The 286037-nt window shown below is 50.3% G+C and overlaps 7 protein-coding genes and 1 non-coding gene across 11 annotated transcripts; 6 read left to right on the top strand and 2 right to left on the bottom strand.

Moving 5' to 3' along the window:
- The first annotated feature begins 30724 nt into the window (after positions 1-30724).
- On the top strand, positions 30725-64805 carry LOC119956572 (cdc42 effector protein 1-like). Its single transcript, XM_038783885.1, has 3 exons — positions 30725-30925; positions 60391-61685; positions 64487-64805. Exons 2-3 carry the CDS (start codon positions 61262-61264, stop codon positions 64789-64791), a joined length of 729 nt encoding a protein of 242 aa, XP_038639813.1. The 5' UTR covers positions 30725-30925; positions 60391-61261; the 3' UTR covers positions 64792-64805.
- A 23105-nt stretch (positions 64806-87910) lies between these two features.
- On the bottom strand, positions 87911-106547 carry LOC119956566 (galectin-2-like). 2 transcript variants are annotated; one of them, XM_038783867.1, is made up of 5 exons: positions 106471-106547; positions 100194-100270; positions 92885-93044; positions 89902-90025; positions 87911-88505 (listed from the first exon to the last, which is right to left on the bottom strand). In XM_038783867.1, the coding sequence occupies exons 1-5, from the start codon at positions 106474-106476 to the stop codon at positions 88462-88464; spliced, it is 411 nt and encodes a 136-aa protein (XP_038639795.1). In that variant the 5' UTR covers positions 106477-106547; the 3' UTR covers positions 87911-88461. The 2 variants fall into 2 exon arrangements, with proteins under 2 accessions (XP_038639795.1, XP_038639796.1); XM_038783868.1 differs by lacking the exon at positions 87911-88505 and having other exon boundaries at positions 89773-90025.
- Positions 106548-118387: 11840 nt separating this feature from the next.
- On the top strand, positions 118388-171588 carry gga1 (golgi-associated, gamma adaptin ear containing, ARF binding protein 1). Its single transcript, XM_038783498.1, has 17 exons — positions 118388-118453; positions 139450-139534; positions 141797-141872; positions 144573-144671; positions 145360-145483; positions 147415-147515; positions 149640-149720; positions 150546-150683; positions 152602-152683; positions 153870-153977; positions 155962-156117; positions 158889-158962; positions 161968-162188; positions 163576-163898; positions 165267-165436; positions 166847-166957; positions 168956-171588. The coding sequence occupies exons 1-17, from the start codon at positions 118411-118413 to the stop codon at positions 169064-169066; spliced, it is 2103 nt and encodes a 700-aa protein (XP_038639426.1). The 5' UTR covers positions 118388-118410; the 3' UTR covers positions 169067-171588.
- On the top strand, positions 150908-151031 carry trnal-caa. The gene is made up of 2 exons: positions 150908-150945; positions 150986-151031. It is a non-coding gene; the product is annotated as a tRNA-Leu (tRNA).
- Positions 171589-175030: 3442 nt separating the features above from the next.
- On the bottom strand, positions 175031-251892 carry LOC119956524 (cytohesin-3-like). 3 transcript variants are annotated; one of them, XM_038783813.1, is made up of 13 exons: positions 251713-251892; positions 204178-204260; positions 200515-200579; positions 199513-199579; positions 194744-194862; positions 193290-193370; positions 190644-190756; positions 188698-188846; positions 187143-187254; positions 185407-185483; positions 183194-183265; positions 180010-180167; positions 175031-177944 (listed from the first exon to the last, which is right to left on the bottom strand). In XM_038783813.1, exons 1-13 carry the CDS (start codon positions 251729-251731, stop codon positions 177866-177868), a joined length of 1194 nt encoding a protein of 397 aa, XP_038639741.1. In that variant the 5' UTR covers positions 251732-251892; the 3' UTR covers positions 175031-177865. The 3 variants fall into 3 exon arrangements, with proteins under 3 accessions (XP_038639741.1, XP_038639742.1, XP_038639740.1); XM_038783814.1 differs by lacking the exon at positions 251713-251892 and adding an exon at positions 214198-214357; XM_038783812.1 differs by lacking the exon at positions 251713-251892 and adding an exon at positions 210620-210796.
- A 9772-nt stretch (positions 251893-261664) lies between these two features.
- LOC119956394 (ferritin, middle subunit-like) lies at positions 261665-265228 on the top strand. Its single transcript, XM_038783572.1, has 4 exons — positions 261665-261819; positions 263833-263979; positions 264288-264413; positions 264949-265228. Exons 1-4 carry the CDS (start codon positions 261718-261720, stop codon positions 265102-265104), a joined length of 531 nt encoding a protein of 176 aa, XP_038639500.1. The 5' UTR covers positions 261665-261717; the 3' UTR covers positions 265105-265228.
- Positions 265229-269956: 4728 nt separating this feature from the next.
- LOC119956395 (ferritin, higher subunit-like) lies at positions 269957-272700 on the top strand. Its single transcript, XM_038783574.1, has 4 exons — positions 269957-270140; positions 270926-271072; positions 271330-271455; positions 272463-272700. Exons 1-4 carry the CDS (start codon positions 270039-270041, stop codon positions 272616-272618), a joined length of 531 nt encoding a protein of 176 aa, XP_038639502.1. The 5' UTR covers positions 269957-270038; the 3' UTR covers positions 272619-272700.
- A 5102-nt stretch (positions 272701-277802) lies between these two features.
- Positions 277803-281264, top strand: LOC119956392 (ferritin, middle subunit-like). The gene is made up of 4 exons (XM_038783570.1): positions 277803-277990; positions 279773-279919; positions 280549-280674; positions 281046-281264. Exons 1-4 carry the CDS (start codon positions 277889-277891, stop codon positions 281199-281201), a joined length of 531 nt encoding a protein of 176 aa, XP_038639498.1. The 5' UTR covers positions 277803-277888; the 3' UTR covers positions 281202-281264.
- Positions 281265-286037: the final 4773 nt, after the last annotated feature.

Here is a 286037-nt window from a genome sequence, read left to right as displayed (position 1 = left end):
ACCTTCTGAAAGAACACCCTAGCCAGGACCACTCCCCCACCCCATCCCCGTAACCCCCACCTAACCTGCACATCATTGGACACTAAGGGGTTATTTTAGCTCGGCCCATCCATCTAACCTGCACATCTTTGGACTGTGGGAGGAAACCCACGCAGAGACAGGGAGAACGTGCAGACTCCACACAGACAGTGGCCAAGGTCAGAATTGAACCCGGAACCCTAGCGCCGTGAGGCAGCAGTGCTCACCACCATGCTGCCCGTTAAAGGAACATTGCATCAAAGTAAACAGAATCCCGAAGGAAACTTAAAACATCGAAACAAAATGTGATTGAAGGCGGTCGATTAAAGACACCAATCCCCGTCGTGCCCACCGGGTACGGAATGCCTTGCCAGTGGGCACCGCCTGCATCCTTTCCCCAGGTACCCATCAGTGAACCTAGCCACAGAAAAGGAACAGAGAGCCGGGACGTTTTGAAAGCGGTAATGTAGCAGCCTATTTGTGCACAGCAAGATCCCGCAAACAGCAGCGTGATAATGACCAGAAAACCAACCCTCGCGACGTCGTTTGACGGATAAGTGTCGGCCCAGGGCACTTCTTCTTCCAAGCTTTTTTTCCGACCACCCCAACGTGATTAACGTCCACCCTAAAGACAGTCCCGCACTCCCTCTACGCCCCGTCGGGACGTCAGCTGTAATTTTTTGCACCCGAGCCCTGGAGTGGGGCTTGAACCCAGGAGCCTTGTGATCCAGAGGCGAAAGTCTAACTAACAGCCACCGCTCGGTTCACTGTAGAGCAGAGCAGTAACGTTGGTCGGCGGAGTGGGGGGGGCGGGTTCTGGAGAACTAAGCGCCTGCTGAGGTAATGTCCGACGTTTAATGGGGCTGTTTAGCTCAAATGGGGCTGGTTTAATCGCTGGCTTTTAAAGCAGACCAAGCAGGCCAGCAGCACGGTTCGATTCCCGTACCAGCCTCCCCGGACAGGCGCCGGAATGTGGCGACTAGGGGCTTTTCACAGTAACTTCATTGAAGCCTACTCGTGACAATCAGCGATTTTTCTTTAAGAGTGGGGGTGTCAGTTACAAGGGGGTCACGATTTCAAGGTGAGAGGGGGAAAGTTTAAGGGAGATGTGCGTGGAAAGTTTTTCACGCAGAGGGTGGTGGGTGCCTGGAACGCTTTGCCAGCGGAGGTGGTAGAGGCGGGCACGATAACATCATTTAAGAGGCATCTAGACAGGTATATGAACGGGCGGCAACAGAGGGAAGTAGACCTTGGAAAATAGGAGACAGGTTTAGATAAAGGATCTGGATCGGCGCAGGCTGGGAGGGCCGAAGGGCCTGTTCCTGTGCTGTAATTTTCTTTGTCAATCCAAAACGCCATTTTCCTTGCCACTCGGTCCGCACGCAGCGGCTCTTCCAGCCAAAACATGGAAGGTCCGCCAAATGTGCCGCGCTGCCAACCTAAATAGGCGCTACACAACAGGCAGTTCAAGTTAGCGTCATAAATCACCAAAGCTTTCCTCATGCAGTTTGCGATAATCCTGCGATTAGATTACAGCTTTCAACCCTCTCCCTGGTGGCTTTTTTAAAGTAATGAATACCTCACTGCATCTCATAGCTGAACGGCGAGGAGGGCGGGAGTGCTTTCGTGCTGAGGGGGGGGGGGGGGGGGGGGGGGGGGGGGCGATGTGTGTGTGTGTGTGTGTGAGGGGAAGTTGAATTGGATCTGTGCCGAATCAGTTCTCTGAGCAAACAAACGCGGGCCTTCCAGGTATTGTTTGTTGTTGGGGTTATTTTTTTAATTGTGTTTATTTCGTGGAGACCTCCCCCCCCCCCCCCCCCACCCCATGTGAAATGTGAGCTTCTGACCCTGTGGAGAAGGGATACGAGTTCTGGGAATTCTCTGCCAGCCATCTACATGTCTTGATGCTCAGGCCGAGACTTCAGGTTTCCACTGCGCCGCCATTGCTGAGGTTTTGCCCGGCCGTCGCTTGCGGTTGATTGTAGCCACGCCAAATATTCTCACCCCCGTGCCCTCGAAGGTTAAGCCCCCCCCCCCCCCCAATCCCTGACTCTGCGGCACACGCCAGCACTGACCTTCCACGATCTCTGCATTCCTGGAATTCTGAATCCTCGATGCAATCCCCTATTTCCTTCGCTCCACCACTGCCAGCTGTCTCGGGCCACAGTTCTGGAATTTCCTCGCTCTGAGTCTCCCCATCCTTCCTTAAGGCCCAGCTCTTCGACCAAGCCGTTGGCCATTTTCCTTAATAGAACCATGGAATTCCGACAGTGCAGAAGGGCCTTTCGGCCCATCAAGTCTGCACCAACTCTCTGAAAGAGCACCCTAACTAGGTCCACACCCCATCGCCCTATCCTGGTAAACCCACCTAACCGGCATATCTTTGGACACAAAGGGGGAATTTAGCACGGCCAATCCACCCTAACTTGCACACCTTTGGACTGTAGGATGTAAACCGGAGCACCCGGAGGAAACCCACGCACACACGGGGAGAACGTGCAAACTCCACACAGACAGTGACCCAGCGGGGAATCGAACCTGGGACCCTGGAGCTGTGAGGCCACCCTGCTGCCTTAATATCTCCTTATGTGTCTCAGCATCACATTTTCTCTGACAATTCCTCTTGGGCAGTTTAACTACATTATTGGCGGCATTTTGCTCCTCTGATCAACTCCAGCTCAATTGCTGCCACTGTAGCTTCTGGATTCAGGGCCGAAGCACAAAAAATGAAGACTGCAGTTCCAGTGAGATCCTGAGGGAGTGCTGTGTTACTGATGGTGGCATCTTTCAAATGAGGCATTAAACCATGCCCCTGCTTAACTGGGATGTCTATTGGCTCAGTGGGTCAGTGGGTTTGAGTCCCACTCCAGGACACGATGGCCAAGGGCAGTGCGTTCATAACGCAGCCAAACAGGTTGAGTGTCAACCTGCAAATCCTTCCAAACACGGCAATGGCTGGCAGTAAGAGCGGGAGAGGCTCCTGGGGGGGCGATTCTCCCAAATGGAGCCCAAGTGTTCGCGCCACCGTCAACGCCGTCACATTTCAAGACAACGAGAACCGGGACCGGTTACGACCAATCCAGTCCCCCACAGGGGGCCAGCATGGCGCTAGAGCGGTTCACGCCACTCCAGCCTCCCTTCCCGACGCCAACCCGCGCATGCGCAGTTCGGCCGCGCCAACCGGCGCATGCGCGGGGGACTTCTTCTGTGCACCGGCCCCGACCCAACATGGGGTCGATGTTCAGGGGCCGGCTGCGCCAGGAAGTAGGCCTGGGGTGGGGGAGAGGCCGGCCCGCCGATTGGTGGGCCCCGACCGCGGGCCAGACCCCATCGGAGGCCCCCCTGGTGAATGAGCCCCCCCCCACAGGCCGCACCCCAACCGTTTGCGCAGAGTTCCCGCCGGCAGCGTGGCCAATCCACCTACCCTGCACATCTTTGGGTTGCGGGGGCGAAACCCACACAGACACGGGAAGAATGTGTAAACTCCATACGGACCGTGACACAGTAGCCGGGATCGAACCTGGGACGTCGGTGCCGTGCGGTAGCAGTGCTAACCACCGCCCCACCTTGCTGCCCTTCCTCAAAGGAAACTTAACGAATCAAAGCAAAATGTGATTGAAGGGGCTCGATGAAACACACCAATCCCCGTGGTGCCGAACGGGCATGGGAGACCGCGACCGCGCCAACAGACACCGCGCGCCCCCTCACCCGGGACACCCAGCAGTGAACATAGCAGTAAAAAGGAACAGAGAGCCGGGACTTATTGCAAGTGTAGTCACGGTAATAATGTAGGAAACGGAGCAGCGAAATTGTGCAGAGTTAGGTATAGGAAGAGACACAACAGCAATCTGCTTAATTGTGTCGATGTTAACAACCCCCAGGCCAATTGAAGAAAAGCAGGCTTTGAGGCACTTTGAGTTGGCTGATAGGTGATATATAAATTCAGATCTTTATTTTTGTTCGGGCTCCTCAACAAGTCTCAGTAGTAAATGCCCAGTGCATCATATAGACGGTAATCATAGAATATGAAGTGCAGAAGGAGGCCATTCGGCCCATCGAGTTTGCACCGGCCCTCGGAAAGAGCACCCTATCTAAGCTCATGCCTCAACCCTATCCCTGTAACCCAGTAACCCCACCTAACCGTTGTTTTGGACACTAAGGGCAATTTAGCTTGGCCAATCCACCTCATCCGCACTTCTTTGGAATGTGGGAGGAGACCCACACAGACACAGGGAGAACGTGCAGACTCTGCTGTGAAGCAACAGTGCTAACCACTGTGCTACCGTGCCGCCCTAAGAGTCAATGCAGGAGTCACATGGGCATTAGTGAACCGGGTTTGTTTTCAGGATAATCGATGACATTTTCACAATAACTCCAGATTTTATTAATTAAATTTAAATTCCACTCGTGGCCCTGGTGGGATTCGAACCCATGTCCCCAGAGCACTAGCCACAGGGCTAGTCCAGTGACGTTACCATTACACCGCCATCTCCCCTGCTCAGCAGTAGGGGCTCGACTTGTTCGACTGTATTGTGGACACACCTTCTGTGTGTGGACCTGGCTCAGAGGTAGGGACACCGCCCCCTGGGCCACAAGACCTGTTGGGCCAAATGTGCTGTGAATTTAATGCAATTCTATGCAGAAGGCATTCTGGAGATGGGGGCCGGGATTCACCGAGCCTCCGCGCCGAAATGGCGTTCCGCGCGGGGGCAGAGAATGGGCCTTCAGACCCGTGATCGAGTCCGGCGCCGGGACACGATTCACCGGCGACCTGAGACGCGGACCCGCGGCGAGCAGTGCAGCGCCGCGTACCCCAGCTGGAGCAGCGCGGAGCACAGCGGCTACAAAATCGCTGGGCCAAGTGGCCCGTTGATGCCGGTGTGAAACACTCCGGTGTTTACGCTGGCGTCAACACTTAGCTGCGATTTTACAGCATCCCAGCTGGGGAGTCTGCAAAAGAATATGGAGAGGTCAAGTGAGCGGACAGAAATTTGGCAAATGGAGTATAATGTGGGAAAATGTGGACGTGTTCGCATTGGCAAGAAGAATAGAGAAGCATCGTACTATTTAAATGTAGAGAGGTGGCAGAACTGTGAGGTACAGAGGGATCTGGGTGTCGTAGTGTATGAATCATAACAGGTTAGTGTGCAGGTACAACAAGTGATTAGAAATGCAAATGGAAAGTTGGTGCTTATTGTAACGGGAATGGAATATAAAAGTAGGGCCATTTTACAGCTGCTGTACACGGCCTTGGTAGACACATCTGTGCAAAGTTTTGGTCTCCTTATTTGCCAAAGGACATAATTGCCTGAGAAGCAATTCAGAGAAAGTTCACTCGACCCATTCCTGGAATGAAGGGTTTTTCCTCATGAACAAAGGCCGAACAGACTGGGCCCGAAGAATGAGAGGGTGGCACAGTGGTTAGCACTGCTGCCTCACAGCTCCAGGGACCCGGGTTCGATTCCGGCCTCGGGCGTGTCTGTGTGGAGTTTGCACGTTCTCTGCGTGTCTGCGTGGGTTTCCTCCCGGTGCTCCAATTTCCTCCTGCAGTCTGAAGATTTGCAGGTTAGGTGGATTGGCCGCGCTAACTTGCTTCCTTAGCGTCCAAAAGAGTAGATGAGATTATTGGGAAAGGGGGGCCTCACTTTTGGAGGGTCGGTGCAGACTTGATGGGCCGAATGGCCTCCTTCTGCACTGTAGGATGGACAGCACGGTAGCACATTGCGTAGCTTTACAGCGCCAGGGACCCGGGTTTGATTCCCGGCTCGGGTCACTGTCTGTGCGGAGTCTGCACATCCTCCCCGTGTCTGCGTGGGTTTCCTCCGGGTGCCCCGGTTTCCTCCCACAAGTCCCGAAGGACGTGCTGTTAGGTGAATTGGACGTTCTGAATTCTCTCTCTGTGAAATCCGCATGTGGCGACTCGGGGCTTTTCACAGTAACTTCATTGCAGTGTTATTGTAAGCCTACTTGTGACAATAAAGATTATAAAAAATCAAGAAATAAAAAGGAAATCTATGATTATTGGGCCCGATGGGTTTTTATGACAACAGTCGCTATCGATTATAATTAGCCAGCTTTATACACCAAGAAAGATTAATTGAAAGGGCAGCACGGTGGCGCAGTGGGTTAGCACTGCTGCCTCACGGCACCAAGATCCCACGCATCATCCCGGCTCTGGGTCACTATCCGTGTGAAGTTTGCACATTCTCCCCGTGTTTGCGTGGGTTTCGCCCCCCCACAACCCAAAGATGTGCAGGATGGGTGGATTGGCCACGCTAAATTGCCCCTTAATTGGAAAAAATGAATTGGGTACACTAAATTTTTTTAAAAATAGAGAGAAAAAACTAAATATTAATTGAAATTATCAATTAAATTCCATCAGTTGCTGAGTTGGGGATTTGAACCCCTATCCCCAAGAACATTAACCTGGACATCCTGGATTACTCACTCGAGGGCATTATCACTACACCAACATCTTCCCCAGTCCCACATTCGAGCCACCCTCCAGCTAAAGACATTTCACCTTGGGATCCTAACTGGATTTATTAGCGGCTAGCGGCTGTTTTAGCCCACCCTAGTTTGGGAAGCTCCTTCGGCGGAAACACCTTCTCTGCATCAACCCTTCATAACTTTAAAGACCCCTATTGAAGTCACCCCCTCAGCCGTCTCTTTTCGAGAGAGAAGAGCGCGCCAGCCTGTTCAGCCTTTCCTGATGTCTGCCACCTCTCAGTCCGAGTATCGGGTACATTCCAATAGCAAATGGTGGGGCTGAGATAAACCGAGGGCTGTGACCAATCTCTCTAGTTGGCTGAACATGTCTGAGCAGAGCAGAGCAGGAGTCAACAAAGTCCACAGGCTACTGAATCACATCGACTGAAGACAGCAGATTAACATCAGAGGGTTTTTGGCTAAATTTTATGCGGCTCTGGTTGGACTTCACGTTGAATACTGAACAATCTCTGGCTGCCAGCTGAGCGATGGTCCAGTCCAGGAGGCTACTAGAGAGATGTTCTAGACCAGGAGGCTATAGAGAGATGTTCTAGCCCAGGAGGTTATACAGAGATGTTCTAGACCAGGAGGCTATAGAGAGATGTTCTAGACCAGGAGGCTATAGAGAGATGTTCTAGCCCAGGAGGTTATACAGAGTTGTTCTAGACCAGGAGGCTATAGAGAGATGTTCTAGACCAGGAGGTTACTAGAGAGATGTTCTAGACCAGGAGGCTATAGAGAGATGTTCTAGCCCAGGAGGCTATAGAGAGATGTTCTATACCAAGAGGCTATACAGAGATGTTCTAGCCCAGGAGGCTATACAGAGATGTTCTAGACCAGGAGGCTATAGATAGATGTTCTAGACCAGGAGGTTACTAGAGAGATGTTCTAGACCAGGAGGCTATAGAGAGATGTTCTAGACCAGGAGGTTACTAGAGAGATGTTCTAGACCAGGAGGTTACTAGAGAGATGTTCTAGCCCAGGAGGCTATACAGAGATGTTCTAGCCCAGGAGGCTATAGAGAGATTAGAAGAAGAACAGTACAGCACAGAACAGGCCCTTCGGCCCTCAATGTTGTGCCGAGCCACGATCACCCTACTCAAACCCACATATCCACCCTATACCCGTAACCCAACAACCCCCCCCCCCTTAACCTTACTTTTATTAGGACACTACGGGCAATTTAGCATGGCCAATCCACCTAACCCGCACATCTTTGGACTGTGGGAGGAAACCGGAGCACCCGGAGGAAACCCACGCACACAGGGGGAGGACGTGCAGACTCCACACAGACAGTGACCCAGCCGGGAATCGAACCTGGGACCCTGGAGCTGTGAAGCATTTATGCTAACCACCATGCTACCCTGCTAGATGTCCTAGACCAGGAGGTTACTCGAGAGATGTTCTAGACCAGGAGGCTATAGAGAGATGGTCTAGCCGAGGGGGCTATACAGAGATGTTCTAGCCCAGGAGGTTACTAGAGAGATGTCCTAGAGCAGGAGGTTACTAGAGAGATGTTCTCGACCAGGAGGTTACTAGAGAGATGTTCTAGACCAGGAGGTTACTAGAGAGATGTTCTAGCCCAGGAGGCTATACAGAGATGTTCTAGCCCAGGAGGCTATAGAGAGATGTCCTAGACCAGGAGGTTACTCGAGAGATGTTCTAGACTAAGAGGTTACTAGAGAGATGTTCTAGACCAGGAGGCTATAGAGAGATTTTCTAGCCCATGCCGCTGTGTAGTGAAGTGACACAAAAGTGTTGCCCTGTGTCATTCAGAGGAACTGGGCCTTTCTCATCTGGACAGAATACCACCGTGTGGTGATTATAGAGCTTTACAGCAATGAAGGAGGCTATTCGGCCCATCGTGCAGGCAGCTACTCTTCAAGAGAGGTGGCTAATTTAGTCGCTCGGCACAGCTCTTTATTCTTATCGTGGGACAGAATTGGTCGCGGTATCGATAAGAGTAATCCAGAGCCATAGTTTAAGCTGAAATTTGGAAAGGTAAATAAGGCCTGAATTGATATAGCACCCTTCAGAACCGCAGGAGCTTCCAAAGCACTCTACAGCCACCGAAGTGTGTTTTTGAAATGTAGTCACTGTTGTCACGTAGGAACGTTTGGAAGTAGGGTCAACGCAGGAAGCCAGAAACATCTGCTGCAGGATTCTCTGTCGGCAGGATCTCCGCTTTGCCGGCAGCGCAGCCAAACCCGCGGATTTGCCGGTGGCGTGGGGATGGCCACAATGGGAACCTCCATAGGCCGCCTGCCGGGACGGAGAATCCCACCCCTGGTCTGTGGCTGCGAGTATAATCATAGAATCATAGAATTTACAGTGCAAAAGGAGGCCATTCAGCCCATCGAGTCTGCACCAGCCCTTGGAAAGAGCACCCCACTTAAGCCCACACCTCCACCCTACCCCCGTAACCCTACCCAACCTTTTTTTGGACACTAAGGAGCAATTTAGCACAGCCAATCCACCTAACCGGCACATCTTTGGACTGTGGGAGGAAACCGGAGCACCCGGAGGAAACCCACGCAGACCCGGGGGAGAACGTGCAGACTCCGCACAGACAGTGACCCAAGCGGGGAATTGAACCTGGGACCCTGGAGCTGCGAAGCCACTGTGCTAACCACTGTGCTACCGTGCTGCCCCAATATGGAAGACGCCACCCGGGAGAAGTAACGGAGCACAAAAAAAAAACAAACGCTATAAATATTTAGGAAACAATTGAACAATGGGCTTAGAATCACTTTGAATGGGTGAGAAAATTTACTCACAGAATTCTTACAGCAACAGAAAGAGGCCATTCAGCCCGCCGTGTCTGGTGCTAGCTCTCCGAATGAGCCGCTCTGAGTGTGTGTTTGATGTCGAGTGTTTTGAAAACAATTCTTTTCCTTCGCAATGTTTCCTATTTCCAAGGGCGGAGCTCCTCTTGAAGGAATATCTGGCTGGTGACTCCGGAAGCGAGGACAAAAGGAACTCGAGCCTGAGGAACGGCAATTTGTTAACGACTTTTCAGCCAGAACAATTGACTTTTCATTCAATTGGACCTTTAACTGTAGGTTGTATGGCCATCATTAATCCTCGAACCTGGCAGAGTGCAGATGGTTTATAAACAATCGCTGAGTAGGAATGCTTTGTAAAGGTAATATTTGCTTTGGCAAAAGTTAATGTCTCTATAAAACCTAATGGAAAGCTACTAATTTATGGCAATAGTTTAGGCTGGGGGATCCTTCATTATAGCTGCTATTCTTAGGCACTGCGGTGTTAACTTTCCTTCCTGCTGTCTGCTACCTCAGACATGCCTCTTGCAATCTACTGGGTGGCTGCTGTCAAAGTAGCTTCACCCCTCAGGCATTTTACTTCACAAGTTAATTCGGTGCGCCTCAAGTGAAAGAATCCCCCTACTTTCGGTTCCTTTCCACTGATTGCCCTCTCAGCGTGGGTTAAGCGGGCAGGGTGAAATTTGCTCGTCTCTCTGCGAATGTGCAGCCGAACATCAGGAGAATCTTCCCTCACGTACATTAACAGGATCATACAATCATAGGATTTACAGTGCAGAAGGAGACCATTCGGCCCACCAAGTCTGCACCGGCCCTTTGCAAGAGCACACCATTTAAGCCCACGCTTCCAATTTCTCCCCGTAATCCTACCTAACCGTTTTTGGTCACTGAGGGCAATTTATCCCCGGCTAATCCACCTAACCTGAACGTCTTTGGACTGTGGGAGGAAACCGGAGCACCCGGAGGAAACCCACGCAGGCACGAGGAGAACGTGCAGACTCCGTGATACGACCATCAATACATGCGAAACAGAGTGTAGATGTAAACTGTGGCTTTAATCGACTAGAATAGTGCCTGCCTGTGACTGCTCTGCTACTGAGAGCTGCCTACAGGGCAACTGCTCTTTATACCTCCCCTCAAGGGGAGGAGCCGGGGGCGGAGCCCACAAAGGCACCAATATGATACATCACAGGTAATACCTTACAATGGTCCGTAGGTGGAGCCCTCATGGGCAACAGCGTGGTACAGTTACATATATGGCGAATAGTTACTGCAATACATTCACCACACTCGGCACAGACAGTGACCCCAGTGGGAATCGAACCTGGGACCCTGGAGCTGTGAAGCAACTGTGCTAACCGTTGTGCTACCCTGCTGCCCCATGTTCTACCATGCTGCCCTTCCCCAAGGAGCCTTCACCCTGAACGGCTGCAACGGTGCTCACAGAGGTGGGGGGGGGGGGGGGCAAGGAATATCAGAAAAGCAGGATAATAACCCAGGGATGATGGAGGAAAAGGCAACAGATAATGCAAGAAAGTCTGGTGGCTTTTCAGAGAATTCCTGAAGTGCGGAATGAGGCCATTTGGCCCATCGAATCCGCACCGGCCCTCTGATAGATGGCGGCACAGCAGTCAGCACTGCTGCCTCACAGCTCCAGGGACCCGGGTTCGAATCTGGTCTCGGGTGACTATCTGTGTGGAGTTTGCACTTTCTCCCCCGTGTGTGCGTGGGTTTCCTCTGGGTGCTCCGGCTTCCTCCCACAGCCCAAAGATGTGCAGGTTAGGTAGATTGGCTGTGATAAATTGCCCCTTAGTGTCCGAAGATGTGCAGGTTAGGTAGATTAACCATGATAAAATTGCTCCTTAGTGTAGGTTATGTGAGGTTACGGGGATAGGGCGGGGGAAGTGGGCCGGGATAGGGTCCTCTATCAGAGGGTCGGTGCGGATTCAATGGGCCGAATGGCCTCCTTCCGCACTGTAGGAATTCTATGAAAAGCCACCAGCCTTTCTTTCATCATCTGTCGCCCTTTCCTTCTGCTTCCATGGGTTATTATCCTCGACCTCCCACCTCTGGGAGCACCGTTGCAGCTGTTTTGGGGTGAAGGCTCCTTGGGAAAGGGCAGGAAAAGCATAGTCTTGCCAGCCAAATCCACAATCCCACCCCCGAGGAACGTGAGTGCTCCATCCATCAATACATTGAAGGTTGGGAGAGACAGATGTTTTGTGGTAGTCACCAATTTTATATTATATTGCATATACTGCACTGCATACCAGGGTATTATGGTAAGGCCCCTGTACTACAGGTACGGGGGTAGATCCCTGCCTGCTGGCTCCGCCCAGTAGGCGGAGTATAAATATGTGTGCTCCCCGAACAGCAGCCATTTCGCCAGCTGCTGTAGGAGGCCACACATCTCTGTGTAACAAAGCCTCGCTTACATTCTACTCTCGTCTCGGCGTAATTGAGAGTGCATCATGTTTGGTCTCCTGGGTGATCAAGGGTTCTGGGGAGTGGGGTGGGGGAGGAAATGGAGTGAAGCCCGATGGGTCATTATCAGATTGAATGGCGGAGCCTGAAACAAAAGGCCATGTGGCCTACTGCTCTTCAAAAACAAAGGTGGAAGCAAATTGGTGTCCTACTGTGAGCTCCTTTGTGTTGTAGACTCAAGCCCTGAGGTAACCTCCCAGGTATTTATTGAATCATTCAAATAACCCTTCTTTGAGAACTGCCGCTGCAGTTCAGGAAAGGTTCATTGAGGGCAGCACGGTGGCACAGTGGTTAGCATTGTTGCCTACGGCGCTGAGGACCCGGGTTCGAATCCCGGCCCTGGGTCACTGTCCGTGTGGAGTTTGCACATTCCCCCCGTGTCTGCGTGGGTTTCGCCCCCACAACCCAAAAAAGATGTGCAGGATAGGTGGATTGGCCACACTAAATTGCCCCTTAATTGGAAAAAATAATTGGGTACGCTAAATTTAAAAAAAAAAAGGAATAAAAAAAAAAAGGAAAGGTTCATTGGCTGATTCCTGGGATGAAGGGGGGGGGGGGGGGGTCGTCTTGCTCTTCTTCCTGTGTCAGAACCGCCTCCCTCAGGGATTAACCGACGACATACGGGACCACGGCCCACGGTGGGGCTTTCAGTCCAGCAGAATTGCTGCCACCGCCCCGCCCCCGCTCCTCCCAATGCTGCAGCCATTGGTGGGCGGCAGGATTCCCCCGGCCCTCCCGCTGTCGCGTTGTCCGCACCCTCCGACTCCGGGGAGCACGCGGAGCGGTGATCGCCATCGATGGGACTGGTAAATCCCACCCCCAAGTGGTGAATGCAGATTGACGTGGCAATGCAAACCTCAGCATTTTCTCAGAGGAGGGTCCGCGTGTGAATCTATGGATCTCACCCCGGAGTTAAAAAGTTAAATATTTCCAAGTGTTTGGAGAATCCCTGAAAGGCAAACCTTCAAGCTAATCAAGATCCAAATTCTTCTTTTTTTTAAATTTAGAGTACCCAATTCAATTTTTTTTCCAATTAAGGGACAGTTTAGCGCGGCCAATCCGCCTAACCTGCACATCTTTGGGTTGTGGGGGTGAAACCCACGCAGACACGGGGAGAATGTGCAAACTCCACACGGACAGTGACCCAGGGCCGGGATCGAACCTGGGACCTCGGCGCCATGAAGCAGCAGTGCTAACCACTGCGCCACCGCACTGCCCAAAGATCTAAATTCTGACCGGAATAGCTCCTGACCAACTCTCAGGACCCTTCACAATTTCGGGTCATGTTCTGGCCTTGTTAGTGTCGGAATCCCGCTTTTAAAGCAGACCAAGCAGGCCAGCAGCATGGTTCGATTCCCGTACCGGCCTCCCCGGGCAGGCGCCGGAATGTGGCGACTAGGGGCTTTTCACAGTAACTTCATTGAAGCCTACTCGTGACAATGAGCGATTTTCATTTCATTTCATTCTTTCACAGATTAAATGTCTCTATTTTCCCAAATTGAGCCGTCTCGTGCTCTGCCCCCCCCCCCTTTCCCGGCCTCGCGTTCCTCACAGGTTAGACAGCCACCGGCAGGGGAGTGGGCGGGGAAGCGAGCGAGATGACCGTTTCGCGGCCCATTTGCAGAGCCGGTTAGCCGCAGCTGCTTGCGTGAGTCCAACTCGGCCCGCTTTTGTTTCCCCAAGCACGCCGGCCACAACTCCGAGGGGAAACAGGAAACGACTTGTGCTCAAGGAACAATAGATCGCTTATCTTAACGAGGAGCCTCCACACTGCTTTCTCTTCGAGTGCATGAAGTATGTCGGTGCCGGAGTGCCAAGTGTCTGGCAAGGAAGCAGCCCTTCCCAGAAAGAAAAGAAACCGTAAAGTAGGAATTCTGATCCAAACCAGCCCTGTGTCCCTAAAGATGGAACTCCAGTAGTACTGTTGCCAATGGTACCAATTCCTTTCGGACAATTTTGAACTATTCTTTCCCTCTGAATGTTCTGCCCATGAGAACCTTTTAATGGTGGAGCCACATTAGGACAGTCCCTTTAGGATACGGTTAATGAGAAGGCTTCACCTTGAGGATCACATAAAGAGGTAGTTTTGTATTAGCGATCCCTTAAAGGGGAAGCCTTTTTCTCATTGTCACTTTTAAAGGGGTTGTCCATTTGAAGGGTGCTTCCACAGCGCTGTTGGGGTGCGGGTTCCAGGAATCTACAGTGCAGAAGGAGGCCATTCGGCCCATCGGGTCTGCACCGGCCCTTGGAAAGAGCACCCCACTTAAGCCCCACGCCTCCACCCTATCCCCGTAACCCAGTAACCCCACCGAACCTTTTTGGACACGAAGAGGCAGCACGGTAGCATGGTGGTTAGCATAAATGCTTCACAGCTCCAGGGTCCCAGGTTCGGTTCCCGGCTGGGTCACTGTCTGTGCGGAGTCTGCATGTCCTCCCCGTGTGTGCGTGGGTTTCCTCCGGGTGTTCCGGTTTCCTCCCACAGTCCAAAGATGTGCGGGTTAGGTGGATTGGCCATGCTAAAATTGCCCGTAGTGTCCTAAAAAGTAAGGTTAAGGCGGGGGGGGGGGTTGTTGGGTTACAGGTATAGGGTGGATACGTGGGTTTGAGTAGGGTGATCATTGCTCGGCACAACATCGAGGGTCGAAGGGCCTGTTCTGTGCTGTACTGTTCTATATGTTCTATGAAGGGGCAATTTAGCACGGCCAATCCTCCTAACCTCACATCTTTGGACTGTGGGAGGACACCGGAGCGTCCTCGGGGGAAACCCACGCAGACACGGGGGAGAATGTGCAGACTCCGCACAGGCAGTGACCCAAGCTGGGAATCGAACCCGGGACCCTGGAGCTGTGAAGCAACAGTGCTAACCACTGTGGCTACCGTGCTGCCCTGCGACGATGAAGAAATGGAGATTATGTGTCCACGGTGGGTAACCTCAAGGGGAATGTACAGTGCTGATGTTCACGTGTGTCTGCTGCTCTTGAACTTTGAGGTGGTAGAAATCAAAGGTCTGGGAGGTGTCGAAGGGAAGCCTTGTTGACTTACCACAGCATATCTTAAAGATAGTAGGCACTGCAACTGTGGTACGTCTGTCATGGAAGAGTCAATGTTGAGGGTGGTGACAGGGAACTTATTACGATAGTTCCTCTGAACTGGATGGTGTCGACCTTACCGGTGTAAATGAATAGAAAGTGAACCTTAGCGTCCAAAGATGTGAAGATTTACAGGGATAGGGTGGGAGAGTGGGCCGAGGTGGGGAGCTCTTTGGGAGGGTCGGAGCAGACTCGATGGGCTGAATGGTCTCCTTCGGCACTGTAGGGATTCTGTGGAATGTTATTGGAGTTGAATTCACCCAGGCGAGTGGAGAGAATCCCATCAACACTCCTGACATGTGCCTTGTAGGTGATGGGGAGTCTCTGGGGAAATCAGGGTTTGAACCGCTCACCGCGAAAAAGGCCGGCCTCTGCCTGTCTCGAGTGGTGTGGGTTGAATGAGGGAAATGTTCTTAACTTCACTTGCCTGGATGAGTGGGGCTGCAACAATTATCAAGATGCTCAACATCGTTCAGCCTGAAGCAGTCCAGCTGACCAGCCATCGCCTCCATCCACACCATGGCACCATCTACAGGCCGAGGCTCCTTCGGCAGCACCTTCCAAACCCCCAAACACCCCCACCCAGCAGGACAAGGCATTGGGCCAACCACCGCCTTAAAGATTCCCCCCAGTCCACACACACTGGGCGGAATCGGCCACCTCGGGCGGTAAAAACCCGGCATATTTTTAGACAAAAAAAAAGAACGGGTAGGTCCCATGACATCATGGTGGCGGTAAAGCCAGCCCCGGTATCAACCTCGCCTTTTAAATGATCCCGGTGTAAATGAATAGAATGTGAACCCCCCACCCTCTATACAACTCCCTCCTTCCCCCACCCCCCTCACCCTCGGTAATCCCCCCCTCCCACAGAACACCCACCCCTGTCCCTCCATATAAATCCCCCCGACACTTAACTCACAGACTCCACCCCCCCCCCCCCATCACCACCATGGAGCTACCTCCCACTCAAAATCCCCCCCAAACCCCCCGTCCCCCCCCACCCAGCAATGCCCCCTGGCGCAGCCCGGACAATTATTGGTGGGAAAGGCGACTGGTTTAGCCCAGTGGGCTGGACAGCTGGTTTGTGATGCAGAACGAGGCCAACAGCGCAGGTTCGATTCCCGTACCAGTTATTCATGAAGGCCCCCCCCGCCTTCTCCACCTTGCCTCGGCCGTGATGACCCTCCAGTTAAATCACCACCAGTCGGGGCAGCACGGTGGCCTAGTGGTTAGCACAGCTGCCTCACGGCGCTGAGGTCCCAGGTTCGATCCTGGCTCTGGGTCACTGTCCGTGTGGAGTTTGCACATTCTCCCCGTGTTTGCGTGGGTTTCGCCCCCACAACCCAAAGATGTGCAGGGTAGGTGGATTGGCCACGCTAAATTGCCCCTTAATTGGAAAAAATAATTGGATAATCTAAAAATTTTTTTTTTAAAAGAAGAAAAAAAAAATCACCACCAGTCAGCTCTCCCCCTCAAAGGGGGAAAGCAGCTAATGGTGACCCTAAAATATGGCCACAATACTTTATCAGTGGGAACAATCGCAACAGGAAGTCTCGCCGGCTGAAAGGCCACGCGATTCTCAACTGTTCCTGACCTTCCTCAAATGGAAGTTCAAAATTCCCCTCCCCCTCACACACCCCCACACCCCCACCCTCCCCACCACTTGTCAGGGCTCGGAAATGAATTACCATACCATAGTCACAATGTGTAACACCCGGGCAGCACGGTGGCACTGTGGGTTAACGCTGCGGCCTTACGGCGTCGAGCTCCCGGCTCAGTGTGGAGTTTGCACATTGTCATAATATACACACCAGTATGTGATGGTGCAGAGACACACACTGACTGACAGACTGCAAGACCAATCAACACACACAACACAGCAGCCAATCACCAGTTAGGGCGCACTCACTATAAAGCCAGAGGGCACTAGTTTTCCCGCTCATTCGGGATGCAGCCTCTGAGAAGGACAGAGCTCGCAGCCTGTAGCACAGATCTTCACCATATGCTAACAGTCTAGACTGGTCAGGATAGGCATAGGTCTTCAGCTAATCTAAGATAGTGTCGACACACAGTGCAAGTATGTTCAACAGTTAGAACATAGAACATGCTCGATGTTGTGCCGAGCATGATCACCCTACTCAAACCCACGTATCCACCCTATACCCGTAACCCAACAACTGCCCCCTTAACCTTACTATTAGGACACTACGGGCAATTTAGCATGGCCAATCCACCTAACCCGCACATCTTTGGACTGTGGGAGGAAACCGGAGCACCCGGAGGAAACCCACGCACACACGGGGAGGACGTGCAGACTCCGCACAGACAGTGACCCAGCCGGGAATCAAACCTGGGACCCTGGAGCTGTGAAGCATTTATGCTAACCACCATGCTAGAGTTAAAATAGAGTTGTACTATTACAAGTGCTGGTAGTCTGTCTATGTTACTGCTGAGGTAAACGCAGTCTCCACACATCCAGAGTACCCAACACATCACACATTCTCCCCGTGTTTGCGTGGGTTTCGCCCCCGCAACCCCAAAGATGTGCAGGGTAGGTGGATTGGCCATGCTAAATTGCCCCTTAATGGGGAAAAAATTAATTGGGGACTCTAAATTTATTTTTAAACTTACTTTTAAAATCTGTAACTCCCTCCCTAACAGCACTGTCGAAGAAACCTGACACACGCGTACAGACTGCACCAGTTCAAAATGGCAGCTCAGTGACAGCTGCTCAAGGGAAATTAAGGATGGGCAATAAGGATGGGCCAGTTTTGCCAGCAATGGCCATCCCCCAAGAAAGCGCCATACAGCATAATGCATGTCCCCATTGAGTCACTGGGCCGGTAATTATCTATCGTCCAGCGTGACAACTCCCCCTCACAGCACTTGGCTGCTGTTAACAAAAGAGCATTAGTGCTCCACTTGAGTTCAGACCGGGGTAAGGACGGCAGATTTCCTTCCCTGAAGGGACATTAGTGACCCAGATGGGTTTTTAAAACAGTCGCTTGGCTTCATGATCGGCAGTACTGAGACAGACTTTATATGATTAATTGCAATTAAATTCCTCCAACTGCTGTGTGTGTTGGGGGGGGGGGGGGGGGTGGAGGGGGGGGGGGGGTGGTGTGGAGGGGTGGGGGGGTGGTGTGGAGGGGTGGGGGGGTGCGGGGATTGAACCCTTGCCCACAGCTACATTTAGCCTGGGCTTCAGGATAATAATAATAATCGCTTATTGTCACTAAGTAGGCTTCAATGAAGTTGCTGTGAAAAGCCCCTAGTCGCCACTTTCCGGCGCCTGTTCGGGGAGGCCAGTTCGGGAATTGAACCCGCGCTGATGCCTTGTTCTGCATTACGAGCCAGCTGTTTAGCCCACTGCACTAAACCAGCTAAATGAGTACAGTGACATTTTTTAAAAATAAATTTATATTACCCAATTCATTTTTTCCAATTGAGGGGCAATTTAGCCAATCCACCTAGCCTGCACATCTTTGGGTTGTGGGGGCGAAACCCACGCAAACACGGGGAGAATGTGCAAACTCCGCACGGACAGTGACTCAGAGCCGAGATCGAACCTGGGACCTCAGCGCAGTGAGGCAGCAGTGCTAACCACTAGGCCACCGTGCTGCCCTATGAGTACAGTGACATGACCACAACACCACCACCATCTCTAAACATTGCCATCCTTTATCCCCTTCTCCCTCGCATGTTTAACTGCCCCTTAAATACATCTTGATGAGGCAGCACGGTGGCACAGTGGTTAGCACTGCTGCCTCACGGCGCCGAGGAACCGGGCTCGATCCCAGCCCCGGGTCACTGTCCGTGTGGAGTTTGCACATTCTCCCTGTGTCTGCGTGGGTCTCACCCCCCACAACGCAAAAAGATGTGCAGGGTAGGTGTGGTAAACCACTGTATTGTATTGTACTGTTGTACAGTTACATGCCTGGGCTTGTCCCTGCTGGGTCCGAACCACTGTGGTATATAATATGTGTATTGCGGTAAACTGCCACTGTATTATATGTAATGTGGTAAACTACTGCCCGCTGGCTTCGCCTCCCCTCGGACTCGGTATAAAGGTGGCTAGTCTCCGCCGCTGCCTCAGTTCGGGATCCGAGGCTTTCCGTTTAGTTTATTAAAGCCTCAGTTACGTTCACCACTCGTCGTGTTTTCATTGATGGCATATCAGTCGGTGGACTGGCCACGTTAAATTGCCCCTTAATTGCTTCAAGCGCTCCCTCTCGCCACACCATTGGGCAAATGCGTTTCCCTCTTGTTGGATTTCTTGGAGACGACCTCCGACATGTTATTGGATACCGTGGCAAGTGGAAGCGTCCGGTCAGAAGTATTTTCAAGCCTTTTGCTTCAACCAGCTTCCCGAGGAAGAGGAAATCAAGGATCAAAGTTGCTTTTCCTTACGTGAAAGCAAACTCTTAAGGAGCAAAGTGATTTTAGAGTTGCCTATTGGGCAATCTTTGGAAAGTCAGAGCAAGAGATGTTTCTGGGTTGGGGGGGGGGGGGGGGGGGGGATGGGGGATGGGGGGGAGGATTTGAGACAGATGCTAGTACCTTCCCCGCAGATATTTGATCGTGAACAGGCCCCATTAATTGAATCTCCTGTGTTGCAGAAGAAAGGCTGTTCATCTGTGACCCTGTAAACACATGCCACATGCCTGCCTGTAGCCAGATGGAACAGTAATGCAGGCGGGACAGGGGCGGGGGGGGGGGGGGGGGGGGCGGCGGTGGCGGTGAGGGGGGGAGATTCCTAAACTAACCACACTCAGCCCATTCCCAGAAGCTGCAGGGGGTGGGGTGGGTGAGTGGAGCTTGGGGGAAGGGTTGAGCTCTGCACAGATTGGAATTGTAGAATTACATGGCACTCAAGACTTTTTACAACCAAGAAAGTGGGGCAGCACGGTAGCATTGTGGACAGCACAATTGCTTCACAGCTCCAGGGTCCCAGGTTCGATTCCCGGCTTGGGTCACTGTCTGTGCGGAGTCTGCACATCCTCCCCGTGTGTGCGTGGGTTTCCTCCGGGTGCTCCGGTTTCCTCCCACAGTCCAAAGACATGCAGGTTAGGTGGATTGGCCATGATAAATTGCCTGAATTGTAGGCAGCATGGTGGCCTAGTGGTTAGCACAACCGCCTCACGGCGCTGAGGTCCCAGGTTCGATTCCGGCTCTGGGTCACTGTCCGTGTGGAGTTTGCACATTCTCCCCGTGTCTGCGTGGGTTTCACCCCCACAACCCAAAAATGTGCAGCGTAGGTGGATTGGCCACACTAAATTGCCCCTTAATTGGAAAAAATAATTGGGTAATCTAAATTTATAAAAAAATATATATATAAATAAATTGCCCTTAGTGTCCAAAATTGCCCTTAGTGTTGGGTGGGGTTACTGGGTTATGGGGATAGGGTGGAGGTGTTGACCTTGGCTAGGGTGCTCTTTCCAAGAGCCGGTGCAGACTTGATGGGCCGAATGGCCTCCTTCTGCACTGTAAAAAAAAAAGTTCTATGAAAGGAGCCATTGGATAACCTAAGCTGGCATTTAATAATAATCTTTATTAGTGTCACAAGTCGGCTTACATTAATGCTGCAATGAAGTTACTGCGAAAATTCCCGAGTCGTCAAGTTCCGGCGCCTGTTCGGGTACACAGAGGGAGAATTCAGAATGTCCAAATTACCCAACAAGCACGTCTTTCAGGGCTTGTGGGAGGAAACCGGAGCACCCGGAGGAAACCCGCGCAGACACGGGGAGAACGTGCAGACTCCGCACAGATGGTGACCCAAGCTGGGAATCGAACCTGGGACCCTGGCGCTGTGAAGCAACTGTGCTACCCATTGTGCTACCGTGCCACCCCTGTTTTTCATCCATATAATTCCCAGATTTCATTAAGCTCCTATCCCTCTCTCCCTCGCCCCGGAACATTTTACTGGGTAAAGATTGGACGAGCAATTAAAGATGGCGGAGTTAATTGAGGGTCAGTCAGCTTCTGAGAGAGTCTCCCTGAGCCCCACACCCACCCCCTTGGCTGAATGCGCGCCCGAGCTGCCTGCTGGGGAGATCTATGCCCGTGTTGTTTCAGCCAAGCTCAGTCGGAAGAGTGGGAAGCTCATTCCCTGGGAGCAATTTGTGACATTTCCAAGAACTTGTGGTTCTATAAACAGAAACTGTGATTAAACAGAACTGTAAAAGGAGCGTTGCCAAAAGGCAGTGTACTCGTGAAGTCTGCTGAAGCTCAGGCACTCCGCGACAGGATACATGAAACCGCCTGTTAATTAATAGCCTACCCCTGTCTTGTATGGAGCTCCTTCTCTCTCTCTCTCTTTCTCTCTCTATACTTTATTCGTAAAGTGTCTGAAAGAACATTTCAAACGACCATTCCACAAAGTGCAATAATATTCAGGTTTTCTACATCGATCTGGTTGGACACTGAGGTGCTTCCATACGATTGTGATACATGTCATATTCACCGTATACATTCAAAGGCAGCCCACGGGGGTTCTATTCAATTCCCCTCCCGTCAGTTCACTATGGCTGAAAGATCTCTTTTTTATATAAATTTAGAGTACCCATTTCACTTTTCCAATGAAGAGGCAATTTATCGTGGCCAATCCACCTACCCTGCACATCTTTGGGTTGTGGGGACGAGACCCACGCAGACACCGGGAGAATGTGCAAACTCCACACGGACAGTGACCCAGGGCCGGGATCGAACCCCGGGCCTCGGCGCCGTGAGGCAGCAGTGCTAACCGCTGCGCCACCGTGCCGCCCTTGGCTGAAAGGCAGCGACCTTCCCCCATTGAGCCTCTGCGGCGGATGCCCCAAGCTTTAGTGGCCTCGCACTCAACCCGTAGTCCTGTACTTTGGAATGTGCCAGTCGACTACACCCGGTGGGAGGGTGACCCCTCACCCCGGAAGACCAACAGGCTTCGGACAGACCCAAACCTTCTGTCTCTTCTCCGTTATCCATCGGAACCACTGTGGTCACTGGTTCTCCGAAGAAGAAAGGGCCGGGTTTCATATGGCAGCTGTCTCTGAGGTGGGGAAGAACTCCCAACGAGTGCTAATATTGGCATTGATAATAGATCCTTGGCACTGATAAGGAAGATGGGCAGGTTTGAATCAGTGGCCTCTGTTCCTTCGACATTAATAGTCCTTTAAATTCACGTGGTGCGCTGCCGTCATTATTCTGAGGAAGGCTGTTGATTTCAGCAGAGATGAACGTGTTAGATCACGCACTTTTCCAAGAATATGCAGCCAAGTTAACCTTGCAAAACACCTTTTATTGTGTGTTTCCCCCCTCCCAGCCCCGCCCTTTGCAAGTTAATTTGCTAGTGAAGACTCTGAACGCCCTGCTGGACTGCAGTCCCACAGGTACTGGGCATCACCTGGCATCTCTCCCCCCCCCCCCCCCCCCCCCCCCCCCCAAGCGGGTATTATTTCGTGGACGTTGTGGTGATAAACGTCAGCAGGATATTGTGGGGAGGGGTGGGCGAGGCTGGTGGGGAAATCCCAGTCCAACCTACCGTCACCCATTGTGAGCCAACGTCAGGCATAGCTGGATAGAGAGCAGCAGTGTGAGCTTCGATTAGTCGCTCTCCTTGGCTGATCAATTGTTGACATAAATCAGAATAGTCGGCTAGAATTTGCCAAGGAAATTCCCAACAATAATCTGTGCGAGCTGGTCACTTCCGAACATAGTGATTTGTTACCTGCCACTGTTACCTCCTCCAACCAGATCCCAGTATTATACAGGCATGACATGTGTGTGTATCTATTATACCAGCATATACAGGCATGGCACATGTGTGGATCTATTACACTGGCTTATACAGGCATGACATATTTATGTATCTATTAAACCATCTTATACAGATATGACACATGTGTGTATTTATTACACTGGCTTATACTGGTATGACACATGTGTGCATCTATTACACTGGCTTATACAGGTATGACACATGTATGTATCTATTACACTGGCTTAAACAGGCATGACATATGTATTCATCTATTAAACTGGCTTATACAGATGTGGCACATATGTGTATCTATTACATTGGCTTATATAGGCATGGCACGTGTATGTATTTATTAAACCATTGTGTACATACATGACACACGTGTGCATCTTTTACACTGGCTTACACAGGTATGGCACATGTATGTATTTATTACACTGGCTTATACAGGCATAACACATATGAAAATGAAATGAAAATCGCTTATTGCCACGAGTAGGCTTCAATGAAGTTACTGTGAAAAGCCCCCTAGTCACCACATTCCGGCGCCTGTCCGGGGAGGCTGGTACGGGAGTGTACCTATTATATCAGCGTATGCAGGCATGACACATGTATGTATCTATTACACCATCCTATACTGACATGACACATATGCGTATCTATTACACTGGTTTACACAGATGTGACACTGGTACATATCTGTTACAGTATTTTATAAGCATCTACTGGATCCGTCACATAACTTTATACAGGTAAGGATAACTCTCATGTGTATCTTGTGTGCCTGTTGTACAGTTTTATACAGATATGCTCCCCACCTTTACCTGTTACACAATGTCATACAGTATAATCATTCTGGGTATTCTTCACAATATTATACAATACTCTTACACAATAACGACATAGCTTCATCTAACTCGTCCCTCTGTCTGTTCATCTCTTTTATTAAGCTCCTGCGTGCCTGTAACATGGTTTCACTTCACTCCTGAATATTTATTCCAATGTCTCTTGGAAGCCGAACATGCCTAGGCTAATTCGGATCGCTGTTGAAACTTCAAGCGCAAGTGAGAATCACTGGGGTACGTTTGGTTTGTGTACTTGAACACCCGGGGCATTGTAGAGTCCAGATTTACATAGAATTTACAGTGCAGAAGGAGGCCATTTGGCCCATCGGGGTCTTCACCGGCCCTTGGAAAGAGCACTCGACTTAAGCCCACGCCCCCCACCCTATCCCAGTAACCCCACCCAACCATTTTGGGACACTAGGAGGCAATTTAGCACGGCCAATCCACCTAACCCGCACGCCTTTGGGCCTGTGGGAGGAAACCGGAGCACCCGGAGGAAGAAACCCACGCAGACACGGGGAGAACGTGCAAACTTTCACACAGACAGTGAACCAAGCCGGGAATCGAACCCGGGTCCCTGGTGCTGTGAGGCAGCAGTGCTAACCACTGTGTTACCGCGTTGTGGAGCAACTTAAAATAAAAACAGTAAATACAGGTCAGACAACACTTGGCCAGAGGGCAAAACAATAGAATTAATGGACAGAAATCCCCCCCCCCCCTCCTCCCCCCCCCCCACCCCACACCCCACACTGGTAGCAGGCGGGTGCGATGTGTCTGGCGGGAACTTAAAAGTAAGAAACGCGCCAGTGTAAAATGGCGTTGCAGTTCTGCCAATGGCGGGTCGATGACGGGCCACTGGCAGGTGGCACGAATGCCATTTGCATCTCATTAATTCTCATTGAAACAGCTGCCCGCTAGTGCCCCCCCCCCCCCCTCCCCCACCCGCCAGATCTTCCATCTTGCGTCACGCCAGCGTCCAACCCGATCACTGCTCCGCCCTCCGGAGACTTTGGGATGGCAACAGCTCTCTGCCGTGGTGCTGCCCCGCTCCTAACCCGGGGCTCCTGCCTCCCTCTCCAGGACCAGCTGGTTTCCATGGAATGCACCGGGTTGCTGGACCCGTGGGCCGTCTGGGATCAGTACCGTGCCTGGGGTTGGGGAGTATGGGAGTCTCCTTTGCCCCCCCGGAGGAGGGGGGTGGGGGGGCACACCAGTGTCTATCTACGGGTCGCAAACAGCCACCATTACAACGGCCCAATGTTCAACTGGGGATGGGGTGCGAGGTTGCGGAGGGGGGGGGGGGGGGGGGGGTTGGTTGTTGGTGGTCTGGCGAAGACGTGGGACGCAATGTGGAAGGAGGGCTCTGCAAGAGGGGCTGCGCAGGGCGAGGGCTCACGATGGCACACAGAGGGGCAGAAGGAGGTGGACGAAGTCAGGCCGATGGAAGGCAGAGGGAAGATTGAGGGGCAGAAATTGGACCCTGATAAGCTGGCAAACAAGGGGTCAAAGGGATACCACATTGTTTACTGGAAGGAGATGAATGGAAATTCTTGATGCGGTGGTGGAGGTCCAAGTGGGGCATGAGCGCCTCACAGGTGATGGGTTCAGAGAAATCAGAAGTGGTTCAGAGGTGGTTGAATCGAGGAAATAACTTCTCCTTGAGGCCGCTAACCTTTCCCCTGCGGGTTGTTGACACCCTGCAGGGTCTGGTGGGCACAGGTGGGCCAGAGAGAGTGATGAGCGTGCTGGACCGGTGTTTAAACATAGCGTCCTGACCTTCGAACCCGCCAGCTGAGGGCGGATGGATGAAACGCTGGCCCAGAATATCCAGAGGTCCAGGAGAACGGCAGCTGGTCGAATTTAAGTTCAATGAATAAATCTGGAATTCTATCAGCAATGGTGACCATGACAACTATCGTGGGCTGTTGCGGAAACCTCTTTGGCTCGCCAATGTCCTTTCAGGAAGGGAATCTGCTGTCCTTACCCGTTCTGGCCTACCTGTGATTGACTCAAAACTGCCCTCTGAAATGGCCGTCCTCGCCTTTCAGTTCAAGGGTAATTAGGGACGGGCAACAAATGGTGGCCCAGCCACATCCCGTGAAAGAATTTTTTAAAAGTTTCTTGGTCCCAGCTTTAAATTACTATCACCCACCTTCCCGGATTTGGGAGCCAGGGAAAAATAGCCTTTTCCTAAACATTCATTCGATTTGTTCAGCATGAATCTCTCTCGCGTGGGGCTAGGCTCAGATTTGATCCCACCTATAGAGGCTTGGGAGAACTCCATCACATCCTATTGCAGGAGGGCTGTCAATCACTGGCCAACGTCACCCCCCCACTCCCCCCCCCAACCCCCTCCCCATCCACCCCCGTTTGCAGCGATTTTGAAGTGAGAAGCAACAAATCAATAATGACGAGCTCTCTGTTGTTTTTCTCATACCAGCATGTTGAGGAGGTTTGAAGATGTGTCTGAGCTGGTTTGTCAGTGCATGGGTGTGTTCGTTGAGTGGAAAGGAAGGAAGGAAGGAGTGAGTATCTCACGCAACCTTCCAAATACTCACTTAACGCTTTCCAGGTACGGAACACCTGCAAGGGTGTGAAGCAGACAATCAGGCGGTGTAGTGGCTCAGTGATTGGCACTGCTGCCTCACAGTGCCAAGGACCCGGGTTCGATTCCATGCTTCGGGTGACTAGCTGTGTGGAGATTGCACGCTCTCCCTGTGTCTGCGTGGGTTACCTCCGGGTGCTGCGGTTTCCTCCCACAGTCCAAAGGTGTGCAGGTTAACTGGGGTTACGGGGATAGGGCGGGGGGAGTGGGCCTGGGCAGGGTGCTCTTTGGGAGGGTCGGTGCAGACTCGATGGGCCGAATGGCCTCCTCCTGCACTGTAGGGGTTTTATGAAACAATCTGAAAACTTTCCCGATCTTTCCCCCCTATTCATAGAATTTACAGTGCAGAAGGAGGCCATTCAGCCCATCGAGTCTGCACCGGCTCTTGGAAAGAGCACCCTACCCAAGGTTAACACTTCCACCCTATCCCTATAACCCAGTAACCCCACCCAACATTAATGGCAATTTTGGACACTAAGGGCAATTTATCACGGCCAATCCACCTAACCTGCACATCTTTGGACTGTGGGAGGAAACCGGAGCACCCGGAGGAAACCCACGCACACACGGGGAGGATGTGCAGACTCCGCACAGACAGTGACCCAAGCCGGGATTCGAACCTGGGACCCTGGAGCTGTGAAGCCATTGTGCTATCCACAATTCTACCGTGCTGCCCCTTCCCTGAAAAACACGTCTCCTGCCAGGAGTGAGCTTTGTTCTCAGCCTCAGGGGCAACTCTTCTTGCATCAACTTAACCAATAGGCACCAGTTGGCAATGTGGCAAGCAGCCTGTGACGGTGAGGCGGGACACCATTCTTGCTTAACGGAACTATAAAGAGTCACTTGCCTAGTACTGAGCTGCGAAAACGATGATTTATTCCCTCTCTCCACGTCTACCTCGGGTGTGATACGATGAATCTTGGCACCCTACCCACTCACCCCTCACACTGGCACCCCTCAACAGAATGGATCCTGAAACGTGAAATTCAAAGACATAAATGCTACAGGATGATACTGGCTGGAGCTATGCAAGTCCTAGTGATGGAAGAACTGAGGTTAAGACTGGTCAGGACTGTGGTGAATGTGATTCACACTATATATAGTTGCCAATATCACTCCATGTATATATGTTCGTTATCTACCCATTGTAAGATCAATGCTGTATATAGTTGCCAATATAACTCCGTGTATATGTTCACTATCCACCATTGTAAGTGCAGTTGCACTATCCGACCACCGAGGGGAGTCGCTCTGGGAGTACGCGAGAGTTTGTACTGGGCTCCTCCCTTGGCTCCGCCCAGGACTCCTCCCCCTGGGACCGATGTATAAAGATCAGTGCCTTAGAGCCAGCCTGCCAGTTCATCTGGAGTTCAACGACGAATAGGCTGGCTCTGTTGTAAGTGTATTAAAGCCTCTGTTCAGATCCAACTACACGTGTTCGCTGAATTGATGGTTCCATAAAGGACAATGAAAGTGATATTGGATAAATTATTATTGGATGGAGGCAATGGGTGTAACACTAGTTGAGGCAATGAACATGATATTGGATGGGGCAAGAGTGATTTGAATTGTAGTGTAAAGGGTTAAATATGTAAATAGATAGTCTACATCATCAGTGATGTAACAGAGTATGCTGAGAGACAGTCCTATGTGAAGCCTCGCGCCATGCCTTGCAACGTACACAGCTATTATAATGTTCAAATAAAGGCATGGTTTACTAACTCCACTGACGAGGCTCGACACCATCCAGGACATAGCAACCCCACTTCATTGGTACCCCTTCCACAGACATTCACTCCCTCCACCACTGACCCACAGTGGCAGCTGTGTGTACCACCCACAAGATGCACTGCAGCATCTCACCAAGGCTCCACAGACAGCACCGCCCAAACCCACCACCCTTACAGCCGAGAAGGGCAAGGGCAGCGGATGAGCGGCAATGCCACCATTCGGAAATGTCCACTCGCCATCCCGGCTTGGATCAAAATCCTGGAACTCCCTCCCTAACAGCACCGAGGGTGTACCCGCACCACACGGGCTGCAGCGGTTCAAGAAGGCAGCTCACCCACCGCCTTCTCAAGGGCAGATCAACCATTAGGGATGGGTAATAATTGCTGACTGAGCCGGTGACGCTCACATCATACGAATGAATCAAAAGGATTCTCTAAATGCTGGCCCAGGAGAATCTCATGTAAGATCCACAATGAGGAAAAGCGATGAAAGGCGGCGGTCGCCAATATTTACCAGCCAGCCAATGCTGCCAACATGGACGATCGGCTCATTCCCCCACTGCTGTTGGTGGGATCTCGCTATAGCTCCCTTACCGGGACATCCCAAAATGCCACACAGACAATGAAATCCTTCCCGAAGTGTGGCCAGCCTTGTACGTGTAGGAAGTCGGTGGAAGCCTCTACTTTGACTCGTGCCCCAGGAGACGGCAAGAACGGAGACTGTTCGACAGCTAATCCAAAAGGCGGCATTGCCAGCCCCCCACCCCCTCCCCCCCACCTCCCAGCACACCCGCAGCGTTTTGTGCTCAAGTCCCTGGAGTTGGATTTCAACCCCACATCCCCCCGACCCGAAAGCAGAGGCGCTATCTGGCTGCACGGGCGCACAGTGGTGAGCACTGTTGCTTCACAGCGCCAGGGTCCCGGGTTCGATTCCCCGCTGGGTGACTGCCTGTGCGGAGTCTGCACGTTCTCCCCGTGTCTGCGTGTGTTTTCATCCGGAGGCTCCGGTTTTTCCCACCAGTCCCGAAAGACGTGCTCGTTAGGTGAGTTGGACATTCTGAATTCTCCCTCCGTGTACCCGAACAGGTGGCGGAGTGTGGCGACTAGGGGCTTTTCACAGTAACTTCATCGCAGTGTTAATGTAAGCCTACTTGTGACAATAAAGATTTAAAAAAAAAATTACTCATCACTTGAGACCAATAGAAACTAACCACATTGTGCAATAAATGTTAACAACAAAGTAAAATGTAATCGTCATTAGAGGACATGCATCACACCTCAGGCGAGGAGCAAGGTTGAGAAGGTAGGGCCTTCATGAATAAATTCAGCCGGGACTGGGAATTGAACCCGCGCTGCTGGCCTCTCTCGGCGTCACGAATGAACCGTCCAGCCGACTGAGTAAACCGACCCCCTCATCAACAGCAATAGTGCATGAGATCCCCGTAGAGATTCAACACTTGACGAATTATGAAATCATCATAATTTCTGCTATTTTAAATGCAGATTGCAATTCCGAGGATTTATTATCAGGGTGCAGAATTCCGAGAGCAAGGGGGTTATGCTGAACGTGTATGAGTAACTCGTGCGGCCTTACTCTGGAACATCGCGCCCAGTTCTGGGAGCCACACGGATGTGAACACTTTGGAGAGAGTGGGGAGAAGATTGACGAGAATGGTTCCAGGAATGAGGAACTTCAGCTCTGAAAATAGATTGTGGAAGCCGGGGCTGCTCCCCGGAGAAGTCTGAGAGGCGATTTGATCGAGATGGTCAATGTCCTGAGGGATCTGGACGGGGGTAGATAGGCAGCAAGTGTCCCCACTCGGGAAAGGACTGAGAATGAGAGGGGGGGGGGAGGGGGAGATCGAAAGTAATTGGCAGAAGAAGCAAAAGCGATATTAGATTTCACAGATTTCATAGAATTTACAGTGCAGAAGGAGGCCATTCGGCCCATCGAGTCTGCACCGACCCTTAGGAAAGAGCACCCTACCCTACCCAAGCCCACACACCAGGGGCTGGTTTAGCACACTGGGCTAAATCGTTGGCTTTTAAAGCAGACCAAGGCAGCTTTACATTGTGGAACCATTCTCGTCAATCTTCTCCCTACTCTCTCCAAAGTGTTCACATCCGTGTGGCTCCCAGACTTGGGGCAGTAGGGTAGCATGGTGGTTAGCATAAATGCTTCACAGCTCCAGGGTCCCAGGTTCAATTCCCAGCTGGGTCACTGTCTGTGTGGAGTCTGCACGTCCTCCCCCTGTGTGCGTGGGTTTCCTTCGGGTGCTCCGGTTTCCTCCCACAGTCCAAAGATGTGCGGGTTAGGTGGATTGGCCATGCTAAATTGCCTGTAGTGTCCTAATTAAAGTAAGGTTAGGGGGGGGTTGTTGGGTTACGGGTATAGGGTGGATACGTGGGTTTGAGTAGGGTGATCATGGCTCGGCACAACATTGAGGGCCGAAGGGCCTGTTCTGTGCTGTACTGTTCTATGTTCGATGTAAGGCAGGTGAGCAGCACAGTTCAATTCCTGTACCGGCCTCCCCGAACAGGCGTCGGAACGTGGCGACTAGGGGCTTTTCACAGTAACTTCATTTGAAGCCTACTTGTGACAATAAGCGATTTTCAATATAGCGAGTGGTTAAGGTCTGGACTGTTCCGTCTGAGAGTGTGGTGGAGGTAGGTTCCAATCTCCCGAAATGGAATTCGACTGTGGGGTGCGCGGGGATTCCGGGGAATGGCACTGGGCGAATTGCGGAGAGAGCTGGCGCAAACATGATGGGCTGAATGGCCTCCTTCTGCCCTGAGTCTCCATCTGGCTTTGTGACAAACATTCATCAATCGCAATGGTCAGATTAGAACCACCCTGATCTCTTCTGGTTGGCTAACAGTGATGTCCATCAAACGTTGATCTGTTGTCCCACCCCCTCCCCAGCCCTCTCTCGGGCTCAACCAGTGCAGCAAACGTCAAGTCGACTAAAAAGTTCTGATGCAGTAAAACGAGAGGAATTTGGCAAACGGAGGAGTAGGGGGCGGGAGTGGAAAGGAGGGTTCGGGACTCACACAGGGAAAGAGGCAGAGGGCAAACGACCTGCACATCAGCCAGAGACACTTCAAACTTTGGCAAAAAAAAGTTTGCCGGAGCTAACGCAAGCGGTAAGGACATTTCTCATCACACTGTAACATTCTTTTGCGAGCATGTGTGCAAGAAAGAGAATAAAATATCCTGACAGCAGTCACTCCAGGTTGAAAATCGAACGAAAGATCCGATTTTTAAAAAACAATATGCTGCTGGTACAAAATAGAATGGCAAACCGTTTTAAAGTTGGTTCAGAAGTTTAAAAAATATATGTATGTAAACAGGAAAGTGTTGCAATCAATGTTCCAGCAATAAATCGAGTTGTTTGAACAGATCGTGCATGGATATAGTCAGATACAATCATAAAAAGTACCATCCAGCATCAATCTATGTTTTAACCTGTTTTTTATGAAACCCCTGGAGTGAAATTGAGAGGTTGCAATTTCAATCCCAGCTCTTGGCATTTCTGTTTACTGTGATCCATTCCACATTGTTGGATGGGAGCAAATTCCTTAATGTCAGGAAATCCAGACTCGGGACCTCTTCTCTTCAGAGGCTAAACCCCTGTTCAAATAATCTTCCATTTCACGCAGTATTTTCGACTCTGCCTGCTTTAAGAATATAACTTCCAACTTCTGAAACTGCAATGATTTGCCTTTGAATTGTTTTTTTTTTCTCTCTCTCCACCCTTGAGAGCAAATCTGCTACACAGAAAATAGTTGGGCTCTCTAACTTTCTTGTTAACTTTTTTCTGTTTAAAGGATAGAAAAAAAAATCCTCCCTCCCTCACCATGATAAATTGGCTTCCCCTCTGTGAAAGAACCATGGCTGATTTCGGATTGTGCTTTTGTTTTAATAAAATTGTTTCACATGACTCGGCCGCGTTGTTGTGCTCAGGGATAGACTTGGACATTTCATTTCTTCTCAAAAAGAAGTTTGCTGCATTTGCTTCATGAAACACACAGAGCTGGAAGAGTAAATTCTTCCCCAAAAGCATGTGTTTTTTGGGCGGTCTTGGCTACATTGCCATTTGGAAAGTACGAGATCCCCTTTGTTCAAAATTGGAAGGGACCCCAGTGAGTAGTGATGATTTGGAAAGGTGTTGCCTAGTCGGTAGGTCACAGCCCCTGGTGTGATTTTGTTATTCACTCAATGGATGAGGGCGTCCCTGTTAAGCCAGCGTTTGTTGCCCATCCCTAATTGCCCCTTGATAAGGAGGTGGCACGCCACCTTCTTCAACCGTTGCTGTCCAAGGACAGCACGGTAGCACTAGTGGCTAGCACTGTGGCTTCACAGCGCCAGGATCCCAGGTTCGATTTCCCCGCTGGGTCACTGTCTGTGCGGAGTCTGCACGTTCTCCCCGTGTCTGCGTGGGTTTCCTCCGGGTGCTCCGGTTTCCTCCCACAGTCCAAAGATGTGCAGGTTAGGTGGATTGGACATGCTAAAATTGCCCTTAGTGTACAAAAATAAATGGTTAGGAGGGGTTATTGGGTTACGGGGATAGGGTGGAAGTGAGGGCTTAAGTGGGTCGGTGCATATTCGATGGGCCGAATGGCCTCCTTCTGCACTGGATGTTCTATGTGGTGTAGGTACACCCACAGCGTTGTTACAGAGAGAGGAGTACAACGTGTATTTACTTAGTTTTTATTTTTCCAATTAAGGGGCAATTTAGTGTGACCAATTCGCCTACCCTGCACATCTTTTTGGGTTGTGGGGGTGAGACCCACGCAGACACGGGGAGAATGTGCAAACTCCACACGGACAGTGACCCAGGGTCCGGGATCGAACCCTCGGCACCGTGAGGCAGCGGTGCTAACCACTGTGCCGCATTGTATTTCCAATTAACCCTCTACAATTGGGCCTGAGCCTCCAGTTATTTTTTTTTTTCGATCCTGGGACGTGGACATCACAGGCTGGGCCAGCATTCATTGCCCGTCCCTAATTGCCCTTCGGGGGCAGTTAAGAGTCAACCCACATCGCTGTGGGTCTGTAGTCACATGTAGGCCAGACCGGGTAAGGACGGCAGATTTTCTCTCCCGAAGAACATTAGTGAGCCAGATGGGACAATCGGCAATGGTTTCATGGTCATCATTAGACTTTTAATTCCAGGTTTTAATTGAATTCATATTTCACCATCTGCAGTGGCGGGATTCGAACTCGGGACCCCAGAGCCCATTATCCTATGTCTCTGGTTTATTAGTCCAGTGACAATGCCACTGTGCCACCATCTCCCCCAGAGAGGTGCAAGTATCAACCACGTGGCTTAGTTGGTGTCTTGCCTCTTGTGCAGATAGCTCTTCGCATTCCAGCGGCCTGAATAAATCCTGATGGACTGACAGTCCAGTGCAGTGCTGGGGGGGTGCTGCACTGTCAAAGGTGGCCAGCGTACAAATGGTGGGATGTAAAACAAGGCCCTTGCCTGCCCTCCCGGGTGTGCGTACAATTTACTGAGGTGCAGTTTCAAAGCGAAAGTTCTCACTCCTGCCCTGGCCAGGCCAATGGTTGTCCCTGGTACGACATCGCTGTGTGTGGGATCTTGCTGTGCACACATTGGCTGCTGTGCTGCCCACAGTACAGCAGTGACGGCACTTCATTGGCAGCAAAGCGGGTTGGAATAAACAAAGAACAATACAGCACAGGAACAGGCCCTTCGGCCCTCCAAGCCTGTGCCGACCATGGTACCAGCCTAAACTAAAACCGTCTGCACTTACGGAGTCCGTATCCTTCCATTCCCACCCTAATGTAGGAATGCCAATGTGATAAGTGCCATATCAATGTAAAACTTTCTTTTTCAATAAAAATCTTTAAAACTTAAATTTTGCGAGAATTCCGTTTTTGTGGCTCGGGCTCTTTATTCAATGAGGTTTTTTTTTTTGATTTGTTCACGGGATGTGGGCGTCGCTGGCCAGGCCCAGGATTTATTGCCCCTCCCTAATCACCCCTTGAAAAGCTGGCGGTGAGCTGCCTCCCTGAATTGCTGCAGAGCCTGAGGTGTAGGTGCACCCACTGTGCTGTTAGGGAGGGAGTTTCAGGATTTTGACCCGGCCGCAGTGAAGGAACGGCCGATGTATTTCCAAGTCAGGATGGTGAAGGATTTGGAGGTGACTTGCAGGCGGTAGCGTTCCCATGTGTCTGCTGGTCCCTTGTCCTTCTAGGTGTTGAGGTTGTGGGTTTGGGTGCTGCAGAAGGAGCCGTGGTGAGTTGATGCAGGGCACCTTATAAATGGGCTGCCCTTGTGCTTTGGTGGAGGTAATGGATGGGGTGCCAGTCAAACAGGCTGCTTTGTCCTGGATGGTGTTCAGCTTCTTGGGTGTTGTTGGAGCTGCGCTCATCCAGGCAAGTGGAGAGTACTCCATCACATTCCTGACTTGTGAATTGTCGATAGCAGACAGGCTTTGGAGAGTCAGGAGGTGAGTTACTCACTACAGAATTCCCAGCCTCTGACCCACTCTGGTAGCCACAGTATTTATATTTACAGAGAATTTACAGTACAGAATTTTAGGCCCATCGAGTCTGCACCGGCTCTTGGAAACAGCACCCTACCCAAGGTCCACCCTTATCCCCAAACCCAGTAACCCCACCCAACACTAAGGGCAATTTTGGACACTAAGGGCAATTTATCATGGCCAATCCACCTAACCTGCACATCTTTGGACTGTGGGAGGAAACCGGAGCACCCGGAGGAAACCCACGCACACACGGGGAGGATGTGCAGACTCCGCACAGACAATGACCCAAGCCGGAATCGAACCTGGGACCCTGGAGCTGTGAAGCGATTGTGCTACCCACAATGCTACAGTGTATATGGCTAGTCCAGTTCAGTTTTTGGTTAATGGTAACCCCTCAGGACGTTGTTAGTGGATGATTCAGTGATGGTAATGCCATTGAATGTTGCTGAGAAATGGTTAGATTCTCTCTTGTTAGATATGTTCATTACCTGACACTTGTTACTTGCCAAGCCTAAATGTAGTTTAGGTTTTGCTGTTTGGATTGCACGGTATTAATAACTGCCGTAAACGGTACCTGACCTTTAATACCTTGCCCCTTTAAGAGGCTTGGAACCCTGGGGGACTCCGCCTCTGGCTACACCCCCAGGAAACGGTATAAAGGATAAGGCTCCATGCGGTGAGCACACTTCTTTCAGATGCTGTTCAGTTCTCTGTAGATTAAGGCCTTTTGATTACCGACCTCGCTCTCGCATCGTAATTGAGGGTGCCTCACTGTTGTTGAGTCAAAAACCAGGAACTCCCTCCGTATGATAATCTATAATCTTTATTAGTGTCACAAGTAGGCTCACATTCACAGAGCAATTAAGTTACTGTGAAAATCCCCTAGTCGCCGCACTCCAGCGCCTTTTCGGGTACACGGAGGGAGAATTCTGAATGTCCAATTCACCTACCAAGCACATCTTTTGGGACTTGTGGGAGGAAACTGGAGCACCCGGAGGAAACCCACGCAGACACGGGGAGAACGTGCAGAATCCACACAGGCAGTGGCCTAAGTCGGGAATCGAACCTGGGACCCTGGCACTGTGAAGCAACAGTGCTAACCACCGTGCTGCAGTGCCGCTTAACGTGAAATATATTGGTTTTTTCTTCGGTCCCTTCATGCGGACACAGACTGCTTGTGTATATGAGGAGTAGAAAATGTTGCTGAGAGTTGCACAATCATCACGGAACATCCCCATCTCTTTTTTTTTTCTTTTTTTTTCTTTTTATAAATTTATAAATTATTTTTTCCAATTAAGGGACAATTTAGCGTGGCCAATCCACCTACCCTGCACATTTTTTGGGTTGTGGGGGCGAAACCCACGCAGACACGGGGAGAATATGCAAACTCCACACGGACAGTGACCCAGAGCCGGGATCGAACCTGGGACCTCGGCGCCGTGAGGCGGTTGTGCTAACCACTAGGCCACCGTGCTGCCCTAACATCCCCATCTCTGACATAATGTTGGAGGAAAGGTCTTGGTGAAACATGTGAAGATGGTTGGGCCTAGGACACTACCCTGAGGAACTCCTGCAGTGATGTCCCAGGACTGAGATGATTGATCTCCAACAACCACACCCATCTTCCTCTGTGCCAAGCATGGCTCCAACCAGCGGAGCGTTTTCCCCGATTCACGTTGACTCCAACTTTACTGGAGCTCCTTGATGTCACACTCGGTCAAATGTTGCCTTGAATGTCAAGGGCAGTCACTCTCACCTCTTGAGCTCAGCTCTTTTGTCCATGTTTGGACCAAGGCTGTGATGAGGTCAAGAGGTGAATGGGCCTGCTGGAACCCAAACTGAGCGTCAGGGAGCAAGGTATTACCAAAAGCACTGTCAACGACCCCTTCCAGAACTTTGCTGATGATGAAGAGTAGACTGATGGGGCTGAAATTGACCAGTGGATAGGACATACCTGGGCAACTTTCCACATTGCCAGATAGATTCCAGTGTTGTAACCGACATTCCCATCACTGAATCCTCCACTATCAACACCTTGTGGGTTGCCCAACTGGACCAGCCATATAAATACTGTGGCTACAAGAGTAGTCAGAGTCTAGGAATCCTGTGGTGAGTAACTCACCTCCTCACTTTCCAAAGCCTGTCAACCATTTACAAGGGACAAGTCAGCAGTGTAATTGAACGCTCCCCACTTGCCTGGATGAGTTCAGCTCCAACAACACTCAAGAAGCTCCACACCATCCAGGACAAAGCAGCCCCGCTTGATTGCTCCCCCTTCCATAAACATTCACTCCCCCCCCCACCACCAGCGAACAGTGGTAGCCGAGTGTACCATCTACGAGATGAAGTTGGAACTCATCAATATTCCTTAGACAGAACCACGACCGCTACCATCTAGAAGGACAAGAGCAGCAGATACCTGGGAACCCCACCACCTGGGGGTTCCCCTCCAAGTCACTCACCATCCTGACAATAATAATCATTGAGCAGCACGGTGGCGCAGTGGTTAGCACTGCTGTCTCATGGTGCTGAGGTCCCAGGTTCGATCCCAGCCCCGGTTCACTGTCCGTGTGGAGTTTATTCATTCTCCCCGTGTCTGTGTGTGAGTTTCACCCCCACAACCCAAAGATATGCAGATTAGGAGAATTGGCCACGCTAAATTGCCCCATAATTGAAAAAAATTAATTGGGCATTTTAAATTTTAAAACAAAATAAGAATAATCTTTATTGTCACACGTAGGCTTACATTAACACTGCAATGAAGTTACTGTGAAAATCCCCTCGTCGCCACACTCCGGCGCCTGTTCAGGGACACCGAGGGAGAATTCAGAATGTCCAAATAACTGAACAGCATGGGCGCGATTCTCCGCTGCCCATGATGGGTCGGAGAATAGCGGGAGGGCCTTCCCGACATTTTACCCGCCCTCCCGCTATTCTCCCCCCCCCCCCTCCCCACGGCCGCCCCACGACACGAATCGCTGCTCGCCGTTTTTTACGGCGAACAGCGATTCTACCCAGGCCGATGGGCCGAGTTCCCAGGCCTTTACGGCCGTTTTCACGAACGCAAACACACCTGCTCTCACCGTTCGTGAAAACGGCCGCAAAGTGTCGTCCCCGAGAACCATGGCACCGATTGGCACGGCCGCACCACGGCCGTGCCAAGGGTGGCATGGGCCTGCGATCGGTGGGCACCGATCGCAGGCAGCGGGTCCGATACCCGCGCACTCTTTGTTCCTCCGCCGCCCCGCAGGATCAGTCCGCAGGGCGGCTGAGGGGCATGACGGCCCGCACATGCGCGGGTTTGACGCATATGCGTGATGACGTCATCCGCGCATGCGCGGGTTGGAGCCGTCCAACCTGCGCATGCGCGGCTGACGTCATCGTGCGCGTCAGCCGCCGTGACGCTTGGCGCGCGGGCTTAGCGACGGTCGCTAAGCCCGCGATGCCGTGCTTCACGGGGCCGCGCCGCTAGCCCCGCCCGGGGGGGAGAATCGGGTCCCGGGAGGGGGCGCGGAGGCTGCCGTGAAACATGGCCAGTTTCACGGCAGCCTTTACGACTCGCCGCATTTGCGGAGAATCGCACACCATATCTTTCGGGACTTATGGGAGGAAACCCACGCAGACATGGGGAGAACGTGCAGACAGTGACCCAAGCCGGGAGTCGAACCTGGGATGGCTGGCGCTGTGAAGCAACAGTGCGAACCACCGTGCTACTGTGCCGCCTTGACTTGAAACATATCGGCCGTTCCTTCACTGTCGCTGGGTCAAAAACCTGGAACTCCCTCTCTGACAGCACAGTGGGTGTACCTACACCTCGCGGGGACTGCAGCGGTTCGAGAAGGCGGCTCACCACCCCCTTCTGACGGACAATTAGGAATGGGCATCGAATGCTGACCGAACCAGCGACGCCCACACCCCATAAATTAATTTTTTAAAAAACATGCCTGGATCGCGCCTGTTAATGAAGGTGCGGTGAAGAGTAAACGATTGTGGGGATATTATTGTAGATTTCTAATGTAACGATCAGCAGTTTACTCGAAGTGAAAGGTTCTGCCCAGTTGTTAATTTTATACAAATGTCACGTACAGTGAAGCCTTGTTAAGATTACTGGCTGGGCCCAGACAGAAAACTGGTATTTATGAGTCTGACTGTGAGAATCTGTAGGGAAACATGAATCTAATCTGGATTTCCACTCTCGTGTGTTATGTCAGTGAGCCTCGCTGTCTGCACTGCATTGGTAGCGGAGGATTCGTCTGCTGTGTTACAACGCTGGCAGGAAAGTCTAGTCTAACTCCCAATCCTGAATTGTATTTACACAATTCCCTCTTCCAGGCAGCGCGTGTGACGTTAGTTCCTTTGGTGGGCGAAGACAATTTGTGCACAGTCGGAGGAGCTGTGGGTGGGCTCTTCGTTTTCTACTCCGTTGTGCCTCCTGGTGGATGGAGCGTGGAACAGCAGAGGCTGGCTGCACTGCTGGTCCAAACCCTGACTGTCCTCCAGATTTAAGGTCAAGGTGTGGTCGCAGACACGTCAACAAAGAGACAGGAAAGGGTAAAATAGTAGGGAAAAGCCCCATCTTAGATTCCCAATGATAATTTTGGTCGCGTTTTCCTTGGATTTTATAGACTGGAATATTGTGCTGCCAGTCGAATATAAAAACTTGAGATTCACAGAGTTGGGTCAGGCTGGATCACTAAAGGTTGCAAAGCCAGGTCAGACAAAGGGAGTAACGATACAGATCTCCCCTTTCTAATTGAATGGTGGAACAGGCTCGAGGGGCTGAATGGCCTCTTCCTGTTCCTGAGTGTCTCTCCCTTGTTTTTGCTCCTTAAAACGCTGCCTGAAAGGTGGTAGAGGAAGAAGCCTTTATCACATTTACAACAATACTTGGATTTTCCACTTGAGGTGTCAATAGACTTCAAGGTTATGGATCAAGAGCTGGAAGGTAGAATTGGGCTGGTTTAGTTTTTAGGCTGGTGTGGACAGGATGGGCTGAATGGCCTCCTTCTGTGCCTACGCATGTGTATATACTAAAAGGGCTATATAAATGCGGGCTGTTGTTCCATTCTGCTGAACAGGAATGATGCTTTTCAGCAACCTATGCTATGTTCGTAGTCTTGTCTGTGGCTTACACTGTGTACATTACCCGCCACTTCCGACATTACAATTTTCTGTCAGTGTTTGTAATGTAGAAGTCCAGTGATGAGGAGGGATCTTATAGAAACATTTAAAATTATGAAGGGAATGGATAGGATAGATGCGGGCAGGTTGTTTCCACTGGCGGGTGACAGCAGAACCAGGGGACATAGCCTCAAAATAAGGGGAAGTAGATTTAGGACTGAGTTTAGTAGGAACTTCTTCATCCAAAGGGTTGTGAATCTATGGAATTCCTTGCCCAGTGAAGCAGTTGAGGCTCCTTCATTACATGTTTTTAAGGTAAAGATAGATAGTTTTTTGAAGAATAAAGGGATTAAGGGTTATGGTGTTCGGACCGGAAAGTGGAGCTGAGTCCACAAAAGATCAGCCATGATCTAATTGAATGGCGGAGCAGGCTCGAGGGGCCAGATGGCCTACTCCTGCTACTAGTTCTTATGTTCTTATGATAGTGATAATGTTTACAGTGAGAAAGTCCCATGTCAACATTTGCCTGTCACGTTGCAGTGACAGATTGCCTATCACTAGGTGGCGCTGTTGTACCTCATTCACCTGTTATCATAGAACATAGAACAGTACAGCACAGAACAGGCCCTTCGGCCCTCAATGTTGTGCCGAGCCATGATCACCCTACTCAAACCCACGTATTCACCCTATACCCGTAACCCCCCCCGCCCCCGCCCTTAACCTTACTTTTTTTTAGGACACTACGGGCAATTTAGCATGGCCAATCCACCTAACCCGCACATCTTTGGACTGTGGGAGGAAACCGGAGCACCCGGAGGAAACCCATGCACACAGTGGGAGGACTTGCAGACTCCGCACAGACAGTGACCCAGCCGGGAATCGAACCTGGGACCCTGGAGCTGTGAAGCATTTATGCTAACCACCATGCTACCCTGCTGCCCCTCAGTGGATTCTATCACCTCAGTGGATTCTACACATTCTCCAGCCACTCATCCGGGGTCTGGAAATCTTTTGTGTTGGACCTGGCTCCACAAGAAACTAATATTAGCCGCAACTATCGACCCCCATTTGAGCCCCTGTACAGGAAAAGCTGCATTGTTGGCCTGGCAACCCGCCCAACCTGCTTCCTGCCTCTTACCAACGTCTCCGAGGGTAGGGCCACAGCGCTTCTCATAGGATCGCACAATCAGACAGCACAGCTGAAGGTTATTCGGCCCATCTTGTTTGCGCTGGCCCTTTCGAAGACACCGAGGGAGTCTCGGTTCCCTCCCATGCGCTGCTTTCTCCCCGGTCTCCCATCTGGCAGCCGGGGATACTGACCACTACGCTACCGAGGAAGTGACATTCTGCGCTCCCTCCACAGCCTTGGAAGTAGAAATCCCTTTTGAAAGTCGCTATCGAAACTGCTTCCACCAACTCGGGCAGTGCATTCCAGAACATAGCCAACCTGCGTGTAAAAATAAAACGTTCTCCTCGTCTCCCCGCTGGCTTTTCTTTGCACCAATTGTCTACAAAGTATCCTCTGGCTATTAGCCCCCCCCCCCCCCCCCCCACCCCCTTCGCCGATGGCTTACTGTGGTAGTATGACTAGAGGTACTACGGTACCTGGGTGTGAGTGTAGAAGGCTCGCTGCCCATTGGCCCAAGTGTTGCCTTCTCATTAGTCAAGAGGAAGGTAGCTCCACCTACCTGGCGGAGTATAAGAACCCGTGTTTCCCAGCAGCCATCGCTCTTTCCGTACTCCTGCTGCTGGGCAGACTTCTTGTCGATTAAAGCCTTCGATTCGGGCTACTGCTTCGTTTCTGTGTTCATTGATCGCGCATCACAATCATTTTCTCCTTAATCTTTCTGCCAAAACTCCTCATCGTCCTGAACACCTCCCTTGAGGCCACCTTCAACCTTCTCTGCTCCAAGGAGGACAACCTGGCTTCTCTCGTTTCTCGACACATCGGAACTTCAGCAACCCTGGTATCATTCCGATGAATTGCCTTCTGAGCCGCCCAATGGCTTTGACATCCTCCCTCGTGTGTGGTGCCCAAAATTGAATAAGAGTACTCCAGCTGAGGCCTAACTAATTCGTTGTAAAGATTTAGTGTGACTTTATTCTGTTTGCCCCTGTTGATAAAGTGAAGACTCCGACACCCTTTTTAAAAAAAAAACTTGTCTTGGCCCTCTTTAAGTAATAGTTACGTGAACCACCCGGTCTCTTTGTTACAAACATCTTGTAACTTTTGCTTTCTCCTCCCAAAGTGTCTGGCTTTTACAGTTCTTATTAATGCTTGTGCGCTTTGAAAGCTGCTCCATATATCCACTGGCCTGCCAATAAAAACTGCTGGTTCCAGAGCACCAGCCCCACGTACTTCAAACATTTCTTTTTTAAATTCAGAGTGCCCAATTCATTTTTTCCAATTAAGGGGCAATTTAGCATGGCCAATCCACCTACCCTGCACATCTTTGGGTTGTGGGGGTGAAACCCACACAAACACAGGGAGAATGTGCAAACTCCACACGGGCAGTGACCAAAAGCCGGGATCGAACCTGGGACCTCAGCGCCGTGAGGCAGCAGGGCTAACCACTACGCCACCGTGCTGCCCCCAGATACTTCAAACATAACTAATCAGTGAGTAAGGTTCATAAACTCAAAAAACGTATTGGGCTGCTTGGCTGGGCTGACGGGGTTGGAACACGGCAAATGGCTGGGCTGCAGGTCTATAACTTTCCCCTCTTCCCGACAGAAAGAATCCCAACAGTGCAGAAGGAGGCCATTCGGCCCTTTGAGTCTGCACCGGCCCTCCGATAGAGCATCCCACTTGGGCCCAATCCCGCATCCTATCGCCGTAGGCCCACCTAACCTTTGGACACAAAGGGACAATTTTGCATGGCCAATCCACCTAGCCTGCATTTCATTGGACATCTTGACCCACGATGTGCCACATTCGTATTGAGTTTACAACTGTATTTTTTTATTAATTTATTTTACAGGATGTGGGTATCACTGTCCAAGACAGCTTATAATAATAATAATCGCTTATTGTCACAAGTGTTTTTTATTTTTTTTTAAAAATTTAGAGTACCCAATTATTTTTTCCAATTAAGGGGCAATTTAGCATGGCCAATCCACCTATCCTGCACATCTTTTGGGTTGTGGGGGCGAAACCCACGCAGACACGGGGAGAATGTGCAAACTCCACACGGACAGTGACCCAGGGCCGGGATTCGAACCCGGGTCCTCAGCGCCGTAGGCAGCAATGCTAACCACTGTGCCACCGTGCTGCCTATTGTCACAAGTGGGCTTCAATGAAGTTACTGTGAAAAGCCCCATATGTTGCCCATCCCTAATTGCCCTTCAGAAAGGTGAGTGGCTTCTTGAACTGCTGCCAACCGTGTGGTGTAGATACACCCACAGCGTTGTTAAAGGCAGGGCGTTCAAGGATTCTGGAACAGCGAGAGTGAAGGAACGGCCAATATATTTCCAAGTCAGGACGGTGAGGGACTTGGAGGGGAACCTCCAGGTGGTCACGTTGCCCTGTGCCTGCCACCCTCGTCCTTCTAGACGGCGGTGCTTGTGGGTTTGGAAGGTGGCGTCGAAGGAACCTTGTTGAGTTCCTGCAGTGGATCGAGTAGCAACATGTAGACTACACAGTTGGACCTTGGACCGTACCGGTCTGCTGTTGGGATGACCCAACTTCCCCAGACCCACTTTCCTGCAGCACAGAAGCAGCAGCAATCCCGTTGGTCCCACTCCCCAGGCATATCCTTGCAATCCTTACTCCTTCGGGTGGTCCATAGCCCGGAAAGAGTCCCCGTTTTGAAAGCCACGATTGAACCTGCATCCACCGCCCCATTGGGCAGCGCGTGATCCAAATCCTAAATTGCCCGCAAAATGTGTTCCCTCACGCACCTTTGGTTCCTGAAATCTGTGCCCTCTGGTGATGGACTTGTCCGGCCCAGGGATTCGGGTTTCTGTCTTTACTCAATCCTATCTAAATCGTGATTTTTAAAGACTTCTCTTTGCTTTCTCTGAAGCAAACAATCCCAGCTCCAGTCTGTGTGAATGGCTGCAATCCCTCATCCTCAGAACCGTCAATTCACGCGAGACGATTAGTAGATTAGTAGATTAGTAGATTTGGGGCCTCACGGTAGCATGGTGGTTAGCATCAATGCTTCACAGCTCCAGGGTCCCAGGTTCGATTCCCGGCTGGGTCACTGTCTGTGTGGAGTCTGCACGTCCTCCCTGTGTGTGCGTGGGTTTCCTCCGGGTGCTCCGGTTTCCTCCCACAGTCCAAAGATGTGCGGGTTAGGTGGATTGGCCATGCTAAATTGCCCGTAGTGTAAGGTTAATGGGGGGATTGTTGGGTTACGGGTATACGGGTTACGTGGGTTTAAGTAGGGTGATCATTGCTCGGCACAACATCGAGGGCCGAAGGGCCTGTTCTGTGCTGTACTGTTCTATGTTCTATAGAAGGGAACAGTGGTTTTAATCAGCTAGATCTGTGCCTGCCTGTGACTGCTCTGTACTGAGTGCCGCCTACAGGCTGCAGGTTTATATACCACCCCCGAGGGGGCGGGGCCACAGGCGGAGCCCACGGGGCATCAACATAGTACAGTACAATACAGTGGTGCATTGAGGGCAGCACGGTAGCATGGTGGTTAGCATAAATGCTTCACAGCTCCAGGGTCCCAGGTTCGATTCCCAGCTGGGTCACTCTGTGTGGAGTCTGCACGTCCTCCCCCTGTGTGCGTGGGTTTCCTCCGGGTGCTCCGGTTTCCTCCCACAGTCCAAAGATGTGCGGGTTAGGTGGATTGGCCATGCTAAATTGCCCGTAGTGTCCTAATAAAAAGTAAGGGGGTTTGTTGGGTTACGGGTATAGGGTGGATACATGGGTTTGAGTAGGGTGATCATGGCTCGGCACAACATTGAGGGCCGAAGGGCCTGTTCTGTGCTGTACTGTTCTATGTTCTAATATGTTCACCCCACACACCACACGAGGAAAAGCAGGTCGCATTGGATTTCGGTTTCTAGGTGTCGCATATCGGCCTACTTACAACGCAACAGCCAAGGCCGAGGCTAGCTGTAGCCTACGGTAAATAAAATGGTTGGAAAAGTAAGGTCACTGAATAATAAACACAGGGAACCTGTAACAAGGGTTATCTGCACTTCTGCTCCCAAGATAAACAGTGCGACAAACAGCAAGGCTTTCTGCACTAAAGGCCGGGTGTGTGGCCGGCTGACGAGGATGGTGTTAGGCTCAGGTCAGGCACTTGCCTCCCTACGGGGTACAAAAGAAGTTTCCCAATGCTTTCGGTTTTATCGACGAAGGACAGCGGCACAGTGGTTAGCACTGTCTCCACACGGCGTCAGGGAGCCGGGTTCGATTCCCGCCTCGGGTGACTGTCTGTGTGGAGATTGCAGGTTCTCCCCGTGCCCGCGAGGATTTCCTCCGGGTGCTCCGGTTTCCTCCCACAAGCCCCGAAGTTGCGCAGGTCAGGTGGGATTGCGGGGGGAGTGGGTCTCGCAGGTCGGTGCCGACCCGATGGGCCAAATGGCCTCCTTCCGCGTTGGAGGGATTCGATGGACTCTTTGGACTTCTTTTCGGATAGTTGGACAAAGGTTTGGCCGAAGAGGTCGCTTTTATCAAGGGCGCGACTTTACGGCCACGCTGCATCTGAAAGACGGCTCGCCTCGGCGCAGCGTGGCCGATAGAGCCGGGAGACCCCGTTCCCAGGATCTACCCGGCTTGCTACGCCTGGTGAGATCCAACCCGACGATCTCACGAGACGTTGTGATCACTTTTTAGCAAATCTGCATATTAAAGCAAGGCAGCCAGCCTCACTGTAATGTGCAGATTCCTGAGTTACCCTGAGGCGTGGGATCTGTCCTCTTTGCAACTGGGGGGGTCTTGGGCAAATGCTGTTCAGTGCTGGTCTCCACAAACAAGGGACCAGGCGGAATGACACCTGTGGGGGTTTCCCCAGGGGATTGGAGGCCCCAGGTGCTTTCCCATGGGGCAAGGTGGCACCCTGGCACTGCTGGTGCCACTTGGCACCCTGGCATTGCGAGCCTTGCACTGACAGTGTCACCTAGGTGCCAGGTTGGCACTGCCAGGGTACAAGGGACCCTCCCATAGTGTGTTGGGGCTTATTGGGGGGGGGGGGGGGGCGCGTTGGGGGCTTTGCTACACTGAGATGCTCAGGTGAATGGAGCTCCTCAGTGCACACTAAAGGGCTGATGTGCGGCCTCAGCTAAACATGTTCGCTAGGCCAAGGTGGGATTTGAAACTGAGAATGAGAATTTTAAAATTGAGGGTTTCCCAGTGGTCAGAGTAGGCCAGAGCATATGGTTGACGAGGGGTGGGGGTGGGGGGGGGGGGGGGGGGGGGGGGGGTCGCATGGGTCTTGCATTTGCAATAGATTTTTAATCCACAGATTGTTAGCAGCTACCATGAAGTGGCAATATCGCTGGTCCAGCCAGTTTTAAAGGCATTTTGCTGGCGCACCATAGCACTGAATTAAATGCCAATATTGCAGGGATGTTACCCCTGTGTGCAGCATTATAGAACATAGAACAGTATGGCACAGAACAGGCCCTTCGGCCCTCGATGTTGTGCCGAGCAATGATCACCCTACTCAAACCCACGTATCCACCCTATACCCGTAACCCAACAACCCCCCCTTTAACCTTATTTTTTATGACACTACGGGCAATTTAGCATGGCCAATCCACCTAACCTGCACATCTTTGGACTGTGGGAGGAAACCGGAGCACCCGGAGGAAACCCACGCACACACGGGGAGGACGTGCAGACTCCGCACAGACAGTGACCCAGCCGGGAATCGAACCTGGGACCCTGGAGCTGTGAAGCATTTATGCTAACCACCATGCTACCGTGCTGCCCCTGGCATTGCGAGACATTTTTCTACATTACAGGCCTGATATAAATAACAGCGAAAATCTGGCTCTTGGCAAGGGGGCCATCCACAAGGTAATGGTTTAGAGAGTTTTCAATTGAATCATAAAAAAATCAGCATAAGCCCATGGACATGACTAAAGGTCAGATCACTGAATGGATAGCCCGTTCGTTCCAACGATAGATTTTGCCTTGTTTGTTAAATCTTCTGCAGTTGGAAGGCTGTCATATTGCAGCTAAACACAAAGAAGGTCAGAGTTGCGCCTTGGCATAGCGCCTCACACCCCAACATGCTCCAATGGATGAGTTATCCTTGATTATTCCAACGCACCCCTGGCTGACCACCCACATATCAGCCGCTGTGAGATTGAGATCGTCCAACACCCTGATATCCATGTCCGTACTCACACCAGGGCCCAGTCACAGAATTGTAGAATTTACAGTGCGGAAGGAGGCCATTCGGCCCATCGAGTCTGCACCGGCCCTTGGAAAGAGCACCCTACCCAAGCCCACGCACCCACCCAGTAACCCCACCCAACCATTTTTGGACACGAAGGGCAATTTAGCACGGCCAATCCACCTAACCTGCACATCTTTGGACTGTGGGAGGAAACCGGAGCAGCCGGATGAAATACACTGGGAGAACGTGCAGACTCTGCACAGACAGTGACCCTAGCCGGGAATCGAACCTGGGACCCTGGGGTTCTGAAGCAACTGTGCTAACCACTGTGCTACAGTGCTGCCCTTCTTATATTTTATCATAATTACCGATGATAAGCCGCTGCTTGGCCTGTTTCACGAAGATAAGGCAGTGCTGCCGATTGCGTCTGCCCAGATCCAGAGGAGGGTTCAGCTCTTGGCTGTGTATCTGTATTCCTTTGAGCACCGCCTTAGAACCCATCGCCCCCACGCTCCCTGACCCACGTTGGCTCCCATTAAGCAACACCTAGAATTTTAAATTCTTCTCCTATGAGCAGCACGGTGGCACAGTGGTTAGCACTGCTGCCTTACGGTGCCGAGGGCCCGGGTTCGATCCCGGCCCTGGGTCCCTGTCTGTGTGGAGTTTACACGTTCTCCCCGTGTCTGCGTGGGTTTCGCCCCCACAACCCAAAGATGTGCAGAGTAGGTAGATTGGCCGCACTAAAGTGCCCCTTAATTGGATAAAAAATAATTGGGTAATCTAAATTAATTTTTTTTTAAATTCTCCTCCTAATCCTCGCCTCGCCTCTGTAATAATAATAATCGCTTATTGTCCCAAGTCGGCTTCAATGAAGTTACTGTGAAAAGCTGCTAGTCGCCACATTCCGGCGCCTGTTCGGGGAGGCCGGTACGGGGATTGAACCCGCGCTGCTGGCCTTGCTCTGCATTACAGGCCAGCTGTTTAGCCCAGTGTGCTAAACCAGCCCCTAATCTGCCCCGGCCCCAGAACCCCCGGAGGTATCTGTGCTCTTCTAATTCTGGCCTGACGCGCTGCCCAGATATTGAATGCGGCACCATTGGAGTAGTAGCCTTCAATGGGCCCGAAGCACTGGAATTCCAAATCCCGCTCACGGGATCTCCCGGCTTCTATCGCCCGCACTCTGCCGCGGCGAGTTGTCTTCCTGGACGCAGTGAGCCCATTGGATCGCGCCCATTGAGTTTGTAAATGCTGCGATGTAAATCCCACCCCCCCCCCCCCCCCCCTCCCCCCGTCATTGTGGACAGGTCTCTTTTTTTGGCCAATCTGTACATTAGAGCGAGGTGGCGAGCCTCGCTTTTTCTGTGCTGATTCCCGACGTATCTGAGGCTTTGGGATTCATGCCCTCAGCCTCGGGAATGTTGGGTGAGCGCCGATCAGCACTGGGCCCCACAAATGGGGACCGGACGGAACGGCACTCATGGGGGGGGTCTCCCAGGGGGTTGGAGGCCGCCAGCTGCGTGCTCTTTGGGCAGGATGGTGCCCTGGCACTATTGGCGCCACCTGGGTGAAAGTTGGGGGGGAGGGGGGGGTGGGACCCTCCCTCCCTCCCATAATGCGTTTGACTGGGGTGGTGGTGGTGTCCCGATCTCTCTCTACGACAGGGGAGTTCTGGCGAGCGGAGCTCCCCACTGTACAAAACGGGGCTATGTGAGGCCTCGGCCGCGGGTGCCCTGTTCAGACCCCAACGGGCCACGTTGAATGGCCACTGCGAGCGCCGGCAGAACACGCTCGCAATGGGACTTTGTTTCCTTTTGGGAAAATCGCGTCAATTATTAAGCCTGCAATCAGAAGCTAGTCTTATTTGTAGCTGATTGTTATGCGAGAACAATCTTTGGGGCAGCACGGTAGCATGGTGGCTAGCATAAATGCTTCACAGCTCCAGGGTCCCAGGTTCGATTCCCGGCTGGGTCACTGTCTGTGCGGAGTCTGCACGTCCTCCCCGTGTGTGCGTGGGTTTTCTCCGGGTGCTCCGGTTTCCTCCCACAGTCCAAAGATGTGCGGGTTAGGTGGATTGGCCGTGCTAAATTACCCGTAGTGTCCTAAAAAGTAAGGTTAGGGGGGGGGGGGGGGGGGGGGTTGTTGGGTTACGGGTACAGGGTGGATATGTGGGTTTGAGTAGGGTGATCATTGCTCGGCACAACATCGAGGGCCGAAGGGCCTGTTCTGTGCTGTACTGTTCTATGTTCTAACATGAAGTCCATTCATGTCCTTTACGGAAGGGAAGTCTGCCGGCCTTACCTGCTGTGGTAGTACAGTATGACTAGGGAGATCATATTACCTTAGAACCAAGCTGCCATTGGTACAGCAGTCCCGCTGCCCATTGGCCCAGGCAAGTCATGTGCCTCTCTGCCAATTGGCTGTGGCTAGTCATGTGACTCCTCGCCGATTGGCCGAGAGGATGGTAGCTCCGCCTACAAGGCGGGGTATAAAAGCTCGTACCAGCTGGCAGTCGGCCTTCCCTTGTAGGACCACTGCCGGGCTCACATCTAGCTTATTAAAGCCTGATATTTGGATCCTCTCTACGACTCGTGTCCGATTGATGGTACATCACCTGGTCGGGCCTACATGGGACTCCAGAGCCACGGCAATGTGGGTGACTCTCAACTGGCCACGTCAGCCACTCAACTGTGTTGATGATGGGCTACGAATTCTCGTCCGGCCTGCGATATGAAAGAATAAACAGAAAACCCCCATTTCACAATTTCTTCCTATTAACCTCACCCAATTGATTTTTCAGGAATTAGACATTGGCCTGTAATGCGCTGTAATGTTCTATGTTCTAAAATAGTGTAGATGGGCTTTAGAGGGGTTTCACAGGTCGGCGCAACATCGAGCTTCGAAGGGCCTGTAATGCGCTGTAATGTTCTATGACATAGAATTTACAGTGCAGAAGGAGGCCATTCGGCCCATCGAGTCTGCACCGACCTTTGGAAAGAGCACCTCCACCCTATCCCCATAGCCCAGTGGCCCCACCTAACCTTTCTGGACACTAAGGGACAATTTAGCACGGCCAATCCACCTAACCTGCACATCTTTGGGCGGCGGGAGGAAACTGGAGCACCCGGAGGGGACCCACGCAGACGCGGGGAGAACGTGCGGACTCCGCACAGACAGTGACCCAAGCCGGGAATCGAATCCGGGACCCTGGAGCTGTGAAGCAACTGTGCTAACCCCTGTGCTACCGTACCGCCCTATCGATGATGCCTGCTTAAGGGGTGAAGGTGCCCGTCGCGGAGCAGCTTAAAATGAGTGACCCATTCAAAGCAAACAGGAACGAGACTGCAGCATGGGAGTGAGACTGGAGGGGCCTGGCACAAGATGGGGGTTCATATCCATCATGGTTCAAAGGTCACCTGCCAGATTGCCTGACCTCATTCCTTAAGCCTTCCAGGCATTCACATTCCGACTGCCTGATCCCCTCCCTTCCCCCCACCCCCTCCGTTTTACAAAAAAAAAATCCAGTTTCAGAACACGTTCCCATCTGGAATGGCTTATCTAGTCTGAGGTATTGGGTGAGGCAGTAAAACTGAATCGCAGTTCCTGACAAGGCTGCGACACACCACACTTTTTTCCCATGATCTCATCAACCGCCAGAGTTTGGCTGAGCTGATGATTAATTTTTGTGGTTTCGTTGAGTTCATTCTGGGCCGCGGTTCATTTTTTAAAAAAATAAACCCCCCCCCCCCCCCCCCCCCCTCCCCCTTGTAACTAGCATTGCCAACCCCTCCAGAATGGGCTTGGAGACTCCAGGAGTTGACAATCAATCTCCAGGTCGCTGCTGTGTATTCGACGCTGGAGAAAAATCACCGGGGCATCGAAAAAAAATAAATTGCCGTTTTGTCACTCCAGAACGAGGGGCTCACTCTTCGAAAACAAAGGGGCCGCTCCTTTAAGCCAGAGATGAGGAGGATCCTCTCTCTGAGGGTCGCGAGTCTCTGGAACTCTCTTTCTCAGAAGGGAAGAGGAATCTTTGAATATTTTTAAGCCAAAGCGAGATAGATTCTTGATTAACGAGGGGGGGGGGGGGGGGGGGGGGCGTGAAAGGTTGTCGCGGGTGGGCAGGAACGTAGGGTTGATTTTCCAGTCGGGTCAGGCATGATCTAATTGAATGGTAGGTAAAGTCGCCATAGTCCCAGATGACCCCTTTGATGGGGGGGAGAACAGACTGGTGGTGATTTAACCTTTTCCCCACACCTCAGGCGAGGGACAAGGTTGAGAGGGTGGGGCCCTTCATGAACAACCTCAGCCAGTACGGGGATTGAACCCGCTCTGCATCACGAACCAGCCGTCCAGCCAACTGAGCTAAACCGGCCCCCTGTTGAATGGTAGAGAGGGCTAGAAGGGCTGAGTGGCCTCCTCCTGCTCCTAATTCGAATGTTCGTACGTATTTTCTTTGAACATTTCACTGGCTGTTGGAGTGAACTACATCCAATTAGTATGTGGAATCTCTACAGTGCAGAAGGAGGCCATTTGGCCCATCAAGTCTGCACCGACCCTCTGAAAGAGCACCCTGGCCATACTCACTCCCCTGCCCCATGTAACATCACCTAACCTGCATAACCTTGGACACCAAGGGCCAACTTTAGCATGGCCAATCCACTTAATTGGGTAAGGAGTCTTTTTGCTTTACGATTGGCCGTAGGATGGCAGTGCGTCACAAGGGTGGACATGTTGACCAACTAATGGCTGGAGTCTGGGGGACAGGTCACGTGATTAAAACTCCAGGAATACGGTTGGTCGCAGTTGGCAACACTGCCTGCAACCAGTTGCTGCATAACCAGGACCCTAAATCTTCTCTGCACTTGGAGGTCGGACACCCCGCCCCTGGCCTTATACTTTCAGTATAGCCTCTTCCTCCAGCTGTCAACGGACAGATTACCATCTCAGTCGGGACTTGGTGCTAATCTGTCTGTGGTGAATGTAGTATACCAATAATCCACCAGTGTATTTGTATCTGTGCTGTTGCCCTTGTATTTGTATCTGTGCTGTTGCCCTTGTGGGCTTCTCCTATGGGCCATTGTATGGCATTATCCATAGGGGAACATGTTGGGGCATGTATGGGCTCCGCCCATGGCTCCTCCCCTTGAAGGGAGGTATAAAGAGCAGTCGACCTGTAGGCGGTTCTCAGTATTGGTTCAGTCACAGGCAGGCACTGTTCGAAGTTGATTAAAGCCACGGTTTGCTTCTACTCATGTGTCGAGTGAATTGATGGTCGCATCACTGTCACAGGTCAGAGATCAGTGCGATAGGCAGAGATTCAACTGCAATTGGGTAACTACTGGACCAAAAAGATTTGCATCCATGTGGCGCCTTTCACGACCACCCGATGTCTCAAGGCGCTTTACAGCCAATGAAGTGGACGTTGAAGTGTAGTCACTGTTGCAATGTAGGAAACGCGGCAGCCAATTTGCGCGCAGCAACATCCCGCACACACAGCAATGTGATATCAACCGGATCATCTGATTTTGTGATGTTGATTGAGGGATGAATGTTGGCCAGGGAACCCGGCGAAAACTGCCCTGCCTTTCTGTACGACAGTATCATTGGATCTTTCACATCAAGCCCAGTGGGCAGTAAGAAGGGGCTTTGGTTCAATGCCGCATTCAAAGGTGACACCCCCCCCTCCATGATTGGTCTGTAGTCTCCAGGAATTGAATATGAAGTTCCCAGATACTGTTGTGAACAAAGCCAGGACGGAAAACCATCGCGGGGGGGGGGGGGGTTAAAAGGAATGAATCTTCTTGCCCGAATTCTTTTCAGAAGGCATTTTGTGGATGGAAAACAAAAGGTTGTTTGACGGACGGGGTAAAGGAGGGGGGACGGTTGGCTGCGGGAGGTCATGTGGCGAATCCTCCCGGGTAATGTCCGACTAATGATGATAACAACTCTCCCAGGCTGGGGTAGCCCGAAGGCACAAGGGAGAGGGTGGAACGGGCAGGTGAGGGGTGTGTTGTCACAAGGCTGGCACTGGTAAGAATAACCTGACTGGAAGAAGGTTACCTCACGCAAGGCTGCTAATCGTTGTGGTTTGCTTTCCCACAGCGGGGCCGGACTCGCAGCAGGGAATCCCGGCCGGTATATATGTTTTTTTTTTTGACACCAGGGGCGAGATTCTCTGTCTTCCCCAGAGCGTGTTTCTCAGCAGTGGGAGGTGGCGCACCCTGCTGGCCAGAGTGGGATCTTCCGATTCCGCCATTGTCGAGGCAATTTCCCATTGAATTCATCCCGTGGTGCAGGAATACCCACGGCCAGGGGGGGTGTGTCTTCGGATGGACTGGAACATCCAGCCGTCATGACCAGCCGGAAGATGTCGCCCGAGGTGTGTGATCGCAGATAGTTCCCAGTCCCTGGGTGAAGCAATTCTAATTGGCTTTCATTGAGCGTTTCTTTTTCCTTTCAACCAGGCTTGAATTAAAACCGTCAAAGGAAGTCCAAAGACATGCAGGTTAGGTGGATTGGCCAAGCTTAAATTGCCCTTAGTGTCCAAAAAGGTTACAGAGATAGGGTGGAGGAGTGGGCCTGGGTAGGGGCCTCTTACAGAGGGTCAGCAAAGATTCGAATGACCTCCTCGTGCACTGTAGGGATTCTGACTCACTGTCATCTCTCTGGTATTTAAGAATAAAATTGTGTTCGGTTTATTTAAAACAAGCTAATGGTTTTGACCGGCTTTTCCGATGACACAGCAAGGATGTGGGGGGCTGGGGTTGGAGTGTGACGCAGCCGGATAAAGATAAGTGGGATACAGGATTATAAATGACATTGCCTCGTTTACCGCACGGAGTCTGGCATTATGTAGCTCTCTGCGCACGGTTATGAAGCAAAGGCAGCTTCGGGGATTGACTGTGTCACTCTGTGCTACATAATGACCTAGAATTAGCTGTGGCTCAGTCAGAGGCACACCCATCTCTGAGTCACCAGGCTCTGGGCTTGAGTCCTTCTCCAGGGCTTGAGCACAAAAGGTAAGTCTCTTCTCCCCCCCCCCCCCCCCCCCATGTAGTGCTGATGGAGTGCTGCACTGTCGCAGACATTGCCTTTCTCTTGAGCTGTAAAACGGAGGCTCCTGCCTCCGTAAAAGATTCCCCAAATATTTCACAGACAAATGTCGCGTTATTCACCCTGGGCTAACACGGGCTGCAACAGGATGCAGATGAACTGTGAAGTATACACCAAACACAGGCGTTGGTTCAATACGGTTTATTGAACTTCTTCTGTCACAACGCACACAGCTGGCTGTGGGTTGACACTCTACTACTCTAAGTATGCTAACTATAACTAACTAGACCAGACTAGCTCTGAGCCACGTGTAGAAGGTGCTGACTGATATATACACCCTGACTGTCACTACAGTTGTCACCAGTGGAAAGAGGCAGAGTGTTGATGCCTCGTGTGTTTTATACTTGGAAGCCCCCCTCTGGTGTTCTGTCTGGTGATTGGTTGTGTTCTGTCCTGTATGTTGATTGGCTAACCTGGGTATCTGTCACTGCCTGTTTTTACCTCATGATGTCCATCGGTGCATATTATGACAACAAATAGCAGAGTCCTCCAGAGGGCCCTGGCCCTGAACTGACTCCACGAGCAGACAGATTATCGGGCCGTTGCCCCATTGCTGTTGGTGGGACCAATCTGCGAGCAGATTGGCTGCTGCGTTTTCTCCATTGCAACAGGACTATTTCAGAAAGAGCTTCATTCATTGGCTGTAAGGGGAATTGAGGCATCCGGTGGTCACGGCAGGCAGGAGGAGGCCATTCGGTCCATCGAGTCTACTCTGACCCTTCGAATGAGCACTACCCGTGCCACCCCTCCCCCGACCCTCGTAACCCCATAACCTAACCTGCACATCTTGAAATGAAAATGGCTTATTGTCACGAGTAGGCTTCAATGAAGTTACTGTGAAAAGCCCCTAGTCGCCACATTCCGGCACCTGTCCGGGGAGGCTGGTACGGGAATCGAACCGTGCTGCTGACCTGCTTGGTCTGCTTTAAAAGCCAGCGATTTAGCCTGGTGAGCTAAACCAGCCCCTGGACTGTGGGAGGAAACCGGAGGAAACCCACACAGAACGTGCAGACTCCGCACAGACAGTGACCCAAGGCCGGTGCTGTGAGACTGCGCTGTGCCACCGAGCCGCCCCCATAATGTCAGACTTTTCCACGCAGCGAGTGGTTGGGGTCTGGATTGCGCTGCCTGGGAGTGTGGGGGAGGCAGGTTCAATCGAGGTAATTCGAGAGGGCGTTAGATGATTACTTGAATAGAATCAATGTGCAGGGGTTACGGGGAAAAGGCAGGGGAATGCCACTATGCCACGGTGCTCGTTTGGAGAGCCGGGGCAGACACGATGGGCCGAATGGCCTGCATCCGTGCCGTAACAATTCTGTGATCCAGTGACAAATGGCAGAAAGGGTGGAAATTAAACCCAAAAGTGCGGGGAAAAACTCAGCAAGTATGGCTGCATCCGTAGAGCGGGAAACAGAGGGCGGGATTCTCCGGCCATGCTCGCCCAGCGACCGGGAATTCCAGCCCGAGGTCAATGTCCGCATCCCGCCCGTGGTGAGCCGGCGGCAGGCGGGGCCGGGAGAATCCAGCTCAGAGTTAACGTTTCGAGTCCGGGGGACGTCTTCTTTGAGCTGAAGAGGGGCAAAAACATGAAAGGTTTTATTTTTGTAAACAAATGTAGAGTACCCAATTCATTTTTTTCCAATTCAGGGGCAATTCAGCATGGCCAATCCACCTAGCATGCACATCTTTGGGTTGTGGGGGGTGGGACCCAAGCAAACACGGGGAGAATGTGCAAACTCCACACGGACAGTGACCCGGGGCTGGGATCGAACCTGGGACCTCGGCGCCGTGAGGCAGCAATGCTAACCCACTGCGCCACCGTGCTGCCCTTAAAACATGAAAGGTTTTTTTAGTGAGCGCCACGAAGAATCCAGCACGAGTTTTCAGGATACAAAGAAATAAAATTTATTTACAATAACATTATATATACAACAGCAGCAGCAGCGACGTCCCTTGCTGCTCACTTCTCTCTCTCTGATGGTTCCAAACTGGCCAGCTCTATTTATGCAGGGAGTCTGCTAATGATTTCTCCGCCCCCCCCCCTCATTGGGGAAGCTCATACTCCCAAAGGATTGTGGGATTGTCATTAATCCCCAGCCAGTGGTAAGCAGACAGGTTATAACGGTTTTATGTCGTTGAAAAAGGCGGGAGGGTCGGGGGAAGCACAAACAAATGGACAATCAGGGATAGGTTAGAGGTTGAGGGAGATTGAATTCCAAAGATGGCCATGGAACGAAAGGCAAAGAGAGTGGCGCTGGCAGTAGTAAAGGAACGAGGCATTGATCCAGAGTAGGCGTAAATAGCAGAATAAAGGCCAGCATTGTCTGAAGGCGAAAAATGAGAACAGGATGCAGACTGGGCGGGGGGGGGGGTGGGAGGGGGGGGGGGGGGGGGTGTGGAATACAAAATAGAGAACACAGAGTTTTTATTTCAGATCGCTGGCATCTGGTTTTCTTTGCTTTTATTAATCAGAGATTAATCGTTTTTTAAATATTTTAAATATTAATCATATTTCTCCCCCCCCCCAACCTATTCTCTAAACGGGAATAAAGAAAGCGCTTAGGGTCTTCTCGTAACTTCGGAATGTCTCAAAGTGGTTCACAGCCAATCCATTATTTCTGATGGGCGGTCAGTGTTAGGCAGGCAGAAAAAGCAGCCAATCTGTGCGCAGCAAGGCCAAAAAAAACACCAGCAATTTCAACATCGGTGGTGTTTATCGAGTCCAGGAGCATTGTCCTGGATGCCAGAACCCCCCACTCTTCAGATAGAGTCTGCTGATCTTTCCATTCATTTGGACAAGCAGAACAGGCCTCAGTTTAATGTTACATCCTAAATATTTTACAAGGCGGCACTCCGTCTGCCTTTCCATGACCTTTCTGGCGGAGATGAGGCTAAGTCTTTTTATAAGTGCTGTGAAGGGATGTTGTCTCCAAGCTCAGCATTTGTCACCCATCCTTAATTGGCCTTCAACTCCCATTTTTTGGGCATGCCCGAAGCTTAGAGAGCTAAGGCGATGTCCACGGTACTCAAAACACAGGTGGTGCCAAGTCCGGAGCTGGCGATCTTTGGAGTGTCGGAAGAGCCGGGAGTTCAGGGGGCCAAAGAGGCCAACGTCCTGGCCTTTGCCTCCCCAGTAGCCCGGAGACGGATCTTATTAACGTGGAGGGACTCGAAGCCCCCCCCCCCCGAGTGGAGAGACCTGGGTCAGTGACATGGTTGGGTTTCTCGGTCTCGAGAAAATAAAATTTGCCGTAAGAGGGTCAATGGTCGGGTTCTCCCGGAGGTGGCGGCCGTTCGTCGACTTTCCCGGGGAAAATTAAACTGTCAGCAGACGCAGAATTCCAAAGGGGGGTTGTTGGGGGGAGAGGGCCGAACTGTTGTTTTATGGTTGGGCTGTGTGAAGATTGCGATGGGGGTGGAAATGTTTATTGTACCATGTTCATGTCGCTGTTATTGTTATTTAAAAACTTGCAAATACCCTCATAAAAATATATTTTTTTCAAAAACTGGCCTTGAACTGTGTGGCTTGCTAGCTTCAAGGGGGGCAGTTAAGAGTCAGCCACATCGCTGTGGGGTCTGGAGTCACGTGTAGGCCAGACCAGGTGAGGTGGGCATATTTCTTTCGCTCATGGTCAGCAGTGAACCAGATGGGTTTTTACAACAATGACGATAGTTGCCCTGGTCACCATTCCTGAGGCTAGCTTTACATTCCAGATTTTATTCATGCTGCCAGCTGCCGCGGTGGGATGTATGGGGTGGGAATATTTGCCTTCAGAGAACAAAGAACAATACAGCACAGGAGCAGGCCCTTGGCCCTCCAGGCCTCTACCGGTCATGATACCACCCTTGGCCAAGACCCTCAGCACTTCCTTGTGCCGTATCTCTCTATACCCATCCTATCCATGTCTTTGTCAAGATGCCTTTAGAACTTTGTTAATATATCTGCTTCCAAAGCCTCCCCTGGCACTCACCACCCACTGCATAAAAACCTGCCTCACGCATCTCTAAATTGTGCCCCACGGACCTTAAACCTATGCCCCTTGTGACTGACCCCTCCACCTTGGGAAAGAGTGCCTGCCCATCCACTCTACCCATGCCCCTCATAATCTTGTAGACCTCTATCAGGTCGCCCCTCAACCTCCGCCGTTCTAATGAAGACAGTCGGAGTCCATTCAGCCTCGCCACGTAGCTAACACCCTCCATACCAGGCAACATCCTGGTACGCCTCCTCTGGACCCTCTCCAAAGCCTCCACATCCGTCTGGCAATGTGGCGACCAGATTTGTGCGCAACATTCCAAATGCGGCCGTACCAAGATTCTATACAACTGTAGCATGACTTGCCAGTTTTTATACTCAATGCCCCGTCCAATGAAGGCAAGCATTCTGTATGCTTTCTTGACTACCCCGTGGTATGCACGGAGTATGAGCTCCCCTGCTGAGGGGTGAGGGAACTGCAATCAGCGTTGTCAAAAAGGTCGGCCAGTAAGGCGCCAACCAGAGAGAGGGACCCTTTAGGGATTTCCGGGAAATGTATATACCGTTATTGTAAATAAATCTTAGTTCTTTATTTTGCTCAGTATGGACAGCCTGTGTACTTATTAAACCCGTATCCCCAGAGCATTAGCCTGGGCCTCTGCATTCTTTGTCCAGTGACATTACCACCACACCACCCTCTCCCGCTAAATATTCTTCCTTCTTAAAGAAAATTCCAATTAAGGGACAATTTCAGCGTGGCCAATCACCGACCCTGCACACCTTTGGGTTGTAGGGGTAAGACCCTCTGCAGACACAGGGAGAATGTGCAAATTCCACATGGTCAGTGACCCAGGGTCGTGATCGAACCTGGGACCTCGGCGCCGTGAGGCAGCAGTGCTAACCACTGCGCCACCGTGCCGCCCCTAAATATTCCTTTTGTTTAGGGTTCCGGACGTCAATCATTGGTAATTGGTAATTAACCACAGACTGCGATGAACCACAGGCATCTCTCCCCGTTAGAGAGAGAGTCGGTGACACGGCTCACCTCCACGTCAAGGTTTGGGCCACGTTCAGGAGGCAGGCCTCCATGAGCTACCATAGCTGGAGCAGGGATTGGACAAGTGCTTTTTGGCATCTTTCCCCGCCGCTCTCTGCCCACCTGGCCAACTGAGCTAACCCCATGACCCATTGCAGGCAAATATTGCCGTGGCAACCATGGAGCCTGCATAGGTTGTCACTGAGCGCTCCCACCAGGGCTGCAGGAAGCACTCCTGTCGAACACTCGGAAAGGTAGATAATGCCAGCGCAGGGTTATTTTTTTTTAACCCCTTCAAATTAATGGAGGGGGCCCATTTCAAAATGGCTGAAGGGTTTCCTGGTTGACAATCCGGATGTCCCTGTGCCATGAGAGCAGGCCGGACTGCTGGTATTGGAAAGGCTTAAAATACCGGGGCTGTACAATGGGCTGAAATCTTGCCTGATGCTGCAAAATGATGTCGCGGCTGACACGTCAGTGATGAGAGGTGATTCAGTCCTTCACAGACAGTGGGAGAAAGATGAGCTGACCACAGGCTTGGCAACTAGGCCGGTTTCCCCCTGGGGGGGGCGGTTTAAAGGTGGGAAGTTCGTGTAAAACAGAATATTAACCTTGGCCTTGGGCCCTGTGATATTTTAATCGCAGGGGGAGGAGGTTGATGGTGGGCAGGTCTCAGGAAATAGCCCCTCCTCATCATGGTTCCGGGCCTGAAAAGCAGGCCTTTCCCTGGGAGACCCTTCCCCAAAACAGAATCCAATATATTTTAAAATATCCGGAAAATTCATGGGAGGGTTTCAAACTCCTGGCTGCTTGGCTAGGAGATGCCCACGTAGGATTTAACAACAGATTCAGCTGCACGTTGTATGTTGACGTTTACGTTCCCCGTGAAACGCTTTTCATCTCGTCTCCTATCCTTCTATTCCTTTCTCCTCCGCCTCCCCCTCTCAACTGCCCTGTGGCGCCAGCGAGCCGCTCAGCTTGGGGACAATTAGGGGAGGGCAACACCCACATCCTATCAAAGAATTAAACCTCGTCCATGTCAACGAAGATCATGAACGTGCTGAAGTATTTAGGCTGCAGTGTTAAACTGAGGCCTGCTCTCCTGCTCCAAACTCCTATCGTCTCCTCGCCTTGCCCTCTGCCCACTTCCCTCTCCTCTCCATCTTCTCTCTCACCTCCTGCCCTCCCATTAGACACGTCCATGCTGGTCAGTGAGTCTAAAACACTGGGGTTGCGGGGGGGGTGGGGGTGGGGGCACAGTCTGGGGATAAGGGGCTGACCATTTAGGATTGAGAAATGTCTTCACTCAAGTGGTTGCGGATCTTTAGAATCCCCAATGCCCCGGGTAAGTCAAAAAAGATGCAAGGCTTGAGCAAGTCCCTTTTGTTTGCAGACAATGGGTATGAAAGTGTCTCGCCTCGAGCGAGCGGGAAGGTTTGCATTGAGATAATCAGGTATTTAATACGCCAGAGGTGAAGCTGTTCGATTTGACACCTTTTGCTGCTATTGATAGTGAGCCTGTTTTCTGTTTCGTTTCCAGGCAAGGCCGTTTGAAGTCTAAAGCTGGAGTTCTCCAAAGACCGGACTCTTTGATCGTTTTTTGGCATCCATTGAGGGGGCGGTCGGTGCACGGAGAGCTTAGACTGGCTACGCATCAGGGTTCACCTCCAGCTCCATCACGGCTCAGGGACATCCTGAGACCCGAGGAATGAAACGTGACTTCTTTGCATTTCCTGCCCAAGCTCCCGCGCCCAGGAAGTCGGGCCTAGCTGAACGACCCCCGACAGTGAACCAGGATAAAAAAGAACAAGGACGATTCTGTTTCCCTTAATTGACAGGGAGGCTCCAATAAGAGACCATTGCTCTACGCCTCGTCCGGGAGCCCCTGCAGGCAATACCTTCTTGCCGATGGAGTTCAACTGAGAAGCGTTGCCGCGGAAACACCAGCCCCCAGTCCCGCACTTAACACTAGAAACTGGATGAAGATAGGGGATTGTACCTTTTTGATTGCCCCCGAGCAATCGCGAAAGACACTTTGAAAAGAAAATGTCCTCTTTCAGACTGACCACCTGCGCTGTCTCTCCCAGCACGGCACCAGCGTTCGAGTCCTGAAGTGTGTAAAATTAATTCTCTGGTTTTTAAAAAAAGAAAATCTCATCACTACAAATGATTTGACATTTTAAATTTATTTTCAGGACCATTGTTGCGCCAGAAACACGTCAGGGAAATTGGTTAATTGTCACTTTTAAGTTGCCATTCCTCAACGAGTCTCCTGCGATAAGGTTCAAGTTGGGCTGATGTGTCGGGCCTTAGGCGAGGCCGTATTCTCTGCCACAAACTCTATGTCAGTCTCCCGTCCCCGCACGTTTGCTCAGTAGATAAAACGCAGCGGGTACCGGGTCGGATAGAAAATGAGCTTTGGAAAGTTGCCCGTCTTTAAGAACCTGGTGGCCAGCACGCACGGCAAGCGGCGGCTCAAGGCCGAGCTGACCACCGACATGATTAGCTCTCCGCTGGGGGACTTCCGCCACACCATGCACGTGGGCCGGGGCGGAGACGTGTTTGGCGACACCTCCTTCCTCAGCGATCACGGCGGGGAGAAGGCGCGCGAGAGCGCCAAGTCCAACGTGCTGGTCCGGGCGCTGAGGAACGTCAGGAAGCCACCCGCAAGGAGCCGCAACAGTAGCCGGGAGATGTCGCCCCCGCCGGTCGTGTCTCCCATTATCAAGAATGCTGTCTCTCTGCCACATCTGTTGGAGACAAAAAATGGGTCCGTGGAGCGGTTCAACTTCAAAAGTGTGATGTCGAGTCCGGACGTGATGGATGGATCATACGGTAAATTCAACTTAAATCTTATTCGACCTCAGTCTTCTTCTCCGCCCTCTACCCGGGCCTCTACCCTCTCCTCTCAACCTCCTGCCATCCTCTCCTTTTCTCACGGTGCTGAGGTCCCAGGTTCGATCCCGGCTCTGGGTCACTGTCCGTGTGGAGTTTGCACATTCTCCCCGTGTCTGCGTGGGTTTCGCCCCCACAACCCAAAAATGTGCAGAGTAGGTGGATTGGCCACGCTAAATTGCCCCTTAATTGGAAAAAATAATTGGGTAATCTAAATTTATAAAAAAAAACAAAATCCTCTCCTTTTCCCCCTCATCTTGCCTACTCCCTTGTTCCCCACACCCTTGAACTTTCGTTCCCCTACCCCCTCTCCTCTCCTATCTCTCCCGCTGTCAGCCCTGTGATTGAACCATGCGAGATCCTGAGGGGGTATTCACAGGGTGGACGAGGAGAGGATGTTTCTTCTTTGAACCATAGATTTGCTAAGCCGCAGGAGGAGGCCATTCAGCCCGTCAAGTCTGCACCGACCCACTGAAAGAGCACCCTACCTAGGCCCACTACCTCATCCTATCCCCATAGCCCCCAACTAACCTGCACATCTATGGGCAATTTAGCATTGGCCAATCCACCTTCCGGGTGCTCCGGTTTCCTCCCACAGTCCAAAGATGTGCAGTTTAGGTGGATTGGCCATGATAAATTGCCCCTTAGTGTCCAATGGTTAATTGGGGTTGTGGGGATAGGGCGGGGGAGAGGGCCTGGGTTGTGGGTGCCCTTTCAGGGGGTCGAAGCAAACCTGACGGGCCAAATGGCCTCCTTGTGCATTGTAGTGATTCTATGAATCTTTGGGAATCTCCAATTAGTCCCATTCCCTCCTTTTTTCCCTGACCCTATAAATCTTTTCCCACTTCAAGTTTTTTTTCCCAATTCCCTTCTGGAAGTTCCGGATTAATTTCTTTCTTCCATTCTCTCACGCAGCGCCTTCCAGAGACAGATGCGTCCCCGTGTTTTTGGGGAAAGTGGTTTCACCCGAACCCCCCCCCCCCCCCTTATTGGAGCTGTTAGCGACTAACCTACACTTACGGTACCAGGATTGGATTGGAGAGGCCTTGCAATGCTATGGGGAGCACCCCTACCCTTTTAGATAGATAGATAGATAGATAGAGAAATACAGAACAGAACAGGCCCTTCGGCCCACGATGTTGTGCCGAACTTTTGTCCGAGGTTAATCTTAGAATTTTTGACACTAAGGGCAATTTATCATGGCCAATCCACCCAACCTGCACATCTTTGGACTGTGGGAGGAAACCGGAATACCCGGAGGAAACCCACGCACACACGGGGAGGATGTGCAGACTCCACACAGACAGTGACCCAAGTCGAAATCGAACTTGGGTCCCTGGAGCTGTGAAGCAATTGTGCTATCCACAATGCTACCGTGCTGCCCTTAAGAAGAAATCAATCTACACTCCATTATTCTACCATAATCCATGTACCTATCCAATAGCCGCTTGAAGGTCCCTAACATTTCCGACTCAACTACTTCCACAGGCAGTGCATTCCATACCCCCACTACTCTCTGGGTAAAGAACCTACCTCTGACATCCCCCCTATATCTTCCACCATTTACCTTAAATTTATGTCCCCTTGTAATGGTGTGTTCCACCCGGGGAAAAAGTCTCTGACTGTCTACTCTATCTATTCCCCTGATCATCTTATAAACCTCTATCAAGTCGCCCCCTCATCCTTCTCCGTTCTAATGAGAAAAGGCCTAGCACCCTCAACCTTTCCTCGTATGACCTACTCTCCATTCCAGGCAACATCCTGGTAATTCTCCTTTGCACCTTTTCCAAAGCTTCCACATCCTTCCTAAAATGAGGCGACCAGAACTGCACGCAGTACTCCAAATGTGGCCTGACCAAGGTTTTGTACAGCTGCATCATCACCTCACGGCTCTTAAATTCAATCCCTCTGCTAATGAACGCCAGCACACCATAGGCCTTCTTCACAGCTCTATCCACTTGAGTGGCAACTTTCAAAGATCTATGAACATAGACCCCAAGATCTCTCTGCTCCTCCACATTGCCAAGGTCAGGAGGCTTCTGGCTCGGGTCCCTCGCCAGGATCTGATGCTCATGACCTGATCAAAGGGACTGATTCTCGGCCTGCAAATCTCTCCCAACGCGCCTGAAGGCCGGCAGTAAAAGCGAGAGGGTTTCCTGCAGGAGTCGGGGAACAATTCAATGCCTATTGGTCACCAAAATGCCGGGCACTGGGAGATGGAGGAGGAATTGTGGACTCTTTAGGCAACCGTCAACACCGGTTGGCTGTCTGTGCGGAGTCTGCACGTTCTCCCTGTGTCTGCGTGGGTTTCCTCCGGGGGCTCCGGTTTTCTCCCACAGTCCAAAGATGTGAAGGTTAGGGTGGATTGGCCATGCTAAATTGCCCCTTACTGTCGAGGGATGTGCAGATTAGCTTGTGGAGATTGGGCAGGCGAGTGGTCTGGGTAGGGTGCTCTTTTGGAGGGTCGGTGCAGACTCGATGGGTCGAATGGCCTCCTGTGCACTGTAGGGATTCTATAATTCTAACAGACCCTTTCGCAATCTTAAAAGATTGGCTTACCCATCTCTGCCTTTCCTTTCCTGGGGAAAAAAGCCCCAGTCTGTCCAGTCTTTCAAGTTATATGTAACCTCCCACTTGTTGTCAAAGTGGGCAGGAAGGGAGGCCAGCTGGATTGACCCTTCCTGTAAGTTTGCAAATTTTTATGTTCTTTCCCTGACGGTACTCTGCCTGTTCTTCTTCAGGATTGGATTCAGGATTTTGCACCCTCCCGAGATGGTCCAGATTGGATAAACCAAAGGAGAACTCGATAGCGGCCGACTTGGAGAAGACGGTGGACAATGCGGACATGATGGATTTTGACCTTCCCCGCACAGACTCCTTACTGTCCTTCAACCTGGATTTGGGGCCCTCTCTGATGGCCGAGGTTCTGGGGTCATGGCAAAGGAGAGACCTCCGACAGCCGAGGAAGGACGCACACCTCCGTGAAGTTCAATCTGGAAGGTTCTTTCGGCCAGGGGGATTTAAATGGACCCCTGCAAAACGGTGACTCTCACCGCAAAGGTCACCCAGGATCGGCGAGTGTGGTTAGCAAGCCAGGAGTGTTGAGGGAGGGTTCGCCCTTTGCGTTAAAGAGCCTTTGCCAGCAGGATGGGGGCCTGGACTTGCACCCCGAGGATATGGATGGTTTGCGGGAGACACAGAACTTTACAGCAGAGAGACAAGTTCTCCGGCGTTATGGTGGTTCCTTAAGCTACCCGGATTCAACCGAGCCTGGTGCCAAGAGGGGTGGCGCCTGCCAGTACCGGACTGGCTCCCAGCAGCTGTTCACCCACAGGGAGGCAGTTGGCGGGCAAGAGGGCAGCCCGCCAATGGACAGCCCTGCCCACCGCACCCTCGGCGGCCATTTTGAGTCGGGTCAGTACCTGGGAACCCTGGCCGCCCAGGAGGTGGAGAGCAGGGCCCCGGGGAGCTGGAGAGCGTACTCGCTGTCGTCAGGGCAACGTGTCCCAGCGGACGGTGAGGAGACCAGCGTCCAGCTGAGAGGCGAGCGACACAGGGAGGACTACAGAGAGAGACGCCTCTCCCCAGCGCAGGAAATGGCCTTCAGCCCAATGAAGACTGAGGCCTTTGCATTTGCTGATGAGGACGACGAAATCCGTGTTTAAGTTCTCAGCCCTATTAATAGAGACTTCATTATTCACTAATTATTATTAATCGAACCTCTTCATCAAGGGCACAGCACATTTCTTATTGCCTTTATATAATACCAGGAAAGCCACTTTAAGACCCATTCCCAAATTGCAAGGTTTCCTGGGAAGATTTCCTGGACCATGTTGAGTTAGTTGGCCATGGTGTTAAAGGTCGGTCTCCATGCCCTGGGGCTTATGGGAAGGTAGGTGGGGAGGAAGAGCCAGGAATTGCTCCAGGTGACTCTCTGCACTGATGCTGACAGGGGAGGAAGTCAGCGTTAAGGCCCATCACCCTGGACCAATATCCTGCCCACATTCGATGCCCAGATTCATGGAGCCTCTCTTGTCATGTTATCAGCCGGTGTAATGTGCCACGTCCCGGAGTACCCGTCTCCTCATTGAAGGAAGGATGGAAATACATTGGAAGCATTTCGGAATGGGAGGGCTGTCTTTCTGAGGAAAGTTTGGGGAGGGCTGGGCTTGTATAAGCTGGAATTCAGAAGAATAAGAGGCGGCTTGATCGAAACATATAAGATCCTGAAGGGTTTTGACAGGGTGGCTATGTGATGATATGATCTGCATACTCGTCTGCCATTGGGCCAGAACGTCGGCTTACCATTGGTCCTGGTCGGTCATGTGCCTCTCGACCGATTGGCCGAGAGGCTGAGTTAACCACGCCTCTACCAACGAGGTATAAATGCTCAGAAGCCTGACGATCGTTCCTTTCCACTGTAGACGATCGCCAGGCTGTGTTCTAGTTAATTAAAGCCTGACATTGGTAAATCACTCGCCTCGCGTGCAATCGATGGTGCATCAGGCTACAGAGAGGATTTTTCCTCTTGTAGAAGAATCTTTGGCATCGGGTGGATAGGAAGGAACCGTTCCCCTTTAGCAGAGGGATCAATAACCAGGGGGCAATGATTTAAGGTCTGGGGCAGGATGTTTAGAGGGGATGTGAGGAAAATAGTTTTCACCCAGAGGGTGGTGCGAATCTGGAACTCGCTGCCTAGAAGGATGGTAGAGACAGGAACCTTCACGGCATTTAAGAAGCATTTAGCCGTAGCGTACAAGGCTAAGGACCAAGTGCTGGAAAATGGGATTGGGATAGGTGCTTGATGGCCGACGCATGCACAATGGGCTGAATGGCCTCGTTCTGTGCTGCATAACTCTACGACTGCACCAGCGCGTAACTGCCACACCGCTTCCGTAAATTGATGAAAATGAGTTATTGTTTAATTTACGCTGCGCAGCGCCATCTGGTGACCAAACGCCGCGACTACTCCGTGACAGTTGACATGGCAAAATTGAACGGGTAATGTGGGCGACGAAACGTGGGCAAAAAAAAACCATGACCGAGTTAGCACAGCCGGGAGAAAGGGTGAAAGCAAAATGCTGCGGATGTTGGAAATGTAAAATAAAAACAGAAAGTGCCTCAAAACCCGACCGGTCTGGCGCCGTCGGTGAAGAGAGAAACTGAGTTAACGTTTCGAGTCCATTCGTCGCACGGACTCGAAACTTTAGTTTTGTTTCTTTCTCCACAGCTGCTGCCTGCGTTTTCCAGCATTTGCTGTTTTTATTTGGAGAGAAGAGGTTTGCCCCCCCCCCCCCCCCCCCCCCCCCCCCCCCCCTTCCCCCACCCCCACCCCCCACCCCCCCCACCGTCAGGCAAGATTTTTTAAATTTTGAAGTTCTTCTTTTAGTTTGATTGTCCATTTTTCAATGGTTGAGGTTGTCAGGAAGGTTCTAGTTTCTTCGCAGGGCTTCTCGAAGTAGCAGGAAGTTGCCTCCTTTGGGTCTTGTAACTTTTTCTATCAACGATCCATGCAGTCTGATAAGCGAAGACAATATGCATTGTAGCAGCATTGACAGTCTGCCAATTCAAGTTTCTATCTTCCATTGACAAAACAAGATCACTATCATCGCCTTGGTGTCTGCCTCTATTCCAATATCTCCCTGCAATGTTTGCACTGCATGTCTGATCCAGTCCATAAATGTTTCTCTCTCTCTTCTTCTCTTTCCTCCCCTTGTTTTTCTCTCCTTCTGTTTCCTCTCTCCCACTCTTGTTCTTCTTTTCTCTCTTCTCTCTGTTCCTGACTCTTCTCCCTTCCCACCTTCCCTTCCCTCTCTCTCCCCGTTCTCATCTCTCCCCTCCCTGTGTCTCTCCCTCATCCCTCTTTTTTTTTCTCTCTCTCCCCTTTCTTCCTTCCCCCCTTGCCTGACCCATCTTCTCCCCACCTCTCTCCTTCCTTCATCTCTCTCTACCCCCTTCCCCACCCCTTCCTCTCTCTCTCCTGCGTCTCCACTTGGTTCCCCCTCTCTCTCGTGCCTTCATCCAACCTCTCTTGCCTTAGCCTCTCTTGCCTTAGCCCCTCTCGCTTTCCCTTTCCCCCTCTGTCTCTTCTCTTTCCCTGCTCTCACCCCTCCCTCCCAACACCCTCTATCTATCCTCTTACTCCTGTCTTTCCTCTCGCCATCCTTCTCTCCCTTTCCACTCTCTCTCGCCTCTGCATCTTGAGAATCCATAGAGTCCCTACAGCGCAGAAGGGAAGGAGGCCATTCAGCCCATCATGTCTGCACCGACCCTCTGAAAGAACACCCCACCTAGGCCCTTGTTAGATGTATTAAATGCTGTGGTATGAAGAGGCAAAAGTTCTGCTCCTTTTTCACCAACACACCTTTATTTGTTGTCAACTGACTCTGCACAAAACTCTACACATCATCCGCAACAGAAGCCACCTGAAGCTCCTTTACATATCAGTGTCAATCATTGAACACTTAACATAAATGAGACAACTAATTGCAATGTCTCTTAACCCATTACTTAACAGCCCTTGCAATATCCCCATAACCCCAACTAACCTGCACGTCTCTTTTTTTTAAATTTAGATTACCCAATTATTTTTTCCAATTAAGGGGCAATTTAGCGTGGCCAATCCACCTACGCTGCACATTTTAGGGTTGTGGGGGCGAAACCCACGCAGACACGGGGAGAATGTGCAAACTCCACACAGACAGTGACCCAGAGCCGGGATCGAACCTGGGACCTCAGCGCCGTGAGGCAGTTGTGCTAATCACTAGGCCACCGTGCTGCCCCTTGCACGTCTCTTTTAACTTGCCCCCTTTCTCCTGCCTTACCCCCTCCCTTTCCCCTTCCCTCTCTCTTATCTTTCCCCTTCCCCACCTCCATCTCTCTCCTTCCCCTCCCTCTTCTTCCTTCTCACTCTCTCCCTTTCCTCTCTCTGTCTCTCTCTCTCCTCTTCCATCCCTTCTCCCTCTCTTTCCAACCCCCCCCCCCCCCCCCCACCCACCCCCGCCGGTTCCCTCCTTCCTCCCCCTCCCCCGTTCCCCCCTCGCCCTGCTCTCTCTCCCTCGCTCCTCGCTTTGCCCACACTACGGTGAAACCAGAGGCCTAGGCCGTGCCCGCGTTGACCCTCTCGGCCCACCCTGCGCACCGTCGGCGACGCCCACATTGCGATGATCAGCCTCACGCCCGGAGACGTGAGACAGGGGAGACCTGCTCCCCTGTCTCACTGCCAGGAACATTGAGGCCGCTGTGTGTGATTATGGGCAGCACGGTAGCATGGTGGTTAGCATAATTGCTTCACAGCTCCAGGGTCCCAGGTTCGATTCCCGGCTGGGTCACTGTCTGTGTGGAGTCTGCACGTCCTCCCCGTGTGCGCGTGGGTTTCCTCCGGGTGCTCCGGTTTCCTCCCACAGTCCAAAGATGTGCAGGTTAGGTGGATTGGCCATGCTAAATTGCCAGTAGTGTCCTAATAAAAGTAAGGTTAAGGGGGGGGGTTGTTGGGTTACGGGTATAGGGTGGATACGTGGGTTTGAGTAGGGTGATCATGGCTCGGCACAACATCGAGGGCCGAAGGGCCTGTTCTGTGCTGTACTGTTCTATGTTCTATCACTGAGTCTATACTTGAGCCTCTTTAGAGCATTTTGGAACAAGGTATTGAGCCAGGGTCACTCCCGTCCTCATGATTGGTGTTGAAAAGTCTATTAAAACAACTAAAAATCATTAAATAGAAGCCAAAATAATAACAATCTTTATTGTCACAAGTAGGCTTACATTAACACTGCAGTGAAGTTACTGTGAAAAGCCCCTAGTCGCCACATTCCGGCGCCTGTTCGGGTACACGGAGGGAGAACTGTGGGAGGAAACCGGAGCACCCGGAAGAAACCCACGCAGACGCGGAGAAGGTGCAGACGCCGCACGGGCAGTGACGCAAGCCGGAATCGAACATGGGGGCCCTGGAGCTGTGAAGCAACGGTGCTAACCACTGTGCTACTGTAAAACGGGTGGTTGGGGGGGGGGGGGAGGAGGGGGGGAAGGTAGGTGCAGCAGCGACTGACAGGAAAGAGCGATATTCCAGGTCACTGTCACATTTTCTCTCTCTGCCCAGATGCTGATTGACCTGCTCTGTGTCGCAGAATCGCTGCAGTGCAGAAGGAGGCCAATTGGCTCATCATGTCAGTCCCGGCTCTCCGAACGAATATCCCCCCCCCACCCCCCCCCCCCCCCCCCGGCCCCCCAACATGGTCCCACACGGCAGGGGACCTGGCTGGTAGGCCGGCTGGTGGATTCCTCAGGGGGTGGGGCGCAGGGGGATCCGGCCCCAGGGGGGGCCCCCACGGTGGCCTGGCCCGCGATCGGGGCCCACCGATCCGCGGGCGAGCCTGCGCCGTGGGGGCACTCCTCCCTTCCGCGCCGGCCCCTGTAGGGCTTCACCATGGCCGGCGCGGAGAAGAACCCTCCTGCGCATGCGCAGGAAACATGGCGGCCAGTCTGCGCCACGCCGGCGGTTCTGCGCATGTGCCAACTCGCGCCGGCCCTTCGCCGCCGGTTAGTGCGGCGCCAACCCCTCCGGCGCCAGCCTATCCCCCGGATTCCGCAACTTCCGGTTGGCAAAATGCCGGAGTGGTTCGCGCCATTCTTGGCGCCGGCATCAGGCCAACGCGCCAATTGCGGGAGAATCCCGCCCAGTCTCTGGGGAAAAAGGTGGTGGGTTTTGAACTTTAATCCTGAACTTAATCTAACCTGACAGGGCGGGCACGGTGGCACAGTGGTTAGCACGGCTGCCTCACGGCGCCGAGGACCTGCATCACTGTCCGTGTGGCGTTTGCATATTCTCTTTGATTTTTTCTTTTTTTTAAATTTAGATTGCCCAATTATTTTTTCCAATGAAGGGGCAATTTAGCCTGGCCAATCCACCCACCCTGCACATCTTTGGGCTGTGGGGACGAAACCCACGCAGACACGGGGAGAATGTGCAACTCCACACAGACAGTGACCCGGGGCCGGGATCGAACCCGGGTCCTCGGCGGCGTGAGGCAGCAGTGCTAACCACTAGGCCACCATGCTGCCCGTTTGCACCTTCTCCCCGTGTTTCTGTGTGTCTCACCTCCGCAACCCAAAGATGTGCAGGGCAGATGGATTGGCCACGCTAAATTGCCCCTTAATTTGGGGCCTCACGGTAGCATGGTGGTTAGCATCAATGCTTCACAGCGCCAGGGTCCCAGGTTCGATTCCCGGCTGGGTCACTGTCTGTGTGGAGTCTGCACGTCCTCCCTGTGTGTGTGTGTGGGTTTCCTCCGGGTGCTCCGGTTTCTTCCCACAGTCCAAAGATGTGCGGGTTAGGTGGATTGGCCATGCTAAATTGCCCGTAGTGTAAGGTTAATGGGGGGATTGTTGGGTTATGGGTATACAGGTTACGTGGGTTTGGGTGGGGTGGTCATTGCTCGGCACAACATCGAGGGCCGAGGGGCCTGTTCTGTGCTGTACTGTTCTAGAAAAATTGGGAAACTATTGGGTAATCGAGCCTGAACCTTCAACGCAGCACTGGGAATGTGCTGCACTGTCAGAGGTGCCATCTTTTAGCTGAGATAACTGCAGTGCCATGTGGCCGCCTTGGCGGATAAACAAACAGACGAATTCGGGGCAGGAGGAGGCCACTCGGCCCTTCGAGCCTGCTCCCCCATTCAATGAGGTCACTGCTGATCTGATTGTAACCTCAACCCCATATTCCCGCCCACCCCCGATAACCTTTCAACAGCGCTAATCTTTCACCCCACCTTGTTAATCGAGAATCGATCCAGCTCTGCCTTAAAAATGTTCAAAGACTCTCCTTCCGCCACCCTTTCAGGAAGAGAGTTCCAGATTCTCGCCACCCTCTGAGAGTGAAAAATATTCTCCTCATCTCCATCTGAAATGAGGGACCCCCTTATTTTAAAAGATTGGCCCCTTAGTTCTATTCTCTCACAAGAGGAAACATCCCCTCCACATCCATAACACCCCTCAGGATCTCAATGGTTTGACCAAGTCGCTTCTGATTCTTCAAAGCTCGAGTGGATCCAACCTAACTTCTCCCAACGTTCCTCATCAGACAACCCGTTCATTCCTGGTATTCGTCTAGTGAACCTTCCATGAGCTACTTCTTTTGTTCCAGATTTAACGGCACTGATTCTCCCAGAGGCAACGGGCTTTCGTTTTGTTGCTCGTTCTCGAGGAGCCTTGCTACATAGCTGAAAGGGGGGGGGGTGGGGGGGGGGGGAGTGAGGTATCATACAGATGTGTTTTAATATTTACTGATACCTATTGTCGACAGAATAGTGACACGTACAGGTCTAGGAGAGGATGGAAAGGGAGGAGGTTCCGTGCATCCTCCCTGGGGAAGTAATCAATTGTTAACATATTTCACCGCACTTTGGTAAGAAAAATAAAGAAGCTGAATATTATTTGACTGGCGAAAGACTGCAGAAAGCTGCGGCACGGAGGGATTTGGGGGCCTTCATGAATAAATCACTAAAGGGCAACACGGTGGCACAGTGGCTAGCATTGCTGCCTACGGCGCTGAGGACCCAGGTTTGAATCCCGGCCCTGGGTCACTGTCTGCGTGGAGTTTGCACATCCTCCCCGTGTCTGCGTGGGTTTCAGCCCCACAACCCAAAGATGTGCAAGGTAGGTGGATTGGCCACACGAAATGAAATGAAATGAAAATCGCTTATTGTCACGAGTAGGCTTCAAATGAAGTTACTGTGAAAAGCCCCTAGTCGCCACATTCTGGCGCCTGTTCGGGGAGGCTGTTACGGGAATTGAACCGTGCTGCTGGTCTGCTTTCAAAGCCAGCGATTTAGCCCTGTGCTAAACAGCCCCTGATAAATTGCCCCTTAATTGGAAAAAATAATTGGGTACTCTAAATTTATATTTTAAAAAATGAATAAATCACGAAAAGTTAGCTTGCAAGTTCGGCAGGTAACAGGGAAGGCCAATGGAATATTGTCCTCTATTTCAAAGGGAATGAAGTATAAATATAGGGAAGTCTTGTTAAAAGATAACAAGGCACTAGTTAGACCTCACCTGGAATACTGTGAACAGTTTTGGTCCCCTTCTCTAAGATATACCGGCATTGGAAACAGTCCAGAAATGGTTAACTAGATTGAACCTTGGTAAGGAGGGATTTTCTTTAGAGGAGAGGTTGCGTAGGTTGGGCCTGTACTCATTGGAGTTTATAAAAATGAGGGGCAACCTTATTGAGACAAAGAAGAGAACAAAGAAAATTACAGCACAGGAACAGGCCCTTTGGCCCTCCCAGCCTGCGCCGATCCAGATCCTTTATCTAAACCTGCCTCCTACTTTCCAAGGTCTACTTCCCTCTGTACCCCGCCCATTCATATACCTGTCTAGATGCTTCTTAAATGATGCTATCGTGCCCGCCTCTACCACCTCCGCTGGTAAAGCGTTCCAGGCACCCACCACCCTCTGTGTAAAAAACTTTCCACGCACATCTTCCTTAAACTTTCCCCCTCTCACTTTGAAATCGTGACCCCTTGTAACTGACACCCCCACTCTTGGGAAAAGCTTGTTGCTATCCACCCTGTCCATACGTCTCATAATTTTGTAGACCTCAATCAGGTCCCCCCTCAACCTCCCTCTTTCCAACTAAAACAATCCTAATCGACTCAACCTTTCTTCATAGCTAGCACCCTCCATACCAGGCAACATCCTGGTGAACCTCCTCTGCACCCTCTCCAAGGCATCCACATCCTTCTGGTAATGTGGCGACCAGAACTGCACGCAGTATTCCAAATGTGGCCAAACCAAAGTCCTATACAACTGTAACATGACCTGCCGACTCTTGTACTCAATACCCCGTCCGATGAAGGCAAGCATGCTGTATCCCTTCTTGACCACTCTATCCACCTGCGTTGCCACCTTCAGGGTACAATGGACCTGAACAGATAGGATTCTCAGAGGGTTTGACAGGGTAGATGATGAGAGGGTTTCCCCTTGTGGGACAGTTTCGGACCAGAGAGCATAATCTTGAGACTGAGATGAGGAGGAATTGCTTCTCGCATAGGGTAGTGAACCTGTGGAATTCTTTAGAATCATAGAATCCCTGCAGTGCAGAAAGAGGCCATTAGGCCCATCTGATGTTTGCACCGACCCTCTGAAAGAACACCCCAACTAGGCCACTCAACCACCCTATTCCCCAACCCCACCTAACATGCGCATCTTTGGACTGTGGGAGGAAACCGGAGCTCCCGGAGGAAACCCGCGCAGACATGGGGGGAGAACGTGCAAACTCCGCACAGCCACCTGAGGCCGGAATTGCATTTGGGACCCTGGCGCTGTGAGGCAGCAGTGCTAAGCATTGTGTCGACGTGCCGCCACTTACCACAGATGGTTGTCGGCATGTTGAGCATGTTCGAGGCTGAGGTTTTTAATCCGTGAGGGGATCGAGGATTACGGGGAAAAGGCGGGAAAGTGGAGTTGAGGATTGTATCAGATCGGCCATGATCTCACCGGAGCAGGCCCGATGGGCCGAATGGCCTACTTCTCGGGCAGCACGGTAGCACAGTTCCCGGCTTAGGTCACTGTCTGTGCAGAGTCTGCACTTTCTCCACCGTGTTTCCTCCCACAGTCCAAAGATGTTAAGGGAGGAAGGGTGGGCTTAAGTAGGGTGCTCTTTCCAAGAGCCGTGCAGAGTCGATGGGCCGAATGGCCTCCAACTGCACTGGAAATTCGATGATGCTATGAATTCTATGCTTCTGCTCCTACGTCTTACGGACGAAGGCACAATGATCTCACCTGGGCTGGGCTGATGTTCAGCCACAGAGCGGAACCGTTCTATGACTTCATGTTTCTTGGTTTTCTGTAACTTTTGACAGAAGTGACGGTGAAGAAACCAATCAGACAGGGCGGAGGATTTACCAGCAGAGTGCAGAATGAGTGAAGGGACTGGATAAGGCTGCGGGTTCAGACCAGTGGAGCCCATGCACCCATTGTGATTGTCCTGCGGGTCGTTCCAAGGGTCCGGGGGGGGGAATATTCTGGAAGTGGGAGGCAGGAGTGGAATGCAACCGCAACACGGGAAGTGCAGAATAGGATAGCGTCGGGAAAGCCAATGCCTGTTTGCAGCTGGAATATCGGGTGCACTTCTGGGCGTCACCACTGGGAGGATGTGAACGGATTGGGCGAGAGCGCACAAGAATGCTTCCAGTGGTGGGAAACTCCAGTTGTGGGGATGGGTCGGAGAGGTTGGGACTGTTCTCCTTGACGAGGAGAAGGCTGAGAGGAGATCTGATGTGGATGTCCCAAACCATGAGGGGGGCTGGACAGAGCATTTTAGGGGAGAAACTGTTCCCGCTGGTAAAAGGATCACGAACAGGAGGGCGTTAGATGTGTAATCATGTGGAGGGGCTACAGAGAAAAGGCAGGGGAAACGGCACTAAGTCACGATGCTCGTCTGGAGAGCCGATGGGCCGAATGGCCTGCTTCTGCTGTAACAATGCTGCAATCTGTTTTCTTAAAAGGGCGGCACGTGGTGCAGTGGGTAGCGCTGGGACAGCGGCGCTGAGGACCCGGGTTCGAATCCCGGCCCTGGGTCACTGTCCGTGTGGAGTTTGCGTGGGTTTCGCCCCCACAACCCAAAGATGTGCTGGTTAGGTGGATTGGCCAGGCTAAATTGCCCCTTAATTGGAAGTAAAAAATAATTGGATGCTCTAAATTTAAAAAAAAAAGCCCTTTTAAGCGATCTTCACGCGCCGCACCTACGGGTGTGATTGTCTGGGGCAGTATCCATTGGCGTTTAGAAGATTGAGAGGTTATCTTGTTGAAGCAGATAAGATCCTGTGGGGATTTGATGTGGTGGAAACTGAGGGGATGTTGTCACTCGTGGGCGAGTGTTGAAGTAGGGGGACACGGTTTGAAAATCTCCCTTTTAAGACGGAGACGAGAAGAGCTTTTTTCTCTCGGAGGCTTTGGAACTCGCTTCCCCAGAGAGCGGCGGAGGCTGAGTCATCGAATATTTTTAAGGCAGAGATAGATTCTTGACTAAGGCGGGTGTCAAAGGTTACCTGGGGTCGGGGGAATAAGGTCACAATCTTAGTGCATAACTAGGCAGGCTCAAGGGGCCGGGTAGCCTACTCCAGTTCCTAATACATATGTATGTACGTATGAGAGGGGTTCCGTGATTAGTAACCTATTTGAAAAGGGGGTCTTCAAGCAACAACATTTGGGAACCACTGATTTAGACGATGGTCGTTCATCTCTGGGACCTTAGCTTCAAATCGAACCCAGATGGGCAAGATAAACATCTCCTCTGCCAACCTTCTAAAGTGGGGCAACCTTCTAAAGCCTGGCACTGATTGGCAATGCCACTCCTTCAGAGCCAAGAGTGGCTGGTGCAGCCAATGGAACAGGAACACGGGTGGGCATTCCTTTGAGGTCAAGGGTGAAGGCTGATTATCGGGGCAGAGTACGAGAAGCTTTTGTCTCCAGGAAGTACTTGATGTGGACACTGGATACCTGGTTCCACATTCTAAATAATAAGATCTTGGTGGACACAGAAAGAAAATGGATGAGTGCGGGTGCTGGAGGATGGTGTTGAGGAACCAAGTTCTAATCCTGTTTTCTTGAGCCGCTTTTTTCACTTGCAAAAGGGAGAGACCCCATTGCCCATGAACCAATTTTGAACACAATTGTTGATGCATTTATACTGGAACAATGCCAGCTGTTGGTTGGGCTCCTGTGGGTCTTAGGGACGTTGGACATTGAAACCGACTCACAACCGTGGCATTTTTTCCCCCCACTCTATGGAGCCTGAGCTTTCCACACCAAAGCCTTTTGAGTTACATTGCTACTTTAACACATTCACCTCTGTTAAGCTGTGCCTTACGACATTACCATACCTTAGCGAATTCTCTTAAACATCTCCCTCCCTCAACTGGACGGAGCATCAATGTTGTGTCCATTGAATTGATGGACATCATCCTAAATCCAGGCGCTTCAGATTAGGATGGCCTTTCGATACAGTGGACACAAATATTTTTCTCCACCCCTGGAGGAGGGTCGTGAGATATCAAGCAATCTCTGTAAAGCCAAAGAATTTCCAACTCGAGCAAGTTCTTATTGTTCTTTCGAGGCCCCTTCTTGCTACTGTCTTCCACTGCAAAGGTTCCTCCATTAGACAAGGGTAAAGAGCTCACACCCCAATCTCAACTGAAGAGGCCTGAGCCATGGATGTGTCCCATGATGGACTCCACCTCCCCCATTCCTGCTCCAAGATGATATGACAGACATCAGAAGAACAGCAACCTTCCCTCAGGATTCGGCATTGCCTCAGGGTGGACCTGTTCCAGTTTTGTTTAAATATGGATCGATTTGGACTTCAGGGGGTTACGATTACGTTACACTATCGGTCGAGAAGACATCTCAAGAAGCTTCATGGCTTGGGCATTAAAAATTGGGTAAAAGCGACAGACACTAAGCCAGTACAGAGGTCATGAGGGGTGACTATAAACGTGTTTGAAAGCAGGGTTTTGAGAGGAAATGGGACATGTCGGTTAGTGCCCAATCGACACGGTTTCGGGTGTTTGGAGGAGCACGTCGAGGCTCAAAGAGCATTTTCATTTTGACTTGTAAAGTTACCAACTCTAAACAGAACTCCAGCAAAATGGCCTCCCATTTGGGATCCTATACACGGTCTTTATAATGTGGTAAACACCGCACTGTTGGTCAATTTATGTTTTTAAGCGTTTTATTGGGTACATTTGGCAATGCAGTTTGAAAGAGGCTCCGGCAGGAACTACCTGTACACTGCAGTGGGCCTCACACCCCCTCAGCAGGAATGGAACATCCCACTTCCATATTCCATTCGGTGATACTAAAAAGAGGGTGATACCAAGCCCGGCTCACGGTTGGGGGAGGGGGGGGGGGGGTGGGGGGGAGGGAGCAGTCACCTCACGGTTGTCTCATTGGAAGACTCTGCTGAGGGAGGGGCGCCTCCCGTGACTTGACCCCATATTCCATTGATGCTTCACACGGGTTCTGAAAAACACTACATTATATTTTCAATGGCCAGCGGTGGGAAGCAAGATTTTACTTTTAACAATCTTCTGCCCACGGCATTAGCTGTCCACAATCACAGTCTCCACAGTCGGGACAACCAACATGCCGGTCCCTGCTCGGGCCGGCCTTCGTGCTGCGGTTCTAACGAGACCCAGCTGGGTGACCATCCCCCCCTCTCTACCTGAGAAGCCCATATTCCAAGAGCCCCACAGTGAGATTGATCATGGTTTCCTCGTGGGGATAATGGCAGCATTCCATCTTGTGACATCGTTCAATCCTTAATTGTCTGTATTGTATTCCATAACGTGTGCGGTATTATATTTGTAAACAAACCAATACAAATTTATATTTAAATCTTTTACCTTGTGCATTTATTACCCATTATCAATAATAAAGTTTTTATTCTTTCTTTCCCGTGTGTTGGCCGATTTTCCATTCTTTGCCCCAAGCGTTTTACCTCAGACGACGCCATCATGTCTGGCCAGGTGAGGAGGGGCTGAAACTGCTCTCCCACTCCTCATTTGCCCGTAAAGGGGGCCTAAATATTCCGGTCCTGCCCCCCGCGAGAATTGTCAGGAGGCGGGACGGACCAGAAAAGAGGACGGTTGACTTCGGGCCTGGAATTCAGGCTTGGAAAATCCTGCCCGGGGCCTTTTTTTCTTCCAAGAGTTTTGAGGGGATTTGCTTTGCCAATTCTGTCCCAGTACTTACATGCCGAGGTTGCAGAGAGTAGGTTTTGTCTGGCTAAGCAAAGGAATGGAAGGGCGGTGGCACAGTGGTGTCACTAGACTCGTGATCCAGGCAGCCGGGGGAGCGCTCCGAGCTTCGAATCCCACCAGGGAAAATTATCCTGGAATTAATTGATGTTCGTCGATCACTTGTCTGGAAAAAAAACCATCTGGTTCGCTTCACGAATGCCCCGTTGGGGAGGGAATCTGCCATTCTTGTCTGGTGATATGTGACTCCAGTTGCCTCTAAAATGGCTCAGTGAGCTGCTCATTGAAGGGCAATTGAATGTTGGCACAGCCAACAATGCCCACATCCATAGAACTATAGAATTTGGAGTGCAGAAGGAGGCCATTCGGCCCATCGAGTCTGCACCAGCTCTTGGAAAGAGCACCTCACCCAAGCCCACGCCTTCACCCTATCCCAGTAACACCACCTAACCATTTTGGACACAGGGGCAATTTATCATGGCCAATCCACCTAACCTGCACGTCTTTGAACTGTGGGAGGAAACCGGAGCACCCGGAGCAAACCCGCGCAGACACGGGGAGAACGTGCAGACTCCGCACAGACAGTGACCCAAGCTGGGAATCGAACCTGGCACCCTGGAGGTGAGGAGCAACTGTGCTAACCACTGTGCTACCGTGCTGCCCCAGGAGTAAAATAAGTTTCACCCTGTGTCGTTAATACGTCCAGGCTGCGGGTAGCTGAGGGTGGGGAAGGGGGGTCATCTAGCCTGACTGTGCCTATATTGCTGAAAAGGATGTTCCTGGAGAGGGAGCTCTAGTGTCTGCTGGTACCATCGGGGCATTCCGTACACCATGGGCACCGTGGGGGAGGGGGGGTTGTACTGGCGTTGAGTTATTGACTCCTTTAACGACCTTTTGTTTCGATGTTTTAATTGATCCAAAATTTGTTGCTTTTGTTTATTTGGTTAGTGAAAAGATGCACATCTGGGCCGACACACATGTACACATAGACACAAGTCTCCCTAGAAGAGTAAGAAGATTGGTATGGTGAACACCACTAGTGGTATATGTATTACGGCACTGCCTGTATATTAGAGGTACGTTGGTAAATCCCTGCCTGCTGGCTCCGCCCAGCAGGCGGAGTATTAAAGTGTGTGCTCTCCGGCGCTGCAGCCATTCTGGTTCCAGCTGCAGGAGGCACAACATCTCGTTCAATAAAGCCTCGATTGTTCCACCATTCTCTATGAAGGTTCGTTTCCCGGCTTGGGTTGCTGTCTGTGCGGAGTCTACACGTTCTCCCCGTGTCTGCGTGGGTTTCCTCCGGGTGCTCCGGTTTCCTCCCAGAAGTCCCGAAAGACGTGCTTGTTAGGTGAATTGGACATTCTGAATTCTCTCTCTGTGTACCCGAACAGGCGCCGGAGGGTGGTGACTAGGGGGTTTTCACAGTAACTTCATTGCAGTGTTTTTTTTTCAATAAACATTTTATTGAGGTATATTTTGGTTTTACAACAACGACAAAATAAACAATGTACATAAGTCTATAAACATAGTGCAAAAAAAGCCTGCTACTTCCCTTGCAGGTCCCACCTTTATTAACCCCCGACTCTAAATAAAACTAGGCCCCCCCCCCCCCTCTTCTGCTGACGATTAATTTTCTGCGAAGAAGTCGACGATTGGTTGCCACCTCCGGGTGAACCCTAACAGCGAACCTCTAAGATAGGCAGGTCTCCGACTTCGGGGGCTTTGACTCCCTCCAAGCTACTAGTATCCGTCTCCGGGCTACCAGGGAAGCAAAGGCCAGAACGTCTGCCTCTTTCTCCTCCTCGATTCCCGGGTCTTCCGACACCCCGAAAATCGCCACCTCTGGACTCAGCGCCACCCTTGTTTTTAACACCGTGGACATGACATCCGCAAACCCCTGCCAAAATCCCCTTAGCTTTGGACATGTTCTTAACACATGGACTTGGTTCGCTGCTCCCCCCCCCTCATGCGCCCCAAAGAATCTGCTCATCCGGGCCACTGTCATGTGAGCCCGATGCACAACCTTAAACTGTATCAGGCTGAGCCTGGCAAAGTTGGGGACGCATTGACTCTACTCAACGCGTCCGCCCACAGACCATCCTCTATCTCTCCTCCCAGCTCCTCCTCCCACTTGCACTTCAGCTCCTCGGTCTGTGTCTCCTCTGACCCCATGAGTTCCTAATAGATGTCGGAGACCCTCCCCTCCCCCACCCACCCTCTGGAAACTACCCTGTCCTGAATCCCCTTTGGTGGTAGGAGTGGAAAATTTGAGACCTGTCTAATTAGGAAGTCCCGCACCTGTAGGCACCTAAATTAGTTTCCCCTCGCCAATCCGAATTTCTCCTCCAGCTACCTCAAGCTAGGAAAGCTCCCTTCTATAAACATATCCCGCATCCTCTCAATTCCTGCCCTCTGCCATCTCCGAAATCCCCCGTCCACCTTTCCCGGGGCAAACCGGTGATTATTACAGATTGGGGACCAGACCGATGCTCCATCTGCTCCCACATGTCTCCTCCATTGCCCCCAGACTCTCAGGGCCGCCACCACCAAGGGGCTGGTGGAGTACCGTGCCGGCGGGAACGGCAGAGGCACAGTTACCAACGCCCCCAGACTGGTGCCCTTGCATGAAGCCGCCTCCATACGCTCCCATGCCGACCCCTCCCCACCACCCACTTCCTGATCACGGCTATATTCGCCGCCCAGTAATAGTTACTGAGGTTTGGCAGCGCCAGCCCGCCCTCTCCCCAACTCCGCTCAATCATCCCCTTTTTTACTCGCGTGGTCTTGCCCGCCCAAACAAAGCCAGTGATCACTTTGTTGACCCGTTTAAAAAAGGAGCGCGGAATAATGAAAATGAAATGAATGAAATGAAAATCGCCGATTGTCACGAGTAGGCTTCAATGAAGTTACTGTGAAAAGCCCCTAGTCGCCACATTCCGGCACCTGTCCGGGGAGGCTGGTACGGGAATCGAACCGTGCTGCTGGCCTGCTTGGTCTGCTTTATAAGCCAGCGATTTAGCCTTGTGAGCTAACCCAGCCCCTGGAGATGGGGAGACACTGGAACACAAACAGGAATCTCGGGTGGACCGTCATCTTCACCGTCTGCACCCTCCCAGCCAGTCCCACCTCCGAAAATCGTCCTTCATTTGGTCCACCAGACGGGCCAGATTAAGTTTGTGTAACCGTTCCCATTCCCGCACCACTTGGATGTCCAGATACCTAAAACTTCCCCCTACCACTCGAAACGGCAGTTCCCCCAATGGCTTCTCCTGAACCCTTGCCTGGATCACAAACATCTCACTTTTCCCCAATTTCAGTTTCTACCCCGAGAACCGGCCAAATTCCCCCAGAATCCTCACGATTTCTACCATCCCCATCACTGGGTCCGACACATACAGAAGCAGGTCATCTGCGTAAAGCGAGACTCTGTGTTCCACTCCCCCCCCGGACCAGCCTCTTCCAGCCCCTCGAGGCTCTCAGCGCAATTGCCAGCGGCTCTATAGCTGGCGCAAACAGCAGTGGGGAGAGGGGGAACCCCTGCCTCGTCCCCCGGTGTAGCTAAAATAGTCCGATGCTGTCCTATTCATCCGTACGCTCGCCATGGGAGCCTGATACAGCAACCTGACCCAGTCAATAAAGCCCCGCCCAAATCCGAACCGTCCCAGTACCTCCCACAGATAATCCCATTCTACCCTATCAAAAGCCTCTTCTGCATCCATTGCGACCACTACCTCCACCTCTCTACCTTCTGGGGGCATCATGATCGCATTTAGCAACCTTCTTACATTGGCCACCAACTGCCTACCCTTAACAAACCCCGTCTGGTCCTCCCCAATAACGTCCAGAACACAATCTTCAATCCTAGAGGACAAAATTCTGGCCAGCAGTTTGGCGTCCACATTCAATATGGATATCGGCCTGCAGGACTCACACAGCTCCGGGTTCTTGTCCCGCTTCAGGATCAGCGAGATTGTGGCCTGTGACATCGTCGGGGGCAGCACCTCTCTCTCTGTTGCCTCATTGAACATCCTCATCAACACCGGCCCCAATGTCCCAGAGAGCTTTTTGTAAAACTCCGCTGGGTACCCGTCCGGCCCCGGGGCTTTACCCGACTGCATGGCATTCAGCCCCTTTGTTATCGCTTCCAAGCCGATCGGGGCCCCCAGCCCTTCTACCAGCTCCCCGTCCACCTTTGGGAAATACAGCCCCCCTAGGAAGTGCCTCATCCCCTCCAGCCCATAGGGGGTTCCGACCTGTGCAGCCTACTGTAGAAATCCCTAAACGCCTTATTCACCCCTGCTGAATCTCCAACCAGGTTGTCATCTCCGTCATTTACTTTCCCCATCTCCCTGGCCGCCTCCCTCTTTCTAAGCTGCTGTGCCAGCATTCTGCTGGCCTTCTCTCCATGCTCATAGATCCCCCCCCCTCGCCTTTCTCAGCTGCTCCACCGCCCACCCTGTGGTTATCAAGCTGAACTCTGCCTGTAGCCTCCGCCGTTCCCTTAGAAACCCTCCCTCTGGGGTCTCCGCATACCTCCTGATGACCTATAGCATCTCCTTTACCATCTCTGCCCTGCCCACCTTCGCCCTGTGGGCCCGTATCGAGATCAGCTCCCCCCTGACCACCGCCTTCAGTACTTCTCAGACCATCGCTGCTGAAATTTCCCCCGTGTCGTCGACCTCCAGGTAGTTCTGAATACATTTCCTCAGCCGCTCGCACATCTCCTCGTCCACTAAAAGCCCCACGTCGAACCCCCAGTGCGGGCGCTGATTACCGTCTTTACTAATCTGTAGGTCAACCCAGTGCGGAGCATGGCCTGAGATTGTGATCGCCGAATACCCCGTGTCCACCTCCCCCCCGTCAGTAAAGCCCTGCTCAGAATAAAGAAATCAATCCGGGAGTACACTTTATGCACGTGTGAGTAGAAGGAGAACTCCTTTACTCTTGGCTGCCCAAATCTCCATGGGTCCACTCCATCCCTCCACCCCCCTATCTGCTCCATGAACCCTTTTAGTTCCTTTGCCATAGCTGGCACCCTGCCCATTTTCGAGCTTGACCGGTCCAAGCCAGGGTCAATAACTGTGTTGAAGTCCCCTCCCATGACCAACTTCTGCGAGTCCAGGTCCGGTATCTTCCCCAGCATCCTCTTTATAAACACCACATTGTCCCAATTTGGCGCATACACTAATACCACCTGCACCCCCTCCAGTTTCCCACTGACCATAATGACTGACCTCCCACATCCGAGACTATTCTACCCGCCTCAAACACCACCCGCTTATTGATCAGGATCGCGACCCCTCTAGCCTTTGAGTCCAGTCCCGAGTGAAAGACCTGACTGACCCAGCCTTTCCTTAACCTAATCTGATCTAAGGTGCGTCTCCTGCAGCATTACCACGTCCACCTTCAGACCCTCCAATGCGCGAACATGCGTGCCCTCTTGACCGGCCCATTGAGCCCTCGTACATTCCAGGTGATCAGCCTAGTTGGGGGGCTCATCGCCCCCTCCCCCCCCATCGCCGATCAGCCATCTTCTCTCTTGGGCCAGTCACCAGCCCGCGCCCCGCGCCTCCACCGGCCCGCCCCCAGGCAGCCTCCGCCCCCCGACCTCCTCTCTGTCCCTCAGCAACAGTCCCTCCCTCATCAGCAGAACATTTTCCCCCCTCCCCCCCCAGCACTAAATAAATCAACCCCTTTGATAAGCTTAACATCTGTTCACCCCCCACTATGCTTCCGTAAACTAGCCCACCAAGCTCGACCCTGGCACCAGACAATCTCCCACCTATTGTTCCCTCCCTACCCCCCCCCTCCCACCCCCTCGCTCATACACACATATTCAAATGAAAAACAATCCCAACACAATTGTCCGACAGAGATGAAAAAAAGAACCCTAGTTGAACTCAAACAAAGGAAAAGGTCAAGCAAAAGAACCAGCATCTGAACAAACACGCCTCCATCCCCCAAACAGTGCAAATACAAAAATTTACCTCACTCAGCTCTGTAGCTGCTCCCAGATCCATACAGCAGGCATTACAAATAATGTCCGGAAAAAAAACAGGAAAGAAAAAACGTTTTCTTTGCAAAACATAAACGCTACAGCCAAATTCAAAGTTCAAAGTTCTCAGTCCGACACCAGTCCTTTCCTTTTCGCAAAGTCCAGCGCTTCCTCTGGCGACTCAAAATAGAAATGGTGTTCCTCGTATGTGACCCCAGAGGCGGGCCGGGTACAACAGCCCAAACTTCACCTTTTTCTTCAAAAGGGTCGACTTGATCTGATTGAATCCAGCTCTTCTCCTGGCCACCTCCGCGCTCAGGTCTTGATAGATCCGCAGGATACTGTTGTCCCACTTACAGCTCCGTGTCTGCTTGGTCCACTGTAGAACACGCTACTTATCCAGATATCTGTGGAATCTCACCACCATTGCCCTCGGGGGGGGGGGTCTCCCATTCACGGCTTCCTTGCAAGCGCTCTGTCATTCCTGTCCAACTCCAAGGGTCGGGGGAATGCCCCATCCCCCAGCAGCTTCTCAAACATGGCCGCTATATACGCCCCAGCGTCCGCTCCTTCGGATCCGTCCGGGAGTCCATCGATTTCATTACAGTGCTAATGTAAGCCAACTCGTGAGAATAAAGATTATTATTATAATGTTGTAAAACTCTTTGTCTGTCCTGTGTCCCCCTTTTAACCCCCGCCCTGCTGCCCGCTTTAATCTACCCTCTTCTGGTTAGCTGCTACAACATTCCTGCTACCTTTGGGATTTCTGTTTAGACTCAGGGGTGGGATTCCCTCAGCCAGAGAATCCCCACGACCAGCGCAAACTGCACCACGCCGCTCCGACGGCAGCACCCGATTCTCCGCTCTGCACCATTGGCGCCGGTGTGGTTAGCACGGCGCCTCGCGGCCCCCCCTCTGCCGATTCCCGGCGGCGCCGTTCACACCTGCTCTCAGCCGGCGAGAACTCGGCGTGGAAGGGTCGTGGGCGGCCTATGGGGAGGGGGGGAGGGGGTCCGATACCGTGGGGAGGGGCCTCCGATGTGGCCTGGCCCGCGATTGGGGCCCGCCGATCGATGGGCCGCCCTTTCTGACTGGGGGTCTCGTTTCCTCTGCGCCGGCCCCATGTTACGTCAGGCGTGTTGAAGGAATCTACTGTGCATGTGCGCGTTGGCGCCAGAGCCACTGAGCATGTGCGGATCCTGCGGCGCCCAATTCGCGCCGGGATCAACGGCTGGAGTGGTGTGAACCGCTCCAGTGCCGTGCTGGCCCCTTTTACAGGCCAGAATCAGTCTTCCAGTCAGTCGGCGTTTACGACGGGGTGGACACTGCCACGGGATCAGAGATTTTAGGCCGGGCTGGAACACCCCTGTCCTGTTGGGCCAGGCCACGACGTCCCCTCTAGGTTCTGTGGCAGAACCTGTGATGTCGTTTCAGCAAGCAGCCAATCGGTGTATGTGGAATTTTCAGTCTTCTCCTATCGTCGCCGGTGGTTGGTGAAGCCACTCAGGAACATTCTGGAGAGTGTTTTTCTTTTGTTCAGTTCTGGAAAGAAAGTAAGCCACTCGGGAACTTCAATGACCTTTTCACTCAGTGTCTAAAGGCCGGGGAAGAGCTCTAAATTGAAGCTTAAGGTGGGAACGTTCTTGATAAAGCCGCCAGATTCTTGCACAAGAACCAGGCCAGTAAAAACTGCTAATTTCAGGCTCAAAATTGTACTAATCTCACAGGGAGGCGAAAGTTCCACCTGGTGGTTGGACAGCAGCAGGGCACCGATCTGAGCATTCTGTGTACAGCGTCATCTGGTGGCCGAAGAGCGGAATTGCACCGACCTGGATCTCTTGGGTAAAACGCCATCTGGTGGCCGAAGAATGGAATTGCGCCAACCCGAACGTCTTGGGTAAATTTGAAGACTCATCTCAAACCTACCCTTTAATCCTCGTTTTTTAAAATCCCCACCAACCCTTACCCAAGTCTGTCGTGTGTGTCTGGGGAGAGGGTGGGACGGGGTTTTGGGATTAGGGAGACTGATAGGCCATTGTTCTGTTATTTCTTAATGTATACTCACCTTTTCCTCTTTTTATTAATAAACAGTTTGGCAATGTGTTACTTATAAATCTGGATTGTGTAACTCAGTGGAACAGCCTTTGGAAAACACAAATGATTGGTTGATTCACTAATGTTGGGACTCCGGGTCTGTGGGACTGGAATTGACCGCGCACTGGCCCAGGGTGTTGTAACACTACAACACTCTGATATACCACACACCCCTCACTGTAACACTCTGATATACCCCACACCCGTCACTGTAACACTCTCTGATATACCCCACACCCCCTCACTGTAACACTCTGATATACCCCACACCCCTCACTGTAACACTCTGATATACCCCACACCACTCACTGTAACACTCTGATATACCCCACACCCCTCACTGTAATATTCTGATATACCCCACACCCCTCACTGTAACACTGATATACCCCACACCACTCACTGTAACACTCTGATATACCCCACACCCCTCACTGTAACACTCTGTTATACCCCACACCCCTAACTATAACACTCTGATATACCACACACCCCTAACTTCAACACTCTGATATACCACACACCCCTTAATACAACACTGATATACCACACACCCCTAAATACAACACTCTGATCTACCCCACACCCCTAACTACAACACTCTGCTATACCCCACACCCCTCACTATAACACTCTGATATACCCCACACCCAAACTATAGCACTCTGATATACCCCACACCCTAACTAAAGTACTCAGATATACCACACCCCAGACTATAATACTCTGATATACCACACCTTTAGCTATAACACTGATGAGTCTGTCCCCACCAAATATAACACTCTGAAATACTGCACCATGTGTCTAGCCGTTGTAGAAAGACCGCACTTTCTCAAATTTTATGATATGCAACACTTTGAAATTACAAACCCTGAAATTTCAGAACAAGACCCTGTCATAATATACATCTATGTATATAATGGAGTGCAGACAGGCAGTGATTGACACACAGGATGACCAGTAAGAACACAGAACACAGCAGCCAATCACCAGACAGGACACAACCACTATAAAGCCAGAGGGCACCAGTTTCCTGCTCTCTCGGGATCCAGCCACTGAGACAGTCAGAGCTCATGAGCATAGCCAGTGCAAACACCATGTGGTAGCTAGTAAGTCTGGTCAGGCTAGTACTAGGTCTCCAGTCAATTCAGTATAGTGTCAACCCACAGTTGAACATGTATAATAGTTAAGAGGTTAAATAAAATTGTGTTGCATCTCATCAAGTGTTGGAAGTCTGTCTCTCGCTACACAGCATCAAGCGCAGTCCACATCGACCCAGCCAGCCCAACACATCAGATCCATTAGTAAACGGGTCAGACTCACAAAGAAAGGCTTTATTGATGAACGGCTTACAGGAAATGTGGTTTCTATCAATAAGGAAAATACATAAGTCACTCAGAAAGGTGGGTTGATGCTTTCAGTTGACAACGTCCTCAAGCGGAACAGATGCAGATGATCGAATCTGCTTCAGGAGGTTTACGTTTCCTGAATATAAACCTGCTGGGCTCCTTGTTCTGGGAATATTAGGAACAGTTTCCATTTTGGCCCACTCCCTGATCAAGTGCACAACAGCCAGAGGTGAGCAGAAGGAAAAACCAGTGTTGAATTTTCAGATCCCAGGAAAGCTTTATTGCCCGTCCCTAATTGCCCTTGAACTGAGTGGCTTGCTGGGCCTTTGCAGAGGGCGTCTTCGAGTTAACCCCATTGCTATGGGCCTGGGGTCACTTGAGGGCCAGGTAACGAAAGCAGGTTGCCTTCCCTGGATGGCAGCAGCCGGATGGGTTTTTACAACATAGAACATAGAAAAATACAGCACAGAACAGGCCCTTCGGCCCACGATGTTGTGCCGAACCTTTGTCCTAGATTAATCATAGATTATCATAGAATTTACAGTGCAGAAGGAGGCCACTCAGCCCATCGAGTCTGTACCGGCTCTTGGAAAGAGCACCCTACCCGAGGTCAACAACTCCACCCTATCCCCATAACCCATAACCCCACGCAACACTAAGGGCAATTTTGGACACTAAGGGCAATTTATCATGGCCAATCCTCCTAACCTGCACATCTTTGGACTGTGGGAGGAAACCCACGCACACACGGGGAGGATGTGCAGACAGAGACCCAAGCCGGAATCGAACCTGGGACCCTGGAGCTGTGAAGCAATCGTGCTATCCACAATGCTACCGTGCTGCCCTTAAGAACAAATTAATCTGCACTCCATTATTCTACCATAATCCATGTACCTATCCAATAGCCGCTTGAAGGTCCCTAATGTTTCCGACTCAATTACATCAATAACAATTTAATTCCAATTTTATTGATTGGCTTAGAATTCCACCAGCTGCCATGGATGGGATTTGAACCCATGACCCCAGAGAATTAGCCTGAGATTCTAGATTGCTAGCCCAGTGACATTGTGGGGCGGCACGGTAGCATTGTGGATAGCACAATCGCTTCACAGCTCCAGGGTCCCAGGTTCGATTCCGGGCTTGGGTCACTGTCTGTGCGGAGTCTGCACATCCTCCCCGTGTGTGCGTGGGTTTCCTCCGGGTGCTCCGGTTTCCTCCCACAGTCCAAAGACGTGCCGGTTAGGTGGATTGGCCATAATAAATTGCCCTTAGTGTCCAAAATTGCTCTTAGTGTTGGGTGGGGTTACTGGGTTATGGGGATGGGGTGGAGTTGTTGACCTTGGGTAGGGTGCTCTTTCCAAGAGCCGGTGCAGACTCGATGGGCTGAATGGCCTCCTTCTGCACTGTAAATTCTATGATTCTATGACCACTCGGCCACTGTCTCATACTGGAGTTCCATATTAAGATATGCACAACCCATTCGGACAAGCTTTACTGGTACCGTTCATTTCTCAGCTCTACCAGGTTTTCCTTTTGCATTCCCTCTACTCAACCTGCTGCAAGGCCGCGGCTGTTTTTCGTGGACCATCCTTTGGTCTGTCTTCATGGGGGCAATTTTACACTTCTCGACGTAGAGGAGTCTGAATTAACGGCATTCAAACCAATTTAGTGCAAAACCCTTACAGTCCACAGTGAGATCCATCCGATAAATCCAGAGTGGACTCAAATCCCAAACTCCGCCAATGTTTAATCACTTTATCACCCGCTAGATTTGATTGGAAAGTCGTCGTTCCCCCCACCCCCTGCCCCCCACCCACCCACCACCCCAAATCGATCTTTCTCATTCAGATAGTCCAGCATTTTCCCGCAGGTTTCTTTCAGATTTCCGTGGATTTCGTTTCCACCTTCCTTTGGCGGGCCGCCACCGCCATTTTATTCCAATTTGAAGGAGGCCATTTTGAAGTCCCCGTGCACGGACATGTAGTTGACTTCATCCAGGGACAACCTGTTGGGGAACTCGACCACGTGATCGTTTGGGAGTTTGATTTTGAAGCCGTCTCCCTCGAAAGTAATGAGCAGCTGTGGGGGTGGAGGAAAGAAAGGGTTAAGAGGGAAAGGAGGCCGAAATGTCAGACTGGGCCTGCGGCCTACTTCTGAGAATGCGCCAACCAACCTGCGGTGAAGCCTTAGGATGAACTGATGTTGCTGCTTGGGTAAGAATTTTGCGAGCTGGAGAATCCTGTCTCTCTCTCTCTCTCTCTCTCTCAGCGGACCCGTGCAATATTGTTCCCAACTCTGGTTGACTATATTCCTGGAGGTTTCATCGCATCGGCTTTTGTCCCTATTCTAGGCTCTGGTTGCCTGGCAACCCGCCTTGCCGCCCCGATTGGGAGACAAATAGATTCTTGGACCTAATTGGGTGAGTCTTGCATCTCAGCTAAACAGACGTTTTACCTAGCTTCCAAAGCGGAACTTCTGCCATGTCTTCCTCTTTCCTGAGCCGGGGCTCCCCCCGTCCCCCCCCCCCCCCCCCCCTCCCAACTCTGGTTGTCAGGCCCCTCAACAATACCCGACCCACCTCCCGCACCTCTGCTCTCATCCCTTCCCCTCCCTCCCAAACCATCATAGGGCTGCCCTAATTGCTTGTTAGTTTTCACACAAGTGGTTTAAGGTGGGATGGGGGTGGGGGTGTGGGGGGGGGTGTGGGGGGGGGGGGTTTGTTGCTGCAGTTTTAGTCATGAGCTCTGTTTGCTATAGTTTGTAGAGACTCTGATTGAATAGACACAACAGACAAGTTGCGATAGTGTTCTGTTTAAATAGACTCTGTAGACTGTTTGCTGTGCTGTTCTGTTTAAATAGACTCTGTAGACTGTTTGCTGTACTGTTCTGTTTAAATAGACATTGTAGGCTATTTGTCATACTGTTCTGTTTAAATCCATTCTGTAGACTGGTTGCTGTACTTTTCTGTTTAAATAGACTCTGTAGACTGTTTGCCGTACTGTTCTGTTTAAATAGACTCTGTAGACTGTTTGCTGTACTGTTCTGTTTAAATAGACATTGTAGGCTATTTGTCATACTGTTCTGTTTAAATCCATTCTGTAGACTGGTTGCTGTACTTTTCTGTTTAAATAGACTCTGTAGACTGTTTACCGTACTGTTCTGTTTAAATCCACTCTGTAGACTGGTTGCTGTACTTTTCTGTTTAAATAGACTCTGTAGACTGTTTGCCGTACTGTTCTGTTTAAATAGACTCTGAAGACTATTTGTCGTACTGTTCTGTTTAAATAGACTCTGTAGACCGTTTGCCGTACTGTTCTGTTTAAATAGGCTCTGTAGACTGTTTGCCGTACTGTTCTGTTTAAATAGACTCTGTAGACTGTTTGCCATACTGTTCTGTTTAAATAGACTCTGTAGACTGTTTGCCGTACTGTTCTGTTTAAATAGACTCTGTAGACTGTTTGCCGTACTGTTCTGTTTAAATAGACATTGTAGGCTATTTGCCATACTGTCCCGTTTAAATAGGCTCTGTAGACTGTTTGCTGTACTGTTCTGTTTAAAGAGACTCTATAGACTGTTTGCCGTACTTTTCTGTTTAAATAGATTCTGTAGACTGTTTGCCATACTTTTTTGTTTAAATAGACTCTGTAGACTGTTTGCTGTACTTTTCTGTTTAAATAGACTCTGTAGACTGTTTCCTGTACTGTTCTGTTTAAATAGCCATTGTAGACTGTTTGCCGTACTGTTCTGTTTAAATAGACTCTGTAGACTGTTTGCCATACTTTTTGTTTAATAGACTCTGTAGACTGTTTGCCATATTTTTTTGTTTAAATAGACTCTGTAGACTGTTTGCCGTTCTGTTCTGTTCTGTGGAAATAGACTCTGTAGACTGTTTGCCATGCTGTTCTGTTCAAATAGACTCTGTAGACTGTTTGCCGTGCTGTTCTGTTTAAATAGACTCTGTAGATTATTTGATTTAGAGTTCTCATAGAATCACAGTATCATAAAATGTACAGTGCAGATTGAGGCCATTTGTCCCATGAAGTCTACACCGGCTCTTGGAAAGAGCACCCTACTTAAGTCCACACCTCCAACCTATCCCGTAAGCCACTAACCCCTCCTAACCTTTTTGGACACGAACGGCAATATAGCATGGCCAATCCAGCTAACATCTTTGGAATGTGGGAGGAAACCAGAGCATCCGGAGGAAACCCACGCGGACACGCGGGAGAACGTGCAGACTCCACACAGGCAGCGACCCAAGCCAGGACTTGAACCTGGGGACCCTTGAGCTGTGAAACAACAGAGCTAGCCACTGTGCCATCGCACCACCCACAATTCTATTTAAATAAACTCCACAGAATAGTTTGCTACAAGTCCCACCCACCACACCACTCCCACCACCAGCCCAGCTCACTGCCTGACACGATGGCGTCAATAGACATTCTCAGCAAACACTGACAATCCGTGATCGATTCCAGCTTGGGTCACTGTCTGTGCGGAGTCTGCACATCCTCCCCGTGTGTGCGTGGGTTTCCTCCGGGTGCTCCGGTTTCCCCCCACAGTCCAAAGATGTGCAGGTTAGGTGGATTGGCCATGCTAAATTGCCCTTAGTGTCCAAAATTGCCCTTGGTGTTGGGTGGGGTTACTGGGTTATGGGGATAGGGTGGAGGTGTTGACCTTGGGTAGGGTGCTCGTTCTAAGAGCCGGTGCAGACTCGATGGGCCGAATGGCCTCCTTCTGCACTGCAAATTCTATGATATCTATGAAATCACTTTATTTCTTCAACAAATTCAATAATCAGGTGGTCGGAATTCTTGGGATAGAAAGTGTGTGGGTCAATGCAGTAGAAATCACGACATTCCTATTAATAAACACTGACCATTTTATTTTTGGATCTACATCTCGGTGAGGTGAATGGGTTGTCCAAGCTCCCCTTACCTTGATCTCGACCCCCTTGCTGAAGGGGAACTGGCCATCTCTGTGCTCACTCCCCCAGCAGTCGTCACACTTTGAGTTGCAGACAATCACGGTCTCGTCAAAGCGGGGGTTGAAGTGAAGACCGATGTGGCCTTCGCTGCTCCCTAGGTTCACCATGAATCTGTAGTCGGACGAAAGAAGGAGATTCAAACCTTTGCGCCATTGGTTGCAGTCAATCTGAGAAAGGTGCTTTGCATTTCCGCACGTTTGCGGCTGATTCGCAGAGGAACCAGGGAACAATAGGAATAGCAATCGGGGAGTAACCAGATAACTTGTTTTGGTAGCGATGCTGACCGAGGGCTGAATGTTGGTCGGGGGCGATGCTGACTGAGGGCTGAATGTTGGTCGGGGGCGATGCTGACTGGGGGCTGAATGTTGGTCAGTAGCGATGCTGACTGGGGGCTGAATGTTGGTCAGTAGCGATGCTGACTGAGGGCTGAATGTTGGTCGGGAGCGATGCTGATTGAGGGCTGAATGTTGGTCGGGGGCGATGCTGACTGAGGGCTGAATGTTGGTCGGGGGCGATGCTGACTGAGGGCTGAATGTTGGTCGGGGTCGATGCTGACTGAGGGCTGAATGTTGGTCGGGGGCGATGCTGACTGAGGGCTGAATGTTGGTCGGGGGCGATGCTGACTGAGGGCTGAATGTTGGTCGGGGGCGATGCTGACTGGGGGCTGAATGTTTGTCGGGGTCGATGCTGACTGAGGGCTGAATGTTGGTCGGGGTCGATGCTGACTGGGGGCTGAATGTTGGTCGGGAGCGATACTGACTGAGGGCTGAATGTTGGTCGGGGGCGATGCTGATTGAGGGCTGAATGTTGGTCGGTAGCGATGCTGACTGAGGGCTGAATGTTGGTTGGGGGCGATGCTGACTGGGGGCTGAATGTTGGTCGGGAGCGATACTGACTGAGGGCTGAATGTTGGTCGGGGGCGATGCTGACTGCGGGCTGAATGTTGGTCAGTAGCGATGCTGACTGGGGGCTGAATGTTGGTCAGTAGTGATGCTGACTGAGGGCTGAATGTTGGTCGGGGGCGATGCTGACTGAGGGCTGAATGTTGGTCGGGGTCGATGCTGACTGAGGGCTGAATGTTGGTCGGGGCGATACTGACTGAGGGCTGAATGTTGGTCGGGGGCGATGCTGACTGCGGGCTGAATGTTGGTCAGTAGCGATGCTGACTGGGGGCTGAATGTTGGTCAGTAGCGATGCTGACTGGGGGCTGAATGTTGGTCGGGAGCAATGCTGACTGAGGGCTGAATGTTGGTCGGGGTCGATGCTGACTGAGGGCTGAATGTTGGTCGGGGCGATGCTGACTGAGGGCTGAATGTTGGTCGGGGGGCGATGCTGACTGAGGGCTGAATGTTGGTCGGGGGCGATGCTGACTGAGGGCTGAATGTTGGTCGGGAGCGATGCTGACTGAGGGCTGAATGTTGGTCGGGGGCGATGCTGACTGAGGGCTGAATGTTGGTCGGGGGCGATGCTGACTGGGGGCTGAATGTTTGTCGGGGTCGATGCTGACTGAGGGCTGCATGTTGGTCGGGGTCGATGCTGATTGAGGGCTGAATGTTGGTCGGTAGCGATGCTGACTGAGGGCTGAATGTTGGTTGGGGGTGATGCTGACTGGGGGCTGAATGTTGGTCGGGAGCGATACTGACTGAGGGCTGAATGTTGGTCGGGGGCGATGCTGACTGCGGGCTGAATGTTGGTCAGTAGCGATGCTGACTGGGGGCTGAATGTTGGTCAGTAGCGATGCTGACTGGGGGCTGAATGTTGGTCGGGAGCGATGCTGACTGAGGGCTGAATGTTGGTCGGGGTCGATGCTGACTGAGGGCTGAATGTTGGTCGGGGCGATACTGACTGAGGGCTGAATGTTGGTCGGGGGCGATGCTGACTGCGGGCTGAATGTTGGTCAGTAGCGATGCTGACTGGGGGCTGAATGTTGGTCAGTAGCGATGCTGACTGGGGGCTGAATGTTGGTCGGGAGCGATGCTGACTGAGGGCTGAATGTTGGTCGGGAGCGATGCTGACTGAGGGCTGAATGTTGGTCAGTGGCGATGCTGACTGAGGGCTGAATGTTGGTCAGTAGCGATGCTGACTGAGGGCTGAATGTTGGTCGGGGTCGATGCTGACTGAGGGCTGAATGTTGGTCGGGGGCGATGCTGACTGAGGGCTGAATGTTGGTCGGGGGCGATGCTGACTGAGGGCTGAATGTTGGTCGGGAGCGATGCTGACTGAGGGCTGAATGTTGGTCGGGGGTGATGCTGACTGAGGGCTGAATGTTGGTCGGGGGCGATGCTGACTGGGGGCTGAATGTTTGTCGGGGTCGATGCTGACTGAGGGCTGCATGTTGGTCGGGGTCGATGCTGACTGGGGGCTGAATGTTGGTCGGGAGCGATACTGACTGAGGGCTGAATGTTAGTCGGGGGCGATGCTGATTGAGGGCTGAATGTTGGTCGGTAGCGATGCTGACTGAGGGCTGAATGTTGGTTGGGGGCGATGCTGACTGGGGGCTGAATGTTGGTCGGGAGCGATACTGACTGAGGGCTGAATGTTGGTCGGGGGCGATGCTGACTGCGGGCTGAATGTTGGTCAGTAGCGATGCTGACTGGGGGCTGAATGTTGGTCAGTAGCGATGCTGACTGGGGGCTGAATGTTGGTCGGGAGCGATGCCTACTGAGGGCTGAATGTTGGTCGGGGTCGATGCTGACTGAGGGCTGAATGTTGGTCGGGGCGATGCTGACTGAGGGCTGAATGTTGGTCGGGGGCGATGCTGACTGAGGGCTGAATGTTGGTCGGGGGCGATGCTGACTGAGGGCTGAATGTTGGTCGGGAGCGATGCTGACTGAGGGCTGAATGTTGGTCGGGGGCGATGCTGACTGAGGGGTGAACGTTGGTCGGGGTCGATGCTGACTGAGGGCTGAATGTTGGTCGGGGGCGATGCTGACTGGGGGCTGAATGTTGGTCAGTAGCGATGCTGACTGAGGGCTGAATGTTGGTCAGTAGCGATGCTGACTGAGGGCTGAATTTTGGTCGGGGGCGATGCTGACTGGGGGCTGAATGTTGGTCAGTAGTGATGCTGACTGAGGGCTGAATGTTGGTCGGGAGCGATGCTGACTGAGGGCTGAATGTTGGTCGGGAGCGATGCTGACTGAGAGCTGAATGTTGGTCGGGGGCGATGCTGACTGAGGGCTGAATGTTGGTCGGGGTCAATGCTGACTGGGGGCTGAATGTTGGTCAGTAGCGATGCTGACTGGGGGCTGAATGTTGGTCAGTAGCGATGCTGACTGAGGGCTGAATGTTGGTCGGGGGCGATGCTGACTGGGGGCTGAATGTTGGTCAGTAGCGATGCTGACTGAGGGCTGAATGTTGGTCGGGAGCGATGCTGACTGGGGGCTGAATGTTGGTCGGGGGCGATGCTGACTGAGGGCTGAATGTTGGTCGGGGGCGATGCTGACTGAGGGCTGAATGTTGGTCGGGAGCGATACTGACTGAGGGCTGAATGTTGGTCGGGGGCGATGCTGACTGCGGGCTGAATGTTGGTCAGTAGCGATGCTGACTGGGGGCTGAATGTTGGTCAGTAGCGATGCTGACTGGGGGCTGAATGTTGGTCGGGAGCGATGCTGACTGAGGGCTGAATGTTGGTCGGGGTCGATGCTGACTGAGGGCTGAATGTTGGTCGGGGCGATGCTGACTGAGGGCTGAATGTTGGTCGGGGGCGATGCTGACTGAGGGCTGAATGTTGGTCGGGGGCGATGCTGACTGAGGGCTGAATGTTGGTCGGGAGCGATGCTGACTGAGGGCTGAATGTTGGTCGGGGGCGATGCTGACTGAGGGCTGAATGTTGGTCGGGGGCGATGCTGACTGGGGGCTGAATGTTTGTCGGGGTCGATGCTGACTGAGGGCTGCATGTTGGTCGGGGTCGATGCTGATTGAGGGCTGAATGTTGGTCGGTAGCGATGCTGACTGAGGGCTGAATGTTGGTTGGGGGTGATGCTGACTGGGGGCTGAATGTTGGTCGGGAGCGATACTGACTGAGGGCTGAATGTTGGTCGGGGGCGATGCTGACTGCGGGCTGAATGTTGGTCAGTAGCGATGCTGACTGGGGGCTGAATGTTGGTCAGTAGCGATGCTGACTGGGGGCTGAATGTTGGTCGGGAGCGATGCTGACTGAGGGCTGAATGTTGGTCGGGGTCGATGCTGACTGAGGGCTGAATGTTGGTCGGGGCGATACTGACTGGGGGCTGAATGTTGGTCAGTAGCGATGCTGACTGGGGGCTGAATGTTGGTCGGGAGCGATGCTGACTGAGGGCTGAATGTTGGTCGGGAGCGATGCTGACTGAGGGCTGAATGTTGGTCAGTGGCGATGCTGACTGAGGGCTGAATGTTGGTCAGTAGCGATGCTGACTGAGGGCTGAATGTTGGTCGGGGTCGATGCTGACTGAGGGCTGAATGTTGGTCGGGGGCGATGCTGACTGAGGGCTGAATGTTGGTCGGGGGCGATGCTGACTGAGGGCTGAATGTTGGTCGGGAGCGATGCTGACTGAGGGCTGAATGTTGGTCGGGGGCGATGCTGACTGAGGGCTGAATGTTGGTCGGGGGCGATGCTGACTGGGGGCTGAATGTTTGTCGGGGTCGATGCTGACTGAGGGCTGCATGTTGGTCGGGGTCGATGCTGACTGGGGGCTGAATGTTGGTCGGGAGCGATACTGACTGAGGGCTGAATGTTGGTCGGGGGCGATGCTGATTGAGGGCTGAATGTTGGTCGGTAGCGATGCTGACTGAGGGCTGAATGTTGGTTGGGGGCGATGCTGACTGGGGGCTGAATGTTGGTCGGGAGCGATACTGACTGAGGGCTGAATGTTGGTCGGGGGGCGATGCTGACTGCGGGCTGAATGTTGGTCAGTAGCGATGCTGACTGGGGGCTGAATGTTGGTCAGTAGCGATGCTGACTGGGGGCTGAATGTTGGTCGGGAGCGATGCTGACTGAGGGCTGAATGTTGGTCGGGGTCGATGCTGACTGAGGGCTGAATGTTGGTCGGGGCGATGCTGACTGAGGGCTGAATGTTGGTCGGGGGCGATGCTGACTGAGGGCTGAATGTTGGTCGGGGGCGATGCTGACTGAGGGCTGAATGTTGGTCGGGAGCGATGCTGACTGAGGGCTGAACGTTGGTCGGGGGCGATGCTGACTGAGGGCTGAACGTTGGTCGGGGTCGATGCTGACTGAGGGCTGAATGTTGGTCGGGGGCGATGCTGACTGGGGGCTGAATGTTGGTCAGTAGCAATGCTGACTGAGGGCTGAATGTTGGTCAGTAGCGATGCTGACTGAGGGCTGAATTTTGGTCGGGGGCGATGCTGACTGGGGGCTGAATGTTGGTCAGTAGTGATGCTGACTGAGGGCTGAATGTTGGTCGGGAGCGATGCTGACTGAGGGCTGAATGTTGGTCGGGAGCGATGCTGACTGAGAGCTGAATGTTGGTCGGGGGCGATGCTGACTGAGGGCTGAATGTTGGTCGGGGTTAATGCTGACTGGGGGCTGAATGTTGGTCAGTAGCGATGCTGACTGGGGGCTGAATGTTGGTCAGTAGCGATGCTGACTGAGGGCTGAATGTTGGTCGGGGGGCGATGCTGACTGGGGGCTGAATGTTGGTCAGTAGCGATGCTGACTGAGGGCTGAATGTTGGTCGGGAGCGATGCTGACTGGGGGCTGAATGTTGGTCGGGGGCGATGCTGACTGAGGGCTGAATGTTGGTCAGTAGCGATGCTGACTGAGGGCTGAATGTTGGTCAGTGGCGATGCTGACTGAGGGCTGAATGTTGGTCAGTAGCGATGCTGACTGAGGGCTGAATTTTGGTCGGGGGCGATGCTGACTGGGGGCTGAATGTTGGTCGGGGGCGATGCTGACTGGGGGCTGAATATTGGTCAGTAGCGATGCTGACTGAGGGCTGAATGTTGGTTGGGGCGATGCTGATTGAGGGCTGAATGTTGGTCGGGGGCGATGCTGACTGAGGGCTGAATGTTGGTCAGTAGCGATGCTGACTGAGGGCTGAATGTTGGTCGGGGGCGATGCTGACTGAGGGCTGAATGTTGGTCGGGGGCGATGCTGACTGAGGGCTGAATGTTGGTCAGTAGCGATGCTGACTGAGGGCTGAATGTTGGTCGGGGTCGATGCTGACTGGGGGCTGAATGTTGGTCAGTAGTGATGCTGACTGAGGGCTGAATGTTGGTCGGGGGCGATGCTGACTGAGGGCTGAATGTTGGTCGGGGGCGATGCTGACTGAGGGCTGAATGTTGGTCAGTAGCGATGCTGACTGAGGGCTGAATGTTGGTCGGGGGCGATGCTGACTGAGGGCTGAATATTGGTCACTAGCGATGCTGACTGAGGGCTGAATGTTGGTTGGGGCGATGCTGACTGAGGGCTGAATGTTGGTCGGGGGCGATGCTGACTGGGGGCTGAATGTTGGTCGGGGGCGATACTGACTGGGGGCTGAATATTGGTCAGTAGCGATGCTGACTGAGGGCTGAATGTTGGTTGGGGCGATGCTGACTGAGGGCTGAATGTTGGTCGGTAGCGATGCTGACTGAGGGCTGAATGTTGGTCGGGGAGCGATGCTGACTGAGGGCTGAATGTTGGTCAGTAGCGATGCTGACTGAGGGCTGAATGTTGGTCGGGGGTGATGCTGACTGAGGGCTGAATGTTGGTTGGGGCGATGCTGACTGAGGGCTGAATGTTGGTCGGTAGCGATGCTGACTGAGGGCTGAATGTTGGTCGGGGGCGATGCTGACTGAGGGCTGAATGTTGGTCGGGACACTGGGAGAATCCTGCTCCTCTTGGATAGACGTTATCTATCCGAGTGCACAGACAGGCGTGATGTTCATGTTTAGTGTTTGATTATGTGAGTCTGATACCTTGGCAGGATTCTCTGATCGTGAGGATAAGTGTTGACGCCGTTGGAAACGCCGTCACGTTTCTCGATGGCGTCAATACGGCCTCAGGATCAGCAATACTGGCCCCTACAGGGGGCCAGCACGGCACTGCAGCGGCCCATGCCACTCCAGCTGCTGATTTCGGTGTTAAGTGGGCGCCGAGATGTCCGTGCATGCGCAGTGGCTCCCTTCTCCACTCCGGCCCCGACGCAACATGGCGTAGGGCTAAAGGGGCCGGCGTGGAAATAAAGTGTTAACCGTAAGCATACGTTATACATTTATCTGATGTTTCTTTGCACATTAGGGGCAATTGCTCAAGAACCTTGTAAGGATGGGTACGAATCTCACCTGTTAGCATCATCCGTAATCTTCCCTTTAATCTTCAGGGTGTCTCCACTTTTCATACCCATGTTATGCACTTCAATCTGTTTCCGATGTTGGGAGGAAAGCAACATTAATTAAATGAAAATCGCTTATTGTCACAAGTAGGCTTCAAATGAAGTTACTGTGAAAAGCCCCTAGTCGCCACATTCCGGCGCCTGTCCGGGGAGGCTGGTACGGGAATCGAACCGTGCTGCTGGCCTGCTTGGGTCTGCTTTCAAAGCCAGCGATTTAGCCCTGTGCGCTAAACCAGCCCCGATAGAAAGAGAGTGAAAGAGGGTGAAAGTGGACGAAAGAATGCAAAAGAATATTATTTTATTCTTCCCTCTTATTTACCAAAAAAGTCGCCCTCCGATTTCCACTTGCTAATGTGTTTGAATTCACACAAAAAGTTCTCTCCAAACACAGGCGGGGCGGGGGCATTCCAGTCTTTATGTTTGTGGGATAAAGAGGCTTTCTGAAGAGGAAAGATTGGGCCCACATTCATTGGAGTGAAGAAGAATGAGAGGTGGTCTTATTGAAACACATGCAATGCCAAAGGAACTCGACAGGGTGGGTGCTGGGACGACGTTTTCGGGGCAATCTAGAAGAAGGGGGCCTAATTTAAAAATAAGGGGCCTTCCGTTTAAGACAGGGATGAGGATGGATTTCTTCTCTTAGAGCTTTGGAATTCTCATCCGCAGGGAGAAATGGAGGCTGGGCCATTGAATATAGTCAAGGCATAGTTAGATTTCTGGTCGACAGCGGAGTTAAGAATAATGGCAAGACATTGGAGTTTTTTTTTTAAAATGTTGTCCCGTCCTTAGAGTTACAAAGCCAATATGCAGAGAGAACAAGGCAAACCCCTAATCCATTTGGTTTGCTCCAAAAAACAATTCAAATTCAAATTGAAGACAATTCATGGGACATAAAAAAGATCCAAGCTGACAAGAAAAAGGGTCGCCCCCCCCCCCCCCCCCCCCCCATCTTGTGCTGGACCTGACGGCTTGATCTTAGCCAAGAGGTCGAGAAGCGCGGAGGAAATTGGACTTAAGGCCACAATCAGATCATCTATGACCTTATTGGCTGACAGAGCAGGCCGAGTGGCCCAATCCTGCTTTCCATTCAAGAACAATACAGCACAGGCCATTCGGCCCTCCAAACCTGTACCGGTCATGATACCACCCCTGGTTCTATGTACACGCATGCAGGCAAAACCACTAACATCCAACCCGACTGAATAAAGACATGAAAATTCAATTCCTTGTGCCTAATATTTAAGAGATATTAATATTTAATATTTAAGGATGGTGACATCCTTCTTCCGCTACCCAAAGGCTTTTCACTATCATACCATGACTCAATGGTAGCAAACTCTTTTTTTTTTTTTTTTATAAATTTAGATTACCCAATTATTTTTTCTATTAAGGGGCAATTTAGCGTGGCCAATCCACCTACTCTGCACATTTTTGGGTTGTGGGGGCGAAACCCACGCAGACACGGGGAGAATGTGCAAACTCCACACGGACAGTGACCCAGAGCCGGGATCGAACCTGGGACCTCAGCGCCGTGAGGCGGTTATGCTAACCACTAGGCCACCGTGCTGCCCTAATGGTAGCAAACTCACCTGTACCTCATGAGAGGCAAATTGAACTTTAACCTTTGAAACTGCTGAATGGTGTCAGGTTGACCGTACAGTTTAACAGAATCAAAACGATGTTTTTTATTCATTACATTTTTAAAAAAATTTAGAGTACCCAATTCATTTTTTTGCAATGAAGGGGCAATTTAGTGTGGCCAATCCACCCAGCCTGCACATCTTTGGGTTGTGGAGGCGAAACCCACGCAGACACGGGGAGAATGTGCAAACTCCGCGCGGACAGTGACCCAGAGCCGGGATTCGATCCTGGGACCTCGGAGGCAGCAGTGCTAACCACTGCGCCACCGGAAAACAACGTTGTTAATGGTGGCTTTAACTTCTATCGCTAAGGGTTGGTAAAGGAGAGATTTTAAGGTGCAAAGAATGATCACAATGGTGTAAATATTTAGCACGCACTAAATACAATAAAAACGACTCTTAAAAAATCTTGCTCTCCGTATGCACGGACGGCGATGTCTTTGTAGTTGAAGTGATCAGAGAGGCTTTGTCAATGAACAAAACTGTTTATTAACTAATTAAAACACTAAAGGGTAGCTATGATGTCCACTATGAATATAGTTGGATACTAAGGCTAAATACATCCAACTATGAGTAACTAAGGAGCTACTCGATATGCGACTGAACTCTACGTCTGCTATCCACATTCTGCCTCACATGTGGCCGTGTTTCAGTAACGTTCTCCCGTCGCCACGCTACCTGTGGTCGGATGCTAGAATTGCAATCTATACATACAGGCACTCAGAGAACATACAGTGCAGAAGGAGGCCATTCGGCCCGTCGAGTCTGCACCGATCCACTTAAGCCCTCACTTCCACCCTATCCCCATAACCCAATAACTCCTCCTAACCTTTTTGGACACTAAGGGCAATTTAGCATGGTCAATCCACCCAACCTGCACATCTTTGGACTGTGGGAGGAAACCGGAGCACCCGGAGGAAACCCACGCAGACACGGGGAGAACGTGCAGACTCCGCGCGGACAGTAACCCAGCGGGGAATCGAACCTGGGACCCTGGCGCTGTGAAGACACAGTGCTAGCCACTTGTGCTACCTTGCTGCCCATGTTTATATACAGTTTGGTTATTATATTAGAAACACAGATGATAGTTCACATATCATCACATAGGCCTCTGAGTCGATCCTTTCTTCGATTTTCATTTTCCCAAGATTGGCGGCCATCTTTGCAGCTGTTTAGAGCTTAGCGGTAGCTTAGGGGCAGCACGGTAGCACAGTGGTAAGCACAGTTGCTTCACAGCTCCAGGGTCCCAGGTTCGATTCCCCGCTGGGTCACTGTCTGTGCTGAGTCTGCACGTCCTCCCCGTGTCTGCGTGGGTTTCCTCCGGGTGCTCCGGTTTCCTCCCACAGTCCAAAGACGTGCAGATTAGGTGGATTGGCCGTGCTAAATTGCCCTTAGTGTCCAAAACGATTGGGTGCGGACACGGAATAGGGTAGAAGCGTGGGCTTAGGTCGGCTGCTCTTTCCAGGGGCCGTTGCAGACTTGATGGGCCGAATGGCTTCCTTCGGCACTGTAAATTCTATAATCCTATGATAAACTCTGAACAACACTCTCTGAATCTCTTGATCCAACAACGTCACTATCCCGCCTTAGGGTGTTCCTTTGAAACCTAACTCTTTGACAAAGGGTGGGATTTTCAGCAACCCTCCCCCCCCCCCCACACGACTTGTTTTCCGGAGACGGAGTCTGTTTGCCATGGGCTGCAGATGGAATCTTTTGGTCCCGTCGAAGTCCAGGCCGCTTTGCGTGGTTCGCCGGCAACCCGGAAAACCGCTGCCAAGGGTGGAAGATCCCGACGTCAGGATGGGCTGGAAACCCCTCCCCGGGAAAGTTCGTTAGTATCTCAAGTCTCTTCCTGTGACTGACTTGGTGTCAAATGTTTTCTCCTTGGGCCACCAGGGCCGAAGGGGGCTTTGAATCCAGAACTTTATCATTCTGAGGCATGAGCACCGCCAACTTGACCACTCTAGTCACGCGCAACGATGATGGAAGAGGCTGGGGTGGTCTTCTTTGGAACCGAGGCAGCGGAGGGAAAACCTAACTGAGGTGCGTCCCGAACCGGCCACCCAGCCGGAGGCGGGGCGACGCCAACGCTGCGGGTTCAATTCCCAATACCTTCACCGCCAGTCAGCTCTCTCTCACGTTGGGAGAGCGACCTACCATCCTCTTGGACTGTGGCTGCCATAATATACATCCAGGTATATGATGGAGTGCAGACAGGCAGTGATTGACACACAGGATGACCAGTGAGCACACAGAACACAGCAGCCAATCACCAGACAGGACACGACCACTATAAAGTCAGAGGGCACCAGTTTTCCCGCTCTCTCGGGACCCAGCCTCTGAGACAGTCAGAGCTCGTGAGCGAGCCAGCGCAAACACCATGTGGTAGCTAATAAGTCTGGCCAGGCTAGCATCAGGTCTCCAGTCAAGTCAGCATACTGTCAACCCACAGTTGAACATGTAAAATAGTTTAGATGTTAAATAAAATTGTGTTGCATCTCATCAAGTGTTGGAAGCCTGTCTCTCGCTACACTCAATCGACCCAGCCTGCCCAACACATCAGTGGCGACATTTACATTTAAAACAAAAATACTGAGGCATGCACTCTAAGGCTATAGGTCAAAACCTGGAAAGTGAAGTCAGGACATATATCTTTCGCTGCTCGTGCAAACACAATGGGTCAAATGTCCTCCTTTAGAGCTATAAATTTATATTAATCCGTGAGTTGTGCAAAACGTGCTTTTAGATCATTAGTCACCACTATCTAAACATAGCTGCCCCCTTTATTACCGCGATTATGTCCTTATCTATTAGTATCCTTCCAATAAAGGACGCCTTCTCTGCGTAATAGCTTTATCATCACAATTCTTTAATTGCTAGTTCCTGTTGACTGTTACTCATTGCCACTTTCTGAATAATTTATCCCCACCATTTGTTGCCACATTGGCAAATAGACCTCCCTCGAGATCGATGGTGTAGTCCAAGTCTGACTTGGTCATGACCAGACTTTAGTGCAGCCTTTCACCTTTTTGGCACCTATTTGCAAAATGTTGGTTTTTCCCTTGGGAAAGTGGGAATATGAAGCAGCGGAAATTTGGGACCTGACCACTTGCATCTTCATAGAATTTACTGCGCATGGGGGAGGCCATTCGGCCCATCAGGTTTGCACTGGCCCTTGGAAAGGGCACCCTACTTAAGCCCATCCCCGTAACCCGGTAACCGCACCTAACCTTTTGGACACGAAAGGGGCAATTTCTATCACGGCCAATCCACCCAACCTGCACGTCTTTGGACTGTGGGAGGAAACCGGAGCACCCGGAGGAAACCCACGCAGACACGGGGAGAATATAAAAACTCCACACAGAGAGTCACCCGATCCAGAATGGAACCCAGGTCCCTGACACTGTGAGGACACAGTGCTAACCACTGTGCCGCCATGCAATAATCTTGATTATTGAAAAGTGGTTTCCATTTTGACAAACCTAGGTGAAGGATCAAGGCCTGCAGGACAGGACAAGGCCGGGATTGTTAAAAAGTAGGAGGGAAGGTCAAATGTAAAAACATGAGGAACAAGAGCAGGAGTAGGCCATTCTGCCCCTCAAGCCTGCCCCACCATTCACTGCTATCATGGTTGATCTGACTGCGACCTCAATTCCATTTTGCTGCATGTCCTCCCATAGCTTTGCCCCCCCCCCCCCCCCCCCTTCCCATGCACCCCAATTACCGGAACTCAGCCTTGGCACGGTGGCAGAATTGTTAACACTGCTGCCTCATAGCGCCAGGGACCCGGATTCAATTCCAGCCTCGGGTGACTGTCTGTGCGGAGTCTGCATGTTCTCCCCCTGTCTGTGTGGGTTTCCTCCGGGCGCTCCGGTTTCCTCCCACAGTCCAAAGATGCGCAGGTTAGGTGGATTGGCCACGCTAAATTGCCCCTTAATGTCCAAAGATGTTTAGGTTGAGAGGTTATCAGGATAGGGTGGGGGGTGTGGGCTTGCGTGGAGTGCTCTGTCAGAGGGTCAGTACAGACTCGATGGGCCGGATGGCCTCCTTCTGCACTGTAGGGATTCTCTGATTTATATGATTTAATTCTTGTAAATCTCTCTTGTATACTTTGCAAAGCCTGCCAAAGGTTGAGTGCTGAAAATTGGACACAGTATCCAACGTAATGCTGACTCCTTTGAACCACTGCGATCTGATTGTCCCTCAATCCTGTCTACTCTTTGCTAAATTAATCCCCTCTCCCCATACCACCTTGCTGCACATTCATCCTTGTGAATGGTTACAGTCCGGCTTTAATGATTCAGTGTGCCCGGCATCAGTTTTGTACCCTGAGAGTGACGATTACATTTTATAAAATGTCTGCCTGCGCAATTTGAAGGCGAGCAGGAGCTTACGTTTTTTTTCTTTGCCGCTCAAGGCACTTTGGGTTTTGGATGTAAAATAAACCCTCGAGCTGGACTTTCCCTTCCGTTTTAAATGGTCCTCCCTTTAAACTTTCCACCTTTGGAAGCGACCTGTGAAAGCGCCTTAACCCTTCACCTTAGACCAAACGCCAACCTCTCCGGCCCCTCTGCGCAATTTACTCACCGGCATCTTCGCAAATTCGCAGGGCGAGACCGAGTTTGAGACAGTGGGTGAAGTTGTGACAGTCTTGTGAAGAGAGAGGCAGTAACAGAGAGGGGGGGGGGGCGTTTATATATCTATACACCGGTCAAAGGACGTTAATCGCTGTTAATCATTGATCAGAATTGATAACAGTTTTAAGTCCACCAAATGATTCATGACAATTAAACGAAACACTTGCATTTATATAACGATCTCTCAAAGCATCTCCTGATGTCCAGTCACTGCTGTAACGTGGCAGTCAATTTGTACACAGAAAGATCCCACAAACAACATTGCGCTAATGGCCAAACAGTTGGTTGAGGGAATAACATTAGCTCTCTGGACACCGGGTATGGCTCTTTTCTTGAAAAGAGTGGCCATGGGATCCCTTACCTCTACCTGGACAGACAGAAGGGGTCTTCGTCGAATGTTTCCCCCGACAGACAGCGGGCGGGATTTTCCAATAATGGGGCTATGACCCCACTCCAGCGTCAAAACGTGGGCGTTTCACTCTGGACTTTCTTCAGGATTCTCCTACCTGCAGGGGGCTGGCAGGGCCCCGGTGTGCTCCTCGCAGCTCAGGCTGCGGATACGGGGCCCTGCACTTCCAGTCGGGAGTCCGCGCATGCGCACGGCGGCGGCCTTTGGCGGCCAACCCGCACGACATGGCGGAATCGGCTGTGGAGCGGCCCTGAAAATATAGGCCTCAATTAAGTTACTGTGAAAAGCCCCTAGTCGCCACATTCCGGTGCCTGTCCGGGGAGGCTGTTACGGGAATTGAACCGTGCTGCTGGCCTGCTTGGTCTGCTTTAAAAGCCAGCGATTTAGCCCAGTGAGCTAAACCAGCCCCAGTCCAGTAACAATACCACCGCTACACCACCTCCTCATCAGTGTGCTTAAGCCCTTGATTGATACTTAAACCTAGAACCTTGAGAATCTGAGGCAAGAGAGTTACCAACAGGGTCACGGCTGGTACTTGCATACTACACCCATTGAAAATGGACGAGACCCACTCCAAGTTCAGTCCTTCCGTTTGCTCTGTTGCCCTGGCGATACTATTCTGGTACACCAATATCCCTTTCGGGAAGGAAATCGTAAGCAGAAGTAGATTTGAATTGGAAATTAATACTGTGAGGGAAGCAATGAGTATGGGAAATTGGTTTTGGCTCCCTTACATTGTCATAGAGGGAATGCAACGAAGGATCCAGGGATGGTGGGATTGTCCTGTGAAGAGAGACGGGAAAACTGGGCCGGTATTCTCCAGCGTTTAGAAGATTGGGAGGTGATCTCATTGAAATCTACCAAATACTTAAAGGAACAAACTGGGTGGATGCAGGTGAGATGCTTCCCTGGGCTGGGGGGGAGACTGGAACCAGGGGCACAATTTCAAAATAAAGGAAAAGCCACTTGGGTCCGGGATGAGGAGAAATTCCTTCGCACAGAGGGTTGTGAATCTTTGGAATTCTCTATCCCAGAGGGTTGCGCAAGCTCAGTCATTGAGTATATTTAAGGATTGATAAGATTTCTGCTTAAAAATGATGTAAAGGGTTATGGGGATAGTGTGGGGTAAAATAATGGGCGACACCGTGGCACAGAGGTCACCATTGCTGCCTCACGGGCAGCAAGGTGGTGCAGCGGTTAGCACTGCAGCCTCCTGGCACCGTTGTTGGGTAGGTGGATTGGCCATGCTAAATTGCCCCTAATTGGAAAAATGAATTGGGTACTCTAAATTTTTTAAAAAAAAGAATTGCTGCCTCACAGCACCAGGGACTCGGGTTCGATTCCGGCCTTGGGGGACTGTCTGTGTGGAGTTTGCACGTTCTCCCCCTGCGTGGGTTTCCTCCGAGTGCTCCAATTTCCTACCACAGTCCAAAGATGTGCAGTTTAGGTGGATTGGCCGTGATACATATTGCCCCTAAGTGTCCAAAGATGTGAAGGTTAGGTGCGGTTACAGGGTTAGGCCGGGGAGGCGGGCCTAGGTAGGGTCTTTCGGAGGGTCAGCGCAGACTCAATGGGCCGAATGGCCTCCTTTTGCACTGTAGCAATTCTATGAAAAGGCTTGGAAGTGTCCGATCAATCACAATCGTATTGAATGGCGGAGCAGGGCGAGACGGGCTGAATGGCCTACTCCTGTTCCTATCTCCCTACGGATGAGCCCTACGACGAGGCCATTCAGCCCCTCGAGCCCTGCTCTGCCATTCAGTACAATCATAACTGATCTTCCACTTCACCACCTTTTCCCCACACTATCCCTATACCCCTTGATATCTTTATTCTCTAAAACTTATCGATCTCTGCCCATTGCCGAGAGTCAGAGAACTGGCACTACTGAACTTCAAATGCACCCTTTCTTATCTAAGATGAGCTCATGGCCGGGGGCTTAAGCCAAAGCAAGCACAAGTTGGCCCCTCACGGCTCTGGAACAATTGGCGTCGGATGTTCCATTCGCTAGAACGCTTTCATTATCTCAGAATGGAACTAGTGATTTTCAAGGGGTAAAAGATTAACTCAAGTCTGCAGAACTGGCTGCAATTGGCAATTGGTGCTAAAGTCCCTTCGGTGAGTAACTGAGAACAGGAAATAGGTTCACGTTGTCTCTGGTCGATGACTCAACTCGTTCTGGTATCAGTCAGTGGTTGGCACGTAAGTGCTCATTACGTCACCAAAAGAAAAAGAGGAAGGCAAATGCAAACTCTCCAGAGTTAGAAAAGGATAGAGGAAAGAACAGTGCCAATGTCAACAGGAATATAGAACAGAGAACATAGAACTGTACAGCACAGTACAGGCCCTTTGGCCCACGATGTTGTGCCAACCATTTATCCCAATCTAAGATCAACCTAACCCTTCACTTTACTGCTGTCCATGTGCCTGTCCTTAAATGTCCACCACCTCTGCTGGCAGTGCATTCCACGCACCCACCACTCTCTGTGTAAAGAACCGATCTCTGACATCTCTCCTATACCTTCCTCCAATCACCTTAAAATTATGTCAGCACGGTAGCAGTGTGGTTAGCACAATTGCTTCACAGCTCCAGGGTCGCAGGTTCGATTCCGGGCTTGGCTCACTGTCTGTGCGGAGTCTGCACGTTCTCCCCGTGTGTGCGTGGGTTTCCTCCGGATGCACCAGTTTCCTCCCACAGTCCAAAGATGTGCAGGTTAGGTGGATTGATAAGGTGGATTGATAGGCCCATGATAAATTGCCTTTTAGTGTCCAAAATTGCCCTTAATGTTGGGTGGGGTTACTGGGTTATGGGGATCGGGTGGAGGTGTTGACCTTGGGTAGGGTGCTCTTTCCAAGAGCTGGTGCAGACTCAGTGGCCTCCTTCCACACTGTAAATTCTATGAAAATTCTATGTCCCCTCGTACAGCCATTTCCACCCTGGGGAAAAGTCTCTGGCTATCCACTCTATCCATGCCTCTCATCACCTTGTACACCTCTATCAAGTCACCTCTCTGCCTTCTTCGCTCCAGTGAGAAAAGCCCTAGCTCCCTCAACCTTTCTTCATAAGACATGCCCTCCAGTCCAGGCAGCATCCTGGTAAATCTCCTCACTACCCTCTCCAAAGCCTCCACATCCCTCCTATAATGAGGTGACCAGAACTTGACATAATATTCCAAGTGTGGTCTAACCAGGGTTTTATAAAGCTGCGGCAAAACCTCACGGCTCTGAAACTTAATCCCCCTGTTTTTTTTTTTCCTTTTATAAATTTAGGGTACCCAATTATTTTTTTCCAATTAAGGGCCAATTTAGCATGGCCAATCCACCTATCCTGCACATCTTTTTGGGTTGCGGGGGCGAAACCCACGCAGACACGGGGAGAATGTGCAAACTCCACACAGACAGTGACCCAGAGCCGGGATTCGAACCCGGGTCCTCAGCGCCATAGGCAACAGTGCTAACCACTGTGCCACCGTGCTGCCCACAATCCCCCTGTCAATGAAAGCCAACACACCGTACGCAACAACCCTATCAACCTGGGTGGCAACTTTGAGGGATTTATGTACGTGGACCCCAAGATCCCTCTGTTCCTCCACACTTCCAAGAATCCTGCCTTTAACCCGGTAGAACCCTAAAGAACTGGCATTGGCACAGCAACCTTTAATGTCTCAAGGCATTCAACAGTAGTTTAATCCAACATCTCCAGCATCGGACCATTGGGCCCACACTCGATCAGCTCCGCTTGGCGGGCCACATCGTCCGGGTATCTGACACCAGACTCCCGAAACAAATGCTCTACTCGGTGCTTCGACCTGGGCAGGCGAGCCCCGGGAGGGAAGAGGACACGCTTCAAGGACACCCTCCAAACCTCCGCGGAGAAAGTGCAACACCCCACCGGCACCTGGAATGCCGGACCCTGGACCATCCAAAGTGGTGGAAAAGCATCCGGGAAGGAGCTTAATACCGCGCCTTTCATCGGCGAGGCCAAGCGAAAGGAACGCGTGGCAATCCGGGCACCCCAGCCCAGCCGTTCCTCCAACCCCCCTGTCTGCCCCACCCGTAACAGATCCCGCAGGTCGCCCGAGAACTCATTTTGTCGTGAGGAAGCAAGTCGCCCTCGACCCCGAGGGAGACTGCCTCCGAGGAGGAGATGAACAATCTGACAGAGCTTGATGTCAAGGCACACGAGGGCAGGAGGCTGGAGTTTAGTGAAAGAGACAACCGAAGGTGCAGCTGCCAGTGGCGGAGATTTGGGGATGCAGAACTGGAGGAGGTTACAGAGGTAAAAGGCAAGTTCGTGGAGGATGAGAATTTTAAATTGTTGTTTAATTGTTAAATTAAGTTGTTGGAAGGGGAGCCAATTTAGGCTTGCCAACTCTGGGACAACGGGCGAGGGGACTTGATACAACTAAGGATATACGTGATAACAGGACTGACTTCCTCCCATTGCAAATATGCTAAAGACACCCATTGTCAAGACTCACAACTGACTGAACGTGAAAACATGGGGCATATAAACACAGGAGCAGGCGCAGCACATATGGCCCCGTGACTCAGTTCCGCACTCAGTATGATCCAATTTTCTGCCCTGTCCCCATATCCATTGTTTCCCTCATCAAACTTTAAAGTCAATCCCTGACGACCAAGGGAGCCAGCGTTGGGAAGATAAAGATTTATTACCTTTAACAATAACCTGTCCACAATTACAGTCCCCGTTGGGACAACCAACACGCCGGTCCCTGCTCAGGCCGTTTACCGAGGCCCAGCTGGGTGGGCCTCTGCCCCCTACCTGGGAAGCTCCACGAGCCCCACGTGGAGATCGATAATGGGCCTGGTGTGGGTTAAGACACAGTCTATTGCAGCCTTAAATATATCCAATGACGGAACTTTCGAAACCCTCTAAGGTTGAAACTTCCAAGAATCCATGCTCCTTCGATTGAAGCCATGATGTGGAGATGCCGGCGTTGGACTGGGGTGAGCACAGTAAGAAGTCTTCCAACACCAGGTCCAACAGGTTTGTTTCAAACACGAGCTTTCGGAGCGCAGCTCCTTCCTCAGGTCACCTGAGGAAGGAGCTGCACTCCGAAAGCTCGTGTTTGAAACAAACCTGTTGGACTTTAACCTGGTGTTGTAAGCCTTCGATTGAAGACATTTCTACTCACCATACGACCATTAGACATTGAAGCAGAATTAGGCCACTCGACCCATCGAGGCTGCTCCGCCATTCAATCATGGCTGATATTTTTCTCAGTCAGGGGAACCTATCTTTCAGCCCCTAGCCCGTGAGGCCCCTTCAGAATCAGAGCCATTCAGGTGAATCAGAGGTAAAGTCACCACTCTTGCCTCCTTCTCATAGACCACCAATGTGCCGGCTTCAACCCCTGGTCACTTCTGAGTTGTCTTAACTTCCGCCGGGGCATCGCTAAAGGCCCCATTATTGCGCAGCGTCACCAAAAAAAGACCAAACAGGGCCTACATTTGTATAGCGCCATTCAAGACCTCCAGGCACGCCAAAGCTTCTAAGGCAATGAAATACGGTTACAATGTCAGAAATACAGGCTGGGGAATTCTGCCCCTCCCCCACCACTCCACCATCACCCCAGCATGTTTTCTGGCATTTGGAGGCAGCTCGCTGTCATAATATACACACAGGTATATGATGGTGCACAGACAGGCATTGATTGACACACAGGATGACCAATGAACACACAGAACACAGCAGCCAATCACCAGACAGGACACAGCCACTATAAAGCCAGAGGGCACTAGTTTTCCCGCTCTCTCGGGATGCAGCCTCTGAGACAGCCAGAGCCCGTGAGCAACAACTAGAACACACACCATGTGGCAGTCAGACAGTCTGGTCAGGTTAGCCTCAGGTCTCCAGTCAACTCAGCACAGTGTCAACCCACAGTTAAAGCATGTATGATAGTTAAGAGTTCAATAAAATCGAGTTGCATTTCTTCAAGTGTTGGAAGCCTGGGGCAGCACGGTGGCACAGTGGTTAGCAATGCTGCCTACGGAACTGAGGACCCGGGTTCGAATCCCGACCCTGGATCACTGTCCGTGTGGAGTTTGCACGTTCTCCCCGTGTCTGCGTGGGTTTCACCCCCACAACCCAAAAGATGTGCAGGGTGGGTGGATTGACCATACTAAATTGCCCCTTAATTGGAAAAAATAATTGGGTACTCTAAATTTTTTTAAAAAGTGTTGGAAGCCTGTCTCTCTCACTGCTGTAGTAAACGCAGTCCTCGCAGACCCAGCTTACCCAACACATCACTCGCCATTAGCCGGGGGAGGGGGGGGGGGGGGCTTGCCTTCAGTGGAACAGGAAGATCCCGGTGGCGCGTATGGTCGGAAAATCCCACCCACAGCAACCACATTGAGCGTGGCATTAATGTGCCCCTTTTGCCTCCCCTCCCCTTTGTACCCCCCTCCCCATTCCTGATTCTAGTGGTTCAGAGAACCTATAGCTGTTTAAGGGAGCTTGCTGTGTGAAAATGACCCACTCTCCTTGCGAAGGACTTTTACTTCAATTAACTAATCCCTTTTTAAAAAATAAACTTAGTAGAGTAGCCAATTATTTTTCTTTCCCCATTAAGGGGCAATTTAGCGCGGCCAATCCACCCACCCTGCACATCTTTGGGTTGTGGGGGCGAAACCCACGCAGACACGGGGAGAATGTGCAAACTCCACACGGACAGTGACCCAGAGCCGGGATCGAACCTGGGACCTTGGCGCCGTGAGGCAGCAGTGCTAACCCACTGTGCCACATGCCACCCCCCCCCCCCCCCAATTAACTAATTCTGAATTGATTTGTGACATCCTCAGGGCGCGCCGGGTCAACATAAATTCTTCTTCTGGAAGGAGGTAGGCCTCGGAGTTAGACAAAAAGAGGTTACACCCGGCCTTAATTGGGACTGTCAGAACCCACGTGGGAGTTACAAAGTGGCAATGATTAAACTCCCCGTGTGCATCGCCCAATACGACCCCCCCCCCCCCCCCCCCGGTTAAAGGGGGCCGGGGAATCCTAAACCATGCATGGCTCAATTTCTGTCAGCTGGTTTGGGTACCGACAGGAAAGGAGAGGCCCGGCTGGGATCTTTCATGCTGTGTGAACAATAGTTATTGTAATAAAACTTTATTTCCCTCTACAACTCGGTGCGGACTCTTTCAAGGTCGACAAAGGGAACTTTTGTTATTATCTCTTTTTAAATGCAATTTACAGGATGTGGGCGTGGCTGGTTAGGCCCAGTGTTTATTGCCCATCCCTAGTTGCCCTTCAGAAGGTGGTGACGAGCTGCCTTTTTGAACCGCTGCAGTTCGTGAGGTGTGGGTACACCCACTGCGCTGTAAGGGAGGGAGTTCCAAGCTTTTGCCCCAGCGACAGTGAAGGAACGGCCGATATGTTTCCAAGTCAGGATGGTGAGTGACTTGGAGGGGAACTCCAGGTGGTGGGGTCCCCAGGTATCTGCTGCTCTTGTCCTTCTAGGTGGTAGCGGTCGTGGGTTTGGAAGGTGCTGTCGAAGGAACCTTGGTGAGTTACTGCAGTGCATCTTGTAGATGGTACACACGGCTGCTACTGTGCAACAATGGTGGAGGGATCAAATGTTTGTGGAAAGGTATATATCCTTCTATATATTTCATATATTGATCACAGTGCGAACCCTTCCATATACCCACACAGCAGGACAATCGCTGATACATGCAAAGTCCTACACTTAGATACATGCTCACAAATATATGTACACATATACACACACATAATCCCAATCGAGGTTGCAAAGATGTCCGACTAGGTTAACCGAGTCAAAAGGTTGCACACCATCGGCTGGGCTGCATGGAAAAAGTGAGTACTGAGCCCTCTGGCTCAGTCACCACCAAGTACGTCACTGAGTTAAACGGATCTGAAGTTATGCAGGCCCTGGTTCCAATCTGTGTTTGCCATTATAGCTAATTTTAGCCAGTGTGGCGCTGGTCTACGGTGGGGCACAGCTTCCTCCCCCGGTAAAAATTAAAACCGACAATTCGCACTGGGTGGCACAGTGGTTAGCACTGCTGCCTCATAGCGCCAGGGACCCGGGTTCGATTCCGGCCTCGGGTGACTGTCTTTCTGGAGTTTGCACTTTCTCCCCGTGCCTGTGTGGGTTTCCTCCGGGTGCTCCGGTTTCCTCTCACAGTCTAAAGATGTGCAGGTTAGGTGGATTGGCCGTGCCAAATTGCTCCCGAGCGTGGGGTTATGGTTATAGGCTGGGGGAGCGGGCCTAGGTAGGGTGCTCTTTCAGAGGGTCAGTGCAGATTTCGATGGGCCGAAAGACCTTCTTCAGCACTGTAGGGATTCTTTAGTGATAACTGTGTACACCTCATCAGAAATCAATACAGATTTAGACAATAAAAGGTTCTTACTGCCTCAGACCACAGATAGACAGACAAGGTAACAGATGACAAAATTGTAGAGGTTAACCTGTGAGGCGTGGACATTCAGTAGTCACTTTATCCTGACTTTATTAGAGGGAGACTATTCTGGGGAAAGAAAAACATTGAAACAAAGTACTCCCCAAACCTATTGCATTTTACCAGCTTTACAGATTACTAATCATTGAGCCCAAGTATTAAATCAAAGTCACTGTAATGTTCTTGCCGGATGGCCTGATTTATATTACAAGAACACTTATAGCTAAAGTTGTAAACGATTTATTAGCATTAACTGTGGGTAAACTATATTCAAAACAACAGATGAATAACAGTATGATCATGCACAAGCAAACTCTCTCTTCCAGCTCTCCAGTCCATCTGAGGTCACATGACTCTAACATTCACTTATATACTAATGAGACTCCTAGTGGTCAGTCGGTGAATTACAACAGAATCATGCTATCACTACAGTCGGCATCTACTTGCTCAGGTTATTTGGCATGTCCACAACGAGTCTTACCAATTCTTGCAGATGCACCAGTGAAATCTGGCTGCATCACAGCCTGGTATGGCAACTGCTCAGCCCAAGACCGCAAGAAACTGCAGAGAGTCGTGAATGCAGCCCAGTCCATCACACAGATGGACAGAAGATACAAAGGTTTGAGAACACGCACCAACAGATTCACAAACAGCTTCTTCCCCGCTGTTACCATTCTCCTGAATGACCCTCTTATGGGCTGAACTGACCTTCCATCGCATCTTCTCTATTGAGTAGCAATACACTCTGCATGCTTCACCCGATGTTTTTCCATTGCGTATTTATTGTATAGTCTATGTTTTCATGGGTGGAATTATCGGCCTGGACTGGACACCGAACAATACATTTCACTGTAACTCAGTACACGTGACAACAAATCTTAATCTAAACTCATCATTAATATTTGTGGACTTTGAGATGTACCAACTGCCTGTAAATAGGAGGTCACTGTGCATCAAAGGCTTTTGACAAGGCCCCACAGAAGAGGTTAGTGAGCTCATGGTATTGGGGGGTAATGTATTGACGTGGATTGAAAACTGGTTGGCAGACAGGAAGCAGAGAGTGGGAATAAAGGGTCTTTATTCCTAATAAGGGGGTATGGAGAGAAAGCGGGAGTGGGAGACTGAATTTGCATGATCGGTCATGATCACATTGAATGGTGGTGCAGACTCGAAGGGGCTGAATGGCCTACTCCTGCACCTATTTTCTATCTTAACCTGAGGAAGGAGCAGCGCTCCGAAAGCTAGTGATTCGAAACAAACCTGTTGGACTTTAACCTGCTGTTGTAAGATTTCTTACTGTGTAAAAGGAGACCTTGTGTTACAGAGGGAGGTGCCCCTATCACTGGACCATAAGCTCCGGTTTGAATCCAACCCCAGGACTTGCTGGCCACAGAAGGAGTGTTCAATACGGTCCCACGGGCTGGTAACCAGCTCGGGAATCCTTCCCCCTGCTATACCCCAAAGGGGAAAAAGGTGTGTGAAGATAGGCTAAAAAAAAAACTGGATTTAAAAGAAAAACAAACACTTCCTTCGATATGAAATACTTTACGTTGGAATTGCTGTTTCGGGTCGCACTTTGGGCTTCCAGTTAATGATAAATAAGATATTCAATGGTTGTAGGTCTAAGTCCCACCACAGTCGAATTTTGTTGGGTAGAGCTGCATGCACCAAATATTTTCACAAATGGCGGACAGCTAGAAAAGCTTCCAGATATGATGTACCATTCCCCCATGGAATTTACCGGGTCGAAATGCTGGCCCGGCATGCTCCTTGCCGCTGCCCCTTGTAGACAACGTGCTCCCCCGCTAGGGACGGGGTATCTCAATTAACCCATTCATGTGTCGGGCAGTAAGGCACCGACGAGAGCAGGAGCCCAATAGGGATCTACTGGGTGGTGTACATATCGTTTGTGTAAATAAAAATTTGTTTCTTTTTAATCGGCGTGGACTCCCCATGTCCTTATTAAAGGAGCCACCTCTGAAATTAGCTGGATCTCTCTTGACAAATAAATAGTCAAAGATGACAGTGGTATGGTGAGGTAGAGTGTGGTGCCTCTCTGTCAGCGCTTCCCAAACTGTGGGTAATGACCCCAGTGGAGTCCCAAGATGAGGTTTCGTAGTGGTGAGCTGCTATGAAGCTTGGACTGAGACCCAACAACTGTAAGGCCCCTTTAAATCCTTGGGTTGTTTGTTTGTGGTAATGGACTACCTTCTGTCGCCCCTCCACCTCACCAACTGAGGCCTCCTCCCCACCCTCACACCCGCATTCAACAACCCTCGTAGAGCCCCAGATTTTCACTTTGGGATGTTGCCAAGTCTGAGACATCAAAACCCCAGGGCCAACATGGCAATCCTCATGACGCACAGCTTCCCTACGCCAATTGGATGAGGCTTGACTGTCGGCCAAACAGCCCACCCCTCCTCCCCCTCAGCTATTTCCAATATTTATATATCTGCTAAAGAGGAATGTTCAAACGAAAAACTTCTGAGCCATTCTTCTCAATATCCCTATGATTTTTCTCCAGGATTCCACACTTAGCAGCGTCCAGGAGTTTGAGTTTTGAGCCCTGGAGCCTCCAGGTCAGTCCTGGAGGGTTGGCAACACAAGGTTTAGAACATAGAACATAGGAAAATACAGCACAGAACAGGCCCTTTGGCCCACGTTGTTGTGCCAAACTTTTGTCCGAGATTAAGAACAAATTAATCTACACCCCATCATTCTACCGTAACCCATGCACCTATCCAATAGCTGCTTGAAGTTCCCTAATGTAAAATAAATCTCCCCCTGGGGGGGTCACTGGCTGGTCCATCATTTTTTTTTATTGCCCTTGAGAAGATGCCGAGCAGATTTTCTCTTTGCTCAATGTTTCTACTCCGGGGTCCACCGATGCTGAAATGCAACCCCACCCCACACACCCACCCCCTGGTGACATTGCCGCTTTAAGAGCGCCCTGAGAGTGTTTACCGCTTTAAGAGCGACACCGGCCCGGGAGGAGAGAGAGGGGATCTCGCGAGAGTTGAAGTTGGATCCAAGATGGCGGCTCCGGCGGAGGAGGAGAGTCTGGAGTCGCGGCTGAGTGAGTGAGGGCGGCGGGAAAACCCGGGCCCCGGTACACCCGGAGGGGACGGGATACCCGGCCCGATTACACCGGGGGGGGGGGACGGGGAACCCGGACCGATTACACCCGGTGGGGCGGCGGGACTACCAAGGGGCTGAGAGGCAGAGTCAGGATCTGGCTGCTGGGAATGTTCTGGAAGGCGGCTGGGACTCGGGGCCGCTGGAGCTCGGAGCCGGTCCCGGGAGCGGGGGTTTGGGAGCGGGGCGGGGGTTTGGTAGGGGTGGTGGTGTTGTTGTTTCTTTCCCCCGGGGGGGGGGGGGGGGGGGGGGGAATGTTTAAATGCAAAGGGGCGTGATCTGGTGATGCGGAAGGACCAGTGATGGACAGGTGCCTAAGCCAATGGGGCGGCTGCAATCTGGACGGGGCGTGCGATCCTGGCCAATCAGTGCGCAGGTGGGCGGGACTTCCTGTCCTTATGGCTGAATGGGGCTGGAATTCACCCCACCTCATCTCCCCCTCTCTCCTCATCTCCCCCTCGCTCCCCACCCCCTCTCGCCCTCACTGAATGGCGGAGCAGGCTCGAGGGGCCAGGTGGCCTACTGCTCCTAGTTATGTTCTCCTCCCCCACCCTCATCTCTTTATCCCCTATGCCCCCAATCTCATCTCTTTCTCCCCTATGCCCCCAATCTCATCTCCCCTACCCCCCCAATCTCATCTCTTCCTCTATCCCCCCCAATCTCATCTCCTCTTCTACACCCCCCAAATCTCATCTCCTCTTCTACCCCCCCCCCAAATCTCATCTCCTCCTCTACCCCCCCCCCCCCCCCCCCCAAAATCTCATCTCCTCCTCTACCCCCCAGTCCAAAGATGTGCGGGTTAGGTGGATTGGCCATGCTAAATTGCCCTTAGTGTCCTAAAAAAAAAGTAAGGTTAAGAGGGGGGGGGGGGGGGGGGGGGGTTGTTGGGTTATGGGTATAGGGTGGATACGTGGGTTTGAGTAGGGTGATCATTGCTCGGCACAACAACATCGAGGGCCGAAGGGCCTGTTCTGTGCTGTACTGTTCTATGTTCTATCTCATCTCCTCCTCTACCCCCCCCCCCAAATCTCATCTCCTCCTCTACCCCCCCCCCAAATCTCATCTCCTCTACCCCCCCCAAATCTCATCTCCTCTACCCCCCCCCCCAAATCTCATCTCCTCTACCCCCCCCCCAAATCTCATCTCCTCCTCTACCCCCCCAAATCTCATCTCCTCCTCTACCCCCTAAATCTCATCTCCTCTACCTCCCAAATCCCATATCCTCCTCCGCTAAACCCCCCCCCCCCCCCCCCCCCCCCGGATCTCATCTCATCCTTCTCCCCTACCCCCCTGAAATCTCATTGCCTTCTCTCTCTCTCTCCCCCCCCCCCCCCCCCCCCCCCCTTTCCTGGTCAGGGTAACTAAATATTCACAGGTATCTTTCCAGGTCCTGAGCTCTGAACTTCACCCCACCCCACCCTCCTAACCGTAAAACCCCCCTATCCCCTCTACTCATTAAAATCATAGAAAAGCTATATAGGAACTAGGAGCAGGAGTCGGCCATCTGGCCCCTCGAGCCTGCTCCGCCGTTCAATAAGATCGTGCTGGATCATGGCTGGTCTTTTTGTGGACTTGGCTCCAGGGTGGCACAGTAGCACAATGGTTAGCACTGTTGCTTCACAGTGTCAGGGACCGGGATCGATTCCTGGCTTGGGTCACTGTCTTTGGAGTGTCTGCACGTTCTTCCCATGTCCTGCGTGGGTTTCCTCCGGGTGCTCTTGGGTTTCCACCCACAAGTCCCGAAAGACGTGCTTGTTAGGTGAATTGGACATTCTGAATTCTCCCTCAGTAACTTCATTGCAATGTTAATGTAACCCTACTTGTGACACTAATAAAGATTATTATTACCTGTCCGCTCACTCTAAACTTTTATTTCTTTACTGTTCAAAAATCTATCTACCTTTGCCTTAAAAGCATTTAATGAAGGAGCCTCAACTGCTTCACTGGGCAAGGAATTCCACAGATTCACGACCCTTTCGCTGAAGAAGCTCCTGCTCAACTCAGTCCTAAATCTGCTCCCCCTTATTTTGAGGCTATGCCCCCTAGTTCTAGTTTCACCCGCCAGTGGAAATATCCTCCCAGCTTCTATCCTGCTTCTATCCTATCTATTCCGTTCATAATTTTATATGTTTCTATATGATCCCCCCCCCCCCCAATTCTTTTAAATTCCAATGAATATATTGCCAGTCTACTTAGCCTCTTCTCATAAGCCAATCCTCTTAACTCCGGAATCAACCATGAATCTCCGCTGTACACCCTCCTTTCTCAAGTAAGGACAACAAAGCTGTACACAGTACTCTAGGTGTGGCCTCACCAGCACCCTATACACTTGCTACACAACCTCCCTGCTTTTAAACTACATTCCTCTAGCAATGAAGGACAAAATACGATTTGCCTCCTTAATTACCTGCAAACCAACTTTTTTGCGATTCATGCACAAGGACACCCAGGTCCCTCTGCTCAGCAGCAGGCTGCAATTTTTTACCATTTAAATAAAAGTCAATTTTGCTGTTATTTCTACCAAAATGGATGACCTCACATTTACCAACGTTGAACTCCATCTGCCAGACCCTTGCCCACTCACTTAAACTATCTATGTCCCTCTGCAGACGTTCAGTGTCCTCTGCACACGTGGCTCTACCTCTCATCTTAGTGTCACCTGCGAACTTTGACTCATTACACTTGGTCTCCAGATCATCCATGTAAATTGCGGACACGACACTGATCCCGGAGGCGCACCATTCAGCTCATCCTGCCTGTGCCAGCACAAAACAGAATAATAATAATCATCGCTTATTGTCACAAGTAGGCTTCAATGAATTTATTGTGAAAAGGCGGTGCGAAAAGAAGCTAGCTGCTCATTTAAATCCCAATTTCCAAATCCTGCTGCGTAGCCTTGCGGGTTACAGCACCTTGGGTGCAGATCCAGGTGCATCTTGTAATAAGGTCAGAAAATGTTCGCTACACTCGGGAGGTCCAGCAGCATCTGTGGAGAGAGATGCAGTGTTAGTGTTTGGAGTCCGTATGACCGTTCCATGAGTTGACCATTTCAGCCTCAGCGGCCAACTTAGGCCGTGAATTCCGGACGCCCACCGGCCTCTGGGCGAGAAAGCTTTTCCTCACGCCCCCTCTAATCCTCCTTCCAATCACTGTAAATCTATGCCCCCTAGTAAGTGACCCCCTCAACTAGGGGGAAACGACTCTTTCCTGTTAACCTTGACTACCCTCAACTTTGTACGCCTCAATTACTTCACCCCTTTATCCTCCTCTGTTCTAAGGCTCATACTCATTGGAGTTTAGAATAATGAGAGGTCTTATTAAAACATGTAAGATTCTGAAGGGGCCGGACAGGGTAGATACTGAGAGAATGCTTCCCTTCGTGGGGGGTGTAGAACTCTTATCGACTGTTGCAAATAACTGTCTGGCCCACTATTGCCCTTTAGGGACAGAAATCTGCCATCCTTGCAGAGGTGAGAAGAATTCTCAGGGTCCTGAGTCTTTGGAACTCTTTTCCTCAAAAGACAGTGGAAGCAGAGTCTTTGAATGTTTTAAGGCAGAGCTGGAAAGATTCTTGGCTAACAAGTGGGTGAAAGGCTGTCAGGGGTTAGGCAGGACTGTGGGATTGGTTACAATCAGATCAGCCATGATCTTATTGAATAGCGGAGCAGGCTCGAGGAGTCTACTCCTTCTAATTCATATGTTACCCGGTCCGACCTACATGTGACTTTAGACCCACAGCAATGTGGTTGACACTTTGGTACCCTCTGAAACAGCCTAACAAGCCACTCTGTTCAAGGGCAATTAGGGGTGGGCAATAAATGCCGGGCCCAGCCAGTGACTTCCGCATCCCCGTGAAAGGAAAAAGATGCTAGAGATGCGTTCAAAGACAGAGATGAGGAGGATTTTCCTCTTTCAGAGGGTGGTTAGTTATTGAAATTCTCTTCCCCGGTAAGCAGTGGAGGCTGTGTCGTTGGCGGAGTGACCAGCTCTCATGGAGAGCATTAAGGGCCACTCTGCTCTGGGGGGTCTGTCAGAGGTAAGGGGCGTTGGTGGTGCTGCCAGGGCTTGGAGCACAAACGGGTGGAGAGCAGGGACTGCGTGTGCAGGAGATTTTAAGGAAAAATCTTGTTCTGGCATCATTCGACCTAGGACACTGGCCCCAAATATGAGACAATTCCGTAAAAGAAAGCACGGTAGCATGGTGGTTAGCATAAATGCTTCACAGCTCCAGGGTCACAGGTTCGATTCCCGGCTGGGTCACTGTCTGCGCGGAGTCTGCACGTCCTCCCCGTGTGTGCGTGGGTTTCCTCCGGGTGCTCCGGTTTCCTCCCACAGTCCAAAGATGTGCGGGTTAGGTGGATTGGCCATGCTAAATTGCCCGTAGTGTCCTAAAAAGTAAGGTTAGGGGGGGGGGGTTGTTGGGTTACGGGTATAGGGTGGATACGTGGGTTTGAGTAGGGTGATCATGGCTCGGCACAACATCGAGGGCCGAAGGGCCTGTTCTGTGCTGTACTGTTCTATAAAGGACGCTTTGTCACGCTGGTCATTGAATTTATTCAAGGCTGCGGTAGAAAAATTTCTGTTTGCCAACGGAGTTGAAGGTTACGTGGAGTTAAGGCCACCTCCGATCCGCCATGATTTTACTGATTGCCAGAGGAAGCTCCATGGGCCGAATGGCCTACTCTTTTGCTATCTCGCAATTCCCTGTCACATGCTTCTTAAAACCTACTGCTCTTGACTAAGCCTTTGGCCACTTGGCCCAATATCCAATAGAACATTGTACCTCGAGCGAGTTGGGAGTACGTTCACCTTTGAACTGCAAAGTTCCGGTTCCTCTCCAGGACCTGAACACAAAAGTCCAATCCCGACACTGGCCGATTTGTAAACGAAGATGAGAATTTTAAATTGGCGGTGATGTGTATGTTGGTGAGCGCAAGGGTGAGGGTGAGTTAGCATACGGGTGGTAGAGTTTAGGCTAATGAGCAATCCTGCAGGAGTTTTACTGGAGTTGCTAGAACAAAGAAAAGTACAGCACAGGAACAAGCTTGTGCCCATCATGATGCCCTAACTAAATCAAAAACCTTCTGCCCTTACTCGGTCCACATCCCTCTTTCCTCCCTATTCATGTACCCATCCAGATGCCTCTTAAATGTTGCTAATGTGCCTGCTTCCAGCGCATCCTCTGGCAGCCCGTTCCAGGCACCTACCACTCTGCATGAAAAACCTATCCCGCATATCTCCCTTAAACTTTCCCCCTCTCATCTTGCATAATAATAATCATCTTTATTGTCACAAGTAGGCTTACATTAACACAGCAGTTAAGTTACTGTGAAAAGCCCCAGTCGCCACACTATGGCGCCTGTTCGGATACATGGAGGGAGAATTCAGAATATTCAAACTACCTTTCAAACGTCTTTCGGGACTTCTGGGAGGAAACCGGAGCACCCGGAGGAAACCCACGCAGACACGGGGAGAACATGCAAACTCCACACAGATAGTGACCCAAGCTGGCAATCGAACCTGGGACCCTGGTGCTGTGAAGCAACAGTGCTAGCTACTGTGCTGCCATGAACCTGTGTCCCCTTCTAACTGACATTTCCATCCTTGGATAAAGCCTCTGGCTATCCACCCTGTCTATGCCGCTGGCAATTTGGAAGGCCACTATCAGGTCTCCCGTCAGCCTCCGTCTTTCCAGTGAAAACAATCCTAGTTCATTCAACCTCTCCTCATAGCCATCGCCCTCCAGACCAGGCAACACCCCCGGTGAACCTTCTTTGCTATTGGTATTTTGTTCCCTCTGAGACTTTACCGCACAGAAATCTAGAGCCCGACTAGAAAATGTCTAAACTCGTTCGGCTGCATTTGCCATGGCCGGATTTTAGTGACAGATGAGATGCAAATCTCTGACCTTGTTTCGGAGGTGCCTTTTCTAGTGCTGGTGTTATTGGGCTACCAGTTTCTTCATATTGATATATCTGTTCTATAAGTTGTGAGTTATCCTCAAGGACGACGACTCTTTCCCAACCAGGTTTTACTGTAAATTCGCTGTTCATGAGAGTTTTAAATGTTGAATGTTTCAGTACGTTAAAGGGAGGACAACAGAATTGTTACTCTGATGCAGCTAATCCTGTGTCTCGCTTTGAGTGATGGGAATCTATTTATCGATGTCTTGCCTTGAAAAATGGGTCATTCTGGAGGTGGAATTGAATTACCAACTGCGACCTGTTCAAAGCTCATTACACGTAATAACAGAGCTCTGCTAATGGGGGAGGGGGAAGAGACATTTGTTCAGGGCTGGGGGAGACCACAGCTGGAGTATTGTCTTCAATTTTGGTCTCGCTATCTTACAAAGCATTTAATTGCCCAGGAGGCAATGCAGCGACCATTCAGTAGATTGCTCCCAGGGAGGCTGAGTAACTTTGGCCCTATATTCTGCGGAATTTATTATTTAAAAAATAAATTTAGAGTACCCAATTCATGTTTCCAATTAAGGGGCAATTTACCGTGGCCAATCCACCTACCCTACACATCTTTGGGTTGTTGGGGGGGGGGGGAACCCATGCAAACACGGGGAGAATGTGCAAACTCCACACGGACAGTGACCCAGAACCTGGATCGAACCAGGGACCTCGGCGTCGTCAGACAGCGGGGCTAACCCACTGCGCCACCGTGCTGCCCCTGCGGAATTTCGAAGGATGTGAGGTGATATTACTGAAACTTACAAAATTCTGATAAGAACTTGACAGGATAGACTGAGAGGTTGTTTCCCCTGGCTGGGAACCTAGAACACGAGGGCTGTCTCAGGATAGTGGCGGGGGCGGGTGGGGTGTTGGGGGTGGGGGCAGTCACTTAGAACTGAGATTGAGGAGAAATTGCTTCTTTCAAAGGGTTGAGAATCTTTGGAATTTTCTTCCCCAGAGTGTCGTGGATGCTCCATTGTTGAATATATAAATAAGGCTGAGATAGACGTCGCTTGTCTCTGAGGGAATCAAGGGTGAATATGGAGTTAGGGTGTAGAAGATTAGCCATGGTATACTGAGTGGAAGAACAAACCTGAGGAACCCTATGATCTATTCCTGCCCCGAGTTCTCACATACTTAACTTTAACTCTATAAAGTGTCATTTTAAAAAATAATTTAACTTGGTACATTTGTAGTAAAGTGTAAGATAGTAATAGTCTTTATGTCACAAGTAGGCTAACATTAACATTGCAATGAAGTTACTGTGAAAAGCCTTAGTTGCCACACAGAGGGAGAATTCAGAATGTCCAATTTGCCTAACAAGCACGTCTTTTCGGGACTTGTGGGAGGAAACCTCGGAGCACCCAGAAGAAAGCCAGGCAGACACGGGAGAACATGCAGATTCCGCACAGACAGTGACCCAAGCCGGGAATCGAATCCAGGTCCCTGGCGGTGTGAAGCAACAATGCTAACCACTGTGCTACCATGCCACCCATAGTATATGTTGTTCTATGTTCACGAGGGAAATTGGGGAAGACGGAAGTGTGATTATTTCAATGGTAAACTCCGATTAGCCAAGTGGCTTTTATAAAAGCTGCTCGCTTGTTCCCCTCTAGTAATTGCTTCAGGGAGGGCCTCCAGGGTGATATGGAGGACAAATTGTTTCGCTCCCATCCAGGATATTTGGGGCTGCTGCTGTCTCCTCACAATTCACTGACATTCATTGTGAAAACCTAGAAGAATATAAACTGATGTTACAATTTGAGGTCTGAAGACACAGAAAAAAGTGCCAATGCCTAAATGTTAAACACTGCGGTCCGATCCCGATATGCCTTTTCCCCATTAAGATCTGACTTAACACCAGAGCATTTGAATTTACCAATTCAAACAATACCAATGTGCCTTATCACTAAATCACAGAATTTACAGTGCAGGAGGAGGCCATTCTGCCCATCAGGTCTGCACCGACCCTTGGAAAGAGCACCCCACTTAAGCCCACACCTCCACCCTATCCCTGTAACCCAGTAATCCCACCAAACAATTTTGGACACTGAGGGGCAATTTATCATGGCCAATCCACCTAACCTGCAGATCTTTGGGCTGTGGGAGGAAACTGGAGCACCCGGAGGAAACCCACGCACACACTGGGAGAACGTGCAGACTCCGCACAGACAGTGACCCAAGCTGGGAATCGAACCTCAGTCCCTGGAGTTCTGTGCCAAGCACTGTGTCACCATGCCGCCCATTGCAGCTAGTTTAAAATCACCTGATTTTCCAACCTTTTGGGAGTGTAATTAAGTGAAGATGGTTCTGTGGCTGCATCGTAGAAGTGCTAAAATATAGTTTGAAGAATTTTCAATGGACTCCCTCACCATACTGATTTGGTAGGGAAGAAACAGAAACAAGATGTACAATTTAGCAATTTGTATCTGGCCTATGTACCGTAAGGGTACAATTACTTCTTTCCAAATCTTTTACAGGTGGATGAACAAAACCCCTTTTTAATTGATGCTTGGGTGTCAAAGCATTCCAATAATTACAAGGTTCACGTTATTATTGTCAGCAGTCTTTCTTCAAAACAAGTATCAATTCTTGAGTACAGTGCTCCCATTTGCCCCTGAATGGTTTTAGCTTCAATAATTAAAATATCTTGTTCAATTTGATGGCCCAGTTTCAGGTTGTTTTTTTTTTTGCTGAGCTTTATTGCAGTACAGCTCCGAAAATCTTTCATGTTGTTTTTATCCTGACTGTGTTAAAATAACCAAAAGAGCAATTAGCAGTAGAATGATTGATCGCTTTATTTCGGGGCTGACAACTCTGGATTTAGTTGTGTAAATTCTGGAGGCCTGGCCATGAATTGGAATCTAAACTAAGCAATGCGAAAGTAGATAAATACCCAAATGGGGTAAGGCTACCTTTTGTCGGTCAAACAAGCTTCCTGTAGAATTAAATCTCCCAAAACTCTCTTCTTCTCTCTCTTTCCGCGCGCGCCCCCCCCCCCCCCCCCCAGCAGCTGTTGAAGGTTAAGAAATAATTATTTTCTAAATTGCAGATTATGACTAAACATGTGCCTGAGGCAGTACATCGTTACAGAGTTTGATGACGGTGTATTTATGCTGCATATTCAGCACTGTCGAAAAGTGGGTTTGTTTCACACCATTAAACGCGAGTGCCAAGTCTTGAGTATCGTCAAAAACAGTCAGGTCGGACCCTGACTGTGGATTCAGGCCTGGTTTACACTGTAGCTGCAGTGTACGGTGCAAAACAAATGTACTTCACAGCGTTGGTTTAGTAATAATATGAATGCATCCTGACAGTCAGATTGGGATGTTACAAGGTGTTAATGCAGTAGTGAGTGAGTAATTACCATTGCCCCAGTGTTGGGATGTTTAGCTGCCTGACAACATACCTTTAAGAGTAACCTTCTGCATAATGTGTCAAAAATTATGTTTTATAATTGCTTTTTTTGCCAGACAGAATTGTAAAAACGATTCCGTGAACAAATGGCACGATATTGGATTAAATGCTGTCTGTGCAGAGTGTGCACGTTCTCCCCGTGTCTGCGTGGGTTTCCTCCGGGTGCACATTTCCTGCCACAGTCCAAAGATGTGCAGGTTAGGTGGATTGGCCATGATAAATTGCCCCTTAGATCGGGTTACGGGGATAGGGTGGCGGTGTGGGCTTAAGTTGGGTGCTCTTTCCAAGGGCCGGTGCAGACTCGATGGGCTGAATGGCCTCCTTCTGCACAATAAATAAAATTCTATGATACTGAGTGTTGTGGGAAGGAATGCCACAACTCCGTATCAATTAACTTGCTGTTGACGAGCAGTCGGAGTAGTTGATGAAATGAAATGAATGAAAATCGCTTATTGTCACGAGTAGGCTTCAATGAAGTTACTGGGATGCTAAAACATTGAATATTTTCAAGAGGCGGCTAGATATAGCACTTGGGGACAATGGGATCAAAGGCTATGGGGAGAAAGCAGGATTAGGCTATTGAGTTTGCCGATGAGCCATGATCGTGATGAATGGCGGAGCAGGCTAGAAGGGCCAAAAGGCCTCTTCCTGCTCCTATCTTCTACGTATCTATGTTCAGGATGGACCATAACCCAGAGAAAAATTACTTTTTGTGTGGCTTATCAAGGTTTATTGAATCCCAGGATGTTTTGTATTACTGTGTGGCTTGTGCCATTCATAATCCCAACAGCCAAAAGTTCCAAGTGTCTTGTTGCGATGAGTTCAATTGCGCATTTCCCTCTCTGGGCACTATAGAGTATTGGTTCGCTGCAGGTTGAAGCCTCAAAAGCTCAGGGTTTAATTTTGCTCCCCCACACCACCACCATTCTAATAATAATCTTTATTAGTGTCACAAGTAGGCTTATGTTAACACTGCAATGAAGTTACTGTGAAAATCCCACAGTCGGCACACTCCGGCGCCTGTTCGGGTACACGGAGGGAGAATTCAGAATGTCCAATTCACCTAACCAGCATGTCTTTCGGAACTTGTGGGAGGAAACCGGAGCCCCCGGAGGAAACCGGGTGTTTTCTTAGAGACATTTTCAAATAAGCTAACTTAAGACCCAATTTTTTACTTTTATGGTGACTAACTGTGCATGAAAGGAATGGACGCCAGTTCACTTTGATGAAACTCGTGCCTTCGAAAAGACCTGATTTTAAAAGTAAACCCAGTAGCATTCAGCTCATTGTGTTGCGAATCCCTGTGGGATCTCCACAGCTGAACCGCTCCTGTGTGACAGTTCAGCTCACTTGCTGCAAAGGCAAAAATAAATGTTTTTGTACACATCGCTAAGCAACTAATCACCTGATCTTGTTTCCCTGCACTGGGTGACATGAACATGTTTTTAATAAAAAAAATTGTTCAGGGATGTGGGTGTTACTGGCTAGACCAGCATTTATTTCCCATCCGTAACTGCCTTGTGAGAGGAAGGTGGTGGCGAACTGACTGAACTAGTGCGGTCCACGTGCTGTAGGTACACCCACAGTGCTGTTAGGCAGGGAGTTCCAGGATTTTGACCCAGCGACAGTAAAGGAATGACTAATATATTTCCAAGTCAGGATGGTGTGTGGCTTCCACGGGACCTTGCAGGTGGTGGTTAGGAGTCATGTGTTTGCAGGTGCTGTCAAAGGAGCACTGGTGAATTGTTGCAGTGCGTCCTATAGATGGTACACACTCTTGCCACTGCATCAGTGCTGGAGGTGTGAATTTGTAAGGTGGTGGTTGGGGTGTCAATCTAGCGGGGCTGCTTTGTCCTGGGTGGTGTGGAGCTCCTCGAGTGTTGTAGGAGCTGCGCTCATCCAGGCAAGTGGAGAGTATTCCATCACACTCCTGACTTATACCTTGGGGACAGGCTTTGGGGGCATGTACCTTGTAGATGGTGGGCAGGCTTTGGGGAGTAAGGAGGTGTGTTACTCACCACAGAATTCCCAGCCTGTGACCTGCTCTTGTAGCCACAGTATTTATATGGTTGGTCCGGTTCAGTTTCTGGTCAATGGTAACCCTGCCAAGATGTTGATTGTGGAGGATTCAGAAATGGTAATGCTATTGAATGTGAAGATTCTCTTTTGTTGGAGATGGTCAATGCCTGCCACTTGCCATTTATCAGCCTGAATGTTGTCGATATAGAAATGGACTGTTTCACTATCTGAGGCATTGTGAATGCTGCTGATCATTTTGCAAGCATCAACAAACATCCCCACTTCTGATGTTGTGGAGCCAAGCAGGGAGCAGGTTACTCTGGATTTGGGGCTGTGTATTGATGACCTCATAGTTAAGGATCCTCGCGGGACCAGTATTACGAGTTCAGTTATTTGGTTGTAAAGAACTTGAATATTGCAGAAAAGAAGCTTTTCACCATGTACCCATGAGGACAAATGCAAGAATGTCAAATTTCAAACAATCACAACCATTTGTACTACAGGAGAGAGTCATAGAATCCCTACAATGCAGAAGAGGCCATTTGGCCCATCGAGTCTGCACCGACCCTTTGAAAGACCACCCTACCTAGGCCCAATCCCCCACCCTGTCCCTGTAACCCCACCCAACCTTTGGACACTAAAGGGGAAATTTAGCATGAGCCGTCCACCTAGCCTGCTCATCTTTGGACTGTAGGAAGAAACCGGAGCATCGGAGGAAACCCATGCAGACATGGGGAGAACATGCAAACTTCACACAAGACAGTAACCTGAAATTGGAATCGAACCCAGGTACCTGGTGCTGTGAGGCAGCAGTGCCAACCACTGCGTCACCCCAGAATCAGAAGGGTGCTGATCAGCTGACAGGTCGACCTGATTGGGCGAGGCGTTGCCATGGAGAAAGGATCTCGGGACTAGAGGCTACCCAAGCACCTGGGTAATTACTGCTTTGTTTTCAACATGGCAACACCTCAGGCAACAGAATTGACTTGCTAAGCAATCAGCATGCTTTCCCACCTGTTGTATAAATTGCGGTTATTGTTTGAAATTTGGAATTCTTTCATCTGTCCTGATGGATGTGAGACAAAAAGCTTCTGCAGCATGTGTCTCTTTTCAGTGATCTCTTTTCAGTGATCTAATTTATTCTGCACTGGCCTATTTTTGGAAAATAGAAACTAATTCAGAAAAATGATAGGCACTGTACACTCGAACAGGCAATCAAGGCCTCGCCTTTATATTTCCGCTCAAGGCATGCTTCTAGCATTGCATTGTCTTTTGCACTGGACTGTCAACCTGTATCATGTGCTTAAGTCCAGGGTGTGGTTTGAACCCACAAACGTCTGTCAGAAACCATGCAATTGACTGACCCAAGCTAATGTCCGCCGTCTTTTGGAACTAGTTCATGTTATGGTAAAAGTTTTTATGAACCCTCCCCTCCAACGCAGATCACAAATTGTCCTTCGTGTGACATCCCCCACCTGTTGCACGAGTGACTGCAGTTCTCCGTAAGACCTCGCAAAGGCAGTGAACACTGGCTTCTGAGCAAATCCAAATGGATACATGGATTGGGGGCAGATTACATCTTGAACTTTATGTCCGGTTCTGGCCACTTGAGATGCTGGACCGAGTCATGGAGGTGTTGCAGAGCAGAGCCACACTAGGCTGATACCCAAACTTGAAAGTCACAATAATCAGCAAGAAAGAGAGCGACCTGGGCTCTTTGGCATTTTGAGACGCGTTCTTGTACAGCCGCGCAGGTTTGCAAATGGCCCAGTTAAAGGAAAATTCAGATGATTATTTTAAATTGAGCTGAGAATTGAGATGGAGTCCGAGGCTTGGATTTGTAAATAGTAAATTGAGGACTGACTTTTATATGGGCACGTTAGGTGTTAAATTGATGCTAGATCTGCCAAGCTTTACTGCTGCTGTTCTGGGCTGGGTAGGAAATGGAGCTTAGGTGTGTTTAGCAGGCATCTTGATTGTTTTTGTCTCCTTTCCAAAAATGCAGTTGGATTATTTTTCCATGTCACAACCAGTGGAAACTAATTGACCTTGTCATGTGACTTTGCACTCACTTTGCAGAGGCGGTCAAACATTGACACACAGAAAGAGGCCATTCGGCCCATCGCACCGATGCTGGCCCTCTAGCGGAGCAGTTGGAACAGTGCCACACCCCTGCCTTTTCTCCACAGCCCTGGACATTTTTAAGTCGCAAACAGTTGACAGAAACTTAAATTCTGTATTGGGTGGGGAAGTGACCGGGATTGAGTATGGTTTACAGTATTGCAAAGCTCACAAGTAATATAAAAGCCACCACCGTGCATCATCGACATGTAGGGCGGCACGATAGCACAGTGGTTAGCACTGCTGCTTCACAGCACCAGGGTTCGATTCCCGGCTTGGGTCACTGTCGGTGCGGAGTCTGCACGTTCTCTCCATGCCTGCCTGGGTTTCCTCCAGGTGCTCCGGTTTCCTCCCACAGATGTGCTTGTTGGGTGAATTGGACATTTCAATTGGGTGACCAAGCATGTGGATGAAGGTAAAGCAGTGGATGTAGTGTACATGGATTTTAGTAAGGCATTTGATAAGGTTCCCCATGGTAGGCTTATGCAGAAAGTAAGGAGGCATGGGATAGTGGGAAATTTGGCCAGTTGGATAACAAACTGGCTAACCGATAGAAGACAGAGAGTTGTGGTGGATGGCAAATATTCAGCCTGGAGCCCAGTTATCAGTGGCGTACCGCAGGGATCAGTTCTGGGTCCTCTGCTGTTTGTGATTTTCATTAACGACTTGGATGAGGGAGTTGAAGGGTGGGTCAGTAAATTTGCAGATGATACGAAGATTGGTGGAGTTGTGGATAGTGAGGAGGGCTGTTGTCGGCTTCAAAGAGACATAGATAGAATGCAGAGCTGGGCTGAGAAGTGGCAGATGGAGTTTAACCCTGACAAGTGTGAGGTCCATTTTGGAAGGACAAATCTGAATGCGGAATACAGGGTTAATGGTAGGGTTCTTGGCAATGTGGAGGAGCAGAGAGATCTTGGGGTCTATGTTCATAGTTCTTTGAAAGTTGCCACTCAAGTGGATAGAGCTGTGAAGAAGGCCTATGGTGTGCTAGCGTTCATTAGCAGAGGGATTGAATTTAAGAGCCGTGAGGTGATGATGCAGCTGTACAAAACCTTGGTCAGGCCACATTTGGAGTACTGTGTGCAGTTCTGGTCGCCTCATTTTAGGAAGGACGTGGAAGCTTTGGAAAAGGTGCAAAGGAGATTTACCAGGATGTTGCCTGGAATGGAGAGTAGGTCATACGAGGAAAGGTTGAGGGTGCTAGGCCTTTTCTCATTAGAACGGAGAAGGATGAGGGGCGACTTGATAGAGGTTTATAAGATGATCAGGGGAATAGATAGAGTAGACAGTCAGAGACTTTTTCCCCGGGTGGAACACACCATTACAAGGGGACATAAATTTAAGATAAATGGTGGAAGATATAGAGGGGATGTCAGAGGTAGGTTCTTTACCCAGAGAGTAGTGGGGGCATGGAATGCACTGCCTGTGGTAGTAGTTGAGTCGGAAAATTTATGGAACTTCAAGCGGCTATTGGATAGGTACTTGGATTAGGGTAGAATAAGGGAGTGTAGGTTAACTTCTTAAGGGCAGCACGGTAGCATTGTGGATAGCACAATTGCTTCACAGCTCCAGGGTCCCAAGTTCGATTTCGACTTGGGTCACTGTCTGTGTGGAGTCTGCACATCCTCCCCGTGACTGCGTGGGTTTCCTCCGGGTACTCCGGTTTCCTCCCACAGTCCAAAGATGTGCAGGTTGGGTGGATTGGCCATGAAAAATTGTCCAAAATTCTATGATTAACCTAGGACAAAAGTGCGGCGCAACAGCGTGGGCCGAAGGGCCTGTTCTGTGCTGTATTTCTCTATATATTCTGAATTCTCCCTGTGTACCCGAACAGCGTTGGAGTGTGGCGACGAGAGCATTTTCACAGTAACTTCATTGCAGAGTTAATGTAAGCCTACTTGTGACAATAATAAAGATTATTATTAACCGTTTTCAAAGTGCTGTAGATGGAATGGCAACAACTCAATTGTGACTTTGGCATTGTATTATACCAGTAGCAGAAATAAGAACGATAGTATCCTGGCCCCACAATAGCGACGTAATTTGAGTGTCCGAAGTAATTAATATAACTTTCCTCTTTTTTAAGATCTTCCCTTTTTACTGTGCCATTAACATATTAAAACGTCCCTGTTGTGTGTTTCAATACAGAATGTGGCACCTGGCCCCACGAGATATTAGGACAGGTGATGAATAACTTGTTTTAAGTTTCATGAAGCGTCTCACAGGAGGAATAAGATGGCTGAAGCAGAATCTTTCGGGAGGCAGTTTCAGAGCTGTGGAGCTCTCATTGTCTTGATTTTGGTTGTAGTCTCACTGTTGAAACTGAGGTTTGCTGCCTGCTCTCCTACCCTGACTCATTCCTTGCAGCATCCCATACAGTTCACAGGCTTGAATTTCACCCACCACTTGCTGATCCACTTTTCCCAATCGCTGCAGATTATCGTATAACCGGAACTTTTCTCGGGGTCACACAATGCAAAGTTGCTCCTCCTACACAATGTAGTGATCAAACAGGAATGGTAAGATTTTTACTGAGAAGCTTAAGGCAGTCACGGAAGGCCTTATACGGTAGAGACCTAGAGGAGTACAAAAAGTACAGGGGTGAAGTAAAACATGGAAATTAGGAAAGCAAAGGGAGGATACGAAACAATATTGGCTGGTAAAATCACAGAAAATCCTAAGATAGTTTATCAATACATTTAAGAACAAGGGAATAACTAAGGAAAAGAAAGAGCCAATCAGGGATGTACATGGCAACTTGTGGGTAGAATCAGAAGATGTGGGCAGGGTTGTATAGAATCACAGAGTTCCTATCATAATATAATCTTTATTGTCACAAGTCGGCTTACGTTAACACTGCAAGGAGGTTACTGTGAAAAGCCCCTAGTCGCCACATTCCAGAGCCTGTTCGGGTACACAGAGGGAGAATTCAGAATGTCCAAATTACCTAACAGCTCGTCTTCCGGGGCCTGTGGGAGGGAACCGGATCCGGCACTCGGAGGAAACAAACGGAGAACATGCAGACTCCGCACAGACAGTGACCCAGACCTGGAATCAAGCCTGGGACCCTGGCACTGTGAAGCAACAATGCTAACCAGTGTGCCACCGAAGGAGGCCATTTGGCCCATCATGTCTGCACCGACCCGCCAAAAGAACACACTACCCAGGCCCACTCCCATGCCCTATTCTTGTAACCCCATGCAACCTGCACACCTTGGGACACTAAGGGGCAATTTTAGCCTGACCAATACACCTAACCTGCACATCTTTGGACTGTAGGAGGAAACCCATGCAGACATGGACAATGTGCAACCTCCACGCAGATCATAAAGGCCGGAATCAAACCAGTGACCCTGGCGCTGTGAGGCCACGACCGACTTTTAAATGGATGCAGACATGTGCAACCTCCACGCAGACAGTCATAAAGGCCGGAATCAAACCTGTGACCCTGGCGCTGTGAGGCCACGACCGACTTTTAAATGGAATGATGCAGTCTTCCGACCAGAAAGCCGCAGCAGGGAACAGGTTGCATGCCCAGCACATACACTGACGTCACGCATCCTGTATGTCCGTGCTTTTGGCACAAAATCGTGGAGGAGAGATTCCTCCATTTTGTTTTGGCTGCGAGCAAGCGAGGCAACAGGACTGTGAAGAACTGCAGATAGATTGTTTTGTTATCAGGAAGTGAGGGCCAGAGACACAAATCGGCCAGGATCTCGTAACTGAATCTGCTGGAGAGAGCTGTTAATGCAGCATTTGCTCCATACCTGAAAGAGAGAATGTGCATTTGTCTATCGACTTTCCCAACCTCAAAACAATTTGCAGCTAATTAACTACTTTTGAAGCATGTTTGTCGGCGTGTTGTACTGCAGTACAGTGTTAGTCTAGATGTGCTCAAATCAATGCAATGGGCAACATTTTGAGCGGAGAGGAAATGCTCACATAGTACAGACTCTCGAACCGTGTTTCCGCAATCCTTCAGGCAACAACGATCTATTTCCACAACGATCATGGTTAAACAATCAGTCTGTAGTATTTGAAACGTTTCCCTGACCTGTGCTTCCATCAAACACCGTGTCCTCCAGGGAGCTGGGAATCTGTGCAAGGGGAGTAGATCTTTCCTGTGTCATCAAAAAACGTTTTACTTTGGATGTTGTCAGATGTCGCTGCATTTTTCATGAGCCAGGCAGATGCCTGGGGCAATATATTCAGAAGCCTGAATTTATAATTGGAAATGAATCTTCTGAATGGTGAGAAGAGCACAGCCTGTTGGTGCTTTAGTGTAGGAAGTGATAATATGCCAAGATTAATGTGCTTTTCCCATGAGGTAAGATAGATTTTGACTTCTCTGCTGTTTTTCACCCTCCCTGTGCTGAAGTCTGTGTTTCTTGCATCCCTGAGTGACAGCAGCCCTCTCCTGTCTTGTCTAATTGACTTTCCTTTACATGCGAGTCCAGATAGCAAAACGTGGATAGAAGGGCCATTTGAACAGCATCAAAACTCAGCCTGATCCATCTTCACCCAGCATACATGTGTGTGGGCCCACATCCTCTTCTCCTCCCCGGCTCCCGTTCCGAGACCAGTTAACCAGTTATGACACCCAGTTGAGATCAGCTCTCTTGGCACAGAACATAGAATCTTGGACCGTGAGCGTTGTTTGTCTGACTCCCATGCTGGGAAAGGGGGTTTGATCACAACTGTTGGGAGGGGAAGGAAATTAGCATTTCAAATTGATTGCGTGCAGAAAGCTTACAAGGAAGAGACGGACTAAAATAAATCTCTAAATTTACCATTAATTGTTAATTGTTCCCTGGTCTAGAACTTTTCCAATTTGCAGTAATAAATTTGTGCATCAGTAACTTAAGTTTAAAAAAAAAAAAGATTTGCATTTATATCACTCCTTTCATGACCCTTCAGATGTCCCAAAAAAGAAGTACGTTTTGAAGTGTAGTCACTGTTGTAATGTAAGAAATAGAGCGGCCAGTTTTGTGCACAGTAAGCTCCCACAAACCGTATAGTAAGCTTCTACAAACAGCAACGTGATAATGATCAGGTCATCTGAACTTTTGTGATTTGGGGGGGGGGGTTAAGTATTGGCCAGAATACAGCGAGAACTCTGCTGCTCATCTTTGGAACAGAGTGCTGGATCTCTTTGCATCCACACAAACAGGCAGATGGAGTCGCTGTTTAACGTCTCATCTGAGGGACGGCACCTCCGGCAGTGCAGCATTCCTTCAGTGCTGTGCTGCGGAGTCGGCCTTGATGTTTGCGCTCAAGCCCTAAAGTGGGATTTGAACCTGGAACCTTACCACCCAGAGGTGAGTGCTGAGCTACAGGCGTCACCACGTAGCCTCAGCATGCACCCTTCTGATTGTAGTCTGGCATTTGTCACCCCAATCCTCATTGCACCATCAGTCACTGAACCCTTGGCTACCAGACCATCAGTCTACAATTCTGTTCCTAAACCTCTTCCGTCTTTCTCTTCCTCTTCTTCCAAATCTATTATTTGACTTTCCCCAATCGCCTTGTCCAACTGGGATCTTCCGAAGCTCTTTGATTGCGTATCATGAAGAATGGTGCGGTTTAAATAAAAATAAACCATGGGTTTTAATAGTGATTGCAATAAAAACAGGCATGGTGAAAGTTGTAATACAGGATCAGTAATCAAATCAATCTGCACCGTTGCCCTGATGGCTCTGTGACGAGCTGAGTATTCCTTACCAAGACTAATCCCAAGTTTGACCCTTGGATCACAGCACAGTGGGTAGCACTGTTGCTTCACAGCTGCAGGGTCCCAGGTTCGATTCCTGGCTTGGGTCACTGTCTGTGCGGAGTCCACACGTTCTCCCCTTGTCTGCGTGGGTTTCCTCCGGGTGCTCCGGTTTCCTCCCACAAGTCCCGAAAGACGTGCTCGTTAGGTAATTTGGACATTTTGATTTCTCCCTCTGTGTACCCGAACAGGCGCCGAAATGTGGCAACTAGGGGCTTTTCACAGTAGCTTCATTGCAATGTTAATGTAAGCTTACTTGTGACAATTAAGATTATTATTATTATTATGGTTCTTTTTGTTGATCTTAGCTGGAAAGTCAGTAGAGAAGTTACAATTGGTTGTTGCATACCAAAGGTAATCTGGGGGGGGGGGGGGGGGGGTTGCGTGGGGGCGCCACAGTTGAGCTAAGCCGTCCTCGAGGCTCATCTAGTCAACTGAAATTATTCCTGCATGAAGTTGATGACTTGGGATGAGGTGAAAAAGTTGGCAACAGGGGGAAGAACTGTCAAATTATGATTCATCATCATAGAATCCCTCCCGTACAGAAGCAGGCCACCTGCTCTCCTCTCCTAATGATCAATTAACCTGGTGAACTTTCAACGCCAGTCACCTGAGAAATGATTCCTGGTTACCGTGCCTGCAATGTTAAAAAAAATTTAGAGTAACCAATTATTATTTTTCCCAATTAAGAGGCAATTTAGCGTGGCCAATCCACCTACCCTGCACATTTTTTGGGTTGTGGGGTGAGACCCACACAGACACGAGGAGAAGGTGCAACCGCTGCATGGACAGGGACCCAGGGCCGGGATCGCACCTGGGACCTCGGTGTCGTGAGGCAGCAGTGCTAACCACTGCGCCACCGTGCTGCCCACTTGTGTGTCCACAGTTGATCAGTGCCTCTAGATGTAGATTTGTAGTTTTACAATGCGCTTTACCTTGTCAAGCAGGGAATCTGTCATCCAGGCTGTTACTAAAGGCCAGTAACCAAGCAATGCGTTTTAAATTTGCATGGCTAGATATTAGATATAGAACATACAGTGCAGAAGGAGGCCATTCGGCCCATCGGGTCTGCACCGACCCACTTAAGCCCTCACTTCCACCCTCTCCCCATAACCCAATAACCCCTCCTAACCACTAAGGGCAATTTATCATGGTCAGTCCACCTAACCCGCACGTCTTTGGACTGTCGGAGGAAACCGGAGCACCCGGAGTAAAAGCCACGCAGACATGCGGAGAATGTGCAGGCTCCGCACAGACAGTGACCCAGCAGGGAATCGAACCTGGGACCCTGGCGCTGTGAAGCCACAGTGCTAGCCACTTGTGCTACCGTGCTGCCCAAAATTATTAATTAAGAGGGAATCGAGTACCGAATCGAAAATAAAATCAGCAAATTACTTATTTTTTCCTTTTTACCTTCAAGAGAGAAAATGGGATTAATTGAATATCTCTTCTCAGAAGAGCTAGCACAGGCAGGCTGGGCTGAATGGCTTCCTTCTGTACATTATTCAATTTAATCATAAAATTATGGCAAGAGGATTTTTGGAGTCCGGAAAATTATTAATATCCCGTCCTCCAGCTGACTTGACTCTGACAGAAAGATTCAGTGTCTTCACCTTATGCTGAACTATATTCATCTTGTTTTCAATGCAGATAACGCTACCAATCCTTTCAATCGCGAGCTGGAATGGAACTACATTCAAGCATTCTGTGATCAACTGAACAAGGAATTGGAAGGGTAGGTACCAGGCGAAAAAACCGGAAACGCAAACGGCAGCATATGTAGCAAAGTGTTTGGTCCAGAGGTGTTTGCCATTGGCCAGCACTAGCCTTTGGCTCTTGTTCATCTTTGCTTCGGTGGTTGAAGATTCGTCTGGGATCTGCTGATGTTGGGTGGGTGGAAAGTGATCAGTCTTTGCCAGGGTGCCCTGTCAAGCTAGACGTTGCGCTGAGGGCTGCTGTATATGAATGACACAGTTGTTGTAGAAAATGCAGACCCACAGGCACGGGCACAGCTTCATGTTTGCACAAGGCTAGGTGTGCAGTAAGCAATTCCTACTGGACATCGGACTCGGCTGTGGCGACCCTTTTCCTCGGAGCCTGGGCTCAAGAGGGTGCGGAGTGATTATTGCTGTCAAGGTGCGGAGCAGAAGTGTTGCTGGTACCGTTGGAACCAAATCTGGAAAGGGATTTGCGAGGCTGTGCAATTCGCACCCAAGGGTAGTGTTTGAGGTAAAACCCATGTCGACGTGAAAGATTAGATTGAACGAATGGACGAAGGCAAAGGGGTTGAAGGGATTTTGAAATATAAACGGGTGAGTGCAATTCAAACTCCATGCGGAGAAGGGTTAGCATCGAGACCGACTGGTTGGACCACATAATCATGTTCCTGCTTTGGTTACTGGATGCAAGTGGATTATTTCTTAATTCACGACATTGCCGCCACAGTGTAAACTCCAATAAAAATAAAAGTAAAAATTTAGGCGGAGGCTGGAAATTTGAAACAGAAAGCAGAAAACAGAGGAGAACCTCGGGTTTGCCAGCATCTGTGGAGAGAGGTGGTTATGTCGTTTCGCCAGGCAAGGAGAGCTTTCCTGTGCTTGTCAGTGTGGTCTTGGATGGTGTGGTTATTCTTGTTGAACCAGTCTTTGGTGTTTCCTGGGCTTGTAGCCAATGGTATCTTTGCAGCTTGAGATGATGGCTGGCTTCAGCTCTTTCCAGTTTTCCATCACTCCATTAGAACGGAGACGAAGACAATGTTGGAAGTTCACTAGCATGCTTGGCTCCTAAAGCCGCTCAATGTTAATCCTTTTTCTGAACTGTTTCTTCATCTTGCTCTGCTTCTGGTGCAGTTTGACGGACATAGAGGAGCGGAGGAGCTGGTGGTTGTCCAGCAGTCATCTGCACTGGCCGTTGCTTTGATGGCGAGGGGATCCTTTTGGTCTCGGGATCGGACAATGACTAAGTCGGTCGTGTGCGAATGCTTTGCTTGTGGATGTCTCCAGGCAGTCTTGAGATTGTCTTTTTGTCGGAACTGTGTCTTAGTGATGACAGCTGGTGTTCCGTGCATTTGACGAGCAGGCAAATCCCGTTGGGAGTTACAATTCCCAACTCCTTCCTTTCCGATGGTTCATTTCCAGATTTGCGAGTCCTTTCCAATCCTGGCATTGGAAGTCCCCAAGGAGGAGGATCTTCCTTCGGAATATTGAAGAGTATGGTGTCGGGTGGATTAGAACCCTTCTTTGCACTCATCATTGGCATCAAGGGTTGGGGCTGACGCACTCCCGACCGTTGCCTGCTGGTTCTTGGCAAGTTGTAGATGGAGGGTCATGATGAGATAGTTGATTTTGACAGGGAGCTCCAAGAGTAGGTTGACGAGTTTGTCCTTGATGGTGCTGATCCTCCGGTTTTATTTTCCAGAAGAAAGTTTTTTTAAATATAAAGAGTATCCAATTCTATTTTTCCAATTAAGGGGCAATTTAGCGTGGCCAATTCACCTACGCTGCACAGCTTTGGGTTGTGGAAGTGGGACCCACATAGACACAGGGAGAATGTGCAAACTGCACCCGGGGCCAGGATCGATCTCAGGCCCTCGGTGCCATGAGACAGAAGTGCGAACAACTGTGCCACTGTGCTACCCACCTAGAAGAAGGTATAATCACCGTCATCTTCCCTCCGATGCCATCCGCCTGCTCTTCAGGTCTCTTGCAGGGCAGCGACGTCAATATTGAAGTGTCTTGAGTTTACGGCAACAAGGGAGTTCTCCGTTCTGGTCGACTGCTTTGCTCATTATCCGTGAGGTTTTGTGTATTCAAGGTTCCGATATTGAGTTCAAGTTCGATTTCCTGACTGCAGGTTGATGAACCTGCTGGAGGCGGCTTACTTCAATCTTGTCTTAATGTTCTGCTTTACTTTTAGTGGAGTTGGTATGCTGTGCTTGTCCAACCCGTGACTTAAATAATGCAGTAATACTGTCTCTTCTCCCTCTTTCTATCTTCAGACCTCAGCTCGCCACAAGATTTCTGGCACATAAGATTCAGTCTCCGCAGGAATGGGAAGCTATTCAAGCCTTGACAGTAAGATCGACTGAATCTCTGTCCCTTTTTCAGTATTAAATTACTTGATGGCGATGTATGGGTGGCACGGTAGCACAGTGGTTAGCACTGTTGCTTCACATCACCCAGTGTCCTAGGTTCGATTCCTGGCTTGGGTCACTGTCTGTGCGGAGTCTGCAGTTCTCCCCGTGTCTGCTTGGGTTTCCTCCGGGCGCTCCGGTTTCATCCCACAAGTCCCGAAAGACGTGCTTATTAGGTGAATTGGACATTCTGAATTCTCCCTCTGTGCACCCGAACAGGTGCTGGAATGTGGCGACTAGGGGGCTTTTCACAGTAACTTCATTGCACTGTTAATGTGACAATAAAGTTTATTAAAATTATGCAAGTGCTGAACTATGTAACTTCGGATTTTGTTTTTTCAAGCATGCTTTTGTAGAATTAAATATTTCAGCATAGAATTTACAGCAGCTCTGTCTTTAAATCAAAATGAACTAATAAACAATTTTGCATTATTTGTAATTTTATTTAGATTGAGCATGAAATGAAATACCCCTCACACCACAACGTCATGTAGTTGGGAAAGGGGGAGCATGTTTAAAGATCTCTCCTACATGAAAATGAAAATCGCTTATTGTCACAAGTAGGCTTCAATGAAGTTACTGTGAAAAGCCCCTAGTCGCCACATTCCGGCGCCTGTCCGGGGAGGCTGGTACGGATACATATGTGTAAGGTCTCCAACAGACATCACATGGCAATAAAAAGGGTGATTTCCTTTGTATGTGGGTGTTGCTGGCAAGGCCAGCATTTGTTGCCCATCCCTAATTTCCAGGGCAATCGGGAATGGGCAACAAACGCTGGCCTCGCCAGCAAAACCCACGACCCACAAAAATAATACAAGTTGCTCTTTTTATGGCTGGCAGCTGGTTAGAGACCCCGACACGATCTATAGAAACGAATAGGAATCACCCAGCTGAGATATTCGTTGACATTCGCAATGGAAGCCTGACCAGCATGGTGTGACGAGCATCTCCTTTGGTCCAAATACCAAACTTCTAATGTGCTTATCGGATTGTGTGTTGTTTTTGAAATTACAAAAAGGGCAGCACGGTGGCACAGTGGTTAGCATTGCTGCCTACGGCGCTGAGGACCTGGGTTCGAATCCCGGCCCTAGGTCACTGTCCGTGTGGAGTTTGCACATTCTCCCCGTGTCTGCGTGGGTTTCACCCCCACAACCCAAAGATGTGCCGGGTAGGCGGATTGGCCGCGCTAAATTGCCCCTTAATTGGAAAAAATAATTGGGTACTCTAAATTTGTTTATTTTTTTTTAATTTTTAGAAATTACATTTCTGAGACTTTCTGTTCAGCATCCAACTACTAATTGGCACTGAATCGCTTGCTAATCATAGTTGCATCATAATTACATGAACGGCTTGCAAATTCACGTTGCACTGAAAAGGAGAGGCTAAATTTTCCGATATTTTAAAATGGTTTCCTACTGGATAGCAATAATCTTTATTAGTGTCACAAGTAGGCTTACATTTACACTGCAATGAAGTTGCCGGGAAAAGCCCCTAGTCGCCACACTCCGGCGCCTGTTCGGGTACGCAGAGGGAGAATTCAGAATGTCCAATTCACCTAACAAGCACGTCTTTCGGGACTTGTGGGAGGAAACCAGTGCACTCAGAGGAAACCCACGCAGACACGGGGAGAACGTGCAGACTCCGCACAGACAGTGATCCAAGCGGAATTCGAACCCGGGACCCTGACGCTTTGAAGCAACAGTGCTAACCACTGTGTCACCGTGCCGCCCAGAAGGATATCACTTTTTCAAAGGTTGTTAATCCAAAACACCTTTTTAGCAACATTCCCGAGTATGCTAACTGTATTTAAAAGTGGATTGTGACCAGGGGCAGCACGATGGCGCAGTGGTTAGCAGGTTCCTGCGCCGAGGTCCCAGGTCCGATCACAGCTCTGGGTCACTGTCCCTGTGGAATTTGCACATTCTCCCCGTATTTGCATGGGTTTCGCCCCCACAACCCAAAGATGTGTAGGTTAGGTGGAATGGCCATGCTAAATTGCCACTTAATTGGAAAACATTAATTGGGTACTCTACATTTAAAAAAAAAAGAAAAATTGGTTGTGACCTGAGATGAGTTTTGCTTGAGTGGAGATAAAAGATACCAGTTCGGACTTGGTGTTTCATTGTCATTGTTAAACATTGTTTAACGGGTAATTGTAAGCTATTTTCTGGTGTGATGTTAAAATTATTTTAATTCTTTGTTCAGAATAAAGTTTTTAAAAAAAAATACACCATATCCCTCTTTGTCCGTGGATATCACTCCTGGAGCGAAGTATCCTTTCCTCACAGTCTTAAAAATTAAGTCAAATATTGAGGTTCTGTCCAGTATCCTAGCAACTGTTGGGGTCTGGTCCAGGATCGTAAAAGCAGTGACTCTCTCCGACATCCTCCATAATTTTGCTAAAACTCCAGTTAAACAACAATTGCACCGGTTTCCAGAGTTTCCTCTGCTTTCCTTCGGAAGTTGACGGCAGGCGAGAGGGGAATCTTCCTGGAACGCCAGCAGGAGGGAGACTGCTCAATGTGTTGAATTAAAAACGCAATAGAGGGTAGATGAAAATAAATGTAGTCTGTTTTTTAAAAAACACATGTTTTGTCCAGTGCCAATTCAATGAAATCCTCTGCTTTTGACTTTTATTCAGGTCCTGGAGACTTGTATGAAAAACTGTGGGAAGCGGTTTCATAACGAAGTAGGAAAATTCAGGTTTTTGAACGAGTTAATCAAAGTGGTATCGCCCAAGGTGAGTCTGACGCATGGGGTGCTGTAATCCTGTAATTTATAAGATAAAAAGATGTGCAGGTTAGATGAATTGACCATGATCAATGTTCCAGGGATAGGCTGAGGGAGTGGGACTAGGTAAAGTACTCTTTCGGAGGGTCGGTGGAGACCTGATGGGCCGAATGGCCTCCTTCTGCATTACATGGATTCTGTGGACTTTGATCCCCAGAATTAGATCCCCCATCCTGTTAAAAAATATTGAAGTTAGGGAGCCGCTCCAAAATGCGATAGGTGCACCAGACTGGCAGTCTGGCCTCACAATGCTTTTTTGGATTGGCACTCCAGCGGGAATCTACATTTTGAAATCCCAATAGGACACGTGTCGCTCCCCGGGTCGTGAGGAAATGGTTCAGCACTGAACAGATGGCCAGCGACCCTTTTATTGGCTACTGGGTGTGTCATGGGTGATGTGCCCAAGGATACAAGAAAATGATTCGCAAGAGGTAACGCTGCCATTACCCAATGAGACGATCAGCTGTAGTAGGATTGGAAAACTGATCTTGATAAATCTGTGACTGTAAAAATCCTGCTTGAAGCCAACCTCTTAAACAAATCCTTAATTGTTGAGTTGCACTGACAGGAATTCTCATTTCCAGCCTTAACCGTTGAGGTTTTAACCTGTCATTTTTTTTTTCTGTCTTTCTCATCAGTATCTGGGAACGCGAGCTTCTGAGAAAGTAAAAACTAAAGTTTTAGAATTAATGTTCAGCTGGACAGTGGGTCTACCAGATGAGCTGAAAATCACAGAGGCCTATCACATGCTTAAAAAACAAGGTTGGTTCGTTCCGTTCCAGTTGAGTATGGCCCAACAGTGATTATTTGACTAGAAACGACTGCAGCGTCTGGCAAAACGTCCCGATCCTGAACTGTGCAACTCCAGTACCAATTTGCAATATTGTTTTAGCAGCCATTGTATCAGCATATGCCCTGTACCCATATTGCACTAAGACGCAATGCAGAATTTAAAAAATAACTTCTTGCATCTATTTGCAAGAAATACACCAGGGGCGGGATTCTCTGTTTTGCCGGAGCCAGGGGTTTCCCGACTGGGGCTGCCCCACAATGGGAAATCCTATTGACTGGCCCGGTGTAACGGAGAATCTCACCGGCGGGCCGGGGCAGTAATGTGGCGCAGCGGGGCGAAGAATCCACCCCAGAACTCAGAAGTTATACCTAGCAGAGAAAATTGAGCAGACACTGGGCTCTTTACTCGAGAAAAGTGAAGGGTGACCCGTTGAAGCTCTGAAAGATTATCGAAGAATTTCCACAGGTAGGAGAGACCCAAAACTAGGGCCATAAATACAAGATAATCGGGGTGGCACAGTGGGTAGAACTGCTGCCTCACAGCGCCAGGGATCTGGGTTCAATTCTGGCCTCTGATGACTGTGTGTGGAGTTTGCGCATTCTCCCCGTGTCCGTAGGTTTCCTCCGAGTGCTTCGGTTTCCTAGCGCAGCCCAAAGGTTGGGTGGATTGGCCGTGCTAAATTGCCTGCTAGCGTCCAAAGATGTGCAGGGTAGGTGGGGTTACATGGATGAGGCAGGGAATGAGCCTAGGTAGGGACTCTTTCAGAGGGTCACTGCAGACTCGAATGGCCTCCTTCTGCAATGCAGGGATTCTAAATCAACAGGACATTCAGCAGAAACCTTTACACATAGAGTGGCTAAAGAGGACGGCAAGAATGTGGAACCCGCTACCTCAAGAAGTAGCTGAGACGGAATAGCCTTTAAGGGAAATCTGGGAAATGCATGAGGGAGAATGGACTTGAATAAGCTGAAAGGGCTAATGATGAGGGGTGAGAGGAGGCTTATGCAGAAGCCTAAATGTTGGAATGATCCAGGCAACATGTTTGTATGCCATCCATTCAATGGCAATTTCTCACATGTATGGATCAGGGTTATGGTTTTACTGCTGATGATCAGCACTCAGCCCTGTAAAATTCCAGGTTTAAGATGCTATTACTGCAAAAAAGCAGTTTTTTCACCTTGGAGGCCGGAGCTGAGATTCAGTCGGATAGGGAATTGTCCTGGTGTTTGGATCTCCTCTTGCGGAATGCAGCTGGTTGGCCATTTATTATTTTTTGTGAAATGCGATTGGTTTGGAGAAGTCAGAAATTGGCGACGGAATCTCCATCAACCTGTATGTAAGTGACCTCGGCAGAAACGTCCTTCCCTTTGAGCAGTAATCAGTGACTGCAAACAGTACCTTGCTAGCGCGTCTCACTGGAACATGAAGGAGGCCTCACTTTATTTTTTAAAAACGTGCCTCCGACAAAATGAATGCATCGTGTGTGGCTTAAAGAAGGGTGTTTGAACTGAAGACCGGTTGCCAGTTGTGAATGAGTGCTGGATTTTTTTTTTTTATAAACTTGCTTTCATTGAAAAGTGGTTAAAGTGAATTCTTTGTTTGCTATGAAGAGAGGATAGAATGTTGCTAACTTATCAGCGAGAAGCAGAGGAACAGCAAAATGTAAGTTATGGGTTTGGAGCTAGAGGCAGAACTGTCCTGATATTGCTGGCAAGCTCGTGAGTGGCATTTCATTTTCATGCTTGCCCAGAGCTGTGCCTGACCCTGCACTGTCCCGTGCCCCCGTCCCCCCCCCCCCCCCAGCCCAGCCTCGTAAGAAGGACCGGTTTCGCTGAAGAGTGCTCTGCCATTTGCAGTGATTTTCCTGTTTTAATATCTTGACCCCACTTGATTCCCGCAGGAATTCTGAAACAGGATCCCGTGCTGCCTGATGATGAGCCTCTTCCTCCGCCCCCTCCGCGCTCGCAGAACGCTATGTTTGAAGATGAGGAGAAATCTAAGGTAGCTTGGTGCTGTGTACTATTTGCCGAGAGGGAAGACTAGGTGTAGTCTTCAACAGTGTTCCCTCAAAGCTGTCTTCTATTCATTCAAGGGATGTGGGATTCGCTGACTGGGCCAGCATTCATTGACCATCCCTGATTGCCCTTGAGACTCTTGGAAGTTGCAGCACATGTGTGACTGTGCAAAAAAAATCTTTTAAAAGTCAGACATTTGAAGAAATTGGCTGCAATGCTCAGGAAAAGCATTAGAGGGAACATTGGACTTGCTGTGAAGTCGGGTTTAAAGGAGATGAGCTAGTTGGTGTGAATTTAATCTTCATTTTAAAGTGCTGATCTCACATTTCAGATGGCAGAGAAATAGAGTTGGTTGGGGTATTGGAATTTCTCTACAGTTTGTGGAAAGGTTTGACGCAAATCTGTGGCAGAAATTGTCAGCTCAATGTGTCAGCTAGTTCTTGTCGCTGTGGTACTGTCAGGAACTGAAATTTCGATCAAAACCACTGGTGCCTGAATGAGTCACGATTAGTTTCTATTACATAAGTAATACGAGTGGCAAATGGAATTCAATCCAGATAAATGTGAGGTGATGCACTTGGGCAGGACAAACAAGTCGGGGGAATACATGATAAACGGCAGGACCCTGGGAAACGCCGAGGATCAGAGAGACCTTTGTGTGCATGTACACTACACCCTTAAAGTAGCAGGGCAGTGGTTTAGAACGCGTATGGTATATTTGCCTTTATTAGCCCAGGTGTAGAGTTAAAGAGCAGTGGGGTTATGCTGGAAAAGTATAAAATGTTGGTTAGGCCACAGCTAGAGCAACGTGCGCAGTTTTGGAATCCACGTTATAGGGGTGTGATAGAACTGGGAAGGGTGCAGAGCAGATTTACCAGGATGTTGCCTGGGCTGGAGAGTTTTAGCTACGAAGTGAGATTGGATAGACTGGGGTTGTTTTCCTTGGAGCAGAGGAGACTGAGGGAGGGGGAAACATAATTGAGATGCATAAAATTATGAGGGGCGTAGATAGAGTAGACGGGGAGAATCTTTTTCTCTTGGTGGAGGGATCAATGACCGGGGGGCATAGATTTTAAGGTAAGGGGCAGGAGGTTTAGAGGGGATTGTGAGGAAAAACCTCACCCAGAGAGTGTTGGGAGTCTGGAACTCACTGCCTTAAAAGGTAGTGGAGGCAGAGACCCTCCACATCAAGAAGGATTTAGAAGTGACCATGCGATGCCGAGGCAGACAAGGCTGTAGGCCAAGTGCTGGAAAATGGGATTAAAATACTCAGCTGGCTGTTTTTGACTGGGGCAGATACGATGGGCAGAAGGGCCTTTTTTGTGCTGTAGACCTCTATGATTCTCAGTCACATTTAGTTTCTATTCTGAAGTTCAAGAATTTGTACTGGTCTTTTGAGAGATGAAAGTGCCGAGGGAATGTTTTTAATAGTCCAAATCTGAGGATAAGTATCAGTGATTTCAAATCCATCCCAGGTTGATGGGATTAAATTCGATCATCCGCGTTGAAATGTATTGGTCCAGCCAGATCCTCGCCTGCCCCCACCCTTCCTCAGTTTCTGTTCTTTTTTAAGTATCGCTAATAATTCAGTAAAGTTGTGCTACCTGTAGAAAAGGCTGTGCTTATTTTTTTTTTATTGGAGTGTTAGATGAACAGACACACACACACACACACTCACTGCACATTTCCAGCCAGTGAATAAAGTAGAGACTTGCATTTATGTCGCACCATTTATAACCTCAGGACGTCCCAAAGTGCCTTGCAGCCAGTGAAATACCTTTTGAAGTCTCGTTACTATTGTAACATACAATTTTGGGCACGATGGCAGCACATTCATTCCTCTGATCCAAACTGCTAATGTATGTTTGTGTTGCAGTGTTCGTTTCCATCACTAGATGGTATTGTATAATTGCACATTACACCACCTGATAGCTAATGGGAGAGTTTTAGTGTTATAGCAGCACAGCAACATGTGATGTTTAAAGTGTCTTTCAAACGTTTTGTGTTTTATTGTCTGGTAGGGGAAGTGCCACAGAGAGCTCCCTGTGCCACGTTTGACATTGTAGGCTCGACTCCTGTGGGATTGATTTGTGCAATTACCTCTTTTTAGTTATTGGCCAGACTGCTGAAGAGCACCCATCCAGAGGACCTCCGAGCTGCTAATAAACTAATCAAGGAGATGGTCCAAGAGGTGGGTCTTCTCCTCTCGTTCCTAGAGTTCGCAGATTGCTAAGTGTAAAATGGACAATTTTTAAAGTCCGTTTTTATTCTTGGCATAATCTTTTTTTTTTTTAATTTCCTTGTGATGTGGCGGTGTTAGTGCTGTGGAATAGAATAATTGCTATTCCAAAGATATGTATGTGTACCATCTGCAAAATGCACTGCAGCAGCTCACCAGGGCTTCCCCGGCAGCACAAGCCACAACCTGTACCACACAGAAGGGCAAGGGCAGCAGACACGGGAATGCCAACCACCCCCCGAGTTTCCTTCTCAAATCACTTACCATTTTGACTCGGAAATAATGTCACCGTTTGGGCAGTTGGGGATGGACAGTCAATGCTGGCTTCGCCAGTGAAGCCCTCATCCTGTGAACGAATGAAGAAAGAAATTCTGTCCCGGTGTGCAAAGTAACCCTCACTGTACTCTGTTCCCTAGTCAGCGTCCCTAACTGCAGTACTGTTACGCTCTGCTGTGCCCTCGTTCAGCCGTCCTTTGGGCCCCTTGGGTGAGATTGTCAGTCACTGCCACTTGGGGGACATTTTCATTGTTTGGGTACATGCATCAAAACTGCCCAAACTCGCGCTCCAAAACCCGGCTGGAGGAGATTTCAAATCCATCCCAGGTTGATGGGATTAAATTCGATCATCCGCGTTGAAATGTATTGGTCCAGCCAGATCCTCGCCTGCCCCCACCCTTCCTCAGTTTCTGTTCTTTTTTAAGTATCGCTAATAATTCAGTAAAGTTGTGCTACCTGTAGAAAAGGCTGTGCTGAAAACCCCAAACCTTAAACCCTCAGGACCAAAAAAGGTTGGAGAAGATTTCTAAAAGAGTGAACGCCATTGAAGAGGTGAACAACAATGTTAAACTTCTGAGCGAAATGTTAGAGAATTACAGCAAAGATGAAACCTCCGAGAGTAATGAAGAAATAATGAAGGTACCTGCGCGGAGGCGATGCTTTTTTTTTTGTGTGTGTGTGGCACTGTGATTACCCGGTGTACACGTGTGGATCAAACAGAGGGGCATCGCATCTGGAGAACGGAACTCACATCCAAAAATAACTTTGAAACCGTTGAGATTGCCGTTCCTGAATTAGATTCTCTCACTTGGGCCAGCTCCTGTTACCCTATGCTGTTTCGGTTTTGCATGATGGGCTCATATGCACGGATGGCCGAGTGGTCTAAGGCGCCAGACTCAAGGAGTGTGTTTCCTTGCCTTGCCTTGTTTAAGCCTGGTGATTTCTGGTCCCTTTGTAGGGGTGTGGGTTCAAATCCCACTCCTGACATTGTCATGGGCAGCACGGTAGCATTGTGGATAGCACAAATGCTTCACAGCTCCAGGGTCCCAGGTTCGATTCCTGCTTGGGTCACTGTCTGTGCGGAGTCTGCACATCCTCCCCGTATGTGCATGGGTTTCCTCCGGGTGCTCCGGTTTCCTCCCACAGTCCAAAGATGTGCAGGTTAGGTGGATTGGCCATGATAAATTGCCCTTAGTGTCCAAAATTGCCCTCAGTGTTGGGTGGGGTTACTGGGTTATGGGGATAGGGTGGAGGTGTTGACCTTGGGTGGGGTGCTCTTTCCAAGAGCCGGTGCAGACTCGATGGGCCGAATGGCCTCCTTCTGCACTGTAAATTGTGTGACATATGAAGGGTAGAGGGGCAAAGAGCTTCAGCAAGGGAATTCCAGATCTTGACCACCAGTGGCAGAGCGGAGGAAATCGTGGTTGCACGAGGGGCTATATTTGGAGGAGCGCAGAGATGTGGGCTGGAGAAGGCTATCGGGTGGGGTGAGGCCATGGAGGGATTTGAAAGCGAGAATAAACAGACAAGGAAAGGGTCAAAGGCACAAAAGTAGGCGGGGGGGAGCAAACACTGACTCCCGTTGTTGCATTTTATCAGATAACCTCAGTAAACTTAACCTTGATAGTCATTGAGGCTTGGACTGATTCCGGGACAGAACTGATTCCTTTGTAACATTTGACTGAATGCATACATTCAAACATGCATGAATTGTTATTGTCATTTTAGATGGGATGGCTTGTGGGTTAATGCTTTTCCCTGTGAAAACGCGGTTTTAATTTTGTCTCGACTGACCACACAACCATATGTCTCCTCTCACGTAATCACTTTGAGACGTCCATCAACCCAGCTCCTCCCAGATGGAGTGAAGTGCACCCACGGTTGTACGACCCCATTGAGAGAGGAATGGTGCAATGGGGGAGGTTCAATGTTATTGTTCGGGTTTTATTGGAGGAACCTCACATCTTGTGGCAGAGTGTGTTTGCTGAACTCTAGGCGGCAGAATTAAAAGCAGTGTCCTTCTCCTCCCATGAGCACAAAAATACAAAAGCGTGCACATTACTTTGCATCATTGCTTGTTGTGCCTGGCTCACATTGAACTGCTCCCAACAAGGCCAGTGCGGAGCATTGATGGGAAATCTCAGCCTGTGTCATTACTCGGAGATCACAAACATAACCTGAGAACTGGCTCTCCATAGTGTGGTCCATAAGTACCTAAACTGGAAAATGCTGCAGTGGCAAAAAAATGATAGTTTATCCTGCTTCAATACTCCAGGAATTTTTAATCAGTCTGTGATTGTTAATAGCAAGAGGGGTTCTTCATTGCATCTGCCTAGACTGGGACAGACTGTGAATGATATTCCACCCCCTGGTGTCTAAGACACGGGAGTTCCCATACGTGTCAAGTCAGTATCGCCTCCTGACTCCACATGCTAGTGTAAGCTGTAATCTCTTTTATTAATTACTTTAACCTGCAGTGCACCGAGGTACTTGGAGGATATTTGATATTATTTTTCCTGTAATTAAATTCTTCTTTTCCACACATGGGTTGCTGCAGGAGCTGTACCAGCGGTGTGAGAAGATGAGACCCACACTATTCAGACTGGCCAGTGACACTGAGGATAACGATGAAGCGCTGGGTAAATTAATTAAGTAAACCTATCAAAATTGGTACTTTCCACGAGCAGTTCTGTGCAATTCTATGAAACTGTGGAGATTAGCCTAATAAATGAAGTGCAGGATACTGGTCCAACATGTAGATATGATGCATTTGAGAGAAATAAGCTGGCTAAATGCATAGGTGCAAGTTGTTTTGTGCTGTTTACATACATGGAATTTTTTTTTTTAAAGCGAGAATTTGGTTTCCAATTGGCCACACTTCGTTCCAGTTAGCCATTGTGATTATAAGGAGACGGGTCACGATAAATGTGAATCCTGAAAGCTTTGTGAGATGTCGTGCATTGCAAGCAGAACTCATAGTATGTGTGCAAAGAAGTGCAGGGAGTGTTACTCGGAGTACAAACGGCCAAGTGCTGGGATTACGCAGCAGGAACACGAACGTTCAAAATGCTCGGCAGATTTTCAAACCGTGAACAATTCTTCTTCTTTTCTGATGTTGACTGTCCAGATTTTTACATTTCCAGCATTTTCTCCAACAATGTTGGAGGTTTCTGAACCTTGTTGATGACCATGTGATTACGCCTAATTTCCCCCCCCCCCCCACCCTCACCCCGCAGATATAGAGTCATAGATGTTTACAACATGGAAACAGGCCCTTCGGCCCAGCTTGTCCATGCCGCCCAGTTTCTATCACTCAGCTAGTCCCACTTGCCTGCATTTGGCCCATATCCCTCTATACCCACCCTGCCCAGGTAACTGTCTAACTGCTTTTTAAAAGACAAAATCATACCCGCTGCTACCACTGCCTCTGGCAGCTCCTTCCAGATGCTCACCACCCTCTGTGTGAAGAAATTTACCCTCTGGTCTCTTTTGTATCTCTCCCCTCTCACCTTAAACCTATGCCCTTTTAGTTTTACACTCCCCTACTTTTGGGAAAAGGTATCAACTATCTACCTTATCGATGCTCCTCATTATTTTATAGACCTTTATAAGATCACCTCTAAGCCCCCTACGCTCCAGAGAAAAAAGTCCCAGCCTATCCAACCTCTCCTTGTAACTCAGACCATCAAGTCCTGGTAGCATCCTCGTAAGTTTCTTCTGCAGCAAGTTAAGTAGCAGTGCGTGCTGTAAGTAAATGGTTTTTTTGTTAAAAATAAACTTTACAAGCTCATTTCCATTCCGCCTTTTTTTTTGTTGTTGCCCCAGCTGAAATCCTTCAAGCGAACGATAACTTAACGCAGGTCATTAACACGTACAAGAAGATAGTGAAGGGGGAAGAAGTTAACGGAGCGACTGATCTGCCAAACATTAAAGGTGTGTAATAATGTCCTCTTGTACGTTTTCTCCCCGAATCGTAGTAGCAGCTGCAGCAGTTCCCACATGTTCCGTAGATGTCGGGCAATATCTCATTCGAACTTTACTGTGTGGGCGCGCGAGTGCATGCATGTGTGTGGGTGTTACCTCTTTGTCAGCATCTAGTGTGCAGCTCGCAATATTATTTTGTTTATAGAGCACCCTGTCACTTCTCAAGGTGCATCCTACCAGATGTATTCTTAGAACCACTTTAACTGCTTTCCAGTTAAGTGTCGACCATCCTGTGTTAGAAATATCCTCCCTACTGTCGTAACATAGATGGCCAAATAATTTGTTTTGGGTGGTGTTGGATGCGGGGAATATCTTGGCCTGGACACCGGAAAAATTTTCTTTACTGAGTACTCGTACAGCCCGCTTGAACCATCTGAGCTGGCGGCTGGATCCATACCTCATCTCCTCATCCAACCGTCCCTTAGACATTCGCAAACTTAACAGCCTCTTTTACCAGCTGAACGGTTGTGGGGGTGGGGTTTAAACGCATAACCTTCTGAGCCAGAGGTCAAAAAGCAGCCAACCAAATCCGTCTGACACAGGCCTTTCAGCTGGGTAGGCGTGTGGCTTCGCGTCTGCACGCATCCTGTGTGGTTGAATTCCTGATGGCGATAACGTTGAGCGGAAGCCACCAGGAAGCGAGGAAGGGTTTCCTCAAACTGATGTGCATCTGTGGGCAGCCTGACAAGAGGCGGGTGAGGCTGCAAGATATAGAGGGACTGCAAAAGAGAAAGTAGAAGGGTTTGGACGCTCTTGGCCGAGTTCTTGGGAGCATGAACTTTGAACTCAAAATTTTAGCACTGCACCTTCTCTCTCTGGAGGCTGTACAAACAGTTAGTTGCGTACCATCTATAGGATGCACTGCAGGAACTCGCCAAGGTTCCTTAGGCAGCACCTTCAAAACCCACGACCACTACCATCTAGAAGGACAAGAGCAGCAGATACCTGGGAGCCCCACCACCTGGAGGTTCTCCTCCAAGTCGCTCACCATCCTGACTTCACTTGTCGGCAAGTCAAAATCCTGGAATTCCTTCCCTATTAATGCTGTTGGTGTACCTACACCTCGGGGACTGCAGCAGTTCAAGAAGGTGACCCACCACCACCTTCTCAAGGGCAATTAGGGATGGGTAATAAATAACCAGCGACGCCCACATCCCGTATGTAGCCTCAGCAATTCGAAGCAACTACTTTGCTAAACTACTCGCTGCAACGTCCCACAGGCGGGAATGAGGTTTACTGATATTCCACAAGCATGGAATTAACCAGGGGCCCGATTTATGGGCACCACAGGATGCAACAAGTGTGACTATCCTTTCGGGCAGATTCATCAATATGCCTCCCACAGGTAATCAACATTCAAAGGGAGCAGGTGCTGCAACACAGGGAGCTGATGCTGACCTAGAATAGTGACACCCACACCCCATAAAACATCTTTAAAAGCCCTGGGGGGGGGGGGATTCTCCAGTCCGCCAGCTGCCTTTTCCTGCGCTGCGCTCCCCTCGCTGGCAACGGGATCCTCCATTCCGGCAGCCAGCCAATGGGGTTTCCCCGTTGTGGTCACCCCATGTCGTCGGGGAAACCCGCGGGCTTGGGAGCGCTGCCGGGGGAGCGGGAGATCCCATTGATGAAGAATTCCGCACTCGATCTCCAAACCATGCTCGCTGTAAGCAAAGCTCCCACTACAAGTGCAACAAGACCGAAATTATCCATCTGCTTAAAGGAGTTATTTAATATCTGTTGTGCCGACAAAGCAGCAGCTACGCATAAACTGGAAGGAAGAATAATTTATCCTGTTGATCGAATCGCATCAAACTAATTAATAAATAAATGGCCTTTATATAATTGAGGTCAATGATTTTTTTTTAAATTTTAATACTGAGAAGATCGCATGCCTTGTGATTTACGTGCTATTAATTTTTGTTTTGTTATTTAGTCAGCAGTTCTGCTCTACTAGACCTGACTGGGTTGGACACTGGCTCACACACTCCTTCTTACCCTGCTGCCCCTGCCAATCAGACCTGGAATCCTGACCTAGCACAGGATCTCAGCAGCTCTGTATCATTACTAGACGATGAATTAATGTCATTAGGTGAGGATTCTTTTCGGATTGCTTCTCTCCAGACGTGACGTTACGTTCCCAACTGTAGTGTGGAAGTTTGCAGATCGCCTCAGCTCACCTGCTGCTGAAACCCTCATCCGTGCCTTTGCTACCTCTAGACTTGACTGTTTCAGTCGTCCCCTGGCCCAGCCCCACCGTGATCTCGGGCTCATCCAAAACTCTGCCGGGCCAAAGCCACTGAGTCTCGTTTGCCCATTGGAAAGGGTTCAGAGGAGATTTACTAGGATGTTGCCTAGTATGGAGGGAAGGTCTTACGAGGTAAGGCTCAGGGACTTGAGGTTGTTTTCGTTAGAGAGGAGAAGGCTGAGAGGTGACTTAATAGAGACATACAAGATAGTCAGAGGGTTAGATAGGGTGGACAGTGAGAGTCTTTTTCCTCGGATGGTGATGACCAACACGAGGGGACATAGCTTTAAATTGAGGGGTGGAAGATATAGGACAGATGTCAGAGGCAGTTTCTTTACTCAGAGAGTAGTAGGGGTGTGGAACGCCCTGCCTGCAACAGTAGTAGACTCGCCAAATTTAAGGGCATTTAAGTGGTCACTGGATAGACATATGGATGAAAATGGAATAGTGTAAGTCAGATAGGCTTCAGATAGTTTCACGGGTCGGAGCAACATCGAGGGCCGAAGGGCCCGTACTGCGCTGTAATGTTCTATCCCTCTCTTCGCTGGCCTGAATTAACTCCTGGCCTGGCTACACCTCAGTTTTAAAATTCTCATCTTTATTTTCTCTCTCTCGCTCCCTCTCTCTCTCTCTCTCTCTCGCTCTCTCTCGCTCTCTCTCGCTCTCTCTCTCTCTCTCTCTCTCTATATATATTCCCCCCCCCCCCCCAAACGATTTCAAGGTGAGAGGGGAAAGGTTTAAGGGAGATGTGCGTGGAAAGTTTTTTACGCAGAGGGTGGTGGGTGCCTGGAATGCTTTGCCAGCGGAGGTGGTAGAGGGGGGTACGATAGCATCATTTAAGATGCATCTGGACAGACATGTGAAAGGGTGGGGAACAGAGAGAAGTAGACCTTGGAAAATAGGCAACAGGTTTAGATAAAGGATCTGGATCGGCGCAGGCTGGGAGGGCCGAAGGGCCTGTTCCTGTGCTGTGATTTTCTTTGTTCTTTATTAGCCCCACAAACTTCAGAACCCTGCATTCCTCCAACTTTGGCCTGTTACGCACCTCTGATTTTTTAAAAGCTCCCCATTGGCAGCCATATTTTCAACTACCTCGGTCCTAAGTTTTGAACGACATAGGACTTGGGAGCAGGAGTGGGCCATTTGACAGTTTGAATCTGCTCCACAATTCGATAAGAAACGATTGTGGTCTCGACTCTACGTTTCTGTCTGTGCGCCCCCCCCCCCCTTTCTCTTCAACCAAAAATAGCTCAGCCTTGAATATGTTCAGAAAGCTTACCTCCACTGCTGTCACTTGTCCTACTATCTCCTTATGCAGCTTCTTATTGTCGGATTATGTTTGATTGTGTGCTTGTAGAATGCCTTTTACCAGCTTTATCAATGCAAGTTGCTTTTGCTTGTGCAGTGTTTAGGTTTAGTTGAATTTTAGATACTTTACATGTTCTGAGATATCATTTATTGGTGCCTGGGTAAACTGTGAATGTGCTATTACAACTAAATTTGTTCTTTATTTGAAGTATTTGCATTTTTGAGTCCAGTAGTTAAATGCTGACCGTCCGCCAAAAAGTTCAAAAATTTTGGGTTTCCAGAATGTCTGTTTCATTTCAACTTTCACTTGCCTCGATTGGGAAAGTTCAGTTAGTAACTTTCTAGATCACCAGAAAAGCTGATAGCTTCAAAACTGGGGAAGCAGAAAAAGAACCAACCGTTTGTGGAGTTGGCTGATGAGTAAGTGGCCGAGGAGACCCCTGTTCAAAACCACCCTCCTCTTGACAATAAAGGTTGACATGCAGGTGGGAGACCATTCGGCCTACCTCATCAGTACCAGTTCCCTGTATCCTTCTCTATGCCAAGTGCCCTAGCCTAAAGAGGGTGTTGTACAATGAGCAAGGAAACTATTTTTCCAATTGCACAGTTCGACTGCACAGCATTACTTGAAAGTGAAAACGAATAGAGAGAAAATCGCAGGCCACTGTGGATGATTGCACAGTATTGGCTCCCAGCAGTGAGACCATGCACCAGGAATGTGCAAATGGAAAACCAGGCTCCTATTTATTTCCTGAAAAAATGAAATTTCTCTGATCCATTTGTAGACAAATGGGAGATTGCACCTTGCTGTAATCGGGTATTACTAGATACAGTTTTATGACTTGATGTAGTCTTTTGAAGCCAGTTGATTTTAATGAGAATCTGATGTCACAAAAAATATGTGCGGTAGTAAATCATGATGTAGAGATGCCAGCGTTGGACTGGGGTGAGCCAGTAAGAAGTCTTACAACACCGGGTTAAAGCCCAACAGGTTTGTTTCAAACACTAGCTTTCAGAGCACTGCTCCTTCCTCAGGTGAATGTCCTGAGGAAGGAGCATTGCTCTGAATGCTAGTGTTTGAAACAAACCTGTTGGACTTTAACCAGGAGCTGTAAGATTTCTTACCGTAGTAAATCACAGCATTGTTATACTGTTGGGTGGTCTGTTAGAGTGGCTGAGGTAGCACGCAGTTGTGGGGGAGGTAGATATGGACGATAAATCTGCAGGCTACTTTTCATCCCTAAGATTTCCTGCTGAGCAAGAATCTTCTGTTACAAATCTTCTATCCCCTCTTTTTTTATGTGTAGGGCTGAATGATCTAGTTCCTAATGCAGTATCTTCATCACAGTCTCTGGAATCGAGTAACTGGAATACATTTCAGGTGAGAAAATATAGAACATGGATGCCATCATTGTCATTCACTTACGTTCATGTTTCCCGCTACATGACTTTTATTTTTAAAGAAAGGTATATGCCTTCAGAAGGAAGAAGAAAAATCATCTGAATCAATTTCAATTCATTGAGTTGGATTATTTGCTGACTGCTGTGTGTCATTGGTCAGAAAGTGAACATGACTCGCCATATGAGGACGGCACGGTAGCACAGTGGTTATCATTGTTCCTTCACAGCGCCAGGATCCTGAGTTCAATTCCTGGCTTGGGTCACTGTCTGTGTGGAGTCTGCACGTTCTCCCCATGTCTGCATGGGTTTCCTCCGGATGCTCCGGTTTCCTTCCACAAGAGGGAGAATTCAGAATGTCCAATTCATCTGTGGTTTCCTTCCACAGAGGGAGAATTCAGAATGTCCAATTCACCTAACAAGCCAGGTGAATTGGACATTCTGAATTCTCCCTCTGTGCACCTGAACAGGCGCCGGAGTGTTGCTACACGGGGATTTTCAAGGTAACCTCATTGCAGTGTTAATGTAAGCCTACTTGTGACAATAATAAAGGTATTATATCAATACTGTGACTACAGCAGTAAGTCGGAGGCTAGGAACCCTGCAGCAAGTAACTCCCCTCCTGACTCCCCAGAACCTTCCCTCCGTCTACATGGCACGAGTCAGGAGTGCGATGAAATACTCTCACTTGCCTGGATGAGTGCAACTTCCAACAGCACTCCAGAAACTTGGCATCACCCAGGACAAAACAGTCTGCTTGATTGGCACTCCCTCCACTACTGGTGCACAATGTCCTGACTTGGAAATATATCGGCCGTTTCTTCATTGTCGCTGTGTCAAAATCATGGAGCACCCTCCCTAACAGCACTGTGGGTGTACCTACACCTCATGGACCATAGCGGTTCAACGAGGCAACTCACCACCACCTTCTCGGGGGCAGTTGGGGATGGGCAATAAATACTGGCCCAGCCAGCGAAGCCCACACCCCGTCAGTGAAATTCAACTTGTGCTTTGGAAAAATTCTGAGTTTACTTAGCCATTTATAAGAAGTTCTTGCCCCCCCCCCAGATTCAGCACATTTCATGAGGTTAATTTTCAAAGCATTAGGAGAAATTAATATTTATTGACATCTGATTTTCTAATCTTCTTTAAATGTGGAAATGAAGAATGACGATTATGGAAAGATCCCGCCGATATTTGCTTCCGAAACTGTGGTTTCAGTTGTCAGACTGAATTTACTGGTGGCTAAAGTAGCCGTTCGTGGTTCAAGAAGGGTCTGTTGGAAACTTTGTCTGTGTCCAAGACTTACTAATTCAGTATTACTGATATCCAGGTTGTTATATTTGATTCCAGCCATTGAGTGTTCATTCTTTAGTGAGAGATTCTTGCTGTGTTCATGTTCATTTCTAATATGTACTGTATATAGTATGTAGCTGTATATATCAGACGGGTAGTGCAAAAACCCCTACATCGCCGGCTCGCTAGTTCTGGACCCAGCCCATACTGGCACTAAATTTACTAATCTAACTCTGATCATAAGCTAGCTGCGAAATGTTTTTCAAAATGTCACCTATTTGTTCACATTATATCCTTTTGGGAGGTTGAGACATGTCGATGGGGCCAACTCTACAGAACCCAGCTCTGTATGTACCCGCGTTGTAGTTAATGTGGAAGGTGCTAAGGATTTCCCCAACTCCCGCATTCCTTTGTGTTTAAATGAGCACAATATATATCAAAGAAAGTAAATTGACAGAATAAATTGCACGGATTTGCTGCTTGAGATTTATTCTTCCACGAGACGTGACCATCGCTGGCAAGACCAGAATCTGTTAATAGTGGCTTGATATTTCAGAGGGGGTTTGGATTTCCGAGCGGATCGGTGGCACAGTGGTTAGCACTGCTGCCCCACAGGGCCGGGGGCTCACCCGGGTTCAATTCTGGCCTCGGGTGACCGTCTGTGTGGAGTTTTCACTTTCCCACCATGTCTGCGTGGGTTTCCTCCGGGTGCTCCGGTTTCCTCCTGCAGTCCAAAGGCGTGTAGATTAGGCGGGGTTACGGGGGTAGGGTGGGATCACGGGGGTAGGGTGGGGGAGTGGACATGGAGGGGAGCTCTGTCAGAGGATCGGTGTAGATTAGATGGGCTGAATGGCCTCCTTCGGCACTGTAGCCATTCTATGTGCATAGGCCAGACCAAGGTAAAGGAGGCAGATTTCCTTCCCCAGAGGCGACCAGGGGCTTTTGGCATTAACTTCATTTGAAGCCTACTTGTGACAATAAGCGATTTTCATTTACAAGGGACAATAGAGAAGCAGATGGGTTTTTGCAGCAATCGATGATAGTTTCATGGCAACCATTGCTGAGAGAAGCTTTACATCCCAGATTTTATTAGCTGAATTTAAATTGCGCCCGCTGCCATGGTGGGATTTGAACTTCTGTCTCCATTAACCTGTGCCTCTGGATCAGTGATATTAGCAGAAGACAATCTCCCCTCATTGGTTAGAAGCACGATTGTAGCATCTTGTACAGTACGCTTTACAGTGAATTATATGAATTGCATAGAATTTACGCACAAGCCTCCCCCCATCCTACTTCATCTCATTTAGCAGCTTAACCTTTTATTCTTCCTCTGAACTGCATCAATAGTTGCGTGAGTGGCCCCAAGTTGCACTTTCAGGATCAGGAAGTTTCTCCGGAGTTGCTTATCGGATTTATAGGTGACTTTTTTTATATTTCTGGCCCCTATTTTTAAGCTCCCTTATAAGTGATGACATCTACTTTATCAAACTCCTCCATAATTTTAAAGACCCCTATTTGGTCACCTCTTTTCCAGAGGAGAGAGCCACAGCCTTTCTGCTCTTTTCCTGGGCATCCTAACCTCTCAGTTCTATTAAGTCTTTTTGAACCTTCTCCGGTGCCTCTTGTATCCGTTTTCTTTTGGAATACATAATAGACATGATCTAAGAGCAAATGTTGTTTTGTCCTCCCTAGTCCTCGGAGTCTGATGAACAGAGTGGTTTGGGGACCTCCGCCGAGGCCAGCGTCTTGTCCTCCGAATTGTTGAAACCAGCTGCCTCGAACACTGGCCAGCAAAGCCCCGCCCCTGGCTGCGTACCTGCGTCCTCTGGGAGAAAAGCCTTGGATGACTTGGATATGTTGGGGAAAACCCTCCTTCAACAGTCGCTGCCTCCGGAATCTCAACAGGTCAAATGGTGAGAGTCATTTGGGGGGCGGGGGTTCACCATTAAGACACCTTAAGTCTTCTCTAGAATGCACTCCGTCAATTTGTTCCACATATGCTTACCATTGGGTTGCCGTCCATACTTTGCTGGGATTGTGCGCAGTGGTGATTCACGGACCATATCGCAAATATTGAAGAGATTATGACTTCTCCATAGAATTCCTACTGTGCAGGTGGAGGCCGTTCGGCCCATCGAGCCTGCAGCAACCCTCCGAAAGAGCACCCTACCTAGGCCCATTCCCCCGCCCTATCCCCGCGACCCTGTTCATTGACCAGTGCCAATCCACCTAGCCTGCACGTATTTGGACTGTGGGAGCAAACCGGAGCACCCGGAGGAAACCCACACGGGGGGGGGGGGGGAGAACGTGCAAACTCCACGCAGACAGTCGTCCAAGGCCGGAATTGAATCCGAGTCCCTGGCACTGTGAGGCAGCAGTGCTAGCCAATGTGCCACTTTTAGTTGAATTAAGTGCTTTTCTTTTTTGCGTGTGGTTTTGATTTCCATATTTGCAACAACCACCAGCCCATTCCCTGGGATGGTGAAATTGTCGTAAGGGGAGAGATTGAGGTGAATGGGCCTGTATTCCCTCGAAGAATGAGAACTGATCTCATTGAAACTTTACAAGGTCAATGTAGATGGGATGTTTCCCCTGACTGGTGAGCCTCGAACTGGGGACATAGTCTCAGAATAAAGGGGTAGGCCATTTAAGATTGAGATGAGGAGGAATCTCTTCACTCAGCGGGTGGTGAATCTTTGGAGGGCTATGGAAGAGATTTGAGAATACTAATAACATCAAGGGATGTGGGGAAGCGGTAGATGATCAATAATGTTTTGATGCAGAAGAGGCTCAACGGGCTGAATGGCCTCCTTCTCCTATTTCCTATGTTCCCGTATGAAACTCTCGCTATGAAGAGAAGATCGGGAGATATTCTAAAATTGAAATGCTTATGAAGCACCGTTTGACCCTAGGGCAGCACGGTAGCATTGTGGATAGCACAATCGCTTCACAGCTCCAGGGTCCCAGGTTCGATTCCGGCTTGGGTCACTGTCTGTGCGGAGTCTGCACATCCTCCCCGTGAGTGCGTGGGTTTCCTCCCACAGTCCAAAGATGTGCGGGTTAGGTGGATTGGCCATGCTAAATTGCCCTTGGTGTCCAAAATTGCCCTTAGTGTTGGGTGGGGTTGCTGAGTTATGGGGATAGGGTGGAGGTGTTGGCCTTGGTAGGGGTAGGGTGCTCTTTCCAAGAGCCGGTGCAGACTTGATGGGCCGAATGGCCTCATTCTGCACTGTAAATTCTATGAAAGGAGAAGGCTCCCATCCATATCATCTTATCTCTTACCGTGTATTTTACTTGCAGGTCGTTTCGAGAGCAAAGACAAACACTTCGAGATCTCCAGAACAAATCGAGCACTAACACTGCAGTTGCCTTGGGCACGTCGCCACTTTATCCTGCTTCAAGCAAGAGCATCTCGCCGATCTTAAGCACAGGCCTTACCCATCAAGCTGATCAGCCAGCGACATTTGCTTGCACTTCTTCTAACCCCTCCGCTTCTGCGGCGTCATGCATAGGACAACCTGGGACTCAGCACAGCGCACAAGGAGGCCTTAGAATCTCACCAATGCCTCAACAGGAAATCTCGCTAACTAATGTTTTAGTACCTCTGGAATCGATTAAACCAAGTGAGCATCATGTAAATCTGTGTGGAGTGTTCCCCTGGTTCTTCTCTTGTGTGGTGGGGCGGGAGTTGATGGGATTTCTTAACCTTCTCTGCCAGGAGAAGGGGAGATTCAGTCGAGGTATTCAAAATCACGAAAGGCTTTGATAGAGTAAATAAGATAAACCTTTCCCCGCTTGTCAGTGACCGGAGGATACTGATTAAACGGTAATTGGCAAAAGAGCTCGAGCGGGAGCGAGATTCTTCTTTACCCAGCGAGACGTGCTGTTTGAAAGGGTGGTGGATGCAGGCCCAGTAGCAACTTTCAAAACGGAATTAAAGATATACTTGAGAGGGAAAATATTTCAGGACTATGGGTCGGGGAAGTGGGTCGAAGTGGATGGCTCATTCAAAGAGACCACGCAAGAGCGAAGAACCTGAAGATCATTCTTCAGTCTCACTCCATGATTATCAAATGTCGTTGATTCAGAGTTTTTGCATTGTCAGGAGTCCCTTTGTGGTAATTATTTTGAGCTGGCAGAAATGGATTGTGAAGTAAATACCACTGAAGGATTCTGAAGAGTACCGTTATTATTGTATTTTTGGGGGGGGTAACTTTCTTCTCTGCTGCCTTGAAGACACCAGTTGGAATTTAGTTTGATAGGTGCCAGGCACCAAGCGGTAGATTTCCCAATCAAACGTTAAGCATCAAACTATTCCAGTACAGAGGGTGCGATTTTGTTATAATCTTTTATTATAGTGTCACAGGTAGGCTTACATTAATACTACAATGAAGTTACTGTGGAAATCCCCTAGCCGCCACATTCCGGCGCCTGTTCGGGTACACAGAGGGAGAATTCAGAATGTCCAATTCACCTAATAAGCACGTCTTTTTGGGACTTGTGGGAGGAAACCGGACCACCCGGAGGAAACCTACGCAGACACCAGGAGAACGTGCAGACTCTGCACAGACAGTGACCCAAGTCGGGAATCGAGCCCTGGCCCTTGGTGCTGTGAAGCAACAGTGCTAAAGTGCCGCCCCTTATAGCGCAATCCCATCCTCATCCAGCTTTCACACATAGGTGCACACACCTCATTGTGTGATTTCTTTAATTCGTTCATAAGATCTGAGCCAACATTTGTTGCCCTTCCCTAATTGCCTTTGAGAAGGTGGTATGTAGTGGCCGATGGCACAGGTTCCAGGGTGGGAATAAGCGTCTGAGCCAGGATAGGTTGAGTGTGTAGCCTGGGGTTGGGGATGTGCAACGTTGGACGGGTAGGTGATACGTGGCGTGAGGTTAAGAGGGGAAGTGGGTGGTATGTGACATTCATGCTGCAATTTGTAATGATCAGTGCATTTCCAGTTAATATTTCCTCTCCCTCTACCACACAGGTAGCATCTCGCCAGTCACGGTATATGATAAGAATAGTTTCCGAGTTCTGTTTCATTTTGCGAAGGATCCTCCACCAGGGCAGGCAGGTGTTTTGGTCGTGGTCACCTCCATGATCAGTACAGCACCACAACCAGTGAAGAATATAAGATTCCAAGCTGCTGTTCCCAAGGTACGACGGACAGCTCTATTCCTTTTGCAACCTTTGTCATTTCATCTGAGTCGTTTTAAAGTAAAATGTAATTGACCCCTCTTTCAATGCACCAGCCAACTCTCTCTAATGTGTAATTCCACAATGCTGCCAACTCTCTCAATACCTCTCGCAGTGCCTTGTGTCTTATCCCACACCGCCTATTGTCGCTGGCTAGGCCAACATTTGTGGCTCTCCGTGCTGGAGTCTCATGCAGGCCAGACCAGGTAAGGATGGCAGATTGCCTTCCGTAAAGGATCGGATGGATTTTTATGACCATTTTGTTTTTTATAAATTTAGAATACCCAATTCATTTTCTCCAATTAGGGGGCAATTTAATGTGGCCAATTGACCTATCCTGCACATCTTTGGGTTGTGGGGGCGAAACCCACGCAGACACGGGGAGAATGTGCAAACTCCACACGGACAGTGAACCAGAGCCGGGATCGAACCTGGGACCTCGGCGCCGTGAGGCAGCAGGGCTAACCCACTGTGCCACCGTGCTGCCCTTTTATGACCATTTTAAATTCAAATTTCACTATCTGCTGTGGTGGGATTTGAACCCAGCAAATCTCTGGATTGCTGGTCCAGTGGCCAATGCCACATCACCACCGCCCCCCACTTGGGGAGCCTGCTGATATTTTTGCCCTCCCCTTCAGCCCAGGGTATCTGAGACTAGCTGGAGTGCTCCACCTGTCACCTTTGCTGATGGCAGAAACTGGGGGCTGAACCTGGGCCTGCAGTTCAGCTCACTTCCACTTCAGGCAGTATACATGGGTGGACCAGGACAAATGGTTGGTGATTATTATTTAATTTCATCAAATTGCTGAACTTCCTCCCAATCTATTTGGTCTTGTGAACCATGCCCTGTTCTTCAGTGTGTCAAACCTTGATGATTTCTGCAGGGAAAGCCGAGCAGTCTCTGTGCGCAGGCTGCCATCACAGGCCCTGGGATCAGCCTCCATGAGGCACCGTGCAGGCCTTCCTGCGCTCTCTGATTTTCGCTGTCTGGCGTTGAGATGGCAGTAGCGCTGACCGGCTTGAAGAGCAGAAGAAACGTAGAGCCCGAGAAGGGCGATAACGTGCTGTGGAGAAACCGGCTACTCATTGGAAGAGGAGGAGTGCACCATGTAGGACTTTCACTCGAACCAAGATCGTGACTGGATCTGTGTCTTAACTCTATCTTCTGCGTGTGGAGGGGGGCTCCAAATTTCCGCCGCCCCTTTATTGAGGAGATGCCTCCTGACATCACCCCTGACCAGCCTAGCTCTTATTTTAACCCTCTGTTTTCTCCCACTGGGCTCTCCTAGCAGAGGACTTTGTTTTTCTCTCTTATCTACCCTCCCAACTACTTGGGGAAATCTTTACCGTCACCTTTTGTTTTCTTTGCAGGTCATGAAGGTGAAGTTGCAGCCTCCGTCGGGCACAGAGCTGCCTGCGTTTAATCCCATACTTCCACCGTCTGCAATCACGCAGGTTCTGCTGCTAGCAAACCCACAGAAGGTGAGTGTAAAATGGCGTGGCTGCTCCCTTCCCACCAGCTTTCCACCCACCTCCAAACGCTCACCTCGGTGCGGGTGGCCGGGCACCGAACCCGCCGGCCTGCCGCCATATTAAAACGACTATTTACGGGTAAATTAGGCTCGTTATCGAGCCGGTTGACCTCAATAATGTGCTGCCCACGCCATAGCACGATAGCATTGTGGATAGCGCAATTGCTTCACAGCTCCAGGGTCCCAGGTTCGATTCCGGCTTGGGTCACTGTCTGTGCGGAGTCTGCACATCCTCCCCGTGTGTGCGTGGGTTTCCTCCGGGTGCTCCGGTTTCCTCCCACAGTCCAAAGATGTGCAGGTTAGGTGGATTGGCCATGATAAATTGCCCTCAGTGTCCAAAATTGCCCTTCGTGTTGGGTGGGGTAACTGGGTTATGGGGATAGGGTGGAGGTGTTGACCTTGGGTAGGGTGCTCTTTCCAAGAGCCGGTGCAGACTCGATGGGCCGAATGGCCTCCTTCTGCACTGTAAATTCTATGAAATAATATGTTTGGCTTGTGTTGCAGTGCAGGTGTGAGGATGCCTAATTTTTAACCACAAATGGTTAAATGGCGGAAAGGAGGGGGTGGGGGGGTCGCTCTTCAGGGGCTGCCCGTTGCCAATTTGCTGCCGGGTTGCTCTACATGTTGTCAATCGCCCTCACGCCGACGTGGTTTCCGGGGGTGGGCGGTGATAGTGTGTCATCCCATCTTCCCTACCAAACCCAAAATTACTATTTGGCCCAAAAATGCTCCTTGCTCATTGCACCTCTGGTGCAATAACAAATTTGACATGCACGCCTGTCATTCGCTCAGTTGAGGACAGTATTTTCTGATGCCTTGAAGGAAATAATGATCATAACATCAGGGTAGCAGCACTCACTGCTGAAGCTAAATATGCAGTAACATCTTTTCAAATGTTTAATTTGGGAATGTTTATCCCACGTATTGGATTTGGCGACCCCTTGTTTTCATATCCATTGCTATTAATATTTTTAGCAAGTTGTTTTGTTTGGCTTCATCATCAGTGACTTGTCTGGCTGTGCGAGGGAACTGAATTCATAAACACAATTGAACACTTAAGTTAATACAGACATTTCTATTTTTGCCACGGCGTATTTTCTTCCTCCTCTTCTGCCAACACATTCAAAGGTGGGTGGGTGGGGAGTCCAAAAATATCAATCATAAATATAAGATGCTTACTAATGTATCCTATGGGAAGAGGGTCATTGGAGACCTCTGTGTGTGGTTCCTGCCTTTGGCGAGATTCCCCAGGCCTAGATCCAGGTCCGATACTCGGGGTTTTTTACCAGTGATGGCAGAAGAGTTGGAACTTCAAGGGACAATGGCTGCTTGCAGGCAAAGCATCCTTCCAGAAGAGGACTTAGAATCGTAGAATTTACAGGTCAGAAGGAGGCCATTCAGCCCATCGAGTCTGCACGGCCACTGAAAGAGCACCCTACTTAAGCCCACACCTCTACCCTATCCACGCAACCCAAGCAACCCCACCCAACCTTTGGACGCTAAGGGGCAATTTAGCACGGTCAATCCACCGAACCTTCACATCTTTTGGACTGTGGGAGGAAACCGGAGCGCCCGGAGGAAACCCGCGCAGACACGGGAAGGAAGTGCAAACTTCACGCAGACAGAAACCCGAGGCCGGAATTGAACCTGGGTCCCTGGCGCTGTGAGGCAGCAATGCTAACCACTGTGCCACCGTGTCACCCATGTGTTCCCTTCACGGACGCCTGAGAAAGCCAATGGGAAATGGCCTTGTGTATTCTTTTTCCTAGCCCCATTGTTCAATGAAATCGAAACTGGGGAGACTCCTATGAGCAACTGAAAAGGAAAGGGTAGTTTGTATTTTTAAAAGGGATGATGATGTTGTGCTAAGACTTAATTCATTTCTGCAGAGAAAAGATTGCATAAGTTGTGTAAGCGAAAGACTAAACGGCGGCATCATTCCTTGCAGGAGAAAGTCCGGTTACGGTACAAGCTCACATTCGCACTGGGCGAGCAAACCTTCGATGAAATGGGAGACGTGGATCAGTTCCCACCCCCAGAGTCATGGGGGAAGCTCTAACAGGGACATGAACAAAGACACTACACAACACTGCTGCTCTATTCTTAGGAGACCACCAACGTTTTGCTAATGAGGTGAACAACAGGGGCTACAGTAATTAAAATTAAATCCTGAAGCAGTCCATTTCTGATTTCTAAGGCAGATCTGATGGTACAGCAGACTGGTCTGGAGCGAGGCCTCCAGCCTGCTATTGGGCAGGGTGCTGTTATTTCCCCCCCCCCCCTCCACAACCCGCTGTTAGCTGGCAGTGTGAAATGGTCCCCTCTCTGTGTGCACTGATGTTACACCTGATATTATGAAGAATCCATTAGCATTATTCAATGTGTGATAAAATTGTTTTTAAAAACAAACCGACCTGGTTTCCAAGTCTCCTTTTTCTGCGATACATGTTTTAACCATGTTCCCCAAATTGAATCGCTGTACGTTTCCTCAGTGGGTGCAACCAGCGTAGCATGCGGACCAGAAGGTTCGATTCTCGCTCTGTGCTGTGTTGGCCACTATCAGCCAGAGTAGGGACGCTGCAGTCGGCCTCAGCTACGCTGGGACAGCAAGAGCCATGTCGGGACAGAGATTCCATTCGTACGTCTTACCAGGCGATTGCTCCCGAGAAGTGTTTCTCCAGGCTATTAGCTTTTGGACTGTGACACTCTCTGCTGCCCGATACACTCTTGGCTCGTTTGTGAAGGTTGACCACTTGGACAAGACGGGGAACCTGTGTTGTAGGAACTGTACCTTTTGTGCTGAAGAAGAAAAATGTTTATTTTTTTTTAAAAGGTGGCATTCACAGTCAGCGCTGCACGGGCATCGTTAAACTGTTTTACTCCATGGCATCATTGCGAGTGATGAAGTACAAATAGTCCCGTGTTAGCACAAAGCCAACTGAGCACATAATGATAATACACCTTTCACCAACCTGAAAGCTCAGTACTGTCTTGTCATTTACCGATACAAATTTCCCATGGAATCACCTGACATTAATAGTATGGGGGGGAATACACTGTTAAACTTGCATTCATTAACCTTCAGTCCCAGTAGAGCAGCACGGTGGCGCAGCGGTTAGCACTGCTGCCTTACAGCACTGAAGCCCCAGATTCGATCCTGACTCTGGATCACTGTCCGTGTGGAGTTTGCACATTCACCCCGCGCTTGCGTGGGTCTCACCCCCACAACCCAAAAGATGTGCAGGGTGAGTGGATTGGCCACACATAAATTGCCCCTTAATTGGAAAAATGAATTGGGTACTCCCAAATTAAAAAAAAAAACCCTTCAGTCCCAGAAGAGTGCAAAGCCAAAGATTACTTCAAAATAAATGAACCACTTAACAACATTTCTTGAACATTACAAGAGCGTGAAATAAAAGAGAAAAGTTGAATTTTAAAGATTGCGGGCGCAGCGATCATAGTTGGGTTTCTGCTGGTAAATGACAGCGTTAGTTTTCTCCGCACCTGCACAGACTGGTGTTGGCAGCCACCCTGCGTGGCACTTTTGCGTTGGCGAGATTTTGCTCTCCCACCTCTCGCAGATTCGGTGTCAGGATTAAGCCCCGAGGCCTGAGTTGCATTTGAGAAAAACTGATTTGCAAAGTTTGGATGTACCGATCCAACATAGACAGCTGGAAGATAAGCAGCTTAAGCCGACCAGGTGCAGCCCAGAATCTGACCGAGGCTCCCCAGGACCATGGCTTCCTCACTGGGAGTGTAACAAAGGTTTAACAACCTAATACCTGGCTATTTCATTTGGGTTCTGATCCGACTCTCCACAGGAATTAGATGAGTTTGTTGTCGTACTGTAGATTCGGCTCTTCTACTCTGCATGAGGACTGGGAATGTCAGCTGACCCGACCCTTCATTGTCCACAGCTTTGCAAACAGTGCGGCCTCCTGTTTTGGCTCACTAAGCATGTACAATTGATTCTGTGCAGTTGAGGGATGACACGGGCAGGCTGGGACATAAGAGTGCACGAGAGACATTCGGGCGATGCTGGCCATAATGCATGTTGGCAGAAATCATTGCCCCTTCTATCTTTCCAAGTCCACCGTGCAAATACTCTGTTGGAATGACTCCAAAGCCTTTGATAGGCCCAAAGAAAAAGCCGGGGAAGGGGGGGTGGAACAGGACAGGGGTCTGGATGTGTGTGTGTCTGTCTGTCGGTCTGGATGTGTGTGTGTCTGTCGGTCTGGATGTGTGTGTGTGTGTCTAGACTGTCTATGTGTCTGCCGCACTCTCTCTCTATCTCTCTCTCTTTCTCTCCCCCTCCCTCTCTGTGTGTGTGCATTGAGCCACATTTAGGAGGCTTTGAAATGCACTTTGTGCTTGGAGTCACACGGGCTCGGTCTCCACAGAAGCTGTCATAGCTGCTGAGTTTTCCCTGGCATTTCCTGTTTTTATATCCAACGTGGAACCTGACATTCAGAAGTTGCCAGCAACATGGCTTGTACTTCACACTTCTCTCTCTCAGGCGAGCAAGATGAGACATTTGCTCTGCCAACCTCACATCAGAGGTGGTCCTGTAATTAAAAAAAAGGGGAAGTTACTTAATCAACCAGAAAAGGTGACTGCAGGTACTCAGAGTTACTTTTTGAAGGGCAGTCATATTAATCTATACGTCAAGGTTCCGCCGTTTGGAAAGAATTGCATGTGCACTCAATCCGATAATTAACATGGTTAGACTTTGAGGGCGGCACAGTGGTTAGCACTACTGCCTCACAGCACCAGGGGCCCAGGTTCAATTCCGGCCTCGGTGATTGTCTGTGGAGTTTGCCCGTTCTCCCCGTGTCTGCGTGGGTTTCCTCTTGGTGCTCAGGTTTCCTCCTATAGTCCAAAGATGTGCAGGTTAGGTGGATTGGCCTTGGTAAATGCCGTGGTGCCTGTCTACTGACAGTTCTGAAGCCTTGAGATATTTCTTGGCTATTTTATACTGAGGCTGCGGTTGTTCTGAAGCCAAAGTGTCCCATTTGTTTTGGTCGGGCGGAGGGGTAAAGGATAGGCTGCTCATCCTTAATACAGAGCGTACCGTTGGTGGCTGGGTTCACATATTTTACTGAGGCCTAGAAATTGGTTGCGTCAGAATCATGCGCACCAATTGAGTTCAGTGGTGGGACAGTGGCAAATTAATTTGATGCTTTTCTTCGACTTCTTGTTGATGAGCTCTGGGTGCCATTTGGAGCCCCAAGAGATGGCTCGTCACACTTGGGGTAGGGGAGGGGGGTGGTCAAGGGCGGGGGAGGGCTTTAAGTGGGTCGGTGCAGACTCGATGGGCCGAATATCCGCCTTCTGCACTGTATGTTCTATAATAATAAACTTTTTATTGTCACAAGTATGAAGTCACTGTGAAAAGCCAGAATGTGGCGACTAGCCACATTCTGGCGCCTGTTCGGGTAAGCTGGTATGGGAATTGAACCCGCGCTGCTGTCCTTGTTTTGCATCACAGACCAGCTGTCTAACCCACTGAGCTAAACAAGCCTTAAATGGATCTCCATTTAATGCAATTTCAAGGTCATTAAGTCACTTGCAAGTTATCAGCCTTCGATATTTGTCAATCGCATGGTGACTACTGGATTATATTTGGTTTAGCTCTCTTGCTCTTCCCTTGCTTCAAGGGCCCTTATTATTATAGTACAGTTTGCATGTGATCTGTTCCGAACGTGTTGTATTTCACCGGCTCTATATCACTGGGCCATGCCAGCGGGGACGCACTGTATTCGTGAGCGGGGAAGTGTTGAATCAAATAAACACGGTGGTTGAATGGGGGAAAATGTTACTGTTCAGTCATCTAAGCGATCCCCACTGGAAAATCAAACCATGTTGCCTGTTGGCACGGATGAAGTATGACCTGTCAAACAGACTTTGGCTTTTTCTATGACATTTAATATTGTCACTTGCAGGGTGATGCTGAGCTAAGACCCTGGGAGGCCCATTTTCCACTAATTCATCATTGATTGTGTCCCTGATTATTTTTTTTGTGGGGGGGGGGAGGGGTATTTACTGGAGGTCCGACATTTTATTGACGGTCCAGTGACCCCTCTGCCTCCCCCTGCCTATTGAGAGTGTCTTTGTGACGAGTGTCAGCAGAGAAAGTATCACCTGTGAGGGGGACATTGCCAAGTGAAACCTTTCATTCGTACAGGGGAAATGGGATCCATCTGTTCATATCAGGGAACCTGCCCAATTTGCGTTTGATCTGCCTCAGAAAGTAGAAATGTGTTTAGTCTGAGCACAGGTGTGTTGTTTCCTTAATCTAACACTGCTTACTTATTTGTTCCAATAAATATTCTTTGTCTTCCCTGCTTGGGATCTGTAGAACCGACTTGTGTATATATTTATATGGCCTTCTGGAATTATGTACATTAGAGAGAAGATTTATTTATGGGAATTAAAATTTTCTTTTCCTGGGATTGTGCAAGTCACGTGATGTGCACTCGTTCTACTTTCCTTTTGTGTATATCTTTTTCCAATAAATCGTTCAAGGACAATCATATTTTTATTTTCTATTTCATCTAAAGGGAATCTTTTGCAGCAAGTAAGCAGGGGAAGTGACTTGCATTCCAAGTGTCTTGGCTGGACTTAAATTCAGGGTACAAGTAATGACATTGTTCTCTTCCCCCATTTGTTGAGGCAGTGTAGAAGGAGGTTCTCTACATCTTCATCTCCAACACTGAAGTGCCAATGGCTCAGCTGACGACCACTGGTTCACCTTCTGCTCTTGGTGCCTGGTGGTGAATGGGGCTTGCAAATTGCTCTGCTCCAAGGGTAAGTCTCCGAGCACAGAACAAGCTGATTCCTGGGTGTGGCTGTATTGTAAAGCTTTCGCCACATTCCGGCACCTGTTCGGGGAGGCTGGAACGGGAATTGAACCATGCTGCTGGCCTGATTTGGTCTGCTTTATAAGCCAGCTATTTAGCCCAGTGTGCTGAACCAGCCAGTTGAATCCTGGGTGTGGCTATATTGTAAAGCTTTGCCACACGGGGAGCCTAGAGAGTGAGACAAGGTTTCTCAACATCACACAAGTCCTCTTCTTTAATAATCTTAATTATTGTCACAGGTAGGCTTACATTAACACTGCAATGAAGTTACTGTGAAAGCTCCTAGTCGCCACACTCCGGCACCTGTTCGGGTACACACAGGGAGAATTCAGAATGTCCAATTCTCCTAACAAGTACATCATTTGGGACTTGTGGGAGGGATCGGAGCACCCGGAGGAAACTCACACACACACACGGGGAGAACATGCAGACTCTGCACAGACAAGTGACCCAAGCGGGAATCGAACCTGGGACCCTGGCGCTGTGAAGCAACAGTGCTAACCACCGTGCCCCCTGAAAGATGGGGCTGTGTTGATTAGAGAGCGTACCATGGCCAGTCCAATGGCGCTGTCAACATGAATTCGATAAACTCCTGCCAGGTGACACAGAAAGCTCATCCTGCTCACAGGAGATTTCAGCTTGTTTTAATAGTCTCCCTAAGGTCAACTCCAACTCTCTCTTAAACTCGAATGTGGCCCTAATTTTATTTCGTAACTTAGATAATGTGGTTGACTCTTAAATGCCCTCTGAAGCCACTCAGTTGAAGGGCAATTGGGGATGGACAATAAAAATGCTAGCCCAGCCAACGATGCCCATATCCCATAAAAAAAATAATGAAAGAATACATTGCTCATCAGTACCCAGGTAATAGCTCTATACTCTTCACCAACCATGCTCTCTGATCAATGAGAGTTAACAGTGCTGTGGTTGTGGGCCTCCAAGCTCATGGTTGCCAGCAGGCAGCCCTACAGGCAATGAACATAATAGTGGGATCCTGATCTCTGGAATTCAAATGGGTTGGGGGAACAAGGAAGTTTCCTAATGGTTGGGACAATGGTTCCACTGTATGATTGCTATTAATTCCAGCTCCAGAGTTTGCTAGATACATGGAGGCTCATAGAAACAGCGTGTCGAAGAAGAACAAATTGACTGAAGACGCAAGGTTTTTTTTTGTAAAATATAAATTTATTAGTCTATTTACAGAAATGCAACTCAATTCATTTTCCACAAAACCAGTTTGTCGGTCATTTGAATTGAAAATGACACAACCTTTTAACAGATAGGAGTATAAACGTGACCATAATGAGAAATATAGCTACCAAAACGATGGCACAAATTGAAACACGCTTTCTGTCTAACTGGAGAACCTGTTTCTTTTAAGTATCAAAAAAAGCGACAGTTAGATGATCAATTTTCCCTGAAGCCCGTTCAGTTTTATGTAACTTAATGTTGCCTCCAGTGCCACTGCTATAATGTACGAAATCCCAAATTGTGGCCTGTTCGCTTTCGATAAACCACTTTCTTTCAAAGAAAGCTGGCAAACGTGTGTTGGGCCAAATTACCACCTTTTAAAGTTGCACGAACAATGAGATACGTTTCTCGTGATAATTGAGGTGCAAACGTTGGCCAGGACACAGGGAAGAGCTCCCCTGGTCGTCTTCAGATAGTGCCATGGGATCGGTTACTTTACTGCCATGGCAGTGTTTCCAATCGCACAGCTTTCCCTCAGCGCTGCACGGCAGCGTGAGCCTGGAAGTGGGAGTGGGTCTTGAAGCCATAACCTTCTATCCAACAGATGGGTGCTACCACAGCTGAAAAGCTCTTCAGCAGAAAGGGCAGGATTAGAATAATCGCTTACTGTCACAAGTAGGCTTTAATGAAGTTACTGTGAAAAGCCCCTCGTCGCCACATTCCGGCACCTGTTCGGGGAGGCCAGTACGGGAATTGAACCAGCTTTGCTGGCTTGTTCCGGATTACAAGCCAGCTATTTAGCCCACTGTACTAAACCAGCCCCAGATAGTGAAAGAGCAGATGTCTTTATTAAACTCGCCAATCTTGCCTAGAGTGCTAATAGGAGGTAATTTATCGTGGCTGGGGAAGGGAATCGATCAGCCCACAGGGGATCATGCTGGTGATTGTTGCCGTGGAGAGAGTGCTTCTGTTGACATTGGCACCAGGACTGGACTCAATTGCCTCCTTCTACCGCACCTCCCCACTAACCCCACCATCTGAATAGCTTGCCAACATTCCTTGTGTGACCTGAAGAATTGCTACTTGGGAAATTGTCACATGCAGAATGTTGCCCGGCAATAATTCAGGGGAATAAAAACTGGAGGGCAGAATAAGTAACTTCTCACACCTGGGGCTTTGGTATCAAGGTACACCAGGCATAAACCATTCAAAGCAAGGCAACGTGCATAGTGTGAAACTATTCTCTATAAGTGCTTATATATGAAAACTCACCATATACCTACATGTATGTGCCTATTTTAAAAAAAAAATCTCAAATAGACATTTAATAGTATATTCAATAAAATGATTATAAAGTACGTGTTCCCACAGTTCCATCTACCGGTTTGTCAGCCATTTTAATTCAAGATGACATAACTTTTTTAATAGATGTCCGAACAATAGTGATTAATGATCATCAATGCTCTTTGGTATTGAAAAACTCTGCACAGTGCACACCAAAAGCCAAGTTATCTTAATCAGTCCAAGCATATTGGCTCCTCAATGAGTCATTTTGAAGTACGAGTATTTAAGAACACAAAGAAATAGAGGTAGGAGGAGATCATTTGTCTCTTTGACCCTGCTTCACTAAGATGACATCTGATCTTCTACCCCAGCTCCTCCTTTTCATATTACCCTCCTATCTCTTAATTCCAAAAATCTATCTTTGCCTTGATTACATTCAACAATGGCTATCCAGATCCCCCCCTTGGGTAGAGGGTTACAAAGATCCACAACCCTTGAAGTGAAGAAACGTTTCCTCATCAATAAAAATGGCCGATCCCTCATTCTGCCACGGAGACCCGAGGAAAACTTCCTACCTGCAAAGAGCCTTAGGAATTTTACCTGTGTCAATGCAATCACCCTTCTAAAAGATTCTATGGAAGATAGACCTTGTCTACTCAACATCTTATAGAAGACATCTCTCCTCCCAGGAGTCAGTCTAGTCAACCTACATTGCAATCCAAGGCAAGCATATCCTTCCTTCGATAGGGACTGTACACACAATCATCAAATCCCTACAGCGCACTTGGACCATTGAGTTTGCACCAACAGTCCGTAAGAGCGCCCTACCTCTGCCCACTCCATTGCCCTGTCCCCATAATCCTACCTAAACTGCACATCTTTGGACACTAAGGGACAATTTTAGCATGGCCAATCCACCTAAACCTGCACACCTTTGGAATGTGGGAAGAAACCAGAGCACTCGGAGGAAACCTAGGCAGACACGGGGAGAACGTGCAGACTCCACATCAACAGTACGCCAGGAAAGGCTTCACCCAAGTCTGATAGAGATGTTTAACTGGCTACGAAGAGGTTAAATATCGTGCTGATCACCTGCAAGACAAGGAACCCAACCATTGCCCATGACAATGTGATTAGACCTATAAAGCATAAGATGTCTCGGAGAATATCCAATAGACATTAGTGGAACCCAATGATTCTGATCAGAAATAGATTTGAAATGTTTCTTGAAGTAGTGGAGTGGCTACTATCGAGTCTTGATGGTTCTAATGGAAATCTCCATCGATGTGGGGAGAGCTGATCCTGATAACTGAAGTAGCGAAAGAGAGTGAAGGTATTGTGCAAATCACAATTCGGGATAAAGAAATGGTTCAAGAACCTAGGAACATCCCAATATCTGGGATGGGATAAATGTTCAGGGATAAGTGCAGACGTCAGCCACTGGAATGGTCCAACACATGCAGCCACCAATGGCATCGGTTTTACTGTCTCCATTTGCGAGGGAAGGAATAAAGAAAAACCTTTTAATTGGATTTGTTGACCGTTAACTTTTTCTTTCTCGCTGACACCATGTCGTAGAAAGGATCTCGAGTGATGCTGGCCCTGAAAGGTAATAGAAACTCATTACACTTCTGCACTAAATTGCATTTTTAAGAATGACTATTGGCTGAACGTTTCCGTCACTCAAAATACTTCTCGAAGCTTGAGGCCACCGTCTAAAATGCTACATGAAGAAGAGTTAAAATGGTGGTAATGGTGCTGCCCTTACATAGAACAGTACAGCACAGAACAGGCCCTTCGGCCCTCAATGTTGTGCCGAGCCATGATCACCCCACTCAAACCCACGTTATCCACCCCATACCCGCAACCCAACAACCCCCCCCTTAACCTTACTTTTATTAGGACACTACGGGCAATTTAGCATGGCCAATCCACCTAACCCGCACATCCTTGGACTGTGGGAGGAAACCAGAGCACCCGGAGGAAACCCACGCACACACGGGGAGGATGTGCAGACTCCACACAGACAGTGACCCAGCCGGGAATCGAACCTGGGACCCAGGAGCTGTGAAGCATTTATGCTAACCACCATACTACCCTGCTGCCTTCTTGTTCGCGTTTCTCTACGTTTCCCGATACATTCTCCTTTCGTCTGGCGCAATCCTCCATTTTGCCATTTAACCTTTCCTGCCCAGCCACACCACACACTTTTCGGGGTTTTTGTTTTTTTGCCTCCTCTCTGCCCACCCACCCTTCCCTGCACTTGCACTTCACCAGCAACATAGAGTTTACAGTGCAGAAGGAGGCCATTCGGCCCATCGAGTCAGCACCAACCCTTCGAAAGAACATCCTACTTAAGCCCACACCCTCCACCCTATCCCCGTAACCCCTCCTAACCTTTGGATATGAAGGGGCAATTTAGCATGGCCAGTGCACATGCAACATCTATGACCTGTTCCAGTCCAGACGAAACATTGGCGACCTGGATCATTGACCCTGTTTCTCCCTCCGCAGACGCTGCCTGGCCTGCTGAGCATTTTCAGCATAAAAGAAGGAATAACGGGAAGACAGAGTACTGGGCTAATGGTAAGACTCTTGGTAGTGTGGGCGAGCAGAGAGATCTCGGTGTCCATGTGCATAGATCCCTGAAAGTTGCCACCCAGTTTGAGAGGGTTGTTAAGAAGGCGTACGGTGTGTTAGCTTTTATTGGTAGAGAAATTGAGTTTCGGAGCCATAAGGTCATGTTGCAGTTGTACAAAACTCTGGTGCGGCCGCATTTGGAGTATTGCGTGCAGTTCTGGTCACCGCATTATAGGAAGGATGTGGAAGCATTGGAAAGGGTGCAGAGGAGATTTACTAGGATGTTGCCTGGTATGGAGGGAAGATCTTATGAGGAAAGGCTGAGGGACTTAAGGCTGTTTTCGTTAGAGAGAAGGTTAAGAGGTGACTTAATTGAGGCATACAAGATGATCAGAGGATTAGATAGGATGGACAGTAGCCTTTTTCCTCAGATGGTGATGTCTAGCACAAGGGGACATAGCTTTAAATTGAGGGGAGATAGATATCGGACAAATGTCAGAGGTAGGTTCTTTACTCAGAGAGTAGTAAGGGCGTGGAATGCCCTGCCTGCAACAGTAGTGGACCCGCCAACACCAAGGGCATTCAAATGGTCATTGGATAGACATATGGATGATAAGGGAATAGTGTAGCTGGGCTTTAGAGGGGTTTCACAGGTCGGCGCAACATCGAGGGCCGAAGGGCCTGTACTGCTGTAATGTTCTATGTTCTAAATCCACTACCGTGCACATCTTTGGGTTGTGGGAGTGAGATCCACACCGACACGGGGGGGGGGGTGTGTGCAACTGCCACATGGACAGCTGGGATCGAACCCGGGTCCTCGGCGCCACGAGGCAGCAGAGCTAACCACTGCGCCACCGTGCCGCCCTTGTGTGTTATTTTAAATCAAAATTTAGTCTTCTGTTCCGCAAATGACACCTTCAAAATCTAGTCCTCATCGGATGCATTCGCTTAATTTTGAACTCTTAACCAGAAAACGATTTGAAGCATTTGACGCACTGAAATGCCAACCGCATGCTAACTTTGAGGAAGAATTCGTAACCAGTCTCTGTACCAAAACCTGGAGTTTTAATGTATGGCTCAGATTTACCTGATTGATTTGATCCATTCGTCCCTCTCTTCCCTTGAAGTAGCAGATATCCTGTAAAAACGGTGATTGCCTTCGACGACCCTGCCATCAGTGACTGTTTTGCAGGCTTTAATGGTATGTCCGTTACTACTGTTGGGGCTGTACAAGTCAAAGCAATTCTGTAATAGCAAAAAAAGAGGTTTGTCTACAGTTAGTCTGTTATCTCTCTCCAAATATATCATTATTGTCGCATCTGTTTCCTGTTGCCATCAACATGATGGGGTGGCGCGGCGGCACAGTGATTAGCACTGCTACCTCGCAGCGCCAGGGTCCCGGGTTCAATTCCAGCCTTGTGTCACTGTCTGTGTGGAGCCTGCACGTTCTCCCAGTGTCTGCGTGGGTTCCCTCCGGGTGCTCCGGTTTCCTCCCACAGTCCAAATATCTGCAGGTTAGGTGGCTTGGCCATGATAAATTGCTCCTTCGTGTCCAAAGATGTGAAACAAAAAATGAACATCGCTTATTGTCACAAGTAGGCTTCAAATGAAGTTACTGTGAAAAGCCCCCCGTCGCCACAGTCCCCTGTTCGGGCAGGCTGGTACAGGAATTGAACCGTGCTGCTGGCCTGTCTTGGTCTGCTTTAAAAGCCAGCTCTTTAGCCCTGTGCTAAACCAGCCCCTCAACCCTGCACATCTTTGGGTTGTGGGGGCGAAACCCACGCAAACACGGGGAGAATGTGCAAACTCCACACGGACAGTGACCCAGAGGCAGGATCGAACCTGGGACCTTGGCGCCGTGAGGTAGCAGGGCTAACCCACTGCGCCACCGTGCTGCCCCTAGCTCCTCCTCAAGTTAAACAGTAGTTAGGGTTGTCAAGCCTCCGGAATTGACCTGGAGTCTACGGGGGTGAAAAGACTAATCTCCTGCACACTGTTGCGAGCAAACACTCGGGAGAAAAATCATAGAGTGCATTGAGAAAACATGCAGGTTTTTTTTAAAAATCGTTTACTCAGAAGAATTTGTTTATTAAATATAAATTCAGAGTTGCGGACACCTTTTAATTATGGGTCTGTGATTCCGACGCTGGAATAGAGAGATTAATTTAATGTTGTCCGTGTGGGAACAGCTCCTATCTGCTGGCAAGGAGTTCAGATGTCCCCAGCTCTGCTATGGGAGCTCACCTTAACACTGGATGAGAATAAATTCCTTCTTGTTTTGCTGATAATCTGATAACTGGTCATTTCCTGCTGGTGCATTAATTATGTTGGAGAGATTCGCTGTAAAGTTTGCACTTGTTAGACTTAATCCTGCCAGCATGACCCTGGCTCCATTTTAAATCTTTCTCTTCCTTACAACACTCACACAGTTCTGGAAGATGCGCCGGACAAATAAGTTTTGACGAGTTTACAATTTCCGACAATATCCAAATATTTCTCTCTACCTTCACGCCTGCCAGCAGCCTGACTGGAAGCCGCTCATCTCCGTTGGTGGAATGACTAGAATTCCAACTCTCAGAATCCCCACAGTGCAGAAGGAGGCCACTCGGCCCATCGAATTTGCAGCGCACCTCCCAAGAGCATCCTACCTTGGGCCCACTTCCCCAGCCCTATCCCCGTAACCCCCACCTAACCTGCACACCTTTGGACACTAAGGGGCAACTTTAGCCTGGCCAAGCCTCCGAACCTGCACATCTTTCCGGGAGGAAACCCACGTAGACGGGGGGGGGGGGGGGGGGAGAATTTGCAAACTCCAGACAGACGGTCACCCAAGGCCGGAATCGAACCCAGGTACCTGGTGATGTGAGGCAGCAGTGCTAACCACCGTTCAAAAGAACGAAAGGCGACGCGATGAAAAACATTGTTTTACACAAGGTGGGGTTAGGATGTGGAATGCACTCCCTGGGAGACTGGGAGAGTGGAGGCAGATTCAATCATGGCTTTCAGAAGGGAATTGGATAAGATACTGTCAGGGAATAAATTGGAGGGCCAGGATGAAAGGGCGAGGAGTGGGGCTAGCTGTGTCTCTCTTGCAGAGAGCCAGCAGGGACTCGACAGGCCGAGTGTCCTCTTGCGATTCTGGTTTTGTTGTCGGGAAACTGGTCAGCGATATGCTAAGGAGGCCCAACTGTTAGAATCAGACGCTCAAGATGCAAGGTGAACACAAGTTGTGTTTTCTACATAACTGAGAGGGAGAAACAAGCTCACGAGGAAAACACAACCTGGGCATTTTTGTGTCTCGACATTATTGCATCAACGAGTCAGCACACTTGTGGCGAGACACCCCAGGAGCCCCTTACCCAACCACCATCAATGGCGGCCTACCTCAGGACTTGCTGATGGGCCGACCAGACAGGCTGCGAGAGCTCAGCCCTCCTCCCCAAAGGTAAGGGCGGCCCCGTCGGGATGTTCCACGAATATTGCAGGATTCAGGCCACCGTACAGGGAAGATCCTGCCTCAGGTTCTGGCTGTTGGCGGGGCTGAGAGTTGGCGCGTCAACTCGAGGCTCCATCGCACAACCTGGACCCTCCATCTGCCCCATTCGGTCAAACGGCCTCATTTCAACCCCACCTCCAATAATTGTACTCCAATTATTGCTCGAAGAAGATGGAAGAAAACGCACTTTTGTTTAATGTTTCTCGGGGGGAGGGGGGCAGGGCCGGCTCAAGGCACCGGCAACTCGGGCTGTCGCCCGGGGCGCCATGTGCTCGGGGGCGCCAGAGACTCGGGTCCCGCGCATGCGCAGTTGGGCCGGTGCCAACCAGCGCATGCGCGGTGGCCGCCCACCCCGAGGGCGGCACCCCGGCTCGGTCAGCCCCCCCCCCGCCCGGTCCCCCCCCCACGCCCAGTCCCCCCCCCCTGCCCCCCTCGGGTCCGCCCCGCCCTCGGGTCCGCCCCCCGCCCCCCCTCGGCCCCGGCCCCCCCGGCCACGCCCCCCCCCGGCCCCCCCCCCCCCAAGGGCGCCGAAGTTCAGCTTGCCCGGGGCGCCAGCAACCCTAGAGCCGGCGCTGGGGGGGGGGGGGGGGGGTGGGGGGGGGGGACTGACTGTGGTATCCTCCATTTTGAAATGCAAAGGGCGGGATTTTCCAGCCCCCCCCCCCAAACCCGGGAGAGGTTCACATTAACTTTCTACCAGGAATTAAGGCAAAATCATTCGTTCCATGTCATAAATATCGTTTGACCCTTTTATTTTTTACTTTTCACCACATACCAATTTTCTGGAGTCTTCCGTCGCTTTCACGCACAGATTTTCCAATGGGATAATACCACGGGGTTCCTTATCCTGAGGAAACAAAACCAAGACTTTGTTGGAAGAACGTGTTGTTGGAGATTTGCGTTTTGCCTGCGATGGAGCATTTGAGCGACGAATCGAGGCTGGGGTTGGTTTCCTTTGGAGCAGAACAGGCCGAGGGGCGACCTGGTTGAGGTGCGTAAGATTATGAGGGACCTGGATAAGGTGGATAGGACGCAGCTGTTCCCCTCAGCTGAAGGGTCAATAACGAGGGTGATGCGGCCATCAATTCACTCTGAGACACGAGTTGGAGTAAACTGTGGCTTTAATCGGCTTACAACTGAGCCTGCCTGCGACTGTGCTGAACTGAGGGCGGACTCGCAGGCCCGCAGCACTTTTACTTCCTGAAGGGGGCGGAGCCAAGGGCGGAGCCCTGTACATGCTCGTCATCTCCCCCTGTGGGCTTCATCTGTGAGCCGTTGTGCGGCTCTGCCCACAGGGGGAGATGTACAGGAGAAACACAGTAATGTACAGTGTGAATTATAGTGGTTACACACACCACAGAGGGGGCATAATTTTGTTTATTTATTTTTAAATTTAGAGTACCCAATTCATTTTTTCCAATTAAGGGGCAATTTAGCCTGGCCAATCCACCTACCCTGCACATCTTTGGGTTGTGGGGGGCGAAACCCACGCAAACACGGGGAGAACGTGCAAACTCCACACGGACAGAACCTGGGACCTCAGCGCCGTGAGGCAGCAGGGCTAACCCACAGCGCCACCGTGCTGCCCTAAGGGAGCATAATTTTAAGTTGAAAGGCAGGAGGTTTAGGGGGGGATTTGAGAAAAACCAATTTCACCCAGAGGGTGGGGGGGGAACCTGGAATGCAGTGTCAGGGAAGGACATAGAGGCGGGAAACCTCACAATGAGCACTTGGAACGCCATAACACTCAAGGATATGGGCCTGGGAAGGCAGCAGGGTGGCCTAGTGGTTAGCACAACCGCCTCACGGCGCTGAGGTCCCAGGTTCGATCCCGGCTCTGGATCACTGTCCGTGTGGAGTTTGCACATTCTCCCCGTGTCTGCGTGGGTTTCGCCCCCACAACCCAAAAATGTGCAGAGTAGGTGGATTGGCCACGCTAAATTGCCCCTTAATTGGAAAAAATAATTGGGTAATCTAAATTTTTTAAAAAAGATATGGGCCTGGGGAAGTGGGGTTAGTGTAGTTTATTGTTAGTACAAGCTGGATGGGCCAAAGGGCCTTTTCTGTACTGTATGATTCTATGACCCTAAGAGTATTTGTTGTGCAGTGACATACTGCTCGATGGCTCCTTGCCAATGCGGTGCTTTTCTGACCACTAGGCCTGAATGGAAGCACTTCACAATTGCTCCGCTTTGTCCCTCTTTCCCCACCTCTGAGGACCCAGGCGGGGACAGGATTCACCTCATGTTTTGGTGGGGTTTGGGGAAGGTTAGCGGGGGTGAAGTGTGAGGGAAAATGGCGGGGGGGGGAGGGGAAGATCAATCAAGGCACGTCCACAGTTTCCTTTCCGGGAGGGCGGGATTTTCTCCGCTCCCCCTCCCCCCCCCCCCCCCCCCCCCCCCCCCGGGATGTTTTATGGTGTCGGAGACAGTTCGCAATCGTCCGCCAATGTCTACAATGGTGTCCCCCGTCGCGGGGCGGGGTGGGGTCCTACCTTCGACGGGACCGGAAGACGTAAGATGGTCACCAAGAAACCCAACCTATTCGCGGTTATGCTGCTCACCAGGAGCCGAAGTCTCCTGGCAGCAGCTCAGTGCCTGGGCGGTGGTCTGACCTGGACGACCGCGGTCAATATTTGAGCTGTTCACCCTCCACTTATGGAGCGAGTGGCCACACTTTCCCTGGCCTGAGAGTTTTCCGGACTGGGAATTGGAAATTCAGGAGAAACTTCTTTACCCAGAGAGTGGTGAGGATGTGGAAGTCGCGACCACAGGGAGTAGTTGAAGCAAACGGTATTGACGTGTTTTAAGGGGAATCCAGACAAATATATGAGGGAGAAGGTGAACAGAGGATTACGGTGGTAGATTTAAGTTAGGGAAGATGGGAGGAGACTGGCAGGAAGCAAATAAACACCTGCATGGACTGAATGGGCCGAATGGCCTGCTCATTCTATGTAATCACACTTGACGTGAATAAAAAGCCACTTACTGTCGTGTACTCAAAGTAATAGAGGCAATTGTCAGTCAAAATAAACCACCGGCGCTTCCATGTCTTCACCCGACCTCCTGTAAATATAGTTACAGACACATTACATGGGATCTCCTCCCTATGAAGATGTCCCATGGCTTGTTTATCTAGGACTAAGCACCGTCCCTCATAAACTATCTACAACCCAGGGATCTTCCAAAATCAAAACAATGCTCCATCAGCCATCTATCTGTAAGCAAGTAAATGGTTGTAATCAATGATTACCTCACTTTTACAACCCCTTAACCACAGCTTTAGCAGACATATTGCCTGTACTGCATGCGGACTCCATTTCTGTCGCCGCTTTAGTCCACCCAAGGCTGAACCCTCGCTATTCTCTTGACAAGACTTCAGTTTGTTTTCCCAGAAGACTTCCATGATCCAGAGGCGGAAAAATCACATGCTCACAACTTTTAGCTCGGTTTCCCTGGTGAAGCTATAGCTTGAGGGGGCTCCACGCCGCGTCAAGCGTGGCTGACCAGGGGTCTCCCCCGCTCTTACCACCAGCCATGGCGCATTTGGGAGGATGTGGAGGTTGACAATCAGCCTGTTTGGTCACATTGTGAACCCACCTTCTTTGGCCGTCAAGGGGCTGGAGTGGGAGCCGAACATGGAGCTTCAGCTTCAGAGGCAGGGAGGCTTCCCACTGCACCACGAGACCTCCAGTTGGCACTCCATTGGCTGGTTTAGTACACTGGGCTAAATCACTGGCTTTTAAAGCAGACCAAGGCAGGCCAGCAGCACGGTTCAATTCCCGTACCAGCTTCCCCGAACAGGCGCCGGAATGTGGCGACTAGGGGCTTTTCACAGTAACTTCATTGAAGCCGACTCGTGACAATAAGCAATTTTCATTTCAAATAGCGTGAGACGCAGATGGTTCATACCTCTGGAGTTCCAAGTCCCTTGGTAACAAAAGTCAATGGAGAAGCTGCCCATCCCTCAGACCCCACGGCCATTTAATGCTCAGATGGGGCGTTAATTGACTCAAGGCCTCACCTGCCGGGGGGGGGGGGGGGGCGGGGGGCGGGTGGGGGAGGGGGGGGGGGGGGGGAGACCCGACTCCAAGAAGTTGTCAACCAATCAAATCTCCCGGCATCTCTCTGCTCCCAGCAGCGCCACTGGGGGTGCAGTGGCCACTGCTGGGACTGCAGCATAACCCCAATGGAGATTGCAACTGGAGCCAGGTGGCAAAGAGGTTGGGAGACCGAGGTGCAGAGCCCAGGGTGGGAGAGGAAACACGAGGGGGTCCCCAAAGGGCCCAGGGATCCCGCAACTGAGCTAACCCCACACTTTCCCAGCAATCGCCTGAGAAGTGGGACCCGCCGGGCCTCAAACTGGAATTCCCTCTTTTCCAACCGCAGGAAAAATTGTAGAGGGCAACAGGAGGCCCTTAATTGGTAAGTAGACGGCCATTTACGGGACCCAAGTGGCCTGAAGGCAGATATGACAGCCCAGGCCTATCCTTTCATATGCAAAGTTGTGGTGGGGTTGGGGGGGTGGGGTGGCGAATGGCATTATGGCCAATTTTACACCCTGCCCACCTGCCAACTCAGCCCCCAGGGGATGTGTGTATGTGCCCAACAAGCATTCCTGTGGTCCATACGGCCCGGTGATCGATTGTCTGTCGCCTCGTTGTGTTCGGTCCATTGCCTTTACTCCTCTCAAAAGCCACAGTGATTGGCGAATGTCTCACTTACCCAGTTTGGAAAGCCATCCTTCCCGGTCTGGGTTGAAAAACGTGTGCGTCAGGTCATTCCCGTCATCCTCCGGAATTTTAAACGGCTCATTCCGGATACTCTCATACAGATTCTATTCCAAGGAATCAAAACGGAGAAATTCTCAGCATCTGAAGGCTCAATTTGACTTGAAATTCTATCCGACTGACCCGAAAGATCTAAATTTCACCCCCCACTTCCCACGTCCCGCAGGAAGGACATTTTGGCCTTGGACAGAAAGTGATGCAGATTCACTCGACACTGGGGCTAAATGGGTTAAATTATGTGGTTGGGGGGGGGGGGGGGCAGGCAACATAGGCAAGGCTTTCTTGAGTATTGAATATTGAGGGACGATCTAATTGAGATGCTTAAGATGATTAAAAGATCGGATAGTGTCGATTGAGAGAAGCTATCTCCTCTGGTGAATTTAGAGGTGTCAACTGTGATTAAATATATTCCCGGAGGAATTGGGCGCTGTTCGGCTGCCAGTCAAACAGCCTTTGTCTGTCCCCACGAGGTGCAGTGATTAGCACTACTGCCTCACAGCGCCAGTGATACGGGTTCTATTCCGGAGGGCAGGTGATGAATCGATGGGCCGACTGGCCTCCATCTGTGATTTTCAATATTTTCTATGACTGGCTAAGATTTTTTTTTTCTTTTTTTTAAATTTAGAGTACCCAATTATTTTTTCCAATCAAGGGGCAATTTAGCATGGCCAATCCACCTAGCCTGCACATCTTTGGGTTGTGGAAGTGAAACCCACGTAGTCACGGGGGGAATGTGCGAACTCCACACGGACAGTGACCCTGGGCCGGGATTCGAACCTGGGTTCACAGCGCCGTGAGGCAGCAGTGCTAACCCACTGCGCCACCGTGCCGCCCTCTGTCTGGCTAAGATAACGCCCGGATGATATTCCTCCAGGGTCCCGTGTCTCGGGAGATCGACCTCCAATTTCTGGAGACTCCAGGACAATCCTGGAGGGTTGTCAGCTGGGGTGATGGGGTGTGCGTGCGTGGGAGTGAGGGTATCCCGAACGAGGAGGGATCACCCGAAATATAGAGCCAGGCGGGATCATAGAATTTACAGCGCAGAAGGAGGCCATTCGGCCCAGCGAGTCTGCACCGGCTCTTGGAAAGAGCACCCTACCCAAGCTCAACACCTCCACCCTATCCCAACAACCCAGTAACCCCACCCAACATTGGGATGCCGAGGAACATTTCACCGCTCAAAGGTCACTGGAAATCTGGCAGTCACTCCCGCAAAATAGTGGTTGGGGGTGAGAGGCCGATATAAAATTATTTTTAGAAACCCATTTACGGGAGGTGGTTCAGTCGAAATGGAAACTGTAGATTTTTCTGAGGTGAGCAGATTGAAGAATGTCGGGTCCAAGGTATCGATCGGCCATGATCTAATTAACGAGCAGAACAGGATGGAGAGGCTGGACAGCCCCCCTCCCGTTCCAACGCAGGACATTTCTCAATGAGCCCAGGAATTGTCCGTCATTTGCAGGCAGTGAGGTATTGGCGAGTGCGCCTACCCTGAGGAGCTCGTGCGGGAGATTGCCTCCATTGTTAATGCCACGGTTCATTGCTACGAACCGCTCCAGTGCGGGTTTTTCCTTGACGTTCGGATTGTGGAGACTTGTGTTCAACATGATGACGGCGAAGGACAGCACGTAGCAGGTATCTGGAACGAGAGGAAGGCCGTTAGCCCAAAAGGTGCACATGCGTGGGCCGAATGGTGCACACGCGGTTCCACTGTTTACATCGAATCGTAACGTCATCCCGAGAAGGCCCGTGCGGGTTAGGGCGGGGGTTACGGGGTTAGGGCGGGGGAGTGGGCCTGGGTAGGCTGCTCTTTCAGTGGGTTTGTGCAGACCCCGACGGGCCGAATGGCGCTGTAGGGATTCTCTGATACCGAGGGAGCGCTATGAATCAGAGAATTTACGGTGCAGAAGGAGGCCATTCTGTCCATCGAGTCAGCACCAGCCCTTGGAAAGAGCACCCTACATAAGATCACACCTCCACTCTATCCCTGTCACCCCCACCTATCCTTTTTTTGGGGGGACAGTAAGGACAATTTATCACGGCCAATCCACCTAACCCGAAACATCTTTGGACTGTGGGAGGAAACCGGAGTACCCGGAGGAAACCCACGCACACACGGGGAGAACGTGCAGACTCCGCACAGTTGACCCAAGCCGGGAATCGAACCCGGGACCCTGGAGCTGTGAAGCAATTGTGCTAACCACTGTGCTACCATGCCGCCCGTTTTCCGGATTTAAAGGAACCCAAGGCAATATTTCGCAAGTGTGTTACCCTTGGCGTCCAGTTATCCATCAATCGATATCTATGAACACATTATCCAATCATTATCACATTGCTGTATTTGGGAGCCTGCTGTGTTATATTTCCTATAGCCCAACAGTGACTATGCTTCAAAAATACTTCACTGGCTTTAAAGTTCTTTGGGATAATTTGAGGCCACCAAGTTGCTACATAAATGCAAGAGTTTGATTGGCTGTAGGATCATGCCGCTCAGTGTAAGTCAATTGATGCGCAAAAGTATTTGTTCTCCACTTTCTTAAAAATAAATTTAGAGTACCCAATTCTTTTTTTTGTGAGGGTCAGTGCCCAGCACCGGTCAGTGCCCAGTAATGGTCAGTGCCCACTGAGGGTCAGTGCCCAGCACCGGTCAGTGCCCACTGAGGGTCAGTGCCCAGTGATGGTCAGTGCCCAGTGACGGTCAGTGCCCAGTGATGGTCAGTGCCCAGTGAGGGTCAGTGCCCAGCACCGGTCAGTGCCCACTGAGGGTCAGTGCCCAGTGATGGTCAGTGCCCAGTGAGGGTCAGTGCCCAGTGACGGTCAGTGCCCAGTGACGGTCAGTGCCCAGTGAGGGTCAGTGCCCAGTGACGGTCAGTGCCCAGTGAGAGTCAGTGCCCAGTGACGGTCAGTGCCCAGTGAGGTCAGTGTCCAGCACAGGTCAGTGCCCAGTGAGGCCAATGCCCAGTGATGGTCAGTGCCCAGCGCCAGTCAGTGCCCATTGTGGGTCAATGTCCAGCTCAGGTCAATGCCCAGCGATGGTCAGTGCCCAGCAAGCGTCAGTGCCCAATGAGGTTCAGTGCCCAGCGATGGTCAGTGCCCAGCGAGCGTCAGTGCCCAGCGAGCATCAGTGCCCAGTGCCGGTCAGTGCCCAGCGATGGTCAGTGCCCAGTGACGGTCATCCGGGTAAGGACGGCAGATGTCCTTGAGATGGGTTTTTACAACAATCGACAATGGTCACCATTAATTCCAGATTTAAAAAAAATTAAATTCAAATTTGACCATCTGTCAGGGTGGGATTTGAACCCGTGCCTCTGGGTTTCTGGGGTAAAAGTCCAGTGATAACACCAATGCGCCATCGCTGCCGCCTCCCCTTGAGACAGCTAACTCCCTTCCATGTAACGTTATTGAGAGAGTTAGGAAAGTGGTGACCATTCCCTACCAGTCGATTGAAAGACGTTTGGGTTACAGTGACAATACCGCGTTGCAAAAGCTTCCATCATCCTGTCGATCTTCTGTGCTTCACCTGGTAGTCGAAAGCTCCACAGAAACTGCCTGTAAGTTAGAGAAAACATGCTGTTTGGTGTATTGGATCATAAGAACATAAGAACATAAGAACTAGGAGCAGGAGTAGGCCATCTGGCCCCTCGAGCCTGCTCCGCCATTCAATGAGATCATGGCTGATCTTTTGTGGACTCAGCTACACTTTCCGGCCCGAACACCATAACCCTTAATCCCTTTATTCTTCAAAAAACTATCTATCTTTACCTTAAAAACATGTAATGAAGGAGCCTCAACTGCTTCACTGGGCAAGGAATTCCATAGATTCACAACCCTTTGGGTGAAGAAGTTCCTCCTAAACTCAGTCCTAAATCTACTTCCCCTTATTTTGAGGCTATGTCCCCTAGTTCTGCTGTCACCCGCCAGTGGAAACAACCTGCCCGCATCTATCCTATCTATTCCCTTCATAATTTTTAATGTTTCTATAAGATCCCCCCTCATCCTTCTAAATTCCAACGAGTACAGTCCCAGTCTACTCAACCTCTCCTCATAATCCAGCCCCTTCAGCTCTGGGATTAACCTAGTGAATCTCCTCTGCACACCCTCCAGCGCCAGTACGTCCTTTCTCAAGTACGGAGACCAAAACTGAACACAATACTCCAGGTGTGGCCGCACTAACACCTTATACAATTGCAACATAACCTCCCTAGTCTTAAACTCCATCCCTCTAGCAATGAAGGACAAAATTCCATTTGCCTTCTTAATCACCTGTTGCACTTGTAAACCAACCATCTGTGACTCATGCACTAGCACACCCAAGTCTCTCTGAACAGCCAATGAGGATCGAGAGACACATGAGGGTTTATTTGGGGGATAGGAGGGGGGGGGTGGAGTAATTGGATGGAATACACCCGGTAAAATGAGAGATGGAGCTCAGAGGAAACTAAGCAAGTTAGCGACTTGTGAAAGAGACTCTTGATTATTTTATAAATCTCAGAGCCACGCAGAGATGGCACTGGCATCTATGCGGGTAAGAGGGTTTGAAGACACTGCTTTGAAATGTCTGCTCCATGCTTCAGCTCTGGTTAAAGAGATATGGGGAACAGGTAGGGAGGTGGAGGAGATCAGCCATGATCTGATTGAATGGCGGAGCAGGCTCGAGGGGCTGAATCGCTGACTCCTGCTCCTAATTCCTGTCTTCCTATGATTTCGGCAATTTTTTTGCTGGGCATAAATCAAGTGCAGTGAGCATCAACAGTAACCGATCTTACACAATCAAGCACAGAGCATTGAACACTCACTGGGTTCTGATCGGAAATAATGCTGGAGTCCCCTTACATCACCCTTGATGCATGGTCCCACTGTAGAACCCTGACAATGCCTCCGTTTTCAGCTCTATCTACCCTCCAGGGTTCTCAGAGCAAGGTGAGTTAAAATTGCTGCCCGCTTGGGGGAATGTGTGTACACATCCCAAACACTTGCCATCAGGCAACGTTACCATCCAGCAGTGCCCAGCGACTTGCATCTCAAGACCCAGAACTTGACGGAAAATGGACGCTGCCTTGCAATCCCCTTTCGCTCCTTTCCCACCCCAGCGCTCCACCACCTCGGGTTGCGGAGGGAGAATTAAGAGCTCCGTCCGCGCACCCTCGACAAAGTTTTCTCACAAGCTCCGGGGATGGAAGGGCAGTCCAGGTCAGGAGGCTTCTGGGACCTGGTAGGACCTGGCAAGGGTTTCTCAAAGTGTCAAAAAACAGAGGGCCGCTTGGCTGACGGTGGAGCGCCATCCAATTTGGGCGTCTGGATTGGATGTCTGGAGGGTGATGGGGGGGGGGGGGGGGGGGGGGGGGGGAGGGGGTTCATTTATTTTTGACACTCAATGACGGTCATCATCACTGAGACCAGCTTGCAGCTCCAGATTTCGTGAATAGAATTTAAATTCCACCTGCTGTCAAAGTAGGCCCCAAAGCAGTAGGCCGGGCCTCTGGGCCATCACCTCACCCTCCCCGTGTCTTTCTGACAGGTTCAGGCAATATATCATCCTCTCTCCTCATCATTCCATATCAAGAAGCAATAAAAATAGTTGTTTATACCTCAAAAGAAGGGGAGGGGGAGGGGAAAGTGGGGATAAGTGAGTTAGTTGCCGATTGTGATTAAATGTATTTCTGGAGGTTTCATCATGTGACTTGCTCCCCCCCCCCCCCCCCAACCACACACACACACACACCAGCCATTAATCGGCCAACACATCCATCCTCGAGACACACTCTGTGTGGAGTTTACACGTTCTTCCCGTGTCTGCGTTTCCTCCGGGTGCTCCGGTTTCCTCTCACATTCCAAAGATGTGCAGGTTAGGTGGGGTTACGGGGAGAGGGTGGGTCTAGGTAAGGATGCTCTTTCGGAGGGTCAGTGCAGACTCGATGGGCCGAATGGCCTGCTTCTGCACGGCGGGGATTCTATGATTCCGTGAAACTGTAGGGACAGAACAAAAATGGAAGCAACTGAGACAGTCCACGAGAGAAGGGAAAACATTTGAACGTCCTTTGCACAGGGTCAACCACTGACAACCCCACTCGGACGTTCTCACCTCAGTGCCTGGACAAGGTTGAGGTCAGCAAACTCATGCAGTTCCACAAAGCACTGTAGAATCCTGAGGTATAATGGTTCTCTGCAGAGAAAAAGGGAGGAAAGAGAAAATCAGTCAGTGTTTCCGAGGCTGCTCCGCTAGGGGTTGCCAACTCCAACTTGACGCATTGCTGGACTTCTCTCCTCCGATCACTCTGCCCTCCAGCCTTCCGCCATTGGTCACCTGACATCTCCCTCCTTACAGCGCCGCTCCTTCCCCGAGCCAATGGAAAAACCAGCTGATCCTCGGCTATCAGGAAAGTGGGGAGCACGGTAGCATAGTGGTTAGCACAATTGCTTCACAGCTCCAGGGTCCCAGGTTCGATTCCGGCTTGGGTCACTGTCTGTGCGGAGTCTGCACATCCTCCCCGTGTCTGCGTGGGTTTCCTCCGGGCGCTCCGGTTTCCTCCCACAGTCCAAAGATGTGCAGGTTAGGAGGATTGGCCATAATAAATTGCCCTTAGTGTCCAAAATTGCCCTTAGTGTTGGTTGGGGTTACTGGGTTATGGGGATAGGGTGGAGGTGTTGACCTTGGGTAGGGTGCTCTTTCCAGGAGCCGGTGCAGATTCGATGGCCCATCGAGTCCGCACCGGCTCTTGGAAAGAGCACCCTACCCAAGCCCACACGTCCACCCTATCCCCATGACCCAGTAACCCCACCCAACACTGAGGACAATTTTGGACACCAGGGGCAATTTTAGCATGGCCAATCCACCTAACCTGCACATCTTTCGGGACTTGTGGGATGAAACCGGAGCACCCGGAGGAAACCCACGCACACACAGAGAGAACGCGCAGACTCCGCACAGACAGTGACCCAAGTCGGGAATCGAACCTGGGACGCTGGAGCTGTGAAGCAATTGTGCTAACCACTATGCTACCGTGCTGCCAGATGTCTTTTTTTACACGACAATCGCCAATGGTCACTTTTAATTCCAGATATTTTATTGAGTTTAAATGCCATCGCCTGCCGTGGTGGGATTCGAATCCGGGTCCCCAGATCATTCTCCTGGGTTTCTGGATTACTAATCCAGCAACCATGCCACCTCCTCTGATGTAAACTTGACTCCAGACCCACAGCGGCGTGGCTGACTCATAACTGCCCCCTCTGAAATGGCCGAGCAATTGCCACTCAAGAATATTTATCCCTCGACCAACAGTAAAAAACAGGTCAGTCGCTCATTCACGCAATGCTGTGTGCAGGGAGTTTGCTGTGTGCCACATTTGCTGCCACATTTCTTACGCTTCAACTCGACGACATCTTAAAAAGTATTTTGTAGGCTTGAAGACTTTGGTTGACGAAGAGCGCTTGACAGATGCACGTTCTTTCTATTCCCCCCACTTCAGCTTTCAGAGAGAATATGTACTGGGTCGCGCTCCACAGATGCTAAATCCGATTAATCCCATTGGATCTCACCTCTGCCCGAGATAGTCTCCAATGGCTGTTTTATGTAGACCTTCTCCCTTGTACAGGAACTTGGCAATCTCCTCTTCCTTTGAACTCAGCAACTTGTTCTGTATCAGGTGCTCTATACCCTAGAGCAATGGAAAAAGCCGGTTGTTATCAGAGCTTCAGGTTTATAGCAGTCGTAACCTCGTGCACTTTCACCACAACACCCGTCTGAGTCTAGCAGAGAAGATCCAATTGCAATTCTCTTCCTGCACCTAGTGGGGCGCTAAGACAGACTTTCCTCTGTTTTCCATAGCCAGTGATTCCCGGAATAGTCTGTCGACAGGGCCTTATACCTTGAGGGGCGCTATGCCACATCAAGCGTAGCTGACCAGGGGCTGGATTCTCCGATTTTGCGTCTTACGACCAATAGGTGGGCGCCGCCCCCGCACCGATGTTCCGTCTGGTGAGGGTCTAGCACAGGGGTGGGAAAACTACGGCCCGCGGGCCGCATGCGGCCCACCAAAGGTCTTTATGCGGCCCACCAAGATCAAGTCATAAAAAATAAAAAATAATTTTTTTAAAATTTTTTATTTTTTTAATTATTTTTTATTTTTTATTTTTATTTTAAGGTTAATGGGGGGACTGTTGGGTTACTGGTATAGGGTGGATACATTGACTTGAGTAGAGTGATCATTACTCGGCACATGTGTTTCATGTGAAGTTTCTACTTTAAAATATTAATTAATAAAAATTAATTGCTTTTTTTTCTTTAAACTGAGTTACTTTGTTTTTCAAATAAATGTGTTTCATGTAAAGTTTCTACTTTAAAATATTAATTAATAAAAATTATTGCTTTTTTTAAAAAACCTTTTATTTTGGCTATTTTAAATATTAATTATTTTACTCAATATACTATGCGGCCCTTTAAAATTGTGAATTTCTGAATGTGGCCCTTGCACGGAAAAGTTTGCCACCCCTGGTCTAGCAGCTGCGTCGTGCAAAGCGCCCAGCTTTACCTGCAGATATGGATGCAGAATGGCCGGGTCCGTGACTGCTTATGCGCACGGCGCCGGCCACTCGCGGACTCAACCTGCCAGATAGTGCCCCCCCCTGTAACCCCCCTCGCCACCCCCGGACCACCCCTGCACCAATCATGGGCATGCAATCCACCGTAGGCTGGATTGCATGCCCGCCGTTAAAGAAATGAAATGAAATGAAAATCGCTTATTGTCACGAGTAGGCTTCAGTGAAGTTGCTGTGAAAAGCCCCTAGTCACCACATTCCGGCGCCTGTTCGGGGAGGCTGTTACGGGAATCGAACCGTGCTGCTGGCCTGCCTTGGTCTGCTTTCAAAGCCAGCGATTTAGGTCTGTGCTAAACAGCCCGACAGTTTGGGCACGGCCAGGGATTGTGCACGAAAGAGACGCAAAGGTCGGGATGTTGGGCACTTCTTCATTTCCCAGAGAATTGTGGGATATCGGAATAAGTTAGCATCTCGCACAGTCTGTGCTGACACTCAGCACAAACTCAAGAGTGTGGGACTGGTTCGAGGCGGGGGTTGCGATTACATCCTAGGAAATGTAAGCAAATTCCCAGTGGACGTGAACGTGGTCGACCCGATTCCCAGGATTGGTTTCGATCGCTTAAGGTGTTCGGAGGTGAATTTTTCCCCAATTGTTTCCTCCCGACTTCGTCTTGTTTTTTTTTTGTTCAATGGCTCTCCCAGGGGTTGGAGCTGCAGACAAGATGCAAAGTGTGTAATCATGACGTCCCAGGCACCATAGTGTAGAAGGAGGCCATTCGGCCCATCGAGTCTGCACGAAACATCTGAAGAAGCATCCCACTCCCCCACCCTATCCCCATAACCTTTTTTGGACGCTAAGGGACAATTTAGCACGGCCAATCCACCTAACCTGCACGTCTTTGGACTGTGGGAGGAAACCGAAGCACCCGGAGGAAGCCCACGCAGACACGGGGAGAACGTGCAAACTCCACACAGTCACGGGAGGCTGGAATCGAACCCGGGTCCCTGGCTCTGTGAGGCAGCAGTGCTAACCACTGTGCCACCATGTATGGGCGGGAGAGGAATTAGAATAACAACTAATCCTACCTGATCATCATTTTCCTACGTTTGTACAGCCAAAGGTAAAAACAGTCACTTGTATCATCAAAGGATTAAAAAAAAAATTTCTAAGATCAAACAGCGGTTGCACAGGATATCAATTCATCAACCTTCAGGTTTAGAATAGATTTTGGTATTTCTTACGAGCATCTTTGTTTCCTGTGGTTTTTCAGCGTTACTTACTGCCCACACAATGAGCTGCACGAAATAAGAGCGTTTGAATAGCGTGATTCACCTTTGCTCTCTCTCTCCAGCGTGTCTGAACCTCTACAAACCTCTCCCCGTGTCTGCGTTGTTTGTTTTGCGAAGTTTCGCTGTATCTTTTATAATCTTTATTGTCACAAGTAGGCTTACATTAACACGGCAATGAAGTTACTGTGAAAATCCCCTCGTTGCCACATTCCAGCCCCTGTCCGGATACACTGAGGGAGAATTCAGAATGTCCAATTCGCCCAACCAGCGGGTCTTTCGGGACTTGTGGGAGGAAACCGGAGCGCCCGGAGGAAACCCGCGCAGACACGGGGAGAACGTGCAGACTCCGCACAGACAGCGACCCAAGCCGTGAATCGAACCCGGGACCCTGGAGCTATGAAGCAACAGTGCTAACCACTGTGCCCTTCAACCGGAGGAACCCAAGCGGTTCGACAGCTTATTACCTAAATTAATAATAAACCACCACATTTTGCCCTTTCCCAGAAGCACGGAATCTTTACGGGAGGGAGCGAGGCCATTCAGCCCATCGGATCTGCACCGGCACTCTGAGAGAGCATTCTATCCCACTCCTCTAGCTTTATCCCATCCTCGGCTGGCCCAGACAGTTGAGAGAGGAATCCGCTGTCCAATAATCGTCTGGACCACCCTCACTTTGGCAAAAAAAAAACATTCGAGTTACCCATTAATGGTTCCTCAGATCTGAAGGATGGTTTATCTCTGAAACCTCCTTCCCAAAACATCCCGTTCCTCCAATTCTAGTCTCTTGCGCGACCCCCCCATTCTTCAGCCTACCATAAGTCATCGAACCTTCAATCATCTAGGCCCCAAATTCCGGGATGTCACCTCCAAAGACTTTCGTCTCTCTCTGTCCTCCCGCCCCCTCTGTAAAGGGCAATTAGGGATGGGCAACAAATGTTGGCCCAGCCAACGAGGCCCACATCCCGTGAAAGAAAGAAAAAAAAAAGGTGTTTTAAGGCCTTCCCTTGACTCGGTGTCATTTTGTGCCTCTTTATGCTCCTTATGAAGTGTGTGTTGGGGGACGGTGGAAGAAGTTACTACATTTAAAGGTGGCTACATGAATGCGCGTCGTTATTGTGAGTGGTCAGGTTGATGCGCTTGAGCTAGTCGACGTTGAACTATTTCCCGGCACAGGACAAAACCAAAAAAATGTGGTTTTACTTTTCAGTCCCTTGGTGAGGGGCTGGTTTTGCTCACTGGGCTAAATCGCTGGCTTTGAAAGCAGGCCAGCAGCGCGGTTCGATTCCCGTAACAGCCTCTCCGAACAGGCGCCGGAATGTGGCGACTAGGGGCTTTTCACAGTGACTTCATTTGAAGCCTACTCGTGACAATAAGCGATTGTTATTATAATCCTCAACTCCACGTTCCCGCCTTCCCCCCCTGTAACCTTTGATTCCCTCACGGAGTAAAAATCTGTCCCTCTCAGCCACGAACATACGGAACGTTGCAGCCTCCACAGAACTGCACAGACTCACCATCCTCAGAGAGAAGAAATTCCTCCTCATCGCTCTCTTAAATTAGACTTTTAATTCCGCATTTTAAAAAATAAACCACATTGAAATGTCAGCAACGGCTGTGGTACGATTCGAAAGCTGGGGCGCGATTCTCCCAACGGGAGACTACGTGCCGATGCCGGAGTGAAAACCGGAGTGTTTCACTCCGGCGTCGGAGGTCGCTCCTCGCTCCCTATTCTCCCACCCCCAGGGGGCGAGGTGCGGCGGCGCGTCAATTTCGCACGCCGGGCCTTGACGCCGCGTCAAAGCGGCGCCACGTAAATTACGCGGCCGGCAGCGTTTAAATTATGTCACCCGCGCATGCGCAGATTGGCCGGCGCCAACCCGCGCATGCACGGTTACCGTCCTCCTCGCGGGCGCCCCGCAAGACATGGAGGAGTGATCTTGTGGGGCGGCAGAGGAAAAAGAGTGCGTCCTTTAGAGACGCCGGCCCGCCGATCGGTGGGCACCGATCGCGGGCCAGACCCCTCCTGAGCACCCCCCCTGGAGCTCGATCCTCCCTCCCCCCATCACAGGCCGCACACGCAGCGGTCGCACGCTGTTCACGCCGGCAGCGACCAGGTGTGGTTGGCGCCGGTCTGAACCGGTCGGATTGGGCAGGCCGCTCGACCAATGCGGGCCGGAGAATCGGCGCTCGTTTGTTAGAAATGGCAAGCGGCGATTCTCCGAGCGGCCTGTCGTAAAACTCGGCACGCCGTTTTGGGGGGGGGGGGGTGGGTGGGAGGATCACGTGCGGGTGCCAGGGCGGCGTGGCGGGAATCGCCCGGCACTCCCGCGATTCTCCCACCAGGCGTGGGGGTCGGAGAATCGCGCCCCTGGTCTCTAGAGGTTTACCCGGGTCTCTGGAATACTCGCCCACTGCGCCATCACCTCTGGACAGGGGCAGGGAGGATGGGGCAGTGGGAATCCGGAAGGGATAACCAGTACCTTTTTAGGATCCATGTTGAACTTCTTTTTTCCCGCCGACATCTGTTTGTTTCTCTCGGCCGCTAGGCTGAAGTGAAAAGAGAGGGAGAGCTCATTAAGGAGGGAACGCTAAGCTTGGGTACGAACCGGGATCTCGTTCCAAGAAAAGCCACCTTGGAGCAAAAACAAGAAAGGTTGGCTCACGTGAAGTGTGCTACTTTGTTACTTCACACATTTCAAACAACAAAAGTGAGCAGCGGAGGCGATTTTTCACAATTAACCAGCTGGAACTGCAGCGGTTTTGAGACCCCGCTCAACACCACCCCCTTCTCAAGGGCACTTGACTAATGGACATGTGTTCTACTTCCTTCCTGACCTCCTATATCAGCCCAGGGCGCATTATCTTTCGAACAAGTCACTAATCTAATTGCTTCCAGTCCTTACACTAACTATAGCCCCACATCCGCTCGTAGACGGACTGTTGGAGATTCATAGAATCCCTACAGTGCAGAAGGAGGCCATTTGGCCCATCGAATCTGCACCGGCCCTTTGTAAGAGCACCCTACCCAGGCCCACTCAGCCGCCCTATCCCCGTAACCCCACCGGACCTTTGGACACGATGAGCTATTTAGCATGGCCGATCCTCCTAACCTGCACATCTTTGGACTGTGGTAGGAAACCGGAGCACCCGGAGGAAACCCAGGCAGACACGGGGAGAACGTGCAGACTCCGCACAGACAATGGCCCAGCGGGGAATCGAACCGAGGTCCTTGGCGCTGTGAGGGAGCCGTGCTAACCACTGTGCCTCCTGCCCGCTGTAATCAGCCAATGTTTCCAATATCGTTCTATCCGAGGTGAATTAGGTGGAACTTGTTTAGTGTCTTCATCAACAATTCCTGCTGCCCTACGTTGGCTCAGGCCACGGTATCAGGTGGACCACTTGGGGACCCTTCACGTTGAGAGTCATTACGGGGCTGATTTACCCGATGATTTGGGGATGGTCAGTAATTGTTCACTCCTCACCTCTCCTCTCTGTAGCTAAAGTTCTCCAGCTCAGTGATAACTTCGGCAATTTCCATCTTCAACCTCTGCAAAGAGATAGTTCACAGTCAGCAAAAAGAGTCAGAGGAAGATTCCGGCAGAAAGGAAATTCAGCCGAGGGGTTATTTTGGTTTGGTGGGAGGATGTGAAGCTTAAGCCGGGAGATGGAGCTGAGGGGCATCTCAGCCATGGGGCGCGATTTAATGGGACAAAAACAGAGTCCCGATTTGGGCGGATTTAGCGGGGTGTAATGACACTGCTATTTAACGGGACTTTGCCATTTTGTGTTGGCCTTGGAGAGGAATGCCCCACTGAGTTTCACTTACCTCATTTCTCGCAGTATTTGCGTACCGGGGCGCCAATTTTAATTGCCGGCCAAATCTTTCAACCCACCTCAGCCTCCAGACTCTTCCCTCTAGACCCAACGTCCCAGTAAGGGAGACAGTCCCTCACCCCACCTCTTAAGGGAAAGGCACCCCCGGGCCTGATCCCTGGCACGGGCTACCTGGCATGTGGGCACCTTGGCACAGCCAGCCTGGCACCCTGGCAGTGCCCCATGCCAGCCTTGCATGTCCACCAGACGCCCTGGAAATGCCCGGGTTGCCCTGCCAGGGTGCCAGTGCCAAGGTGCCAGGCTGCCAGTCTCAAGGTGCCCGGGTGCCAGCAGGACTGCCAGGGTACCACCCTGCCCGGAGCCCGACCACCCGCGGGGTCTCTAATGGCCTGGGAGACACCCCCCCCCCCACCCCCCCAAGGTGCTGTTACACTTAGTCCACGTTTGTGGAAACCAATGTTTTTTTTTAATACATTTAGAGTCAATTCATTTATTTTCCAATTAAGGGGCAATTTAGCGTGGCCAATCCAACTACCCTGCACATCTTTGGGTTGTGGGGGGCCAAACCCACGCAGAATATAGAACATAGAACAGTACAGCACAGAACAGGCCCTTCGGCCCTCAATGTTGTGCCGAGCCATGATCACCCTACTCAAACCCACGTATCCACCCTATGCCCGTAACCCAACAACCCCCCCTTAACCTTACTTTTTATTAGGACACTACGGGCAATTTAGCATGGCCAATCCACCTAACCCGCACATCTTTGGACTGTGGGAGGAAACCGGAGCAGCCGGAGGAAACCCACGCACACAGGGGGAGGACGTGCAGACTCCACACAGACAGTGACCCAGCCGGGAATTGAACCTGGGACCCTGGAGCTGTGAAGCATTTATGCTAACCACCATGCTACCGTGCTGCCCCTCAGCCGGAGCCAGGATCGAACCTGGGACCGAATGGAATAGCAGCATTGGTCACAATGGCCGAGCCCTCCAGTCACTCGGAATCTTCTTATTTTCGCTGGTTAGCCACAGGATTTCCTCAGGCGAGTCAAAATGAGACCGAGGTTCAGAGGGTGAGGGTTAACTTGCTTTTAAACAAGGGGTTGAGTTCCAGGCGATTGTCCTGGGAATGGACCCCACCTGCAGGGCAGGCAGGTTGTGAACCTTCGTCTATCCAGACGCTGGCGGAAACGGTGGCGCATCGGGAATGACGCTGGACCGTCGATTATTGTGGAATCCCAAATGGCTCATTGATGCTCCTTCAGGAGAGGAAATACTGTTGGTCTTCCAGTGCGAAGAGTTGGCCGCGACCGAGTGTTGCAGACTGGCGCACACTAAGGACCATCATGCTGAGGGTGGAATGTACACTTGAGGCTGCTCTTGGTGTAGAATGGCCACAGTCTAAGGCAACCCCCAGCCATGGGGATGTACACTGAGAGATGGAACCCTTGGAACGTGCAGTCGATAATGTTTAACATGAAACAATTGTAAATATCATAAGAACATAAGAACTAGGAGCAGGAGTCCCCATCTGGCCCCTCGAGCCTGCTCCGCCATTCAATGAGATCGTGGCTGATCGTTTTGTGGACTCAGCTCCACTTAACCGCCCGCTCACCATAACCCTTAATTCCTTCACTGTTCAAAAATCGATCTATCTTTGACTTAAAAGCATTTAACGAAGTAGCCTCAACTGCTTCAATGGGCAAGGAATTCCACAGATTCATGACCCTTTGGGTTAAGAAGTTCCTCCTCAACTCAGTCCTAAATTTGCTTCTCCTTATTTTGAGGCTACGCCCCCTTTTTCTAGTTTCACTGCCAGTGGAAACAAGCTCCTGCTTCTATCCTATCTATTCCCTTCATAATTTTATAGGTTTCTATAAGATCTCCCCTTCTAAACTCCAATGAGTGTAGTCCCAATCTACTGAGTCGCTCCTCATAAGCCAATCCTCTCAACTCCGGATTCAACCTAATGAATCTCCTCTGCACACTCTCCAGTGCCAGTACATCCTTTCTCAGGTAAGGAGATCAAAACTGTACTCAGTACTCCAGGTGTGGCCTCACCAGCACCCTATACAGCCGCAACATAACCTCCCTGCTTTTAAACTCCATCCCTCTAGCAATGAAGGACAAAATTCCATTTGCCTTCTTAATTACCTGCTGCAGCTGCACACCAACTTTTTGCGATTCATGCCACAAGGCCACCCAGGTCCCTCTGCTCAGCAGCAATTGTTTACCATAATAGTCCATTTGGCTGTAACCATTTAAATAATAGTCCATTTTGCTGTTATTCCTTCCAAAATTGATGTCCCCACATTTACCAACATTGAACTCCATCTGCCAGACCCTTGCCCACTCACTTAAACTATCTATATCCCTCTGCAGACTTTCCGTGCCCTCTGCAGTCTTGGCTCTATGCCATTGTAAGTGTAATGAGGCACCTCAAGCACAGTTTTTTGTCATGTCAAACTTGAACTGTTAAGTAACGTACTTTTCCAAAGTATATTTTTTGGACAAACTCCAAACGGAAAACTAAGTGATGTTAAAGTTGGGAAGGGCTCATTATGTACGTCAGCTAGAGGTGTGTAATATAGATTCTGGCCATGTGCCTCAGTCAGAGCACTAAGACTCTGTTCCAGGGGCTGGGATTCATCATTTCCCGACGCCAATTTCACAATTGCCGATCGGGCAGGGAATCCCCTTTGACTGCGAAATCGGGGCTGGCGCCTGCTGACGCGGATTTTGTACACTCCACCCCCTCCGGAACGGCGTCATCTCGCCGCACGCCACACGCCGTTGAGAGGGCCTTAACGCCTCACCTCAAGGGCCCTCCCCCGATGTCCCCACCCCCCCCCCCCCCCCCCCCCCACGATGGGCCGAGTTCCCGACCCAACACGCGGTTGGCGTGTCGTCTCAGCGGTCGGGAAGCCTGCGTGGCGGCTTCGGACTGCGTCCAGTTCCGCCAACGGCTGCTGGCCGGGGTGAGGGGGCTTCCGCGAAGGCTAGGGGGGCTGGTGGTGGGGGGGGAGAGGGGGGGGGGCAGGGGGCACTATCTGGCAGGTCGGGGTCCGCGAACGGCCGGCGCCATGTTTTACTGCACGACCACGAGCGCATACACAGGCACAGACCCAGCCAGTCCCCAGGCGTTTTTATCGTGGGAGCCCGGAGTTTTACGCAGCGCGGCTATAAGTCCCTCATCGGTTCGCAGGATTGGTGAGGGGTCGCCGCGGCTTGTTTCGACGTAAAACGCCCCAGATCCCCCGCACTTCGGCTCAAAAGCAGCGAATCCAGCCCCAGGCATTTACATCCCACCTGAATGTCTTTCTGAAGCTCTTCCTTGTGTTCACGGACCCTCTGGATCTCTTCTCGTTCCTCTGGCTTGAGGTGGGAGAATTCTGGGGGAGGGAAGCAGGGTGTTACAATTAGATATTACCCACGTGAAATGTGCCTTTCATTACTCAGCTTTACATCCTGTCATTTGCTCCTAGGATGTGGGGCGGACGCTGGCCGGGCCCAGCATTTGCTGCCCATCCCAAATTGCCCTTTGAGAAGGTGGTGGTGAGCCACCTCCTTGAACCCACTGCGCCCCCTATCCTGTAGGTACACCTAAAGTGCTGTTAGGGAGGGAGTTGCAGGATATGGACCCAGCGACCGACACATTTCCAAGTCAGGGTGGGGAGTGACGTCATGGGATCATAGAATTTACAGTGCAGAAGGAGGCCATTTGGCCCATCGAGTCTGTTGGGTTCTGCTGCTTCGGATAACACAGGCTGCTACTTGATGCAGTCTCAACTAAAGGATACTCCAGATTCTGAAATTAGCTCAACGTGTTTATTGAACTATTAACACAGTTCTCAAATGAGTTCGACTCTCTGCTAATCTAACTGTAGTAACTCAGTCTAACTGTACCAGCCTGCTCTAAGCCACGTGCTGGGGTGTGATGCTGCTGATCAACCCTGTCTAACTCTCTAGATGTCTGTCTGTGCAAAGAGGCAGGGTGTGAGTGCTTTGACAAAGAGTCATCGGGCTCGAAACATTAGCTCTTTTCTCTCCCTACAGATGCTGCCAGACCTGCTGAGATTTTCCAGCATTTTCTCTTTCGGTTCAGATTCCAGCTTTTATCAATTCTTGGCTGACTGTCTGTGTGGAGTTTGCACGTCCTCCGTCTGTCTGCGTGGGTTTCCTCCGGGTTCTCCAGTTTCCTCCCACAGTCCAAAGATGTGCAGGTCAGGTGCATTGACCGTGCTAAATTGCTCCTTCAGCCCAAAGGTTTGTAGGTTAGGTGGTGTTATGGGGTTACAGGGATAGGATGGGGAAGTAGACCTTTCAGAGGGTCGGTGTGTGGTGATTGTAGATCTGAGTAGATGCAATACAACTGAGCAAGCACTAGAGGGAGCACTGGAGTGCTATAAATACACAGGGACAGGAAGTGAGGACACACTTCACGGAAGGCAGAACTCGTAGCAGGACACAGACACAGGCAGGTAGCATTTGAGGTAGCCGTAGGTTAGGATCTGAAGAGAGAACAAATTCACAATAAAGCAGCTTCTCCACCTTTGAGACTAAGAGCTTTATTAAGACGCAAGGAACAGCACATGGTACCAGGAGTGGGGAACAACACAGGTGCAGACTCAATGGGCCGAATGGCCTCCTTCCGCACTGTAGGGATTCTGGGTGGGATTCTCCGATCCTCCGCCAGGTCGGAGTATCGGCTGAGTGCCCGCCGGGTTCGGCCGAGTCTCGCCGGCGTGGGGTTAGTATGGTCCCACCCGGTGGGACCTCAAAGTTCTGGCTGCGGGGGCCGTCCTGGTTGGGGGGGGGGCTCCACGGTGGCCCGGCCCATGATCAGGGCCTACCGATCAGCCGGTGGGCTAATTCCGTGGGGGAAGGGGGGGGGGCTATTTTGCTCTGCGCCGGGCCCCTGTAGGGCTCCGCCATATTACTCGCGCCGGCCGTGGTGCGCCGGCTTTCGAGCGCCAAAGCAGCGGACACCACTCCGGCGCCATGCTACCCCCCGAGGAAGGGGTGAATACCTGGGCCTGGAGGCCCATTGATGCTGGAGTGGCTCACGCCGGTCCACACGTCTACTTTTATAATCCATTACACTTGCAATAAACCACAACATTCCATTTTCGTTCCTGATCACCTGCGTACGAACCTTCAGTGATTCAAGCACTGGGATACCGAGATCCCTCTGTACGTCAGTGTTCTGTAAACTCTCTCCAATTAGACAATAAACTAGTTTCCTGGTCTTCCTGCCCAAGTGGACAAGTTCACAGTTTCCCACATTGGGCGGCACAGCAGCACATGGTTAGCACTGTTGCTTCACAGCTACCAGGGTCCCAGGTTCGATTCCCGGCTTGGGTCACTGTCTGTGCGGAGTCTGCACGTTCTCCCCGTGTCTGCGTGGGTTTCCCCCGGGTGCTCCGGTTTCCTCCCACAGGTCCCGAAAGACGTGCTTGTTAGGTGAATTGGACAGTCTGAATTCTCCCTCGGTGTACCCGAACAGGCGCTGGAATGTGGCGACTAGGGGCTTTTCACTGTAACTTCACTGCAGTGTTAATGTAAGCCTACTTCTGACAATAATAAAGATTATCATTCTGCTGTATCTGCTAAACGTTTTGCTAACTCACTTTGTCATCGATGTCCTCTACGCGACCTACTTTTTTTATCTTTGTGTCATCAGCAACCATACATTCAGTCCCTTCATACAAGTCATTGATGCAGATTGTAAACAGATGCGCCCCAAGCCACTGATTGCTGATACAAAGAACAATAGAGCACAGCAACAGGCCCTTCGGCCCTCCAAGCCTGTACTGGTTATGATGCCAAAACCCTCAGCATTTCCTTGTGCCGTATCCCTCTCTACCCATCCTATCCATGTGTTTGTCAAGATGCCTTTTGAACGCCGTTAATGTATCTGCTTCCACAACCTCCCCTGGCAACGTGTTCCAGGCACTCACCACCCTCTGTGTAAAAAACCTGCCTTGCACATCTCCTTTGCCCTACGGACCTTAAACCTTTGCCCCCTGGTGACTGACCCCTCTACCCTGGGAAAGAGTGCCTGCCCATCCACTCTACCCATGCCCCTCATAATCTTGTAGACCTCTATCAGGTCGTCCCTCAACCTCCGTCTTTCTAATGAAAACAGTCCGAGTGTATTCAGCCTCTCCACTTAGCTAACACCCTCCATACCAGGCAACATCCTGGTAAACCTCTGCACCCTATCCAAAGCCTCCACATCCTTCTGGTAGTGAGGCGACCAGAATTGTGCGCAATATTCCAAGTGCGGCCTACCAAGGTTCTATAAAAGTGCAGCATGACTTGCCAGTTTTTATACTCTATGCCTCGCCCAATGAAGGCAAGCGTTCCGATGCACTTCACTTGGCAACCCGAAAATCATCCATTTATGCCTACTCTCCGTTTCCTGTTAGCTAACCAATCCTCTATCCATGCTGATATCATAGAACACAGAACATACAGTGCAGAAGGAGGCCATTCAGCCCATTGAGTCTGCACCGACCTACTTAAGCCCTCACTTCCACCCTATCCCCGTAACCCAATCACCCCTCCTAACCTTTTTGGTCATTAAGGGTAATTTAGCCATGGCCAATCCACCTAACCCGCACATCTTTGGACTGCGGGAGGAAGCTTGAGCACCCGGAGGAAACCCACGCACACACGGGGAGAACGTGCAGACTCCGCACAGACAGTGACCCAGCCGGGAATCGAACCTGGGACCCTGGCGCAGTGAAGCCACAGCGCTATCCACTTGTGCTATCGTGCTGCCCTAGAACCATAAAACCATAGAAACGTTACAGAACAGAAAGAGGCCATTCAACCCATCTTGTCCATGCCAGCCCAAGGACACCCAGGTACTCTTCCTAATCCCTCCCTCCTACACTCGGTCCATAGCCCTGTAGCTTCGAGCACTGAAGGTGCTGATCCAGGTACGTTTTAAAAGCCTTTAGGGCCTCTGCCTCCACCACCAACTCGGGCAGTGAATTCCAGGCTCCCACTACCCTGCGTAAAAAACATTCTTCCTCGTATCCCCTCTACACCTTCTGCCGCTTATCTTGAATCTATGTCCCCTGGTTCTAGAATTCTCTACCAGGGGAAACAATTTTATCCTGTCCACTCGATCTCTTTCCCTCATAATTTTGGACACTTCAAATCGAGTCACCCCCTCAGCCGCCTTTGCTCCAAGGAAAATAACCCCTCTCTATCCAATCTCTCCTCGTCTCTTCACTTCTCCAGCCCCGGCAACCTACCCCTACACCATTGTCGCCAGCACCCTTCTGGCCACTAATATCCCTCGGGGAAAGAAATCTGCCGGCCTCACCAGGTCTGACCTAGGTGGGACTCCAGACCCACAGCGATGTGGTTGACACTGAAATGGCCTTGGCGGGGGGGGGGGGGGGGGGGGGGGGGGGGGGGGGGGGGCAATTAGGAATGGGCAATAAATGCTGGCCCAACCAACATCCCATGAATGAATAAAACAAAAAGAGGATATAGATTTAAGAGAATTGGTGCAAGTTACTCAAGGAATGTGCTGCCTGAATGGGGGGATTGGGTGTGTATAATTTGGAAGGCTATAGTGGAACAACAGGGGTGGGGCTAATTGGATGGCTGTCTCACAGGGCCAGGGCTGGCAGGACGGGCTGAACGGCCTCTTTCAGCGCCGCACGATTCTACAATCCGAGCATGACGTTTTCAACATCAGTAGCCGATGAGGAAAAAGCATTTTGCAACGTTTACCGGCAGGCATCCTTATAAATCAGTCATCAGGGGTAGCACGGTGGCACAGTGGTTAGCACTGCTGCCTCACAGCACCGAGGTCCCGGGTTCGATCCCGGCTCTGGGTCACTGTCCGTGTGGAGTTTGCACATTCTCCCCGTGTCTGCGTGGGTTTCACCCCCACAACCCAAATATGCGCAGGGTGGGTGGATTGGCAGCGCTAAATTGCCCCTTAATTGCAAAAAAAATGAATTGGGTACTCTAAATTAAAAAAATAAAAAAATAAAAAAATCAGTCATCATGATCCGGAATGTTCTGTCTGAGAGCAGCTCCTCTGCCACATTGCCAGTGACGGTTCATCCCCTGAAAGCTTTACCTTGGCAGTTTTATTATTGGTCAGTGGTGGTTTGCCACTGCCTTCCACTCCCGGGGGGAGTGGCGTGGGGGGGGGGGGGGGGGGTGGGGGGGGGGGGGGGGGGGGCAGGGCGAGGAGGCAGGTCCCAAGTCTGCCTCATAGAATCGTGGAATCCCTACAGTGCAGAAGGAGTCAATTTGGCCCATCTAGTCTGTGCCGACCCTCTTCAAGAGCACCCTGCCCAGGTCCACTCCCCACCCTATCCCCGTAACCCCACCTAACCTGTACATCTTTGGACATAAAGGCGCAATTTTATCACAGCCAATCCACCTATCTTTTAATTTATAAATTTAGAGTACCCAATTAATTTTTTTCCAATTAAGGGACAATTTTAGCGTGGCCAATCCACCTACCCTGCACATCTTCGGTGTTGAGGGCGAAAACCACGCAAACACGGGGAGAACGTGCAAACTCTACACGGACAGTGATCCAGAGCCGGGAGCGAACCTGGGACCCCGGCGCCGTGAGACAGCAGTGCTAACCCACTGTGCCACCGTGCTGCCCTCTAATCCACCTATCCTGAGCATCTTTGGACTGTGGGGTGGAAACCGGAGCACCCGGATGAATCCCACTCAGACACGGGTAGAACGTGCAAATCCCATACAGACAGTCACCCGAGGCCAGTATCGAACCCAGGAACCTGGCGCTGTGAGAAAGTCGTGCTGACTACTGCGTCACCGTGCCACCTTATACCTCAGCCAGGACAGGAATCAAACGAATGCGCTGTTGGCAAGATCTCCAAGCATACGCTAGCCATCTCACCAGTGCACTAAGCAGCCCCAATAAATGGAGGATACTTGTGTTGAGGACACCGTGCGGACCTTCAAATCATTTGGTGTTCGATTTCCTCGTTTCGATTGACAACTTAAATAATCCCATGGTTAAAAACAAACACAGCTCCACATATTTGTAATCGCTCTTACACCATTTTGAGCATCGATCTCACTCCTAATAGAGTCACAGAGGTCTACAGCACAGAAAAGGCCCTTCGGCCCATCGCCGAATAAGTGTAAGTATTCTAATCCCATTTTCCAGCACTTGGCCCATAGCCTTGACATCGCAAGTGTACATCTAAATACTTCTTAAATGTTATGAGGGTCTCTGCCTCCACCACCCTTTCAGGCAGTGAGTTCCAGACTCCCACCACCCTCTGGGTGAAAGGATTTTCTTCACACCCCCTCTTAACCTCCTGCCCCTTCCCTTAAATCTATGCCCCCTGGCCATTGACCTCTCCACTCATTGATCCCTTCCCTAACGTCAGATTCAGTTTGACTGCTGAGTCTCGGGAATTTAACAATCGAAGCCGATTACACACACTTTCCAAATGACTGCGAAACAGGTTTTAACAGTTCCCATCTGCGAAACTTTCATCTTAATTTGTCAACTTTCTCTTGTCATTTCTACTGAGCCCTGTACCTAAACAGCACATCGCTACTTCAACAAAAGTCACTGTTGAGGGAAGACGCAAAATTGAATTCATTAACATCCTGCTTCAGTGTCTAAACGGGACAGCTTCTCTGCACTGGTCAGCTGAGTTTGAACATTATTTCGAAGACTTGATTCCTGCGCGCACTTCATTCCCAAAATCGACAGGGAACTTACTGAGCATGTCACAATCTCCGAGCCGCAGTCCAGGAAACGGGTGGTGACTGACCACGGGTATGATCCAGCCCGGTAACAGGTTTGGATCAGTGCAGTCCGATCGAGCCCGGCCTCTCCGAGAAGCAATCATTCACTGGAGAAATGGCACTGGCAGCGAGCAGAGCCGGTGGCTGCACGATTTGAAACACCAGCCAATTCAGGAACCCGCCCCTCTGGCAATCTCTGCCCCCGTCAGTTCCTGGAACCGATGCACTCTTCTGCCTTTTGTTTCAGAAGTGATGAAGCACATTTAACTCTTCCTTTGCAGTACCTATTCTGGCTGAACTCCTCTTGTAGTCCCCCCCCCCCCCCCCCCCCCCCCCCCCTGCAGGTGGAGGTGCCTGGGGCAATTGTAGGGCCTGATCGTCTTCAATGCGTATTTTATATCTCGGAGCTATGCAGAGATGACACTAGTTTCTATGTGTGAAACAGATTTGATTCACAGCGGGTTAAAACGTCCCTGCCACAGCTCATTCCTTCTACAAGATCTGAGAATCTTGTTCTCCTGAGGTGGCTCCCCCACCAACTCCAGGCTAGTAGAACCAAGCTTCCTGCTGGATTCTTCACGACTTTTCGGTTTGCTTGTCTACTTTCAGGCTTGGCGCTGTCCTACAATCTTTCTTTCTTCGGCAGTCGCTGGGGATCGAGGGTGACTTGCCTCCCACTCCATTTCGAAGGGTTCTCAGACATCTGGGCCGGGATGGTCCCGGAATCGGCGGGGCAGCCTGTACCGGCCCCAAAGAGCGGCGTGACCCACTCCGGCGTCGGGCTGCCCGGAGGTTGTTGGAATCCTCGGCACTTACTAGGCCGGCGCTGGAGGGGTTGGCGCCGAAGGGCTTCTGCCGGCCGCGCGAGGTGGCGCATGTGCAGGAGCGCCAGCGTGTTTCCTGCGCATGCGCAGAGGCTTTTTCTCCGCGCCGGCCATGCGAAGCCTTACACAGGCCGGCGCGGAGGGAAAGACTGCCCCCACGGCACAGGCCCGCCCGCAGATCGGTGGGCCCCGATCGCAGGCCAGGCCACCGTGGGGGCTCCCCCCGGGGCTGGATCTGCCCCCCCCCGAGGGCTCCGCGAGCCGCCCTCCAAGCCAGGCTCTGCCGGCACGGACCATGTCTAATCCACGCCGGCGGGACTGGCCGAAAACAGGCTCAGGGCCCGGAGAATTGCCGGGGGGGGGGGGAGGGGGGGGGGGTGCCGCTGCCAAAGCGTGAAAACCGGCGCCGGAGAATTCGACGGCCGGCGTCGGAGCGGTGGGGCGGGATTCAGACCGCCCCCCCCCCCCCCGGCGATTATCCCGCCCCTCATAAGCCCACTGCACCATTTAGAGCAGGGGTGGGCAAACTTTTCCGTGCAAGGGCCACATTCAGAAATTCATAATTCACAAAGGGCCGCATAGTATATTAAGTAAAATAATTATTTCACCCGGTTATGATTCTGGGCGCCTCATATAGAACAGAACAGCACAGAACAGGCCCTTCGGCCCTCGACGTTGTGCCGAGCAATGATCACCCTACTCAAGTCAACATATCCACCCTATACCAGTAAGTAACCCAACAGCCCCCCCCATTAACCTTAAAAAAAAAATTTTTTTTTAAAAAACAATTTAAAAATTTTTTTTTTTTTTTTTTAATGACTTGATGGGCCGCAGAAATACCTTTGGCGGGCCGCATGCGGCCCGCGGGCCGTAGTTTGCCCATCCCTGATTTAGAGACTCTACCACATGCGGGTCAGGTGGCGACCAAATCTCTCAATGCGTCCGGTCCCTTCGCGAATGAACCTGCTCCGTTCTGCTCAGTCACAAGCCAGGGTCTCTCATGAGTCGATGGGATATGTTTCAGGGATGCTTTGGGGATACCTGTCACCTGAGTCTTCACCCTTTAACCACGCTTTATTTTCCTGTCCCCTCCCTGCCTACCTTCTGCCCACGCATCGCCGCTTCCACACATTGACCACTCGAATCAGTAAAACCGGCTCTTGGAAACCCTACCCGAAGTCAACACCGCCACCCTAACCCCATAATCCAGTAACCCCACCCAACACTAAAGGCAATTTTGGAGACTAAGGGCAATTTAGCATGGCCAATCCACCTAACCTGCACATATTTGGACTGTGGGTGGAAACCGGAGCACCCGGAGGAAACCCACGCAGACACAAAAACCCACGCACAAATGTCCCCGTTATTGTACAGAAACATCGTCCGACAGAACTGCCCCGCAGCATGGTAGCACAGTGGTTAGCACCGTTGCTTCACAGCTCCAGGGTTCCAGGTTCGACTCCTGGCTTGGGTCACTGTCTGTGCGGAGTCTGCACGTTCTCCCCGTGTCCGCGTGGGTTTCTTCCGGGTGCTCCGGTTTCCTCCCACAGTCCAAAGATGGGCAGGTTAGGTGGATTGGCCGTGATAAATTGCCCCTTAGTGTCCAAAAATGTTAGGTGGGGTTACTGGGTTACAGGGATAGGGTGGAGGTGTGGGCTTGGGTGGGGTGCTCTTTCCAAGGGCCGGTGCAGACACGATGGGCCGAACGGCCTCCTTCTGTACTGTAAATTCAATTTCTATGAAGAGAATTCAATTCTCTTAGGGGTATGAGTCTCTGGAACTCTCTTCCTCAAAGGTGGTGGAATTAGGGTCTTTGAACATTTTTAAGGCATAGCTGGATAGATTCTCGATTAACAAGTGGGGGGTGGGGGGGTGGGGGGAAGGTTATCGGGGGGGGGGGCAGGAATGTGAGGTTCAGGTTACAATCAGATCAGCCAGGACCTTACTGAATGGTGGAGCAGGTTCAAGGGTCAGAGTGGCCCTCCTGCTCTTAATTCACCTTTTTGTTTGTTCGTGAGTTTTATTCACCTAATCGATGCCAACATCCCTCACCCTGACGAGCTCAAAATCCATTGTGAGAGAAATAGGCTTGAGTCTTCACTTGGTTAGCAGCCGACTCACCTCCGAGTCAAGAGGTGTAGGTTCAATTCCCACACCAGCTCCTACCAGAGTTGAAGCAGTAACTATGTCAAGATTAGATTGATAAGTGGGTTTTCCTTCGGTTCCGTAGAGTGCAGAAGGAGGCCATTCGGCCCATCGAGTCTGCACCGACCCTCTGAAAGAGCTTTCCACCCAAGCCCACTGCCCCGCCCTATCCCCATAACCCGACCTAACCTGCACGTCTTTGGACTGCTGGGGGAAACCGGAGCACCCGGGGGAAACCCCCGTGGACACGGGGGAGAACGCGCAGACTCCGTACAGACAGTCACCCAAGGCCGGAATTGAACCCGGGACCCTGGTTCTGTGAGGCAGCAGTGCTCAGCACCGTTCCACCGTGCAGCGCAGAAGGAAACAGGCAGTGAAGAGCCAACTATTTCACTGAAAGGCTTGTTTCCCCAGCCCCCCCCCGTGCAGTACTAAGGGACCACTGCACTGTCGGAGGTGCCATTTCTCAGATTAATGTCAAAGACCCCAAAGCTGTTGGGATCTTTTCCCCAAAGCTATTTGAACAAGAGCAAAGCCCCGGCCAACATTCACCCCTCAACCAAAAGACGAACTGGCCACTTACCTCAGTAACCTTTGCGGGATCTCGCTGTGCTCAAAATGGCCGCCGCGACGCCACAACCTCAGCGGCTGGGAGGCATTTTGGAAAGCCTGAGAGGGGCGAAAGTCGCCGTTGAAAACACCATGTTCGTTCTTCACAAAGGAAATCCCGCCGTGGACGGTCACCAATAGGGAACACAGAGGAATTGCTCACTCCCCTGACAGTGTCGCTACTGCTCTGACTCAGCCGAGTATCACTGAGCCAGAATGGAAAAGGAAACAGCTGTGAGCTTAGCACCATCAGGAGGAACTGTCTGCGAGAAACCGATTGCTGCAATTCCCCATTCCCAGTCAAAGTAACCCCCCCAGCTATTTGCATGGACGGGAAACGGTCTTGATAAAGCACGGCAGGGAAAAATGAATATGCAAAGACTGGCAGCGACGCCCGTGCCAAATCTACACAAAGGACCTCTTTTAAGGCGGCTCCTGCCTTGGGCCAATGTCAACCCGTGCCCCAGCGATGGGATAGGCTGCGGTTCAGAGTGCTCTCTGCTTCCGTTGTCTCTCCTGACACTGGGATCTTCGGTAATGGAGACTATTCAAAGTTGCGGAGTTTGGTGAATCAGGCAAATAACTGGGGCTGGATTCTCCGCACCCGCGTTCGGCGACGGGGCGGGGAATCTAGTTTCCCACGTGGAATCGGGCCCGGCGCCGGTTCCGCGATTCTCCGCCCTCCCCCCCGCGAAAAGCCCGGGGAGTACGCTGTTCACCACCTGAGGCCATTGACTGACACCCGCCCCACTATTCCCTGTCCCCAATCGGCCGAATTCCAGACGGCGTGGACCGCTCATGGTCCCACCGCCTGTGATACCCGCGTGGTGGTTGCGGACTCTGTCCACCGTCGGGGGAGGGCCGATCGGAGGGCTGGGGTTGGGGGGTGGGGGCTCATTCGGGACTATGGTTCTTTTCATGCAGGCGGTCCTTGTCGGGCGAGCGACTGACCGGGGGCACTATTCCTGCGGTCCAGGTCCGCGGTCTGAGTCTGCCGTGGAGCACGGAGCAGCCGCTGGAGGCCGCCGCCATGCGCCTGTACGGCCTCTGACCCGGAAGTGCAGGGGGCCGTATCGGCAGCTGGAGCTGGGAGCGTCAACCCAGGCGTAAAAGACCACAGTTTTCACAAGGGCGTGGGGACATAGTGCCAAAAACAGAGAATCCAGCCCCAGATCTTTCTTGACGAGGCCTGTTCTTGGTGAAGTAAAGAGTGTTAGGAAGAACAAGAATCACCCCTTGTCTCCAGACAATTATTGGATATGTTCAGGGAAAAAGGATACAATGTACAGCAAATCAGTCCTTAAACTCCTCCGTGCCTTTCTCAACAAGAGCTTTATATACAGGAACTGATATATGGATGGGATATTATGTGGTTTATTCTTTCACGGGATGTGCGTGTCGTGGCTGATCCGGCATCTATTGCACATCGCCGACTGCCCTTGACAAGGTAGCCATAGAATTTACGGTGCAGAAGGAGGCCATTCGGCCCATTGAGTCTCCGCAGGCACTTGGAAAGAGCACCCTACTTAAGCCCACACCTCCAACCTATGCCTCTAACCCAGTAACCCCACCTAACCTTTGGACACTAATTTTAGCGTGGCCAATCCACCTAACCTGCACATCTTTGGACTGTGGGAGGAAACCCACGCAGACACGGGGAGAAAATGCACCCTCCACACAGTCTCCCAAGGCCGGAATCGAACCAGGATCCCTGGTGCTGTGAGGCAGCAGCGCTAACCACTATCCCACCATGCAACCCCAATTGTATTGTCAATTGGGAGTCAGGATAGCTGTTGACTTGATGACCTTAGAACATAGAACATAGAACAGTACAGCACAGAACAGGCCCTTCGGCCCTCAATGTTGTGCCGAGCCATGATCACCTTCTGACCAGTCCATTGTGCAAAAGGCTTTAAAACATCTTTGAGGGTCAGAAAAAGGGTAATCGGGCTTTTTTTTTACCTCATTGAACTTTGTGGCAGCTTGCTGTGCTCAAAATGGCTGCCACGTGACTACCGCATGATAGCACAATGGTTAGCACTGTTGCTTCACAGCGCCAGGGTCCCAGGTTCGATTCCCGGCTTGGGTCGCTGTCTGTGCGGAGTCTGCACGTTCTCCCCCGTGTCTGCGCGGGTTTCCTCCGGGCGCTCCGGTTTCCTCCCACAAGTCCCGGAAAGACGTGCTTGTTGGGTGAATTGGACATTCTGAATTCCCCCTCCGTGTACCCGAACAGGCGCCGGAATGTGGCGACTGGGGAATTTTCACAGTAACTTCATTGCAGTGTTAATTTAAGTCTACTTGTGACACCAATAAACATTATTATGATTATCAATTGCTGCACTTAATTGGCTGTGTATAGCATGCATTTATTTAATTTAATTATAGACATTATTTCGGCTCAATGAAAAGGGGGGAGGGGCCCTCAATGGTGAGAAAAACTCCTTACAGAAAACTATCTTTCCAACGCAACCCACACTACCTCCAGCTGTCAGCTTTAAACCCGGAACAACCGATCGGAAATGTCATATAAATTGCTCTCTCTATTTTTAAGTGTAGGACCACCTGCATCCCCCGGCTCAGGGCATCACGAAAACTTCCTCATCTACAAACCACAAACATTAATCACTTCTCTTTTCCCTCTTTTCTTTTTCAAAGGTTCGGAGGAGTGCGAAAGGGCCAATTTCTTTCCCCGTTCTGACAGGTTAAAGCAACATGGTCCAGGCGCAACGCAAACAGTCGTCAGTCTTTTGTTTCGCCTCCTCCTCACGTTCTCTGCCCGAAGGCAAGTCCGACCCACAGCGCCATGACCTCCGCCACGGATAGATCCCGAATCCAACTCCGGCCAACACCGGGATCGAACCCCATGCTGCCTGGTCCTCACCAGCCCTCCGGCCAACTGTTGCTATGGCGACGGCCACTTTTACCTGCATGTTGTCGCCAAGGACAACGATGGTAGAGGCTCAATTTTCTTTCCATCATATCACGCGCCTGACCAGGAGTCTCTCCCGCTCTTACCGCCAGCCATTGGCGTGTTTGGAAGGATTTGCAAGTTGACACTCAACCTGAATTTGGCCCCTTTCTTGGCCATCAGGTCCTGGGGTGGGACTCGAACCAGGAGCTCAGAGCGTTAGTCACTACCCGGGAGAAAGTTTTACACACCCTCATTTATAGATGAAGGAAAGTTTTGTTACAGGGTGTAAGGAAGTGGATTGTTCTGGTAATCCGAGGAAGCTTGGGGTATCTCCTCTTTCGACTGGACGCTTTATAACCTCCCGGACAGAGCATTGGGCTACATTAGACATTTCTCGCTGGGCTGGCGGAACGCAGTCCAGAGACTGAGTGAGGTTCCCGTTCCTGTGTCCCCCTCCCCCCTTAGTCTCAACTCATCGAATGACCAATCAGCAGCCGCCCGGAAGCAAGTCGGCCAATTGGAGTTGTGTAGTGGGGTGGGGTAGGGGGTGCTCCACGCCCAATCGGGAGCCTAGCCCGGGACTTCGAGCGGCAGAGGGCCTTCTGTGCTCGGTGGGCACCGCAGGGGTCGGACTGCTTTACTCATCCCGGTTTTCACAATTTGATTTAATTTAAAAAAAATAAATTTAGAGTACCCAATTATTTTTTCCAACTAAGGGGCAATTCAGCGTGGCCAATCCACCTATCCTGCACATCTTAGGGTTGTGGGGGTGAAACCCACCAGATTGATGCAATTATGACAAGACGAGAGTAGAGTGTAATTGAGGCTTTATTACGCAGAGATGTGTAGCCTCCCGCAGCTGCTGCCGAAATGGCTGCAGCTCGGTGAGCACACATATTTATACTCCGCCTACTGGGCGGAGCCAGCAGGCAGGGATCTACCCTCATACCTGTAGTACAGGAGCCTTACCGTAATACACCTCATATGCGATATATATACAACAGTGGTGACTACCACACAGCCACAGGGAGAATGTGCAATCTCCACACGGACAGTGACCCAGGGCCAGGGTTTAATGTTCTTAAGTTTCCGTTCCTCTTAACATAAGAACAAGGAGCAGGAGTAGGCCATCTGGCCCCTCGAGCCTGCTCCGCTATTCAATGAGATCATGGCTGATCTTTTGTGGACTCAGCTCCACTTTCCGGCCCGAACACCAGATCCCTTAATCCCTTTATTCTTCAAAACACTATCTACTCTTTGTTCCCTTTGGGCTGTGCGGTGAGTTTGTTTTTTTTTAGGAGCGGCCCCTTTTAATTTATCCCTCAGTTAATTTCTGTTCTTCAATTTAGTTGGTGGACCCCAAAAAGCGTCAAGCGGCAGACGCCTCGACGCCACCAAAAGTTCAGTCACGGAGACAAATTTAAGAGCCTCTCAGCGGCTAATTGGTCATTTCAAAATGGTGGGCGGGTTCCCAGTTACCGCACCTGCCCGCCTTCCGTAATATCGGAGAGCGTCGTCTCGCTGACCCGACATCATCAGGTCGTGTGAGGGCTGGGTGGGGGTGTGGGTGGGGGAGGGGGAACCCAGGAGGAGTGCGGATGTCTGTTGGGGGGGGGGGGGGGGGGGGGGCTGGTGGCCTGCCCGATTCTCCGTCAAATCCAACCCTTTTGTGTTCACCAACATCAGATGAGAAACGTCGCCTCCCATTCTCTATCGTGCGGATGACTCTGGTCTCCCCGTTCCGCCCCCTCGAGGTGCGACTCGAGTTTCTTTCCTCCTTCCCTCCCCCACGTCGTGCCCAGCAGCTGTCCTCCATTTTGCCCTTCAATCTCGCCCGCCAACCACCCCGTTGCCGACCAATCCATCTCGGTTCCTCTCCCCGGTCCCTTTCTCTGCCTCGGGACCTGTTTGAAAACCTGGGACATTTCGAACCTTTTCCAGCCCCTGGCCCAGGCATGGACTCTCTTCCCCCCGTGCGATGGCGCTGACTATTTCCGTCACCCTTTAATTTGGCAGCGCGGAGGTCACTTCCCGCTGTGGCGGGTTTGGAGAATTTGAATCCACTTTTTTTTTAAATGAACTTGGGGAAGGGTAGGTTTGAAAGCTGTCAGATCCTCCCTCAAACCAGACGAGGGTCTTTCGGGGGTTAGAGCCCGAAGCCGTTACCAGGCCTGGCCTATAGGTGACTCCATTCCCACACGAACGTGATTGACTCCAGGCTGCCGGCTGGACGGACCGAGAAAGCTGTTCAGTTGGAACTCACCTCAGCATTCCTCAGGGCAGCCATGGCTGGGGATTGAACACCAGTCCGGCCAACAACACTCACATCCCGCCAGTGTAAAATATATTTGAGCCTCCAGCCACATCGCACAGTGCTCATCCAATCAGGGTGAATTTACGTCCGACCGCATCCAGTAAATGGCACAGAAAGAGGTCTGTGTTACCTCTTTGACAAAGAGTCATTGGACTCGAACCGTCAGCTCCGTTCTCTCTCCACAGATGCTGTCAGACCTGCTGAGGTTGTCCAGCATTTTCTGTTTTAGTTTCAAACTCCAGCATCTGCAGTAATTTGCTTTTATCGTGTTCCCTATGTTGGGTCGAGTGTGTTCCCTGTGTTGGGTCGAGTGTGTTCCCTGTGTTGGGTGGAGTGTGTTCCCTGTGTTGGGTGGAGTGTGTTCCTTATGTTAGGTCGATGGTGTTCCCTGTGTTGGGTCAAATGTGTTCCCTCTATTGGGTCGGGTGTGTTCCCTCTATTGGGTCGAATGTGTTCCCTGTGTTGGGTGAAGCGTGTTCCCTGTGTTGGGTGGAGTGTGTTCCCTGTGTTGGGTCGAGTATGTTCCCTATGTTGTGTGGAGAGTGTTCGCTGTATTGGGGCAAGTGTGTTCCCTGTGTTTGGTCGAGTATGTTCCCTGTGTTGGGTGGAGTGTGTTCGCTGTGTTGGGTCGAGTATGTTCCCTGTGTTGGGTGGAGAGTGTTCGCTGTGTTGGGCTAAGTGTGTTCCCTGTGTTGGGTCAAGTGTGTTCCCTGTGTTGGGTCGAGTGTGTTCCCTGTGTTGGGTCGAGTATGTTCCCTGTGTTGGGTGGAGTGTGTTCCCTGTGTTGGGCTAAGTGTGTTCCCTGTGTTGGGTGGAGTGTGTTCCCTGTGTTGGGCTAAGTGTATTCCCTGTATTGGGTCGGGTGTGTTCCCTGTGTTGGGTGGAGTGTGATCCCTGTGTTGGGTGGAGTGTGTTCCCTGTATTGGGTCGAGTGTGTACCCTGTGTTGGGTGGAGTGTGTTCCCTGTGTCGGGTCGAGTGTGTTCCCTGTGTTGGGTCGAGTGTGTTCCCTGTGTTGAGTCGAGTATATTCCCTGTGTCGGGTCAAGCGTGTTCCCTGTGTTGGGTGGAGTGTGTTTCCTGTGTTGGGTCGAGTATGATCCCTGTGTTGGGTGGAGTGTGTTTCCTGTGTTGGGTCGAGTGTGTTCCCTGTGTTGAGTCGAGTATATTCCCTGTGTCGGGTCAAGCGTGTTCCCTGTGTTGGGTGGAGTGTGTTCCCTGTGTTGGGTCGAGTGTGTTCCCTGTGTTGGGTCGAGTATGTTCCCTGTGTTGGGTCAAGTATGATCCCTGTGTTGGGTGGAGTGTGTTCCCTGTGTTGGGTGGAGTGTGTCTCCTGTGTTGGGTGGAATGTGTTTCCTGTGTTGGGTCAAGTGTGTTCCCTGTGTTGGGTCAAGTGTGTTCCCTGTGTTGGGTGGAGTGTGTTCCCTGTGTTGGGTGGTGTGTGTTCCCTGTGTTGGGTGGAGTATGTTTCCTGTGTTGGGTGGAGTGTGTTTCCTGTGTTGGGTCGAGTATGATCCCTGTGTTGGGTGGAGTGTGTTTCCTGTGTTGGGTCGAGTATGATCCCTGTGTTGGGTGGAGTGTGTTTCCTGTGTTGGGTCGAGTATGATCCCTGTGTTGGGTGGAGTGTGTTCCCTGTGTTGGGTGGAGTGTGTTCCCTGTGTTGGGTGGAGTGCGTTCCCTATGTTAGGTCGAGTGTGTTCCCTGTGTTGGATCAAGTATGTTCCCTGTGTTGGGTGGAGTGTGTTTCCTGTGTCGGGTCGAGTGTGTTCCCTGCGTTGGGTGGAGAGTGTTCGCTGTGTTGGGTGGAGTGTGTTCCCTGTGTCGGGTCGAGTATGATCCCTGTGTTGGGTCGAGTATGATCCCTGTGTTGGGTGGAGTGTGTTTCCTGTGTTGGGTCGAGTATGATCCCTGTGTCGGGTGGAGTGTGTCTCCTGTGTCGGGTCGAGTGTGTTTCCTGTGTTGGGTGGAGTGTGTTTCCTGTGTTGGGTGGAGTGTGTTTCCTGTGTCGGGTGGAGTGTGTTTCCTGTGTTGGGTCGAGTGTGTTTCCTGTGTTGGGTGGAGTGTGTTTCCTGTGTTGGGTCGAGTGTGTTTCCTGTGTTGGGTCGTGTATGATCCCTGTGTTGGGTGGAGAGTGTTCGCTGTGTTGGGTGGAGTGTGTTCCCTATGTTGGGTGGAGTGTGTTCCCAGTGTTGGGTGGAGTGTGTTCACTGTGTTGGGTCGTGTATGATCCCTGTGTTGGGTGGAGTGTGTTCCCTGTGTTGGGTCGTGTGTGATCCCTGTGTTGAGTGGAGTATGTTCCCTGTGTTGGGTCGAGTGTGTTCCCTGTGTTGGGTCGAGTGTGTTGCCTGTGTTGGGTGGAGTGTGTTCCCTGTGTTGGGTCGTGTATGATCCCTGTGTTGAGTGGAGTGTGTTCCCCGTGTTGGGTCGTGTATGATCTCTGTGTTGAGTGGAGTGTGTTCCCTGTGTTGGGTGGAGTGTGTTCCCTGTGTTGGGTCGCCTATGTTCCCTGTGTTGGGTCGAGTATGTTCCCTGTGTTGGGTCGAGTGTGTTCCCTGTGTCGGGTCGAGTGTGTTCCCTGTGTTGAGTGCAGTGTGTTCCCTGTGTTGGGTGGAGTGTGTTCCTTATGTTAGGTCGATGGTGTTCCCTGTGTTGGGTCAAATGTGTTCCCTCTATTGGGTCGGGTGTGTTCCCTCTATTGGGTCGAATGTGTTCCCTGTGTTGGGTGAAGCGTGTTCCCTGTGTTGGGTGGAGTGTGTTCCCTGTGTTGGGTCGAGTATGTTCCCTATGTTGTGTGGAGAGTGTTCGCTGTATTGGGGCAAGTGTGTTCCCTGTGTTTGGTCGAGTATGTTCCCTGTGTTGGGTGGAGTGTGTTCGCTGTGTTGGGTCGAGTATGTTCCCTGTGTTGGGTGGAGAGTGTTCGCTGTGTTGGGCTAAGTGTGTTCCCTGTGTTGGGTCAAGTGTGTTCCCTGTGTTGGGTCGAGTGTGTTCCCTGTGTTGGGTCGAGTATGTTCCCTGTGTTGGGTGGAGTGTGTTCCCTGTGTTGGGCTAAGTGTGTTCCCTGTGTTGGGTGGAGTGTGTTCCCTGTGTTGGGCTAAGTGTATTCCCTGTATTGGGTCGGGTGTGTTCCCTGTGTTGGGTGGAGTGTGATCCCTGTGTTGGGTGGAGTGTGTTCCCTGTGTTGGGTCGAGTGTGTACCCTGTGTTGGGTGGAGTGTGTTCCCTGTGTCGGGTCGAGTGTGTTCCCTGTGTTGGGTCGAGTGTGTTCCCTGTGTTGAGTCGAGTATATTCCCTGTGTCGGGTCAAGCGTGTTCCCTGTGTTGGGTGGAGTGTGTTTCCTGTGTTGGGTCGAGTATGATCCCTGTGTTGGGTGGAGTGTGTTTCCTGTGTTGGGTCGAGTGTGTTCCCTGTGTTGAGTCGAGTATATTCCCTGTGTCGGGTCAAGCGTGTTCCCTGTGTTGGGTGGAGTGTGTTCCCTGTGTTGGGTCGAGTGTGTTCCCTGTGTTGGGTCGAGTATGTTCCCTGTGTTGGGTCAAGTATGATCCCTGTGTTGGGTGGAGTGTGTTCCCTGTGTTGGGTGGAGTGTGTCTCCTGTGTTGGGTGGAATGTGTTTCCTGTGTTGGGTCAAGTGTGTTCCCTGTGTTGGGTCAAGTGTGTTCCCTGTGTTGGGTGGAGTGTGTTCCCTGTGTTGGGTGGTGTGTGTTCCCTGTGTTGGGTGGAGTATGTTTCCTGTGTTGGGTGGAGTGTGTTTCCTGTGTTGGGTCGAGTATGATCCCTGTGTTGGGTGGAGTGTGTTTCCTGTGTTGGGTCGAGTATGATCCCTGTGTTGGGTGGAGTGTGTTTCCTGTGTTGGGTCGAGTATGATCCCTGTGTTGGGTGGAGTGTGTTCCCTGTGTTGGGTGGAGTGTGTTCCCTGTGTTGGGTGGAGTGCGTTCCCTATGTTAGGTCGAGTGTGTTCCCTGTGTTGGATCAAGTATGTTCCCTGTGTTGGGTGGAGTGTGTTTCCTGTGTCGGGTCGAGTGTGTTCCCTGCGTTGGGTGGAGAGTGTTCGCTGTGTTGGGTGGAGTGTGTTCCCTGTGTCGGGTCGAGTATGATCCCTGTGTTGGGTCGAGTATGATCCCTGTGTTGGGTGGAGTGTGTTTCCTGTGTTGGGTCGAGTATGATCCCTGTGTCGGGTGGAGTGTGTCTCCTGTGTCGGGTCGAGTGTGTTTCCTGTGTTGGGTGGAGTGTGTTTCCTGTGTTGGGTGGAGTGTGTTTCCTGTGTTGGGTGGAGTGTGTTTCCTGTGTTGGGTCGAGTGTGTTTCCTGTGTTGGGTGGAGTGTGTTTCCTGTGTTGGGTCGAGTGTGTTTCCTGTGTTGGGTCGTGTATGATCCCTGTGTTGGGTGGAGAGTGTTCGCTGTGTTGGGTGGAGTGTGTTCCCTATGTTGGGTGGAGTGTGTTCCCAGTGTTGGGTGGAGTGTGTTCACTGTGTTGGGTCGTGTATGATCCCTGTGTTGGGTGGAGTGTGTTCCCTGTGTTGGGTCGTGTGTGATCCCTGTGTTGAGTGGAGTATGTTCCCTGTGTTGGGTCGAGTGTGTTCCCTGTGTTGGGTCGAGTGTGTTGCCTGTGTTGGGTGGAGTGTGTTCCCTGTGTTGGGTCGTGTATGATCCCTGTGTTGAGTGGAGTGTGTTCCCCGTGTTGGGTCGTGTATGATCTCTGTGTTGAGTGGAGTGTGTTCCCTGTGTTGGGTGGAGTGTGTTCCCTGTGTTGGGTCGCCTATGTTCCCTGTGTTGGGTCGAGTATGTTCCCTGTGTTGGGTCGAGTGTGTTCCCTGTGTCGGGTCGAGTGTGTTCCCTGTGTTGAGTGCAGTGTGTTCCCTGTGTTGGGTGGAGAGTGTTCCCTGTGTTGGGTGGAGTGTGTTCCCTGTGTTGGGTGGAGAGTGTTCCCTGTGTTGGGTGGTGTGTGTTCCCTGTGTTGGGTGGAATGTGTTCCCTGTGTTGGGTGGAGTGTGTTTCCTGTGTTGGGTCGAGTGTGTTCTTTGTGTTGGGTGGAGTGTGTTTCCTGTGTTGGGTCGAGTGTGTTCTTTGTGTTGGGTCGAGTGTGTTCCCTGTGTCGGGTCGAGTGTGTTCCCTGTGTTGAGTGCAGTGTGTTCCCTGTGTTGGGTGGAGAGTGTTCCCTGTGTTGGGTGGAGTGTGTTCCCTGTGTTGGGTGGAGAGTGTTCCCTGTGTTGGGTGGTGTGTGTTCCCTGTGTTGGGTGGAATGTGTTCCCTGTGTTGGGTGGAGTGTGTTTCCTGTGTTGGGTCGAGTGTGTTCTTTGTGTTGGGTGGAGTGTGTTCCCTGTGTTGGGTCGTTTATGATCCCTGTGTTGGGTGGAGTGTGTTCCCTGTGTTGGGTGGAGTGTGTTCCCTGTATTGGGTCGAGTATGTTCCCTGTGTTGGGTCAAATGTATTCCCTGTGTTGGGTAGAGTTTGTTCCCTGTGTATGGTCAAGCGTGTTCCCTGTGTTGGGTCAAGTGTGTTCCCTGTGCTGGTTCAAGCGTGTTCCCTGTATTGGGTTTAGTATGTTCTCTGTGTTGGGTCAAGCATGTTCCCTGTATTGGGTTTAGTATGTTCCCTGTGTTGGGTCAAGTGTGTTCCTTGTGTTGGGTCAAGCGTGTTCCCTGTATTGGGTTTGGTATGTTTTCTGTGTTGGTTCAAGCATGTTCCCTGTGTTGGGTCAAGTATGTTCCCTGTGTTGGGTCGATAGTGTTCCCTGTGTTGGGTTTAGTATGTTCCCTGTGTTGGGTCAAGCATGTTCCCTGTGTTGGGTTTAGTATGTTCCCTGTGTTGGGTTGAGTCGCTGCCAGTGTTTATCCTCCACTTGAGCCTCCTCCGCCCACCGTTCCTCACCTCAATCCACCATTGTATCCCTTCATTTCCCTCTCCCTCATTTGCTTATCTAGTTTCTGCTTAAATACATCTGTACCATTTGCTTCAACCATTCCCTGCGGTTGTGAGTTCCACATTCTCTGATAGAGAAGTTGCTTCTGAAATACTTATTCGATTTCCCTCCCCAATTGTGTTGTTAATGCAGGAAAGCTGCTGTCTCGATTACCAGTCCATTGTGCAAAATGTTTTAAAACGTCTTTAGAGGGTCAGAGAAAGGTTGACTGACCATTAGCCCCGGGTTCTTGGCGCTGTGAGGCGGCAGTGCTAAGCCCTATATTGGCGGCCTCCACCTATGCTCGTTCCCACAAGAGAAAACCTCTATCCACTCCATCAAAAACTTTCAACGTTTAGGCAATAAATGACCACACAGCTTTCACAATCGCACGACGTCCGAAAACACACGACGGCCCCTGAAGTACTTTTGAAATGCCGCAGTGGAGGGAACGCGGCAGCCTGCTTGCCGCCAAACCAGCAACGTGACAATGACCGAAACGTCCATTTTGTTTTCACAATGGGCGCCCTGGCTATGCTTTTCAACCCTTGATGAATGAGAGCCGACCTAGCCCAACCCAACCCAACCCAGCCCAACCCAGCCCAACCCAACCCAACCCAACCCAACCCAGCCCAACCCAACCCAACCCAACCCAACCCAACCCAGCCCAACCCAGCCCAACCCAATGCAACCCAGCCCAACCCAACCCAACCCAACCCAACCCAACCCAGCCCAACTCAATGCAACCCAGCCCAACCCAGCCCAACCCAACCCAACCCAGCCCAACCCAACCCAACCCAACCCAACCCAGCCCAACCCAGCCCAACCCAATGCAACCCAGCCCAACCCAACCCAACCCAACCCAACCCAACCCAGCCCAACTCAATGCAACCCAGCCCAAACCAGCCCGACCCAACTCAGTCCAACTCAGCCCAACCCAACCCAACCCAACCCAACCCAGCCCAACCCAGCCCAACCCAATGCAACCCAGCCCAACCCAGCCCAAACCAACCCAGCCCAAACCAACCCAACCCAACCCAGCCCAACTCAATGCAACCCAGCCCAAACCAGCCCGACCCAACTCAGTCCAACTCAGCCCAACCCAAGCCAACCCAACCCAACCCAGCCCAACCCAGCCCAGCCCAAACCAACCCAGCCCAAACCAACCCAGCCCAACCCAACCCAACCCAACCCAGCCCAACCCAATGCAACCCAGCCCAACACAACCCAGCCCAACCCAACCCAACCCAGCCCAACCCAACCCAACCCAACCCAGCCCAACCCAACCCAGCCCAACCCAGCCCAACCCAACCCAGCCCAACCCAACCCAGCCCAGCCCAACCCAGCCCAACCCAACCCAACCCAGCCCAACCCAACCCAGCCCAGCCCAACCCAACCCAACCCAGCCCAACCCAACCCAACCCAGCCCAACTCAGCCCAAGCCAACCAAACCCAACCCAACCCAACCCAACCCAGACCAACCCAGCCCAACCCAATGCAACCCAGCCCAACCCAACACAACCCAGCCCAACCCAATGCAACCCAGCCCAACCCAATGCAACCCAGCCCAAACCAGCCCAACCCAACTCAGCCCAACCCAACCCAACCCAACCCAGACCAACCCAATGCAATCCAGCCCAACCCAGCCCAACCCAATGCAAACCAGCCCGACGCAACTCAGCCCAACCCAACCCAGCCCAACCCAGCCCAAACCAACCCAACCCAACCCAGTTCAACCCAACCCAACCCAACCCAGTCCAACCCAACCCAGTCCAACACAACCCAGCCCAGTCCAACACAACCCAGTCCAACCCAACCCAGCCCAACCCAACCCAGTCCAACCCAACCCAGCCCAACACAACCCAACCCAGTCCAACCCAACCCAGCCCAACCAAACCCAACCCAACCCAACCCAGCCCAGCCCAGCCCAACCCAACCCAGCCCAACCCAAGCCAGCCCAACCCAACCCAACCCAGCCCAGCACAACCCAGCCCAACCCAACCCAGCCCAAATCAGCCCAAACCAACCCAACCCAACCCAACCCAACCCAACCCAGCCCAGCCCAACTCAGCCCAACCCAACCCAACCCAGCCCAACCCAACCCAGCCCAACCCAACCCAACCCAGCCCTGCCCAACCCAGCCCAACCCAACCCAGCCCAAATCAGCCCAAACCAACCCAACCCAACCCAACCCAACCCAGCCCAGCCCAACCCAGTCCAACCCAACCCAACCCAGCCCAACCCAAACCAACCCAGTCCAACCCAACCCAACCCAACCCAGCCCAACCCAACCCAGCCCAACCCAGCCTAGCCTAACCCAACCCAACCCAGTCCAACCCAACCCAACCCAGCCCAACACAACCCAGCCCAACCCAACCCAGTCCAACCCAACCCAACCCAGTCCAACCCAACCCAACCCAGCCCAACCCAAACCAACCCAGTCCAAACCAACCCAACCCAGCCCAACCCAACCCAACCCAACCCAACCCAGCCCAGGCCAACCCAACCCAACCCAGTCCAACCAAACCCAGCCCAACCCAAGCCAGCCCAGCCCAACCTAACCCAACCCAACGCAGCCCAACCCAACCCAGCGCAGCCCAACCTAACCCAACCCAGCCCAACCCAACCCAACCCAATACAGCCCAATCCAGCCAGTTCCTGCTGTTCTTTGATGGGATGTGGGTATCGCTGGCTGGACCAGCATTTGTTGCCCATCCCTAATTACCCCTGAGCTGAACCGGCTTCACTGGACCATTTCGGAGGGCACTGCATTGATGTAGGTCTGGAGTCACACACACACACACACAGGCCAGGTAGGAATCACAGAATTGCCACAGCGCAGGACAAGGCCATTCGGCCCATCTCCGAGCGAGCATCATGACTTGGTGCTGTTTCCCCAACTCCAGCACATTGTTCCGATTCAAATAATCATCCAATACCCTCTCGAACACCTCGATTGAACCTGCCTCCACCACACTCCCAGGCAGCACCATTCCAGACCCCAACCACTCGCTTTCCAGCCCCAGAGGGTATCAGTGAAGCGGATGGGTTTTTACAACAAGTTTCACATCGCTGCCTTATAACTCCACATTGAATTTAAAGTCCATACCTGCATGCCAAAGTTCATAGTGGTTCATAGAATCTACAGTGTAGAAGGAGGCCATTCGGCCCATCGAGTCTGCACCGGCCCTTGGATAGAGCACCCTACTTAAGCCCCACACCTCCACCCTATCCCCGTAACCCAGTAACCCTACCTAACCTTTTTGGACACTAAGGGACAATTTAGCATGGCCAATCACCTAAGGGGCAATTTATCATGGCCAACCCACCCTAACCCGCACTTTCCTGAACCGCGAGAGTAAAACGGAGCACCCGGAGGAAACCCACATAGACAAATGGAGGGATTTGAACCCATGCCCCAACACCATTAGCCTGGGCCTCTGGATTGCCAACGACAATCCCACCAGGCCAGCATCTCACAAAGTTACAGAGCTGCAGCCGATCCCGTTGAGGTGTGACAGTCTCCCCCATGAGCTGTGTGATCAGCCCTATGCCTGGAGGTATTTTGTTGGTGGTCACTCAGAGTGACACTTGAAAGCATCAAGCGATCTTTCAGAAAATGTATTGCCGGCCCTCTCGGGAGCCGTGGTGAGCGGTTTCCGATGACTGCCTCAGTAACTGGACGAAGGATTGAGATTGGAGCTTTATTTGTTAATGCCAATACTGGCTCATCTCTCCTGACGGTGCAGAGGAAACATTGATCAAATGTAGTCCTGAGGTAAAATGATGCTCCAGACTATGAGGGCGGGAGGGGATTTCCAGCCGGAGTTCGTCGAGGTCGCCATTTGAATACATTTAAATTCAACGATCAAGCCTTTATTCACGATTGTTCTCCCCAACTCCCTTTAATTATCCATTCATATCAGCCAATGTGAATCACACGTTCCCCCTTTAGGAGCGTGTGGCGAGTGGAATCCGACTGTAAGAATCCTTCCTGTTTATTTCCTTTATTCCCAATTCTTTTATTTTATTTTTATTATTTTGGTCCGTGGACTCAGAATCAGGTTAGCTGGATTGGCCGTGCAAAATAATAATATAATAATAATAATCTTTATTGTCACAAGTAGGCTTACATTAACACTGCAATGAAGTTACTGTGAGAATCCCCTAGTCGCCACACTCCAGCCACTGTTCGGATACACAGAGGGAGAATTCAGAATGTCCAATTCACCGGTCGACGCAACATGGCGGGGGGGGGGGGGTTCTGGGGCCGGACGCGCAACAAAGTAGGCCCGAGGGGGTGAGAGGCTGGCCCGCCGATCGGTGGCCCCACGATCGCGGGCCAGACCCCATCGGAGGCCCCCCCCCCCCCCCCCACAGGCCGCCCCCTGACCCTTCGCGCAGAGTTCCCGCCGGCAGCGACCAAGTGTGGACAGTGCCGGGCGGGACGCTGCTTTTTCCTCGCGGCCGCTCGGCCCATCCGGGCCGGAGTATCAGCGGCCCCCGACCGGCGCCGCGCCAAACGCGCCGCTGCAAATGGCGCCAATTCTCCGCACCTCGGAGTGTCGCGCGTTAGCGCGGGGGCGATTCTCCGGCCCGGCGCGGGGCTGGGAGAATGGCGTCCGCCGTCTTTCGGGAGGAAACCGGAGCACCCGGAGAGAAACCCACGCAGACACGGGGGAGAACGTGCAGACTCCGCACAGTCAGTGACCCAAGCCGGGAATCTAACCCGGGACCCTGGAGCTGTGAAGCAACAGTGCTAACCACTGTGCTACCGGGCTGCCCTCAGTGTCCAAAGATGCGCGGGTTAGGTGGCGGGGATGGGGGGCGGGTGAGCGGGCTGGGGTGGGGTGCGCTTTCAGAGGGTCGGTGCAGACTCGATGGGCCGAATGTCCTTCTTCTGCACCGCAGGGATTCGATGGAACTGCACAGATATCCGATAGGTGCGACGGAAGAGCAGGGGAAACCATGACAGTTCTCTCAGAAGAGCCAGCACAATTGCGATGGGCTGAGCAGCCTCTTTGACCTGCGGTGAGGTTCTCCCAGGACCAGTGCCACTCACCGAGTTGACCAGGCGTTTGAAACTGCAGAGGCAGAAGACTACATGGTCGGCATGGCAACAATGATTGCAGTATCTCGCCTCAGGTGGTAAAGGTGACTGATCGGAAAATCGTAACCGCAAAGCGTCGAGAAAATAATGTTCTCCTTGTCTTATGTTATGGGACCAGATACATGTGTCCTGCAGGACGTAGCCTGCAAAGCCAATGACATTCCAATCTGGCAGAAGTGGATTAAAGGGGGCATTAGCAACGTGGATACAAAAGTGGCTGAATAATGGGAAGCAGAGAGTAATAGTCAACGGATATTTTTCAGGCTGGAGGAAGGTTTGCAGCGGCGTTCCCCAGGGATCGGTATTGGGATCCTTGCTTTTCCTGATACAAGTGAATGGCCGTGATCTTGGTGCGCAGGAGACAGTTTTAACGCCTTGGAAGCATTGTAAATTGTGAGGAGGAGGGTGTGGGACTTCCAAAGGACACAGAGAAGTTGGTGGAGTGGGCAGATAGGTGACAGACAGAGTTCAATGCGGAGAAGTGGGAGGTGATGCATTTTGGTCGGAAGAACATTGAGAGACAACATAAAATAAGAGGTACAATTCTTATGGGGGGGGGTGCAGGAGCAGAGGGTCCTGGTGTTTGTGTCCATAGATTATTGAAGGTGACAGGACAGGTGGAGAGAGCAGTCAATAAAGCAAATATATCCTGGGCTTTATTAACAGGGGCATAGAGCACCAGAGCATAGATCCCTCCCCCCAGTCGCTCCGTCTGGACCTGTAAAGACTTAATTACCTGCAAAGACTCGCATTCAAAGTATCGTCTGGCATCATTGACTTTGTCTATATATGATTTTGTGGAACCTACCTCTCCTCACCTGATGAAGGAGCTGCGCTCCGAAAGCTAATGGCCGGGATTCTCTGAAATCCCGACCAAGTGTTGACCAGCGTCAAAACCGGCGCGAGCGACGCCGGCATCACCGGGCCTCCAGGCCCAGGCATTCACCCCTGGCTAGGGGGCTAGAACGGCGCCGGAGTGCTGTGTGCTGCTCCTGCACCGAAAGCCAGCCCCCCACGGCCGGCGCAGGTCCGCGCACGCGCGCCACGGCCGTCTCCACGCCGGCCCGCGGGCAACACGGGCCCGGCGCGGAGGACCGTAGTACCCGCCCCGGAATGAGCCCGCCCGCTGATCAGTTGCCCCTGACCGCGGGCCGGGCCACCGTCGGAGGACTGCCCCCCTGGAGTCGGCTCCCCCCCCCCCCCCCCGCCACCCCATCAGGGCGGCCCCCGCAGCCAGAACGCAGAGGTCCCGCCGGGTAGGACCATGCGTAAATGATGGCGGCGGAACTCGATGGGCACTTGGCTCGTCGAGCGCAGGGAATCGCTGGGGGTGGGGAGGGGGGGGGGTGGGGGCGCTTTCAACGAGCCCCGACCGGCGCCGCGATGACAGCGCCGGTGCGATTGCCGCCGATTTTCTGCTTGCGGGAGAATCGGCAGCGTGGCGGGATTCGCGCCCCCCCCCCCCCCCCGGCGATTCTCTGAGCCAGCGGGGGATCGGAGAATCCTGGCCAATGACTCCAAAAAACCTGTCGTATTTAACCTGGTGATTGTAAGACTTCTTACTGGAGCAAAGAGGTCGTGTGCTGAACTTATACGAGACACTACTTAGACCTCAGCTGGAATATTGGGCGCAGTTCTGGGGGCCACACTTTTGGGAGGATGTGAACACATTGGAGAGAGAGCAGAAGAGGTTGACAAGATTGGATCCAGGGATGAGAAACTTCAGCTGTGAGGACGGATTGGAGAGGTTGGGACTGTTCCTCTCGCAGAGAAGGAGGCCGAGAGGAGATTTGATAGAGACGCTCAAAATCATGAGGGGAGCTGGACAGAGTAGACGGGGGAGAAACTGTTCCCGCTGGTAAAAGGATCAAGGACACGAGAGGGCGCAGATTTAAAGCGATTCGCAAAAAGAAGCCAATGCGATGTGAGGGGAAAATCTTTTCCACACAGCGAGTGGTCGGGGTGTGGAATGCGAGGCCTGGGAGGGAGAGGGGAGGCAGGTTCGATCGAGGCAATTCGAGAGGGTAGTTGGAGGATTGCTTGAGTAGAGGCAGTGGAGGGGAAAAGGCAGGGGGACGGCGCTAAGTGACGGTGCTCGTTTGGAGAGCCGGTGCAGACACGATGGGCCGAATGGCCTCCTTCTGCGCCTTTAACAACTCTGTGATCGAGTGAAGTAAAAGGTGGGGGGAGGGGGGGGTTCATTGGGATTATATTTTAATTAAATTAAGCTTGCAACACCACATAGGGGCCTTCTTCCAGGCTTAGAGCAGCTCTGCTAATATTTGCACTGCCCTCATTTACTGATCTGCCAGAGTCGGTGGTTAACAGATTCAGCAATGCGTAGCCTCCAGTGTCAGTGGCCACATCCTGCCCACTGCCTAGACCCTATCAGTAAATGACTCATTGTAGCGAGGGGAAGCTTTTTTCACTCTGAGTATAGTGCGTTTTGGACTAATCTTTGCCACAGCAGAGATAGTCCGGGTTGCAAAAGCCCCATTTCCTTTGAAGTGGGGAAAATGAATAAATAAAGAAGTAAATAAATAGGGGAACCAGGTTTATCAAGTGCAAATCAGCTCTCGTTTTTAATTCAGGCTTGGTATTCGAGCCGCCTTCTCGGACCCGTTACAGTCCTACCGTGCAGGGAGGGAGCTGGCCAGATCCCAGCATTTATTGGCCATCCCTAAATGCCCTTCAGAAGGTGGTGGGGGAGCCGCCTTCCTGAACCCAGTGTAGGTGCACCCACTGTGCTATTAGGGAGGGAGCTCCAGGATTTTGACCCAGTGACAGTGGAGGAACGGCCGATATATTTCCAGGGCAGGGTGGGGAGTGATTTCGCTGGGGACCTCCAGGTGGCGGTCTTCCCCATGCCCATGCTGCCCTTGTTCCTCCAGATGGCAGAGGACGCGGGTTTGGAAGGTCTAAGGGGCCTGAGTGAGTTGCTGCAGCCCATCTTGTAGATGGTACACACGGCTGCCATTCTGCTTTGGCGGTGAAGGGTATGAATGTTTAAGGTAGTGGATGGGGTGCCAATCAAGGGGGCTGCTTTGTTCCGGATGGTGTCATGCTTCTCAAGTTGTTGTTGCTCACTGAGCGTGCCTGTTGATGCGCGATCAATAACTACAGAAACGAAGGAGTAGTCCGAATTGAAGGCTTTAATCAACAAGATGTTTCCCCTGCAGCTCGAGTACAGAAAGAAGGCCGGCTGCTGGGAAACACGGGTTCTTATACCCCGCCTCACTGGGCGGAGCTACCTTACATTTCGACCAATGAAATGCAAACACTTTGGCCAATGAGCAGAGAGCCTTCTCCACCAATGGTAGCTCACACTCCCAGGTACCGTAGTACCTCTAGTCATACTACCACACCTGAAATATGGCTTCGTTGCCAGTTTGGATCAAGGCGCTTTGGTAGATTTTGTTATTTGGGTACTGAGGTCTTATGGCTTTAATGTGCACCGGGGAGTGGCGTCAGCACTGGGAACTACCTTGCTGGTAAAGAACAAAGAATAGTACAGCACAGGAACACGCCCTTCGGCCCTCCAAGCCTGGACCGGTCAGATACCAACCTTGGCCAAAACCCTCAGCACTTCCTTTTGCAGTATCCCTCCATACCCATCCTATCCATGTCTTTGTCGAGATGCCTTTTGAATTTCGTTAATGTATCTGCTTCCACAACCTCCCCTGGCAATGAGTGCCAGGCACTCACCACCCTCTGCGTAAAAAACCTGCCTCGCACATCTCCTCTAAACTTTGCCCCACGGACCTTCAACCTATGACTGACCCATTCACCCTGGGAAAGAGTGCCTGCCCATCCACTCTATCCATGCCCCTCATAATCTTGTAGACCTCTGTCAGGTAAGCCACTCAACCTCCGTCGTTCTAATGAAAACGGTCAGAGTCTATTCACCCTCCAGACCGGGCAACATCCTGGTAAACCTCCTCTGCACCCTCTCAAAAGCCTCCACATCCTCCTGGTAGTGTGGCGACCAGAATTGTGCGCAATGTTCCAGTGCCTCGGGGTAGTATCCTAGATCCATCCATCGTCAGCCGCTTCATTAATGGTATTCCTTCCATCGTAAGCTCGTCCTCAAGCTCTCATTGATGATCTTGTGGAGTCAAGGCAGTAGGCGACCCAGCATTGCGACGCAGAGTCAAAGAGATCCGGGGTTTGATTCTCAGGCGGTGTTTTGCTAGCTGAGTTTAGACGAGGGGGTGGACGCAATGCCAGAATCGGCCTCTGCTTCCCTGGACACCAGGAGAGGGAAAGACCCCAAACAATTCCAAACCCAAACAGCGGGAAATGCCACGTTCACATTTCAATTGAAATACGTTATTCGTTTTTTTTTAGAACAGTCCAGCACAGAACAGGCCCTTCGGCCCTCAATGTTGTGCCGAGCAATGATCACCCTACTCAAGCCCACGTATCCACCCTATACCCATAACCCAACAACCCCCATTAACCTTATTTATTAGGACACTAAGGGCAATTTAGCCTGGCCAATCCACCTAACCCGCACATCTTTGGACTGTGGGAGGAAACCGGAGTACCCGGAGGAAACCCACGCACACACGGGGAGGACGTGCAGACTCCGCACAGACAGTGACCCAGCCGGGAATCGAACCTGGGACCCTGGAGCTGTGAAGCATTTATACTAACCACCATGCTACCGTGCTGCCCCGACACAATATTTTTGACACAATAATGAACAGGCATTGATTTTTACAGCAGATTGATCACTTGAGAGGATTTCATTTCCTTCGAATGGCTGTCATGAAAGAGATTTTTTTACAGTGTGATGTTGCGTTTGAATGACAGCTCGATTCGACTATTAGAACTTCACTTTTCTAATGTGAATTTCAAAGATATTCTGATATTTTCCCGTAGTGCATACTGGATGAGTTGCTATAGAGGATGCATGGGGACATGGAGGGACATGGTGAGTATGAAGAGGCATGAAAGGGGCTTGGGGGTAGGAGGGAACATTTTGGGGCAAGGGGGCAGGCAAGGGGTTGGAGAGTGAGTGGGGGAGTTACCAGGTCAGTAATACAGTTCAGGACAGAATCAATTACAGAAGTGTGAAGGCACAGAAGGAGGCCATTAATTGACCACTTAAGAGCCTCTATTGACCAAACGATAATCATAGAATTTACAGTGCAGAAGGAGGCCATTCGGCCCATCGAGTCTGCACCGGCTCTTGGAAAGAGCACCCTACCCAAGGTCAACACCTCCACCTTATCCCCATAACCCAACTCTAAGGGCAATTTTGGACACTAAGGGCAATTTATCATGTCCAATCCACCTAACCCGCACATCTTTGGACTGTGGGAGGAAACCGGAGCACCCGGAGGAAACCCACGCACACACGGGGAGGATGTGCAGACTCCACACAGACAGTGACCCAAGCCGGAATCGAACCTGGGACCCTGGATCTGTGAAGCAATTGTGCTAACCACCATGCTACCGTGCTGCCCATAAGCAGGATGACTGACAACTACGCACTACTGGTGAAATACTGACAGAGGTGGTGATAGGCATGCCGCCTTCTTCATCCAAGCCAGTCTTACCCCCACCCCCTTTGACCCTCCCCTTTAACCCTCCCCTCTGGCCTCTTGAACCTGCCCCCCCAAACTGCACTCACCCCCTCAGCCCCACTCATAGACACAGAGATACATAGAAGATAGGGGCAGGAGGAGGCCTTTTGGCCCTTCGAGCCTGCTCCGCCATTCATCACGATCATGTCTCATCATCCAACTCAATAGCCTAATCCTGCTTTCTCCCCATAGCCTTTGATCCCATTCTCCCCAAGGGCTATATCCAGCCGCCTCTTGAATATATTCAATGTTTTAGCATCAACTACTTCCTGTGGCAATGAATTCCACAGCCTCACCACTGTGTGTGAAGAAATGTCTCCTTATCTCTGTCCGAAATGGGTTACCCTGAATCCTCAGACTGTGACCCCTGGTTCTGGACACACCCACCATCGGGAACATCTTCCCTGCATCTACCCTGTCTGGTCCTGTTAGAATTTTATAAGTCTCTATGAGGTCACCCCCTCATTCTTCTGAACTCCAGCGAGAACAATCCCACTCCCCGTGAACCCTAACGCTTGGAGTTCCTGTCAGTCCAGCCTCCTGAGCACTGGGGACTGGAGTCCCGGATGTGGCTTCAGGTGGCGCTGCTGAGACTACAGAGCGGTTGGCCGATCGGATTGGCTGGTAGCTCTCTAAGACGGTGGGGGGGGGGGGGGGGGGAGGTCGCAGAGTCACGACGGTAACTTTCAAAAGGAGGGCTGGTGACTGCATGAAAAGGAAGATTTGGCAGTCCTGTAGGAGGGGGTTAATCAGATTGCTCTTTCAAAGGGGTGGCACATGCGAGATGGACTGAATGGCCTCAATCGGTGCTGCATCGTTCCATGATATCAACAGACCAGAGAGAGGAAAGCGCTTTGCAGGGTTTGCTGATACCAGGCCGACTATGTGGGAGTAACTTCTGCAAAGTGATACTATGTTACCTTACGGACCAGGCATAAAAACATCACATTTTGCAAAGTCAGTCAGTCGGGAAAGATCAAAGCAACCTGACGTAACGCTGGTCCCCGCGGATGCTGAGCGGCCGGCTGTGTTTGTACGGAGTCAAAGATTCCTTGCGGCACAGAAAGAGGCCGCCGCTTGTTCCATATTATCTGGCAGATCAGGAATCAAAAGCCATTTTAAAATAGATGCAAACTCCCACGTCACTTGTGGGTTCTGAGGTCGTACTGACAGGCGGAATAAACTGCGATGTTTGTCATTTACCATCCTGCGCATCAAGGTGTTCCAGGTTCCAAGCAGAACTCGAGGATCTGGAATGCACTGCCTGAGGGGTGGGGGTTGGCAACCCCAGTTTCCGAACGAGCAGTGAGTAAAGAGGGAGAGAACAATTGGGTAACAGGGAATTAGCATTGGGGAGTGGGACTAGCTCTCGCACAGAGCTGACAGGAACTGTTGGGGTCCCGGCCGCCCCCATAATGTGGTTAGGATACCGGACCAGGTTCCAACATTTGTTCGGATACTGGACCATTCCCCCAACCTTCGTTAGGCTACCAGAGCAGATCCCAACTCTTGTTCGGATACCAGACCAGATCCCAACTCTTGTTCGGATACCAGACCAGATCCCAACTCTTGTTCGGATTCCAGACCAGATCCCAACTCTTGTTAGGATACCGGACTGGCGCAGTGGGTTAGCACCGCGGCCTCACGGCACCGAGGTCCCAGGTTCGATCCCAGCTCTGGGTCACTGTCCGTGTGGAGTTTGCACATTCTCCCCGTGTTTGCGTGGGTTTCACCCCCCCCCACAACCGAAAGATGTGCAGGGTAGGTGGATTGGCCACGCTAAATTGCCCTTTAATTGGAAAAGGTGAATTGGGTACTCTAAATTATTTTTAAAAAAGGATACCGGACTGAATCCCAACTTTTGTTAGGATATCGGACCAGATCCCAATCTTTGTTAGAATACCGGATGAGAACTCCAAACAATTTTTCTATTTATAAAATAGTGAGGATAGGACACTTCACCCCAGGACTGATGCCCCTGACCAATAGGTATCTTTTATGTTAAAACAAACTTTAATTTAATCACAGAATTAACCACATTAACATCAAAGAATAGCTGTATATTTATAAGTTAAACTTAAATAAAAGGCAAAACTTTAACGCCCTATTTACATATCCTCATTCAAGAACCCAATACAGTTCAAATGCCACTTATAAATAAAGTTAACAAACCAGGTTTACTTGCTTATCTGTGCAGAACTTTGGCGAGAGAGACCCTTTCAGGAACAACTTGAATATCCATCTCTTGTCAGACTCTTGTGTTCAACCTTACAGCTTTTGGCAAAACTGAAAATTACTGACAGACTTGGCTCCTCCCATTAATTAGATCATCTGTATCCCATGAAGATGTCCCATCGCCTGCATAGACTAGGATTAAATACGATCTCTCATAAACTATCTACTACCTAGGTCCAAGTTTCAATCCCGGCCCTGGGTCACTGGCTGTGTAGAGTTTGCACATTCTCCCCGTGTTTGTGTGGGTTTCGCCCCCAAAGCCCAAAAAGACGTGCAGGGTAGGTGGATTGGCCACGCTAAATTGCCCCTTAATTGGAAAAAATGAATTGGGTACTCTAAAAAAATAAATAAATAAATAAATAAATAATCTACTCGCCAGGGAACCTCCAGCAATCAAAACAATATCCCATTAGCCATTCCTCTGTGAACAAGTAAATGGTTAAAATCAATAATTAACTCGCCTTTTATGACTCCTTAATTACATATTTAATAGGTCTACTGTCTGTATATATTTTAAACCAGGGATTTTGTTGAATAGCATTACTGCTACAAATATGAAATATAATATAAAACGATTTCCACATTCATCACAAGAGCACAATGGTCTAAACAGCCTTTGTCTGTGGCTACTCTACAATTCTGTGTGGATGTGCTGGTCGCAGACATCTGGGGAAATTTGGCTTGGGGGGGGGCGCTGGTGAACCCACCTCCGCCAGCTTTAGGAATCTGCACTGTTTTTGCATGGCTCAGATCTATTAGCCCGAGTGATGGGGGGTGGGGACGGAGAGCGGGATGGGTGGGGGTAGCCCTCTCTGATGGAGAAGGGGAGGGTGGGGTGGGTTGGGGAATGGGGGTTATCAAGCGGAGGGGGCTGCCCTGGAAGAGGTGGAGGTTGGGGGGAGGGGGGTTGCAAGAACAGACAGGGGCCACCCTAACCGCGCCAGGAGGCTGGGCATCAGGGTGTACTTTGCAAATCTGGTGGGTGGCGTGGGCATTCCCCCCGCTGGTAAAATACCAGGTGGTGGCGGAAAGAGGCCATTCATTTTTGCACTTAAGCAGCTCAATTGAGCCAAGGGCTGCCCAACACTGGTAAAATGCTAACATGGGTGACAGGCCTTTGTCATCCACCTAACTTTAGCTCCCCCCACCCCCCCACTCACCCACCCACCAGCAAGGGCCTCCCAGTCCACTCCGTGTGGTGGGGAGGGGGCATAAGGATTGGGTCTGTGATCTTAACCCTTGCTGCTCTGATCAAACAGTGGGAATGAGTTATTTTCCAGGAAAAAGGAAGGAGCTGGGAATCCTTTACCTCGAATAAGGAAGATGGTGGAGTGGGAGCGAGATCAGGCTTTAAGATTATGAAAGGGTTTCGACAGCGGACGAACGGACAAGTCGTTTTCACTTCAGCACAACCAGGGGCCATAAATAGGAGATGACTCATTAGGGAATTCAGGAGGAGCCTCTCTGACCCGGAGTCTGGTGGGAATGTGGAACTCGTCACCGCACGATGTGGCTGAGAAGAGGCTGCAGATAAGAGGAAGTTGAATGATGCACAGGGGAACTTTCTAAATCTGGGCCCAGGATAAACATTAAATCATTGAATGATGGAGATGTCTGGTTGAAAGCAGGATTTTCATATCGGGATGGAGATACATGAGGCGAGACTTTCTGCGACTTCCAAAATGGCAACTGGCCTCCGAGCTGCATGCCTACCATGGTGGGCGCCAAGGGGGTGGGGGGGGGGCGGACCATGATGCAATGCAGAGGACTGCGGGTTCGGAGGTGGGCTGACTGAAGGCCCACTCCCTCCCTTCCTCCCTCCCTCCCACATGATTCTCATAGACAGTAGCCCAGCTCCCAACATCATTCTTGTGCATCTTGGAATGGGCTACTGGACGTGTGGGGGAGGCAGGTTCAATCGAGGCGTTCAGGAGGGCATTCGATGATTATGTGAATGGCAACAACATGCAGGGGCGCGGTGAGGGGATTGGGGGGGGAGGCAGGGGAGTGGCGGTAAACCATGATGCCAACACGATGGGCTGAATGGCCTCCTTCTGTGCTGTGACAATTCTGTGGTTGGGTTTTATGGTCTGCCTTTGGGATTTTTAGCACGCGTCTTAGCGTCCCCCATTTCCCTCCACACATTTATACTTGTGGTCCAGGTTACTGAGGCAGACAGGAAAGTGGACAGAATGGAGCATCTCATGACCTTTCCCTTTTTAACACGCTTGAGTTTTCTTGCTGCGAGTACATCCAACATCTTCAAGAAGCTACCTCTATCTTCATCATCGCACGGACCCTTGCCTGCTTCAATTTCCCCCAAATAGTGCCTATTATTAGCGAAGCATTCTCGCACAATTCTGTTTCCCATTTTATGCAGGATACAAATTGAGTTGCAGGATAAGGTACGGGCGGGGCTGTATTGCACTCATGATTCAAGTTGTGATATTTGTTTAAAAAAACGTCAACACTCAAAGAGGTCAATGGAAAGATTGGCTCTTATTTTGCAACGTCACATTTGGTGGTACAAACTTGAATATTGCTGGAAAAAGGGGCATAATTGGTCGAAGCTTCTCATCTTGCACTTATCAGGGCATTTTGGAAGAATACCAATCCAAAGGAGACAACAAATTTGCACCATATACGAGAGAGTGCTGTTGGGCACCTGATGAGTCCAAAATTAAAAACTTTGACAGAAAATGTATTTTTTTTCCAGCATTATCATAGTTGTTTAATTGAATTCTCCTGCCTTTGCCCTTCAGTTCCTGGTCCCTATCTTGGTTACTGTTCATGCTCACTCTCCAGTATAAGCCTTCCTCTCTCTCCCTCCTTCTCTCTTTTCTTTAATTCTCTCTTCTCTCCGTTTTTTGTTCCCTGACTCTGTTTCTGCCTCTGTCTCCCTATAGCTAGTTGTAGCTGGGGGGTGAGGGTGGGGGGAGACAGGAGTGAGTCATCTGGAAATGTCCAAGGTGAGTGGCCACTGATCAGGTCTCAGCAGGACAAGGCCTGGGGGATTGGAACCGTTTGTGGGATCCTGCTATGCACTAAATTCACTGCTATCTCTATCTCCCATCTGCGTGAATCATGGCCCACCTCATTCCCGTTGGCCAGCAAAAGTTCGATCAGTCAGAACTGGAGTGGGACTTCCGCAGCTGGGTCCCGTTCACCATTTTTAGATGCCTGCAGTTTTCCAGAATTCCCCAAAATCCAGCCGCTAGTACTAAGCTTGAACAGGCCTCATTTTAGCTATTCCAAGGGCCTTAACCTGCAGCTTTGGAGTCACAGATTGATGGAGTAGATGTATTGCTCTTGAAGTGCGGATAAAGTCTGTTTAAAAATCATGGTCTGAAGTCTTTTAAATCCCCTGCTCTTTAAACTAAAAAAAAATAGGCTTAAGCTATCAATAACACAAAAGAAAACAAGGGCAGCATGGTGGCCTAGTGGTTAGCACAACTGCCTCACGGCGCTGAGGCCCCAGGTTCGATCCCGGCTCTGGGTCACTGTCCGTGTGGAGTTTGCACATTCTCCCCGTGTCTGCGTGGGTTTCGCCCCCACAACCCAAAGATGTGCAGAGTAGGTGGATTGGCCACGCTAAATTGCCCCTTAATTGAAAAAATAATTGGGTAATCTAAATTTAAAAAAAAACAAAAGAAAACACAATTTGCTGGACTACACTGATTGACAGGCCATCTGGTATGGATAAGCAAAGAACATGACCACCCGTTCCAGTTTCAATAAAGTTCTTTGTTGACATTTCCTGGGAGTTGTTATTACGTCATCACGAATAATTGGCTGAGTTTCAAAAACTACAATAATCTCAGTTGGTGATTCTGAGTTCACAGTTTGAGTGACAGTTTAAAAGGCTATGAAAGGATTATCTGCATGTGATGTGACAGCTGAATAGAAGTGTGTTTGTCATGAAGCTGCCACAGGGGTACGAAGGGGCATGGGGATGGCGAGGGAGCATGAGTTGGCTTGGTGATGGCATGGGGACAAGGAGGGCATTGGAGTAGGTGGAGAGTGAGGGGGGGGCATGTGAGGGATGAGGGCTAAAGCTCCTAAAACGGCCGGGAAGAAGTCCCAAAATAACTAAGACGGGCCTTCTCAACACTCGCCCTCCTCTGTGGCTGAGGTGTGGTGATATGATTTGCATAGCTGTCTGCCATTGGTGCAGAACACCGGCTTACCTTTGGCCCTGGTCGGTCATGTGCCTCTCGACCGATTGGTTGAGACCAGTCATGTGACAGCTCTCCGATTGGTCGAGAGGCTGAGTTAACCACGCCTCCATACCGAGGTATAAATAGTCGGAACGCCCGGCGGTCGTCCATTTTATTGTAGACAACCGCAGGGCTAAGTTCTAGCTTATTAAAGCCTAACTTTTGTATAGCAACTCGTCTCTCGTGCTATTGATGGCTCATCATGTGGTACAATCTGCTTGGGGGTCAGTGGGTCGAACTCTATTCTGCGCCCCCAGAGTGAAAATGTGCCAAATCAGGAAATCTCCCAACTCGAGGTGCCTGCCTCGGTAGTGATAATCCAGCCTTGCACGAGAGTGTGAATGAGTGTGTTAGAAAACATGCCTGCACATGTTTGAGTGTATCTGTGTGCGTGCGTGAGAGAGAGAGAGAGACAGTGAGAAGTCTTACACCGAGTTAAAGTCCAACAAGTTGATTTGGAATCACGAGCTTTCGGCTCCTTCATCAGGCGAGTGGAGAGGACAGCTATGTTTGTGTCACCCACCTCTTCACTCACCTGAGGAAGAAGCAGCGCTCCGAAAGCTCGTGATTCCAAACCAACCTGTTGGACTTCTTACTGGGCCCACCCCAGTCCATCATGTGAGAGAAACATTAGAGATTTTTGTTGGGGTGCAGTGTTTAAGCACAGTGGGGGACAGCCTGCCGCCCAATCCCAACCTCTGGACTCTTTGTGATATTTTTAAACGTGCGGGTTTGAAGTTTCTCTGTAAACAAGCTGATTCCCGACGAATGCTATGTGGGCATTTTTCACCCAGTCGGCTTTCCCCGCTCCAGTTGGTGGCCCATAAGACCTGGGAACAGAAGTACGCCATTCGGCCCGTCGAGTCCGCTCTTTCGTGTGCCTCCATTCAGAAGTCCCTTCTTAAAGGGATCTTACCACCATCTTTCGCACAAGTTACAACGCAGACATCTAGATCGTAGAGGCAACTGCAACCATCCTGTGGAGAGTCCTGTCAACGGATATGACACTACCTGCATTACTTGTATTTACCAGGTATGTTAACACGTCCTCCTCTATTTGCACAGGAACAAGGTTTCTGATGATGAGGGAGATTTGATCGATAGAATCATGACAAATATCAAAACAACTGCTCACAACCTGTCGGAGCAGGAGGTTGAGAGCCATCAGACAGTGGGTGGTTTAGATGTTTCAAGCAACATAGGAGGTGGAAACTCGCTTCTATTTATTAACAGAAGGTTTAAGTTGCCACAGCAGCTCTTGTTGCTTCATTTTGGGAATCTCTGCACCCGCCCAGCACAAAGAACAACACTTTCCCCGCGCCCAGGCCCAAAGGAGAGTAGGAAATAATAATCATAATCTTTATTAGTGTCACAAGTAGGCTCACATTAACACTGCAATGAAGTTACTGTGAAAAGCCCCTCGTCACCACATTCCCTTCGGGTACGCAGAGGGAGAATTTAGGATGTTCAAATCACCTAACAAGCACGTCTTTCGGGACTTGTGGGAGGAAACCGGAGCACCCGGAGGAAACCCACGCAGACACGGGGAGACCGTGCAGACTCCGCACAGACAGTGAACCAAGCCGGGAGTCGAACCTGGGACCCTGGAGCTGTGAAGCAGCAGTGCTAACCACTGTGCCGCCCGGTACATGGGCGGGGGGGGGGGGGGGGGGGGGGCGTTGAATTGAGTCACCTGGATTTTGTGAGCCGGGGGCCAGTGGTCCGCCTGTAACCCACTGACTTCAACATGAACACTTCAGTGCTGTGCTGAGGGAGTGCCACATTGCCGAAGGCGCTGTCTTTCGGAAGCAAAGTTAGGCCGATGCCCCACCTGCCCTCTTGGTGTGTAAAGGATCCCCTGGTCCCTATTTCCAAGAAGAGGAGGGGTGTTTCCCCGGTGTCCAAACCGATATTCACCCCTCAGGCAGCGTCACTGAAAGCAGGTCCTCCGGTCCTGTTTATATTTCTGCCTGTGGGAGCTTCCTGTGCACAAATAAACCATCACGTTTCCGAGATTACAAGTACTTCCACTTTCATAAAACAACTTGGAACATCCTAAATTCCCGGAAGGTTCTATATAAATGCAGTGAGCTCCTGCAGGTAGAAGGACAAGGCCGAAATATGGAAACTAGGAGCAAGAGTAGGCCATTCGGCCCTTCGAGCCTGCTCCGTCATTCAATGTGATCGTGGCTGATCTTCTATCTCAATGGCATGCTCGTTTACCTCCCGTTTATCCCCCCCGCCCCCACTACCCCGCACATGCCCACACCCAACACAATATGAACTCCCTGTCTGGCACAATCAGAGACACGCAGCCGCCTCTCTACCTGCAAACTACATAAGACCATAAGACATAGGAGCAGAATTAGGCCACTCGGCCCATCGAGTCTGCTCCGCCATTCAATCATGGCTGATATTTTCTCATCCCCATTCTCCTGCCTTCTCCCCATAACCCCTGATCCCCTTATTGATCAAGAACCTATCTATCTCAGCCTTAAAGGCACTCAAAGATTTGGCCTCCACAGCCTTCTGCGGTAAAGAGTTCCACACATTCACCACCGTCTGGCTGAAGAAATTCCTACCTCATCTCAGTCTTAAAGGATCGTCCCTTAGACTGAACGTCCACTCCACGTCCACTCTATCCAGGCCTCGCAGTATCCTGTAAGTTTTAATAAGATCCCCCCTCATCCTTCTAAACTCCAACGAGTACAGACCCAGGGTTCTCAACCGTTCCTCATACGACAAGCTCTTTATTCCAGGGATCATTCTTGTGAACCTCCTCTGGGCCCTTTCCAAGGCCTCAGCACATCCTTCCTTAGATACAGGGCCCAAAACTGCTCACAATACTCCAAATGGGGTCTGACCAGAGCCTTATACAGCCTCAGAGGTACATCCCTGGTCTGCACATGGACTGCAGTGGGGCTATGAGTCATCTCTGCCTCATGTTGAGCCGTTTTTTCTGAATTTGTGGCCTTGCCACTGGGGTCCCAGTTCCCACTCAGTGAAGTGAGTGTGGGGGTGGCCAGGCCTTGGCACCACCATTGAGGTCATTCATCCTTTTCCTGCACTGCCGGGCTGCCCTCTGGTGAAGGCAGTTGGCTCTCACCACTCTGGCGACGGCCTCCCATGCAGGGTTGGTGTGGCGGGCGGGCCTCCTGCTTCCGTCCCTCGGATAGAGGACAATCCCTCCTCGCCCTCCTTCGCATTCAGCAGTACCCCCGGTGGCGCGTCGCTGAATCTGGGCCAAGGCGCGACTCGGGTTCAGCGTTCTTTGCCCCCGTCCGTTGATAACGGCGCGATAAAGCAGTCGCTGTCCTTGAACAAAATGGCGCCCGGATAGGATGGCGGGGTCGCAGGGACAACTTCAGGAAACCCCTGGCTGCATAATTAATGAGAGCAACATCTCGCGATTCAGAACAATTTCCCATCATGCTCGGCGGTAGATAACACTCTCATTCCCCATCCTCCGCCACGGGACTTAGGCCTGGAGTAGAAAATCCAGGCCTCTGTTTCTAAGGGGGTTACATAGGAAACCACAGCAGAGACAGGCCACTCGGCCCAATCGGTTCATGCTAGTTTTTATGCTCCACTTACGTCTCCTCCCATCTTTCTCACCCAAATCCAACATCGTAACCCTCTATTCTCACGTCCCTCACAGGCTTGCCTAACTTCCCCTTAAACACATCCATATTATTAACTTTCACTGCTCCCTGCGGTAGCGAGTTCCACATTCTCACCACTCTCTGGGCGGAGAGCGTTCTTCTGAATTCTCGAGTGGGTTTCCTGGTCACTGCCGTATATTGAAGGCCTCCCGTTACGTTCTGGCTCCGCGAGATTACACAATGGCCTGAATTTTCTGTCCCTTCCCACCGACAGTATTTTCTAGTCCCGCCGATTGCGACACTCTCCCCCCTCCCCCACCCTCCTCCCCTCACATCGGCGGGGCCGCAAGATCCCTCTGCTGGCCAATGCCGAGCAAACTGTCGTGCTCAGTACACTGGTCTAACACTGGCCGCAATTGGATGCAGCCGAGATCAGAAAGATACTCCAGACCTTGAAGTTAGTTCAATCAGGTTTATTGAACTAATAGCACCGTTAGCACAGTTCTCTGTGAGTTTGACTCTCTGCTAACTTAAGTGTGGTTACTCTGTCTGACTGAACCGGACTAGCTCTTAGCCACGTGGTGGAGGTGTGAGATTGAAACAACACCCTCGACTGACTCTCTAGATGTTCATCAGTGGAAAGAAGCGGAGTGTGAGCGCCTCGTGTCTTTTATAGTCCGATCCCACCCCTGAGTGTCCTGCCTGCTTATTGGTCATGTCCTGTTCTCTGTGTCCATTAGCTGATTGTCTGTATATCATTATGTGTGTGTGTGTGCCTGCATTTCATGACACAAACATCCACCGCTGGGGAGTGGGAGGGTGAGTTGAAATCCTGCCCGTTCTATCTGTTTCCACGCCATCAAAACCTTAGAACTTAGAACTTAGAACAGTACAGCACAGAACAGGCCCTTCGGCCCTCGATGTTGTGCCGAGCAATGGTCACCCTACTCAAACCCACGTATCCACCCTATACCCGTAACCCAACAACCCCCCACTTAACCTTACTTTTTAGGACACTACGGGCAATTTAGCATGGCCAATCCACCTAACCCGCACATCTTTGGACTGTGGGAGGAAACCGGAGGACCCGGAGGAAACTCACGCACACACGGGGAGGACGTGCAGACTCCACACAGACAGTGACCCAGCCGGGAATCGAACCTGGGACCCTGGAGCTGTGAAGCATTTATGCTAACCACCATGCTACCGTGCTGCCCTTTCAGCCCTTTTTAAAGACGTCAGTCAAGTCTTTGTTCAAGAGAATGGTCACCCATCTGGAAGTGTTTTCTGCACCCTCTCAAGCGTCTCGACATCCCTTTTTATAATATGCCGTCCGGAATGTCCGTGTTAATTCATGGGAGCAGCTTCCAGTGACTGGTTCCTGAGGGTATCAAAAAAAGGCAGCTGGGGAGATTCTGCAACCTCAATAGACAGCAATCCAATACATGGCCATTTCTGGTCACAGAGAGACCTAGAAGAGAGACCTTCGGATCACGTGATCGACCCACAACATTAGGAGTCTAATTTTGGGACCCAAACCTCAGGAAATGAGGTTTCTCAACTCTGAAAAGAAGCGACTAAGAGGCGAACTCTTTGAATAGGGCAGAAACTAAATGGAGAATGTGAGATCGAGCTGTCGTTTCCACTTGAGGTAAGACAGGAGGAAATGGACTCAGCCGCTATCAGCAGCAAAAGGCTCTGGGCCCTGGCAATATTCCGGCAATGGTGCTGGAGATTTGAGCTCCAGAACTTGCCTCACCCCTCGCCAAGCTGTTCCAGTACAGCTACAAGACTGGCATCTATTCGGCAATGGGGAAAATTGCCCAGGTATGTCCTGTACACAGAAAACAGGAGGAATCCAACCCAGCCAATTAGCTGCCCCATCAGTTTACTCTCGATCGTCTTGAAGGTGATGAAAGGGGGCTGGTTTAGCTCACCAGGCTAAATCGCTGGCTTTTAAAACAGGCCAGCAGCACGGTTCGATTCCCGTACCAGCCTCCCCGGACAGGCGCCGGAATGTGGCGACTGGGGGCTTTTCACAGTAACTTCATTGAAGCCTACTCGTGACAATAAGCGATTTTCATTTTTCATTTTCATTTCAAGGTATTGTCGGCTGCGCTAACAAGCGATAGTTGCTCATTAATGACCTGCTCACTGATGCTCAGTCTGGGCTCGGACAAAGTCACTCAGCTCCTGACCTCATTACAGCCTTAGTTCAAACATGGACAAAAGAGCTGAACTCGAGCGGTGAGGTGAGAGTGACTGCCCTTGACATCAAGGCAGCATTTGTTCGAGTCTGGCATCAAAGAGCCCTAGCTAAACTGGAGTCAATTAGAATCGTGGGGGAGGGGGGGGGGAGGTGGGGGGGGGGGGAGGGGGGGGGGGCTCTGCTAGCTGGGATCATACCTTTTTCCATCAATTTAGAGTAACCAATTATTTTTTCCCAATTATGGGACAATTTTAATGCGGCCAATCCACCTAACCTGCACATCTTTGGGTTGTGGGGGTGAGACCCACGCAGGCACAGGGAGAATGTGCAAACTCCACACAGACAGTGACCCGGGGCAGGGATCGAACCCGGGCCCTCAGAGCCGTAGGCAGCAGTGCTAACCACTGCACCACCGTGCCGCCCCTGGTTGGAGTCATACCTGGCTTAAAGAAAGATGGCCGTGGTGGTTGGAGGTCAACCATCTGAGCTCCAGGACGTCACTGCAGGTGTTCCTCAGGGTAATGTCGAAGGCCCCAATCATCTCCAGCTATTTCATCAATGACCTTCCCTCCATCATAAGGTCAGAAGTGGGAATGCTCCCTAATGATTGCATCCTTCTGCACTGTAAATTCTATGATTCTATGATTCTACTCCGCAGTCCAGATCCATATTTAGCAACATATGCCTGCAACAGAAGTGGACTCGCCAACACTAAACGCATTCAAATGGTCATTGGATAGACATATGGACGATAAGGGAATAGTGTAGATGGGCTTCAGAGGGGTTTCACAGGTCGGCGCAACATCGAGGGCCGAAGGGCCTGTACTGCGCTGTAATGTTCTATGTTCTATGTTCTAAGGCCTGGACAACATTCACCTCAAACAAGTGCCAGGCAATTAACATTTCCAACAAGAGAGGATTGATGTGTTGGGTGTGCTGGGTCTGCGAGGACTGCGTTTACCAGAACAGTGAGAGAGACAGGCTACCAACACTTGTAGAAGTACAACTCTATTTTATTTAACTATGAGCTGTTAAACATACTTGCACTGTGGGTTGACACTATGTTAGGTTGACTGGAGACCTGAGGCTAACCTGACCAGACTATCCTGCTAGCACATGGTGGGTGTTCGTGTTGCTGATCACGGTCTCTGGCTGTCTCAGAGGCTGCATCCCGAGAGAGCGGGAAAACTAGCGCCCTCTGGCTTTATTGTGGCCGTGACCTGTGATTGGTTGCTGTGTTCTGTGTGTTGATTGGTCTTTCAGTGTGTCAGTCAGTGTCTGTCTATGCGCCATCATATACTTGTGTGTATATTATGACAAGGATCTAACCATTTTCCCATGATATTCAGTGGCATTACCATCATTAAATTCCCCACCAACAACATCCTGGGGGTTACCATTGACCAGACACTGAACTGGACCAGCCATGTAAATACTGTGACTATAAGAGCAAGTCAAAGGCTGGGAATCCTGCGGTGAGTAACCCACCTCCTGGTTCCGAAAAGCCTGTCCACTATCTACAAGGCACAAGTCAGCAGTGTGATAGAATGCTCTCCACTTACCTGGGTGAGTGCAGCTCCAACAACATTCAAGAAGCTTGACACCATGGTGCAGCACGATGGCGCAGTGGTTAGCACTGCAGTCTCACGGCGCCGAGGTCCCAGGTTTGATCCCGGCTCTGGGTCACTGTCCGTGTGGAGTTTGCACATTCTCCCCGTGTTTGCGTGGGTTTCACCCCCACAACCCAAAGATGTGGGCAGCACAGTAGCATTGTGGATAGCACAATCGCTTCACAGCTCCAGGGTCCCAGGTTCGATTCTGGCTTGGGTCACTGTCTGTGCGGAGTCTGCACGTCCTCCCCGTGGCTGCGTGGGTTTCCTCCGGGTGCTCCGGTTTCCTCCCACAGTCCAAAGATGTGCAGGTTAGGTGGATTGGCCGTGATAAATTGCCCTTAGTGTCCAAAATTGCCCTTAGTGTTGGGTGGGGTTGCTGGGGTTGTGGGGATAGGGTGGAGGTGTTGACCTTGGGTAGGGTGCTCTTTCCAAGAGCCGGTGCAGACTCGATGGGCCGAATGGCCTCCTTCTGCACTGTAAATTCTATGTTAAAAAAAAAAAAATGTGCAGGGTAGGTGGATCGGCCACGCTAAATTGCCCCTTAATTGGAAAAAATGAATTAAGGTACTCTAAATTTTTTTTAAAAGGAGCTCGACACCATCCAGGACAAAGCAGCCCCGATCGATTGCTCCCCTTGCACAAACATTCACTCACCCCACCACAGACGCACAGTGGCAGCCGTGTGTACAATCTACAAGACACACTGCAGTAACTCGCCAAGGCTCCTTAGGCAGCATCTTCCAAGCCAGTGACCTCTACCGTCTAGAAAGACAAGAGTAGCAGATACCTGGGAACCCCACCACCTGGAGGTTCCCCTCCAAGCTTCCCACCATCCTGACTTGGAAATATATCGGTCGTTCCTTCGCTGTCGCTGCGTCAAAATCCTGGAACTCCCTCCCTAACAGCGCTGTGGGCGTATCTACACCCATTGCGCTGGCAATAAATGCCAAGAAGGCGGCTCACCACCACCTTCTGAAGGGGAAATTAGGGATGGGCAACAAATGCTGGGCCCAGCCAGCGACACCCACGTCCGGTGAAGCTATAAAAAGGGAATCTTTAGGACAATGAGTTCCAGCGACGCCCTTGAACGAATGAAAGAGAAACTGCCAATGGGAACCTTCTGGAAAACCAGCAAAGCTCCCCTTGCTGGTGCCCCCAGCTTCGATTCCTGTCTCACCCATTCAGATGGCTGCCTTTCACAACGCCTCTCCCAGTTAAGGCTGAGCCTCATTGTAGAACCTCACGCACACTCAGACACCGCAAGGTTAAATAAAAATCCAGAGCAGGTGGGTTCGAAACATTCAAAACCTGGTACACAGATAACCCCCTCTGTTCGACCAATTTTCCAGCTACCCCCCGATGCAGACAACCCCCCCCCCCCCCAACTATATGGGCCATTCTTTTCCCGTACCGGCCTCCCCGAACTTCAGCCATTCTTCATCTTCCGTCTTGGACTGCGATTCAACCACATGGTGCATAGCACCTAGAACTCACCCTATTTCCCATCTGATGTCCCCCCCCCCTCCCGCCCCCCCGAACCCCCACCCCACACAGCAGCCGAGCCTCCCGGCAGGAGGTTGCCGAACAACAGTCGGGGTCGGGAATGGGGGCGTCCCTAACCCGGTTGAGGGCAGTCTAACCTGCTGCTCGAGGGGCGTGGGGCTTGGGATCTTTCTGTGCTGCCCTGTCTCGGGGGGCCCGGGCCTCGGGGGAAGGACACTTCACCAAAGCCCGGCCAACCGCAGAAGGAGCAGTCAATCAGCGGCCAAAAAAAGGAAAACAAGAGGTTGCTTACCCGCCTGGCTGTTCTCCATGTCTCTCTGCAAAATTGTTCCCTTCACAGTTCCGTGCTAGCGTGAGGCAATGTGAGTACGAAGGTGACCGGAATGGGTCTTGCTGTGCGACACTGTTCCCCGACAGTGAGGGGGTGTTCAGAACATCGCCGGCGTGTGTTTCAAAGGTTTGCCGTGCACTGGCCCTCAGCACTCTGATCACAGCCACTTCCTCTCAAGCTGTGAAAGCTCAGACCCATCTCCCAGCGATTACCATAAACCTCTGAATTCAGCTAAATACAGATTGCAGTACCGTCAGCAACTTAACTCGGAACTGCGCACCAAGGCAACCAGGGCTGGGCTGAGGACTTTTACCAGAATAGCGACTGGGTCAAGTCCTTTTTAAAACAAAAAACTCAATTTGCGGGACATGGGCTGGATTGCCCTGGAACCGAGTGAGATGGTCATGGAAGTGAAACGAAAATCGCTCAATGTCACAAGTCGGCTTCAAATGAAGTTCCTGTGAAAAGCCCCTAGTCGCCACATTCCGGCGCCTGTTCGGGGAGGCCGGTACGGGAATTGAACCCACGCTGCTGGCCTGTCTCGGCGTGCTTTAAAAGCCAGCGATTCAGCCCTGTGCTAAACCAGCCCCGATAAGAATTGCAGATTTCCCTTCAAGGACCTTTAATGAACCAGGTGGTTTTCACCGTCACCATTAGGCGTTTGATCCCAAGGCGCAATCCTGTGCCGGAAACGTAGCTCGCCACGGTGCAGCGTAGCCAATAGAAGCCGGGATATCCCGCTCCCGGGATCTACCCGGCTCACAACACCTCGCGAGATCTAATGCGATCTTGCCAGACGTTGCGATGTAAATCCGGCCCATTGTGGGCAGGATCACTTTTTAGCAAATCTGCATATTGGAGAGAGAGACGGCTAGTCTCACTTTAATGTGCAGCTTCCTGAGGTACCTGAGGTGTTGGGATCTCTCAGTACTGGTCTCCGCAAACAGGGGGCAGACAGAATGGCAGTCATGGGTTTGGAGGCCCCCAGGTGAACCCCCTTTGGGCAGCATGTTACCCTGGAACTGCTGGTGCCATTGAGGCACCCTGGCACTTCCAGCCTTGCACCCTGGCTGTGCCACCTGGTGCTAGCCTGGCAGGGGCACAGCCAGGTTGGCACTGCCAAGCTGCATGGGGTTGCCGGTCCCCTGCATGGGTGTTGGGAGGGTGTGGGGCTCCCTATCAGCACCCTGCCAGTTACAGGGACTTGGGATACAATATCTACGGGCTAAAGGGATCAGGGAACGCTGGAACGCCCGCCATGTCAAACACGGTGGACCAGTTCAGAGTGAGACAGTCCCGCAATATGAACTGAAAGGTGTGCATTTATTCAAAGGATTACGGTACCTGAGCCCGGTTCAATTTAGAAGGAAAGGGGAAATTGACGAGATTTCAGGAACTGAGTTTTAAAAAAAAGACCCAAATGGCTTCCTCTACATGACTGGCAAGGTTCAGTGAAATCTGAGACTTTCCCAATGCCCCCTCTCCCCCATTATTTTCATATTCTTTCATGGGCAGGGGGAGTCGGTGGCTGGGCCAGCATTTTTTGCCCATTCCTAATTGCCCTCGAATTTAATGGCTTTCTGGGCCATTTCAGAGGGGCATTTAGGAGTCAACCACATTTCTGTGGGTCTGGAGTCACGTGTAGGCCAGACCGGGTAAGGACGGCAGATTTCCTTCCCTGAAGGACATTAGTGAACCAGATGGGTTTTTACAACAATCGACCATGGCTTCATGGTCATCGTTGCTGAGGCTGGCTTTACGTTCCAGGTCCGTTGCTTGATAGAATTTGAAGCTTCACCGTGACGGGATTTGAACCCACGTCCCCAGAGCATTTGTCTGGGCCTCGGGATTACTAGTGCAGTGGCATTATCACAACGTCACCCAATGTTGCCATGGAGATGTCCTCCGTCCTTCTGTCCAACCTCTTCCAAGTGCCTGTAAATGGGGCGGTAATTAGGCCTTGCGACGGTTCGCTGGGCGGGTGGCAGGGTCAATCCCTGGAGCACTGCAACAATTTCCATGTTCGCCCGGGACATGTCCGCCTGTGGCTGGAGTCTCCTCTTCTGCGCCTCAACCATGGGCAGCGCAGCGTGCCCCACGCTTTGGACATCCTGTCACATGGCTCTGACATCTCGTCCCCAGGCCTTCCATCGCGGACTCCACCCTTTCAGTGTTGGCCTGGGTACCACGCACTGTCGGCACCATCTCCTGCGCCTGAAGGAGGCTGGATTCGTCCGGCTGTACTTCCAGGTGCTGGAAAGTTGCTGACACAAATCTCCTGTAAATCCTGGCTCTGTGTCTGCATCTGTACCAGTGACGGGATCATACTTCCCAGAAGGGAGACTCCTGTGTGGATGAATGGAGGAGTTTCAGCTGTATTGCATTGCAGGTATTTGGTGCAGTGAGTGTTAAAAGTGGGATCAGTGCGTGTGTGACTGCTGCGGTCACGTTTTGAAAGAATTCCTAATTTGAAAGGCAACCGAGCTTTTGGCACCCAGGGGTGCAATTAAAGCATTGTAAAAAGCTTGGGCTAGTGGAATGTGGTTCAGATTAGGGGCATTCCCTGTGGAGTTAATTAGGTTTCAGCTTGGTAAGGTTATGACGCTACTGGGAAGAACTGCATTGCAGGCGTTTGCAGGGAAAGCGGGTCCGTGGAATTCCAACTGAAGCTGTGACCGGAAATCAAGCAGTTTTCTCTCTGCAGTTCAGTTAAAAGATGTCAGCGGACAGGAGAGCAGTGTGGCTGGAAAGGCGAACCGTTTCACGACGGCGGCAAACACACCTGGTCGCTGCCGTCGTGAAACGAGAGTGAGAAGCCTGTTTAGGGCTTGTAGGTGGCCTAGCAAGGAAAGAGCACCACGACTGTGCTCGGGAGGGGACAGGCCCGCGATCGGGGCCCACTGATCGTCGGGCCGGCGTCCAAATCGGACGCACTATTTCCCCTCCGCCGCCCCGCAAGATCAAGCCGCCACGTCTGTGGGGCGGCTGAGGGGAAAGACGGCCACCGCGCATGCGCGGGTTCAAGCCGTCAGCGTCACGACATCAGCCGCACATGCGCGGGTTGGGGCCGGCCAACCTGCGCATGCGCAGCTGACATCATTAGGCTAGCCGGCCGCGTCATTCTTGGTGCGACGCCCCCGCGGCCGAGATTTACGGAGCGCCGCTCCTAGCCCCGCCAGGACGGGAGAATAGGGGGCGAGGAGCGGCCTCCGAGACCGTCGTGAAACTCGGCCGAGTACACGACGGCCCTCCTGATTTTTCCCGGGAGCGGAGAATTCCGCCCCTTGTCTTTGAAACAGCATCAAAAGATCTCTCTTTCTGAAAGAATATCTCTGTAAAGCAGGTCTTCCTCTCAACAGTGGATTGAGAGCCAGGATGGTTTTCTTCGTTGTTTGCGTGGAAATAAAGATAGCAGTTGAGTATTCACTGAAGTTATTTGCATTGTTTAAGGAGTAATTGGGTTTGAATCCCACCAAGACAGATTAATTTACTAAAATAATTAAGTTATTTTCAGGAGTGACGTTAAAGATATTTTAATACTGTTTTTAAAAAAAGATTTCAGGGGACCTGGGCGTCGCCAGCTGCATTTATTGAGCATCCCTCGTGGCTGAGGGATGGACGGAGTGGATTTGCTCGGTCATTTTAGAAGTCATTGAAGAGTCAACCCCATTGCAGTGGGTCATGTAGGCCAGACCATGTAAGGGCAGCAGATTTCCCTCCCTAAAGGCCATTAGTGAATCTGAATCAGACGGGGTTTTACGACAATCGACGACGGTGTCATGGCCGTCGTTAGACTTTTAATTCCAGATTTTTAGCGAATTCAAATTTTCTGCTGTGGTGGGATTCGAACCCAGGACCCCAGAGCATTACCCTGGGTCTCCGGATTACTAGTCCAGTGACAAATCCAGTACGAGGGCGGCAGGGTAGCACTGCGGTTAGCACTGTTGCTTCACAGCTCCCGGGTCCCAGGTTCGATTCCCAGCTTGGATCACTGTCTGTCCTCCCCGTGTCTGCGTGGGTTTCCTCCGGGTGCTCCGGTTTCCTCCCACCAGTCCCGAAAGACGTGCTGCTCGGTAATTTGGACATTCTGAATTCCCCCTCTGTGTCCCCGAACAGGCGCCGGAGTGTGGCAATTTTCACAGTAACTTCATTGCAGTGTTAATATAAGCCTACTTGTGACAATAACAAAGATTATTATGCCACCAGCTCCCTGTATTAGTGATAAAGTTTGTTTTAATCTACCACTTAGGGGCTGGTTTAGCTCACTCGGCTAAATCGCTGGCTTTGAAAGCAGACCAAGCAGACCAGCAGCACGGTTCGATTCCCGTACCAGCCTCCCCGGACAGGCGCCGGAATGTGGCGACTAGGGGCTTTTCACAGTAACTTCATTGAAGCCTACTCGTGACAATAAGCGATTTTCATTTTTCATTTCACATCCCTATTTTCTGTGAAATCATTTCTGGAGCAAAGTATCCTCGCAGTCTTACAAACTTAAAATAAAATATTGGGGTTTCTGTCCAGTATCCTAGCAACTGTTGGGGTCTGGTCTGGTAATGCCTGGGATGGGGCAACCCTCTGACCACCCGCTCCCTCGGAAGTCCCTGCCTCTACCTGATGTGCTGCAGCTTGTGTGTGTGCGGCGCTCACCAGAGGGTGACCCAGGAGCCTGATCACTAACGTTACCCACCGAGGGGGTAGTCTCTGTGATGGTGGACGGTGCAGGTGACAGCAGTGCCGAGGCGTCGGTGTCTTCCCTGGAGTGGTGCTCCGGGGTGATCAGGGGGGTCCGGGATGGGAGGCAGCGACCCTGGGTGGCCCAGTCTCACCTGACGGGGATCCTGCATGATAAAGACATGGGGTGAAATCTTGGGAAGAACTGGTCTGTGAGCGAGGAGTGACTCACTTGTTCTAAGGGACATCTACTTGGCATTGGACTCATTTGTTTGGCACATGCCGACCTCCATCGCAGCCCTCTCCTCGGCCTCCCCCGTGAGGTGCTGGGGCCTTTCCTCGGAGAGGATGTGGACCTGGATATCTGGAATGCCCCTTCCCATCCTCTGGTGCCCCTGGAAATTATGGGCCATTTATCCTTGGGGACGCATAGGGGACATAGTGAGATGCTGGGATGCGGGTTTTGTAGAGGGCTGGTAACGTGGTATGTGTGCGCAAGGCTCCTGGCCACAGAGCACAGTACATGTGTTGGGGATTGATGGAGGATGGGTTGTCAGGGTGATGCAGGCAGGTGGAGTGTTGCTGGGCTCTAGGGGATTGGGGGGAGATGTGAGGAGTGAAGGACGGGGGGGTGATAATAATAACAATAATAATAATCGCTTATTGTCACAAGTAGGCTTCAATGAAGTTACTGTGAAAAGCCCCTAGTCACCACATTCCGGCACCTGTTCGGGGAGGCCGGTACGGGAATTGAACTCGCGCTGCTGGCCTCGTTCTGCATTACAAGCCAGGGGCACAGAGGTGGTTAATTATCCGAGCTGCTATAAAGGTGGTCATTCATCTTCTGATGGTATTGAGTGGTAAATCTCTTCTGCACCCTCTCTAAAGCCTCCACATCCTTCTGGTAGACAAGAATTGAACACTATACTCCAAGTGTGGCCTAACTAAGGTTCTATACAGCTGCAACATGACTTGCCAATTTTTATACTCAATGCCCCAGCCAATGAAGGCAAGCATATGCCTTCTTGAATACCTTCTCCACCTGTGTTGCCCCTTTCAGTGACCTGTGGACCTGTACACCAAGATCTCTCTGACTGTCAATACTTTACCATTCTACCATTCTACCATTCACTGTATATTCCCTACCTGCATTAGACCTTCCAAAATGCATTACCTCACATGTGTCCGGATTAAACTCCATCTGCCATCTCTCCGCCCAAGTCTCCAAATGATCTAAATCCTGCTGTAACCTCTGACAGTCCTCAGCTCTATCCGCAATTCCAGCAACCTTTGTGTCATCTGCAAACTTACTAATCAGACGGGTTACATTTCCTCCAAATCATTTATATATACTACGAACAGCAAAGGTCCCAGCACTGATCCCTGCGGAACACCACTAGTCACAGCCCTCCAATCAGAAAAACACCCTTCCATTGCTACTCTCTGCCTTCTATGACCTTGCCAGTTCTGTATCCATCTTGCCAGCTCACCCCTGATCCCGTGTGACTTCACCTCACTCCCTCTTCCTCAGCTCTTTTCCCTAGCCCTATCCTACCATCTCCTCACGTGACCCGGGGCCAGAATCCATCCTCTGGCGCACCTTGAACCATTCCAGCGACGCAGGAGCAGGAGCAGGAGCAGGAGTGGGCTATTCCGCCCATCGGGCCTGCTCCACCATTCAATACAGTCGTGGCTGATCGGGCACTTCAATGCCTTTTACACCCACTCTCCCCATATCCCTCAACGGTATTGTTCACCAGTAATCTATCAATCTCCGCTTTAAACGCACTCAATGACTGAGTTTCCACACCTTCTGGGGTAGTGTTATGAGCAGGACGAGGCCTACGGGACCAGGCCGATTCGGCTCCCCTTGAGTCTCCTGGAGTATGAACGACCCCGCTGCCGGGGGCGGAGATCTCTCATCAGCGGGGTGAACAATCCAGGGCATTAAACTTCCGGCCCGGGTGTGGGAGTCCCTTCGGGGAGTGGTGTGCATAGAGAGTTAATTCTTCGTCCATTAAACCTTTTGTTTCCTGACCCTCTCGTGGAGTCACTTCCTCGAATCGAACAGGCAGAAAATTGCAAAGAAACGTCTCCTCATCTGGGCCCGAAGTGGCTTCCTCCTTATTTTGAAATTGTGCCCCCGGTTCCAGACTTCCCAACCGAGGGAAACTTCTGACCCGTATTCCACCCTGTCCTTTAAGTGGGTATGTATTCTGTTACGTCCAAGGCGCCTTGTAAATGCAGGAATCGTTCGTGTTGTTGTAACACACTCCACTTTGATGAACACAAACAAGACCTGAGTGAGGTGGCCATGGAGGTGCCTACAGCGGTTTTTCGCTGTGACCCGGGCGTGAGATGTGAATGCTCTGCCAGAAGGTCATCCGGGGGGGGGGGGGGGGAGGTTTTCTGTCAGAAACCGATGGGTGAAAACACACTTCCTCCCAGCCCCATTTCAATCAAACAGCTCATTCTCGCTGACCTCATTAACCACACGTCTGACAACTCTGCCGATTATTGGACACAGCTGCAAAGTAAGGCCTCAGAGTCATGTTCTATTTTCAAGGATGGGCAACGTTTTCCTTTTAAAGCGGAAACAACCCCTTATCTTTCATTTTGTTTACCGAGTACGTTTCAAAAATGTTGATCTCGCTACCAGGGGTCCCTCCAGTCAGGAGATCGGCCGCCTCGGGCCTTTGTTTCTACTTTTGGATCTTCCTCTGCCGTAGCTTTGGAAATGAGGCAGAAGCGATGCTCACAAAGGCAACAGGAGTTCAGAGCAGATTGCGCAGGAACCAATTAGGGGACGTGACTTCATATACAACGGCATTACCATCGCTGAATCTCCCACTATCAACATCCTGGGGGTTACCCTTGGCCAGAACTGGACCAGCCATATAAATACTGTGGCTACCAGAGCAGGTCAGAGGCTGGGAATCCTGCGGCGAGTAACTCACCCTCCTGACTCCCCAAAGTCTGTCCACCATCTACAAGGTGCAAGTCAGGAGTGCAATGGAATACTCCCCACTTGCCTGGATGAGTGCAGCTCCAACAACGCTCAAGAAGCTCGCCACCATCCAGGACAAAGCACCCCGCTCTATTGGCACCCCATTCCCAAACATTCACTCCCTCCACCACCGACGAACAGTGGCAGCCATGTGTGTACCATCTACAGGTTGCACTACTGGAACTCGCCAAGGCTCCTTAGGCAGCACCTTCCAAACCCACGACTTTCTACCATCTAGAAGGACAAGGGCAGCAGAAACCTGGCAACCCCACCACCTGGAAGTTCCCCTCCAAGTCACTCACCACCCCGACTTGGAAATATATCGGCCTTTCCTTCACTGTCGCTGGGTCAAAATCCCGGAACTCCCTCCCGAACAGCACAGTGGGTGCACCTACACCTTAGGGACTGCAGAGGTTCAAGAAGGCAGCTCACCACCACCTTATCAAAGGCAATTAAGGATGGACAATAACTAGAATATCCATTGTCACACCATGGATGGTAGATAGTGTAGCTTCTGTGGAGAGGGTGTCATTTATGTCACTTGACCTGTGGCTTTACCCCCCAAGTTAATCAATTTCTTTTAAGCTAAGTCAAGCCTTTACGAAAGTGCCAGAGAAAGCAACATGGTCCCATATCGCAAAATATAAGATCCAAAATTGAACATGAATCCAATAAGATAGGCTACATTACAACACGGTAATCCAAGCAACTATTGCTCAAAAATTAGTTTCTTTCACCAAAGGCTTTGATCCTGTTCTTTAATTGATCACCAAGCCACTAATCGATCAATGAAGCCCGTTCCGATTTGCCTTATGTTTCATACAATGCGAAAGGAGGCCATTTGTCCCATCGAGGTCGCACCGGCCCTCTGAAAGAGTCCCCTACCCAGGACCACTCCCCAGCAAACCCGTAACTCCACCTAATCTTTGGATACTCAGGGTCAATTTAGCGCCACCAATCCACCTAACCTGCACAACTTTGGGCTGTGGGAGGAAACCGGAGCACCCGGAGGAAACCCACGCGGACAGAGAAACATAGAAAACAGGAGTAGGAGGAGGCCATTCGGCCCTTCTAGCCCGCTCCGCCATGGCTGATCATCCAACTCACTAGCCTGATCCTGCCTTCCTCCCCCATATAATAATATTTTATTGTCACAAGTATGAAGTTACTGTGAAAAGCCCCGAGTCGGCACATTCCGGCGCCTGTTCAGGTAAGCTGGTACGGGAATTGAACCTGCGCTGCTGGCCTTCTTTTGCATCACAAACCAGCTGTCTGGCCCACTGAGCTAAACCAGCCCTTCCTGTGATCCCCATTTTAAAAACAATTGTTGATAGTTTCAAGGTCACCATTACTTTTTCTTTGGAAATATTTTTATTACATTTTTTTTTAACATTTTATACAAAACCTACAAAAGCACAGAAAAATAATTGATGGTCACCATTACTGATACTTGCTTTCAAATACGGATTTTATTCTTCAGATTCAAATTTCACCAGCTGCCGTGGTGGGATTTGAACCCAGGTCGCCAGAATCATGAGCTGGGTGTCTGGATTACTGGTCCAGTGACAATACCACTACAGCATCATCGCCCCAACTCTTCACGCCCCGCTCTGTGCAAATAGTGCTCCCGATCGGCCGCGCGTCCGACCCTGACCGCCCGCCCAAAATTTGACCGGTCCCGTGTGAGGCCCCCCCCCCCGACTTGCCCACCGATCGCCCCACCCCCCCCCGACCATGGCGGCCGCGGACTGATTCCGCAGCTGCCACGCGAGTATCCTGAACAGCAGGACCATGAGTGGACCACGCCGTCAGGGGCAGAGAATGGCGGGATGGGCCTCCAGCAATGGCGGCAGGTAGGGGATACGCGTGCGGTGTACTCTCCGAGTACACTGCTTTTCGAGGCCCGTAATATCGGGGACGCGGTGCCGAGGAGAATCCAGCCCAAGGTTTCTGGGTATATTTTCTTAACATTTCTAGAGTTTGCACTGGTGAAGATTGGCAAAGATCAATCAGCAATTCTATCATGGCTTGTTGTCGATCAAAGCAGCCTCACTAACATTCTGATTGGCTCCTAGGTCCCTAATCCTATCCTGTCCAATTGGAAATGGCAGCTGCTTTGATTGGTCAACAAGGATGGTTGAAATGTCATTTCCTGCTTCAGAAATGAGAGATGGATCCCAGAGTATAAATTCAAGTCCTTTGGTGATGGATGTTTGGTGGCAATCGTAAGTTTGTGATTGGGTTTGAACAAGTTAGACCTTTTAAAAAAAAAAAAAGATATTTTCAAAATGGACTCCCAGGTTTGTCAAAACTATCACCAGGATTGTGAAGCAGCTGTCAACAAGCAGATTAACCTGGAGCTCACTGCTTCCTATCTTTATCTTTCTGTGGTGAGTCTTGACTTTCTGAATTTGGTCTTGGGTTCAGACTGGTATTTACTGCCCTTGTCCTTAGTTGCTACGACTGAGATGGTTTTCCTAGTTATTTTGGAAGGGGGTTGAGTCAGTTGCATTAGGTTTGAGAATCCGGGCAGTACGGTGGCACAGTGGTTAGCATTGCTGCCTATGGTGCTGAGGACCCGGGTTTGAATCCTGGCCCTGGGTCACTGTCCGTGTGGAGTTTGCACATTCTCCCCGTGTCTTCGTGGGTTTCAACCCCACAACCCAAAGATGTGCAGGGTAGGTAGATTGGCCACTCTAAATTGCCCCTTAATTGGAAAAAAATAATTGTGTACTCTAAATTTATTTTTAAAAAAGGTTTGAGAATCATAGAATTTGCAGTGCAGAAAGAGGCCATTCAGCCCATCGAGTCCTGCACTGGCTCTTAGAAAGAGCACCCTACTTAAGCCCAAGCCTCCACCTTACTCCTGTAACCCCACCTTACCCCTCTTTTGGACACTTTAAGAGCAATTTAGTGTGGCCAAACAAGCACATCTTTGGACTGGTGGGAAGGCAATCCACTTAATGTGCACATCTTTGGACTGTGGGAGGAAACTGGAGCAGCTGGAGGAAACCCATGCAGACATGGGGGAAAATATGCAGATCTGCACAGTGACCCAGGAGCTGTGAAGCAACTGTGCTAACCACTGTGCTATCATGCTGCCCAGAATCATGTGGACTAGATAAAGAATGCAGTTTTCATTAGTGAGCTTATTTATGATTCCAGCTCTGTACTCCCAAATTACTTTTGATCTAAAATGGACTGTTTGAGATTTGACCATGCAATCTCTTGGGTTACCAATCCTGTAAAATTAGTAGAATGTTTCCTTATATAACTAATCTAACTGTAATACTGATGGAGTCCTTCCCACCTTCTGGCATATCTGATTACATTTTATAGAATCACTGCAGTGCAGAAGGCCATTTGGCCTATCTCTGACCCTCTGAAAGAGCACCATGCCTATCCCAGTAACTCCATCTAACCTTTTTGGACACTTTTGAGGGGCAATTTAGCACAGCCAATCCATCTCCCCTGCACATCTTTGGACTGTGGGAGGAAATCCATGCAGTCATAGGAAGAATATGTGAACTCCTCAGTGACCCAAGGCCAGAATTGGTCCCTGGTGCTATGAGGCAGTAGTGCTAACTACTTTTTGTAAATTGCAGGTTCGATTCCTGGCTTGGGTCACTGTCTGTGCGGAGTCTGCACATCCTCTCTGTGTGTGCGAGGGTTTGCTCTGGTTTCCTCCCACAGTCCAAAGATGTGCAGGTTAGGTGGATTGGCCATGATAAATTCCCCTTCCCTGTGTGTGCGAGGGTTTGCTCTGGTTTCCTCCCACAGTCCAAAGATGTGCAGGTTAGGTGGATTGGCCATGATAAATTGCCCTTAGTGTCCAAAATTGCCCTTAGTGTTGGGTGGGGTCACTGGGTTATGGGGATAGGGTGGAGGTGTTGACTTTGGGTAAGGTGCTCTTTCCAAGAGCCGGTGCAGACTTGATGGGCTGAATGGCCTCCTTCTGCACTGTAAATTCTATGAAAGTATTATGCCACCATGCTGCCCAATGATTAGTGAGCCTTTGAAATGACGTTTGAAAATTCTGGTATCTATAACATTGGCAATTCATTCTGTTTCCAATTTTCTTTTTCCAATCCTCCTAGTTGTCAGTTACATTCCAGGTACTGTCAACATTTTTGGGGTAAATGCTCAAATTTAACATTTTAAAAACTCCATAGGATGAAGATTGAAGTATTTAATGTTCCTTATCACAAGTTGCACCTCCTGCAAATGTTTCTTCCCAGATATCTTAACAATTGGACCTGAAGATTTTGGGATACAGACCATTTAAAGTAACTTCATGTTGAATAGTCAGTTTGGTTAGAAAGCTGGAAGAGGGTTTCTAATTTTTGAGGGCTAGAATTGGGCTCTGTGGTGTGGTTAATGGAATTTGGGTTGTTCCCTTCCAGACGTCTTTCTTTGACCGGGACGATGTGGCCCTCAACAACTTCTCCCAGTTCTTCAAACATCAGTCGCGGGAGAAGCAGGAACATGCGGACAAGCTGATGAAATTCCAGAATCAACGTGGAGGCCGCATCCTCCTACTGGATGTGAAGGTTGGATTTGAGGGGAAATGGTGGCTTCAATTGAGTAGACTGACAGGATGATCAACAATAAAGGGGCGGGGGAAGTTTATTTTGAAAAGTTTTACCTGTCCAGCTCTCTATATATGGCTAACTGTTAATGTCTCAATCTTGCTGTGTGGTGGCTGAGCACTGTGTATTCTGATACACGAGGAAATTTTACTTTTTGTCCTGTCTCCATTGTACCAAACGGGGAAGGTGTTGACCTGATCCGGAACTCTGACTGAGGGTACAATGATGCAAGCACCCTGACATAACTGACCTGTCTTTCTCCATTGTAGAAACCAGAGAGGGATGAGTGGGGCAACAGTCTCCAGGCAATGCAGGTTGCCCTGGATCTGGAGAAGAATGTGAACCAGAGTTTGCTGGATCTTCACCAACTCGCCACCACCCAGACTGACCCTCATGTAAGCTTCACTTCAAATTCTGAACACTGTTAAACTTTGCTGCATTGGGCAATGAAATGATGTGACCAGTTGGAGACCCAGCACAGCATTTTCTTGAATTCCCACTTCCAGTGCAGCTGTGGGCCTGAATGTGAAATGAGCAACATTCCAAACCACAATTGGCTAAAGCTGGATTTAAAAAAAAAAAGTTTCATTTAACAACTTTCATTTTCAACTTGGTTTATTCATGGCCTTATTGGCAGTACGCTCTCTAGTCAGTGGTCAGGATTGGAGAGCTAAGCTGGCAGTTCAATGCAAGGGTCTTCATCTCTCCAATTCTCAGCCCCACTGTGGGATCTTGCTGTGCATATGATCACCTGCACGTCCTAAATCAAAGTGCTTTCGTGGTAAATTGCAGTCGATCATGCCTTTTCCTCACCCAAACAGACCAGTTTCAGCAAAGATATTTTAGTTGTGGCAAATATTTCCCTCCAAACTTGCTTGCGGAGGAACTGATCTTCCTATTTTTGACTCTCTCTATTTCTTTCTCTTCCAGCTGTGTGACTTTCTGGAGACTCACTATTTGGACGAGCAGGTCAAGGTTATCAAGCGACTTGGCGACTACATCACCAACCTGAAGCGGCTGGGGGCTCCTGAGAATGGGATGGGAGAGTACCTGTTTGACAAGCTCTCGCTGGAGGACTGCAGTTAGTGTCACGTGTTTGATTGCAGATGACCTTGCTGGTGTCTGATGTCCACTTCCTACTACAGATGGACCATTTGGCCTTCTCTAGGAAGGATAAGTGAATTGAAATAAAATTAAAATAATTCCCTGATCTTGCCTATTGTCCTTCATTCAGACTTGCTTTCAGTACATCTTGGAGCTTTAGCTTGAGAAATACATATTGCTGCAGACTGACTTGCATGATTATTTGTGGCTTTTTGCTGTCCCCTTGTTCTTCCCCACCCCTTCCAGATTATGGATGGGTAGAGAACATGACTTCTCCTGTCACTCTTTGATGACTTCAGCTGAAATCCTCCACAACAAGAATTCGGGGCTCTTGTTCTACATAGAATGGAGGAATGTGGTTGATGCCACAGAGAACACTTCTCTGTCCAGAGTTGGGTTTCGTCTTTATTATAACAGTTTATTTTGCCCCTTATCCTCAAACTGAGCCTTCGTTCTGGACTACTTTCTTCTCCCCCCCCCCCCCCCCCCCCCCCCCCCTCATCATTGGGAACATTCTTTCTGAACCTACCCTGTCTTAAAAGGGTTCTGAGATCTCTTGCTCCATAAATATAAATCTTCCCACCATCCCAGGAATCGGCCTAGTAAACCTTTGTTGCACCCCCCCCCCCCCCCCCCCCCCTCATCATTGGGAACATTCTTTCTGAACCTACCCTGTCTTAAAAGGGTTCTGAGATCTCTTGCTCCATAAATATAAATCTTCCCACCATCCCAGGAATCGGCCTAGTAAACCTTTGTTGCACCCCCCCCCCCCCCCCCCCCCCCGGCAAGACCATCCAGGGGCTAGTTTAGCACACTGGGCTAAATCTCCAGCTTGCCAGAAGCATAGTAGCATAGTTCAATTCCCATACCAGCCTCCCCGAACAAGTGCTGGAATGTGGCGACTAGGGCCTTTTCACAGTAACTTCGTAGAACCATAGAACCGTACAGCACAGAACAGGCCCTTCGGCCCTCAATGTTGTGCCGAGCCATGATCACCCTACTCAAACCCACGCATCCACCCTATACCCGTAACCCAACAACCCCCCCCTTAACCTTACTTTTTTTTTTAGGACACTATAGGCAATTTAGCATGGCCAATCCACCTAACCCGCACATCTTTGGACTGTGGGAGGAAACCAGAGCACCCGGAGGAAACCCACGTACACAGGGGGAGGACGTGCAGACTCCACACAGTGACCCAGCCGGGAATTGAACCTGGGACCCTGGAGCTGTGAAGCATGTATACTGCCCCCCATGCTACCCTGCTGCCCCCCATGCTACCCTGCTGCCTACTTGAGACAATAAGCGACTTTCGTTCATTTCATTCCTTCCTCAGATAAGGACACCAAAACTGCACACAATACTCCAGGTACGGCCTTACCAATGCCCCCTCCAATTGCAGTAAAACATCCCTGTTCCGAGACTCCAATCCTCTCGCTCTGAAGGCCAACATACCATTTGCCTTCTTTCCTGCGTGCTGTACCTACGCGCTTACTTTCAGTGACTAATGAAATGAAAATTGCTTATTCTCACGAGTAGGCTTCAATGAAGTTACTGTGAAAAGCCCCTAGTTGCCACATTCCGGCGCCTGTTCGGGGAGGCTGTTACGGGAATCGAACCGTGCTGCAGGCCTGCCTTGGTCTGCTTTCAAAGCCAGCGATTTAGCCCAGTGTGCTAAACAGCCCCTATGCATATGGACACAAAGGTCTTGTTGCATATTCACCTCTCTCAACCCATTCAAATAATAAATTGCCTTCATGTTTTTGCTACTGAAACAGAGAACCTCTGATTTATTCACATTATACTGCATCTGCCATGCATATGCCCACTCACTCAGCCTGTCCAAATCCCACTGAAGCATCTCTGCATCCTCCTCACAGCTCACCCACCCAATTTTGTATCATCTGCAAATTTGGAAATAATACATTTAATGCAGTTGGGGTCCGAGCACAGATCCCCGCGGTACCCCCCTAGTCACTGCCTGCCAATCAGAAAAAGACATTTCTTCCAAAGTTTTGCTTCCTGTTTGCTAACCAGCTTTCTATCCTCTCCAGACGCCTTAACTTTATATAGTAATCTGCTATGTGAGACATTGTCGAAAGCCTTCTGAAAGTCGAAATAAACCACATCCACTGGTTCTCCCTGGTCAACTCTACTAGTTACGTCTTCAAAGAATTCTAGTAGATTTGTTTAGTTCCCCACGGAAGGGTGAGTGGTGAGGAGGGAGGGGTTTCCAGAAAGTCCACATTTTTAACAAAGTTGAAATGAATCATTATTTGGACCAAAATGCAAGTTGATCTGGCTAAGTTCTTCTACATGTCACAATCATGCTCAATTCGCTACATAGCCATCCCTCCACAGTCCCCTGTGCCAACAACATAATCATAGAGCTTTATAGCTCAAAAAGAGGCCCTTTGGTCCATCACCTCTGTACTGGCTATCAAGTACCTATCCACTCTACTCCCATTCTTCAGCACTTTGTCTGTAACCTTGCACGCTATGATGCATGTCTAAATACTCAATGTTGAGGGTTTCTGCCTCTACCGCCCTTTCAGACAGTGAGTTCCAGATTCCCACCACCCTCTAGGTGATAGCTTTTCCTTCAATCTACGGCCCCTGGTTACTGACCCTTCTACGAAGGGGAAAGTTTGTTCCTAGCTATATTCCTCCATTTTACAGCTCAATGTTGCCTTCTGAATGAAAATGAAAATGAAAATTGCTTATTGTCACGAGTAGGCTTCAATGAAGTTACTGTGAAAAGCCCCTAGTCGCCACATTCTGGCGCCTGTCCGGGGAGGCTGGTACGGGAATCGAACCGTGCTGCTGGCCTGCTTGGTCTGCTTTATAAGCCAGCGATTTAACCTTGTGAGCTAAACCAGCCCCTCTTTGTTCTAAGGAAAACAATCCTGGCCTCCCTTGATAGTTGAAACTATTTCAGCCAGGCAATATCCTGGTGAATCTCCTCTGCACTCTTTCCAGTGCAATCACATCCTTCCTGTAGTGAGGTGACCAGAACAGCACACAGTACTCTAGCTGTGGTCCAACGAGTTTTTTACGCAGCTCCATCACAACCTCCTTGCTCTCTATAACTCGATTAATAAAGGCAAGTATCCCGCATGCCTTCTTAACCACCTTATCTACCTGTCCCGCTGCCTTCAGAGATCTTTGGAAATGCACCCCAAGGTCCCTCTGGTCCTCTCTACTTCCTCGTGACCTACCGTTCGTTGTGTACTCTTTCCCTTGTTCGTCCTCCCAAAATGCATCACCTCGCACATTTCAGGGTGAAATTCCGTGCTGCTGTTGAGCTGTAATTAGTTAGCAGGTTAAGGAAATGCTATCGGAGAGTGAGTTGTTGTAGGGCATCTTGTGGACAGTACGCACTGCTGCCTCAGTGCACAAAAAGAACCTTTAAGCCACTTGATGTTTATCCCCCAACAAAATCCCCTTCTGTTCACCAGTGCCTGCCTTTATTAAAGTACCAAATGACCATGTTCTAATATTGTAAGGTAAAAGATCCAATTTGTACATGAATGCTGTAAGATTGGAACACATTGCCATCCAGCATTTCAAACAACTATTGCCCAAAGATAACTTTCTCCCACATAGAATTACCTAGAATTTACAGTGCAGAAGGAGGCCATTCGGCCCATCGAGTCTGCATCGGCTCTTGGAAAGAGCACCCTACCCAAGGTTAACACCTCCACCCTGTCCCCATAACCCAGTACCCCACCCAACACTAAGGGCAATTTTGGACACTAAGGGCAATTTATCATGGCCAATCCACCTAACCTGCACATCTTTGGACTGTGGGAGGAAACCGGAGCACCCGGAGGAAACCCACGCACACACGGGGAGGACGTGCAGACTCCACACAGACAGCGACCCAAGCCGGAATCGAACCTGGGACCCTGGAGCTGTGAAGCGATTGTGCTATCCACAATGCTACCGTGCTGCCGGTATACAGTTGACATATCCAACTGTCAAACCTTTGACCCTACACTATAGCTGAATGATTATCTTCAATCCTTGAGTGCCACACAGGCCACAGTCCATTATTGAAGGCTGTCTCAGTTTGTTTTTTTAAAAACCATCAACTGTGGGGTAGGAGGAGGCTTGGGTGGAGGGTGATTCTTGGCCTGGGCCTGGGGGCCGGTTTCTTTGCTGTCTTTTTTATGTAAACAATACCAGAAAATATCTCGGCCGAAACATTCTTGAGAGCGGATGGTTGTTATTGTGACAATTAATAACCATATGGAGATAACACAATGGCAGCCACACAATATGCATCCAGTAAGTGGAAATTAGACACTGAGGCCTGAGGCCTACCATGTATCTGGAGTTTTCAGCACTGGTTTCGAACTGGGCTTCCTGTGATCAGCATGGGTCCACAGCGTCATCAACCGTCAATCTACCATCAGATTCTGAGATTGGATGCTCAACACCGCTTTGCTTTGAGAACAATTTTCATCATACGTTAAGCGGGAATATCCCTCAAAATTAACAAGCTAAAGTCACTCTGTGATCAAGGTTGTCTTAATACCTCCACTCAAAGGTCAAAATGAGCTTTTCGAGTGTTGGAATTTTCAGATGGAGACTGAGGTCAAAGATCAATCGGTATTTCTATCATGGTTGAGTTTCCATTCACATGAGCCTCTCTTTGAACAGTCTGATTGGTTCCTGGGTCCTAAATCATCTCTGTGCTGATTGGAATCCAATTGGACAAGGCAGCTGATTGATTGGTCAACAGGAGTGATTGGCCATCATTGATGATGTCACTTCCTGCTCAATTAAATCACTTTGCTGCCTGGAGTATAAATCCAAGTTCTTTGGAGGGGTTTTAGTTGTGGTTGGTGTTGATCGATAGGGTGTTTGTGTTTTGGTGGCTGTTAGCACAAAGAATAATCCCCAGGTTTAAAATGGATTCCCAAGTTTGTCAAAACTATCACCAGGATTGTGAAGCAGCTGTCAACAAGCAGATTAACATGGAGCTCACTGCCTCCTACCTTTATCTTTCTTTGGTGAGTTTTGTCTTTATGGATTTTAAAATAAAGTCTATTATGTTCAAATCAATTCTTCCCCTGTTTCAACCTAACTTGACTTAGTACCTGTTTTATTGAGTGTTGTCACTGCTATAACTAAATGTCCATTCAACCTAATTATTGGTAGTAATATTATTGCAAGGATGGGGCTGAATACTGTTGCCCAATCTCCACTGGTGTATGAACTACCTGCCAGTGTGATACACAGAGCAAAATGGGTTCTGAATGAATAAGTGTTTGAGGATTAACTCTGACTGGGATTTGCTGCTGACCTCTGTCTCAACTCAATGGAATTATTGACTATTTCAGATGGGAGTTTGGAAGTGTGGGTGTGGGAATGGAGTCACCTGTAGGCCGCACTGGGTATAGACAGCAACTTTCATTCATGAACCAGTTGGGTTTTCTACAATTGGACAGTTTACTGGTCACTTTTATCTGACACCAGCTATAGAACAGAACAGGCCCTTTGGCCCTCGATGTTGTGCTGAGCTTTGTTAGAAATCAAGCTATCCTACTCCCTTTACTTCCAGATGTTCAGACTGCCTGAGAATTGAACATGTGTCCTCTGATTTGTACAAGTATTCTGGTATTGAATGGTCCCAATTCTCTAATCTGTTCAATATACCTGAGCAGGCAGAGAATTTAAACTAACTTCATATTGAAGTGTCTGTTTGATTTAGAAAGCTGGAGGGGGATTTGTACTTGGGGACCAGAGTTGGGCTGAGTGGTGTGGTTTAAAATAAATTTGGTGTGTTCTCTTCCAGATGTCCTTCTTTGACCGGGACGATCTCGCTCTCCGCAATTTCTCCCAGTTCTTCAAACATCAGTCCCAGGAGAAGCAGGAACATGCAGAGAAGCTGATGAAATTCCAGAATCAACGTGGAGGCCGCATCCTCCTCCAGGATGTGAAGGTTGGGACTGGGCAAGGGAGGAATGGCTGCTTAAAAATGTGGCTTCAATCTCATTGACAGAATTTTCAACTCTTAATTGGAACATGTTTCTTTAATCATTTTCTGATCTCTAAACAATTAGCCCTATATACAGGACAATGTCTTGGTCTTGCTGTGTGAGGCTGAAATGTACCCTGTGTACAAGGAGTTTTTGAATTGGTCGTGCAGTGCTGCACGAACATGTTCTGACATAACTGACCTGTCTTTCTCCATTGTAGAAACCGGAGAGGGATGAGTGGGGCAACAGTCTCCAGGCAATGCAGGTTGCCCTGGATCTGGAGAAGAATGTGAACCAGAGTTTGCTGGATCTTCACCAACTCGCCACCATCCAGACTGACCCTCATGTAAGCTTCACATCAACATTCTGATCACTGGTAGTCCTGTTTCGTTGCCATTGAGAGGATCAACCAATGTTGCCAGTTGGGGACCCAACTTGGCCTCAATCCCCACATTCTGTGTCGCTGTGGGCCTAGATGTGAAGTGAAAACACTGCTTAAAATCTGGGCAAAATAATAACTTTTCTTTCTTCAGTGCATCCTGAGGCGCTATATTAAAGTGTTGCTTCTTTCTCCTCCTCCTTCCCCAACCCCCCCGGACGTGGTAAATGTCTAATTTTGATCAGCCTCCCACAAATCTGTTTCAGTCACTTATTGGGATCTTGCTCTGCACCTGACGTTGCATGCCCTGGATTGGATGGAATGGTGCTTTGGGACACAACAAACTTGTCCTGTTGTGAAACATTCCTGACCTGCTGATATCCCAAACATCCTTCACAATAAGGGGAATCTACCCCTCTGCATCGATCCTGTCAAGCCCCCTGAGAATCCTTAATGTCTCACTAAGATCACTTCAAAATTGCAGTGAGTACAGGCTCAACACTTTGAAGAAAATTCCTCAATGCCCAGGCTCAACCCCTCCTCTGGACTGCCTCCATTGTCAGTATATCTTTACTAAGATAAGGGGACTGAGTATTGGGCCTTGTATAGTTTTAGCAGAACTTCCCACTCCATTCCCTTGAAATAAAGTCAACATTTGCCTTCCCAATTATCTGTTGAACTTGCAGGCTGGCTTGTGATTTATGTTTTATTCATTATGACCCCCAAATACCTCTACTGCAATAGTCTTTCTCCATTTAAATACTCTGCTCCTTTACCCTTTCTATCTGCCCAGTTTTTGCCCACTCGCTTAACCTGCCTATAGCCCTCTGTAGACTGCCATCTTCACCACTGCCTCTCCCCCCCCCCCCCCCCCCCCCCAAATCTGAAGGCAATCTCTGTACAACAATGGGGGTGAAGAGAATTGGTTGCGGAGGAACTGATCTTCCTGTTTTTTGACTTTCTTTCTCTTCCAGCTGTGTGACTTTCTGGAGACTCACTATTTGGACGAGCAGGTCAAGGTCATCAAGCGACTGGGCGACTACATCACCAACCTGAAGCGGCTGGGAGCTCCTGAGAATGGGATGGGAGAGTACCTGTTTGACAAGCTCTCGCTGGAGGACAGCAGTTAATGTCACATCCAGGATTTGAGAAAGGACTTGTAGCAAAGAATTGTTGCCCTGCAATTAAATTAATAAAAAAATCTTTCACTGATCTTGTCTATTGCCCGTCATTCAATACTTCTCACTTTAATGTGACATCTTAAGTGCTCAGTTGTGTGAAAGTTCAAGTAAATTACTGACTTGTAGTGATTAGACTGTGGATCATCCTCCTTCCTCTAGCCCAGCTTTCTATTTGTGTGGTAACGTATCCTGATCTAGCTTATGATGACCCAGAGCTGAAGTCATCCACAAAAAAGTTGGTTTTAAAATTTTCTAATTGAGGTGTAACTTGGTGTAGCCAATCCACCGACCCTGCACATCAGGTTGTGGGGGCGAAACCATGCATGTGCAAACTCCACACTGTGACCTGGGGCTGGCATTGAACCTGGGTCCACGGCACTGTGTGGTAACAGTGTGAACCATGTGCTACCTAACACCAATCGGAGTTTTGAGGTAACTGCAGGATGGTACAGTGCAAGGTTTGGTGGCGATATCTGTGTATTCACAGCTGATGCTCTGTGGGGAGCAGATCTGGCTGTAGATGTGTATGCAAAAATATATTTAGCTTTTAGGGGAAAGGGCAGAGTATTGAAATACCATGTCACATCCACCCTCAATTGGTTCCATTGCTTTTCCTCCTTGGGTTTGAAACATACAGCTTCACTGATGGGCTTCAGGTCAAACACGGTTAAGGAAGGTTCCTGCTGATCACCATGTACTGACAGGTGATTAATCAGTAATGAGTCCCAAAGGACCGAAATGCTCGACTGGGTAAACGACAGTTGAAGCCCAACAAGAGGGAAAAGCATATTAGACCTCCTCACCAACCTGTCTGCCACTGATACATCTGTCCATGGCAGTATTGGTAGCGTCCTTGTGGAGATCAAGTATGGTCTTCACATTGAGCGTACCCTCTATCGTGTTGTTGTGTGGATCTATCACCGCGCTAAATGGGATGAAATCAGCACAGATGTAGAAAATCAAGGCTGGGTTCCATGAGGTGCTGCGGGTCATCAGCAGCAGAATTGTACTCAGCCACAATCTGGGGCCTGGCATATTCCCCACTCCACCATTACCACCAAGCTGCGGGATTAACCCTCGTTCAATGAAGTGCGCAGAAAGGCGCGCCAGGCAAACTAAAAAATTAAGTGTGAAATTACAACACAGGACTCCTTGTCTGACAAGCAACATATCACATCATAGAATTTACAGTGCAGAAGGAGGCCATTCGGCCCATCGAGTCTGCACCGGCTCTTGGAAAGAGCACCCTACCCAAGGTCAACACCTCCACCCTATCCCTATAACCCAGTAACCCCACCCAACACTAAGGGCAATTTTGGACACTAAGGGTAATTTAGCATTGAACAGCTCGCTGGAGGAGGAGGCTCCACAAATAACTCCATCCTCAATGATGGAAGTGCCCAGCACATCTGTGCAAAAGACAAGGCTGAAGCATTCTTAATAGTCTTCAGCTAGAAGTATCGAGTGGATGACCCATCTCCGTCTCCTCCAGAGGTCGCCAGCTTCACAGACGTCAGTCTTCAACTAATTAGATTCACTCTACGTGAGATCAAGAAACGGTTGAAGATACTGGATACTGCAAAGGCTCTTGGTCCTGATAATATTCCAGCAATGGTACTGAGATTTGTGCTCCAGAACTTGCCCCCCCCCCCCCCCCCCCCCCCCCAGCCAAGCTGTTCCAGTACAGCTACAATACTGGCATCTACCCGGCACTGTGGAATATTGCCCAGGTGTGTCCTGTACACAAAAAGCAGGACAAAGCCAACCTGGACTATTACAGTCCTATCAGTCTGCTCTCAATCATCAGCAAAGTGATGGAAGGAGTCATCAACAGTGTTATCAAGCAGCACTTACTCAGCAAAAACCTACTGACTGATGCTCAGTTTAGGTTCTGCCAGGGTCACTCAGCACCTGACCTCATTACAGCCTTGTTTCAGACATGGATAAAGAGCTGAACTCCAGGGGTGAGGCGAGAGTGACTGCCCTTGACATCAGGGCAGCATTTGACCGAATATGGCATGAAAGAGCCCTACCTAAACTGGAGTGAATGGGAATCAGGGGGGAAACTGTCCGCTGGTTGAAGTCATACCTGGCACAAAGGATGATGGTTGTAATTCTTGGAGGTCAGTCATTTCAGTCTATGGATATCACTGCAAGAACTCCTAAGGATAGTACCCTACCCAACCATCTTCGGCTGCTTTATTAATGATCTTCCTTCCAACATAAGGTCAGATGTGGGGATGTTTGCAGATGATTGCACAATGTTCAGCACCATTTCCGAATCCTCAGACCTTGAAACAGCCCATGTCCAAATGCAGCAAGACCAGGACAATATCCAGGCTTGGGCTGACAAGTTGCAAGTAACATTCACGCCACACAAGTGCCAGGCAACGACCATCTCTAAAAAAAGATAATCAAACCATCGCTCCTTGAAATTCAATGGCACATCCATCACTGAATTCCCCACTATCAACATCCAGGGGGTTTCCATTGACCAGAAACTGAACTGGACTGGCCACATAAATACTGTGGCTACAAGAGCAGGTCAGAGGCTGGGAATCCTGTGGTGAGCAACTCACCTCCTGACTCCCCAAAGCCTGTCCACCATCAACAAAGCACAAGTCAGGGGTGTGATGGAATACTCCCCATTGCCTGGATGAGTGCAGCTCCAATAAAACTCAAGGACCTCAACATCGTCCAGGACAAAGCAGCTCATTTAATTGACACCCCTTCCACAAACATTCAACCCCCCACCACCGATACACAGTGGCAGCCGTGTGTACCATCTACAAGAAGCACTGCAGGAACTCACCAATGTTCCTTAGGCAGCACCTTCCAAACCGACGGCCGCTACCATCTAGAAAGACAAGGGCAGCAGATACCTGGGAACCCCACCACCTGGAGGCTCCCCTCCAACTCACTCACCACCCAGACTTGGAAATATATCGGTCGTTCCTTCACTGTCACTGGGTCAAAATCTGGGAATCCCTCTCTGTACACACTGTTGTGCTACACCACATGGAGAGCAGCGACTCAAGGCAGCTCACCACAACCTTCTCAAGGACAATTAGGCATGGTCAACAAATAAACAAGCTCACATCCCTTAAAAGCGCATTAAATAAAGAAATTAACCTTGCAGTTGCTGATCTTTGTTCAACAAGCAGCTGGTGTGCATCTCAATCCATCTTGGGGAAAGGGTTCTGGCTGTCGGAATACATTGTGGGGTGTCCCTATGTGACTCCCTGCTATTTAACCATTCCACCCACCAGCTACCCCACCTTGCTGAACAACATCAAGATTTCATATCAACTAGTTCTGGAATTTGATGTCAATGTTATCCTTGGAATTGACACTGGCCTGAGCTCAGGATTATTATGGTCTGCCTCCAATGCCACCTCTGTTGGTGCAGTGAACATGTAGGAAACTGGTGGCCTGAAAATGGCACGGCGATTTTACTGGGCAAATACCTTTGCCCCTTGAGGGTTAGGAGGGAGGTGCCATCTCGTGTTGCTGAAATCCACGTGTTAGAGGTGCTTCCTCAATTCTGTCAGATCGATGGCTCCAGGATTTTGGCCCAGCGATGATAAAGGAACGGGAATGTGTATCTCCGAGTCAGGATAGTGTGTGACTCGGAGGGGAATCTTGGAGGTGACGGTAAGCACCTAATTTCTTTGACTCCCAAAGAGCTGAGGGTTGTGGGTTGGGGAGGGCCAGTCGGAGGATGCGTTGTTGCAGTACATTGGGGTTAGCCCCCACTGCTGCCTGGGTGGAGGAAATGGACCTTTCACTTGACCTTTGGTTTTATCCTCCAGAAAACCCACTTACGTTAACCAGTTGATGCCTTAATTGAACAACCGAACGAACATGATCTCAAAGTATTCCAACTCCTCAGTCTACCAGGCATTTTAAACAACTATTGACCAAAGGTAACTTCCTCCCACAGATCCAGCTGCAAAACCTTTGACCCTATCCAATAGCTGAATGGTCATCTTCAATCCTTGAGTGCCACACAGGCCACAGTCCATTATTGAAGGATGTTTCAGTTTCTTTCATTTAACACCATCAACTGTGGGGTAGGGAGAGGTTTGGGTGGAGGGTGACTCTTGGCCAGGTTCGATTCCCGGCTTGGGTCACCGTCTGTGCGGAGTCTGCACGTTCTCCCCGTGTGTGTGTGTGGGTTTTCTCCGGGTGCTCTGGTTTCCTTCCACAGTCCAAAGATGTGCAGGTTAGGTGGATTGGCCATGATAAATTGCCCTTCGTGTCCAAAATTATTGACTTAGTGTTGGGTGGGGTTACTGGGTTATGGGGATAGGGTGGAGGTGGAGGTGTGGGCTTGGGTAGGGTGCTCTTTCCAAGAGCCGGTGCAGACTCGATGGGCCGAATGGCCTCCTTCTGCACTGTAAATTCTATGATTCATTGCTGTCCATTTTATGTAAACTATTCCGGAAAATACCTCGACTGAAACGTTCTTGAGCACGGATGGTTGTTGTTGTAACAATTAATCACCAACTGGAGATATCACAATGGCAGCCACACAATATGCATCCAGTAAGTGGAAATTAGACACAGAGGCCTGAGGCCTACCATGTAGCCGGAGTTTTCAAACTGGGCTTCCTGTGACCTGAATTGGTCCACAGCATCATCATCCGTCAATCTACCATCAGATCCCAAGGCCGGCTGCCGCACAGCACTTTACTTTGTACACTAATAGAAAAATATTTTCTGAAAATAATTTCTAATGGGATTGTCCTTGTCCTTCAGAAATTATGGAGGGAAAATTCCCTCAGAATAACAAGCTAAAGTAATTCTGTGAACAAGGTTGTCTTAATATCTCCACTCAAAGATCAAAATGAGCTTTTTGAGTGTTGGCATTGTTGGATGGAGATTCAGGTCAAAGATCAATCAGTATTTCTATCATGGTTGAGTTTCCATTCACATGAGCTTCTCTTTGAACATTCTGATTGGTTCCTGGGTCCCACATCGTCTCCTGTGCTGATTGGAATCCAATTGGACAAGGCAGCTGATTGATTGGTCAACAAGAGTGTTTGGCCATCATTGATGATGTCATTTCCTGCTAAATGACATTACCTTGAAGCCCTGGAGTATAAATCCAAGTTCTTTGGCCGGAAGGATTTAGCTACAGTTAGTGTTTCTGAATTTGGGATAGAGGTTTGTGTTTGGGTGGCTGTCAGCTCAAAAGAATAATCCTCAGTCATAAAATGGCTTCCCAAGTTTGTCAAAACTACCACCAGGATTGTGAAGCAGCTGTCAACAAGCAGATTAACCTGGAGCTCACTGCCTCCTATCTGTATCTTTCTTTGGTGAGTCCTGTCTTTATGGATTTTAAATAAAATGTGTTATGTTGAGAAATTTTATGTCCTGTTTCAACCCAGCTTGACTTACTACCTCAGCTCAGATAGTTATCCAGACTTGAAGCATTAGTGTGTGTTCTCTCACATCAGATAGCGTGTTCTCTCACCAGATGTTGTCTGACCTGAGTTTTTCCAGGATTTTATTTTCAGGATCCAGCATCTGCAGTAATTTGCTTTTATCCTTTGAATTGGTACCTGTTTTATTTGTTTTGTTCCTGTCCTAACAAAAGTAAATCCAACTGAATTATTGGTAATATTACTTCAGGGTGAGTGATGGCCATAGATCATAGAATTTACAGTGCTGAAGGAGGCCATTTGAGTCCACGCTGGCCCTTCCAAAGAGCACCCTACCCTACCCAAGGCTCCACAGTAACAACACCTAACCTTTTGGGATACTAAGGGCAATTTAGTGTGGCCAATCTAAGCTCCCCTGGTATGGGAACTAGCTGCCATTGATATACACCAAGCAGAAATGTTCATGAGCTAATCTTTGAACATTTAGTCATCTGTGACTGCCATTTGCTGCTGACCACAACTGATTGCTGACTCACCTGAAATAGTCATTGTGGAAATGCAGTCTCCCATAGACCACACTGTCTATACAGCAACTTTCATTAATGACCCAGTTGAGATTCTAATAATTTGGACTGGTTTCAGGGTCACTTTTACCTGTCACCAGCTTTATTTCCAGGTGTTTTCTGCCTGAGAATTTTAACGTGTTCTCTAGGTCAGTGCATCTCAAACTATCTGATGTGGGGGACCGGCAGTTTTTTTTCAATGTGCCAGGGACCGGTGAGCGAAACAAGCCAATCCAGGTTTGCTGTCTCTTTCTTTTCTGGAAACACTCCCAAGTACCTGCAGACGATGGCTCGCGTACCGGTACGCGTACCACACTTTGAGAAGCACTGCTCTAGGTGACCTGTCCCATAACAATCATTAGTGTGTCAATATCTTGCCACGGTTAAAAGATACTCTGAAATTGGAATTGTAGCAACTAATTTGTTGTTGCCTGCTCTCTCAATGGAAGTCCTTGCGTTTTCTGGGAGAAATGAGACTTTCATCAGAAGTGATATTTTTAATTCCTATTTTCATGGTGTCTAATATTGCAAATGTGTGTAACATTCAGTTATTTCTGGCAGTCAGTTGAATTCTGGTTAGCAATACTTAATTGAGTAGATGCAAAACGCTTGAGTAATCTATTCCTAAGAGCACGGTAGCATTGTGGATAGCACAAATGCTTCACGGCTCCAGGGTCCCAGGTTCGATTCCGGCTTGGGTCACTGTCTGTGCGGAGCCTGCAAGTTCTCCCCGTGTATGTGTGGGTTTCCTCCGGGTGCTCCGGTTTCCTCCCACAGTCCAAAGATGTGCAGGTTAGGTGGATTGGCCATGATAAATTGCCCTTAGTGTCCAAAATTGCCCTTCATGTTGGGTGGTGTTACTGGGTTATGGGGATAGGGTGGAGATGTGGGCCTGGGTAGAGTGCTCTTTCCAAGAGCTGGTGCAGACTCGATGGGCCGAATGGCCTCCTTCTGTACTGTGAATTCTAAACTGAAATGGGAGTCCTAACTCCTTCCAAATGGTACTTGTATTGGATGGTTATTGGCCCCATAGATGAATCTTCACAATTGGGTTATGGACCATTCAATAGAACTGAGAAAGGCAAAGAGAATACTTTTGACGGGGGGGGGCCTGAACGATGTGGTTAATGGGATCTGGGTTGTTCCCTTTCAGACGTCTTTCTTTGACCGGGATGATGTCGCCCTCAACAACTTCTCCCAGTTCTTCAAACATCAGTCCCAGGAGAAGCAGGAACATGCGGAGAAGCTGATTAAATTCCAAAATCAACGTGGAGGCCGCATCCTCCTACAGGATGTGAAGGTTGGAATTGTGGGGAAATGGCGGCTTCAATTGAGTAGACTGACAGGATGATCAAATCCTAAAGGGGGAGGGAGAAGTTTCTTTAAAGCTTCACCTGTCATGTATCTCACTACATGGCTTATGCAGAACGATGTCTTAATCCTGCTACATGTACTCTAGGGGCCTCACGGTAGCATGGTGGTTAGCATCAATGCTTCACAGCTCCAGGGTCCCAGGTTCGATTCCCGGCTGGGTCACTGTCTGTGTGGAGTCTGCACGTCCTCCCCGTGTGTGCGTGGGTTTCCTCCGGGTGCTCCGGTTTCCTCCCACAGTCCAAAGATGTGCGGGTTAGGTGGATTGGCCATGCTAAATTGCCCATAGTGTAAGGTTAATGGGGGGATTGTTGGGTTACGGGTATACGGGTTACGTGGGTTTAAGTGGGGTGATCATTGCTCGGCACAACATCGAGGGCCGAAGGGCCTGTTCTGTGCTGTACTGTTCTATGTTCTAATGCATGAGCCATTTTGACTGGTTTCTGCATCGTATTCCTGCAGCATTGCCCCAAAACTAATCCTTTCCTGAACTTCTGAGGGTGTAAATGATGTGATGCAAGCACCCTGAAATAACTGACCTGTCTTTCCGCATTGTAGAAACCAGAGCGGGATGAGTGGGGTAACAGTCTCCAGGCAATGCAGGTTGCCCTGGATCTGGAGAAGAATGTGAACCAGAGTTTGCTGGATCTTCACCAACTCGCCACCACCCAGACTGACCCTCATGTAAGCTTTACTTCATCATAATTCTGATCACTGGTAGGCTTTTATATTGTCTTGCTTGTTGTCTGTGGGATCTTGCTCTGCACCAGATAAGATGTTGCATGTCCTACATCTCAACAATGACTACACTTAAACATGGATTGGATGGAATAGTTCTTTTGGGATGTAACTGAAAATTACTGCCTTGCTTAACATTCCTGACTTACTGACATCCTAAAGAACAGATTTACAATCCTATCAAGTCCTTTTGAGATGGTTTGTGTGGCACAATGAAGTGAAACACTAATCCTCTCCTGACGAGGAACAGGGGGTGTGAAGAGAATTAGCTGATCTTCACGTTTATGACCATCTCTTCATATTTCTTTCTCTTCCAGCTGTGTGACTTTCTGGAGACTCACTATTTGGACGAGCAGGTCAAGGTCATCAAGCGACTGGGTGACTACATCACCAACCTGAAGCGGCTGGGAGCTCCTGAGAATGGGATGGGAGAGTACCTGTTTGACAAGCTCTCGCTAGAGGACAGCAGTTAGTGTCACATCCAGGATTTGAGAAAGGACTTGTAGCAAATAATTGTTGCCCTACAATAAAAAAATCTTTCACTGATCTTGCCTGTCATTCAATTTGTAGATGTCTTGGCTACTGTGTGATGTGCATTTCCAACTACACCTGGACCATTTTGGCTTTCTCCAGGAAGAAAGAACTTGTAGCAAAGAATTGTAATATGGATCGTAAAAAAATCTTTCTCTGATCTTGTCTGCTGTCAATCATTAAGAATAATTCTAACTTGACACCTTAAGCACTCAACAGTTGTTTGAAAGTTAATCAGGAACATTTACTGACTTGTCAAATTACATTAGTGGACTGTGGATCATCTTCCACTGGACTCTTTCAGATCAGGAACGGGTGGAGAACTGATGTCTAGGCTTTTACTTGCCTGCTGACTTCTCCTGATCCTCTGTGATTCCCCCAGGAGCAAGTCCTCCACAACAACAAGTCTGTATGAGAGGAGGTAACTGCAGTTGAGATGGTGTGAAGGTTTGGTGGAGATATTGGTCTGATGTCTATCAGAAGTCAAACTAAAAATACCTCCAGGCTGTAGCTGATGCTTGGTAGCAGCTCTGTCTTCCTACCTAGCCACAGATGTGAGGATGTTTCATCAGGTTTATGTAAGAACATGTTACAAGCACACCTATCTAGTTTTGTTCTGGAAACGATCTTGGGAATCCATATGCATCTACAGATCAGGGAGCCGGAGGGTGAATAGTGTTTAACTGTAACATCCTGACAGGCAACCACTGGATGGATTAACAAATGAAACTATACACTGAGCAAGGTAAAAGTGCATGTGATCCAATACTCTAAGCTCCCAATGACCTGGCAACCAGTATTCTGCCCGAGGGTTCACATGCTCTGCCCCATTGGCTGATTGTGTCCCATGACCCTCCAGGGACCTGCCCCCTTTAAAAAAAACTGCTACATCCCTCCTCTTTCTCTCCTTCCCCCCCCCCCCCCCCCAACCAACATTAATAACAAAGGAATTTGTGTAGAAGCGGCTCTCCAAGCTGTCTCTTGTGTCAGTCTGTAAGGAAACTTCTTAGTCCTTTAGAGTGATGCAACTCCACAATGGGCGCTTCAGCAGTGACTGGTGTTTGGTCCTCAAGAGTTTGATTTACACTCAATAGGTGAATATGACTCCATACAGGTAGTTTTCTCTGTTTTCCACACCCCCCCCCCCCCCCCTCCCCAAAACAATACTGGGTTTGTTCTCTTGGGCAGCTTGCTGTGGCTTTACCTTCATTTATATCCATCTGGCTGACAAGTCTACTAGGGCCAGGATGTCCCTATAGTTTGGCGTGTGCTTCTCTCAAGTGGTTCAGATGTTTGTTTTTTTTAAACCACCTCCCTTGAACCTCTACCTTGTCCGACACGGGACATGTTTTGGCCGCAACCTTTCCCGGGAGCCCCATTTGGACCAGCACCAAAATTCTTGATGTAAACTAAATCACCCACGACAAAAGTTGTTTCAACTATTTGTGAATCGTGGTGTCTTTTCTTCTCGTCTTATTTAGCCTCCGTCTTCCTCACCAAATTTGGAAATGTATGGTCCATTTGTGTTCTAGTGCGTCTGCCCACTAGCAGCTGGGTGGGCGAAGGCCCTGTGGTGGTGTGAGGGGGTAGCACGATATGGGAGTAGGAACTGGACCAGTCTGAGTTGCAAAGAGGCCCGTGACTACTTTTTCATGGCGGCCTTGAATATTTGGATGGCTTTTGCAGTCAGTCCATTTGAACCAGGGTGTGTGGTATTATAACTGCAAGGATTAATGAAATGCATAACTCAACCACTAGAGGGAGTTAGATGTACAAGCAAAGAATGCTAAGCCCTACGGGAGAGAAATGAAGGAGATAGCAGAATGAAAGAAAGATAGTGTGAGTGAGAGCAGATCATAGTTAATGTTATAGTGTAGAGATTAGTAGTAGATGAGTGCGGATTATATGTTTATTGCCAACTGTATATTATTTAGGGGTATGTGTTGAATCCAAATTAGTAGTGTTAAATTATAGCTTTGTTCAAGTTAAAGCTATTTTGTGGCCTTTGTGAACACTACGCCAACCATCCTGAATGTAGCAACATCAAGAACACCACAGGGTTTTTGGAAGCAATTTGAATATAGAACATAGAACATACAGTGCAGAAGAAGGCCATTCAGCCCATCGAGTCTGCACCGACCCACTTAAGCCCTCACTACCACCCTATCCCCGTAACCCAATAACCCCTCCTAACTCTTTTGGACACTAAGGGCAATTTAGCACGGCCAATCCACCTAACCTGCACATCTTTGGACTGTGGGAGGAAACCGGAGCACCCGGAGGCAACCCACGCAGACACGGGGAGAACCTGCAGACACCACACAGACAGTGACCCAGCGGGGAATCGAACCTGGGACCCTGGCGCTGCGAAGCCACAGTGCTATCCACTTGTGCTACCGTGCCGCCCCAATATGCTGGATGCCATTGCGCCTCGTAAAACGTTGGAATTCTTTACTTGTGAAAACAGTCCCACTACCTGAGAGCAGAACCTTGGGCAACCCTGGCGAATGTCTGTCGCACTTTCTCTATTGTTGCATGAGGGTTGCAGGTGGCAAGCGTTGCTGCATGTGCCACTGGTCACATTGTTTGGCCAGATTATCTCTCGTTGGATGTCCATTCCGTACCTCCACATGTAACTGCGTGCAAGCCCCTTTGTTCCTGTCATTCCCTGATGGGCGCAGTGTAGCTCCTGTAACGATAGCTTCCTCGCAGGGGTGGGAACGACAACCGTAGCTCTCCATTAATAATACACCACCTTTCGACTGAGCTCAACCTTTCTTATCTGAAAGGGCTGCAGCTATTCAGACCTGTTGTCATAATGCCAGCCGTGAAGGACCATTTGGTTGACTTGAACATAGAACATAGAACAGTACAGCACAGAACAGGCCCTTCGGCCCTCCATGTTGTGCCGAGCAATGATCACCCTACTCAAACCCACGTATCCACCCTATACCCGCAACCCAACAACCCCCCCCTTAACCTTACTTTTTAGAAGACTACGGGCAATTTAGCATGGCCAATCCACCTAACCCGCACATCTTTGGACTGTGGGAGGAAACCGGAGCACCCGGAGGAAACCCACGCACGCACGGGAAGGATGTGCAGACTCCGCACAGACAGTGACCCAAGCCGGGAACCGAACCTGGGACCCTGGAGCTGTGAAGCATTTATGCTAACCACCATGCTACCGTGCTGCCCCCTAAGACTTGAGTTAATAAGGGGTCCTTTTTGATTCAAACCTTGACCTGCCTCACTAGCACTACTGGTGGAGGTGGTACACTCCGAGGTAGGAGGTGACGGCACATAGGCCGGGCAACCAAATATGAATGCTATGTTGAAACGCGCACACATGCGTTGCTAACCATAGAGCCCAGTGCTGACCCTAGCTGAAGTTCTGGTGGGAATGGCCCTATCCTCCCTCAATAACCCCAACGGGGGGATTGTAGTCGGTGACAACCATGAAATGGCTCCCATAGGTGTATTGGTGGAACTTCTTGACTCCGAATATTACGGCCAGTTCCTCCTTTTCAATTTGGGAGTAAGCTTATTCAGCACTGGTCAAAAGTCCCCAAGCTGTAAGTGATCGGCCTCTCGGCACCACCTTATGGGCCAAAACCTGCCCTATTCTCTAAGTCACAGGTAAGGATTATCTTTTTCGATGGGTCACAAGACTGGATGACTGTAAACCTAATTTAACTTGTTCAAAAGCTTCTTTCCGAGGCTCTTTCCAATACCACCCCTGGTGTTTTTTGAGGAGGGTGCCATCAATAGGGAAATTCGGGAATGAAGCTATCATAGTAGTTTACCATTCCTAAAACAGATTTCAATCCCGACGTATTTTTTGGGGACTGGTGCTACTTTCATCACTCTGATCTCCTCAATAGGACGTTTAACTTGGCGTTTACCCTGTCTCCCAAGTATGTCACTGCCTGAGTTTGGAACGTACACTTTTCCCGTTTCAGCCTCACTCTGGCCTTCTCAAATGCTCTTTAAGACGTCTTTGAGATCTGCTAGGTGCTCCGCTTCAGACTCTCCTGTGATTAGTACATCATCGATGGAGAAAACCACCTTTGATAGGTCCTGAGGTAAACCTTCCTTTGGGCGCTGGAATTTCAGTGGCAGATGAGACTCCGAAGAGTGGCCAGGTATACTGGCCTTTGTTGGTGTTTATGGTAACAAATTCCCCGGAAGATTTGTCTAACTCTAATTGTTGGTGCACATGACTCATATCAAGTTTGGCTTAAGTTAAACCTCTTGCTAATTTGGCATATTAATCATCAATTCTTGATAGGTGGTACAGTACACCTTGACTGCCTGATTGACAGCTAGTTTGTAGTCCCCGCATATTCTGATGGTTCCATCTGGCTTCAATACAGGCACAATTGGAGCCGCCCACTGCAAAGACTGTACAGCTTTGAAGATCCCCAATTCTTCTAGTCGCTTGAGTTCAGATTCAACCTTTTCATTTAAGGTGGAGGGGACAGGTCGAACTCTGAAAAACCTGGGCATGGCGTGGGATCCGGATAAATCCTGTGTCTTGCCTAACTTGTCTTGGAAAACATCCTGATCGTTTTTTAAGACATCATGCAGGTTCCTTTAAATGAAATGAAATGAAATGAAAATCGCTTATTGTCACGAGTAGGCTTCAAATGAAGTTACTGTGAAAAGCCCCTAGTCGCCACATTCCGGCGCCTGTTTGGGGAGGCTGTTACGGGAATCGAACCGTGCTGTTGGCCTGCTTGGTCTGCTTTCAAAGCCAGCGATTAGCCCTGTGCTAA

This window comes from Scyliorhinus canicula, chromosome 23 (genome assembly GCF_902713615.1).
Source record: "Scyliorhinus canicula chromosome 23, sScyCan1.1, whole genome shotgun sequence".
NCBI classification, from domain to species: Eukaryota; Metazoa; Chordata; class Chondrichthyes; order Carcharhiniformes; family Scyliorhinidae; genus Scyliorhinus; species Scyliorhinus canicula.
This window is presented reverse-complemented; position numbering and strand designations above follow the sequence as displayed.

Excerpts from the sequence above, each read along its gene's own strand:
- LOC119956572 (XM_038783885.1), top strand. The coding sequence starts at position 61,262 with ATGAGCTTTGGAAAGTTGCCCGTCTTTAAGAACCTGGTGGCCAGCACG. Across the intron at positions 61,686-64,486 it reads CGTGATGGATGGATCATACG|GATTGGATTCAGGATTTTGC; the intron begins GTAAATTCAACT and ends GTTCTTCTTCAG.
- LOC119956566 (XM_038783867.1), bottom strand. Across the intron at positions 90,026-92,884 it reads GCAAGGGGGTCGAGATCAAG|CTGCTCATTACTTTCGAGGG; the intron begins GTAAGGGGAGCT and ends CCACCCCCACAG. Across the intron at positions 88,506-89,901 it reads CGTGCACGGGGACTTCAAAA|TGGCCTCCTTCTGCACTGTA; the intron begins TGGCCTCCTTCA and ends CGATGGGCTGAG.
- gga1 (XM_038783498.1), top strand. The coding sequence starts at position 118,411 with ATGGCGGCTCCGGCGGAGGAGGAGAGTCTGGAGTCGCGGCTGA. Across the intron at positions 163,899-165,266 it reads TCTGGAATCGATTAAACCAA|GTAGCATCTCGCCAGTCACG; the intron begins GTGAGCATCATG and ends TCTACCACACAG. Across the intron at positions 166,958-168,955 it reads TGCTAGCAAACCCACAGAAG|GAGAAAGTCCGGTTACGGTA; the intron begins GTGAGTGTAAAA and ends CATTCCTTGCAG.
- LOC119956524 (XM_038783812.1), bottom strand. The coding sequence starts at position 210,749 with ATGATTGCTTCTCGGAGAGGCCGGGCTCGATCGGACTGCACTGATCCA. Across the intron at positions 190,757-193,289 it reads AACCTTGTCCAGGCACTGAG|GCAGTTTCTGTGGAGCTTTC; the intron begins GTGAGAACGTCC and ends TCTAACTTACAG. Across the intron at positions 185,484-187,142 it reads AGGATGGCTTTCCAAACTGG|GAGGTCGGGTGAAGACATGG; the intron begins GTAAGTGAGACA and ends CTATATTTACAG.
- LOC119956394 (XM_038783572.1), top strand. The coding sequence starts at position 261,718 with ATGGACTCCCAGGTTTGTCAAAACTATCACCAGGATTGTGAAGCAGCT. Across the intron at positions 261,820-263,832 it reads CCTATCTTTATCTTTCTGTG|ACGTCTTTCTTTGACCGGGA; the intron begins GTGAGTCTTGAC and ends GTTCCCTTCCAG. Across the intron at positions 264,414-264,948 it reads CCACCCAGACTGACCCTCAT|CTGTGTGACTTTCTGGAGAC; the intron begins GTAAGCTTCACT and ends TTTCTCTTCCAG.
- LOC119956395 (XM_038783574.1), top strand. The coding sequence starts at position 270,039 with ATGGATTCCCAAGTTTGTCAAAACTATCACCAGGATTGTGAAGCAGCT. Across the intron at positions 271,073-271,329 it reads TCCTCCTCCAGGATGTGAAG|AAACCGGAGAGGGATGAGTG; the intron begins GTTGGGACTGGG and ends TCTCCATTGTAG. Across the intron at positions 271,456-272,462 it reads CCATCCAGACTGACCCTCAT|CTGTGTGACTTTCTGGAGAC; the intron begins GTAAGCTTCACA and ends TTTCTCTTCCAG.
- LOC119956392 (XM_038783570.1), top strand. The coding sequence starts at position 277,889 with ATGGCTTCCCAAGTTTGTCAAAACTACCACCAGGATTGTGAAGCAGCT. Across the intron at positions 279,920-280,548 it reads TCCTCCTACAGGATGTGAAG|AAACCAGAGCGGGATGAGTG; the intron begins GTTGGAATTGTG and ends TCCGCATTGTAG. Across the intron at positions 280,675-281,045 it reads CCACCCAGACTGACCCTCAT|CTGTGTGACTTTCTGGAGAC; the intron begins GTAAGCTTTACT and ends TTTCTCTTCCAG.